We start from the raw sequence: 288,358 nt of genomic DNA on the forward strand, positions 1-288,358 counted from the left end.
AGGGCTAGTTCTTCTCTACCGGGTCACGTTGGGGCGCTACCGGAACTGATCGAATTGGTAGTCTACAGTGTTTCTGGATGTTTCAGACTGAAGCTGGCGTTAGCATGAGAGCACCACCATTTCGTAGCTCCGTCGTGGCCATTCCACGAGCAATAATGCTAGCCGCTCCCCACCAGAAGCCTGCGGGAGTCGGGGGCCCCCAAGACTTTTGTAGAATCTTCAAGGCTGAGGGGACGCTTTCGAGAATGGAGCCCAATCTCTAGCAGACAAGCGTCCGAGTTCCAAGGTGTCGCAGGGCAATTTTAGTGGACCACGCCCAAATCTGAAGAGCCGGCCGCCATTTTGAGAGTACTGTGGCAGCCGGCTATCGCTGCACCGCAAGAGCGGGAGCAACTCAACTACATGGTGAGCGAGACGCTGTAGTCGAAAGAGCGGGCGGTAAACAGCTGAATAGCGGAAGAGGCACAGTGTAGCAAAAGCGGGCGGAATGGCAACTGAAATGGTAAAGGGGCGCCCCACTACAGCGTGTCTTTAGGTGAAACGGATTGTGGGACAAGGTCAAGAATGGAAGAGTTACCAAAAGGCAAAAAGTTCCGCTTGATCCCGGGAGCCGGCCACCTATGTCGGGGGCGATCTCAGGCTACACCAGGAGAACACGACTTGGGGAGGGAGCCGGAGCCAAGCGCCCCCTCCGAGTCCGCGCCATCACACCGTCCCTCGGGGGCCTCCGTCAAGCGGTTCAGGGTGGCACCGCATCACATTGTTCACAAATGCAGTCACGTCCTCAAACAGCCCCCACTTTACTTTGAGAATAGTGAAGCTGAAGCAAGTGCAAATAGGCTTCAGACAGTGTTACAAGCACTCCTCAAAACTTTGAACCATCAGAGTGCATGAGTTTCATGCTCGATCGATTGAGCTAGCCGGATCGGGCAACAAAAAGTATAAAATAGTTATGTAAATAGTTGTTTAATAAAATGTTTTACCCTGTTACTTTGCTGGTGTGTTGTATATATTTGTAATATTTGCATAGAGTTTATCGTTATTTTGGGCGGGGTGGGTGGCGGAGCCGAGCTGTATTGCAGCCATCATGGTGTGGAGTTCAGTTCATCTCACTAGTTTCGTGTTTGTCATGAGGGGTTCTTCCTAATGTTTCTATTTTAGCGAGGTCAAAAAGAGATCCCATTAGTGGCCTACTGATTTTGCTCGATTCCTTTTGTTTTTTTACACGATTTTCCGCTATCTGCAAAGACTAAACAGAGTATTGCGACTCTGTGCTTGTTTGTAAATAGAGAATGAACCAAAGAGAACCAATTCTAAAACAGTAAATGCTTGGATAACAATCAATCAAATGGAGAGAGAAGCAGGCACGACGGATTACAACGGGGGCAAAGGCCTGCGTTAACTACCCTTCACTATCTGCAAAGAGAGAGTACTCCTAATAGAAATGAGGGGGAGGGGGGGGGGCAGCATTCAAAGCAGATCAGTGTGCATAAACACGAAAATGTTTTTACTTACCACGTACTTGACATTCGACAGCTTATGATATTTGCTATTAAAAAACCATTGAAATTCACTGAAAAAACCATAGGTTAGAGACCATATATAGTTAGGAATTAGCATTTAAAAAACCTTGAAAATTCACTGAAAAAAACATAGGTTCTAGACCATATATAGTTAGGGATTAGCATTTAAAAAACCTTATTTTACTCACACAAAACCATTGAAATTCCATATATAGTTAGTTGCACTAACTATATATCGCGCACCCGCAATCCACTGCTGATGATGTCACATATTACATCATTCATGACATGGTCAGTGACATCACTGATGACATCACTGATGACATCTCAAATGACATCACTGATGACATCACTGATGACATCTCAAATGACATCACTGATAACATCTCAAATGACATCACTGATGACATCTCAAATGACATCACTGATGACATCACTGATGACATCTCATTTGACATCAATGACCACATCACTGATGATATCATTCATGTGACAATACAATGCATCTCCTCACACTTTAATATAACCTCTGTTACACCCAGTGTTAAATACAGAGTATAATTTTTGAAACCATTGACACACCAATACTAGTTACTACATACGCACTCAGTGATTCCTATGTTTACACACACATTCACTCATTTACCCATACAATCATTCATACATACAATCACTCATCTTTACAACCCTATCATATGCACTCATACACCTATACAGACTCTCACACTCTGTCACTCATCCATGGAGTTACTCACACACCTAGTCAGTCCTGTAAATAATCAATCACACTTCCATTTTCTAATCTATACAGTTAAACATAGAGCACCTTACATTTTGAAACATATACTAACACATACTTACTCTCTTATACAAACATTGATACAAGTACACATTGATCTGCACAGAGTCACACACCTCCCAGCCAGCCACACACACACTCAGTCTCCCATACAAATACTTGGGCAATCAATCAATAACCCATATAGTTACTCATATAGCTACTGACCAACACATGCAGCAGTTTACAGAACAACAGACATAATGATGCACAAATTAAGACAGTTTAGTCACTAACCCATGCACTCAGTGAGACACATTTAATCACTCACTCATACAGTCAGTCACGCACCTACTAAATCCTTCATCCAGACACTTCTACATCTACTCATTCTTCAATATGTAAAACATATTTAAACTTTACAGAAACACACAGTCACTGGATGATGTCATCAGTGATGTCATTTGAGATGTCATCAGTGATGTCATCAGTGATGTCACTGACCATGTCATGAATGATGTAATATGTGACATCATCAGCAGTGGATTGCGGGTGCGCGATATATAGTTAGTGCAACTAACTATATATGGAATTTCAATGGTTTTGTGTGAGTAAAATAAGGTTTTTTAAATGCTAATCCCTAACTATATATGGTCTATAACCTATGGTTTTTTCAGTGAATATATATATATATATATATATATATATATACATATATACATTAAAGAAACTTTATAGTTAGGTGAAAATGTCAGTTAAAACCACTTATTATGTGCGAGCTTTGGCCTTGTGCAGCAGGTGTTGGCTTCAAGTTTCAACTTTACCTTCCAAATGGCCAACCATAAACTAGACTGTTTTTCCGTTTGTTATTAACCCCTTCCATGCTGCCGTCGGCCATTGGCCAACGGCGGCACTACCTCCCCAGTGCTGCCATCGGCCAATGGCCGACACGGCCCGCCCGTTTTGCGGAAGTGCCGCACTTCCGCAAAATCGCGGCCGCCGTAAACGGGTTGAAAACTGCAATTTTCGGGAGAAATCTGTTGTTGACTACAAAATGATGCCTGTGTAAGCACATTTTCTTTTTGTTTTTACCACCATTTTCCATGCTTCTGAGCGCATTACACCTCTCTTAAGTGCATCACCTTTGCTACGGAATTTATTTTCAGGACTGATATCGGACCAAAATCACTATTTTCAAGATAGGTGAAAAACATTTAGATCCCCTTTGTCAGCCAATCACAATCGTCAAAAAAGTAAAATGTGATCCCCAGAAATCGGGATTATAAACAGCCATGACAGGCAGTCTCTTCTGTCCAATGTCTTCAGTGCATCAATGTCTCATACATAAAAAGCAAAGTCAGACACATATAATTTATAAAGCACAATCTTGGTCTAATGTATTGTGTCCAGGATTGCCTTTCCATGTATATGCTTTTTTCTCTTCACATGCTAACATTTAGTCATAAAATGGTTCTAGATTAGCCTCCAAAAAAAAAAAAATTCCAGACATAGAAAAAAACTTACCACATAACATCTTTAAAAAATCATTATACAGAGGTCGAATGGATCTCTGTTCCAGCAACATTCTTACATCTCTGGTGTCCTCGCCAGATGGCATGTGAACATCAAATACAATTGTTAGAGGCTGGGAATAATCTAGGTGAAGCCTATTGGCATGTTTTGCAAATATCAGTCCTTGGGAAAGATCGTGGGAACAAGGGCATTAAATACTATATAATGACTCAAATACAGACTTAACATAAATTATAAATATTTATGTAGCTGCATGCCATGAAACATCACTGAGCAGGAAACCGGTTGCAGAAAAATACATTAGCACCCCCCACTGTTGCGTTTGACTGTTGTGTGCTGATGTAACACTATGGACCTTCCTCTAGCGTATGGTCATATCCCATTGCTGACTTCTTAACTATAGAGTTAGGTAACAACATCTGTTTTAGGGGGAACGTATGATTTACATATACTTTTATGCTATACACATGGATCAAGCGGAAGTCCATTTGGATTAATCAGATATTCACAGACTCCTTCACCAGCTCAATCAGAAGGCTCCCTGGCGTCGCTACGTGGCTAATCTGGGAAGCAAATTGTGATGGTCCAACATTGCATAACATTATCCCTGAGTGGAGGTCCTCTATGCGTAACTCTGCAAAGTGCACAAAAAAACTCTGCCGCACTACGCGGAGACCCGCAAGCAGCGGACTTTCTTTAGATGAATGCAGTTCGCGGTAATTGTCAGTGCCAGGTGCTTGTCCGCACTGTGCAATCATCGCAAAAGGCATCATGAACAGCACAAGTGGGCACTGCTTCTTTTCTGCCACTCAAGCAGATTTTAACTTGAGCAGCAGCTTTCTCAACGCGAGTGGGCTGTTTCTCGATGCGAGCATACGCGACCACTCGCAATGAGAAATCTGACAGCCTGCATTGGAAAATCTCACAGGAAGGTTGATTTTCCACGCTCGCACTCGACAACTTGATGTTGACGATCGCGAGCGTTGCGGAGCGGACTTTTTCAGAACTTCGCGAGATCCGCATAACGTGGAGTGTGGAAAACTCTGCTAACTCCGCGAGCAGAGTGGAGTTCAACGCCCAGACTTACATAAAATATTGATGGCAAGCTTAATCCCATGTACAAGGGTAATAAATACAATGAAAGTATTCCCTGAGCCTGTATTTGGGTGTTCTCAAGACAACGTCCATTAAAAAGATTGTAAAGCAGGGGTGTCTATTTAGCTTAACTAGGAATTGTAATAATAGCTCAAAATCTTGGGTGGCATTCACTCGTTCATGAAGACATCTTCTATTAACTTGAATAGATTGTAAAGCAGGGGTATCCATAAAAGCTTCCATATGCACTGCAATTATAGCTCTGAATCTTAGATGACATTCATCCCTTGTTAGACAATGGCAGTTCTTGGCTCTCAACCTGCTAGGCCTGTTGACCTTGAGTTCACACTTGGGCATACACAGGACGATGCTGAGCTGGTTGTCATCATTCCTGTCTAATCACAAGTAACTGGCCAGGCTAAGGAGTTTCATTTGTTAGATGTGTGGCTCCCAGGAATGAGTACTTACTCCAAGAAGAAAACAGACTATATGTCTTCACATTGCCTTAAATTCGACCTGATAAAACAGAATGTAACCCGATTTATTCTCAGGACTCGAAACTCAAGTCAGATCGCTGGCAGAACTGTATAATGTTCTGGTTGAACTTGATTTTCACCGTGATCTAGATTCCAGATCTGCCCTATAAAGACAGACATTTGTTATTTGCAGGACCACTGAAATTATGATTGTGCAGCAGTGGTGATTTTCACATAATTATAGATTTGCGGATTTTGCCACATAATCCATCATCTGAGGCATAATCTAAAATGTTAGCAAAAAACATTGTTTCTAGCTCATGCGGTTCAAAAGTTACTAAAAATGTGACAACGTGTTTTGCTATGCAGTGGAAGGACCTTTGCAAAGCTGGACTGATCACCTTTCTGTAGCTTATTGATATATTTGAGTGTTAAATTGGTACTAATGTAATGCTACCAAGGCTCAATAAGTGTTACCAAGTTTAAAAATGAAGAAATCATTAAGTAATACTATGACAAAATGTGCCGCATAATTTGCCTTTTCTGGCCACAAAATGTACTCAACCATGCCGCATAATTTAGCTTTCTCCTGCCGCATAATTCCAGTGACCCTGGTTATATGCCAATGAACTCAATCCATTTCTTCCACCCAGTGAATTCTGCCATGTTGTTCAGGCTTTAGTCGCATCCAGAACTGACTATAGAACTACCATCCTGGTGCGTGCACCAATTTTTTCTTTTTGCCGCTTATTATGCCGAAATATGGGGAGACGCCGTTTTACTAACTTTTACAGAATGACTTTATATTTACAAAGTCCCTTGACGACTAAGTGATGTTTGGACCTTTTCTTCATTTTGATCTCACTATATAGGACACTTGTAAGCCTACTATCTTGAGGCACAAGATTTTATCAACTATACTGTTATTGTGGCCAATAGTGCCCCATGAGACCTAATATCACTACTTACACTTCTTACTGCCAATGACCAGCTGATTCTATAGGAGCCCTGACGAAGTTCCCTCTGGCAAAAATCGGGAATGAAATGCGTTGGCTGTGTGCCAGTTTAAAAAATAATATTTTAATAAAAAGAAGCAATTGTGGAACAGATCGCGATGTGCGTGCATTGACCTCACAACGTGTGCACCTTCCATTTTCTTCTTATGAATTTGGCTACTACTGACACCTCTGGACGGCGGGTGTGGGAAGTGACTGCACCATTCCGAATTTATTGTACATGTGGATTGGATGTGCTTGACCCTGGTTTGCCCTTTGCCCTTTCTTTGTCAACTTTTTCTTTTTCCGCTGAAACTGTACTTCACTGTAAAGAAAACTGTTGTTTCTGACACCAGAAAGCTTATAATATTTCCTTTGTTTTCAGTGAACTGGGCTGGCTCCCTCTTAAAGCCTGGATCAAATTTGAATCAGAGTGCATCATTTTGAAATCAATGCACCTTATGGGCCCTGGTTACCTTTCCACCACTCTCAAGTTATCAGGTACATGAAAAAAATCTCTGAACGTTTGCAAAATCTAACCATTGAAATAAAAGCGTTCGAACCCCAAAAACAAACATTTTTCAGACATCTCCTGCACTTAGTAAATCACTGTTAGCATATTGAAAATACAGTTTCAATAAAATATGTTCAATCAATATCTGAAAGGGACTTGAAGTCTCTTCTCGATGGCTTGCTCTTCTATTATTTTGGTTTGTCTCTCCACCTATCTCCTATGCCACCTCCCATCATTTCCTAACATGCTATTTTTATCCCTGGCTTCCTTTTCATATCCTCCATTCTTCTTCTTTATGCCAGCTTCTGTTGACTCCCAACCGATCTATATTTATTTCAATGTGGTTTCACTGTAGTTGCTCGTCAACGGAGGTTGTTCTAATGTACCGAACACCTATACGCTTCCAGTCGAGTACATTAATAAAAATGCAAAATAAACAAAGAAATGGCAGCCACCTTTGAATCCAAAGGGAGTCAGGGGTATGCCTATTGCAAGAATATATTGTATCGGAGCCTGGTGGCGGTGGAATATCCATATTAATGATAGTTCAATACCTTATAGAGCTGTGAGATCATGATTATTGTAGACTTTCCATCAAAACAGCCCTGTTTTTATATGTTAATGAATTTCTAAAGTGCGCTTATACCTATACTGGTGTCCTGGCACTGAGTATGTAAGCAGACCTAAAAAGAAATATTGAGAATAATACCAGGTATTTCAGAGCCTTTCAAAAACATTGTAAGCTAGACGTTTTCCATAGCATGACTTAAAAGAATTATTGTGAATACAACTCGGTTTTTGGCGATTTGTGAAAACATAAGCCAGATGTTTTCCGCAGCACTCCCGAAAGTGTGTTCCACATTTTGGCAGCAGGTACTGAAAAAGGCCTTCCTCTGAGGTGCACCCGCTTGAATCTGGGGACCGCCACTAAAGAAGCGTCCGAAGATCTTGTATAACAACCAGGGATTTAATAAGAGAATTTCTTTTTAAGAGAGACAGGCCCTGTACCATGAAATATTCTTTGAACAAGACACAAGGATTTAAATCTAATCCTTTTACTTGCTGGAACCAATGTACGGAATCTAGCACTGCTGATGCAGAGGTATGGCGTGGCGGGCCTATGGCTATCTTTGCAGCATAATTGAATCGTTATTGGTAACATCAGGATAACCAGAAGAGCCAACACATGTTTCGTCGTACCAAAGGACTTTTTCAATTAACATTAAACTATAAATTTATAAAACTAATATTATAAATGCCTGTGCTATGTACCAGTAATAAACGTTTGATGTGTTGACAAACATTGTCACCACTGATACTGACAGTTCACTCAATTTATTTCACTTTTTTTCTGGCATTCTGATGTTGTTTACTTTTGCCTTTTGGGTCACATTAGTATAACTTTTCAAATGTCAATAGATATCCATTCTCTTGAGCCTGCACTGTTCACTTCCCCTGGTATTAGTACCTTTTCTGTATTATATATATTGTGACTTTTATAAATATTAGTTATGTTTTAATTTCCTGCAGCCTTGAAAAAGTTATTTGGTTGGACGAAACGTGTTGGCTGTTCTGGTTATCCTAATGTTACCAAACAACAAGACTGTTTTGATAGAATGTTGACAATAAATAATGTTTTCATAACATTGTATGTTATTTAAGACTAATGGGGTGAGTTAATTAACCAACATTAATTGTGTGAAGGAATGTTTTTCATACTCTCAAGTAACACTTTTGGCGGGTAGGTTTTTTAATACTTAGAGTATTGCTATTTCTGAAAACATCAGAAGTAAAAACAAACATTCTTAGTGAGAACCTTTTGACTTTGTAATTTTAGCAAATACTTGACACTTCTTATGGATGAGCAACAACATATGTTCTCGGCAGTAGGACATCAACCAGGAAAACACTGTCTGCTATGGAAATAGTACGGCAGTCTCTACTCGTGTCTAATGACTGCCACTCTACTAGCAATTGTATCTTCTCTCTCTCCTGAAAGGTCCACCAAGAGATCCGAGTAGGACTTACATAGCTTCATTGTAATTTTATATGGAATCTCCTTTAACAACTTTCCTATGAGTCAGAACCCAATCAACAGAATGGGTCTTTAGTCATCATCTTGATAAGTGATACTGTTTCTGTATTCCTAGCCTATTTTTTTAATATAACTTAGGGTGCCAAGTGTTTTCAGTGTCATCTCATTGTTTTTAATAAAAAGCTTATACAGTAAAGTAAAGAATGGTAAAACCCTGAAAATTCAATACTAATATAAATGAGTCATGTTTCCAGTATGCCTTGTTGCCACAATTAATAATTTAGGTGAGGTTTTGTGTTATCATGCCATAAGTGTGTTGGTTGTTTAACCACAAAGAAAAGTCACAAACAATTGGCATGGGATACCCTTTTTATTGGACTAACTTGGAGCATTATTTTCACCAGGAAAGTTAGAACCATAAAAACGCAGTGCTGACATAAACCCAACTTGCATGTCCTTTGAAAAACACAGTGTTTGGGGCTCCCATCAATTCGAATGGAGAAAGATGCACTAAGTGCAAAGAAAGTGCACATGATTCCTTCCGCAAACATGACAACCCGGAAATGCTTTGCACCCCCGGATAGAGAACACTGGCTATTTTACTGTTGTAAAAGGATTTAAAAATACTTTAAAAACGCCTTTTCCATTTGCTATTTTATTTAACTCCATAAATATTTTTTTCGTAAGGCTCGGTGTTTTCTTACAACACTTTTTTTAAAACACTTTTTAATTTTACACACAACTTTGTAACACTTTTTTTGACTGTGTCCAACAACTGAATAGTACAAAAAAAAAAAAAGATTTGGCAAGTGTGGAGCAGCTGGGTAACCAGGGACATTTCTGCATACTTCTAGTAAACCCACTGAGAAATCAAGTATTTAGCTTCAGTCTACAAATCAATACCATCTCTTTTATTTCTTTTTTGACACAAGTCGCTGAGAGATTGCCTTTTCAGATTACCAAATGAGCCCGTCCTGTCCTTCTTCTCAATGAAAATAACCGTTGTGTTAGCATGCAGAACTTACAATAGCTACTAAATATTACATGTCTTTCCCTGAAAATGTAGCTGCAATAAAAAAGAGCATAAATATAACCAAAAATAGTAAATAAAAAAAAGCTTCCAAAGCACAACAGTGTACTATAATTAATTAGCATTGCGATGGGGTGTTGTGTGCACATCCATAACCTAAACAAACCATTTCAAATAGTTTCTTCTATGTATTACTGTATTTACAAATATATGATGCACCCAGCTTGTTGTTTTATTGGGAAGGTTTTGTGTACTTCTTCCATAGTCTTTTGCACCTGGTTTCAGAGCTCTTGAGTTTTCTAGGCCAAAGGAGAAGTGGTTCTAGAAGTTTTTGTGCAGTACAGTCTGTACTCTATGAGCCTTGGAAATTTGGTGAAAATGATACTGATTACTGAATGCGCGTATCTTGCGCTCTCTATGTTATTCTTGTTTCTTCATCATCATTTGGTGTGTCTCTACTGCCTTGAATGCGGAAGTTCAGTATGCTTCACTGATGCTCGCCGAATCCTCTTTTCTGTTGGACAAATCGATCATACCTCAGGAGTTGTCAAAAAGGTGCCTGGACCATACCCCTCTCACTTGTGTAGGTAGTAAACATGGGACACATTGTCACCGGCTCCTCCTTGTACTGTGAGATGGCTTGTTACCCTGTATTCCTAACCCCTTAAGTTGTCTTCGGGACACAGTTGTGGAGTTTAACCCAAGGTTCTCAAACAAATGCCTGCATCTGCTTTCCAACAACTTTGCATTGAAGTGTATAGGTCTTGGAGGTCCTGTACTTAATTTTGGTTCTGTGCATAAAGAAGTTTCAACTTTTGAGTCTATTGCAACAAAAAGAAGGGGTACGTTTGGGTGGACACCCCACGCTCATTCCTCATTGCCTGGATAGCTTCACACTGTTTGGAAGATTGGAAGTTTCCCTCACGCTCAGGAGTAAAGGACAGGAAAGGAGTGGCAGAAACAGTGGTTCTTACGGACCCGATGTGTATGTGAAGGGTCGGGGGACTATGATGGACACACTGTTGTTCAACCCTGCCTCCCTCTTGTGCCATCAGGAAGTTAAGGATAGTATATGAAGTGCAGTCTGTAACTTCGGAACAATGATCACAGATCTATCCCCACCCCAAGCTAAACAAACTCCATTTGTGTTAGATCTTTGCTATCTATTCAGCTTAAACCCGATTGTAAGCAAGTACTTACCATCCAACTTCAAGTAGGCATTGGGCGTCACGATTGTACAAGAAGCTACGCTCAACACATAACTATGTTTTTGTTTGGGGACTGTGCTTCTTGCTCGCCGGATCAAAAGATTCAACAACATATGTGTGACTGGTAAACTTGTCTGTTTGTCAGAAACTATAAATGATGACACATCTGTAAAAAGCAATAATTAAAGCTGCTAATGCTCCTGAAGGACTATTCTGCCTTGTACAAGATGGTGAATCCCCCCAACTACATTTTTTTCTTTATGGGGAAACAAAGCAATGTAGACTGTACAAGCAAGCATTACCCTAATTTTTCTTTTTGAGAATTTACTACAATGCTTTTGACCACCAGTGTCACTGCCCCTAGGCCTATGTAACTATTTCTGTATTTCCAATATGGAAACCCCTTACCGTGCACCCCTTAAATAGTCAATTCCTCCCTCTAATGCAGGAAGTACTCCCTAATCCTTTTAAAAATACCAGTAGCTGTTTTCATGGTAGGAAACTACCTGTAGGGGGCATGCGAATAACCACAAGCATATGAGTTTGTGCGTGATCATCGATCTTGGTCCAACCACCTTACCCAACCTTAAACCTAATAATGTAGCAATCTCACTACACTACCTAGCAAAACTTTGCATTTGGAATTACACTCTCTAAATATAAAAGCCAATTTAGGATGATTTTTTTAAATTAGGCTTGTGATTTTTAATTTTGATTCCACTTTTTTAAATCTAAGGTGGGTAAAATGCTTAGTGAATTGATCCTTCGGTTTTGCATCAAGCCAGAGGTGTGACGCAGTCCTTGTGGCACCCGGTGGTGGGCCAACCCTCCAGGGCCACTCAGCCCAAGGCCAACAAATAGCTGAGATATGAGAGGCACGGGCCCCTTGTCACATTTTAGAGATTTACCCAATCAGGACTGAGTTTACAGAAGAAGGATGAGGTCACAAAGATTCATGTTAGTCTAAGTGGGTTGTGCAGTGTGTAGATACAATTGTCACTGATCCTAATGTTGGTGCAGGGAACCTCTCAAGTCTCAATAAGAGTGGAGAGAGAGTTCGATCCTTTTGTTTGTGTAAGTAGTTTATAGTCCCTGATAAGTTGGTCTGCATTCCGAGCTGATTAAGACTCGCAAAACCCTGCATTAGACCAGAGATGGTGTGTCTTTTGCTTTCTCGCCCTAAGAATGCCAGGTATGTCCAGATGTGGGTCCAGGCTCACAGTGCCACTGGATTCAAGCTAGCCTGGTTGATGAAGAGTGATACCCTGGAACTGGTCCCAGGATGTTTGTTTCTGGATCAGGGAGGACCTGGCTTGGCAGTAGGGGCTGGACTGTTCTTATGAGGTGCAGGGTCAAGACTGATTTGCTTCTAAACCGAGGTGGCATGGTGAGCAAAAGACCAATGGATTTAACCCATATCTCTTGACTGAGGGTGAATGTTTGATTTTACTCTGCATTCCATCCATCAATTGTGTTTCTTCTGCATTAGACCAGCATAGCCTATGTGCTGCAGCTAAATCTGGCAAATGGCACTTTGTCTAGAAGAGTGCCATAATGACACTACATTATGTTCTTATGGGTTTAGTTGACAGTGTCGTTTTTCAAACTGGATCTTGGGTATGTGACGACATACACAGTGGTCCTCGCCACCTTCCTGAAGAGCTGTACCCATCTTTCATTTCCTCGCCTGGCTGCACTGCTAGTGAGGGCCTACCACCACAGTCCACTAGACAAAGGGTCAGTGCATGCCACAAGAGGCTAAGTTGACACAATGACTTTTGATAGCTGCCTATTAAAATAAAAGTTTGGTCATGAAGTATCATCTTAACTTGGCAAAGGCTGAGAGCTGCACTGCAACTTTCCATTGTCAAGTGATTTGTCGGTCCCTTTTCACACACTGTGGCTTCTTCCCCACCACATGCCTGGCCATGTTTATTTAGCACCTGTTCAGGAACTGCATCAAACCTTGGGGAGATGTTTTGTTACTGAAAAGTCACCACCACTTTCAAGGCAATCAATATTTTTAAATGGACATTACTTTTTGCTGATTAGAAGCAAATAACCTAATTATCGAATACAGAATCAAAAGCTGTTTTAGTCTTTTGCAACGTATGCGAAATTTCCCGGTTTGCCTTTTTCTTCCCTTGAACAAAGTTTTTGTTTCACATTTAGAGATTACACTCACTCTAATCAAATCCAGATAAGCTGAAGATGTATGCACATTTTTTTTTTTTTTGCAGGGCAACTGTTAGAGGAGCTTTTAGGTACACAATGACCTTGTGCAATAGCAGAACACTAACAGGTATATTTACCAGCCTTTGCGCATGTGCTCATGTGGTGCAACGCAATGTTGTGCTGTGCTTGTGGGCTTTTTCAATGTATAGTAAATAGACGCTACATTTTGCGAGCAGAAACCTTAAACAAATATACCCCAATTCTTTTCACAAAATATATCCACTACTTTACTCAGTTTTAGGGAAGCAGAGAGATCATATATATATTTGAATATATAACTATTTAGAGTTTATTTAAAAGACAACTAGTGTGCACGTATGTATGTGTATTTTACAAACTGTAAGACTGGAGGTTCAGATTTTTTAAATTTAATTCTACGTTTTTGAAAGTTTCAAATGAATAAAAGCCGCAGCCACAGACCCAGTCTGAAACATGTGCATGTCTTGAAAAGGAATTAAGAGCGGTGGTTAATATAATGCCATAAAAAAAGGAGTTTGTGTGTATTCCTGGCCAGGGGACTACTGCAGGCAGCTTCAAGAGGCTAGTGTTCTTCTAGGTGAAAACAGAACCAGAATTTATTTTTCTGCAGACTAGCTTATATCTACGTGACCTAAAAGTGGCTGGAGTATAAATATTCGATTTAGAGGGCACATGAGTTCCCTAACTTTGGATTATACATAATACCCTGTTGTTGGCAACTATGCAAGTTTGAGCTTCTGTTTTGGCCCTTCCCATTGTCAAAAGTTTGGGGTGGGAGCCAGTAACCTTTTGGCGAAATTATGTTTGTTGCACCATACCACTAAAGGCTAGAAGTGGCCCTTGCCTTGAGTTTGGCATCAATGGTCCTCTGTGCACTGCCCTTTGCAAGGCTAGCGCAATAAAGTGCATGGACGCTTGGAATGTTTGCATGACTATGTAGCTCCTAGACACCCCAGGGTAGTAGTGCGCTTTACAAATGTAATTTTCATTTGATTTATGTTGAGAACAAGAAATAGAGCGATGGCGATGATAGTGTCATCTTCCAGCACAGATGCATGATGGGAGTATCCCAGGACATGGTGGATCAGTCAAATAATACCATATCCTCATTAGAACATGAGGATATTTTTCCCTCCTAGAGTTCCCTCTAGTCTTCCTGTTTTCCCATGGCCTACTCAGTAGTAAACCAAAAACGTGCTGCATGCCATGCAGCCTTCAGAGTCACCACCTAGAGGCACCAATGCAACCTTTTAACAAAGATAAACTTTAAAAATAAGACTTTGCATTTTTAATGATCAACCATCCCACCCAGCGAGCCTTTACACCCTAGAGAGGTCTAACATGCAGAGTGGATATAATATGTGACGTCATATAGCAGTGTTTTAAAAAATGGTCTGGGGACCCCAATTCTGCATGAAAATTGACTTATGTTTAATACTTAGCAGGTGGGGAGAGGGTGTAATCTAGCTTTAAAATCGATGAGCCCATGTCAACAGGAGACCTTGTGAATAGGTCTATGTAAACTGCCTTTTAGGAGCTATCAAGAAAACTTATTCTAAAGAGAATGCAGGTACATTTCTTTGCACATCTAGCTGACGACCTCCAATGAGCCATAGATTGCTTCTTCCCAAACCCTGTGGGATTTAGAAATAACCTTGACAGGCAGGATGCTTTATGCCTGACTAGGTGCAGGTAAGGCTATGTTACCCCCTCACACCAGCATGTTTGATCTCATGGGTGTAAGACTTGGAACAACTCTACATCAAAGAGACAATGGGACGCGGACCACAGCACCCACCTTCCCAAATTTCAGGCTTAATTATAAATTTCCCTGTCGCTTTAAAACAAAATAATCCGATGTTTCAAAAGGCTTGTAGCATTAGATGTATGTCTAGGTATACACATCAGCACCAATCTGGTCCCCGTTAGCCGTAGCATTGGGAGATCCAACTTCTGTGATACTTGGCAAGCTTTAGGGAACATACAGAATTGCTGGATACAGAATTGCTGGATTTTGAGCAGCTTTTGAGAGACATTCAGGAAGATGCTCCAGGTACTTTACTTGTTCTCTCTGGTTTATGCCACCATTAAAGACCTTGGTGCCAGGCTTTTGTGCTCTTCTTCATCGGTACAGCGTGCCCGCTCTTTGTGATGTACAATATGACAATGACCTACACATCAGAAAAGCACTGTCATTGAGGGTGATTTTTAAACATTATGTGAGGGGTTGCCGCCGCTGCCGCCAAATACAAGGTGTTCACTCTTCATCCAGAAAGCAACATAACAGTAGGAAAAAATCAGTAGGATGACATTAAAATGTTGTGCGTAACGACAATAGAACAAATAGATTTTGCCTGGTGACCAGGAAAAAGGAACAAAGCTTCCATGCAGTAAGGCATGGAACTTGGGATGGTCTCCTAATGGTGATAGTGTTGTGACTTAGTTTAAAAAAAGTTTCACCAGGAAGAAAACATTTTCTTGACGACTTCCTCTGTGTTGAATCGGGTCTAAGACGCTTACATTTATCAACCTTACCACATTTTGGTAGTACTGTTGCCTTCATGCCCTGAGCAGGGTTTTGCTTGTTATTTGAGGTGACAGAGTTGATGTACAGGTGGTGTAGCCATTTACCTCTGGGAATGAATTTCACTGTGTTAGGAAAACAGGCTCTCCAATGTTAGTTTCTTCTCTTAGGGCACAATCAGCTGTACCTCCTTGAATTGGAGAACTAAACCTATCATTGCTCCCTATCAGCTAATTCCTCCATGGCCCTAACAACAAGGAACAAGCAGGCAGGACTTTCAAGGGAAACAATAAAGACAGGCCTGGTCTAGATAGATATTGTGCAGGAGAGGGCAGTTTTGTATGGCATGGCAGTCTTTTCAACATCAGTAAATATTACATTTTGCTAGAAAAAAATAAAGAATTGGAATAAAACATTGTTTAAAAATAACTTAGAGTGCTTGTTGCAGAAAGGAGAATTCTCTTTAAGGTCTCCTAAAAATCCATATTGGGAGGTCTGGCGAATCTCAATTTACTCCAGGATGTCGTGTGATGAAGAAAAAGTTGGTCTTCTAGAATATGCCACCAATCGTTCGAACAGAAGTAGAAACAACCTGTCACAGAATAAAGATTTGACACCCCCTGTTTTCCCAAGAACATCTAAAAAACAGTAAAAGCAAGAGAAGTACAGTACTTAGCAGTATCACAGTGCACTACAGAGCACACTCGGACTGACACGATTGAAAACAGAGAAATGCGGATTCGCCTGTCCCAAGGCCTTGAATGTCCAAGAGGTTTTCTTGCTTGTTTGTCCCCATGGAAGGAGTATCAGAAACCTAAGCCCATCTCTCACTCCCATGTATCTTCTCGCTTCCCCTTTTGGAGAAGGCAAAATTCAAACCTCCAAAATAACTCTCAAATGATGTGGCGTGTGTGTAGAAGTTCAGTAGAGCACCAAAAACTCAAAACTCAAGTAAAAGGGAATCCAGGGGAAGAGTCAAAATGAGCTGAATGAAGTTGGTATCCAGGAAACTAAATAAAAAAGACAAACCAAAGAGCACTCTAACAGGGCAGCAGATGTTTTTGAAGTCCTTTAAGCTTCTGAGTTCCCGGGTTGACTTATCACTTTTCCAACAGGAAAAACAAAAAAATAAACAGCGACGACGAAAATAGTTTTTGTTTGTTTGGTTTTTTTTTTTGGTCCTTCCGTATTTTAGTTGCAACAGTGCTTCTCCGAAAAAAAGGTCCATCTATAAATATAATTTTCTTTTTTATTTTTAAATTCTCCTCTCAATATATATATATCTATATATCTATATATTATTTTTTGAATGGCGTTAACCTGCTGAAGTTTTGCCAGAACGGGGACTGGCTTCGTTTGGGTTCGTTGAACTCGAAGACCTGGGCTTGGGTGAATCCATCCGTTACCATGTATTGTCCATGTATTGTCCCTGGTTCCTGGGGTGGTGGGTAGGCAGGAGGTACGGTCTTCGGGTAGGTGACACCTGAGAGGAAAAAAGGATCAATTAGTCTCAGCTGAGTAAAGTGACAAATCAGGCAATTTCACACTGTGTCTTTGGCTTTATCAAGTATCAAGTGTAATGAAATGAAAATAGAAGTTCTAGAGCGTGGCTATCACCCGGGGGTATCTAGGCACTAAGACAACCGAGAATGAAACAGCATACAATAGAGCCAAAAAGATAGTACGCTGGAAAATCAATGTGAATGGCTCCATGAGCAGTGCAAGAGGGCACTGCTTCTTTATGCCACTCTAGTAGATTTTCTGCTAGAGCAGCAACTTCATCTACACGAACGGAAGGTTTCTCAACACAAGCGGTACCGGCCATCCGGGACTGCCCGCATTGAGAAATCTCGCCGGGAGGTGGTCTGGAGTAAGATTTTCCTTGCTCGCCAACTTAATGTTGGCAAACGTGAGCGAGGAAAAAACCGTTTCCGAACTCTGCACGCTATGCGGAACGTAGAGTGGGAAAAACTCCGTGAGCGGAATGGAATTTAATGCCCAGGCCTAAAGAAAAAAAGTGAAATAAATAAATAGAAGAAAAAATAAAACACCTGTGCTATTGGAAAAAGAAATAAGCAAAGACAGTAAACTACAATGCCAAAGTCAAAATAGATGCTACAAGAATCTAGTAATGCAGACATAATTTTCATATTTTCAGTTAAGACTCTGCCTCTCCTGTCATCTATGCTTTACAGTGGATAAATGCTACCCAGCCATAGTTTATCAATAAACACAAGACTACTCCTTTGTCTGCTTTCTCCTCCAATACACCGGCAATATTTTCAATCAATTAATTGTGAATAAGAAAAACTAGGATACAATGCAGTTTTGCCCGTCACAATTATGAATGGAGCATTTAACTACCTCACTGTTACTTATTTATTATTTATTTATTTCTTTCAAGGGTTTTATATAGCGCTGCTGGACCCTGGAGTATCAGAGCGCTTTACAACAGAGTTAGACACAATAGGATAAAATAGCAATATATGCGGAATTAGCAACGGGATACAGTTTGCAAAAAGTATATGATAAGGTGGGGGAGTAAGAGACAGGTACAAATTAAAAATAGGCGAAACAGTTAACAGGGGAGAAGATGTTGAATTCAGACAAGGTGGGGGGAGGGTATAAGAGTAGAGAGAGTGGACATGTTAGGTACCCCAATATATGCTGTGGAGAAGTAGTTTGAGTTCTTTTTTGAAAAGAGAGTAAGAGGGGTTGCAGCGAAGGTTTTGGGGGAGTGAGTTCCAAATGGTACGAGCATTACCAGAGAATGCACGGGATTGAGTTTTTTGACAATTAAGTCTAGGTGGGATCAGGAGGAGGGAGTCGGTGCTTCTCAGGGACCTGGTGCAGCCTGCTTTTTTTAGTTTGGTTGCAAGGTATGCGGGGGTGTTTTGATGAAGAGCTTTGTGGGTGATACAGGCAATCTTGTAAGAGGATCTTCCTTCAATTGGGAGCCAATTAGGATTTTTGAGGACAGGCGATATGTGGTCAAATCTTTTACAGTCAGAGATGAGTCGGGCAGCTGGATTGAGGACAGATTTAATCGGTGCAAGATGGGTTTTAGGAGTGCCGGCAAGGGTGGCGTTAGGATAGTCAATCCTGGAGAGGACTAGCGATTGGACAACGATTTTGAAATCATCAGCTGGAATGAAAGGTTTGAGTTTCTTGAGGTGGAGAAGGGTGAAAAGAGCACTTTTGGCGGCATTATTGATGTGGGGGATGAGGTTGAGATTCTGGTCGATGCTGATGCCAAGTGATTTAACAGAGTTAGAGGTGGAGAGGGAGCAATTGAGAGCTTTGATATCATTGATCCAGATTTGGATGGGAAGGGTATTGTTTTTGGGGGTGAAAAGAATGATTTCTGTTTTTTTGGGGTTCAGTTTGAGATGGTTTAGATGGAACCAGGCTTGTACTTTAGTTAGGGTGTCGTTGAGGTGAAGGATGTCGTTGTGGGATTTGATCTTGTAGTATAATTGGGTATCGTCGGCGTAGAGGTGGTAACTAATTTTAGCTTCTTTGAGAATGAGGGTGAGCGGTTCCATGAAAAGGTTGAAAAGGGTTGGGGAGAGCATGGATCCTTGAGGGACCGCGAGTGAGACAGGTTGAGGATTAGAGAGGAAGTGGCTAAGTTTGATTTGCTGTGATCTGTTTGAAGGAATGAGCAGAACCATTTGTGTACAGTGCCTTCCAAGCCAAATCGATCTTTGAGGGTGTTTAGAAGGGTGGGATGATGGACAGTATCAAATGCCGCCGAGAGGTCAAGGAGGATCAGTAGAGAGGATTCACCATTGTCAAGGGAGCGATGAATGTCATCTGTGATATTGAACTTTGCAGTTTCTGTACTACAGCCTTTCCTGAAACCTGATTGAAAAACATCAAGGAGATTGAAGTCGAGGATATGGTTCTCAAGTTGTGATAGGACACATTTTTCTAGGGCTTTAGAGAGGAAAGGAAGGTTAGAGATAGGGCGTAAGTTGTTAAGGTCATTTGGGTCAGAAGAGGTGTTTTTCAGGATGGGAGAGATTTGACCAAGCTGAAGGGAGGCTGCGACGCAACCAGTGGCAAGGGAGGAGTTGATGATATTGGTCCAAATAGGGGCAATGGTAGATTTGAGGTCTTGGACCAAATGGGCGGGAAGAGGATCTTTGGAATGGGAGGAAGGTTTGAGTTTAGTCATGATGTTAGTGATCGATGACACTGAAACTGGACTAAATTCACTCCAAGAAGCATTATTTTTAGTTATGAGTCTATTAGTAGAGAGGTCTGAATGCGCGAGAGCAGGAAGGGTAAGAGATGGGTCGAGGAGAGTGGGAAGAGTTGACGAAAGAGATAAAGGGGTGTTGGGGAGGGTGTGTAGAGTGTGGGAGGGTTGGAGAGAGGGGAGAGGGAGGAGAAGGATAGTTCTATCTTATTGACTTTGTTGCTAAAAAAGCTGGCGATTTCTTCGCATTTGTCAATAGAGGCAGATATTTTAGGAGGGCCAGTGGAGGTTTGTTTTTTAACAATGCTAAAGAGTTCTTTAGGTCGGTTTTAACTTGGTCAAGTTGTGACCGGAGAAAGGAGGCTTTTTTATTGTAGATGTGTTTTTTGTATTGGACTCTGGCAGTTCTGAGGAGGGTAAGATCCTTCCTGTGTGACAGGGCACAGGCTGTTCATCTCGCTGGTTTCACTGCCTCCTCACGAAAGGTGGAGTGCGGCGTCCCTCAGGGCTCTTCCTTATCCCCTCTTTTGTTTAATTTATACATCTATCCCCTTATTTTTTCATTGCAGCAGCTCGAGGTCACGGTGTTTAATTACGCCGATGACCTCCAGCTTATTTTTAATCTCTCTCACTCCCCCTCCTCTGTTCAGAATTTTCAAACCGTTATGTTATTCATCCAAGATTGGATGAACTGCAACCACCTTAAACTCAACCCTGACAAGACAGAGCTGGTCTTGACAGGAGGTGGTTGCAGCCCCTTGTCCCCCTCGTTTTGGCCCCCTTCACTTGGTGTCCCCCCCCTCCCGGTTCCTAAAGTTAAAACCCTTGGGATCTTTCTCAATTCCCAACTATCTGTAAACCCCCAGGTCAGTTTGGTGGTTTCCTCTTGCTTTTTTTCCCTCCGGATAATTAGGAAGATATCTCGCTTCTTCTCCCTCCCGGCACTGAAAATAATTGTGATGGCAATGGTGCTCTCGCGCCTTGATTATGGGAACATAATCTATAACGGCGCACCGGCCTATGCCATACACCGATTGCAGCTAGTGCAAAATCAGGCTGCCCGCCTGATCCATGGGCTGCCCAAATTCCATCGAGCAACCCCACTGCTGAAATCATTGCACTGGCTACCTGTGAGGGAGCGGGTCTTATTTAAACTAGGTTGCCTCACCTTCCAGGCTAGGATGGGCACTGCCCCCGAGTTTATATGCTCAGCCATCAAACCCTACCTGCCGGGCAGAGAACTCCGCTCTACCCACATGGCACTCCTGGTCACACCTCGCTTTAAGAAAAAGAAAGCAGGTGGGGCGAAATTTGCGGTCCTTGCACCTGTCTTCTGGAACTCCCTCCCCATGTAACTCAGATCCGCAACCTCCGATTTGGAGTTCCGGAAGAATCTGAAAACCTTCCTTTTCTCCAGAGCTTTTGCTGCCTAACCTGCCCCTCTTGCTGCTGTTGCTAGCAGTAGCTCCTATAGCGCCATGAAACCGCTGGGTATAAGCGCGCTAAATAAATGTTTTTAAATTCAAATTCAAATTAAGATTGTCATCGGTGGGATGATTTCTCCAAACACGTTCAGATTGTCTTAGGGATCGTCTTTCATTATTAAGTTCAGGGTTGAACCATGATTTGGGAGGGTTTTTTTTTGTTGTTTGAGTTTAATTGAGGCAATTTCGTCAAGGGCTTGGAGAATAGAGTTATTATAATGGTTGGTTAGGTCATTAGTACTGTCAGAGAGAGGGAGGCGAAGTAAGCAGGTTTTAATTGTGGATTCCAGTTCATCAAGAGGGATAAGGTGAAGGTTGCGTGTAGATTTCTTAGGTAGGGTGCTGATGGGGGCGGGGTGATTTGTGGGTCTCTTCACGTAGAAGAGGATGAGGTAATGGTCAGACCAGTCGATAGGAAGTATACTAGAGAGGGAGGCTAGATCATTGCTAGTTATGATAGCATTTAGGGTGGAACCTTTATTGTGAGTGGGAGAATGGCAGAGTTGGGTCATGTTGGTGATTTCCATGGTATTCTTAAAAGTGATAATAGCAGGGTCATCAATTTTGTTCCAGTGGACGTTGTAGTCACCAAGGAAGATATTCTTAGAGTGTGATAGAGAGGATTGGATAATGAGGTCAGACATCTCTTCAGTAAAAGAGATACAATTTCCAGGGGGATGGTAGATGGTGTGCAGCCGAGTGGTGGGGGAGTCGTGAATAAAGAGATCTGCGCAAAGGTATTCAAAGGATGAAGGGTCTTGAGACTCAACAAGCGTGATGTTATGTTCAGTTTTAAAAATTAGTGCAAGTCCTCCTCCTGTTTGCTTGATTCTATCTTTCTTGATGATTGAGTAACCTGGGGAATGAGCAAGTCGAGGATCGGAGTGGAGTGGGCGGTGAGCCAGGTTTCGGTTAGGAATGCTATGTCGATGTTTTCGCTGAGGATCGTTTCTGCAATCTCAGTGGCGTGGCGGGAGGCGGATCGGCAGTTGATCAACATGCAATGTAGGGGAGAGGGGTCAGGTTGTTGAGTTGAGGGACAGGGGGGAATAGTTCTCAGATGCTGGGGAGGTCTCGGGGATTTCTTAAGAGGGGGGAGTCTGCTTGTACCTAGGAGAACTGGGATAGAAGATTGATGAGTGGAGATAGGTCTCAGATGTTGGGGAGGTCTAGGGGATATAGTAAGAAGGGGGAATCTGCTTGAACCTAAGAGAACAGGGATAGTAGATTGATAGGTGGGGTGCATAGTGGAAGTAGATTGAAGTGGAAGTGGCTTAGTGGCTGGGGGTGAGCAGGGAGCGGAAGGTAAGTTCGTGGGAGTTATAAGTTCTGAGGTTGTAAGGTACATATCCAGTTGAGGATAGTGGGGCGTGATGGTATTATGGATTGGAATGATTGACGAAGGTTGATCGGGTGTGGAATTTGTGGAGGAGCTGTTAGTGAGCGGGTGAGTGTTGTTGATGTTAGTAATCATGTTAGGGGGGAAGACGGTTGAAGGGTTGGGATTGAGATTGTTGTTAATGAGTGGGGATATGGTGTATTGTGAGGGAGTCGGAGAATAGGTATGCGTGGAGGTGATGGCATTAGTTAGGAGAGAGATAGCGTTTCTAAGTGAGGAGAGTTCTGAAACGAGGGATGAAAGGAGAGGATCGCTGTAAGGGGGTGTTGGAGTGTGGATTGGATTAGGTTGAGGAGGGGGATCTTTATTGGAGAGTGGGAGTGTATAGTAGGTGGATGTGGGAGAGGTATTACTATTGGGCGAGTAGTTAAGAGGAGGTGGTTTGGGGACAGTAAGAATTGGCGTAGATGGAAGATTGTGTGTAATTGAGGATAGTAAGGGGGTGAGAGAGAGGGGTAATGTTCGAGGTGGTGTGGGGGCAGTTAAGGGAGTTTGGGGGTTGCATGAGTGTGGTGTGAGGGGGCGAGGAGAGATTGGAGATGGGGTGAAAATGGAGTCATAGGAAGGGAGGTGCGTAGCAGAGAGTGTGATATTGGAAAGGGGGGTTACCGGGGGGTGAGTGGTAGAAGGCGAAGCGAGGGGGGGTAATGAGGTTGGAGGGAGGAGAGGAGGAGGGTAAATCTTGAAGGGGTGAACGGAGTGAGGGGGGAATGAGGGAAGAAGGTGGTAAAATATGGGATGAATCAGAGAGACGAGAAGAGGGAGCAGGGGAGAAGATGGAGTTATAGGAAGGGAGGTGCATAGCAGGGAGTGTGATATTAGAAAGGGGGGTTACCGTGGGTTGAGTGGTAGAGGGCAAAGGGAGGGGGGGTGTAATGAGGTTGGAGGGAGGAGAGGAGGAGGGTAAATCAGGCAGGGGTGAAAGGAGGGTTGGGGGAATGAGGGGAGAAGAAGGTTGTAAAATTTGGGGTGAGTCAGGGAGACGAGAAGAGGGAGCAGGGGAGATGTTGGGGGGTGATGGGCCGTGAGAATGAGGCGGTGAGGGGGTGAGGGGGTGGGGTTCAAGGATTGTGTGAGGGATAGGGAGATAGCGCTAAAGTGTTGTTCAAAGATATCGAGGTTATTTTCTGATGCTTGAATGAGAATGTTTCCGGATTTGAAGATGGAGATATCTATTTCACTCGGAAAGGAGGGAGATGGCGTGGTGACGAGTTTCAGGCCGTATGGGATTTTACGCGAATTTGATATAGGGAGGTGACTCAGAAATAGGCTTTTCCATGTGGGTGGGCGTTTGGTGAAGAAGAAGAAATTGGTGATAATTGAGGAGGTTAGGCTGTAATGGTGGTCGGCAAATAGGGTTTCTGGGTGGAGGCAGAGAAGTTTGTGCTTAAAGTTTTTTTTGCCATATTTGGACAGATGGGAGGGGTAGAGGATGGACCACGAGTAAGGGCCAAATTTAGAGATGGGTGAGTTTGAGGTCCCAGGGGGGGGGAGAGCGAGGGGTGGGGGAGGGTGAGAGGGAGGGGTGGCTTGATTCAGAGAATATGGAGAGAGAGAGTGCAGTAATCTATGAGGTAAGGATAACGGTAAAGTACCTAGTATAGTATAAAGTGGGTAATCAAGAGAAATAGAGCATCAAATGAGGAGCAGTAAGACAAAAATAATAAATAATAGTTAGTGTCATAAAGATTACATAAGGAAGGATATATCTTATCAAACGAGTAGTTAAGGAAAATATAAAACAAATATAGCAGTACAATAAGATGTGATGAGGACTAAATTGAACAGTTTAGGCAAATAGAAAACAAGTATAGCAATACAATAACATAGCCAAACATCAATTATTAAGGTGCAAATAGGAGAATTATGAATTGACAGTGTATACAGACAAATAAAGCAATAAAAGAGTATAGTCAAGCATAGATTAATAAAGTGTCAAAAAAATTGAATAGTTTAGGCAAATTGAAAATAAATATAGCAATACAATAAGAAGTGATGAGGACTAAATTGAATCGTTTAGGTAAATAGAAAACAAATATAGCAACACAATAACATAGCTAGATATAGATTAATATTAATAAGGTGCAATAAAAGAATTGTGAAATGTGGGGGATACAGGCAAAATACAGCAAAAAAAAAACTTATATGTAAACTTTAGCAGTGAAGGGTTGAATATTGTCAGGTGCCTCACTGCTCCCTGAAAGTTATCTTTATCAGCCTGGAGTAGGGCAGGTTCCTCACTGTCCCTTGTATGTCACTTTCAGCAGCAATGAGTATGATGCTGTCAGGCACCTCGTCGCGCCTTGCAAGTCACAAAGCCTCAAACTTAACTCCGACAAAACCGAAGTCCTCATCCTGGGAGCCACCCCCTATGCCTGGGTCAATTCCTGTTAGCCCTCAGCGCTGGGAGCCACCCACACCCACCAACCATGCATGTAACCTTGGCAACATCCTTGACTCCTCGCTCTCAATGACCCACCGAAAATCAATGTAGTCTCATCCTTCTGCTTCCACACGCTCCGCCTACTTTGAATTCTTTTTAAAGTGGATCCCACTGAGTCCAGAACCATTCACCCAGGCACTTGTGAGCTACAAACTGGACTATGGCAATGCACTCTATGCCAGCACCAGCCAAAAGCTCCAAAAGAAATTGCAAAGAATTCAGAATGCCGCTACGAGACTTATCCTGGACATCCCCCGCTGCAGCCACATTGCTGATCACCTGAGAAACCTCCAATGGCTCCAGATCAACAAAAGAATCACCTTCAAGCTCCTCACACACACCTACAAGGCCCTCCACAACATCGGACCAGAATACCTCAACCACCGCCTCTCCTTCTTCATTCCCACCAGACACCTCCGCTCCGCCAACCTGACCCTGGCCACTATCCCATGGATCCAAAAGACCACGGCCGGAGGAAGATCCTTCTCCTACGTCACAGCAAAGACCTGGAAATCTCTTTCTCCACACCTCAGGCAATCACAATTACTGCCTCAATCCAGGAAGGACCGCAAGACCTGGATTTTTGACTAAACTGCAGAAACCACCCCCCAGTGCCTTGAGACCCTACAAGACGATTAGCTGCGCTCTATAACAACCTTGATTGTTTGTGGTGTAGGACATTGGGCAGGTTCCTCATTGTCACTTGCTCGCCACTTTCAGCAGCTATGTGTAGGATGCTGTCAGGCGCCTCACTGCCCCTTGCAAGTCACTTTTATCAGCCAGGAATAGGATATTGGTCAGATTCTTTACTGTCCTTTGCAAGTCAATTTCAGCACCCAAGTTCCTCACTGTCCCTTGAAAGTCAGTTTCAGCAGCCAGGTGTAGGACATTGGGCAGGTTCCTCACTGCCCCTTGCAAGCCACTGCCAGCAGCCAGGTGTAGACATTGAACAGGTACCTCACTGTCCCTTGCATGTCACTTTCAGCAGCTATGTGTGGTATGCTGTCAGGCATGTTACTGCCACTTGCATGTCACTTTTATCAGCCAGGGGAAGGACATCGTGCAGGTTTGTCACTGTCCCTTGCAACTCATATTCAGCAGCCAAGAGTAGAACAAAGGGTAGTGACCTCACTGTCCCTTGCACACCACTTTTAGCAGCCCATAGTCGGATACTGGCCATGTGCCTCACTGCTCCATGCCCATCACTCTCAGGTTGCGAGTAAGATACTGAGCTGGTGCATCACCGTCCCATGTAGATCAGATTCAGCAGCAAGGAGCGGGACAGTGGGCATCTGCCTCCCTTCTCCATGCGCGTCACTATCAGCTGGCAGCGTAGGATACTGTGGAGGTGCCCCACTGCCGCTCACACATTGCATTCAATGGAAGGAGTGGCACATTCAACTGGTACCTCTCTACCCCATGCGTGCCACTTTCAGCAGCTAGGCGATATGGTGGAAATGCCTCACTGTCCCTGGCGTGCGGACTGGGATACGAGGCAAGTTCCTCCCTCCCCCTGGCACGTCAATCTCAGCTTCTAAGAATAGCAGCTCATGGGACATACTAATGGTGAGCTTAGAGGATTTCAGTTTTGACTTTTACACTGAGTCATCTATTTAATGATACAATAAACACACACAAAAAAATCAAAAACATGGGGATGCTGAATGAGGGAATTTGTTATTTTTTCGGGTTTGCAGGCTGAAGACGGCTGAAATGCCAGAAACCGGTCCTCGGAAGTTTGTTTCCGGTCCAGGGAAGGCATGGCTTGGTAGTTCGGGCTGGACTGTTCCCATGAGGCCCAGGGTCAGACTGATTTGCATATAGCCATGTCTGAACTGGGGTGGCAGAGTGGGCTAAAGAACGGTGATGGATTAAACCCAGATCTTTTGACTGGGTGTGAGTGTTTGATTGGTTCAGATGCTCCGTCCATTACCACCCCCTTTTGTACCGCTTTTGGTCGCCATAAGTGTGGCAGGGTATGCTCAGACGTGAGTCCCTTGCTCACTTTGCCACTGGATTCAAGCAAGCCGGGCTGAAGACGGCTGTAATGCCAGAAACCGGTCCTCGGAAGCTTGTTTCCGGTCCAGGGAAGGCATGGCTTGGTAGTTCGGGCTGGACTGTTCCCATGAGGCACAGGGTCAGACTGATTTGCATATAGCCATGTCTGAACTGGGGTGGCAGACTGGGCTAAAGAACGGTGATGGATTAAACCCAGATCTTTTGACTGGGTGTGAATGTTTGATTGGTTCAGATGCTCCTTCCATTACCACCCCCTTTTGTACCGACATCGAAATAGGTGCCCGAAACTTTATTTTATAAATATCCCTCTAGTGCACATACACATATTGAACCCACCTAATGGAAATGCAGAACAGAATCGAACTATATAAAAACAATACCCACACTTTATTTGCATCTAGCCATTTTGTCTCAATACTTTTCAATGAAAGCAATTTTAATGAAAATATTTAATAGAAAAAGTATTTAATTGAAAAACAAAATCAGAAAATACAATTCAGACATACATTTCATGCAAATTAAAACACTAAGGTGAATATTTGGGTCAAATTAGGAGATAAGTTTGGATAATACCATGATAAGCGCCAAGAATAGAATCAGGATAAAGGCAAAAAATGAAGTTGAAGTCAGAGGCAGGGTAAAGATGTCAAGATCAACTTAGTGTGGAGTTAGAGTAATGGTAATCATGAAGGGAAGGGTTATCCCTAGGTCGGATTAACACCTTCCATGCTCATGACGAGCTGAGCTCGTCATGAGGCACGGTGCTCCGGTGCTCATGACAAGCTCAGCTCGTCATGAGCCATGGAACGCTCACACGCGGGGATAATTCCCCTGCTGTGCTGAGCGTTCCACGGGAACGGGTGCAGCTGTGACGAGCCCAGCTCGTCATGAGCACCGGAGCGCCGTGCCTCATGACGAGCTGAGCTCGTCATGAACATGGGGGCGCTGTGCGTGCCCCTCCCTAGCCCCCCAGCACAGCGGGGGAATTACCCCCCGCAGCGAAGGGGTTAAAGGTTAAGTTGAAGATTAAGGTTACAGTCAGAAATAGGTTCAGGGTCATGATTAGAAATGGATCAAGAGTAAGCTTTAATGGCCACAGGGAGTTCCAGGACTGTGCTTAGGTTCAATGTTACACTTAGGGTCATTTCTATGGTAATATGACAGCTATGAACATAGGGGTTCCTTTATAAGAGAAGCAGGACACCTGCCAACCTACCTGGAAGAAGACCGCCTGCCATACTAGGAGCTCTTCACCTTGTCCCTAGGGATTGTTTTTCCAAATGTATTTGAGCAAGTGAGACTGAAGCACTTCTAGCAACACTGAAATGCCAGTGAGAGGTCCTGTACTGTCAACTGATCAGAAATATGTTATGCTATGTATAAAAGCAGGTACTTAATTCTGAATAACATAAAATCAATGGCCCTGGTGTGCAGGAAGATTTCATCTTGTGTATAGCTGGCATTGTTCTGTTTGTTACCAGATCTTCAAACCACCTCCCATAAATAGGGCTGGCCTTCTGACACTCTGAGGCAGCAGCCCCCTTGCAAATAGGATGTCGGTGAGGGTCCACCATGGAAATGCCACCAATTCTCCCACTTCTAAATCAGGTTGGGGAACAACGAGTTTGTTCGACAAACTATAAATGACCCAATCAGTTGAGGTTAGATCAATGTTATGGATAAAGGCAATGGGTGCATAAGCTACATTTAAGTTTAGATTTAGAATTTGGGCTAGGATCAAAAGCCATGTTAATGGTTGAACCTAGCCGTTGGTTTAAGTTTTCTTGTATAGCTAAAAACAATTTAGAAAAATAAACAAAAAATCCACTTAGAAGAGAGGGTGTATTGCTGAAAAATAATGCAATTTATAATTACACATTTCAACCAAATGAGTTTGATTGCAAAGTCAATATTAACGCAAGGTACCAAAAATCTGGATTTCTTCTTGAAATGTTTTTTTACTAAATACTTTCTCTGAAATGCTCCATTTGCATTATTGTACCAGGAAGAAAAACAGAGTTTTTAAAAGTTTTTTCACAAAAGTAATTAATAATGAGACATACCAATTTACAATAAAAGGAGTAACTCCATATCGTCTTAGATTTAAGCGTACAAAGTGCACTGATTTCCTCATTGTTTGACATTCTTTAAATGAGCAGGCATACACAAACAGTAACAGGGTCTCCAGTAAGTCCCTGGCACATACCTGTCCACCCTACCTCTACTCTGTACACTGTTCACAGAATACAAAGTCCATAGTAAAAGTATTACTATGAAGATTTAGTTACACTTTTGAGTTTATTGTATTTTCATATAGAAAACATTTTATATGCAACTCAGTTCATACCCCAGAAAAAAAATGGGATACTTCACATTATACTTACACCTACCTGAATTAGGCATACATTTATAGGTGCAATGCATGCCGGAAATGGTGTTGGCCAATATTTATAAATTTACACTGAGTTATGATTTTGTATGTACATTGGCAATACCACCTCTCACGCATATTCATTGGAACATGCACTACCCCGCCTTTAACTTATAAGCATGGAAAGTCTAGTTAACCGGTGAACTCTCCTCCGTTAAAGATGTCATCTACACCAGTAAACATAAGAAAATTCTGATTGTATGATGTAGGATTCACCATTTGGAGACACAGAACTAATCTGAGACAAAAACGAATACTTTCGGTATTCACAAAAGGGATTTAGTAGTAAAGTTAGGATCCTAACTTTACCACTACTAAATGCCTTTTGTGAATACCGAAAGTCATAAAGTTAGGATTTTTCTCAGTTTAGTGGTAGGAAAGTTATGAATCCTAACTTTACTACTACTAAATGCCTTCTGTGAATACCAAAAGTAGTGAGTTTAGGATTTTGTCTCAGATTACTTTTGTGAATTGGGCCCATAGCTTTTAGGGCAAGTAAGTTTAACTTGTGCTTACAATTGTTTAATAATCAGCTCCAATCCATGTTTAAGATTGAAAGGATCTCCCTTGTAACTGCTATAAGGGCATGCTTATTCGTCAATTCCAGCTTGCGCGACACATTCGACCGGGTGCAAAAAGAGAGATCCAACATTTTCTGTTGCCCACACCAAGACAATCATGTGGTCATCCCCCCTTTCCCCTCCCTACAATGGACCATTTCACAAGAAGAAGCAAACACTTACAATATAGTCATGATGCCCAGTTCCTCTTCTTAGTAGCTGAAATTTTACTGTAAGTTGAATATTTTAATTGTGGGAAGCGCGCCTAGTCATTAAGCGCGGGATCAATTTCATGTAGAAATGTCTGGAATATTTCCAGTGCAAATTCTGAATGAAAAATGTTATGCCACTAATATAATCCACTCTTGCAAAGATTCTGCCACCCACATGACGTGCTCTTTTGGGAATTCTCATGTTGTGGGGGCAGCAAGGGAAATCTGAGTAAGGGATTTTGAGTGGTTAAACCAAAGGTCTCTGCTGACATAACATGTGAATTGGGGTCAAACGAAAGAAGCTTGAAGACAGATTGGTGTTGCGATGGGTGCCTTGCAGTTGAAAACATGTTACCAGTCTTCTGAATAGAGAAGCTTATTAATCTGAAAGAAAGAGAAAAGTAACAAAACTATTTCAAGAAAGTGCTGTGGTCCTGTTCCGCAACTTTAAATAATAAATGTTGAAGTATTTAAATGTATGAGCCACAATATGGCAGCATTAAATATGACATGTGAAACAACTAATTTAAAATGTATAGGGATGATTGAAAAGAATTGATGTATGCCTAGAAATGTAGAATGAAGTATTAATTTCAGTCTTCTGTACCTTGATTATTATTTGTTTTAACGTTTTATATAGCGCGAACATGACCCTAGTGGGTATCAGAGCGAGTTGAGATACAAGACTACTTGTCTCTGCTACTATGCTTAGTCAGACTGCACAGCAACCTAATGTACTGCATAGCATTCTGAAGGGAGAGGTGAGCCGCAGCTGCCAGAGCGGCTTACTTCGGGAGCACGGGGCTCATGGTTCGATCTCCGGTGCCGGCGACAGCTCAGCTCAGCATCATGTGACTCTGGGCAATAGCTCACTCAATCTCCCCATTAGCCCACAGCGCCTTGAAACCTTAAGGGGTGATATGTTCGCGCTTTACAAATATGGATCTATATATGAATGAGGAGAAATAGGTAACTATCAAAATATGACTGGATGTATACACAGCAGGCAACATTCATCACAAGAAACTCATACATGCACCTGACTCCAAGGGCCCTGCCCTTTTCCATTCTTGCTAGGCAATACATTTGAGCCAGAGTGCTGTCTGAATCAGCATGACCCAGACATCCTAATCGACAAGAAGACGAACTTCACCAAAAAGGACACTGGCACTGTGGTCAACTGTGTAGTTGACCATTGTGGTGAACTACATGGCCTGCCTTCCTCGGCAGGATGTCACTGAAAGGGGGATTGGGCTCGGTCTGGAGGTCTGCACAGTGGGCAATATAAGGAATAAGTGGCTGGATAAGATATTGCATGGGTAGGATAATTTTGTCAAGAAACAGGTGACTTTGCTTGGCTGTAAACCCAAACTATGCCGCTACCTCAACCCCGTCGATCAACGCATTCTCTCCAGAACACATTCTCGCCAGCTACATGACCAGCGTGTTCCAGAGAACAACCTTCTAAGGCCAGCTAAAATGGACCTACTACTACTCGAAGAAAGACAGCACTCTGTGAAAATGATATCATGGCCACTAACCGCATATGTGCCAGTCCAAAGCTACCGCGTAAATAATAATAGAGTTGGGTTCATTATTTATCAGATGCAATCCAAACCTAGGTTTTTATGGAATAACATGCAGATTTCGGTGCTTGCCACATTAGACTCTGCATGGTACAGTAAATACGTATACTTTTGCCCTATTACATTTAGCTGGTATAATGAAGGGTGAAATATTTAATGCCCTTAGTAATCACTGGGTGTGTTCAATAACATCCAACTCGTAATTTTGACCCATGCATAAGCAGGAGTTTGCGCAGAGATTCGAAAACACTGGCCAGCTTGTAATCAGGGTATAAGGAGCAAAATGTGAAATTGAACACACATGACCACACAAACTCAACGTTTGCACATGTGAACAATAATTATCTTTACTTCCCATGACTACACCATACCATGGAACTGTAAAAGAGGCAATGTCAGCCCCAGCAATATAAGTGCCACAATACATGTCCGCTTTGACTATGTTTCACAACCATCCTATTCTGCATATCTTATGCTGCTTGGCCATGAGAAGCCCTAGTAATAAACATCCCATATCCATGCTCCTGTAGTCTGTTACTTTGAACATTGAAGGACTTGTGTTAACAGACCCTCGGCCACATGCCACCACATGCGTTTTGAGGTCAGATTATGCTTGCTGATGCTCTTTAATGCCATGTATAAGTTAGCATTCGCTACGCCATTTTCTTTATATGCGCCATTTTATGTACTGATTGAAACTAATCCAGTGTAATTCCGAGAAATGCTCCTTGTTAAGTTTTGTTTCTGTAATGAAGAATTGTCTGTGCCGGGGCATAGCTTTCCCTTGGTAATGGCTCTCTCCCACCTGTCTGGCAGTTTGATCATGGCCAAGGGTGGAACAGCCTTGAAAGTGTTCTGAGCTGTGCAAGATACGAGTGTAGTTTTTTCCTGTCTTTACGCTGTTCGCCGACATATGTTGGGAAAAATCCACTGTGGGCGTGTTATTAGTTGATCATGCAATTCATATAATGTATCTTTATGCTTAGAGTTCTTCAGTTCCCTCAGTAGCACTCTCTTGAGACTGTGCAGACAGGGCCCCGCTCTGAGCATATACAATAAATGATTATTGGTGTATACTATTCACTGTTTCTCCAACTCTTCATTTAGCATGGAAGGCTGAGAGGTAGTCAGTGGTGACCCGGTTGGCCTTAACCGGGTCACTTCCATCACTGATTTCCTACTTGCCATGCGATGAGCCAGAGCCACTTAAACCAGACAGATGACTGAACATCTGCCACTCAATGTCATGCCAGGTCTACTTCTGTACACTCTCACTATATGTACATCTCAGTATGGCATATTAACACATAAGCCAGTGCAATGCAATACATATTACATATATGATGTTGGTTTCCCTCACACACCTCATGTTGGAATTTTCCACACACACACACAACATACGCTCATATAACGATAATAAACACCACTGGCACCAAAGCACTCAACAAATGTGTGTGACACAAGATGTCTACTATATGTAATTTACCATACTGATATCCAGTGTTAGTATGAGTGGAGGACCTATAGAAAGGTTTCTGTCAAAACCCACACATCCCAATATCATACAACCAAATGTGGATACCTAGTAAGTGGACACGATCACCACCTTGCCGCCTGTCATTGCTTCCTGGGGAATATGCTAAAGATGGGGAATCTGCAGACAGAGGTATCCATCAGAAATATGTACATGTCTCTAGGCCGTGTACCTTTACAATGTTCTAATTGGTCTGAGTGATACTGCCAAAAAAGGGCTTTTGCCTGCTATTGTGGAAGTGGCTTGGTGCAATGTTACCTTAGGTGACAAGAAACTACGAGAATTTAAGAACAAGTAAAAGGGTGTCAAAGCAATGACCAACACATGTTCTGTCTTTCATGATCCGGGCGACTGTATGGTTGCCTGGGACCTGCAAGCTGCATACTTTCATGTGCTCCGTTCTGCATTCCCACAGACGTTACCTACAGTTCAAGTTAAGTCAGGATCATTTCCAGTTTGCCGTGCTCTCCTTTGGACTTACCAGCACCCCTTGGGGCTTCACGAAAGTATCACAGTGATTCCAGTCCAACTTCAGAGGTTGGGGTTTCTAGTTTACCTGTACCTCAATGACTTGCTGTTTATGGTGGGCTTTCCACCGTCAGTTGTAGACAGCCTCCAGACAGCGGTGAACCTTCCACCATCTTAGGGATCTCGATCAATGAGTCAAAGTCACACCTGACTCCTTCAAAAAGGCTTCCTTTTATAGGAGCTCTTATGAACACACTTCAGTTTTGCTCCTTTCCTCCTTCATAACGTGTCAAGGAAATTAACGCTATAATTCTGAAGTTTCAGCCTTGATCCTGGATCTCGGCAGAGGGATCTGAAGAATCATGGACCCAGCGACAAGGAAACCGGTCGAATCTCATCCAGGTTTCAGAGGAGACTGCACAAAATCGACAGGCAATCCAAGGCAGACCCCTATCCCTTCCCCACTCCGAGCTGATGGAGGTGACAGATGTGTCCCTACTGCGCTGGGAAGGTCACCTGGGATAGGTGGAGATCAGAGGACTATGTTCACCAGCACCCGATGGACTAATAGGTCTCACTCTCTCGCTCATTCACAGAACCTAGAGTCGGAGGATAATGTACCACGTACAAGCAGAGACTGAGATGAAATTCCAGGAGACAGTTGCCTACCCCTGCATGACAAAGTTGTACTCAGCACTGCAGTGTCTGAGGAGATTGTTCGGCTTACAGCTACCAAATGTCACTGATGGTCACCCTTCTCTCAAGTCATGCAGTCTTCCCGGATGCATGGCCACAGATGCTTATCCCAGCTAAGCAGGAGTATATCTTATGTGTTATTGTGTGCAAAGTGTCTAATTATACCTATTCTGGCTAAATTATCAAAGGACCGTAAAAAAAACTAATGGCATTTGACAGTGTCTAAATCCAAGCAATATTTAAAATATTTACTTCTTAAAATAATTTATTGATGATTATTACATTCATTTGAGTTTTAATTCACAAAAGAAAAATGAGTTCAATGCATAGAAGGGTTGCTGTGCATATTATTTGCATAGTTGCAGAGCGGACTATCCCTGTTTAATGATAATAATAATAATACCGCGACCTATAAAGCGCATGGCTACTTCAAGCGATTTGTCCCAGTGTTTGGCATTGAAAGGATTATTTGTGAATCGATGTGTTTGAATAATTCGTTTTTAGACGCACTTATTGTAAATTCCTTTCATTAAAAAGTTCTCAAAATGATATTGCTTTGTGTACCAGCATGCATTTCCAGGAAATGTTTTTTTTATTTATTCCATTAATTTATAAATGATTTATAAATGCAAATACATATTCCACCTCCCCTCTCTGAATCCTCTGCTTTCATTTACAGCTTTGGCAGTCTTTTATACTTTTATATTTTTGAGAAGAGATCCCCCAAGCCCCGTTTTTTAAATACCCTTAAAAATATATAAAGCGTTTTTACACTGCATGGGTTCCAGAGTAGCATGCTACTTGCCGAAAAAAGCCCTTCAAACCCCCCCCCCCCAATCAGGGGTAGCAAGCACTACACAAATGCAAACCCTTTTCCCTTCTTTATCCCTCCACTATCCTTCTCAATCTAAATAACTGACTAACATATCCCCACTCAAATTACTTTCATATTTCACTATACTAATTCACCACTAATCCTTTATGGGTAATGGAGTAGCGTGCTACTCGCCGAAATAGCCTTTGATGCCTCGCCAGGAGTATTAAGCGCTATATAAATGAAATTACAATACAATACAATTCAATTTATAGACCATAACATGATCTGCTTGAACATTGCTACAACTGCACCATAAAAGTGATGCATCTTGCGTCATTTGGAAAGGACGGTGGGGCGTCACCTGAGAGAGCAGGATTTGTAAGGTCACAACCTATTTTATAACTTTATTTTTTCTCAATCCCTCCATACAACTTTGTCGACGTGTCAGTTTGTTCTGTCGACATGATTGCTCATACAGGCCCACAGATAACCCAGCTAATAAATTTGCTTTGTGTTTTCTTGGTCAACCATAGAGCTATGAAAGTACTCTATACTAGACTGGAGCTCCAAAAATGCAGAGACCAAACACAGAAAGGAGCTTCATGTTCAGATGGGTAGTTTCTAATGCCTGAAGTTAATGATTATCATATATTCAGTGCTATATTAAACCAAGTGGAGGTTCTTAGGCAGTCGAAATTTTTGGGGCCCCACTCGCAAATTATCTCCTAATACGTTTATTAAATTTTACCAACAATTTTAATAAACCAATTTTATTACACACAAAACTAAACATTAACTAGAATTAAACAAAAAATATTTGGAAACAATTTAAGAAAGCTTGATTGTAATTTTCTACCAAGATCAAATCAATATTATTTTAATCTGTTGTCGCGGGACCCTAAAAGGAGTGGGTCCCACAGGCCGGTGCCTTCTTTGCCTATTTGGTAATCCGGAACTGCATACATTATATTGTGGTTACTAAAGTTTACATTCTAAACTCAGACCCTGATTTAATGTCTGTAAGCAGGCTGCGGGCCTCTTCCGGGGTGGGGCATCGCATATTATTTAGGACACTTTTGTGATGGAAAAAACCAAATTCCTGTGATTTCCCAACTGTGTAATTAACATTTGATTTGGTTGCTCTGGCTCTGGGACGTCTTGACATTACCCGCTCTCAAGTCTTGCTGTCTGGGTGGCAGCGTACACATTTCTACCCGAAAAATATTTCACGCTCCTTGATTTTAGAATATCACATGTGAGAGCCGCAACGCGCCACGTCAAGAGAGAAGCAAGAGGTTGTTTTGTTGCAGAAGTTAATCTTGGTTCACCACCCACAAACAGTTTTTCTTTTTACATCTTCTATCTATGCACTCTCCTCTCTCTCATCCTCCTGTAGAATCAAAGGCATAATATTGGTCTCTGCGGTAGCGAACATTAATTAATTACAAAGAATATGGGATGTCTTTCTGGTTCCCCTAAGAATATATTCTTTACCTCCCTCTCAGAGATTGATAAATTCCACTTATCAGTGAAACCAACGTCCCCCTCCTATTGATAGTAGAAATACTGCCTTATCAGGGAAAATACAAAATGTATCATAAAATTTGGGCCAACATCTATGCAGTGCTTTGAGTTGGTTAATATCAACGCTGCTGTACAGAATGGGGATCTTCTGTGAAGCATTTGTACCAAAGGAAGGGCATTAACAGCCGATGAGGATCTGCTGTAAAGCATTTGTACAAAGGACAGACATAAACAGCCGATGAGGATCTGCTGCGAAGCATTTGTACCAAGGATGGGCATAAACAACCGATGAGGATCTCCTGTGAAGCAATTATATCAAGAATGTGTATAAACAGCCGAGGAGGATCTACCATGAAGCATTTATACCAAGGACGGGCATAAACAGCTGATGAGGATCTGCTGTAAAGCATTTATACCAAGAATGGGCATAAACAGCTAATGAGGCTCTGCTGTGAAGCATTTGTACCAAGGATGGGTATAAACAGCCGAGGAGGATCTACCGTGAAGCATTTGTACCAAGGATGGGCATAAACAGCCAATGAGGATCTACCGTGAAGCATTTGTACCAAGGATGGGCATAAACAGCCAATGAGGATCTACCGTGAAGCATTTGTACCAAGGATGGGCATAAACAGCCAATGAGGATCTGCTGTGAAGCATTTGTACCAAGGATGGGTATAAACAGCCGATGAGGATCTGCTGTGAAGAATCTGTACCAAAGATGGGTATAAACAGCAGAGGAGGATCTACTGTGAAGCATTTGTACCAATGGTGGGTATAAACAGCTGATGAGGATCTGCTGTGAAGCATTTATACCAAGAAGGGGTATAAACAGCCAACGAGGATTTTCTGCAAAGCATTTGTACCAAGGATGGGTATACACAGCTGATTAGGATCTGCTGTGAAGCATTTATTCCGAGGATGGGCGTAAACAGCTGATGAGGATCTGCTGTGAAGCATTTATACCAAGAATGGGTATACACAGCCGATGATGATTTGCTGCGAAGCATTTGTACCAAGGATGGGTATAAGCAGTCAAAAACAGCCTGTTCAACTGGTGCAAAAGGGGCAAGCTGCCTAGGCCTGCGAGGTGAACTTCGCTCTGTTCGCTGAGTTTTTAGCACTTCGCACTCGGCGGAGTTCGCAGACTGCAGAAAACTCTGCTTCGCGATGTGCAGCGGAGTTTTAACCCCACTCGCGATCGCAAACTGTTAGTTTGCGAACTGTAAGTTGGCGAGCTGCCGCTTGGGTAGAAATTCTACCCGAATGGCAGGAATACCAGCACAAACTGGAGTTTGCAACCCCTTGCCCAAATTTGCTACCTGGGGGAATATGTGGTGCCAGGGAGTTTATTCTCACACTCCCCCATTAGAATACCCTTTACCCCTCTTGTAATATGGGGGTACTAGCCGTTTCAGCCAATCTGATGGACTGACTTGCTGAAACTTCCCATGGTGGGGTCTGTCTGTTTCGCCCAACGGTTGGCCTGTAAAATTGGCTAAAACATTTCTCGCTACTCTGGACTAAGCGGGCATCGGGATGTTCCATGAGGGATGGAGGGAACAAAATCCAACAGAGAAGCCTGTATTAAGCACTGAAGAGGAATACCTGGCTATCCTTGATAGATCAGAGAACATCTATGCATGTTTTGGTTAGACTAGAATTTTCAAGGAACAGAATTTTAATTTGATAACATTGCTACAGATTATTTAAGGGGATAATAACAACACTTCTGCAATGCACCAAATGTTTAGAAACAACTGCATGTTCCACAGCTACACAGACTTCATTCATTACAACTATATGTTTTGTTACTATATGTTAGGGCAAGCCCTACAAGGTACCTACATGAACTAGAATGACACCAAAACCATGAGCAGTGTCATATTTCAATATGTTTAAGGGGTGATAGGGTACAGACTGTGAAATCATATACTCAGTAAGTGTTTCATAAATACATCCTCATGTTGTAAACACGTATGGACCGAGCAATACGATATACAGGTAGTGATGCTATCACATGTAGGCGGTAATGATGGCATAACTCTTCAAAGATACCTTCTTGCATATGTCTATGTATGCAGCATTTACACTTGTATCATCTTTGTACCAAGTTTAAAACATGTATGCCAATATCTCCGCTTACGAATGATACCTAAACGTATACCGGATTGCTCAGTCCACATGTTTACAAATGATGACGTATATATGAAACAATTACTATTTGAATATCTGATTACTCGGTCTATACACTGTCACCCCTATTGTACAAAAAATGTTGTAAAGAGTCTTACTCATATTTAGGGTATTGAGTGCATCACTAATCATCACTACAAGCAAAAACCTTTTGAATTAAATACTTTCAGCCCCCCATCTCTCTGATCTAAGGAGGTAATTTAGAGTTTGGTGGCACAGAAGAACTGCAATAGATCAGAATTGCCATTGACCCACTCAACTCACAGCTTTCCTGCCAAACTCAGAAGGGGGAACCACAGGTGCAGCCACCAGCACAGTACCAGGCATAGAAAAGTACAGAAAGCTACAAGCGGGTTGCAACTGTTTACTTTCTTGGACAAACATGATCATAAAATTCCCCCACACATGTCTAATTCGAATCAAACTGCATCATGACGTCGCTAGGGAAGAGTCAGGCATATTCTAGGTGCACCTAGGCGCACATCTCTTTGGGCATCAGAACCCTCAGTGCTGAACAGCTTCCATTCCTAGACTGCATTAGGAAGAGGGTTGGCACCAATTAGAAACTAAAAATGATTACAGACTGCGAGCTTGATTATGGCCTCAGAGTGTCTGCGCGTGCCAGGGGTTGCATGTCTGTGAATTGGACCCTGAGATAACAATTAAACCTGGAGAGCCGGATGAAACGGGGGTGATAAGTGTGTGATTACATTTACCACACCGGAAGGTGTGATTAGAAACTTCCCCAAGATATCTCATTTCAGGAGGAATAATTTAGTTGAATAAATGAGACATGAGCAGCTTAGTAAACCAGGTGGGAAATAAACCAATGCTGAGCAGTGAGCAGGTTTCTAAACAAACAGGAAAGTTCATTGTGTTGTGATTCAAATGGGAGTCTAAATGGCTCTCACGCCTGCTCATCTGAAGGCCACAGTGCTGTACGCAGAATATCTTGCTGTTTATTCTTGGAAAAGCCGGCCATCAAACCCGTCAATCAAGATTCTTCCAGAAGCAGTTATTGCAATGAGTAAGAGTCCTATGAGAAATATTATTATTAACCCCTTGGCCGCGGCGGTAATTCCGCTGCGGCGCTGGGGGAGAGGGATCGCGCGGCGCCCCCGTGCTCATGACAGAGTGGTTCCGTCACTGCCCTGCCCGCTCATTAAAACCGCAGCGCAGGCGCGAAATTGATGCCGCGTAGGCGGGGCGGCCGCGCCGTGACGGAACCACTCCGTCATTAGGACAGCACGCCCGTGTCTCGTGACGGAGTGGTTCCGTCACGAGCACGGAAGTGGGTAAACAAGAGAGCTTCTGGGGCCTTCTGTTGCCCAGAATGCCCCAGGGGGGATAATCCTCGGACACTACTTTGCCTCTAGCTATATCTATGATTTTACTTTTGATTTTCTCAGGAACTACAGCACGGATTTACATAATTTAACAAAAAACGTTACCTGCGAACCATACTCTACCTCTCTGCCAAATTTGGTGTCATTCCGTTCAGCAGTTCGGGCTGTAGCTCGTCGTAAAGGTCCCTATGGAAAATTGCATTGGGAAAACACGTTTTGGGACCCCTTTATTTCTCGGCCGTCGCTAGACGGATCACCCCCAAACTTTCAGGGAAGGAGCGGAGCAGAGCAAACCATCTTCTTGGAGGATGTCGCGAAGATTCATTGTCCGGCACCAAAGTTATTCCAAATAGAATTTTGCGGATTTCCTACGGAAACTAGGTCCTAACTATAACTACCTGGCACATTCCAGATGGGTTGTTTCCTCGTTTTCATGGGGCCACACCCATGAAAATCATGCACTCGCCCCTCCCTGTCGCATGCACCATTTTGGTACATCATGGGGGGAAGCGCACCCCCACCTCTTCTCTTAAGGACTACAGATCATAGACTACATTATTGATGATTTCTAAGATGCGGGACAAACTGGGTGCAAGGGATAGCTAAGAGGCGGCGCTCTTGCTAGGGCCCAACATGAGTGGCAGGCTAGCCGACCAATAGCACAGCCACATATGGCAGCAGTACCTCTATCAGCACCCCTGCTCCCAGGTCGGGCAAAGGATGGGCTAGAGGCATGAAGACCCAATGTAACAATGCCATAACATTGATTGTGAGCGGTTTACATGTTCTAGTAACATACAACAGCATGGATTAAGGTTTATGTGTAAAGTTCCTTACCACGACTGGAGGCTCAAGCACATTGCATGAGGGCACCCAGCACACAGACAGTGATGCCGGGGACCACTTTGTGCAAAAAGAGGAATTGATGGACAGAATGCAGAACAATATCATACATTCACCCCAGTACAGAGATCTGAGCATAAATCCATTGTGGTGTTTGCTCCCCATGCCATTCCAGTTTGAACCCAGCCATATGCAAATCAGTCTTGACCCTGATCCCTATGGCAACAGTCAATACCAAACTGCCAGGCCGGTCCTCCCTGGACTGGAAACAAGCATCCTGGAACTGGTTTTGGGGTTTCACACCTTATTAGCCAAGTTAGCTTAACTCCACCTGCATGGACAGCATGGGCTCCCCATCTGGGCATACCCGTCCCACTCGAGGTGAGAAATTCAATAAGAACAATTGATGGACAGAATGCATGACCACCTGTGTGCACATTAAATAACCCTGTGCCTGCCCTCTTTAAGGTACATTATACATATCTCCACTCCTGGCATCACAAAGCATCAGCTGGAGGAGAACCAAGTCTACAGCTGGGCACACATTACATCATAACGCCATATTACATCATAAAGGCAACATTACATCATAAAAAAGGCCACATTACATCACAAGGGCCACATTACATCATAAAAAGGGCCATATTACAGGATAGGAGCCATGCTTTTTGGCCGACTTCCCGCCTAGAACGTAGCATGGTGCAAAGCTTGGGTTGAATGTAATGTTGCTCTTTAGCACTGACGAATTTGACATATTTTTGTGAAAAGTATTAAAATGTTGTGAACAAAGTTTTAATTGAGTTAAAATTGACAGGCTTGCATTTAAAATCTACAAAATGTTAATTTGCTTGTTTTAACTACTGGCACTTGCTATTTAATTGCATTCTGCATACCTTTTTGTAAAAAATGATGTGAATTTTATGAAATTTGCTAAGGTTATTAGTAAGTTAAATTCCTGCCCTTTTGCACTCTTCTTTCTTACATCTGCTCGCTTCTGCTGTGGCTACTTCCAGGTTAAAAGGGACCTTATGCGTGTCTCTGACCATATACGGGGCTCACCCGCGTTTCGAAATACCACATACATACATTAAGCACATTACCAAATCCATTTACACTCAGAAAACAGTAGTGTCCTTGGTACTGCCTGCATGTGACTGCTGACAGGAAGATGGCCCTAGCCATGTTACTTAATGCAAATACAAGCCTTGTGAAACCTGAAATTTTCCCTGGATATTTTATTGATCATGTACTACTCCAGAAGACATTACACACACACACAAACACATGCCTATGCTCCGCATGCATTGCCTTACATAAGACACAACTTTCTGCCCTCCATAAGCACAAGGTTGCTTGATACCCTCCTAGACCTCTTTGTAGCAGATAATCACACCAATGCTTAATTTGAGCCAGTGGTTTCTAGTGCTTGGCACCAGCTCATAATTGTGAAGACCGGCACTTATGACAGTCCGCCACATGGAGGCACTGTCTATCTAATTTAAAGATGAGCACAACAGGTGTTTATTTATTCAATATACATTAAAAATGACGAATATCTGCTGCCCAAGCCAGTCTTATAGCTTTGGGCCCCAGAATAGTCTGAATCGTCACACTAATAAGAGTGTGATGGTTAGTAGTTGTTTTGGTACTGTCATTGGCAGCCCTCTTAGAGGCAATGGGTGGCAAAGGCTGCAGTGGCCTCCTGATGAGAGCCCTGGCTCTTATCGTTTTAGGAGCTAAGCACTGGAACACACCCTTGACATCTGCGACCTATTGCCATTCATGTACAGTTTTCACTCAGATTTACCTCTAGCCTACTTGAAGCCAAGCCTAGAAGGCCAGCACTTGCTCCTGATGAGAACTGGGTGCCTAATATCATGTTTGGTCAAAGTTAGGCGAGGCGGGATCCATGCATCTGTATTGTCTGACCTGACAGGAGAAAGATTGCTTCGACTAGTTGTTGGGGAAAAGAACAATGGAAAGAAGGTGCCAGACAGTGTGCAGGCTTCTTAGAGGATTTGAGAAGGGTGTTGTGTGGGTTTGGGGGTGACAGCTGCTGACAGCTCCAGAAGAGTCAGCTAGAATATAGGCAGCTTCATTGACCCGCAGACTCTCTTGTGAAATCTAGCTACGGGCTCCACAGCGTAGAGTGACATATGTCTGCAAAACCCTTCAATGCCTCCTCAGAGGTAGAAAGTGCTATATAAACCTACACTGCAACACAATACAAATCTGGGCCACTTATTCTTGAGTACCTAGTGAGGTTCCATGGGCTAATGGAGTTGATCAAGTCCTATGTTGTTGGTACCCTGTTAATCCATCAGTGGCCTACTCAGGGGAAGTAATTATTTATGGAAGAGGGATTTGGGTGAGTCTTTCAGTGGAACCGGAGGGAACAGGTGCTTGAACACTTAGGGAATTACACTGCATGAGAAAGATGCACCTAAGATTAAGGTTGCACACATTGCCAGAGTGTCTATCTTATCTTTAGCAGGGGTCGGAAGGCAATACAGGCGAAGGAGGACGCATCATGTTTTGGTCTTGTGTTTTAGATTGAGTGTAAAGGTAGTGCAGCTCACTGAGCTACAGTTGTAGGTATGGAATTGTGGTAATTGTGGCGGTTGCTATCATTTGGAGTATCTCACTCTGTGGCAGTGTTTTTGAGGGCCTTATGGGCGCCTTCCTAGCAGTCAGTGTTGGTCGGTGTTGGTTCTGCAGTTTTAATGCAACGCTATTGCAACGGGATGCGTTAGAGAGGGTGGTGTGAATGAACTCATGGCATTGGAGATGCTGGCTCAGACTATGGATTTCTTGAGGTCGTTCAGGATGAAGGAGTTGAAGAAGACGGGGAATAGTTTGTAAATCTGAGTGGTGCTCATGTAGATGCATGTAGTTGGGGCACATGAAAGTTTTTAACAATGAAAAGTGGTTTGTTTGATAAGGGGGTTACTGTGTTTAGGGTAGGCCTGGGCGGTGGTCACGCAGTTTCGCTGTGCGGAACTCCACGAAATGACCCAAAAACTCTGGCGCGCTGCGCGGAGTTCCGCAAGTGGTGGAGTGTGTTACGTCATGCCGTTCATGCTGATTTTTAGCACCGGTCGTTTGTCCTGTGCTGTAAAAAAGCACCAGAGGGTGCTGCTTCTTTCTACTGCTCGGGTAGATGTTCTACTGGAGCGGCAGCTTCCTCAGCGTGAACGGAAAGTTTCTCGCCACGGGCAACAGCAACCATCCGCGAAAGACTGCATTGAGAAATCATGCTGGTAGGTGGTCTGGATTAAGATTTTCCTCGCTTGCGCTTGCCAATCTAACGTTGGTGAGCGAGGAAAAAACTCCACTTTGCGAGTTTTTTGGAACTTCGCACTCTAGGTGGAGCATGAAAAACTTCACAAACTCTACGAGTAGAGTAAAATTTCACACCCAGGTCTAGTTTAGGGAGGTGATGATGTATCTTGATGCATGTTGTTGAGACATGTTAAGAAAGGCGTGTCAGCAAAGAGCTACTTTAGGGTTTTGACTGCATCCAGTGTTATGTTATGTTATGTTATTGTCATTTATTTTGCGCACAGATGCTCCAGCTAAGGAGCGTCCTGGCGCAGGGAATGGTGGACATAACACAACGCTGAAAGGAACGGAAAAGAGGAAATAATGAAATTTAAAACAGATGGGTTTTCAGAGCCCTACGAAATACTAATAAGTCCTCTAACAGGCGGATTTCTAAAGGGAGAGCATTCCAGAGGATCGCAGCTCTCACACGAAAAGAACGACCGCCCATCCGGCTAAGTCTGAAACGCGGGACAACCACAAGGGATTGCCCGAGAGATCTAAGAGAACGGGTCGGAACATAGGCAGATACGAGATTATTAAGTATCTCTGGTGCCGACCCTTTTAAAATTTTGAAAACAAGGCTAAGAGCCTTGAAATGAATTCGGCTTTTGATCGGAAGCCAGTGTAGGGACCGCAAAGTATTAGAAGTGGGGCAAAACCTTGGCAGACCGACCACTGCTCTCGCAGCCGCGTTCTGTACGCGTTGTAAGCGAACGATCTCCGATTGGTTAGCTCCCAGTAGGAGCGAGCTGGCATAGTCCAGCCGGGAGATAATCGTCGCTTGGACGACCAACTGTCTTGTCGGAGCATCGAAAAATTTGAGCACCGGCCTTAGCCCACGCAGGACACCAAAACAACATGCCGCCACTCTCTTAGTATGGGTCGTGAAGCAGAGGGTGTGATCTAACCACACTCCCAGGTTTCTGAGTTCCAGCACTGGTGAAGGGGCCGGCCCCAACTCAAGAGGCCACCAGCTGTCCCCCCAGCAATCCGCTCCTCTCCCGACGATCATCACCTCAGTTTTCTTCGCGTTCAGCTGGAGACAGTTGTTATTCATCCAGCTGGCCACCTCTCTCAGCCCATTTCGGAACCTGGGGGCATCCTGCTCGACATCCCCGCTGATCGTAACTGCTAGCTGCGTGTCGTCGGCGTATGAGACCATGGTTAGGCCCCACTGCCTGGCGACATCAGCCAGCGGCTGCACGTACAGGTTGAAAAGCGTGGGACTCAGCGAGGAGCCCTGAGGGACCCCCAGGTCCAGCTGATGGTATTTGGACTGAAAAGGGGGGGTGGCAACGCAGAAGGAGCGATCGCTGAGGAAGGAGCGGAACCACTGCAGAGCGGAGCCACAGATGCCAATGCCCTCCAGGCGGTGCAGAAGGATGCGATGGGACACCGTGTCAAAGGCAGCGCTAAGATCTAATAGAATAAGCGCTGCCGTTTGACCTGCATCCAACACAATCCGCAGATGTTCTACCATTGCCAGAAGGGCAGTCTCCGTGCTGTGACCAGCACGGAACCCATTCTGCGTGGGATCGAGGACATTGGCCCGGGTCATATGCTCAGAGAGGGCCAGGTTAACGTGAGCCTCCATGACTTTGGCCGGCCAGGGAAGCAATGAAATGGGGCGGTAGTTTTCCGGTTTTAAAGGATCCAAAGATGTTTTTTTCAGGATCGGGGAAACCACCGCCTGCTTCCACTTGGCAGGAACAGTGCCTGAAGTCAGGGAAAGGTTAATCAGCGAGCACACTACCGTGCGCCCCTGAAAAGAAGGGTCTCTAAAGAGGGCAGATCTGAGGTCCGCGGGAGAGCCAGACTTGACTCGCTGTGCCCACTTGACAAACTCATCCCAGGAGAGAGTAGGGAGAGAGTGTAATGCCGGACAACTACGGGGATCATTCAAAGGATTAGAGGGCAACGTCGTACTGGGGAACAACTGATAGATGTTCTTGACTTTGTCCAAGAAGAAAGCGGCTAGAGTCTCACAGTGGGAGATAGAACCATCCACTTGCGGAACAGCTCTCTTAACCATCAGATCTTTAAGGGTTTTAAAGATGGTCTTGGATGGATTGAGGCTGTTACGGAATTCCGTTGCGTAGAACGCCGCACGGGTTCTACATATGGCTCGGTGGTAGAGCTTGACGGAAGCTAAATACGTGTTTTTTTTTACGGCATCATACGTCTTCCGCCACTCCCTTTCTGCCCGTCTACATAAACCCTTCAAAGCGCGAAGAGCACTGTCATACTAAGGACTCGACTGCCGGGAACTGGATTTACTAGAGATGATAGGCACCAGTGCATCAAGCGCCTTGGTAATCCAGCTGCAGAACTGGTCGTAGCCTGAGGTAGCGTTAAGCAGAGGGCCTAATGGCTCTTCAGCCAAGATGTGGTGTAGGTCCTCTAGCCTAAGCTTGTTCCAGTGGCGCCGAGGAATCCACTTAGGAGGTGGAATAGTAGGGGTAACAGGAAGGGGTAGCCAGACGGACACCAAAAAATGGTCGGTCCAGGCCACAGGAGAAACAGCCAAAACTTGGACATCCGTTAAGTTAGTAAAAAACGGATCCAAAATGTGACCAGCCACATGTGTGGGTTGAGTAACAAGGAGAATTCATGGGAGGCCTGAGCATCTTGTCTGAAAGAACCCACAAAATAGATTTCCCATGAGATAAAGTCAGATATTCCAATACAGAAAACGATTTTCATCTCTCTCACGAACATGAACAATTGTAGGTAGTGTTGTGTGGGGATTGCAAAGCACTTGTTCACCAAAATATGTATCATGGTGACAAGTTTTCGAACAATAGTGAAATCTGAGCTAGTTGATTCAAATTTGTAGATGAGATGATAGAGTTACAGGGGGAAGATCCCTGGATACAGCAAGTGCACCATCTATAGTCGAAAAGGAGGGCCTTGAAAGCCAATCTAACAGTGAGGTGGGGCAGGAAGTCCAGCAGATTTATAAAACACACACATCCCAAACTGCAAATGGCCAGTGGGAAACTACACAGGGATTTAAACCTGATCCTCTGTCTGGCTGGAAGCTGATCAAGAATACCCAGTCTGGTTGATATATGAACAGCTTTGCATACCCAGAATACATATGGCTGCCTCTTTGTGAAGTCCTTGTTTGAAAGAGCTGAATAATGTGCATTTCCAAAGTCCAATCTGGAATATACAAAGATATTCAGCACCATTACCATGTGGAAGAATCGAAGAAAAGACGGAATTTCATATAGAGTTTTGAGTTGGATGTAGGAGGCATTCAATGTTACAGAGATATGAAACTCCAGTAATAGTTTCAAGTAAAGAACCAAAGCAACACTTTTTACAATTGGGACCAAAATTCATGATGTGTCTGTCGAAGCGGGCCAAATCAGTGTGTCCAAATAAGGAAAATCCAGCAGGAACGGTAGAACCCTCTATGTGAAGGGATCCGGATTAAGATGGCCCATGGCCATGCTTAACCTGGACCTAAAACCAGAGTGTAGGGGGTCTAAGATAGAATGCATTTTGGATTAGGTCAGCAACCGATGAGTGACTGCACTTTCCAGGAGTTTGGCTGGTAAAGAATAAGGGAAATTGAACCAAAAGTTGGCGGACTATGTGGATTCAGAGTTAGCTTTAAAACCGCAGATCTTAAATTCATGAGGTAAAATTAAGGTAGTGAGAGAGATTAGGTAGATTCCTTGATTCCAGAGAAAGATTGTACATAGTTCATTGAAAAGGGTGACAGAACAGGGCCCAGAGAATGGGCCACAATTGTTGCTGTCTAACATATGTGTGTCAGGCAAGCTTCTGAAAAGGCATCAAGATGAGCAACGTATGGCAATAACAAGCAAGTATGGGGCTGTTGGTTAACATTCCCAAGCAGCCGGTAGATCCTTCTCCGTGATATAGAGGTGCCACCAACCGCACAGACATGCTGCTGGCATGGCTTTTTCTTCTGCTATTTGTTTAAAGAACCATTTCAAGCCCTTTCTTTGAAGAAGAGTTTTGGACTTCAGCTTGTCAGTCAATTGGAACCCATGAAGGAGATCCTGACTGAGCGTGCCACAGCACAAGTTAGGATCATATAAAGAGATAAAAGACTGACATATTGCAAACGTCTCATAGAAAACTGGGCTAGTTCTTTCCTTCATCACCTCACTCCAAGATCTGATCATAGTATAGAGCATGAGTGATGGGTCTGACAGAAATGTAAAAAAAACTGGCACAATAATCTACCCACAGCATCTTCAAGGAAGAGGTGGAAATCAGCTCCTAAGAGCGAGAGATAGGATAGAGTACATGCCCAATATGTTTGTCAGACGTTACAACCTGTGTGGAATTCAGAGCTACCCTCCATTCCAAAATAATTTCTGAAACTAGATCTCTTCTCTTTAGATTGCCTAAAGTCATAAGACATGTTTTTGGGGGACCTGGTCGAGAACATAATATACTAATAAGGAGGGTGTTGAGAAGACGATTAATTGGAAAGTTTCAGAACAGGTCTTATATGCAAAAATTACAGTTTCTGTGTCTCACAACTGGTTACATAGCAACATCTAAAAATGTCTTGACTTCTCAGTAATGGCCATCACTTCACCTCTCTTACTTTCCTGATCTTGTTTAGAATTGTACTGTATTTCTATTTGTACAGTGCTTGCTTTTCCCCTGGCGCTATCTAAAATGCTTACTTTATAGAGAATCCTTTCAGATTCAATAACTAGGTTAGTCAGAGACAGCAGGGAGTCAGGGGATGGGGGCATGTTACCACTTAAGTTCAAATCTATATTTTTTCATTCACTTAGGTCATTAATGGAAAACAATGTTTTCACAACCGCTCCTGCATTTAATAATACACACATGATGGCTTCCAGGAGGAGTGCGGTTTATCTCAGTACTGCTAAAGGGCGAAAAGATCTATTTGAGCTCTTTGGGTGCTAAATGTCACCCCCTGAAGGTCCATGGCCATATAAAAGGACTTTCTGGAGGCCCTTTGGTGGTGTGGTCCACGGCTAGTCACTGGTGGCTCTGGATGGACACAGCCAATCAAGCCCTCAGCAGATCCGCGCTCCACCTCCGGGCGCGCAACCGATGGGTGTCTGCACCGTGGCTGCCATCTTAGGCCTTAAGCGAAGGGAAGAACTGCCTACAAAATGGCAGCAGAAAGGTCGACCTAACTACCTCCTCAAGAAAACTGCCAAAATAATACATTTACAAAAAAGGATAGAAAGTCAAAGAAGCCAATAAAACCATGCGCTGAAAATTAAATCCACATCAACAAAAACAGAAGACGATTAACATCCTCGAACCTTGGAGCACAAGAAATGGGGTGACAAATCATAGCAAAGGATGTGATGGAGAAATAAAACAATCATCCTTCAAAGAGAAAAACATCCAGTGTGGCACACAGGTATTAGCACAGTTTCATCAGTGCATACTACGACCCCCCATTGCGTACACATGTGTAGACGCACAGGCACACATGCACAAATGCATACACGCAGAGTCACACACATACACACAGAACATTGATAACTCATTCATACTTCGTGGAAGCAAAAAAAAAAGCTGCTATTGCACAATAAAGCCATGCTATTAAGTCCCTCGCACTAACCTACTATTTAAGAGTGGGTGGTAAGGACTTTGTGGAACATTTAAAAAAATGCTGGTCTATTTTATTTGAAGGATTCTGAGCAAATAGACTTCGCAGGAGTACATGAAATAAACTTTCAGTAAATCTACTATTAAGACCCTAAAGCGCGTAATATCAAACAGATGCCGTAAACTTGAGATTGGAAATGAATTTGGTGGTAATTTAGTGGTCATGTGATTTTCAAGGACTCTACAAATGAGACCACACATTTCACATCAACTGGTGTGATTTGGTTTCATGTCTTTGATACTGATTTTCTGTACCTTTTTGCTTGCTGACTTTTCTGACCGTCATCGCCGCCTGTTTCTTCTGATACTCGGAGATTTCGAAGCCTGTGGAAAGGAAAAAGGAAACAAATGGGTTGTTGTTTGATGTCAAATAATGAGTCCCAGGGTCCTGCTGTAAGGAGATGATCCCACCTCTTCTGGCTACTGAGTATACTGAGTATACGAGTCAGAATGTACAAACAGACCTGTGTGCTCACATCTTTAATCAACCTCCCTCGGTGTCATTTCACATGGACACACTGATTATTGGATATAGTGAAGATATATCTTACATGGCAGCAAACCCCTAATTTAAAGTCAAGAGTTAGATTTTTCTTACCAAGTAAAGGCCTCCCACAAATCTTTCAAGGTAAAGATTACCAGCTGCCACCAACCCACTACCCGCTACATTGCACCAGTGCCCGACGCAGACCTGTGCACCTGATTTGCAATACAAATGCACTTCGTGGAGCACATGGAATGCAACTTGGAGTGAAGGTGGGTGCTGGAGGAACAGGAATTTGATCAAGTAGGAAAATGTCTACAAGGGATTTCACTTAATTCAAGAATGAATTGTAATTCAAAAGTAACTTATGAGTCAGTGCAAAATCATCAGTTTCAACGGTGTCCTACAGAACAACCAAATACAATATGTGTAATTAACAGAGCACAAAAAAGAAGCAAAGCACACGGAGAATCCTAGTCAAAAGGAGAAATTTATCTGAGCAAACATAGAAAAGGGTCCAATACAGTGAATGTCAGCAATAACGTTATGAAAAAGATGTACAAATAAATTTGAACACACACAATTCATAACCAGACGTCAGCTCCTAAAGATGACAAAAACCAATATTATCAATTGATCAATAAGTATGGTTTAAATACAATGATTTCTTGGAGTTGAAGACAATGTCCGAGGAACAGGAAAGCGTAAGGGAGACACACAGAAGAGGTTCAGATTGTTGCTCTGATGCAGTCACGAAGGCCCCCACGAGACTGGGGGCAGGCACACACTTCACCGACCCATCCTCAATGGGGTCTTCTGGCTCCACACCCAAGGCCAGGTTGTATAGTATTTTTGTAGACACCATGATGGTGCAGCTCCTGCTGCAATGGTGGTGTTTTTGGACGAACATCCTCCAGACTGCCTTTGTTGAGGGAGGACTATGGGCTCTGCCCAAAATGGGGTGCGGTCTATGCCCCTGCTTGGACCCCCACCCAACCCTGGTGGGGTGCACTCCCATTGTTCCACCTCCTAGGCGGGATACAGTTAGTTAGTATGCCACTCTGGGGTCTTTATACCTGTGCACCTTCACCTATAATACGGGTAGGCGTTTTCCCATTGGGACGCCCCACTTTCATGGTGCGAGGACAAACTGTGTGTCTGTGTAATCTGCATTACAGAAGAAACGTCACAGGCACTTCTGAGCCCTTCTGTGGTCTGGAAGTGCCCGTGCACTGACATGCCACTTCAGAGGCACACTCTCGATCTGTTATTAATACCAATATGCAAGATTCACATGACATTAAACTCAATATATTGGATACATCACCCCTGGATTAAAGGTCAGTGCAAAAGTAGCATAAAACATTAATTACATTGAAATACAATTTCAAATGAATAACCACTAGACACAACAAAATCATAGCTTCGACCGAACCGCTGAACCCACTCAGCGCCTTGAGACCCTCACGGTGATTAGTCGTGCTTTATAAGATCACTGATTGATTGACTGATAGCTTCTTTTTTTTCTATCCTATGCTTTAGACTTGCAAGTCCTCTGCTTCATCACTCTTAGTACCTGACATTACAATCGCTAGAGTGCAAAATATGCAGGGCTATAACCCTGCATGTATGAATAGTCTACATTCTGTTAATACAGTTATTGATTTGATATAAATAATACTTATTGAATCAATGAAAGTACAAAAAACTAAAGAGTTTGAACCAACACTTTGATGGCTTTCTCCATCACTTCAGGTTTGCTTTCCCACTCTTGATATGTACATTAGATCCAGTGCCTGTAAGTCTAGAACTTCAAAAGAGCTCATGATGTCAGATAATGGCTTGGTATTCAAATAATCTTACATTTCTCCTTTGATGAGAGGTATCCTTATTCTCTGATAATTCCATCAAATAAGATATGTACTTTCATAGATTACAGCACTTTCTCAATGAGTCTGTGTACAAAGAATTTTCAAAAGCTGTAGGTGTCCATTCTACACTTCCAAACTCGTCAGATACTAAAAACAGTGCAATGCCCTGGCTTTTGGAGACCCACATACTATTTTTACAGAAAGCAGTTAAGCAATTGTCAAGATACAACCCTGCTGGGTAAATTATGCTTCAAGCGTTTGCACACCGGGCTTGTCACTCAAAAACAAATCGTAAAGCTGTACAATAAATGGTATTTTACCTGGAAGTTCAGGTAATGTATTAGTGTTGTAAACGTAAGGCTGTGTTGTAGCATTGCACCAAAAAAGGCATCAAAAACTGGAGTGATCAGATACATAGTAATAGAGATGGATTTCATATGCAAGAAACACAACTACTATTACCCAACATTCTCGGTACTCATTGCATTAAACTTCGAAGGTCGAAGAAGGGGGGTGGGTGCATTGCTGAGGTAGCGTAGAACCTTTCCTCCTTCATGGTGTATGCGTACATGTGTGTCTGTGGCTGGTGCATTTGCCTGCTGATATACTGTACGAGTGCACATCAAGATGCTTCGAGATGTTTACCACAACTTCGATATGGAATTGTGCGCCTGCGCGTTACGCCAGCGGGTAGGTATGAAAGTGTTGTACATATCAATGTGGTTAGACGTATGCCATTTATTGATTCTATATTATCCATAAGTATTTCTTTTTTCATGTAGATCCTTTCTTCCCTTTCTGTTATCCTTTTGCCTTACGGCACGATGTGTCACTATGGAACCATCGTTGGGTTTTCATGTGATGTCATGGAACGTTCAGTCATTCTACTTGCCTTCCATCACCTCTCCAGACCTGTTAACCAAATCTTGCCTGTGGGCCTTTTAGCTACATTTATTCTTAAAATAAATATCTATTTATTCATCTACTACTCGTCTTTATTCATTCCGCAACAGAAATGTTCCCTCATGTCTCTAGGTTCTACCGCCTAAACATAAAAATATCCTAAGCTGATTTGTTGACATTTCCGAATGATTTTCTAGTCAGTGGATAATCCCATTAGTTAATGAGATTAGGATGCCTATGATGACTCTACAAGTTAATCTCATGTCTACCTGGGCGTCCACAATGGCGTGAGGTTCCATTCAGCTCATGATCCCATAATGTTGCCGAAGCATGAGAAGCCGCTACAGCTCAAGACCTGAGATCAGCTGACCATCTCCACTGCCGCCTGATACTAGGATGAACTCACACTGCACCGATCAGTAAAATATTGACTATTAGATCATCAGGAGAAGGTTGACAGACACGAAAGACTGCCTGATCCCATGACCATACGTGCACTGGACAGAACACTTGATAATGAGACAAAAGGCAACAGTTATGAGCACCACATCTACAGGTCCAGCAGGGGGAATAAGACACACAGGGCAGGAGTAGAATCAATGTGGAAGGCAATGTAGTGACAGACATCCAGGGCGGTGAACATACGTCAGAGGACAAGCAGGCAGGTCATTTCCGGAGGCTGACGGATGATTCTATGCTATCAGAAACACATTCCAGTCCAGTTTTTCATTCTGTTATGCTAAGTACATCTTTTGTAAGATGCTCGTAAACTCTGGTTCATGGCACTTGTAATGCTGAAAACTGGATGCCGAGGAGAACGACGGTCAACACACCATACCGGACATCACAGGAACAGCTTTCTGTAAGTGACTGGACATATCTTTTTGAGAGAAACAGCATTCTGTAGGGAAGGGGCCGAGACTGACAAACATTACCCAGTTGACACTGGTTGTTAGAAATGGGATTTCCAGCTGGCTGAGGCTTGCGCCAAAGCCAGGCAGAAACCACCACTCTAAGTCAGGGCAAGGGAGTTGCACGCCAAGATAACCCCTGCTCACCCCCTTGGTAATGTGACACGAGCAGTAAGGCTAAACTCGGAGGCAATGTGAGTTAAGTGTTTGCGCGCGCACCCAGCAACAACACCCAAGGCCCACCACAAAGGAAACTCCACACAAGGTTATGTATAAAAATAGCCTTTGTATTACACCAAAACACATTAGATAGAAACACACACTTTACAATGTGCCAACAGGCACAGCCAGAATTTACAGGGGATTATGTACAGGACAGGGCCACAGGGACCACTCTCAGGAATATGCACTTGTAGGTTTTAGAATAATAATCACTGTAGGACAAAAATGAAACATAGAGCACACAACCAGTAACTACTGGTAACAGGTAAGTACCACCTACGCAACCCTAACCAACGTAGGAGAATGTCACGCAGGGAACCAGGACCTCACTAGCAACACCTGTAGTAGGAGAAAACAACCACCTAAGTATCACCATACATGTAGGGGTATAAGCATGTACACTTTACACATGATGCTTCACAATATTCAGAGGTGTAGGGAAGGAAAACACATGATGCATAAACATACATTCAGCGGTGTAAGAACAAGGCACATGATGCATCAAAACACATTCAGAGGTGCAGGGAAGGAAAACACATGATGCATAAACATACATTCAGCGGTGTAAGAACAAGGTACATGATGCATCAAAAACGCATTCAGAGGTGCAGCACAGAATAATTTGCAGAAATTACGTAAGCCACCACCTGTGGCTGTCCTTAGGCCAACTGACCTCTCAGGGGGCTAGGACACCCTGTGTCCCAATGTCAGGGGGGCCTAAACGTAGCAGCTGCCCACTAAGTGCTGGGCAGCTGGAAATCTCCTCTGGGCTCCTAAAATGAACAATAGCGCCAAAACGATGTGGGAGCCTTGCAGGCTCTAAAGTAACCAGCTGGGCCCCCAGGAGCCCCTCGTGGGCTTAGACAAATGACTGGGCCCTCAGGAGAGCCTCGCAGGCTTCAAGTAAACAAATGCCCCCTGAGCCTCTCTGGGCTCTAATGGAACAAATATGCCCCCACGAGCCTCTCTGGGCTCGCAAAACAAAGAAAGGCCGCCTGGATGGGGGAGTCCCTCTCTGGGGACTCTAAGCAAAAATATGCCCCGTGGAGCCCTCGTGGGCTCGAAAACAAAGCAATGCCCCCGGAGCCTCTCTGGGCTCTTTAACAAATGCGGCCGGTCATTGGAGTCCCTCGCTGGGGGACTCGAACTCAAGTGAGGCCCCGCGGGCCTCCCAACACTCCGGGCCTCGCACTGGCGGGGAGGGGCGGGCACCGGCAATGTGCCCCGACGCCCCCCTCTCCCTTAAAGCACTCACCGGGACTTTGCGGCGGCTGGGGCTGGATAGCTCCCGCTCCTCGGGACTCTCCAGTGTTGTGGCCTCCTCTCGCTCTCCGGGGCTCTCCCTCGCTCTAGGGAGCCCCGGGGGGGGGGGGGAGAGGGCAGCTTTACTTGGGCCACGCAGGAGCGCGGAGTAGGCTCCCGCCGCTTCCTGCTTCTTCTCGCTCTGCAGCGGGGGCGAGACTTCTGGATCTCCTCGGGCCGGCAGCCAATCATGGCGCGGCCCGGGGAAAGACTTCATGGAGGTATCCCGGGCAGGCAGCCAATCCCTGCGCGGCCCGGGGAGGACGTCAAGAGGGGTCCCGGCCCAGCGGCGGTGATCTCGGTGATATAACGAGGGGCAGGCTCCCTCAAAATCAATAATAAAGCGAGGAGGGCACTTGCTGGGGGTCAAGCTAACAGCAGCAACCCGGCAATATGCGGCGTGGGCAGCCGCGAAAGTGGAACAAAAGCGCTACCAAGCGCTTAGGGGCAAAATCAAGCGCTCCCAGGCGCTAGTGTAAAATAAAGCGCTCTCCAGCGCTAGGGGCCAAAAGAAAGCGCTCCCAGGCGCTAGTGGCCCAAAAGTCAGCAACAAAGTCCTTCAGGAGTCCAGGACATCAGCAGTCCAGGGGCTGGGCAGGGCCCAGCAGCAGCACGCCCCTTTTAGATTCGAGTTGGAAACAAGAACATTTTGTAAGGGGACACAGCCCCTTTTTATACAGTGAATTTCTTTGTCTCAGGGTGCAGGGTGGGGGAAAAACCAGTCTCAGCTGGTTTTGGAGCACTGTGATGTGCTCAACCACCCTTTCCTTTCACTGTCCAGGCTAGGGACATTAGACGCACCACAGCGGGCGGAGCCAGCATTGTGCGGGGAAAGCCCAGCCCTATTCAGGTCCCAGGTGCACCATTCCCTCACATCACACATGCTAATCTCAACACTCACCACCGGGGCAGACCCATCATGACTCATGGAGCCTGGCACACCAGCCAGCTCCAGCCAATCACAAGCCGGCACATTCACTGCACAGACAGGCACACTTCTAGAAGTGGCACTTCCATATTAGACACAAACACGCTGCACACACCATTGCGCAGCATTCAATCACACGAGTCCGCACATACCAGACTCGAGCCTGCACACCCCACGCATCAGGAACTACCAGGGACACATACATTCCCCATGCATTCCTATGGGAGGGCAGGCCTATCTCACTACGCGCACTCAGAGTGCGCACGCACTTTCCACTAGGACACAGTGAAAGTGCGCAGAAACCAAGAATCACCATCCCAGGTCACATATAAAAAGCAAAAAGTTCAGGGGTTAACCTGCCAGAAGGGCCAAGTCCAACACTGGTCATTCAAGAACAACTTAAATTTAAGACATTGGATGTATTCCCCTATAGAGATTTGTCTTTAAATGCTCTTTGTATGTTAAAGATGAGAACCACCAAGGCTGGCCCCCAGTAAAACCCATGCAAGAAGGATGCTGCAAGTGCAAACTTCTGAGCTCCAGTTACTAAAGTGAGCTGCAGAGGTCAGATTATTCAATTGATCAGACAGTAGGACCATCGAGACACTCCTTAATATAGTGCATTTCCATAGTCCATCCTCATTCCAATGGTTGTGGTCACTACAAACCAACTACTTAGGCTGGGGTGAGCCGGGACTACAATTCCCAGAAAGCATTGAGATATTCAATGAAGGTTCCGCCCTCCAACACGCGCTCTCTGCTGAAATCGAGTCGGCTGACAATATTACACCCAACCGATGTAATAAAGATTCTATGAATATCTCTCAGAACCGTATCGGGAGAGATGTCAGAAAATATACAATTGCCGGCTAGGTTGAACTATAGGTCAATTACATGACACATAGAAACACTATTTAAGTTTGGTCTTGGTTGCCATAGAAACAGGCACTGTTGCAGCCATGGTAACATGGGCAGCTCTCGAAATAGGACGACTTGAGTAAGTCATCATTTCCAAATTAATTCCTTTGCTGCAGGGATACCATTATGTATTTGTATCTTCTTGATGAATGCACAGAAGCATCAGCACTTTCATTTTTTTATATAAGCTTGTTAGTCGTGTAAATCGAGTAAAGGATACTGTATGCTGAGGTCACATAGGCTTCTTGTGGGATCATCAATTTGCTTGTAAAAGGGGTGCAATTAGCTTGCAAACCCACAATGGCTCCTTCCCTCTGTCTCTGAAGTTGGAAAGTGTCTGTTCTCGAAGGGTAATAACTTTACTGCCTTTGTACATGTAATAAAGTATTTTGGAATAAATTCAACATAATAATCAAAGAATTATTCCATTGAATTTTTGCGCACTTGTCTACATCAAAGGCAACACTAGCTATATATTTTGGGATAGATTTTGACAACAGTTTGATCTGTAGAATAACGACCGTTATACATTTTTGATGGAACAATTGACGTTTTCTTTGCCTCCTCTTCTTCTGTGAATTATTTCATACCTTATCCTCCATAGCACATAAGGGGGTAGTGCTGACCAATGAAATTACACGTAACCCGGGCATCTATTTTCTGTAGTTTCTTTTTTACTGCAACACATCATTATCTAGTCACAATACATCTTTACAATATTATTCTGTGAAACTGTGCGCAGAGATGAATCTCCATAAACGCCTGGCGTTCCATACGTAAAAGAAATCAATCAAAGCAGACAAACGCTTCAGTTGAGATTTCGCATTTATTAAACAAATCTGTAATTTAATTGACAACACAATTCTGCAGCCCATTACCATATTTCAGTAAGCGCCTTTATCTGATGTAAAATTCAATGTTGGCATCAGATGAATTCTTAATTGTTATGTGACGCTTACAAATAAAATATAAATATTCTGATTTCTTGTATGGTGTACAGCATATTGTTATACATACAAGGTAGTAACCCATTCTATCTTGCATCTTGACAGATAAATAACACTTCTAGGTGTATAACATACCCGTGCAAGAAGCTAAATTTAACATCACTCGTTCCTGAGGGATTACTAGATGCAGAAATAAAGCTGGCTCATAGCTACTCCTGTTATAGGTAGAGCACAGACCTCTTAGACTGTGGGGAGAGGGTTAACTACAAAGACAAGAAAGCTTTTTTATGGTGAGTATACTTTTCACCCTCTTAAATACTCTGTATTGATGTGTTCCAAAATATGGAATATATTAAAGGTTATATGTGAACACTTTATTGTTTCAATGATGTTATATGCGCACACGATAAGAAGTAGGCATTTAGATACAATATCGCTTCTCTGATACGACCAATCTTCAGACTGGAAAATAATACAGCTTTAGTTCAGAATATTCAGCTCGTTTGTGAAACAGTTAAACATAATTGATGATTGTGTGTACATATATATATTTTTTTCCACATATTAACTATATATTGTCAAATTAAGCCAATCTACATATCGAAATAAATTAAAAAACAGTGTACACTACTTGCCATAATTTAATTATGACCACGCCTACTTCTAAATACCAAGCCGAGCCTTCTTCTAAATATATTTTGTGATTTGTATCCGTCCCTCTTAAAAGGAGGTGAGGGCATTTACAAAGTCATTTTTTTATGTTTTAAGCGCTTCCATTCTTGACCAGTTCCTTTTTGTCTGTAGTCCACTTCCTGCAGCTGTATTAACAATATTGTTATGGAAAATATATCAATAATATCTTTACAGTACAAAACAGCATTATATACTGAGCTCTTGGGTACTGCTCATAAATACACATTATCAAATGAAAAACTCCATAGTGCATAGATAATGCAGAGAGATCCCATTCCTTGCCTATATATTTGGTTTTTTTATGCTTCGAAAAGTATAACCTGGCGTGTAAAAAGTGTTATTGTGCAGATATTGCTAGTTTCGTTTTTAGCTAAGGTTATTGCACAATAGGATCAAAATGCACCCATTTTTCCAAAAAGGTATACCTGAAATGTCAAATAACGTGCATAAAGCTAATATCCTCACCTTGACTATGCCACTGACAATAACATTATGTGAAATTATTTCCTTATTGTAGTGTTCTTAATAAGTTAATTTCTAGGTGCAACATTGTTGGTTCTTTTATGTTGGTGTCATATAGATAGATAATCTGAAAATGACTACGTTTTTCTGGTAAGCAACAATTGAGTTACCACAGTAGAATTTTAACAATAAGAACCTTTTTATTTACGTTTATCATTATTCACTCAAATTTTCTTGAATGGGCACAAACATATAGATGTTACTAAAGTTATGCATGTAATCCTTCAACAGTTAGCTGTAAGAAAAAAACTAGCACATGCTCAACCACTCTTATAAATTAAACGTGTTGTTTAGGGTCTATGTGCAATCTGATTTTCAATATTTCTACACCTCACTTCCTAGGAATGACTGGAGACTGCGAAACATATTTGAAATACCACCCACTTTTTTGATTCATTGAAATAGTAGGCTTTGCCATGGTATATCCATGGTTCATTTTACGGTTTTAACTCTGAAAACAGAAATGCTAACAGACAATGGCTCATTCTTAAAGAGGTGGTGCTCAGCATTAATTACTGAATACCAGGTGTGGTTAATTAACGTCCCTATTATGGCCCCAGAACATTGTGAGTGCTGAGCAGCGGGAGATTGTTAGAGCTTGAGCCATCATCTTAAAAAGTACAGAGAATCATCAGTTTGCCAAAGCATATAATGCCCAATAATACTATGAGAATAAACACAGAGCAGACCCACTTCCATATTCATACTCGGATATCTCTGATATACTTTGGAAGAATTCTGGAGTGCCTTAGGCCTGGGTGTAAAATTCCACTCTGCTAGTGGAGCTTGAGGAGTTCCGAAAAACTCCGCTCCACGGAGCAGAGTTTTTTCCTCTCTTGTGCTCGCCAACTTTGAGTTGGCTAGAGCAAGCAAAGAAAATCTTACTCCAGACCACCTCCCGGTGAGATTTCCCAATGTGGGCAGTCAAGCATGGCCACTACCTCGCGCTTTGAGAAACCTTCCCTTCACGTTGAGGAAGCTGCCTCTCGAGTAGAACACCTACTCCAGTATCAGAAAGAAGCAGCGCCCTCTTGTGCTGCACATGGTGCTGTTGGTGCCGATTTTCCAGTGTAGAATAAACACCCAGTGCTAAAGATCAGCACGAACGGCAACGGCGCGACCTAACGCACTCTGCCACTTTAGGAACTCCGCGTAGCGAGGTGGGGTTTTTGGGTCACTTTGCGGAGTTCTGCAGAGTTTAACCCTGCGAACTACGCCGAGGCCTAGAGTGTTTAGGTTTATGAACAGTACCTATGATTGAAATACAATAAAATGGTTCATGGGCGATGAAATCAGGAATTCAAGTTATTGAATAGAGGAGGGATAAGGAAATGTATGACAGTCCAACAGCTATAGGCCGGAGTTATTAATTGCAACAACTGGCAGGCGTACATACATCGTCAGTAGTTCGTCTGGTGTAGTCACACAAAGATGACATTGCTTTTCAGAGTCATCTGACATCCGAATGACATAGTAATGCCTATAAACAGGGCGTGCACAGCTCCAGCGCAGCACTGCAGGTACATATCAGCGCACACTGAATCAGGCATTTCTTGAAGAAAAGGTTAGCTTTATCCAGTGCAAAAATAGGAATAATGAATGACCTACTTTGACTAAAGAGAGAAGGAGTCCTCAAGGGGCTTCCAGCGACATCATAAATCATTCCAGCAAAGCTCATGTGGTTTGGAAATGTCACCAGATACACAGAGGTGCCTCACTATTGTAATTAATAAAGAGTGGTCATACCTAATTTTATATCATGTCCAGGTTGTCCCATGCATGCTTGTATTTTTATTTACATTGAATTCTGCCGTCCATATTTTCCAACCTCCATCCAGCACATCTTCAGCTAGAATGGAGTTCCACTGATAGATTCTACATGCATGGCTCGGATCTTGTATCATCAAATGGCGAGTGCTTGAATCGCGGTCGGTGCCCAACTAAAGGCGTATGACCTGCTGAGTGACCAAAGAGTATGTAGCTTGCTTCCTGTGTCTATGTGCCAAAGCTGCTATGTGTCCAGCTGTGCTGAAAGTGTATGAATCACCTTCAATGTTCAGGTTATAGAGTGCATGAATTGCTCCCTGTGATGCGCTAACAGCTGCCAGTCACCTAGCTGCCTGAGTCCAGCTACCAACTGCTTCCGGGAACATGTCCTATTTGTGGCTAATAGAAAATGCATGCCTTGCTCCTGCTCTCCATTAGTAAACAGCACATGACTTACTCCATGTAAACCACAAACAGATGCCACATAGCTCAGTCTGTGTCCGGCCAATTGACCTGTTCTCTGTATTCAGTCAGAGGGGTGCATTAGTTCCTCCCTGTGCTCCAATAAGCAATAGGGCTTAAAGGCTGTGCTCAACTAACAGATGTTGCACAACTTGTACCCTGCATTAAGCTACACATACATATACAAATCTCCTTCTGCGTCCCACTTGGTTGTTTTATGAGCGTAACCTGCTACCAATTGGTGAATGACTCTCACTGCATCTCGCTGACATGCTTTGCATGACATGGTGCGAATGGCTTGCTATCGGTTCTTGTGCTTCCTTCCATGTCTGCACAGGAATGACTAGATGTGCAACACTGCAGCTGCCACTGAATGCACAAACCAGTTAGGACCTTCCAATGATGTTTCAATTAAGGACTATGAGCAGAAAATAATGGTGGTATTTGACCTCCTAGCCTCGATAAATATATATATATATATATATATATATATATATGTCACAGAAGAGAGCCTGTGTCTCTCGAAACGCGTCTGGCGAACTTTACTTTGAAATGTTTCCCTGATGTCTGCTCACTTGCATGTTGCAATAAAGAAACGTCTTCTTACAAAGCTTCTGAGTGGCCATTCCAAGTTGGGTTCCTGGAGTTTGGTTGGATATATATATATATATGTATATATATATATATATATACATATATATATATATATATATATATATAGTATTTATTAAAGAATAACTTCCAGGCAGCTGTATAGATGTGTCTGTCTGCCTGTAAGTTTCATATAGAGGGTTGCATGAGCTAAATAAACTCACAGATAGAAGTATACCCCAAAAGTAGGGGTATATAGGGCTTCTGTGGGGAAACTAGGGGCACTTACAAAAAGGTTGCCAAGTAATTTCATAGTGTTTGCTGTAACATCTAGCTATTTTATCACTTCCCAGTAGGGCATACTAGTTTTCTATGGGTACTCAAAAATTCTACAAGGCTGTTGAGGTTTTTTTTCTTTAAAACATTTTTTATTGTCATTTTGGAATATAACTCGAGGTCTTTCTATGGCTTGGCGATCAGGACTGTTCCTGAATCCATCATAGTTTTCTTACCTCTCCTGTTGATAAAAAAGAAGGAATTGAAAGTTCAAGGCAAGAGTATCACTAGTTTCTCCTTAAACTTTATAAAAAGAGGCAGTATAGCCAGCCAGAACCTGGTTACCGTATTACTCGGTAAGACGTTACTAGCATCTAATACTTCATGGGGGAGCAATGGGTTCTTCTGATAATTTCATGAGGCCGGAGGGAATATTCTTGACCTTCATGTCTTTCAGATACTCTATTTGTGCCAAATCTGAAACACCTTCTCCACAGGAGATGGTTTATTCTAATTTTGTGTGCAAGAAGCATATCTGCTTTATCCTCTTTTTCATAATAACATTCTTTGGTTAGTAACATATGTCTTAACATGTCACCTAAAAGCATTTGTTCCAGATCCCCTCTTAGTTTCTGCACTTCCTTTTAGAATTAGAGGAGCGTGTATATTCATGTTGAGCTCTTAATCAGCATATGTCCTTTTCTCGTGCTATCCTACAAGCTGCATCCCTTCAAAAACGTTGTGGTTTGTAACTTCAGCTCCACCTCATTACTGCCTTAGCTGCATCCCATTTAACTCAAAGGGACAGGAATAGCACATAAATTATCTAATGCTTCTCAAATACCATCTCTCAGCCTGAAAGGTCTATGAATGCATTCCCGTTCATGTGCCATCATCTTCTATATGAGATTTCATCATCATTAGATCATATTGGATTAACACAGGAGCATGATCAGACAGCAATTTGTTCCTATCTGACTCATGGGGAACATAGAAAACCCATCTCTGTGGGTGGAAAACATATCAATCCTGGAGGATGTCCTATGGCCACTGGAAAGTAATAGTCCCTCTCATAGGGTTGGTGGGTTTTCCAAATAACAATCAGGTCCAAGTCTGTAAGCCCATCTACTATTGTAGTTGGTCCACTAGAAATGCCAAATCTCTTCTTAGAGCGGTAAAGTAGGGTCTACTGTTGCACTAAAATACCCCCTAAAATCAGTGTCCTACACAATTATCTCAGTCACAGTCAAGAATATATCTTTGAAAAACAGCGACTTCGTCTTTGAGGGACCACATATACAAAGCAAGGTTATAAATTTGCCTTCCATCAATCCCTTTAGAATAAGAGGCCAACACTGCTTATCTATATATGCAGATTTATCTTGAAATCTCAAACTTTTCCAAAACAATATCATCAGACCCTTTGTTTTTGGGGGGTGCCAGAGAGTTGATACTGCAAGGTGAAGAAGAAAAGCAAGTAGAGCATGTGGACATCATCTAAGAGTAAATGGGCTTCTTGTAAAAATGCTATTGCAATATCCTTGAATTGTAGACATTTTATTAGCATCTTCCTTTTCAATTGGGAGTTTAGGCCTTGTGTTTTAAGTGTCAAAATATTGATCAATGCCATATGAATGGTATTGGGCCCACATACTGTGGCTGAATACCAGTGGCAGCTTTGGTTCCATTGAAAGGTGTCTTGTCTTCAACCATGTAGGTCATCAAATACCTCAAATACCCAGAAATAGGGGTAACATTGGCTCTAGACTGCCTGCGGAATGTAACACAAATAAAAACTTAGCAATAAAGCTAACAATACTAAATTAGTGACTCTCTTCAATTTAATAAAGTACAACATGGTGTGGGTTATTAATGCTAAAATGGAGGGGTAGCATCCAAGCAGTCACCCGGGTCTGATCAAGCCGATTCTATACTTCCCTTGCTAATCGCAGCCCCCACTTGGGAGCGGGGTTATTCCAAACTCAAAAAAAGTGTCCATCATGCATTCTAACCTATTCCCTCTATTCATACCTTTAGGAAACCCAGCAGGATCCTCAGCGACAGTACCAGGAGACAGAGCTGTGTCCTGTTTCGGCCTCATGAAGGAGTCACTTCATGACACACTTTTCGCTGTCTTGGGTTTATTTAAGGCCATGACCAGTTCCTCCTCCTGCAATTTTTAATAACCTAACTGTGAGGCTGGATCTAATTAAAAGAATCACAAAATTGATTCTCAAACTCTTTGGTGAGCCCGAAAAAGGACCAAAAAAAGCATCAAAAGATAGACTCACCTGTTGTCAGTCAGAACAGAGCCCCAAAATCACTTCAACCCTTGAAGAACTTACACATCTATTCTAGTGAGTCTTCAGTTATCAAGTCTGCCACGCTTGTATACCTTATTGTCTTTTATTATCATCATTGAAATTCTAATTCTTGCACTGTTTCAGGATTCAATTGACAATAAAAAGGCTCTCTCTCGAGCATTTCTTGGGCCCCTGAACCTCTTTAGGCAATATGCCAGTATGTCATCATTTGCTCATCCTGTGACTTCCCAGCTTGTCTCCCCCAGGGTTCAGCACCCCAGCTCTGACTCAGCCAGATCCATTCCATGGGGGCTGAAAGTCCCCACAACTGAACATTGTCATCTCAACAGCCCAGACTCCTCCTCCAACACCCAGCTCTCATTTCACAAGGCAGTGGAGCCTACAGGTCAGTATCAGCTCAACACGCACCACTCCGAACAGCGCCGCCCTTCGAGGCACACAGGCCGGGGCGGCACACTGGCATGGCCACCAATGTCCTTTTGCTTACCCTCTTCAGTCCAAAGGGGCTGCTTCTCCTTTTGGGGGTTCCACTCCCCGAAGGAGGCACTGAGGTACCCCAAAAGCCTCTCAAACCTTCACCCACGGCAATCACTCTTCAGTGGGGAGTAGGCAGCCATTTTGCTCCCCTCACAGAACAGGCTGTGCTCCTCGCCTAACTAGATCAGTGTTGCTCTGGGCCATACTGTCTCAGCCCTTTAATTCAGTGATGGACCATCCTCCACCTTTAATAAAACACTGTACTCAGTCTTGGCGATGCTTAAGGCCTATTAAGAGCCATTTACCGGATCCGAGCGTCGGCGCTCACCCGGGACACAGGCGTCCTGGTCCCTCCCTGGCCAAGCCAACCACATACACTTTTATTCTGATTTACCTAAGCTTTCTTTTAAGACATTCTCTTTGAATCATTTGAGAATAAGTGGGAAAAATCTTACAGTTCAGTTTTGGAAGATACAAGGGCATCTTACCGATCTTCTCGTCTTCCAGTACCATCTTCCTCTCTTCCCGGAAGGCTCGGAGCCACCGGAGCTTCTCCTCCAGCTTCTTCGCAAAGTATAGGTGTATGTCCTCCGTCTCCTTGTTGTGCAGCTTGAAGGCGTTTTTCACGCTCACGTTGAAGTCGTCATCGCGACCGTCATCCACCTCGATGACCTGGTATTTGTCCATGTCGATGCGGCCTTTGTAGTACAGGATATCCCTTCGGATCAGGTCCTGGGAGTGAGAGGGATGGAAGGATTTCAGTGAGTGTGGGTGCGTATTCTGATGACCGCAACAAGGATTACTGTTTAATTGATATTTAGCATGCAAGCCCATTCAAACAACCTTATTAGACTGAGATGTTTATTTTGCAAATGAGTCCCAGTGGGTTGCAGCATAAGTAGTTTGCATTGCAAATTAAGATGTTCAGTTTCATATCGCGTACAAAAGTAAGTTCAAGAAACTTTTTAATTACCTCGCAGCATTCTGCAGATTGGGCTGAGAGAGTGTCAGTGTTAAGGTCATTTTTCTGGATTATGTGACTTCAGTTTCTTTCCTTGGTTACCAATTATCTTGTTCTCTTGCTGCTTACAATAACACTGGAAGTGGATTTAGGCCTTCATTGCTATAACTACAAGGAAACAACTGCCTAAATTCATCCTTTGATAGGTGTGCTACTGCATCTGGAGGCGGTTCTGCCAATCTCATTTAGAACGTGATGTCACATTGGTCAGGAGAACAAGCAACAAGGTGATGCATGCTATGCTTATGTTTAATCTCATCAGTTGACAACTGCTCTGGCCACATTCCAATCCATTGTTTTTAACTCCAGACAGAAGCCAACCTTATATAAATCAGTACTGACATGGCTCAATCCCAAAACTGCCATGCAAGAGCACCCCAGAAGGCAACACAAGCAACCCTGACTGGTTTTGGTCTGTTTGGGCCTCATCAGTAGGATGCAGATTGAGTGTAATCCACATCTAGACATACCTTTCGCACTTAGGGTGACAACTACTGGATGTGGGTACCGGGCACACTGTGCCATAGGACTCAAGTTATGCCTCACTGATAATGACCGAAGTAGGTTAAAAAGGTTGTGTGTTGCTTGTGGTCTCTTCTAGAGAGGGCCTCAACTGGCAGTTCAGGACAATACCTGTTCCCATGAGGATCAGGGTCAGTAATGATTTGCATAAGGTGAGCCTTTGTCTAGAGTGGTTTGACGGGCATAAAACGATGGACTAGAATGCAGCTCGAGCGAATGCCAGTTGCTGAGATTAATTCTAGCATTCCATCCATTGTGTTGGTGTTGTTGCCATTAACGCCGTGTGCGGAATGCCAGTGCGGCTAAAAGCTCCCCCTGCCCCTCCCCGAAGCTTAACTGGGAGTGGCAAAAATATGGGGTAATAATTGCCCAACTATTCTGAATGTAATGAGGAGTTCTCTAAAGGTGGAATATTAATCGTTAATTTAAACTTCACCACAGGAAACACACACATTGTTATGTTATTGTACTGATTGCACACTTTAGATATTTTATTTGGATGTAAGATATGGAACATTACATAGAAATGTTACACACATACATTTCAAATATATAAACCATGCATTTTATAGGTGTTGTCTTGCACATAAAAGAGGAACCTCCCATCATTTTCATAATATTGGTGCAGTGCCGTTTTGAAATCTGATGATTGTGGGCCACCATAACTAAGTTTTGAGAGAGAACACCAACTGCAGATCCATGATAAACAAAACACTGCACAAAACATACACTTATTCAGGGTTGCCTGGTGCTGGCTCACAGCCTTGCAAGATTGTGCTTTGTCTTTTTTCGGACAGGCTATCAATGGCTCTGTTAGCACAATTGAGAAATAAAACGATGAGAATGTGTGGTGAGTACATGTGATGCAATGTGCGCTTGGCAGAGCGGTATTCAGACACTCACATACTCATTGCTGACACTTCGCGCGTCACCGGTTGTACGATCTCCATGCTCTGCAAAGGTGGCCTGGCGCGTGCCGAGAGAACACACTAGAGCTGCAGTGAACAGAGCCAGAGAGATGCATGGAGCCCCACAGTGTCGCTCTAAAATGGAGTCCTATGTCGGTCTTGTTTCTCATTAAACTAGTAAGTTGGTGTGAATATCAGATATGAAATGAACCAATTAAAATATAATCATGCACAGAGCAGAGAATCTTTAACTTGCACCCTAGGCTTCATATTTAACATCATGAAGGCAGATCTCTTAGACTTCCAGGCTGCAGGCTTTGGAATGTCCTTAACGCAACCTTTGGGGAGGAGCCCGGCAAACTACATTTCAGGAAAGTTTTACAAAACTGAGTTATTGAGCCTGGCCTTTGACTAAACTATAGACCAAGTGGCAGTGAGTGAGGAATATCGAAAAAGGAGAATACTTAAAACATACTTCTTGGAAAGCACATACTAATCAAAGGGGTCTCTTGCCCCCTTAATTTTTATTGAAATCCAACTCAATGAAACTCATTTTATCAACACTAGGAAGATGTAATTCAAATGGACCCTCCAGGATTTTAAACTGTAGCCTTGGCGTTAAACACAAACCCCTGTCGTGGATTCATCGTACCTGGCCTAGCATCGCATTTAGTTGCGGTCCTACTCTGCTACACATTTATTTAAATGGAAAGCTGCCAAGTTTAGATTTAATTTGTTACATATTTATTTAGGCTCTTTTAAAACAAGGGAAAAACCGGAACTAGCCCCACCCTGCAGCTGTGACCATTTTTCATTTCAAGATACTATGCATTTTGTTATGTTTTGTGGGTTTTATTTAGAGCCGAGGAAAAAATACCTGGTACCAGTTATGAAGGAGGAGGGTTTCACACAGGTGAGACCGGCGCTGCTCTATCTGCAATCATTGGTTAACCCACGCATTACCTTTTGTATGGCAAATTTTTTGGTTGCTGCAGCTAGGATAAAAAAAGTACACTCACTAGCCCCACCGTTACCCCTTTTTTAATTTTTGTAGGCCTAGTTTTGTGTTAATGTATTAATATATTAATGTATCTGATGGAATGGTTATATTTTAATGTGTTTGTAATGTTCCACAATTCCCTGTATGAAATGTTCTTAATTTCTTTGTATGACTTTTAATTAAGTCGAATAAAGATAATTTGACTTGAAAGCTGCCAAAAAGCTTTGACTGACACATATCACTATATAAACACATCTCTAAATAACTAAAAAACATGTTTAAGTCTCAATTTGGGCAACAATTCCTAGTCTTCACATGAAGTTTCCAAAGCCAGTGAAGATGTACAAAATTGAGAATACTGGTTAAGGACACAGCAATGGGGACGATCAAGGCACCGACATATGGAAACATTTTAATCCAAGGCTGCAGAATCTGAATATACTTTTAACAGGCTGGAAAATAGAATCCCCTGTTGGGAAACATGTGACGAGGAATACATTTTCTTGCCAAGAGCGAGAAAATAACACTAATCTGAGCAGTGGATGATCCGAATGAAAAGACATGAAACGATAACCGGCGCATTAGCATACAGTTACAGAGATGCCGCGATTCAAGATGTGAAAAGCATGAATAAAGGGGATGTGATTGATGCGGGTATTTTTAGACGGGAGAAAGCTGAAAATAACAATCCAAGTGCTCAATTTACATAGATGCCAGTCTCGTGATACCGTCTGCTTGGTGCGAGCAAGAACAAATGTAAAAATAAAAAACCAAGCAAACAGCCGAGAACAGAGGGAAAATAAAAAATCCTACTGAAAAAAACACACTGATTGAAATTGCAAAAAGGAAATGAAAACAGGATAAGGCAATTAAAGTGGTAAAAATACACACACACACATACATATATATATATAGAGCTAAAAATATAAATATATATATTTATTTATTTATATTAGAAAACAGCTTGAATTAAATTATTATTAAATATTTTGACCCTAGAAGGATGGTACTTCACTGCTGACATTGTTTCACTAGGTTCCCATACGAAATAATTTATTAATGGAGCTTTGAAATAAAAAATGTGTGAAGTTTTTGGTTTGGTCAAATTATATTTTTGTTTGTGTAACTCTGCAATTGCAATGCAGATTAAAGGTGAATCCCCCTTTGCAGGTACTCGGAAAAAAGCTCACCATGAAACTGAAGAAACTGAGAGTCATCACAGCTAGAACAGAGGTAGAGATAAAGAAATAGTCCACAACAGGGTCATTTCGTAGAAATCGAACTGGCTGGCGACAGGTGGGAATATGACATTTAAAATGGATTTAGACGTGCATATTACTGGGAGTAGCAAAGCCCTCAAATTACCGATAAAACAACAAACAAAGAAGATGAACTAAAATGATCTCCTGTTTGGGCGCAAAAATCTGGAGCCTGCAGATTATTACCTAAACCATCTATACCTGGCAAGACTAAAAATGCCTGGCAATCCCAGGACCAATAAACAAACAATTTGGGTCACATTCTGACAGGCCTGGCCGTTAAAGTCTGGAGTATGCACAGATGGAAATACTCCTACATTTGTAAACCATTTCTGTCGTTTATGGGACATACAAAGTGACCCAGGAGAACACAGGGAAGCCTCCTCCAGCTGCAACTTTCAAGCCATACTGGAAATTGTAAAATCTATGCTGGAGATGTCCCACCTGGGAGAGAATTCTGGGGTGAGATGACCTCACACAAAGGCACTTTGGGACTTTTACTAAATTAGATTCCATCACTAATGCCATTTGGAAACACAACAAGAGTTCTTTGCGTGCCTATCTCAAGAGCCGGAGGGGGGTTGCTGAGCTACATGCCAGTGGCATGTGCATACGCACAAACATAGGACGTGTTTAGTGTTCACATATTTATGCACATAGATTCACCAAGAAAGTCACGCAATCCTAAATTTGTGAATGTTTAAATTTCTCTAAATTGGTAGACTTTCTACACAAACAAATGCGCCATCTCTGTGATTTAGGCTATGTAATTTAGGAACTAGAAGAGACCATGCATATATCTAATTTCAATGCAGGTGCACAAAACAGCTTGTAAATCAAGTGTTTTAAGGTTGACGAAACAACATTGCTCTGTAACTGCTCTGCAACAAGAAATTGAGTTTGCTGATATATTCTCCACTTAAAAAGCTAGGATGGCAGGGGGTGAGGTTGGCAGATCAGAACATTTTTTAATAGCATTGACTCTCCTTTCGGAGTATTGACTCTCCTCCAAGCCTTGCACTCTTCAGAGACTTACTGACCCTGTACTAACGCATGGCTGTATCATTCATGATTCACTTGGCTACTGTTTTTTAATTTGAAATGTCACCTCCCTGCATTATTTGCTTTATATGTTTAACTCCAGCCAACTTCTCCTTATTGCATGGTGGCCCTTAGTGGCATTCTAAGCCTAGGAGATCTACTACTGACTGATTCACTCATTCATTGGCATTCCAGATCACTGAAGGCCCTATTCACAAATGTTTTTCTGCACCAAAGTATCTCTTAATAATGAATACATTTACATTTGTAAATACCACATCAGGATTTTTCAACACTCAGGTTTTATTTATGGAAACACAAATGCACCAGTTTGAATCTTATGATGGAAGCAACAGGGTTTCCACATGAGAGGGTGGGGTGGTAACCACCGGGGAGATAATTGAAAATATGACGAATGCCCGCAAATGAGTAACTTTTGGGGTAGTCATACATTTATCAATTGGATTATTTAATCTTATATACACACCTAAATCTACTCCAGTAAAGTGTGGAGTAAGTGATTGTAGTCCATAAGAAAGCTGTAAGACTCTGGATATAAATACTAATGTTTAGACAGAGGATCATCGAAGAGGACATTGTTGGCCTAATGGGTCCTACACCACATCAGTTCAATCAAACTATTGTGGCGCTGTAACATAACTCATGGCATTGAACAATGCCGTGACTCCTACTGGCCTACAATGGAAAGTCTATGCCGTATTGAACAGGTAGTTCACTGGGATTTTCATTGTCATGCTCTTTGTTTCTCATTAACAAAATTTACACTCTACAGACCTTTTTGGTCTTGTTGTCTTTTGTCAAATCCTCCGACAAAGCTGTGATTTCGGGCATAAAAATTCAATTGGGAATCTAGAGTTATCGTCAACTTTTAATCTGGACCTATACATGGTGTTAACAACCACTTTTATTTATGACTCACTAATGCCATCCAGTTTTTTAACACTAAATTGGGCCTTGTATTCTGAGCTCTACAGTTGCCGCTGCGTTTTTTAACTCCAAAATTGGCATTGTGTTTCTGAATTATAAACCACGGCTCGTGTTTCTTGATTCAAGATCCAATGTGGGGGTTCTGAAATAAAAATATTTTGTCGTATTTCAGTACTTCAAAACCGTTGTTGTGTTTCCCAACTATTACATCTTGTGTTATGTTTCTGAACTGCAACCCTGGTCTTGTTTTCTGAACTCTATATCTGTTGCATAGCTTAACTCCATATTTAACAGCATGTTTTGGGTCTCTAAACCTTCTGTAGAGTATCTAAACTTTATATCTGGCGGTGTGTTTTTGAACTCTTAACCTGAAGTGCTGTTACTCAACTCTAAACACGATGTTGTATTTTTTTTATATCTAAGCCGATATCATGTTTCTCAACTCTGTCCCTGATGTTCTGTTTCCCAACCCTACACTTGATGTGGTATTCCTGAAATATATGCCTGATGTTGTGTTTCTCAACTCTAATCCTGATGTCGTGTTTCTAAACTGTAAACCTGATGTTGTGTTCCTCAACTCTACAGATGATGTTGTGTTCCTCAACTCTACAAATGATGCTGTATTCCTCAACTCTACAAATGATGTTGTGTTACTCACCTCTACAAATGATGTTGTGTTACTCACCTCTACAAATGATGTTGTGTTCCTCAACTCTACAAATGATGTTGTGTTCCTCAACTCTGCAAATGATGCTGTGTTCCTCAACTCTACAAATGATGCTGTGTTCCTCAACTCTACAAATGATGTTGTGTTACTCACCTCTACAAATGATGTTGTGTTCCTCAACTCTACAAATGAAGTTGAGTTCCTCAACTCTACAAATGATGCTGTGTTCCTCAACTCTACAAATGATGCTGTGTTCCTCAACTCTACAAATGATGTTGTGTTCCTCAACTCTACAAATGATGTTGTGTTACTCACCTCTACGAATGATGTTGTGTTCCTCAACTCTACAAATGATGTTGAGTTCCTCAACTCTACAAATGATGTTGTGTTCCTCAACTCTACAAATGATGTTGTGTTCCTCAACTCTACAAATGATGTTGAGTTCCTTAACTCTACAAATGATGTTGAGTTCCTCAACTTTACAAATGATGCTGTGTTCCTCAACTCTACAAATGATGCTGTGTTCCTCAACTCTACAAATGATGCTGTGTTCCTCAATTCTACAAAAGATGCCGTGTTCATGATGTGGTGTTTCTCAACTCTAAGCCTAATGTCATGTTTCTCATCTCTAAGCCTAACGTAGTTCTCAACTCTACACGTGATGTATTCTTTACTCTAAAACCGATGGGGTGGTGGTGCTTCTGAACTCTAAATTTAATGGTATGTTTCTGAACTAAATAATGCAGGTGTCCATTAATTTCATACATATGCTGCCTTAACATTAAAAGTGATAACATCCATATTGTAGAACAGGCTCTCAGTCAGGGTCACTACATGAATACTCAATACTATTATTATCTTCTATCCTTCTGCTATCCTTCCGAATCCAAATAACTGACTAACCTATCCACCACTTAAAATGTACTTGCACGCTTTACTATACTAATTCAACACTAATCCTCTATAGGTCCCGGAGTAGCATGCTACTCGCCGAAAAAGTGCTTTGACGCCTCGTCTAGGGTAGTAAGTGCTATACCAATGCAATTACAATACAATACAATGTCTCCCTGTACTCATATGTTGAATCACCTCTCTTCGTTCTCTCTCCTATTTTTGTTGTGATCTTCTTTTCTGGCTGTCTCTCCCTCTCTGTCTTCTTTTGTATTGTTGGCTCAACCATGGAGATAGCATTAACTGTTCTTTTACGAGTTTCTGTTGCGCCTCATCCGGGGCAAGGCTTTTTGAAGCGCAGAATACTCCATTATGCATGTGGGCGATACATTTCTAAATGCCTGTCTGCCAACCTTTTTCCTTGCCATTGAAAATCACCCTCCACATGCCACTTCTGATTAAATGTTGGCCGCGTTAGCAGAGCATTACAATTATTTTAAGGAAACCGTACAGGTGGAGTCCCTTTGCCAAAGAGGGATTTTCCATCATTCTTGAATGCTAACATATGGTCGTGATGCGGCAGGAGTCCCCGAATGAGGCAGAGAATGGAGGTAGCTGTGAAACAGCTTAGGCGTAGAAATGTGTCTTGTTAGCCAAAAGAGGGGGTGTCGTGGGCAGAAGGAAAGTAATTGTGTGGTTGCCAAGATCATGTGGGACGAGTGTTTAAGGCTGGCGGACAATTACGGAGCTGCAATGTTCTGGAAATGTTTCAGGAGGATGCTGGGTACCATCTGCAGGAGAGGTTGTCAAGGGGGAGGCTGTCAGGAGGAAGCTGGAAAAGTTGACAAAGGACAAGATGCCTTAACAGCATCCAAGCACATTAGACTGCACCCAAGAAAGGGACAACAAAGTAAGCAAACAAACACCAGCCTTCACGCAGAAGAGGCAACGGCACATGAATAACCATTAACCACACAGAAGAAGTTTGTTCCTAGATGGAAAACAAAGTGGCACTCAACATAAGGGGAAAGAGAAAAAGAAGTATGCTGGCTGTCCAGCACGGTCATAACAATGCAGAGGGGAAAACAAGCGTACAGCATAAAAGAAAACGTACAATGGAGAGACTATTGTGAAGGAGGGAGTCAGGAGAACAACCACAGACCATCTCAGATAAGGAGAGGGGCAGAACAGCAAACACACACCATCTCAAGACATGGAGTGGGTCAGTGCTATATACAAACAAAAGCTCTACAAGAACCTGAGTTTGGTTCACTAGGTAGATAGCGGATTCAGAGGTCTGGCTGAAGCCATGTTGGAAAGAACTGCAGTCCCTACTCTGATGATAAGTCCCCTGCATGCTGGTGCACTGAATGATCACCCCATCCTTTGGTCCTCTGGCAGAGAGAGTGCATGCTCTGGGTGACCTGTGCCCAGTTGCCACCATGTTGGACGTGGTGACGTGATCACTGAGATGCAGTGCAATGTCATCTAATACATAAGAGGAATGGACAGGTACGGCTAATTCTCCTCCTGTCCTAGAAATATAAAAATGAAAACCTCCCTGGTCATCCCTCCTTGTTGCATGAAATATCACAGCTTCTCAAATGGAGGGGCGAATAACAGGATAGTATAGCAGCAGGGCGAAGAGCTTAGAGAATAAACAAATGGAGGGGTCTTTACACCAAGAATTGAAGTACCATATTTGATCTTCTTATCAGAGAAATACCTAGTTAATACACTAACTTGAGTTATGTTCCTCTTTTCAATAGAAGGGATATTTACATCCAATGAACAGAATTACAGACACTTAAATAATGTAGCTCTTTCTCGTGCTGCCTAAAGTTAGACTGTAGGAGGAGGCAGCATCGTCTTGGCCAGAAAGTCATCCAAATTTCTGCACATTTGTAAAATACACAGACACAGAACCGATGTTCTGCACACAAATGCAATCTTTGCCAGGCTGCATCCTGGGTTTCATACAGAACATAAATGCAGAGATGCTTCTGGTGGCACAGGTTTACCAGGCAGAGGGGCACCAGTCTGTGCTGCAATGGCCGAGGCTTCAGACATGTTCAGTAACCTAGACATCCGGTGAGAAAGCAAGTGAGCATGGAGAGAAGGAGCCTTCTGGGCCATTGGCTCGCCTGCCCTACTTATAAGCCGCAGATGGCAAAGACCGTATTCTGCCCTGGCCCGGCTGGCCTTCAATTAGTTCTCCCTGAATCCTGCCTTCTGACTGTAATGCCCCATGGCATTATTTTGAGGGCACAGCAATCATTACTTCCTAGACATAAAAAGTGTATATCGCTATTTGGGGTCTTGGATATGTGTCACTCAGTGTCTCCTCTTGTCTGTGATATGGAAGGGGAAAGCCTGGTAGTACAGTAGGTCAATGCACAGGGTGATACTTGGCTAATACACACACAGTAGCATCACAGTTGTGTGTATGGGAACGTCCTCCACTTTGAAGAGAGAGATGACAATATATCAACCTTACATCACATATATAATACAAAGAAAGATTTCTGACTATACTCAGCTATGAATAGCCAAAGCAGGGGTGACTAACAAAGGTAATGTTAGTTTTCAGGCTGGCCACATAAGATACATGTACTTACCATGAATATAATAGAAATAGTTGACATAGTAAGTGGTTACTGTTACAATCCTGACTGGCATAGAGAGAGCCCTCTGGGATGTATGTTAGACAATCCTTGTCAACAGCCCTCTGTCATAAAGAAGGCAAGGCTGAAAGGGACGTGGCATTCAGAGGACTTCTAAACTTGGGAAGTAGAAGGTCATAAATTAAAGGGATTTCTTCCTTTTAGATATTAAACCATGTAAGGAGTGTCTTCAGAAAATATTACGCTAAAAGTACAGATGATGGACGGAATGCTGAACAAATCAAACATTCACCCTGAGTCACAGATCTGGTTTAATCCATCGTTTGCTCACCACGCCACCCCAGTCTGGACCCAGCCTTCCATCCATCATTTGTTGCCACAGCATTTTTCATCCTAAGTGGGAACAGTATGACCAGACGTGGGTCCCTTGCTCTCTGTGCCACTGGATTCAAGCTAGCCTGACTGAAGATGGGTGATATACCGAAACCGGTCCCAGGATGCTTGTTTCTGGTCCAGGGAAGACCTGGCCTGATAGTTGGGGCCGGACTGTTCCCATGAGGAGTAGTGTCAAGACTTATTTGGTATGGCTGGGTCCAACCTGGGCTGGTGTATTGAACAAAAGAATGATGTATTTAACCTATTTCTCTTGACTGGGGGTGAATGTCTGATGTATTCAGCATCCCGTCCGTCATTTGTTGCTCCAGCATTAAAAATAAAAGCCAGAATTATTCACCAGAGAGGAAACAAGCATCCCTGAAGATGTTCAGAAGCAGTCAAATAATAGGTGAGCACTAGTAATGGTTAACCAGAAATGAACAACAGTAATGCAGTACTTTGGGGCATGCCTCAAGGGGGAGCACTGACCAAGCTTTGCTTCATCCTTCCCTTTCAGAACCCGCAAAAGACCTGGCACTGTTCGGTCACCAGTGGCTAAGCCTTGGTGGTGTTATGTTGCACTTAAGAAAAGCCAGCCCTACCTTACCTTGTGCAGCCCTTCTGTGTCCTAACCTGTCCTACCTTACCACAGTGACCCTAGCGTGCCTTATCTTACCCTACATTACCTTATATGACCCAATCCTGCCCTACCTTACCTTGCCTTACCATATCGAACTCCACTGAGCTCTACCCAATCCTGCCCTGTTTTATTGTAATATTTCACCTGATAGGCGAGGAGATGGGCTACAAGGCTTTCCAGACAAGGTATCCCTGCCTAAGGGTTGTCCAATAGTTGAATGTCCTTAGAAGGAAGCACCCTCGAGTGCTTCTGGTGAGTAGTATTCATCACAACAGAAGTCAAAAGTACGTATTACCAGAAAATGCTATGAAGATTTTCAATGCGACGCTCATAGTCTACGATACCGGGTTTGTGTTACCTATGAAGCAAAGTTGGACATCATTTTGTCATTGAAGATGGACAAGTGGGCACAACAAACTGTATTTCTAATACGTGGTAGAATGTGGAATGATTTTCCCCTGGAGACTATTTTTTTTTATCAATTTTTGTAGCACAAACTCTGCCCCAGAGATGAGGAGTCAGAACATTGTACAGTATTAATAGTCAGCATAGATCTTTCACTTCAATCGAAATATGCATCTTGGTGACAATCATCTCAGAATTATATGTGTGGTTTTAGTTTTGCCAGCAAGTTAATGCGCAAAAAGGCTTTTTCACGGCAGACTCGAGTGGTGCAGAATACATAGATGCATCCACCTTTTACAGGTGACATGTAAGGCGACTCAGAACGAAGGTTCAAGATTCTTGGAGAAGATTACCTTTCAACCTTTATCTGAAGCTGCAGCTTTAGGGATATCATTGGATTTCTTTTGGGAGGGTCTTAGAATCCACAGGGCTTCCTTAGGATGAGTATGGGTGTTTAGTTCTGAAAGTAAGGATATCTAGGTGCCAGGGATCTTTGGTTGGCAGTGCCCCCTAGGAGGGAGAGTAAGAACATGTGCCAATTTGAAGGGCTTTGCAGAGACTTCACGAGGCTCTGAATCAGAGTGGGCTTATGTGGGAAGACATATGAGGCTTCTTAGGATTGGCACTAAATGAGTTTGTTTTCTACAGTTGGAAATTAAGTCTGATGGCCTCTCCCTAGGACCACGTCGAGAGGTGTCAGACCTACAACTGAAAACCATGCAAGCAATAAATAGTAGTAAAATCACACAACATACAAACATGCCTTTTATAAGTGAGGGATGATGGGCATCAGGGAGACATGTCATTGCATTGCACTAGAATGAAATTGCTTGTGAGCTCAGAAACTGTAATATGATGATTCAAACCTGCCCAAAGAAGTAATGAGACAATTACCTATTTCTGCTGTCAGTCTATAAGATAATTCACTCCTTAGTATCACCTTTCCAAAATGCATTAGACTTACTCTATCTTATAATTCTCAGGTATCCCCAACTTCTGTTGCTTAATTTATTTTCTTTGTGCAAACAATCCATGTGTTCATTTTCTTTCTAGGCAGTTATTTTATTTCTAGGACGAGTTTACCAAACAGCGCAAGCTGCCTGGTTACAAAAGACATATTGTCTGCTTACCAAGATCTTACAGCAGACTTAAAGCTCGCCCATTCTTACACCTGGTTGGCTTTATGATTACTCTTATTTGCTTGCTGCTTATTCGCTGGTTTGCCTTGTCCCTTCCCTGGAGCCTAACTTCTGTGTCCTTTCATTGCTCATTTTCAGGGAACTAGGGGGCATATTGTCAAGGACTGGTGTTAAAATTATCACAGTTTTATCGGCAGGAAATTGCCGATAAAACTGTGATAATGGGCTTGATAATACGCCCTTGTTAATTCCCATAGAAGCCCATGTTATGGGCTTCTATGGGATTTCACAAGGGCGTATTATCAAGCCCATTATCGCCGTTTTATCAGCAGTTTCCTGCTGTAATATGTCCCTATTTTTTGTATCTGTTTAAGCCCCTCACGAGAGTGCATGTGTTTTTCTGCTGTCCCCCTCGTGTGCTTCGCCGCTCTCTGGGTTGCTCTTCGGTCTGCTTTATCCCCACCCTTTCTTTCTTTTCTTTTTGCTTCAGCATTCCACAAGTGCATGTGTTTTCTAGCTATCTCCCTGGTGTGTTTCTCTCTCCCACCCCGCGCTCCATGTTGCTGTCTCTCACCCGCCGCTCTCTTTTTCTCTCATCTGTGATGTTCTCTGCCTCGTGTGCTTTTCCCTACCTCCCTCCATGTGCTGCTTTTCCCCTTTCTCTCTCCACCTGCTTCTTTGTTACCTCCCCGCCACTAAACACCTGCAGTAATTCCTTTTTTTAATTGCCACTTTCGTGCTAAATAAAGGCTTTATTTGCCATCTACCTATCCAACTGGCATATGTTATCTTAGATTGATAAATAAAACTTTAAACCAACCGCCATCTTGCCTTATTTTGTTTTTAATTCTGATGATGCTGCAGGTTGCCCACGCAAGAGAGGGAATGGAGCCTTACGGCCAGAGCTGCTGACTTTGAAACTGGAATCCAGCGTCAATTTAACATCCTGTGATTTTTGACAAATAAAATAACCTCTCTGTGCCTTGAAATATAATTCTAAAATAAAATAAAATCTATTCTGACCTTGTGTAATGTAATCTGGTACTCATGTAAAGTGCTTCCCTTGGGGCAACTTTGTGCCATACTAAAAACAAATGTGTAGCACCACCTAGAATAATTGGCAAAACAAACTGATTGAAAAGGCGAGATCTACTGGCTTTGCAATTGCTTTTTTATGTTGTTATATTATGTGTATTTGTAAAGTGCACGATCCCCCAAAGGGGTGTCCTAGGGCTGATCGGGTGTGTGCGCAGAGCCCTGCCTAGGGCAGGTTGGTTAATTGAACGGCCAGGTTATCAGATTCTTGTGAAATTCAAGAAGAGAGGAGGAGGCGGCTCTGATGTGGAGGGGGGTCGTTCCATGCTTTAGGAGTGAGAAGAAAGGGAATGCCCGTTCTCCTGATCTGATTCTGTGCATCTGTGAAATGTGTGCAAGAAGGAATCCTGTGGAGCAGAGAAATCTGCGTGGTTGGTGGAGTCCTGAAGAGCGGAGGTGTCTGCGTGGTAGGTAGAGTCCTGCGGAGCGGAGGTGTCTGCGTGGTTGGTGGAGTCCTGTGGAGCTGAGGTGTCTGCGTGGTTGGTGGAGACCTGGGGAGCGGAGGTGTCTGTGTGGTTGTTGGAGTCCTGCGGAGCTGAGGTGTCTGTGTGGTAGGTAGAGTCCTGCGGAGCGGAGGTGTCTGCGTGGTTGGTGGAGTCCTGCGGAGCTGAGGTGTCTGCGTGGTTGGTGGAGTCCTGTGGGGCAGAAGTGTCTGCGTGGTAGGTAGAGTCCTGCGGAGTGGAGATGTCTGTGTGGTTGGTGGAGTCCTGCGGAGCAGAGGTGTCTGCGTGGTTGGTGGAGTCCTGTGGGGCAGAGGTGTCTGCATGGTTGGTGGAGTCCTGTGGAGCAGCAGTGTCTGCGTGGCTGGTGTAGTCCTGTGGAGCAGAAGTCCTTGCGAGGTTGTTGGGAGTCCTGTGGATGCGTTGTTGGTGGAGTCTTGTGGAGCGGAAGTATTTGCGTCGTTGTTGGAGTCCTGTGGAGCGGAGGTGTCTGCATGGTTGGTGGAGTCCTGCTGATACATGGTTGGTGGAGTCCTGTGGAGCGGAGGTATCTGCATGGTTGGTGGAGTCCTGCGGAGTGGAGGTGTCTGCGTGGTTGGTGGATTCCTGCAGAGCGACGGTGTCTGCATGACTGGTGTAGTCCAGTAGATAAGTGGTTGGTGTAGTCCTGTAGAGCAGAAGTGCTTGGTTGGTTGTTGGGAGTCCTGTGGATGTGCCGTTGGTGAAGTCCTGTGGAGCGGAGGTGTCTGCATGGTTGGTGGAGTCCTGTGGAGCAAAGGTGTCTGCAAGGTTTGTGGAGTCCCGTGGAGCGGAGGTGTCTGCGTGGCTGGTGGAGTCCTGCGGAGCTTAGGTGTCTGCGTGGTTGGTGGAGTCCTGTGGTGCTGAGTTGTCTGCGTGGTTGGTGGAGTCCTGTGGAGCGGATGTGTCTGCAAGGTTGGTGGAGTCCTGTGGAGCGGAGGTGTCTGCAAGGTTGCTGGAGTCCTGTGGAGCGGAGGTGTCAACAAGGTTGGTGGAGTCCTGGTGGCGGAGGTGTCTGCGTGGTTGGTGGAGTCCTGTGGAGCGGAGGTGTCTGCGTGGTTGTTGGAGTCATGTGGAGCAGAGGTGTCTGTGTGGTTGTTGGAGTCATGTGGAGCAGAGGTGTCTGTGTGGTTGTTGGAGTTGTGTGGAGTGGAGGTGTCTGAACGGTTGTTGGAGTTGTGTGGAACGGGGGTGTCAGTGTGGTTGGTGGAGTTGTGTGGAGCGGAGGTGTCTGCGTGGTTGTTGGAGTTGTGTGGAGCGGAGGTGTCTGCGTGGTTGGTGGAGTCCTGTGGAGCTGAGGTGTCTGCGTGGCTGGTGGAGTCCTGCGGAGCTGAGGTGTCTGCGTGGTTGGTGGAGTCCTATGGAGCTGAGGTATCTGCGTGGTTGGTGGAGTCCTGTGGAGCGGATGTGCCTGCAAGGTTGGTGGAGTTCTGTGGAGCGGAGGTTTCTGCAAGGTTGGTGGAGTCCTGTGGAGCGGAGGTGTCTTCGTGGTTGTTGGAGTTGTGTGGAGTGAAGGTGTCTGTGTGGTTGGTGGAGTTGTGTGGAGTGGAGGTGTCTGTGTGGTTGGTGGAGTTGTGTGGAGCGGAGGTGTCTGCGTGGTTTTTGGAGTTGTGTGGAGCGGAGGTGTCTGCAAGGTTGGTGGAGTTCTGTGGAGCGGAGGTGTCTGCAAGGTTGGTGGAGTCCTGTGGAGCGGAGGTGTCTACAAGGTTGGTGGAGTCCTGGTGGCGGAGGTGTCTGTGTGCTTGGTGGAGTCCTGCGGAGCTGAGGTGTCTGCGTGGTTGTTGGAGTCATGTGGAGCAGAGGTGTCTGCGTGGTTGTTGGAGTTGTGTGGAGTGGAGGTGTCTGCGTGGTTGTTGGAGTTGTGTGGAGCGGAGGTGTCTGCGTGGTTGTTGGAGTTGTGTGGAGCGCAGATGTCTGCATGTTCTGGTAAGTGGAGCCTAAGTTATGTAGTGCCTTGAATGCGTGTGTGGGGGTTTTGAAATGAGTGTGCTTCTTTACGTGTACAAATAGTAACAGATAAAGAGTACACACACACACACACCTTGGCACTAATTTACCTTTTAAAGAAAGTTCAGTAATCTCATTGATTGCATTATTTGAGTGAACAAACCACTTCGGGGCGCTCTACCCCGGACAGACAGGCTCCTGCCAGCCTCCCAGATGGTGGGCCCAGACCCTGCCTCATTATGAGCCTCTGATCCCAGACGGTGCGGCCTCGAACAAGTCAAGCTCGCTCAACGTCAACCAAAAAGCAAAAAAAATAAAGACGCTGTGCCTTTAAGGCATCATCTTCAGATCTAAAATCAATTAGGCTAAACTAAAGTAAAGCTCATTCTTGCTAATTAAGATTACTGTATTGGAGTCTGCATTCGTCACTGTTATCGTGCCCTGATTGCAGACATATGGGAGCTTCGGCAGAGGCAAACTCCTGGCCTCCCGCGCAATTTATGCCTCTCTTTTTTTTTCACTCATTTCTCCCGTGGGGATTTTTCACATTATCTGCATCAACACATTATTCTCGCTGAAAAACCCACGCAGCCGCCCCCGCGCCTCCTCCGAAATACCCATCAAATCCGGCGCGGCCTTGTTAGCTGAGCTCCGCGCGCGCAGCCCCGCCCCCACGCCCCCGCGCCGAGTGCCCCCCTCTTCCCAGTGATTTAAATAGATTTTGTTGAGAACATGCCCTGTTTATTGACATGAAGACGGATTTCATCAGCTGGCAGCTAAGCAAGTGATAGAACAAAAGAGCCCGCCCTACCAAACCCCCTTCTCTTCAAAGAGTGATCCGCGTTCTTAAATTCATCCTTTTCAAATTAGGGGATGGGAAAGTTTAAATTCCCGTGTATGTTGTCGTGAGAGTTGAATACAATTATCCCCCACCCCAGCACCCCTACTTGAATGTCCCTCAATACCGACCAGGTCTCGGACTACCCCAAACCAGGATTTGCGCGGAAAAATAAATCCCAAAACAACATTCTGCACCAGCACAGTGTTACAAAATGTTCCCCCACAAACCTACCATTTAAATGGAACACAGTGGTTGGGTTTATCAAAAGGATCTCTGTGACAAAAAGTCTAACCCACTATGCTGGCAACATAAAACACAAATCCCGGGTCAGTGTGTTGCACTTTGTGCTTTGCAGCAGGACATTAACCCTCCATGCTACCTGCTGATGAGCCAAAATTGTCCCTAGACAAATCACAGATCTCCTCATCAAGTGTATTAACCAACTGAGCTGTCTTGCTGTTATTATATGTACTGAAAAATGCAGAGCACACAGAGATCACCTCCCTGAAGCCGGTACTCTTCTAGAGTTCACAAGCTAAAAAAGTCCTCTTATCTGTCGGGTGAACGCAATAAGATACTAGAAAACACCGACGTACATTGTATTGCTGAGCACAAAATGGCCACACCACCAGAATCCTAAGTGGAGTTCTGTGGCACTGAAACAACCCTTAGTAAGTGCTGAGACGCAGAGCTCAATTTGAGCCAGTGGTTTCCGGAGCTCGGTACGGGCACTTAATTGTCAGCACTGGCACTTGAGAGAGTCTGCCACAGGTGGCAGTGTCTGGATAATATAGAGGTGAACACAACAGTTGATTATTAATTAAATATATACTAAAAATTACTATTACCTGCCGACCAAGCCTTTCTTATAGCTTTGGGGGCCTGAAATAGTCCGAAATGCCACCCTTGGAGGAGTGTGAAGGTTAGTAGTTGTGTTGCTACTGTCATTGGCAGCGCTGGCAGGAGCAATGTGTGGGGCAGGATGCAGTGGCCTCCTGACGAGAGCCTGAGTATAAGCAAGTATTGGGCATGGTCTGTCTCTAGACAGCTTAAAAGAGACAGACCATGCCCAATAGTTGCTTATACTCATCAACTATTGTAGATTGATTGCTTATATGTCACCAGGTCGCCTCTTTTCAATGAAACTAAATGTAAACTAGAAACCTCCTGTTTTTTATACACACCATTACTTCTCACTTCAGTAGTATAGCTTCGTTTTTCTATAGGTTCACTTGGGACACACCGTCACTTTGTTATTATTTGTATGCATATAATATTGTAGATGCTTTGTAAAAACTGGTTCCGTGTATTTACATAAACTATGCGAATTGATGCTCATATTCACTAACCCCCACATGCATCATCCCGGCCGTTTGCGAATTCCAAATAGCGAAAAATAGCGATTCGCAATTTGGAATTCGCAAAACGGGATGCATGAATATTTTCTAATAATATTAGCGATTCGGTAAAAATCGAATTTTTTACCGAACCGCAAATATTATGCGAATTTAATTTGCTAATTCGCATTTCCCATTGAATCCTATGGGCCAAAAGGCCCATAGGAATCAATGGAAATTGCGAATTTGCAAATTAGAATTCGTATAATGTTCATGCATTCCATGGGTGCACCCCTGAAATGTATTTTTAAGTGGATGTTTCACACACACATGTCCTAAGGACATGTGTGTCTGTAACATGACAGTTTTAAAAATTCATTTTTTTACGTTTTTGAAGATTTTCGCAAATTAACACGAGGGTCAACCTCGTGTTAATTTGCACTTCCTAATTCAAAATTCGCATTTTTAAAAAAATTGATGCATTGCATTTAAGGAATCGCACAAATGCGATTCCTTAAATGCATTCGCATTTTTTAGAGAATGCAAAAAAATGCGAATTTTGAAATACTTTTGATGCATCCCAAAAACGTATTTAGGAAGTGCAAACGGCCGAATGTACCGATTCACACCGTTTGCACTTCCTAAATAGGTTGATGCATGTGGCCGTAAGTGTATATACAGTTTCTTTCTTCGACATCCCAGATACCACTCACATTGCCATTGTGCTTTACATTTATCAGAAAAAAGATATATTTATCCACAGGAGCCGTTGTTGTTTTTATAAAACTTTATGCCCAGTCTCCAAGTGAGCAGGGTTCCCTTGTTTCCTCTCCCCCTACGAGGAAACCAGCATCTCCTACAACTACTCGATTGTAGGGGGCAGAGACGTTCTGCAGAGAGCTTTGCCGTGATGGCCTTGAATAATTCTTAAAGGAATTGTTTTAAATACCATTTTTCTTTAATTCATTTTTAATGTGGGTGATGCGTGAGAGTCAATTAGAGATAGTTTGTAGAGAAATGTTATGGTTATGGTTCATGCAACATCCATAAAAAAGGTTTCTTTCAGATCAAAACATGACCTTACACATGAGAAAGGGGAGGGTGTCACAGAGGTTATTTCCAGTAGTATTAGTGAGCTGCTTCTGTGTTACAATATTGAAATCACACTTCACTAGCCCTGAATATTAGATGTAAACACATTAAGAATATGGACTCGTGTGCATGTCAGTGACCTGGCCCATGAAAGAGCTGAACTTGGATCATAAATTCAAAGCTTTCCAAACAGGGGCCCCTAGATACGTTTGGCACATGGCCCCCAAATTCTTAAGATGTCCCTGGTAGGGAGGAGACAATATATTAGTTTTTTTTACACTTCTCTTGAATTCTCGAAAAGAGGAAACTAATACAGATGGTGTGACTAACAGCCTGATTCATGAAGCGCAATTGCGCTCGCAAAGGGCCAGATTCTGAGAATCTGGCCCTTTGCGAGTGCGATTTTTGCATTTGGGATTCATCATCCCAAATGCAAAAATCGGTAATTGCTAATTCGCTAAATTGCGAGGAATTACATTTAAGGAATCTCTATTTGAGATTCCTTAAATGCAATTCATGAAGCATTTTAAAATTGCAAAAATGCAATTTTGGGCCGCTATTTACCGAGAGGTCAGACCTCTCGGTAAATAGCAAAAACTTAGAAAAATGCTTTTAAAAGCATTTTTCTAAGTTGCATGTTGCACACACACATGTCCCTTGGACATGTGTGTGCGCAACACCTGTTTCAATTTGCATTTCAGGGGTGCTACAGGGTGTCCTTTGGACACCCCTGGCACGCTTTCAATCGCTATCTTATTTGCGAGTAGCAAATTGCTACTCGCAAATAAGGAATACTCCCCATTCATTCCTATGGGCCTTTTGGCCCATAGGAATGAATGGGGAGTTATTCCTTATTTGCGAGTAGCAATTTGCTACTCGCAAATAAGGAATGTGTAGGAATCGCTATTTATTTAGCAATTCCTACATGAATACCGTTTTGCGAGTCCTTAATAGCGATTCGCTATTAGGGGCTCGCAAAACGGCCCGTTGATGAATAAGGCTGTTAATCTTTCAAAACTGCACTGGGTTCGCACTAATAATAGGCATGGCTGTCTCTCTTTACCTCTCTGCCTGTCTGGTTCTCTCTTTCTACCCCCTTCTTTCTCCCTATCACCCTCCCTCTTTTGTTCCATCTCTCTCTGCCTCAGGATCTTTAATTTTCTGGATATCTTTTTTGCTCTCTCTTTCTCCCTCTCGGTCTCTTTTTTCTCAGATTTTTACTTGCCCCTAGCTTCTATCTTTTTCTGTCTCTACTCATATTTTTCTCTCAGTCATCTCTTTTTTCCTGTACTTTCTCTCCTTCACTCTTTGTTTCAGTTTTGTTTATGTTGCTCTCCATTCTCGCCCCGCTTTCTACTCTCTGCCTTTCTCTTTTGCACCTTCACATAGAATTACTATGAATGGACATTTAAACCTGCAGATCGAACTCAAGGCCATGAAAAATGTGAACACTTTTTCGGCAGTCTTAAGTTTAAGGTTTACATGTGGGAGTATGGGCGCTCGTAAGGGGCAGACAGGGGGTGGCTGCTGGAAAGAAGTGAACACTCACAAATGTAACATTTGAGTAGAAATGTTTTGCAAACCAAAGCAACACACCACAGTAACGTGGACATATAAAAAAAGGAAGAGTCCAGATTATCCATGAAAATCACCAAACACCTCCTTATTTTATTTGAGTTAAGAAAGCAGGGTTTCCATCCCCGTGAGATTTTTTTTTAGGTGCAGACACCAAAATGTAAGTCACATTAACCCTAATGGTGAACCAATGGATTTGCTCATTGGTTTTGGTGCAGGTGAAGGCATGGAAATCCTTAATTTCTAGGTCCAGGCCATGAGAATTTGTTAATACAAAAAATACAGCAGAACTTTTAAAGTCATTGGTTTGTTCTTGATGCCAATAATGGAGGTAACAGTCACGATGTTTGAGAAAATCTTCTCAAAAAAATTGGCTAAACATAATCACCACAGATACCACGACAAGCAAAATCACCCCATGGGCAGACGCCAGACCTCATTCAGCTACAGATATAGGCAAAACTGCTAGCTTTTGCCATTAGCAAGGACTTTTGCACTTTTAATCACTTTTTTGCACTTTAAAAGGAAAAATGAGCTATAAATAATGTTGCATTTTTGCAAACCAGCTCTCAGCGTCAAATACATTTTTGCAACACAAGATGTCTGATTGATGAACTGAGGGGAAGGCCACCGCCTTGCTACAGTACGGTGTCTCGCCCCTCAATCGGCTCCCTTACCTTTTTGCAGAGTACGAGCTGGTGGTCAAAGAGGAAGAAGACGCGCTGCTGGTTCCGTCCATAAGGCTGGTATATCCACTGCATCTCCCCGGTGTAGATCAGCTCCGAGCTCCGGTCCAAGATGTCGTCTCCCTGCGGGTCAGGAGGAGAGAGGATGGATGAAGACCGCTAAAGACACAAGTGTGTGCAGTAACCCTACTCACATCTTTCCTGGATTTTAGAGGAGGGGTTTTACTCAACAAGGGCAAGAGCCATATTGTTTTCCAAATTCCAGCGCGTTGTTTGAAAACGCCAACTCTGGGCATCAGATTGCGCCATGCAAAAGTGGGAAAAATCAGAGGTGGCTCCGCCCCAATGGGGGAGGAGCCTCACCCCACTGGCTCAGAGCCAGCAGCTGAAAAATAAAATGGTGTTTTATTATCGTTTCATTTTTCAGCTGCTGGCTGAGACAGCATGTGTAGGGATGGGCGGAGCTGGGCCATGGGAGGGAGGAGGAATGAAGTGCGGTGTGTGAGTAGTGTGCGACCCCACCCCCATTTGTAACTTTAAAGCTCCCGTGAGCAGTGGGCTGACGAGCCTGGGATCCCGCACCTACGCGCCTGAGTGGTACTATACCTGGCAGATATTGGCAGCCATCGGCAACCCCAGTACACGGCCTGTCCCTGCTGATGAGGGGTAATACCCCGAAACACGTGTCCAGGGATGGCGAAGACAGCGAAGATAGCAGAAGATCGAAAGATAATGCATCACGAACACTTTACTACAATGACCAGAGTCCTTAGGGGCGACACCGCCGGTGTGTGAGTAGTGTGCGACCCCACCCCCATTTGTACTTCTAAGTGCGCATGTCTGTTTGGCCGATCATCTTAGGATGGCCAAACGCACATGCGCACTTAGGTTTCTCTAATCATTATACAGCCGGGTGGAGAAATGAAGATGCCCTGTGCCTGAGTGGAGCGTCAAATCAGCCCGCTCATAGTATGAGAGCAGCGTCTGGATTGGATGGGGATTCTATCCCAGGGACTGTTGGTTAGCAGCAGGAGACCAGAGGAGCACCGGAGTGTGAGGCGGCCACAGGATCAGATACTTTTTATGAATTGTAATATTTTTTACTCAATTCCCTCGCCTCCCCGCCACTGCTGCTGCTGCCCTGCCACTGCAAATAAGCAGCAGCCGCAGTTGGGAAAAAGAGCAGTAGACTTGAGTAGACTTGAGTCAACATGTACAGTAATTGTAAAGTAATTCAAATGAATATGTTAGCATTAACAAAAGTACCAATGCTCAAGGTGCTTTCATAAAAATATATGCAGCTTATTCAAAGAGGCATATTGGAGTACTCTTGTAGTACTCTTTTACATACAATGGCATGCCTTTGCAAATTGGCCCCAAAACATATAAAATGAAATAAAAATAAAATATCAGATTATTTGTATACAATTACCACAAATAGAAAGGGGTCTTTGCACTTCTTACTAATAGGACGGTGGCGCCCAAGGGAGATTTACAAAGGCAAGAGTATTCCTGTAGTACTACTTCCCTCACTCCTAAATGCTTTAAAAAAGAAATTGCCCCAATGTGTGGATAGTATGAAAGCTTGGTGGGTGGTTTGTGTCATACTCTAAGAAAGCCTCCTGGTGTCTGCCACTCCCTATTTGGTCCAACTTTATTCCCTGCCCAACTCCATTCCGCCTCCCCCTGTTGTTACAGTTTGCACTTACAGGTCCCATTCTGCCGTATTCTTCCGCCATCTTGATTTTCATCCACCTGAGGCCCCGACTGCTTGTCCCACCCTCCTCACTACTAAGACACTTTAACATGGATGTAGGGTGATATATTATAGTGCTATCTATGTAGGCAAGGGCATCAGCACCCCACCGAGAGGTAGTAAGTGTTCTATAAATGTTTCAATAGAATGGAGTAATTATAAAATGTTGGTGCTAAACAAAAATTTCAAACTGAATGCATGAACATTATGAAGATGGTGAGATCCACACAGTGGTGGCTGGCATCAAAGGGGGGGGGGGGGTGGCGGGGGGGGGGGGTGAGGGGTTGTCGGGGGCTTATATCAAATAAAAATAAAAAAAATCTACAGGTGCACGTGCAAATAAACGTAAAATACATTACAAGTAAGCATACTTTATGAAAGGACCTCCTGCTCTGGACCTCTCATGACTGCAGCCCGGCCAACAGGAAACTCCCTTGACCAATCCTGGTGCTGCTCTCATTCTGTGTTTGCAGCGTCCTGATTGGAGGGAGCAACCTCGCTCGGTGCTCCACAGCACTATGGAGCCCTGTACTTGTTCAAACCCAGCTGTCTTACCACAGCTGGTTTACGGTTTTCAAGGTGCAGATGTCTGGCTGGCCGTCTCTAGACGGATGGCCAAAGAGACATGCGCACTTTGAAAAGTGCACATATAGCCAATCCTCCTCCCTGCTGCTGCACTCAGTAAGCCCCGCCCCCGGCCTTAAACTCAGTCCAGGATGAGAGGATGAATTACCATTTTCTTTTTTAATCTCGGGGGCATTTAAGTGGGGCGACGCGCCTCCGCTCCATTGGAGGACCACATTCTTGAATGCAAAATAGCTACAAAGCACGGGTTGTGAAGGGACGGGAGGTGTAGGGCGGAATTGGGAGTGTAGGATAGTTCAAAACATTGAAGTGATGAGAGGGCCAGGGAGCTTGACAATCACATCACTGCATATTTGTAGACATTGAAGCAGTTGACTGCCTTCACTGTGAGGCTGCTGAATTGGCAAATGACAGCCCACCCTCTAAAAGGCCTGAGACAGGAGCTGAGGAGGGTGGGCTGTCGGTGTGTGGCCCCACCAGAGATCAAACACAGCGCGTGTTACTACACATGCTCCAGTAATAGGCAGACTACAAGGTCCTTGGATGGCTGACATCCTGCGTGGTTTGTACGAATCCACTGCCTCTCGATTTAGCTAGCATGCTAAAAGGTAGACTAAGTGTTTCCTTGTTGCTATGGCGATTGCACGTAGTCGTCTGGAGGGAGTGTGGTTAGTCTGTGACTGAAAGATGGGAAAAGATGGCAGCCGCCCCAAAGCGATACGAATAGACGCGTGAGAAGAATAACTAAACCTGGCACAGAGAGTAAGAGGAGAGGAAGCTATAATGAGAAGATCGGGGAATTTGTTAGGTGCACAAGTGGTGTAAGCAGAAGTATGTGTGCAGGGCGGGCATCCTGGATAGTACACAGGGCAGGCTGTGAGCAGACTGGATGTTGCTTCTAACGCCACTATGGACTGTCTTGCAACCCTGGTGATTTCCTTATTCTCACTACAGGTCTTTTAAAAGTATAGCTATTGCAGGCTTTTGGTGGCGTTGGCAGCTAAACAATTACACCTTTTTAGCAATAACTGTTTATTAGCAAGCTCAATCCCTGTGTTATCAATAATCAGCCTCAGGGGCAGGTATACTGCGATATCTCTCCCTGTGACGTCCCTTGAAGGTCCATGATCACATCATGTCATCCACCACTTCTATGGAATCTGGAAAGTAGCACAACTGTACGTAGACATCCCCTTGAACCTCATGTAAATTGGTCGCTTCGTTAACATGTCAATGCCTGCTCCTGGGGAACGGATAGTCACAGACTAGTCATCCCCTGGGGGTATTCATGCTGGGGAACCAGGACATGGGGAGGGCTAGGCGGGTAGGTGGGAGGGGCACGGAAGGGTCGGGTCATGCATGGGGGATATAAGGGTCCAGGGAGGCGTGACCTGCCTCTTCCGAATCGTGTGCATCACCGGGAAGGGGGTTTGAGTTGGTTGAGAAAGGGAAAACGTTTTGGCCGCCCACTCACCCTACATATTGAAGAGGTTCAGGGTAAGGGAATTTGTGTTGCAACAACAGCGTTTATTTTGCCAAAGTTAGGACAGGTTGCGGGGCTTGCGGGCAGAAGTCTAGGTGGGTGGGGAGTCACATGCGGGCTCATCCTCACCCTTGGGGGGAGAGGAGCGGAGTGCAGGAGAAAATGCCGGGGCGATAACTTGACGAGGAAGGATTGAATGAGGCATGAAGTTTGGGGAAGAAAGTTTGGGGGAAGAGGTGAATGAACGCGTGAGGTTGGGGGTTTCGGGCCTTAGCTACAAAGTTGATGTTATTTGTTAATATGCAACCATGTCCCAAAAAAATGGCTTTTTACTCTATTTATGAGTTGTGGAGTGTTTTTGTTGTAGCACGAAATAGTGTTGCTTGTTAGGCTGGAGTAACACCAAATGAACAGCCACATTTGAGCAGCAGAGGAGGCCCATTATGTAAAATGGATGCCAAAGAGCATCTCAAGTGAATGTACTGAAGTAGTCTGTTATTTTAATTTACAAAGATTGTTATGGCACTTTTTTGCCATAGAAAGGCATTGTAGCACTAATAGCGTTTGGTCACACCCTGGTCTCAAGGATTACATCATAGACTGGAGGCTGGCCTCTGATTATTTGAACTGGTTTATCAGCAGAATAGTTCTTTCATGCTTATGTGAGCTGTAATGGTTGGTGTGTTTTTGTATTCGTAGCTGGAGGTTTTTACCAGTTTGTGTACATACCATCTAAGGGCTTGGCATATGCTTCGTCCGGTTTACAGCGCGTTTCAGGTAATTGAGAGTATCATACCCTTTCCCTTTTACAACACATTTGGTGACATGCTGGATGAGTGGTGGCGGTGGTTTAGTGTGTTATGGGTAACTATGGATTGGTGTATTGTCTTAGAAAGAGGGGAGTGATGTTATGACCTCGGTGAGATCCAAATACATGGTGCCTCTGAGCTATGTTGAATGGGTATGTGTTGTTCTGACTAATGTGTTCTGTTGGAGTCATGATTGTTTTTTTAGTTTGGTGCTGTTTTGAGCTCAGTGATGCCCAACTACAGGAAATATGCGAGCTGTGTTGGATGTGGGCTCAGTGTTAACTATACAGTGCTCTGTTGAATGTTGCGCGTGTTTTCATGTAGACATACATATACTTCACAGTTCTCCATTCAGTGTTCGGCTTTGTCGCATGTGTACGTTTGGGAGTTTTCTCTATTGTACTTGTGGTTGGAGCCCTTCGATACCTAACTATGTAGAATATATGAGCGGTGCATGCATATTACTCAATATCCAACCATAAACCTATAGTACATGCACCACTGCAAAAGCAGGATTCCTACTGCTGAATTTGAAAACTGTATGAATTCCAGTGGACAGGAAGTAGACAAAATAAAAATGTAACATTAGAAGGGGAAATCATTTTTATGGGTATGCCAAGACTACAGAACCTAGGAATGCACTGCTATGTTTACCTTCATGTTGCGTGATCAGTGTTTTGAAGAAATCCATGGCACGCATCAAAACATCTTGCTTTGGCATCACCACATTACTGTGGCACTTATGGGCCAAAACATCAGGTTGGAAGCTAGGACTTCTACTCTAACATTTATTCAGTGACCTGAGACCATTCACTTCACCAATCTCATAGTGTTACTATTCATTTAGGGCAGGCTTACCTAATTCAGAAATGAGAAATAGAGGATGAAATGGTCCTCACTTCTAATGTTTCTGGGCAGCAGTAACACTTTGGGTTGTTAAACCCCTCTTCCAGTGCATTCATGCCCAACTAAGAACACTCCAATTGGCAAACTGCTATCCTTGATTCTGCAAAGAAATATGTGGCTCTGGAGAAGCGCAGATCACCCATGCGTTGTAATCTGTGTTTTGGCCCTGTTCAAAATGTGTGTGTTGGTTCAGTTACCGCAGGCGTGTATGTCATACTGTTACCAACTGGATGCACATCAGACCTTTCAAAGGGACCGCCTAAATGCAATAGTTCCATTCTCATGGAATTACAACTAAGCGACATTGCATCGTCATTAAGTAGTGGAAATATTCATGAGCTACCCAAGTTAGAGGCAGGCTTTGGGGAAGTTTGCAAATAAGTAAAGTGTGAAGTTCATGAAAAGATGAATTCTTCTGAGAATCTGCTGTTGAATGGATTTTGTTAAAGACTGTATCTAAGAATCAATGTAGGTTAGTGGCATTTCTTGTCACCATTTCCAAACACCTAAGAATTTGACAGTCACCTATTTATTGAAAGACAGAATGAAGCTGGGATTATTGAAATGACAAGATCTCTTTTTTGTAAAAGCAGTATAAGTTAATTTGAAGAGAACAGTCTGCATTCATACAAGGAGCACAATACCATCAACACACAACCATCATTCTTTGTGTCAACTGCATAGTTTGATCTCCGCACTGTGTCCTTCCCCTTTGTAATGGCAGCATGAAGGCTTCTGCACGGTGATCCTCATTTATATGAGCAACGCGGCATCATCAGCACCCAATTATGTCCCCTTGTAAGAGCCTCATATGACAACCAGCATCGACCTCTCACTGCAAGCACTGAAAGATCTCCCTTTGTTAGAGCAGCCTTTGCCCGGCACTCAATGATCTCTCTATTTCAAGCAGCATTTAATCGCAAGCAATCGCCAATCTCCTTTTGTAGGAGCAGCATTTGATCATCTGTAGTGAACAATTTCCCTTTGTAAGAGCATCATTTGACCTCAGGCACTCAACGATCCCTATTGTAGGAGCAACATTTAACTGCAGGCACTCAAAGATCTCTTTTGTCGGAGCAACATTTTACTGCAGGCACTCAAAGATCCCTTTTGTTGGAGCAACATTTAACTGCAGGCACTCAAAGATCCCTTTTGTCAGAGCAACATTTAACTGCAGGCACTGAAAGATCCCTTTTGTCGGAGCAACATTTAACTGCAGGCACTCAAAGATCCCTTTTGTCAGAGCAACATTTAACTGCAGGCACTGAAAGATCCCTTTTGTCGGAGCAACATTTTACTGCAGGCACTCAAAGATCCCTTTTGTAGGAGCAACATTTAACTGCAGGCACTCAAAGATCCCTTTTGTCAGAGCAACATTTAACTGCAGGCACTGAAAGATCCCTTTTGTCGGAGCAACATTTAACTGCAGGCACTCAAAGATCCGTTTGTCGGAGCAACATTTAACGGCAGGCACTCAAAGATCCCTTTTGTCGGGGCAACATTTAACTGCAGGCACTCAAAGATCCCTTTTGTCGGAGCAACATTTAACTGCAGGCACTCAAAGATCCCTTTTGTCGGAGCAACATTTAACTGCAGGCACTCAAAGATCCCTTTTGTAGGAGCAACATTTAACTGCAGGCACTCAAAGATCCCTTTTGTAGGAGCAACATTTAACTGCAGGCACTCAAAGATCCCTTTTGTTGGAGCAACATTTAACTGCAGGCACTCAAAGATCCCTTTCGTCGGAGCAACATTTAACTGCTGGCACTCAAAGATCCCTTTTGTCGGAGCAGAATTAGACTACAAAGAGTAGCACTGGACCACACTCTCTCCAAGACCCCTTTTGTAAGAGCAGCCTTTGTCCACAAGCACTCAAAGATCTTCTTTGTAAGAGCAAAATGTGGCCAATATCATAGAAAGATCCTCTTTAGTAAGAAAAGGATTTGACCACAAGTACTCAAAGATCCTATTTTGGAAGAGCAGCATTTGGCCTCACACACTTAAAGGTCCTTCACAAAACCTTGAGAACATCTTTTTTAAGCCTCATGTAACCTAAAAAGTGCAAATAACCCCAATAAAGCCCCTTAAAGGAACTCATAAACAGCAAAACATACAATGTGTGTATCTTGTGATGATATAAAATGTACACATAGAAATAATGTCCATATTTGAATGAATTAATGCCCATGTTTAGAACTGTAAATTTATTAACAGGCCCGGTCATGAATTCTCCAAGGTGATACACATAGAACAGTTTTCCATGCTACAGAGGGAGGGCATGTATGGTAGATGGCTTCATGGAAGTTTTCTTGGGTGCAATTGTAGTTAAGCCTCAAAACTTAATATGCCCAACATATTTCTGATATAGAAATTCTGACTGAATTTTAAAAATCTCAAAAACATCCAGTAAGACTTTCTCTGATATAGGAAGGACACAGTTATCAATTTCTTCAATCTCACATTTATCTTCACAAATCCCCTTTCATCACATTCATGTTAATGAACTGGTTCTCAGATAATTTCCCAGTGAAATGGCAGATATTTAACTTTATGCTATACTATGGTAATTCACCCAAAGGTCTACAACACCAGATTTCACAGTACCTCCCTCCCCAATATTTGCACTTGATTACACACACTTGGGATTTACATATAGAGCAAAATCCTATCTTGTAGAGCGAATTGGAACTAAAACAATCAGAGAGCAGGGATAGGTGCTTAGAATTTTCGAGCACAAAAGAGTAGTACCCTTATTTAAGGAAATATACCCTGATTAGAAAAGAAACATCCACCCTGGTACCAGATCGCAAACACATAGTCAAACACGGAGCCCGTAGCATTCTATAAATACAGAGTGTCACCACATTACACTCACATCTACTCTGAAATATATACTCACTGCCAAAATGAAGGTCTGGAGGAATTTGAAACCTGCCACCTCCACTATCATTCACTGACTGTTTGCATGCCTTTGACACCGTACATACTGCAATCCACTGCCTTTTGGCAAGGTTTGCAATATACAGATACTCCATACATACATTCAGACATCTGAAGTAACATATTCAGCCAACCTTCAGATCACAGTTTAACCATACAGGCATCAAGACTTACTTTTCACAGTGCGTAATTTACAAAAACAAATAAGTGTATGGGCCCAAATGTTTTTGCTAGGAGTCTGCCTCTGGCACAGCTGAATGTCAGGGTTTGCAGGTATCATGACCGTCTGGTCTTGATTCCACCACAACCTTTGGCAGGCTCCTCTTGCAGGTTCTTATTAATCCCTGCTCCTTCAATTTGCACCTGTTTTGTTATGTTTCTTTACTTTCTTCTTTCTCCATCTTCCCTCTTTCTTTCCCTTGCCCTGGAGCACAGTCTGATTATGGGAAACAAGTCCTAGGCAAAATTTCCACACTGCTCTTCAAGAGAATTGCATTGGTACCAGAGCCATGATATTTTCATCTAAAACGCTGATACTTATTGGTTTTTACAGAAGACAAATTCTAACCTAAAGGTCCTACGAATAACCTAAAACTCCTCTTCGGATTTTGCGGAAGCAGAACGCCGAGGTCTGAAAGGGTACTCAACAAGAAATGTGGAAGTTCTTTAAAAGAAAATGATGCCTCCCTCACTACTCCAAATGTTGGAGGTCTGACATAGAAACTGAGTGGGAACGTTGACATTCTCTCAAGTGAAGCGTGGTTCTACGCGTAGGCGGGAAACGCTTCAGCATCTGTCTGACCGCGATGCTTCCCCCACATATGGGTACGCTGCCGCATGAACTAACAGGAGGGGGCTTGCGCCACGGCGTTCTGCTGCAGACCTCTTACATGATTACAGTTTCACATTGCTAATTAGAGTTAATTATGGCTCTTAGCAACAGTAAAAGAAAAAAAACAGGCTTAGATGCAAACGAGAACTATTGTAATGATAGTGGTATTCCAGATGAAGCGACTAAGGATGCCCAAACATGCCATTACGGTTGCGGTGCACCATATTGCCTGCTGTTTGGAAGAATCACACTCGGGGGTCCTCGTTGATTATTTTTTCATTATAATTTGTATTCAGTTTTTTTTAGACACAGTTGCAATAGAATAAGATAAAAATTAAATCATTCAGTACAAATTTAGTTAATAATTAACTTACAAAGTTGCAACTCCAAAGTCTCTTGCCTTGAGTTAGCCTAGGGGCGGCCATACTTGGAAAGTTCCTATGAATGGTCCATGCTGGGAAACTCTCGAGTCTCTACCTTACCACTGACCCCTCCTCCCCCCACTTACCTCTGGATACTGAAAGCATGATCCCTGTAGTTCCCCCATCTAAGTTTTTTTTTTTATTGAACCTTCCACATGGAAGGATCAAATTAACCAACACGTTCCTAACTAGTCTTATCACATTCCCAGATGTTCGAGCAACTAGTGACTATGGTAGATAATATGAAAAGCGACATGCAACTCTCATGTTCCGACCTGCAATCCTGCGTGTGTCCGATTATAGCAATCTTGACCAAGGTTTTGTGTTGTTTCAATGGTAGCTGGGATGTGACTGTGGTCATGCCAGGTGATAACAAGGATCTGATGTAACATTTGGCATAATTCACTATGATTTCCAGCACAGAATGGAACCAACAATGATTTAATGTGAAAACACTGAACTTTATTTGCTCTTTCTGCCCCAGGCTGCAGTAAAATTAGAGATGTGAACATATTAAAAGTCACTGAAATGTTACTATTGAGGCAGGGCAAAATATGAGGCAGAAATATGTGTAACTGGCTAATTCCTGCAATGTTGTAGGCTCAAAATATTTGGCGTCTCTCTTTTTTTTTGCTCATTCGCAATAATCGCCAAGCGATGCCTTTTTCCATGTCTTATGCACCACCCCCTAATTTTTTTCCTTTTATTTTGGACAATCATTTTGATTGCTCATCTTTGTGTGACCTGCAAAGAAGGAACCTTGCTTTCTAGTACATCGGCAACATTAAAAATGCAATTGAAAGGATTGCCCAACATATCTATCCTTACTCGTTACTACTACCTTGATTGCAATATCTCCCATTTGATCCTGTCAGATATCCCATTTTTATTTAGTTTACCATCCTAGTAACTGCAAGAAGGCTGCTCAGCTTGTCGATGGATTTTTTGGGTGGCGCAGGGCAATGGGCCTCCCAAAAGATGACCACGTCAATTTCCCTTTATTGATAATGGTTTTATTTTAAGAGACAACACACTCTATTTGATTTACTCAGACATATGACCTCCTGTGAAACCAAGATAAAGTTGAACCATCCAAGAAGTTGCACCATCTTTTGAACACAGGTTTCTCCGGTTATGATGTCATTACCAACGTGACCTGATGTAATTTGACATGTAAATTATGACCTGATTTGTAATGTCACATGAGATGCCTTGGATAATCTCACTAACCATCCTTTGTGGGGTAATGACACAGCATCCATATGCTATCTGATGTCATTTGACTGTATTGTGTTCTATAGCATGAAGCCAGATGCTACTTTGCTTCTTTTATAAGTTAATTTTAATTTACATTTGTATATTGCTTTATTCCACATTCCTCGGTTTCTAAGCACTATAACTTCTACACGAAGTCCTTACAAGGTGTCATCTTCACTGTGAAACTTGAACACAAAATCTTAATAACATTTGTTCAAAGAAATAAAAATAATGTCCCTGTACCTGAGGCTTCCAGTCAAAAAGTTGAGTTTCTTTCTATGCCATTTGCCATGTGGTGCACAAGTGAAAATGGGGCCTTCATCTCTTGTAAATATTAAAGATTATATTGTGGTAGTATTCCGGTACTACTGTGATTAGGGATCCCTTTAATACATCAATTACATGTAGCAATCCCATGCACCAAAAACGTGACTTTTGTGTAACAGCAATTAATTTGACATGAATATTTATTACAGTAGCTTAAACTGAGCCTCTAACCAATTTGGGTCACATCATCGGCAGGGTAATCTACTGTTTACCAATTGTATATTAAAAGAGCAAACTATATAAACATTCAAAGATATATTTCAAGGATCTCTCCAATGTGCCACATCCAAGACTAGAGAATCACTCAAATAATAAGTTTTAAAATGGCTCAAACCAAGCGACTCCATTGGACTCAATAGTCTCAGCTGCATAATTATATGAACGGATAGTCCAATGCATCCCATCAGGAATATTAATGGATGGTGTTGTGCATCCAATCAGGAATACTAATGGATGGTCTGGTGCATTCAATCAGGAATATCAATGGCTAGTCAAGTGCATCCCGTCAAGAATATTAATGTATGGTCCAGTGCATCCCATCAGGAATATTAATGGATGGTGTAGTGCATCCCATCAGAATTACTAATGGATGGTCCGGTGCATCCAATCAGGAATACTAAAGGATGGTCCGGTGCATCCAATCAGGAATATTAATGGATGGTCCAGTACATCCATCAGGAATATCAATGGATTGTTTAGTGCATCCTATCAGGAAGGTAATGGATGGTCCGGTGTATCCCATCAGGAATATTAATGGATGGTCCAGTGCATCCCATCAGGAATATCAATGGATGGTTCAGTGCATCCCATCTGGAATATCAATTGATGGTTCAGTGCATCCTATCGGGAATGTTAATGGATGGTCCGGTGCATCCCATCAGGAATAATAATGGATGGTCCTGTGCATCCTATCAGGAATATTAAAGGATGGTCCCGTGCATCCCATCAGGACTATTAATGGATGGTCCAGAGCATCCAATCAGGAATACTAATGAATGGTCCAGTTCATCCAATCAGGATTATTAATGGATGGTCCAGTGCATCTCATCAGGAATATTAATGGCTAGTCAAGTGCATCCCATCAAGAATATTAATGGATGGTCCAGTGCATTCCATCGGGAATATTAAATGATGGTCCTATGCATCCCATCAGGAATATTAATGGATGGTCGAGTGCTTCTCATCAAGAATATTAATGGATGGTCCAGTGCATTCCATCAGGAATATTAATGGATGGTCCAGTGCATTCTATCAGGAATATTAATGGATGGTCTAGTGCATCCTATCAGGAATATTAATGGATGGACTTGTGCATCCCATCAGGCATATTAATGGCTAGGTCAGTGCATCCCATTAGGAACATTAATGGATTGTCCAGTGCATCCCATCAGGAATAATAATGGATGGTCCTGTGTAACCCATCAGGAATATTAATGGCTAGTCCAGTGCATCCCATTAGGAATATTAATGGATGGTCCAGTGCATCTCATTGGGAATATTAATGGATGGTCCAGTGCATCTCATACGGTATGTTAATGGATGGTCTGGTGCATCCCATAGCGAATACAAACGGATCGTCCGCTGGATCCCATAAGGAATATTAATGGATTGTACAGTGCATCCCATCAGGAATATTAATGGATAGTCCAGTAGATCCCATCAGGATCAGAAGAATCAAATACAAATCTCAAAGATGGTTCAGGGCAGCAACTGGATTCAACCGTATCAATCACACAACTGTTTCCATTGAAGAGTCCAACGTATTAAATAATATTTTTGCAGAATAGTCCAGTGTGTCGCTTTGGGCTCACAATATCAATTAATTAAAAATCCGACTGCATTTAGCAGCATCACTCAAACAATCATTTTCAAAGAATAGTCCACTGCACCCCAGACAATGCAATAGAATTAGACATTAATTTCAAAGAATAGTCCAGTGTTTCTCAAAAGATGGAATAGAATCAGACAATCCTTTTAAAGAACAGTCCAGTGTACCCCGGAAGATGCAATAGATTCAGACAATAATTTCAAAGAACAGTCCAGTGCATCCCAGATGATGCATTAGAATTAGACAAGAATTTTAAACAACAGTCCAGGGTATCCAAGAAGATGCAACAGAATCAGACAATAATTTTAAAGAACCGTCTAGTGTATCCCCAAAGATGCAAAGAATCAGACTATAATGCCAATAATAGTCCAGTGTATCCCAAAAGATGGAACAGAATCAGACAATTTCACAGAACAGTCCAGTGTATCCCCAAAGATGCAAAGAATCAGACTATAATGTCAATAATAGTCCAGTGTATCCCAAAAGATGGAACAGAATCAGACAATTTCACAGAACAGTCCAGTGTACCCCGGAAGATGCAATAGAATAAGACAATAATTTTAAAGAACAGTCCAGTGTACCCCAGATGATGCAATAGATTTACACAATATATTCACAGAACAGTCCAGTGTACCCCAGATGATGCAATAGATTTAGACAACATATTCACATAACAGTCCAGGGTACTCCGGAAGATGCAAATGAATTTGACAATAATTTCAAAGAATAGTTCAGTGTGCCCAGGAACATGCAATTGAATCAGACAAAATTTCATAGAACTGTCCAGGGTACCCAAGACGATGCAATAGATTTAAACAATCATTTCAAAGGACAGTCCAGTGTACCCCAAAAGATGCAATAGTATCAGACTATAATTTAAAAGAATGGCCCAGTGTTTTCCAAAAGATGCAAAAGACTCAGACAATAATTTAAAAGAATATTCCAGTTTATCCCACAGGAGTCAGAAATCTGCCATAAACTCATTTAAAAGAAATGTCCAATACTCCAATCAGGGCTCAGTTGTGTAAAGTAAGCATATTATATCAACAAAATAGTCGAAAAGATTCTGTTGAAGTCGATAGTTTCATTCAAACAAGTATTTCAAAGAAGTGTCCAGCACATTTTATTGGTCCTAATAATATCAACTGGAGAATTCCAATGGCCTGATAGGTTTAACACACTAGAAATAGCTAAATCACTGTTCTCAGATAAGCGAGTACTCAAGCAACAGGAGTGAGTCTTAAGCAGACCCACCCCCTCAATCACTTTAAAGACTTCAAGTTGAAACATGCAGGGCAGGAACAGATATGAAAAGAGTCTAAAAAATAGATTGTATAAACATATACTGCCACAATATTTAATACCCCTACACATCTCCCTACAAACATGTCAACACACACCGAAGCAAGCCTGGAAGCACCTTATTAGCTAACTGACTCCTACAATACATGGTGAGTCAGTTTGGCTCGATTTAGGAGCTTAAAACAACTGGAATTTTATATAGGTAGATATTCATATATGATAGATATTGTGGTCAATGCGGTTTGAATATCTGCAGTCTACAGAAACACCACAGTAGTCTCCGCTGCCACAAACTTCACAGTCAACACTACCAGCAGCGGCTTGTGTAGGTAATTGCGGTGGGGCGGTGGAGCCAGGTTGGAGGGGTGGGGGTGGATTCGACAGACGACCATGAGGGGAAAATAAATAAATAATAAATTTTGCCTCGTCGTCTGTCGAAATTCCCCCGACCCGGCCCTACCGCTCTTACCGGCACGGGCCACGGCTGAACACCACCATCAAACCACGGTATAATCAAGTGTGGGGTCATCTCCACCTCACAAGTATGTACCTTTACATCCTTCAGAAATTGTTCACCGAAAAATGCATGTAAGATTCTACATATGGATCGTGGTGACATTCAACACCGACAAACCCATGTCCCACATGGGTATGACCTCCGGACTGGAGATCCTGCATTCACAGCGGCATGTAACGAATCCAGGACTCACAGCGGCGTTCTCGAAGTAGGCTAACTATACACCATGTGTTGTTCTTTACACAATTACTTCCACAAGGGCTTACCAAACATATATGTTTTTCTTTCGTAGACAGCTGAAAACAGAAAAACCATAAAAAAAACAATAAACAGTAGGGTCACTGCCCAAGCGATAACTAGGCCTCGCAACCCATCTGAAGATGTGATTTGGAGTCGGGTAACTGTGGGCTGCTGGGGAATGTCTAAGCACCTTAAAGCGAGTTGCCGCCTCTGTGGTCAGCAGTGACCACTGAACAAGGTAAGGGACTTCCTAGATGCCCCAATCCACAGACACAGGCGTCGGCTCTTATGAGTGCCCCAAACATGTTGCTTACTTAATGCGCCTCTTTCTACATCCTTGGCCACCTAGGATGCTTTGGACTTCCGGAGTCATAGAAAATCAGACTTTTTCTGGGGACAATCCCCTGGTGGGTCACTTCATGACTGGTTCTTAGGGAGCTGTACTGTCAGACTACCATATACAAAAATCTAGTTTGGCATAAATATTGTGTCCTAAATATAATTTCCAAAATACTGCCCCATTTTTGTATTCCGTACTACAATTAAGTTACATATTCCTAGACAATATTTAGGACATAATATATATGTCAGATGAGAGTCTGACAACAAAATTCTGGCCCCACACCGAACTGGAGTAATTTGTAGGGCTTCACACCCAGGTCTGCAGTAGCACAGCTCCTTGCTGCATCTATTTATTCCTCAAAGTGCCCCCCACTGTCTCCTTTCCAATAACACACACGTATTTGGCACACTGACAACCAAACACTCCCAGCATTCCCACCTACACTTCTGTTGCTATGGGAACCATGACAGTTTGCCCGCCCTCTTTAAGATGCGCCGCTTCACTGTCACCTGAGGGGGAGCCAGGTATGTAAATAAGCCTCTTTCTTCCCTGCCTGTGACCTCGTCATAGCATGGATTTCATTCCAATCCTTATAAACGCTCCTTCTCTAAAGGGGGGGCTAACATGTATATAGGAGAAACATTCCACCGTCAAATAAGTTGACTTGCGTAGTAGGGGCAGTGGTAGGGCAAGATCTCCCCCCACCTCCTTCCAGGCAGCAAAATCAAAAGGTGGTGCAAAGTTTATCTAACCAGTATAGCTGTAGTTGTGCAAGACTCCTTCACAAACGGCACAAGCAGCCAGCCCAGAATGACAGCAAGCTACCTCAACACAGATCAGCAGTGGAGAAAGCTGCTTCCATACACATGGTGAGCTTGAGCAGGGTGTGCTGCTTTGACAAGCCCCTGCAACAACACTGCTGCCTCTTTTCACTAAGGGACGCACACAAAACATGACATCAATAAATGCACACTCACAAATGGTGGCACATCTTTATGTGTACACACACACAAACACACACCACCACAGAAGAACAGGAAAGATGGATGTAGTACTAGATGTGGGCAATTTCCAGTACAAATGTATTGACTTATCCCCATACAGTGTGCACCCCCAAACTCTTTAAATAAAATGTGGACATGTCTTCAGGAGTGCTGAGCCTGTACACACTCCAATCCCATGCCCTAGAGCTGCTCCTCTTTATATTCTTGAGAACAACCACTGCCAGGTATTGCTTTTTTATGTGCTATCATACCCTTAACCTCTGAATGTCACCTGTCCACCTTCGACTCCTACACGTGCTCCTCCCCGGGGATCTATCGTCTAATGCATGTCTTATGGAGATGCCTTAGAATGCCTCATGCCCCCTTTTCTTTCGTCTCTAGCAAAGATGTCGGCGGCATCTTAAAGGATCCCGCTCATCCCACTACTGACACCGCCCCATGTTTGTACGCATCCCGCAGAGACCGCCCTCTGATCTAAGACACTTGCCGCTGTCCCAGTTCCACCTTCTTTGTCGGCCACGGAGAAAGGAATTACTTATTCTGTCAGAGTTAGACAACCAAACAATTTCAGATTACTTTGAATGGCATCGCCGCGCTCTAATTAGCGGCCATGAATTTGATTACTGCTTTGGGCAATGCCGGAGATCAGACTGAGGAGACACAGAAAAAAAAGATGTCTTCCTCATCAGCCTCATTTTTGATGCCTTCTGTTGTTTGAAATTTCAGCTGTAGTCTTCGCGGTTCATCATCCCCCCGAAGAGCTTTTCTGATCAAGCTTGCCTGCCTTTGAGGCCGGATGCCTTTGTGGCACGCGTCACGATTATCCAACCAATTTTTGATTCTGTGGAAGCCCTAATAGGCTTACATCTTCCTCTTGATTGACTGGAACACTGGAAAGCTCGACCGCTCCACACTCACATCTGCCCCGGCACGACTCTCAACATATCTCACAAAAGGCGTTGACGCCACCCCCAACCATCTCATTAGTTTGCTGCTGGTTCCTTCTGTTCATCTTCTCACTCCATAACACGTGTTTTTATGTTATTGGCAGTGTGAAACCAGGTGGCAGAGATTTGGGGAAAAACTTGAGGGTCAGTCACGAAGAAAACGTTCCACCCTCAAAGCTGTATGGGCATAATCGAAGCACATATAACATGCACTCCAAAAAATCACCATTAGCTCATCTATGAATCAGAGTTTTGATATGCTAGACATGCACTATTACAAGGAGAACATATATGGAGGAGCTCAAAAATGTTGCTTTCATCTTTGGAGTTTGCGAATTGAGCGTAACCTGCAGGTTGGGAGGCTGAATGACACTACAGGAGGATGCTTCAAGGCGTTTTTGCAGCTTCCCCAGGAAGGTGTGACCTATGGGTTCACACAAAAGGCCAGATGAAGAAAAGGGCAACCCTTGTGGGCACCTCTGTTTGGCTTTCTTGGGGCTTAGGTCTTAGAGCTCACCACTCTGCCATGGCCATACTTGAGATAAAGTTCATTCCATTCCTAAGAAGTCCAGGGCACTTCAGATTCTAACTGGGTGAAGGAAACCCTTTTGGAACTTTGCCCAAGGTAAGAATCTTACAAATGTACCAGTGCACATTCCAGATCATACATGTTTCATTAATGCCCACTCTGCGGCATTACATGCCTGTGATTTATGCGAGGTGACAATAGTCTACAATATTGACTCTGATAATCTAAGAAACAAGGTCCATAGATACCCCAACTTCACCAACATTTATCCATAGACTGCATGCTCACTTCACACAACCAGACAAGTGGTGGATAGCATTATCAGTAGAATTAGCATCCACTTAACCTCTTGCTCCAAATCCCCCAACTCCATAGTAGATGCAAATCTACGTAAGTGCACTTGCAATAAATTACTCACCTGCTGCCACCATCCAGCCGCCTTCCTCCGCTTTACGGAGAAAGCTCCAATATCCCAGTGAAACTCTTCCTGACTTCGAAGATTCTGCCAACTACAGGTATCTTCAATTTATGGCTGGTGACTCCTCCAACCCCCCAGAAAATCCTTCCTGACCTCTGAGAAATAATGCCCTCAATCCTTTTCCCCAAGGTGGGTCCCTTCCTTGACAATAAAATTAAACACAGGATCCAGACCACATTGCCTGCAATACCTCTCTGCGAGCTTTCTGGTACAACAAGGGATATGCATTGCTTTTAACAAACCCCTCACCAGCAAACAAGACAAACACACGTCCGCCTCATCCGCAGTCGGCTCTGAATTAAAGCTCCTTTGGAGCCAACTTCCAAAACAGTCCCCTTGATGGTTTCCCAAACTTCCTTCTCAAAACACTTCCCCTAAACCTTTCTCGGAGTAATTTGTGAATTCTGAGAAATGCCAGCATGGTGAATCACCCCAGCTCGCTCATCCTTAATCCTTTGAAAGAGAGATTTGGTCAAAAGCGTTTTCAAAGAATATTAAAAAGTTAAACAACTTTATCATGTATCTGTTTCGATTCCTGAGTATGGATAATGATTAACACTTTTTTTTAACAGCTTTAAAAGCTTTTGACAATTCCTGAAAAAGCAGAAAGTGGAAATAGGTGCATAACTTGATTTGGTAAAAAAAATGTGAGAGCAGGGAAAATGAAAGTTAGCTGGAGTATTTTTTTTATTTCTGTTATGACCCTATACTACGAGCAGGCAATGATAGGATGCTTTTAGGGCAAACAACAGCACAAGACATAAAGTAAGAGTGTAAGGAAAGTAGGGGCAGTGGTGGGAAACACACGCCTAGGCTTCGGCAATATTAACCCACTCCCAGGGTACACAGACTCACACCACTTTCATGCCTCATTGCTAACAGGGGAGTTGAGGTAGCCAGAAACTATAATATCCTAGTATTGCATAGCACATGTAAACATGGCATAGCGTCACATACCATAACCCTAGCCTAGTGCCTCCTGCATTATCCTGTGAGGCACGAATGCCAACTGCTCACTGCTTGACACCGGAGGGCTGGCCTCCCCCTTCCACCTTAGTGTATACTGTTTAGACTCTTAACAAATGCTGACATTGTTGAGCCTCACAACTTATGTCAAGTTGATGGTGTGAAAAGGACCAGGAATGAGTCTTGGATATGTGAGGGAAGGGATGCTCGAGGGTCATCAATCACAGTCGCGTGGAAGGACGTGGGGGCTGTCAGACACAGGTGGGGGTCACCTTTGCTGTCCCCGGGCTGATGAATATTAAATGCCTCTGCAATGGATGCCCACTTAATCCAGTTTATTTACAGAATAGGCTGCCTTGGAAGGGGCTGCGGGCGCAGTGCGCGTCCAGCCGTCGGGCCACGGGATACTGATAGGTCTCCTGTACTAATGATGCTCATCTAGAGCGCAAAGTGGCTGAGTGTCCCTAACCCCAAAAAAAATTCTAAAAAACGTTGCTGCTCCTTGGTATTGTAGGCTGTTATTGTTGTGTTAATAGAGCATACCTACTAAATTAAATTTAGACCAAAAAGGGCCCTATTAATGAAGTGGGCTCAACTTAATGGTCAGGAGAGATAACTATAGTCGTTTGACAGCTATAAGGTGCTTAGATACTCTTCTAAAAAAGCCCACCCTGTTTTTAATACAGCTTTATTGTTCTGCATTCCACCCTAAGTGCGCCAGGTATGCCCAGACGTGGGTCCTGGGCTCATTGTGCCACTGGAATCAAGCTATCCTGGGTGAATAGGGGTGAAACCCCGAAACCGGTCCTAGGATGCTTGTTTCCGGTCCAGGGAGGACCTGGCTTGGCAGTACGGGTTGGACTGTTCCCATGAAGCACAGGATCAAGACTGATTTGCATATGGCCAGGTCTAAACTGGGGTGGAATGGTGAGCAAAAGAATCATGGATTTAACCCAGGTCTCTTGATTGGGGGTGAATGTTTTGATTTGTTCTGCATTCCATCCATCAATTGTGGGTCTTTTGCTTTATTGCCTGCTGGAACATCCAAGAGCCGTTCTCCATCAATAGAGTTTAGTCAAAGGTTTATTTAAGCCAGTGCTTAAGTTTAATAGGTTCATGCGTCTGCTGCATCATTCCACATACATCCTAAGGATCACACTCTTGAATCTAGAGCACCCTATTCCAACTTAGCCTTACACCCTTGACAAAAAAGCATTGGCAATGTCAATAAGTCTAGGTTATGAATGAAAGTGCTTTGTGCATCATTGATAGGTTTGGGAATTCAATAGGTTGTCATACATGCACTCTGTCACTCATGTTTGCACTCATGCATCCTTTCACCCATCCACTGACTCATTCTAGCATCTACCCTCTGACACAACTGCTATAAAAACACACAAACTTCACAATATATGCAAGACAAATGAAAGGAATAAGAGTAGAAAAAATAAAACATGCTGCCGTTGAAAGACGGAAGGTATATGTTAGTGATATTGAAACTAAACATAGCAGCGGGTCTCCGTCTCGTAGAGGGATTTATATAGTCTATCATTGTGTTAAAGTTCTAGCACAGTCACCACATTTACAATCAATGTGTTGGCCATCTTGGAATGGTCATACAATGATACTAAGGACAACAGCATTCCATAATGGTCTCCTGGTTCAGAGGAAATGGTCACGTTAGATGTGACGCACTGCAGATGAAACGAATGGCAAGCAAGCAACCCATTAGCACTGTTTGGAGAGCTGCAGTATTGTCTTTAGAAACATTCAAATAAAATAAGGAGGAGCAAAGAAAGGTAAAGAGAACTATAAAAGGAGACAAGTGAAAACTAAAGTACTAGCCAATCAGCCCTGAAATTGAAGCATGGTCATTCTCAGGTGGATCTACACAAGTAGAAAATACTGTCATTCACAGGCAAGAGAGCCATTGACAGATATGGTCTGAACCATTATGCCATGCAATGCGCTGTCATGGATGGAAGCAGAGTGTAAATGACACTCATGCAGACCAATGACAGAACTGAGCAGACCCAAAAGTCCCTCTAAGTATATGGATATATAGATATATGCATTATATAATGATTTATTTTAGTTCAAGACCCTGGCAGACAGCTAAGAAGAGATTCTAGCAAGACATATCACATGTGGTTTCCAACACCAGTCCTTCCCTACAAAGGTAATCTGTGATATTTCATGTAAAAAACAATATCTGTTGGCTTTAATACAGAGAAATAACAATACACCTGTAAATGCTTATTGCCTTTAATATATGCTTTTCTCAAACACGATGTCAGGCCTACTGCGTTTATAATAACTTTTCATGATAAACAGATCAGACCTAAGGCATCAAAAATATTTTTTGCTCATGACCCAATCAGTGCTGTAGCTGTTGTCATTGGCTTGTCAACCATAATCAACTCTACAGCATTGAGCATCAGCTTTCCACAAGGCAACCATCCGAAATACTGTCATAATATACAATTTTATACAAAATTACAATTGGCAAAGCAAAATATTAGCTTTCCTAAGGGAGTCTAAAACTGTTATAGTAGTGCATATCTTCAATCATCACATTGTTTACTTGCCTACAGTCTTTAGCACAATTTAACAGCAATCCATCCTTTAAGCTTATTGTCTTTGACACATGCTTTTCGCAAAAAGAAGGTCAGGCCTACTGGCACCTTTATAACGTTTCATAATAAACAGATCAATCCTATGAAATCTGGCATGGCTTTTCCCAATGCACTAATAAGGCCTATAACCTTTATCATTGGTTTTTACACCTTACCCAACGCCGGCCTATTCAAATGCACATAAACTGGCAGCCATTATGCATAAAGGTATAAAATTACAAATATGTATACAAATAACAGGTTGCAAAACAATATACAACCCCTCTCAACAGGGCCTTACAAGAATCAACACAGTGAAAACACATAGGGTTTATAAGAGTGGGTAGAAAAACACCAACGGCATTGCATACTATGTCAATACGTGAGATTACATGTAACAAAATACCTGTCTATGAAATATAACACAATGTAACAACAACCAACTGGTAAATGCTTACTGGCTTTAACAAATGTTTTGCACAATTATTAAGTGTCACCAACTGCCTTTGTCATAACATTTCATAATAACCAGACCAGACTGATGGCATAAGACATTGTGTTTCCCAGTGCAACAATAAGACCTATAGCTGGTCATAGCAAACGCAACAAGATGATGGAGGAGTGCTGAAACTTTGTAACCACTCGCCTCCAGTCTAGAGATCTGAGTTTAATCCATCGTTATTTTGCTCACTATGCCACCCCAGTTTGGACCCAGCCATATACAAATCAGTCTTGACCCTGTACCTCATGGGAACAGTCCAGCCCGAACTGCCAGGCCAGGTCCACTCTGGACCGGAAACAAGCATCCTGGGACCAGTTTCGGGGTTCACCCATCTTGAGCCAGGGTAGCTTGATTCCAGTGGCACAGTGAGCCCAGGACCCACGTCTGGGCATACCTGGCGCACTTAGGGCGAGAAAGCAAAAGACACACAATTGATGGACGGAATGCAGAACAATAAAGCTGTATTGACAACAGAGTGTGCGTTTTTTAGAAGAGTATCTAAGCACCTTGTAGCTGTCAAACTAGCTTCAATCCAGTGGCAGAGCGAGCCAGGAACCCACATCTGGCTTGTCACCATAAACAACTCAGGCCTACAGCTTTGGGTGTAAGCTTCCTACAAGGCAACCATCAGACACACAGTCATAAAATTACAAAGGTACACAAAAATACAGTTGGCTCCGCAAAAATATGATCTCTTCTAAGAGGGCCTAACGAGGATGGATTCTCACAGAGAAAACCTATAACCAATTCTTGTCAAATGGGATAACCAACACCATTGCCTGATATGGTAATATGTGTAGCAACCTATCTGTAGGCTTTATTAGAAAGTAATAACAATCCACACAAATTGCTCTTTACTTTAACTTCTGCTTTTCACAATAAGTACATCAGGCCGTTATCATAACATTTTAAAATAAGCAGATCAGGCCTCTAGCCATGATCATTGTCACCATAACCAGCTCAGTCCTGCTGTATCGAGTATAAGCTTTACCACAATCCAAAAAGTGCGATACATGCAGCCTTTTTAGTGGAAGCCACACATTTGGCCCAATCAAATCCTATACTCAGGAGAACCAACATATGGGTGGAACCTAAGCCCCTCTCTTAGTAGTACTCTGAAAGCAATTTCTTGTTGATCACGTAAGGTATGGTGACAGTTGCACTCTTAAGTCAGATCTGGGCATCCCAAACTGCTATCCAACATAAAACTGCACTCTGAAGTCTAAAGTTAATGACGACAGGTGAGGATTCTGAGTCTCACGGCTGCCCTCCACCTACCTGTGCTGCTGCCAGAGAAAAACAAACACTGTAAATTATCTATTTATCTAAGACACTTTAACATCATTACAATAGCATGTGTGTGCCCCTGAAAGTTCAAGCGCAGGCAGCCATACTGCTGCTGGCTCAGGCAGGTAGATAAATAAACAAAATAATCACAGCTGAATGGAAGGGAAGCACTTTTTCTGTGGAACCTTACAACTTCTGCTCAATCAAAACATGCACTCCTGGCTACCAACACATGGGCACCCCCAAACCCCTCTCTGTATACTCCTGAAACCAGTTTTTTAGGTTGATCACATTACGTCTGGCGACAACTGCATTCTCGAGCCAGACCTATTGAGCCCCAGTGAGCAACCTGGTATTGGTCCAGTGCCATATATAATGCATGCTGTTATAATAAGCACACTTCACAATTAGGAGAATTTTAATTAAAATGTACCGACATCTGATTGAAAATGCTTTTCTGCCAGATAAGAACCCTTAATCAGCATCCCTCTTCAGGTATGCTTCTTGAAAACATGTCGTGTTTCGAAATGTGATTTGCCCACTAGATTAGGAAGAGGATGCTTACGCCTGCCTACTGATTGCTGCTGACCTGTGACCCGCAGTCCTCCAGCCTGAGTGCCTTACAAAACCCGAAGACAGGGAACAGCATCACCAGGGTTTCTGCACAGCCACACTGCAGGTATGATGAGCCTCGAGGAGAGAAGTCAGAAATGAGGAATATCTGTCTCTGTGAATGTTTGATGTGTCACAGGCTTTGTGAGTGCATCAGGGCCCTTATTTGCTAAAAAATATGCAGGTATGACAAAAACAAGCTACGTCACACACTAGGGAACTTGCACTGCCTTTGCTCTGTTATTCTAAACGAAAACAATATGTTTGGTGTTCCATACTTGTAGGAGACAGTTCTGAGGATGTACAGAAAAGGAGACTCTGAAAATATTGAACTGTAGTCAACCAACCTTCAGCCCTGCCAGGTACCACGCATCAGGCGTTAGCCCGATGCATTGTAGTGTGGTTTGGGTGACCAGGCGTCTCAGATTTGCCAAGACGGTCCCCGTTTTTCACCAGTTGTCCTGGCAGATTTCAAGAAATTTAGCTCATGTCCCGGTTTTTAAAGAGGGACGACTGAAAATGAGAGGAGGTGTTTTTCTATGTTTTACAAAGCAAGGATAGTTAGCAGTTGTTCATTAACAGGCAAGCTCCTAAGCTTAAAATTGCATTTTATGTATGTTCTTACTGCTTGTTCTATAATTTTCTGCTGATGAGCGCTGTCATTCTGTGCGCCGTCCTGAAGTAAAATTGTAGACCTTGTTCTTTTTTTGTGAAATGTCACGGTTTTTGGCTTTAAAATTCTGGTCACTCTAAGTGTGGTGATCTGCATTGCTGCACTGACATGCAACGTCAAGCACTTATAGCGCCTCCTCTGTTGTCAAGCCAGAGCACTGCAAAATGAGCACACTGACCGAAAGCGAGAAGCCCACGCGGTCCGCGCTGCTTGCGGCAGGGTTGGGGGCTGGCTCAGCTCACTCTGGGCTGGCTTAAGGAGCCTACAATGTAAGCAGGCCGGGGCATTAGATTCACTGATGTGACGTCACGAGTGACGACTCAATGAGTCAGTCTGAAAATGGCCAGTGGTTACTGCTGAGACAGCCTACAGACACTGCTGAGACTGTCACATACAACACATTGGCGGGCCTGGGAGCCCGCTGCAGACAGTTTCTGTTTCGTCAGCGGCGCAGCACACCACTATAGGTACTGAGTGTTGTTGTGCCCTACCACAATGGAGAGTGACGACCCCATCACCCACGACCAGAGGCGCCGCTGGAGAGGTGGTGCGCTGGTAGCCTGCACTACAGTGCCGTTCAGCACTGCCTAAGCAGTCATGCTCAGAATGCCGCTGCAGCGTGACTCGTTGACTCGAGTCCTGGACCAGCGCAGCCGCTGCCCACAGTGCAGGTGGGAGCAGGGGCGTAACACAGGCCCACGCATCCCCCGCAGTGCGGGGGGGCCCTCAAGCTCAAGGGGGCCCCCTCAGCACTGCACTTCGTCCTGAGAGCTCCAAATAGAGTCTGGAGGGTTCCCCTCCACGTACCTGGCAGGGGGGCCCCCTCAATTATCGTTACGCCACTGGGTGGGAGTCGTCACAGAGGGCTGGCCAGCTGTTACGCCGTACCATGACTTCACTGCTCACTACTAGTAAGTGTCACTACTTTTTCCAATATCCAGTCATTTCATTTACTTTTGTGTCTGTCACTACCTACTTATCCTAATAATTTAATTTACGTCATTTTAAGGGTGCGTGACCATGGTGACGTCTCATGATCATGAACCTTAAAATGACAGCTGCTGAGGTGTCAGAGCTTAGCTATCAGGGAGCTGAGATCATGATCTGCGCTGAGGCCCCTCTTGCATCCTGTAGTCAGCCGGGTCCCACGTGGCAGAGAGCCTCAGCAGACTCTGTTAAATTGATCATGATGCCATCAAATTTAATTGATTGCGGCCAGGGAGGAGCTAAGAGGCCCATTCTGGGTCGGCGCAGGCTGGCGAAGGCAATGAGAATCTCTATTTAACCCCTTATGTGCTCTTGACGGCTCCATGCTTTCATGAGCCACGGGCGGCGTGTCCTCATGCCGATGTGGAGCTGTCATGCCATCACCGCTTCTCCCACACGGCACTAATTCCCCACCTGTGCGGGCGAATTAATGAGCGGGCGTAGTCTTGATGAAACCACACAGTCATGAGCACACGCCGCCCGTGACTCATGATGGCGTGGAGCCGTCATGAGCACCGCAGCGCTGCGTTCGCCCCCTAGCACCCCCGCGCTGCGGCGGAATTCACGGCGCAGGGAAGGGGTTAATTGTAACTCTGCCGCCCCGCAACTGGAGTCTGACGACCTATGCTGTGAAAGGATGGTCAATTTCCTGCCTATCAGTGCCCCATCCAGAGGCCCCAAGAATTGTTGCTGCGGCTGCCTGGCAACAAAACTTCAACACGTGTCTGGTTTCGACACGCTCTGAGTCTGGGAGAGCTGAGTAGGTGGTGCTTTATTATCTTTAATCCGTTGGCTGCGCCGCCCGTTTTGCGAAAGTGCCGCACTTCTGCAAAACGGGTGGAGCCGCGTCGGCCAATGGCCGACGGCAGCATGGATAGGGTTAAAAGTCAGGACAGCCGGGCACGCCTCTCACACTCTCATAACAGCCGCGGTGCTACCAGTTCTTCTGCAATTGAGATTTCCTCTCACAGGACCCTTGTGACCACAGACTGACTGTCTCATAGATCGCTAGTAAAGCAGAGTGTTTGAACCTGGCTGAGCCAGTGAGTGTGACAGACAGTGACTTGCAGAGAAACTTCTTACAGATGACACTAAAAGTTTCCTTCCATTTCTGGTGCTTTGCAGCAGTTTTAAGATCTTCTTAGAGTTTCTCGTTGCTCAAATGGGTGTAATTTCTGATATTTTTATGTTCCTTCACAGCTAGATTTTGCATGTGATAAAGTGTTACTCATAGTCGTTGAATGTCACTCATATTTACACTGAAATTATGAAAATGTCACACTGAAACCTTGGCAGCTATGAACCTTAAAATTGAGTGGGTGATAAAAATGACTTAAAAACAGCTCTTTACATGGACCTTACTTAAAAGTTGTGTAGTTTTCTTTAATCGCTGGGGATTTCCTCCTATAATTATTTTTTTTAACATTTCAATAAAAATAAAAACAAATAAGCATAGAAGCCCAACGTTTTTGATGCTGGTGAACGCCAAGGCAACCAATTTTTTATTCCAGCTCCTGCCTCTTTCACTCCCTCCACCGTCCTATTTCTGGCTTTCACTCAAGAGGATCTTTTTCATCCCATCTCTGCCTTTTGTCTCTGCTTTCCTATCTTACACTTCCTTCTTCTTTCTCCGTTTCTGCCTTTCTCTTGTTATAGGTCAAAGTCTGATGATGAAACGCAAAAGTCCCTGTCCTCAAACGGCAAACCGGCACAAATTAAGAACTGGATCTTTGTGCTAAGACCTGTCCTTCCCCACGTCAGCCTGACATAACAGCCACCAGACATACATGGCAGCGGAAACTTGAGCCTGAAAGCCATTTGTGGTAAATATACAAAGTTTACGGTTTCTTTACATGATGCCATTTTATATAAAATATTTACTGGTGTAAAAGGGGTTTACTTGTGTAGAGGGATGATTTGAATCACTCGGTTTTCAATGCATTCTTACAAATTCATACCATGAAAAAGGATGCCAGCTAGTGCTCAGCTTACCACCAAAAGCAACAGCAACAAAAGGCTGCAAACACATGATAATGGCAAATGGCTATCTAGAACACAAAACAAGGCATAAAGATTTTGCTCCAAGGATGCCACTGACATAATCCATTCTACAGAGGTTGCTAGAGCTGCTAACCTGCAGGTGCCCACACCAGAAATTCTGTCTCTGGGATTGAAGACAAGACCTTACCTCCCAGTCTAGAACCGAGGCCTGCCACTGGGCGATCTTGTCGATGTTCTCCAATCGTCTCTTTCTCTCGTTGATCTGCTGGGTTACGTTCCTCATGACCGCGAGTGCTGCAGCCACGTACCTGTAATCGCTGCAAGATACAAGAAGACCCAATGGAATTACAAGGTGGTTGCAAAGCACACAGTCCCAAGCATGATCTTAGTACTGTTTTAGGGGACTTTGCACATTAAAGATTTTATTTTCACCAGTTCATTTAAAAAAACTACATTTTCAGGTCCCAGATTATTTAAAATAGGGCAATTTGGAAGTAAACCATATCCAGAGGTGTCAATGTTTACCTAAATCCACTGTGTGTAAATAAACTCTACTATCATTATTTTAAAAAACTGAGAAGGGTAACCAATAAATTGTTTTCTCCCACTCAAGCCTTTTCTACCTCAACTGAGCTTCTTTAATTTTGACTCCATCTTACATTTGTCATCATTTTGTGTTGCCTTTACACAGGCTGCTCTATTCATGAAGTGTCTCTGCCCTTTGGACTGCAACGTGTTGAAAACCCCCTCTGTCCTTGTTTTGAAAACCAATCTCAGACACCAGCTGGCCTAACTGCATACAGACATGTCCTGCCATTACTGATTGACCTATAGGTGCTGTAATTAATTGACTTGTGGGTTGGGCAGAAACACGACGTAAGGGGGACGTTCTGGTTATATGATGCCTTGTTTTGAATGTTTTCCTATTGGCTAATATTTTGCAGATCTTGTATGTCCATATTAGGTATTTTGCATGCTTGCAAAAGCTAGGACTGCCCCTTACTTTTGTGCTGAGTTTGTAACCCTAAGCACAAAAAAGGTCTCTGTGTTCTGTACTCTTTAGACTACCTCATGCAGTTGCTAAGGTTCCTGTGTGACGTAGTCTCACTTAATTAGGTATAATAAAGATGTCTTTTCATATTTCAGCTTCTGTGCCAAGTTCTTTGTATTAGTGAGACCCCTGAGATTGAAGTTTACAGGTCTTCACAACCACCCCTTCCTTTTTCCCCATTTATCGGTCATTTGCCACTTTTGTTGTGATAGCAGCAGAATTTACTAGATCAAAATGGTCTTGTGTTTGCACCTTTTCGTAGACTGATCCATACAGACTCCCAAAGGGATTGTTGGGAAGTGGAATGGTTCAGGTTCAATACACTTTCTGTTAAACAGTGCAGCCATCTTTGACTAGTAAATGTGGCCACCATTACCATGGAACCACCTGCCAATCACTACCTGGGAGACTAAGCTCTCCAAGGGAGCTTTAGAAATCCATTGGAACTACTCTTTCTGCCCTCAAAAAATGCACACAAGAAGGACCATAAGTTGCATCAATGGAGAGCAGGGGCAATTTTACAAATACAGCGCACTTTCCTTGTTTGCTCCATGGTGCAACTTTTAAAAGTTGCGTTCTGTGCAAACAAGGAAAGTGTGCCATATTTGAATGAAGGCGCTATCCCATAGGGCAGCCGCAACTCGCACTGCTCTGATGAGGAGTGTATTCAAGTGAAATATGGAGAAACTGTTTAAAAGCTGCTGCAAGTTTAAATGTGCAGGCGGCAACCCACCTGCACTTTTACGGGTGATTAGGGATCCGCTTCACCAGAGGGCTGCCTTTAGGAGGCGCACTTTCAGTGTGCCACTTTTTACCTCGGTAGTTCTGCGCATGTCCGTTGGCCGACGCGGCCCCGCCCACGCAATAGAACGCCCGCAGCACGGCGGATTTTGCACAGAGGCAAAAGTGGTTATTTCATGACCATGAACCCATGCAATGAGAGAACGCCCCCTCATTATAGCGCTAGTACAACATGTGTATCACAGAAGGGGATACAGAAGGGGACGCACAAGCATCTGAGCCCCCTTCTGTAATACCATAGTGCCTACCATAGTGCTGCGGGCGCTCAAAGCAGGTGCACACACCCGTTGCCTCCAGGGCACAGTGTATGATACGGGCCCAGATGTGATTTGAGTTGGCGACCAGCAGCATTCTACTCTTATCAAAGGCAGACTGCAACGAGACCATAAGGAAACAAGTTGGTGCATTAAAAATAAATAAAGATAAAGACACCTGGGTCCATCTTCCTCATCCTAACCTTGAATCCACTCGCTGGCACATCTCTTAAATATTCATGCTCCGCGGCACTGCTTTTTAATCTACAGATATAGTTCATGTTTCATTAAAGTTCCTCTGACATATTAGCATTATGTGCTTAAGAATCCGAGTTGAGTGTTCTGCTTTTTGAAAGGGACGGCAGGCTCTTTTATCCTTCTGTGTCGACAGGTACAATAAAAGGCACCGACACCCCAGGATGACAGGGACGCTGGGTGATCTGTCGTGCACAGAAAGCATGCTGCAGTCGATGCAATAGGTCTGCTTCTGTCCAGGTTATTTTCAGGTTCAGGTCCCTCATAATTCCATAATTTATGATTTACTCAGAGCAGATATTGACGACCAAGAATGAGAAAATGGAGGAGTCCGGGCTATGCAGAGGAAATACAGCTGTTGATCTATTGATCAAGGCTAAGAAAATTTACAGGCAATACAAGACACTCCAATGTGGTGGGTTCGATCCCCGGCAGCAGCTCTGCATGGAGGTATATGTCGGCCAATGCTTACTTTGCTTAACCCCTTCACTGCGAGACTGATTCCCCTGCTGTCCTGGGGGGGGGCGCGCACAGTGCTCGTGTGCTCATGACGAACCGAGCTCGTCACGGCCACACCCGTTTCCTTGGAACGCACAGCACAGCAGGGGAATTAGCCCCACGTGTGAGCCTTCTAACGGTCATGACGAGCTCAGCTTGTCATGAGCACACGGGAACCGTGGCTCATGACGAGCTGAACTTGTCAAGAGCATGGGAGGGGTTAAATAAAACATGAATGCAGGTTTTCACTGCACCCGCTGCAGAGTGTCGGGTGGTGACTACAGAGGCTGCTGGTCTGGTCTCTTTGTCTTGTCATTCCTGCAGGTTTGTTTCTCTCTTTGTCTCTGTTTAACTATGTTCTCTTTTGCCTTCTTTTTCTCCCTTATTGTTTGTTGATGAACAGCAAGTCCAGCACCCCAAAAACAAGTGCCAGATCCACAGGGGCAGCCATTTGCACAAATTAAACGCTGCTCTGTCCCTTTAAACAGATGCAAGTTCCAAAGCCCAGACTGGAAAAAGTTACAAAGGACTTTACCATAGTTAGGAAAAGTGGAGACAGCATGTGCCTCGGTTGCAGAAGGGCTATGATAGGACATATGACAAAAAGAGGGGGCGTCAAATACGCCCTCCTCTGAAGTCTGCTGCCATACTCAGGGATGTCGTCCTCAGAGATGCACAATTACAAAAACCCATTTGGCAGTCCTGATCCATATAGCAATAGAGATGGCTGGGCTGTCCAGTTAGGGATGCCTGTTAAATGAGGAAAGACATCCATTTTTACTGGCAATTTAGGGGATACGGTTCGTCCACAAAGAAGACTATTTCCAGGTGGAGAAATAGACAAACTGTCACATGTACCCCAGGGTCACAATAATACACACAGAATTTCCACCAGATGGATATGTAAGATGCATACATTTAATACAATGAAAATCTACTGCGGGTCCTTAGGTCCTCTTGGTATATCCTTTGGACATCAATCTGAAATGGACCCATGAGACTTGTGCATCCCTATTTTGTGCTGATAGACTAGAACCATAGGCTGCTCCATGTTTCATAAGCAACAAAAAGTAGGGGGGGGGGGTAAAATAAATGTCTAGTTCTGTTATATTCCTCTCTAAATTTCCACACTTTTTAAAATCTAATTTTATTTCCTTATCTTATTCCATTTTGGACTGCAGATGGTACACAAATGTCATTTGTTAAATAGATTCAACCTTTGAAAGTCTCCTCCTCTGAGGTAATGTCAAGAATGTCAGTGGGCCACCCCAGTACTGGAGGTAACTGGCTGATTTCATGGCTGGGATCCGTAGGAATAATGCCACTTGGCAGAAGGGGCAGTCAACAAGAGGTGTCAATGTTTATCAAGTGTACTTTCAGGGCTCCAAGAGACAAGGTGAGGGAATGGCTGAGCAGAAGACTGTTCCATCAAAAAGGTCGGAGCAGCTCAAAGTCAACGGGGAGCGCTCCAGTGGAAAAATGGCTTTTTTATTGAGAGTGCCGAACATCCCTGCGCCATTCTGCTTGGTATCTATGGGTAAAGGCGAGCATGCATGAGGAGTGAGAAAAAAGCCCAAGTGGCGAAATTTAAAAAAACCTCGATGAATGGGGAAGGAGCAGTGAGCTAAGAAACTATTAGATTGCTCATTACATTTGTGTTTATTGGTGATTTTATGTTGCAGAACAAGGCGCAGCAAGGGTATCATGTCACTAATGCAGGCAAGGGTGATGGTTCCCTTCGCACCCGGTGCCACTGCGCCTGCTGCATCGTTAACAGCTACACCAAAGGAGGAGGGGTGCACTAGAAAACTTGGAGATGAGTTTATCCAGAAGATGAAGAACTACAACCACTTGAAGAAGCTAAACTCAGAACAGCAGAAAGATATAGTTACAGAGTTCAGATAACACGCAAGGCCATGTATACAATGCAGGTGAGATATGGATTGGCAAGGAGAAAGCCGTGCGGCATTGAAGACCTCTTTAAGTTCGGATTGGGTGTTTGCTGACAAACTAAAAGGACTGCTATGAGATTTTTGTTCTAAATTTCAATTATACCTTTCAGCTAGTCTGGAGAAGTGGGAGTCCAATGCTCCATGGTCTTTGGTGAGAACCTTTCGTTCTCCCAAGTGAGGGGTCTTAGATCTTACTTAGTGTTTAATTGGGGAAGCGGGTTCCGGATAGTGGAGTCACATGACCACAATAATGGTCCATGTGACAAGCAAAGAAGCTCCCTAACTGATTTTAATCTCTGCAGAGCAATCAAAGGGAAGACCACACAGGATCCAGGGACCTAGGACCAGGTCCAAGCTTGATCATCTCTTTCCTGACTTATTCGTACTTCTGGAGGACAGCAAAGTGCTATTGCAGTAAACCTGTTCTTAAAGCACTACAGCTCCCATGACGTTAGGTGAGTATTCGAGTTGGTACTTTTGTCAAATTAATCCTCTATCATTTGATGCAAAGTAAACTTACTGCAACTTCTTTGGAATATGCAGAAAATTCAGACTCTCTGTGGTATGACTAGAAAATGATGGCCCGATCAGTGTCGAAGATAGGTGCGCATGAAGCATTATTGAAAACTGAAACTCACCAGTCAGTTTCCAGTATTATAACTATTAGTCAAAAACACGAAACAATTCACTTAGTGCCAGGTGTTGGACACCCTCTTGAACTGCTGTTTTTTCAATGTGTTCTTTGATGCACAGGTAATGTTTTTTTAATCAATCGCAAAGGAATCTAATGGGAACTTCGGCTCTCAGTACATGCTTTATTTAGGTCTATTTCTTGCCCTCTCACTTTGGATTAAAGAAGGTCCTTTCTGGGAATGTGAATCTACACATGGGAATGACTCTTCTCCAAGGCAAAGTCATAGTCATTTCCAGGAGTACAGGAGTAATATGTCTGCTTCTGGGCATTTTGTCAAATAAGTCACAGGGCACACTCATTCTAGAGACATCTGCCTGTATATAAACACGAGACAAGGTCGATCCAGTTGGACTTTCTTCTTTTTCCCAGTGTAGCTGGTTAGTGGATTGCCTACAGGAGGCCCCCTACTGCAACCATATACAGTTCCTAAAACACAAATCAGAACTTCTATTTGCTTAATATGATGTTCACACCAATTATGTACCAGACAATCCTACCATTTCTAACAGTTGAATGACCCAGTTCACAAGCCATTCTCACGTTCAACGGCATGCCTTGTGGATGAAAATTCACTTTTGGCCCGTTATCAGGATTTAAAGAGTACCAGTGGACTGGTAACAGAATTTGAAGAGTTCCACAGTTTCAGGGTGTTGCCTTTTGCTTGGGCAGCTACCCCCATGAGTTGCCAGCATTCCACCCTTATCCCTAAATGAGAGAGGATTGCAATTCAGAAATACTGGTGGATAGTCAGTACATTTTGAAAATGTAGATTTTATGGTCTGGAATTACTATCTTTGTACCACAGTGGGTCGAAAACACAATTCTAAATCAGTGCTAAGCCCACACCCCATCTGCAACTGATGACAAATTAATAACAGACTATATAGAAAAAAACATTGAATGAACAACTATGTGTTGCATGCTGAATAATGAGCGTGTTGCCTTCAAGCAGATGTTTACATTGAATGACTTTTCTAAATAAACTAAGATACATTTTTATCAGCCACCATAATTCCTTTTCCTGCAACTGCTGTGCACTCAGAGAACATGGGCAAAGGAGTTTGGGAGAGTGAGGTCACCATGTGCTGAAGCGAGACCTTGTTTTTAAGAAAAGAAAAGATCTTGGCAACTATATCAATTTAGCAAAATGCAACAGGTAGCAGAAGTGAGATTGTGCACCCTTTGGTGCCTGATGACTTCACAAGGTTGACTCACTCACTGCCCTATCGCTAGTCCCTTTGAAGTTTCCTGTGTCCTGCTGAGAATGACGACAAATGCAAGGAGCGATGACTAATGGGCCATGTTTATGTCTCTGGCCCCTGCAGCTGCCTTCTGGAACATTGAGACCAGAAGAAGCAAAGGTAGTGCCAGGTGAGGTCCACACAATAAATGATAACAGTAGGACGTGTAATGAGAGTGCATGGCAGGCCGAGGAGTGCCTTACTCCACATATGGTCAGAGTAACGATTCCCATATGATCGCTTCCTTCGAGACCCCCTTTCATTGGCTGGGCCCTTAGGAAGGAAGATATCTCCCGGAGAGAAGAATTCTTGGAGATCTTAAGAAATCATAGCACAAAGAGATTTAGTATAGGTACAAAAACCAGAAAGTAATTTGCAAAGAGGTCTGGTAGCATTCAGTGGAAGGAAAAGAGGTGGAACCTTGGAAAACCAATAGGCATGTTGGGTGCGGCAAGTTTGCACTGGCGGGCAAGATATATCCATGAGAATCAGATGCCTTACAGAGAAAAAAACATGTTGTCCTAAAGTGCTTGGTCCATTCTTGTACCAAGAGGGGGAAGATGAAGGGCGTCTTTTATTTATTTTGAAGTAGTTTGCAATGAGCATCAAAAACCCATGCAAATGACCCAAGCAAAAACAGTCAAGTTGCTCTTGATATCGCAGACAATTACGAAGAAGAATATATTCATGCTTTTAGTCACTTTCTAAATGCCAGCAGAGACAATTGGGCGCGGAGGTGACAAGGCAGAGAGTTAGAGTGCCTAGCAACAGCTGGAGAAAAGGCTCTGCCACTAAGAGTGCCATCATGGAATTCGGCAGCCAATAACTGACCGGTTTTTGATCGCAGCAACTTTTTGGTTCACAGTGGGAGACTCTTCGAGATACGATTCAAATGTTGGCCACAAGGTACATTATTATTTGTTATTATTATTGGTACTTGTTTAGGGCTACAAATCACCCTGACAGGGTCTCTAGGCACCGCTGCGTATCTTCAGACATGAGTTACGGGTAAGGATATTGGAACAATAAACTAAAGCATGGTTAAAACATCCGTGCTTTAAGAGCTTTCTTGAATAGTCTGTGGTCAGTATTTACACGGAGATGTAATGTGAGCTGGTTCCAGTATTGGGGGCTAGCTATGAAAATGATCTGGCCCCATTTCTGGGAGTGCGAATTCAGTGAGGGTGTAACAGATGTTTCCTGCAGGACCTTAGTCTCCTAGTGGGGCATACCACTTACATTTTTTCTGTAGGTAGTGAGGTCCATTGCCATAAAGGGATTTGGGGACCAATTCATGAACGCTTTTTTACAGGCAACCAGAGTAGGTAACTTAGCATAGGTGCTGAAGGCAGTAGAGGTGGAAGAAGGCATACTAAATGCGCTGCAGTATTTTGTTCCACCTAAAGTTTGAGAACGTCCTTTATTCATAGAGGCCATTAACGCATTCCCATAGTCCGGGCAACTAATTATAAGAGACTGGACTAGGGATTTTCTTGATTGAAGTGGCATCCAAAGAAATGTTTTTCTTAAAGCATGCATAATGCCAAAGCATGTACCTGTGATATAATTATGCCCACTTCAGATAGGTTTGAAGATAATTCTCTTCTTCGCTGGCAGGCAGTGCAATGCGGCTAATGCAGAAGAGACCGAGTCAAAACTACTCATGTTAAAAAAACTGTCTACTTGCTGCTCTTTGGGCCAGATGAAGTTTTCTAATGGGCTTTGAAGGAAGATCAAGATAGACCAAATTACAACAGGATTAAGTTGAAAAACATCAGAATTTATTTGGTCTGACAAAGTAAGTTGAGAGTCATATGTGACTTCTAGATTTTTTACGCATTGCATAGGCATATTTTCTCACCCATGCTGAGAGGACAGAAACAATTTGTGAACTCTAAACTATTTGGAGCCTGACTCATTTGCGCCACTGGCTCTCCTCATTGAGAATACGAGTGGAACCCACATAATTTCCAAACTTTATAAACTATGCATAGCACAGGTCCCTATCATAGACGACAGGCTCCGAGCGGAGTGGGAGGCTGATCTGGGGCATCCAATCTCGGACGACCAGTGGACCGCCTGCTGTAAAGTCACAAAGGACATTTCATTGAGCAGTCGCCATAAATTATTACACTATAAGTTTCTTCATAGACACTTTCAAAATTACAGAAAATTGACCCCGGAAGGCCTCACACATGCAGGAAATGCAGCGCTCAGCACGCTGATTTTGTCCATTTGGCCTGGACATGCCCCAGCATACACCCATACTGGGAACAGGTGCACAAAATATTAGGGAACATTCTTGGGCTCACACTGGTTCCTATTCCGGAAGTGGCACTGTTGGACTACACGGTTAACTTTCCCAAAGCAGTCCAGAAACTAGCATCCCTTGGCCTCCTCTTGGCAAAACGGGAGATAGCGTTACACTGAGGCAGCAAGGTTTCTCCTACCTTAGCGAGGCTGGTTGAATAGTTTGGCGTACTGCAGTACAAATAGCGAGATCTATTCTAGCCTGTTACCCAGCACAGCACGTCCAAAGGATATCTGGGGCCCATATAAGGAATATATTGACACCCTAAACAACCCCTTTGCTTCCCATCCCAATTCAGGAATAGTGCCCACTGGTATAGGATAGGCCATCTGGATTTCACACTTATATGTCGTGTAAGCCTCTGTATTGCACTATTGAATTTAGCACCACCTTATTCTCACCAAGTCAGCACCTTCTGTTATTCTGGAATAGGGGCGACAGCGTAGTGATGGCCATATCCTGCAACTTTGACGAAACTGGAAGGGTCATATAGACACTTGATCGATCTGGGGGGACACTAATTGGATCTTGTTGCGGTTCCTGTTGCTGGCGCACCTAGCTCTCACCTCCATACCTCGCGGAACCCGCGCCGCGGGTCCCGCAGCGCCGTGTCAGCCTTCCTTGAGCCTGGGATTGTACCTGTGGGTGTGTGTGCGTGTGCAGGGCTGCGAGCGTCGGGACCCGGACTCCATATCCCAGGAGTCCTGGTAACCCGAGCCGCCTGTCACCTGGCCGCTCTCCCTGCTCGACCCGCCCCAACAACAGCCTGAAAAGACTCTGCCTGCTAACGGACTTGGGACACTAATTGGATCTTGATGCGGTTCCTGTTGCTGGCGCACCTAGCTCTCACCTCCATACCTCGCGGAACCCGCTCCGCGGGTCCCGCAGCGCCGTGTCAGCCTTCCTTTAGCCTGGGATTGTACCTGTGGGTGTGTGTGTGTGTGCAGGGCTGCGAGCGTCGGGACCCGGACTCCATATCCCAGGAGTCCTGGTAACCCGAGCCGCCTGTCACCTGGCCGCACTCCCTGCTCGCCCCGCCCCAGCAACAGCCTGAAAAGACTCTGCCTGCTAACGGACTTGGGACACTAATTGGATCTTGTTGCGGTTCCTGTTGCTGGTGCACCTAGCTCTCACCTCCATACCTCGCGGAACCCGCTCCGCGGGTCCCGCAGCGCCGTGTCAGCCTTCCTTTAGCCTGGGATTGTACCTGTGGGTGTGTGTGCGTGTGCAGGGCTGCGAGCGTCGGCACCCGGACTCCATATCCCAGGAGTCCTGGTAACCCGAGCCGCCTGTCACCTGGCCGCTCTCCCTGCTCGACCCGCCCCACCAACAGCCTGAAAAGACTCTGCCTGCTAACGGACTTGGGACACTAATTGGATCTTGTTGCGGTTCCTGTTGCTGGCGCACCTAGCTCTCACCTCCATACCTCGCTGAACCCGCTCCGCGGGTCCCGCAGCGCCGTGTCAGCCTTCCTTGAGCCTGGGATTGTACCTGTGGGTGTGTGTGCGTGTGCAGGGCTGCGAGCGTCGGGACCCGGACTCCATATCCCAGGAGTCCTGGTAACCCGAGCCGCCTGTCACCTGGCCGCTCTCCCTGCTCGACCCGCCCCACCAACAGCCTGAAAAGACTCTGCCTGCTAACAGACTTGGGACACTAATTGGATCTTGTTGCGGTTCCTGTTGCTGGCGCACCTAGCTCTCACCTCCATACCTCGCGGAACCCGCTCTGCGGGTTCCGCAGCGCCGTGTCAGCCTTCCTTGAGCCTGGGATTGTACCGGTGGGTGTGTGTGTGTGTGCAGGGCTGCGAGCGTCGGGACCCGGACTCCATATCCCAGGAGTCCTGGTAACCCGAGCCGCCTGTCACCTGGCCGCTCTCCCTGCTCGACCCGCCCTACCAACAGCTTAACTGCCTGTCTATAACTACAAGCATTACTCCCCGCGGCGCGGGAGCGTCCCGGGAGAAGCCCGGGACAAGGGCGGGACCGCCTGTGGCCGTCAGGGGCTGAAGGAGGCTGGGCTGGGCCCGGTCTCTAACATCTACACTTTGCCAACTGTCATATTCAGGTTAGTCGGTCTCCGGGGCACGAAACATACTAAGGTCTTCCATAGTCATGTCTAGTTCACTACCCTCCTGTTTTGGGGTCTCGATCCTTGGGCCTCTTGACAAATATTTTGAGAGGGCAAACAAGGAAATCGACAAAGAACTCCTACTAGCGGAGAAACGTGCTGAGCGACGTCGATCAATAGAACAACTGAAAAAAAAACACCGACTTCCCCGCTAGATTTAATTACCACACAAGACTCGGGAAATATTGGTAGGTTGGATAGAGATACCGATCTATTCAGTACTGACCATATCCCCAGTATTTTTCGCGACCACAACACTTCTGCTATCAATTCTGGTATCAATAGTGAGGATAATTGTAACAGTCCGCCTATTGTTTCTAATAGTCTTATCGACCTTAATACCCCAGTAGCCCCAACCATAGCCCTACAACTCCACTCAACCTTGTCTAATCACTCAATAGATACTGTAGCACCCACCGAGATTATTCCGACACACACCAAAAGTGGTACCGGAATAAAGCCCATGAATCTACGTAGGGTTTTTCGCTCTCCGCCAAGGAAGAAAAGGAGAAAGGGCGGGGTCAAAAGAAAAGGTCCTGACCACCTGGGGTCCCCACCTCTACTAGTAACCCCCAAATCCAAATCAATTATCCCTTCTCGACTCGACTCACGGGGTCACACTCTGCGACTCTGGGCAATAGCTTGCTTAATCTCCACATCGGCCCCTCGCGGCGGGATGCCTGGCTTTCACCTTGTGGATACCCTGCCGGGGTTTCTCACAGGGGAATACCAGGACGGGTTCCCTAAGCAAGCGCGGAGATGCCCCAGGGTAAGTCCTGCGCTATATAAGTTTCATACATTTACACATTTACACATTCTGTGAGAGAGGTTTCACTAGGTATCCATACCCATTCCTCTTCACCCACCCTTGAAGGAATATCATCCATGTCAAAAAAAGAGCTTATAGAACTCTTTGAACAAATGATAAAATCCTATATGCTCCCACTTATGGACAGAGTTAGGATTCTGGGGGAAAAAATGGATTGCCTTCTAGCAACTGCTGATCCGACCAAAATCCCTCATTTAACGAATACTAAGGATCAGTCCCAATCGAAAGGCAAACCTAGTTCCACAACTTTGATTCCAAGTAAACCACCCAAAACCAATGGAAATTTAACCGTTAATAATTCTAATGCTCCCCCAACATCAACCAAACCGACGTTAGTATTTAAGCCAGCAAAAGAGAAGTCCGTGCCGGCCTCTAACAAATCGATCCCTAATATAAATAAGCCAACTATGCTCCCAGGGGTAGATAAAACCAAAATTGTAACCCAAAGTACATCCTCAAATCGTAGGAACACAGTGGACCTACCTCCAGAATCAGCAAACTTTGTGATCCTTTTAACTGGTGTTCCCCCGATCACAAATGGAAATCCTGAACTAAATGCAAACTTGAAAAACAAAGTCATCTTTTGGCTTAGAACAAACAGACCCCTCCCAGCTCACTTAAACGGAGATATTATCTCAGTAAGAAGATGCAATTGGGTGGGCCTTCGTCCGAAAGATATAGATGGAGACATTGTGATCATTAATTTTAAGGACCACAGAATTGTCTCATACATAAGTGACTTGTACCCAGGAAATAAGGAAGGAGTTGTTTCAACTCGTAATTTGAGCTATTTTTACCCAGAGGCCTTGCTTAGACCCCCTGTCCACTCCAGTTCTAATAGAAATACTTTCTCCCTGAACATGCTAAACTATACACCTTTTTTTGCCATCCCGCTAACAACTCCAATATTTCCTACCCCCTTCTTCCCCGCCGGCATCCTTCCAGTCACTTCCCCATATCAAACAACTTTACTAATTTCAACCGTTATAACGAATATTGGAACATCCCGTTGCAAAATCTGTACGAACCGTATTCGGGGTTGGACTTTAACGATTGACTTGTTTCTCCATTCTTAGACCGAAAGGCTAACCTAGATTGTACGGGTATTTCTTTCACCCCAGAAAAGGTTTCCCCTTATGGTGTAACATCAAATGACAAGCCAACGCATTGTGGAAATGGGAAGTATGATCTTTCTGGAGGGGCTCGGGGAGGGAAATTGGAAACAGAGTTGGTGGTGGTTCAGGATGTAGCGACAGCAGAGGCTGATGATAAGGTGATTAGCTATAACGGGGGGTCGCCTAATGGTTGCCGGGTATCTGTGTTGGCAGTTTTTGGTGCGATTGAATCTGATAAAAGGAGTGGCGATGTATCCCTACAGGATAGACGAAACATCAGGGGTACCTCTGATGTTAATGTAGCTCCATTTTCACAGGATGTAATACCCTCTCTTTCTAAGGCCAGTTCCACTGTCTTGGCGGACTCAAGCGGCACCAAGTTTGGTTGTTGGAACATAGCCGGACTTGAGTCTCGAATGTGTAACCCGGACTGGGTGGATTTTATACAACAAGGCGATGTTTGGTCATTCCAGGAAACCTGGGCACTCTCATCAGTGTTCTCTATTGGATACTTAAATTTTAGTAAATCAGCAATTAAAGGTCACAGAGGGCGCGCTATGGGAGGCCTGACTACATGGGTTCGACAGTATGAGGGAGTAAGAGTGGAGGAGGTACCAATTGATAGCCCAGACATATTAATGGTTAGAATAAGATCCTCTAAAGGCCTTAATATTTTATTGATCAATATATATGTTAGGGGCATCCAGGGCGGAAGGGTTGCCCCAACCCTCCGCATTTTGGATGATTTCCTATCAGGTGCCCTAGTAAACGGGTTCACGGTTGTAATGGGGGATTTTAATTCCTTTTTTGAACCCCTGAATGTAGAAGATGGATTTCTCACTGAGGTTGAGGATATGACCTGGGGGATTCCCCAGCTTGAGTTAGCCCCGACTGGGAAATGGACGCAATCTGCTACATTTATTAAAGGGCTGTGCCTGGACCAGGGTTTGCGCGCATTAAATGGTAGAGTGCGATCCGATAGGTCGGGTAGACATACTTTTAGCAACGGCAGACATAGTAGCCGTATAGACTATATATTAGTTGATGTAAAGATGTGGGCTGTAGTTGAGGACATGGTGGTCACGACCCGTCCGGAAAGTGATCATGATCCGCTGGTGATGGAATTAAGGGACCACAGCTTTCTTGGGTCCGGGAGTTGTAGGCTAAATGTCGTTCAGGATGAAGTCGTACTTAGTAACGACATGAGAAGGGTACGTTGGCCAAAAGTCTCTGTTAATGTTGAGGCACGCAAGGAGATTAGATCCTTGGTATCTAACTCACTGGAAGAAATCTCCAGTTGTGGGTCACAGGACGATATTAATGCAATAATTACTAATATCCACACTAGTCTATTTTTGGAACTAAAAAAGCTGTTTGTGAAGACCATCTCAAAGCATGGTAGGAGGGGGAAATTGAAAACTATATCCTGGTTTGACGAGGAGTGTCGTCGAATCCACGGGGATCTGTTTAGATCAATAAAGCAAAAAAACCATAGCCAAATTAGGTCTTGTAGAAAGGCATATAAAGATGCAAAGCACAAAGCCAAGTCCAACTGGGATGAGGAACGGTGGTTATCACTAACCGAAGCATGTAGCTTTCGGAATATGCGGCAGTTCTGGCATTTATTAAAATGGGGCAAATCACAGGAAGATCGCCCAAGCCCTGCCTCGGTTGGTCAACACCAGTCGGTATGCTACTTTGAGGAACAATTTAGGAACTGTAGTAGTGCTCAGGTTGACATTCCAAGTCTTGTTCCGATTGCTCCTCTTAAGTTCACGAGTTGTGAAGTGAAACATATCCTGCAATCTATTCCAAGGGGCAAGGCACCTGGTCCGGATTGCATTCCAGCTGATCTTTTTCAGCAGGATCAGGATCTCTGGGTCCCCTACATAGCCCATCTGGCCAATGCTCTAGCCTCCGGTGCTAAGGTCCCCGAGTCCTGGTTTGGGGCAGAAATCCTGCCAATCTACAAGAAAGGCGATCGGTCGGTTCCCTCCAACTACCGGCCGATCAGCCTTATAGATGCGGTACAAAAAATCACTGCCGGCCTTGTTCTTGGCAGGATTCAGGACTGGATTGGTGAGTTTAATATTCTTACTCCACTCCAGGCTGGCTTTCGGTCGCATGTGAGCACCTTAGACCAGGCCTTTCGGTTCATTCTTCTCTACTGGAAGACTGTCATCCTAGGTAAAGGTATCCTTTACGCAGCCTTTGTGGACTTAAGGTCTGCATTTGACCTTGTCCCAAGGGCAAAGTTGTGGGACTGTTTAGTGAAGCTGGGTATGCCAGCCCCTCTCATACGCCTCTTGGTGAATTTACACGCCCAAACATTCGCCCAAGTACGTTGGGGTAAACCAGGGGAGGTAACAGATAGATTTCCAGTTGCTAAAGGTGTAAGGCAAGGGTGTGTTTTAGCTCCTACCCTGTTTTCTTTATATATAAATGGGGTCACAAATTATTTTGCCAATCCCCCTACTGATGCCCCGTCCCTGGCTGGAATGAAAATCCCTTTGCTCATGTTCGCATACGACACTCTTTTAATATCTAAGACCAGACAGGGTCTTCAACAGGCCCTAACAAGGTTTGAACTGTTTTGCTGCGAGCATGAGCTTGAGGTTAATGTGTCGAAAACAAAATTTATGGTACTAAGAGGACACACCCCGATTACAGCTAGGGTCACTATGGGAGGCACATCCCTGGAACAGACCAAACTGTTTACCTACCTTGGAGTTACGTTTAGCGAGACCCTTAGTTGGTCTCAACAGGTTGACCTATTGGCATTAAAGCATGCGCAGATAGGAGGAGCCTTGCTTAAAGAACATAAAAGCTCCTTTACCAGGCCTATGTCCCCTTTAATGAAGATCTATGGTACGAAAGTCCTACCATCTGTTTTGTATGGGGCGGAGCTCTGGGGATACAGTAACCTTGATCCCTTGAAAGTTGCCCAAAATAGATTTCTTAGGATGGCCATCGGCCTCCCACAGTCATCACCGCAGATCCCACTTCTGTATGATCTTGGGTGTCAGCCTGTGGAGGACCTGGCCAGATTGCGACCACTAGCATTTTGGCGTCGCCTCTGGACAACGCCCGAACTTCAGCTCTATGCAAGAGCATGCATTGAGGTTAGGGATCTTCCTGGCGCCTCCAACATAGGTTGGTTTAAAGACTTAAGAGCCACGTTGTGTGCCATGGGGCAAGGAGAACTATGGTTAAACCCCGACAATGCTACCTGCCCCTCCAAAAAGGATTTGAAGTTACAGTATTGGGACTGGGTGGTAAACAATAGACATTCGGGATTGACTGCTAGTAACCTTACTGGTACATTTATTGTTATGAAAGATGTCCCCTGCCTCGAAAAATATTGGGATGTCATAACTAAGCCCCAGGACTGCAAACTATATCATCAATATAGGAACGGTTCACTGCCTTTAAGGGAGCACACTAAAAAGTGGGGTAAGGGAGGCCCTGGGCACTGTCCTAGGTGTTCAGGACAGGGTGAAAGTGTAAACCATTTTCTTTTTGTCTGCCCTTTGTATACTGCCCCTAGATCAAAGTGGTTAAGCCCAGTAGGATATTAAAGACAGATCTGTCACCCATGATTGTAACTGGTGTAGCGAAATTCTTAGGCTGGGCCTGGATCCTAAGAGCAAGATTCATCAAATCGACTTAGGTTCCAGCCTATATCTATAGGCTCTCCACTGACTATGTGTAAATGTGTTCTCACCTATTGTGCCCGGACTACTAAGGTATTTGACTAAGGATTTATTGTAACTTTTAAACGAACCTTCAATGAAGTTTTGCACAAATGATTTAATAAGGTTTTAGATTGTTTTTAAATTACCTTATTCTATTTTATAAACTATACATGTATTTTAGTTATTGTAAATTGTGATGCATGTCTTTTATGATGCAATAATCGAATAAAGACTTCTTGAACTTGATCTGTTGATAATTGTATGACATGTATCGTGCTGCATGCAGTGTTGTGTTAATAACCTGGCAAGATTTCACTGTTCATTACAATGTGAGCTTGGTATGATAACACTTTATATATGATGTACTTACCACAGAGGACTGTACCTGATGAAACATATGCCTTTGGTGTTCGATAATCAATGAAAATAAAGTAAACAAATAAAAACTTGAAACTATTTAAAAGGTGCCAGGATTTCAGTTTGATTAACCATTGAGTTTGAGTAGTTTCTTCCTCATCCTTGTCTTGACACTGTGCAGGAAGTTACTAAAGTTAGAGGTATAGTGTAGGTGTCATCGACATAAATAAACAATGATGTATTAAAAAACTGAATGAGGAAGGCCATAGGTACCATGTATAGGTTGAAGTCCAGGTGACAAAACTGTACCCTGAAGGACACTGCAAGTTACAGATCTAGAGCCTGATTTTGAGCTCGACGAATGGGTTACTCCGTCACAACCGCGATGGATGTCCCGTCCACCGTGATGCCAGTGCTACTGGATATAATGCACTTGCATTACGCAGGATGGGTAATCCTTCATGTATGGGACACAGTGGCCCATCTGCTGTACTCTAAATCAGGTCCCTACTGTCAGGCAGGTAAGAGCCAAGGTGCACTTGAAAAATCCCTGTTGATTATAAAGCTATGGAACCATGAGAGAGCTGTACTTTAATTCCACCCTCAGTCAATGATGCCTGCAGAATCTGATGGTCTGTAACATCAAATGCAGCGGACAATTCAGTAAAATCAGTGGAGTCCGTACCTCTTGATCAGCACAGAGGTGGAGTTCATCAGGACCGCCATCACTAGTTGAAGGATTCAATAAACTTTGTAAATTGATTGAACACAGCATATTTTCGGATCTCGACCATACAGGGTAGTTGGGAGGTGAGCCTAAAGTTATCCACCTTTTCTAATTTGTTACCAACATAAATAATCTGAGCACTGTTTTAACTTATCTCATACAATTCTAGAAAGTAAGGAGGAATTGATGATATTCTTTGCAAATTCAAGAACCTCCAACAAAATATTTTTAAACATCTTAGGTGGAACAATATCAGCACCAGACCTGGATGACTTGCTGGCCTTCACCAGCATTATCAGTTCCTCATCAATTAAGGAGGATAATTAGGTGAGGTGCTGTGGAGCTAAAGGTGGTGATAATATGTTGCTGCATCCAGGATCAGAATGACCTTCATCTAGGAGCAAGGACTGTCAATATTATTGATTCTGCTTTCGAAGTAATCTGCAAACTGCTTGCATTCGTCTTAAGAGAAGGATATTTGACTGGCAATAGGAGCCTCTTTTATAGATGATGGCTCTAGATAGACTAGCAACAGAAAAAAAGATATTAGCAAAGTAAGATGCATTAACACTTTTAATTGTCTTTTTGCAATTGTTGTTAGACAGGAGCTATTTGCTTTTAGCTGTGGGTAAATAATCACAATGCTAAACACGTTGTCCTACAGTAAGCTTCATCTTGGCTTGGTGTTTTTGGTTCAGTCCCAATTCTTTGCTTCCTAAAGTGCTGCAAGGTTATGGAGCATAGAGGTTATCCATTCTCCATTTTTGGGTGAAGGATGCCTTTATGAAAATGTTTAAGTTGTCCTCCTGACTATGATTTGTATCAGATTGGAAAAAAACAAAATCTGAATTTAGTAAATTTCAGAAACACCTTAGATGGTACCCTATTCAAAATGTTTAATTCAGTGAAATTAGATTAAATGACACTCTTTTAAATTCCTAATCCATATACACTTCATTGACCTTAGATTTTCCAAGGTTTATCCGCTTTGCCTTATTACAAGTAAACCATTTGCTCTATATTCTTATTTCTGCGAAATTTCCCTCTCTACTCCTGCACGAGGGAAGAGTCTAGAAATTGTTATTTGGGAGGTCATAGTACTAAGATGAGGTTTTGCATTAGTAAAAGAAGAGACAGAGGAGGGAAGAGTCTCTAGAAATGGATTAAGGAGATCATAGTAGTAAAATTTGGTTTGGGATGAGTCATAGGAGGGTTACAAGAGGGAAACATTTAGAAAGGGTTGTTTGGGAGATCTTAGTAGTAAAAGGAGGCTTGCGTTGAGCGAAGGAGGGATAGAGGAGGGAAGAGTCTAGAAAGGGTCATTTTGGAGATCATCGTAGTAGAATGAGGTTTGAGATGAGTGAGAGTGTGGAGTTAGAGGACATATTGAGAGAGGTATAGTTGTGAGGCAGAGTATGCAATATTCATGTAATTCATGTGATGCCCATAGCAGAAGTGCATCTCATTTACGCAAGCTGCCCGATGGACACACTTCTTGTTGCTGGGGTTTACTTCTGCTCAAGCTGTAACCAATGAACTTGTGGAGCAACAAGCTCTTCAGATGGACATTTTTCAAGCACCACCAATATTCAGGTGTGAGGTCTTCATGTCACATCATCCATCTCTCATTTCACAAGTTTATTGGCCAATTACGTGTGAGTTTCACAAACTCAATTTAGAAACCTGATGATTGTCATTTTCTTTAAAGGATTCTGCTAGAGTTGACACTGTAGGTATTGTGCTATCCGTGCTACATGCGAAGTGTGTCTTAAGTTACTCCACCCAAGCATCCTCACTTAATGTAAATTATTATTAGAGTCCAAAGTTTGGACCTCCATTTCTCACTTTCTGTATCTCAGAATGCTTTGAATGTCTTATATACTGGTCACTTTTTTCCAAAATGGCTAATATGACCAACCAACATTATAAATTTCCAGAGACTTTGAAATACTCCTAAACAGCTTTATATAAAATACTTAGCTTCACCTGTCTTCTATCCCAATATGATTGGAGATAATTAATTGCACCCTGGGGCTTCATTTTAAGAATTTCAAGAGTATAATGGTATGCTATCGGTGTAAAAACAGTATTCCTGTATTAGGAGACTTATTGGGCACCAGAACATTAATTACCAACCTTGGAGTATTTTTTGTAAATCACTTAAAAATCCAGATGTCACTTTAACAGACACACTCCTTGGGCTTCCATAGAAATACACTAGAGGGTGGACGTCCAACTTAGTTTGTTTAGTTAAGATAGAGGCGGTGACAGTTGCGCTTCAAAAACAGTGACCAGCATGATATGAGGAGCAATTTAAGGAATATTTTATTTATTTAGCAGTTTTATATAAAGCTAGTTCAACCCGAAGGCGTTGAAGCACTTTACATGAGCACCAGTTACATTGCACAAGGACACATTCATTTTCTAGACAGGGAAGATTAAATGATTTGCCAAGAATCACAGGATTTTGAACAGATGCCGAGATTCAAACATGGTTCTCCAGTTCCAAAGTCTACATCAGCACATCCTCTCCCCATGCATGGAAAATGTCTCACCTTCCCCGCTCCAGCCAAGATCTCAACAGGTAGAATGAGGAAATCCCATCAAGGAGGGAACAAAAGTAGTGACACGAGAAGTGGGAAATCGCTAGCAAAGTCACACCCATTTTTTTCCAGTTGAAAGACAGGGAGAGGGACAGCGTCACTCTAGAACCAGCCCCCAGACGCGTGTCCCATCCTTTTAAGGTAGTGCGCTGGTGCAGATCACGCGTCTCCCCCGCGCACTCTTTACAGTGGGCACTATTTGACAGTAAGTGCCTGTTCCAGCTGCTGCTCTGACTTAAGTAATTGGCTTTCTGATATTTCATTTATATGTTAATATGTTAAATCTGCACTTCTCCCAGGACCTCGCGCAGATGGACTTTTTTTTTTTATTTCAAACCACAGACACACCAGGCCATAAATAATGACAATGGGAGGAGGATCCGCCTCCGGAAAACACACAGCATATTGAGTCTGTCCGGAAAGATATAAATTATACTTTATGCCGCAAGAACTAATTCACCCCGCAATGTTTCATTCTGAGATGCACCATAAGTTAGGTTTTAATCACTATTTGTGGAGGATGTGAATTATGCAGAGAGTAAGGCGGCCGCGATGATTACCTTTCCTTGGCCAGTGGCCACTGATGCGACTGTCAAGAGGATTAAAGAATAGACAAAGAAAGGCGGCAAGAGGGGCAGGAGCGGGCTGTAACCTGAAAATCATTTTTTTTAAAGTAAACATGGAAAACAGACTCTATGACCTTGTGTGCAATTGCATATGAACTCATCCTATCAATTTCTGATAGGACAGGAATGATGAGACACTATTCTAAGTGACAGGCTTTCTAATGATATCTATGTGTATAGTGCTATGTCATGCAGGCCCATATGGCTTACATAACATTCTTAACTCCTACAAGAATACAACATGAATACTCTATAAGATTGTAGGATTTTCTCAGTCTCAAACTCAAATTAACCCTCTAAAATCAGGTGAGGATCACTAAGATATAACTGCAGAAGATGATACTCTTGCAAGATTCAGGATGCCTGGTTACACTGTTGTCCCTTACAGTTTGACGGCGGATTACACTACGTTGCTCCCACAGAAAGCGCCCCAACAGCAAACTAGATGCTTACTGCCAAAAACCTAGAAAAGTCGCTGATGCTGAGATGCAGCTCAAGCCCAGACTCTATGATCTATGTCAGGGTTCTCAAAAGTCGGTCCTGGATGGTCGGATCCATGCCAGATTTTTAGCATTTCCCCATTTGGAAAAATGTAGTCAGGAGCGGCTCGTGCAGGTAAGAGCGGTGGGCAGTGGAGCAGGTGGGGGGACCCGGCAGACATAGACGAGGAAAAGAATAATTATTTATTTAACTTTCCCTTGTTGTCATCTGGCAAGTTCCTCCCACCCCACCCACCGCTCTTACCCGCACAGGCCACTCCTGAATATAGTTATTTTAAAAATCTGGCATGGATCCGGCCTTCCAGGACTGACTTTTGAGAACCTTGATCTACGTCATTGACTCCAATTTAGCAGCTGACCAGGGCAATTAACCAATCTAGCGAGCCACAAGAGGCATGGCAGATGGAGGCTGTTTCAACAGCCCGGTGACTAATGACCTGTTGACAGCTTTTGATGCAACTGACCACTCGACTCCATTCATAAAACCACCTCACATTCATTTAAAAAATATACGTCAATGCCAGGCATAAGTTTTCTTTGTTCCTCTCTAATGGAAAGGCAAACTCGATTGATTTGTATTCGAATTTATCACATTCTTCTCTGATGTCCCAAAGTCCCTCTACTGCATATTTAAGATTTAGGACTTTAAATTACCCCAGTAGAATGCACAAATCAATGGCCAGGATTACCACAGATCAAACAACCAACCACCTTACAAGTGGAGATACACAGGATGGCAGAGCCCTTTCTTCAGCTGGTAACAGGGAGGTAGCATTACGACAAAGGCCCCTTCTGAAGCCAACCCATCACATCCAAATAGTCTGGCTTGTGAAGACTACTGAGTGGCCCCTTAACCTTAACCCATCACCCACACATTGAACCGGACAGCCTGTCCTTTGACAGGCTTCTAAACTGACCTTTAACTCTACACCCAGTACCCTGTCCTGTGTCAGGCTACTGGACTGTCCTTTAAGCTTAAATTCGGCAGCCTCTCTTAGAACAACAGTGACTTCACTAGGTAAATCTGGTATTGTGATTCTGATGGCTGACTTGGAATCCACAATATTTACTAAAAAATAAGGTAGATTTTGTTCCTATCAATTCAAATATGAAATTACACTTGTTCAAATGAGCCAAAAGTGGATAATTGGAAAATGTCCATTATACATCTACATAAACCCCTACTTTGTTGCTAAGATTTTTAAAGAAGCTGCAGTTCATCAGTGAGACACCTACATTAAAACCAATAAGCACCTTTTAGAGTGGCGGTCCTGTTTCAGAGCGGCTCACCCTAGACTGCACTGGTGTACCTCCAGCAGGATTTATGAATTCTTGGTGCATCCGGTCAGTGTACCATGGTTAGGGATGGGCGGTAAACTCTGCTCCGCTGGCAGAGCTCACAGACTTTTGCCACTCTGCGCTCTGCTTGGAGAGTGGAGTTCGGCAAAAACTCCGCCAACTACAACAGAGTGGAGTTTACCTGCACCAACCTCTAGAACAGTTCCTTTCACATTCTCTGCAAAGCAACGACGCCAGAGCTGTGCTCATGTAATAATGACAATTTTTTTTTCTGTAGAACACTTTTTATGCCATCGTTGTGTTGGCGAATTAAAGTTGTTCTTGACTGACTAGCCTTGCAATCTCGCGCATTTGGATTGGTTGCGGAAGGATGGTCCAAGTGTGGCAGCCAATGGCTTGTTTGCTTACTGGTGTCCAGATCCAGGATGGCAGCACCAAGCCCGGGCCCATTGGCGGAGGAAGAACCAGTGAAGAGACAGCAACGGGACTCCTGTAGCTGATGGCCCGAGCTATGCAACATGGCAGCTGAGCCGACGACCGCAGTAGGCAGATTTGAAAGTGCAGCACCAAGCTGCTCGGAAGGTGAGAGAGAGTGATGTGAGAGGAGGTGAGAGAGACAGTGTGAGAAATAGGGCCTGCGGGAGGAAGGAAGGGGCTGAGAAGTTTTTTTTTTGGTGGAAAGGGGGACACTGACTGATGAGAAGCTGCCAGTGAGCTGGTGGGTGGTTTTGGGAGAAGGTCCCAGTCTGGACCATTAAAACTGCTATTTCATGGCCTTTTAGGGTGACTTGCTGAAATGTATCTGAAGGTGCAGACTTTCACACACCATAAATGCCGGTCCCAAAAAACTCTACACCTCTTTGTCATCACTATTTTCAAAGACATTGTAAAAACTGGAGCAGTCGTAATGGAGGCCATGGGTCACTTTAGCAGTCACCTTAACCAACTGAGCTGTCTTAAAATGTTTTTAGTGAGCAGTAACGTAAACCAGAGCAGCTTTACTAGGTTACTGTGGTCGTGAATTTTCCTTGCCAATACATTAAGGGCGCGGGTAGGTTGTAAAAGTCAACCATAAGCATGTCATACGGGCACGGTAAGAGGATGGCCAACATACACTACGGCACCCCACCACCCCCAAAGCTGCTCGATGGCAACCCTAGGCAGGTACGATGTTAGACTGGGCAAACATACTAATACTGAAGGCAGACTGTCTATATTTTACGAAATACAGAGATCGATAATATTGTGAACTGGAGTAACCATGATCTGAGTTCTGACGCAGCAGTGTTTCCCAATGGACGCGACGGTCATGCTGTATCACTGGAACCTGTTTGGTCCTGGAAGCTTCCAGTTTATTTTTTCTCCTTGTCAAAGATATTTTATTGTCAGCGTCGGACTCACCACGAGCCTCTTGGTGCAAAAAACTCTCTTGTAAGCTGTGTCGCAAAATTAAATCGGTATGCGATGAGGAACGTATGTTTGGGCCGAGTTTCATCATACAAAGTGTACACATGTCAAAATCATCTTCTCCCAAGACGCATAATGAACTCAGTAGTTATTAAGCTGTCATTTCAAAAGTTTGTCAGCTGTAAGGTGAATCCTCTAGCTCTTATGACTTCACAGCATCACAATGACACAGCTTATAATGTGCAGCTTGGATTTGAAGAGCACACGAATAGGGAATACAATGTGTGTAAGATTTACTCCGCCCGCTCGTGGACCTTCTCTGAATTTGGTGGGTTTTTTTTGGTAACAACGCTGAATTCCGTGGAGTAAAACTTTGCATGTTACGCCCAGGTCTAACCATGGAGTGCTTGGTGGTTGACAGGAAACCTGGATGGGAGTCATGGGCCAGACATAAAATGTGTCAACATTTTTTGCCTGACATGTTCACCGCCTTGAGCTAAGAAGGCCAATCTCTTAGCAGTAGAGCTTCTTAAGGTGCACCTTTTCTCCTTGTTCAACATCTAGATATGTTCATTAGTCATGTTTGTACCACTGAGATGTGATTGAGAGGAAAAATTATTTTCTGTGGGAATAAAACTGATCACACTGACACGTTATGCACATACTTGTTCAACATCTAGATATATTCATTAGTCATGTTTGTACCACTGAGATGTGACTGAGAGGAAAAATTATTTTCTGTGAGAATAAAACTGATCACACTGACACGTTATGCACATACTTCAATGATGAGATCCCCTAAAAAATTAAGTGAACACCTACAGAATCATGAAGTAGTAAAAGTTCACAACTTTTTGCAAGTTCATTCCCACGCTGGATATGGTCAAAGATTTAATCCTGCCGAAGGCAAGAGTAAAGTTGTGTGAACAACATCAAAATCCGTAGGGGTCTGAGTGAAAGGGGTTTTCCATGGGGAAAACATATTTCCTCCCTTACAACTAAACACAATTTTTAAAAGTTCCAATGCACTAATGTGTTGTATTCTTGCAAATTAAAATGCACACATGTATATTTTCAAGTGCAACAAATAAATGCATAAGTGAGTACTTCTGGAAAGATATCAGAGTCACTGTTCGTCAAGGGCACTTCTGCAATTCTTAGAGATTTTAATGAAAGTTGAATATGTATACAACAAGTAGGTAAAAAAGTACAGGGGTACATTTCTGATTTTCTTGTGAAGACTTTAGTGAATTGGGCCCTTAGAGTATAATCACTGTCTAAAGGTTTATGGAACTGGATCTAAGAGCAAGTCGGCTGCGTCCATCACAGGCAATATTTTTTGGATATTCTGTGTTAGCACGCTGCTTCAGTTTCATCATATACAGGGAGGCACCAGGCATAAGACGCTCAATTCAAATCCTGCAGTACGGTCAGCGGTCAATGTCGGGCTACCATCATCTCAGGGCAGCAAGTGGCATTTCCTGCCGAAACATTCACAGAAACTAGAAATAATGTTGGGCTAGCCCACCAAAACACTACGAAAAGAGGAAGGTGGCCATATCACGCGAACAGGATTGGAGTAAGATTGCAATTTACGAAAAGATAGGAGTCCAAATTTGGATTGTGAGTTGAATCTGTCTCTCACCACGAGCTCTTGAAGGTTATAATGTTAGACATATAGGAGGAAATAGGGTTGTAGGTGAATATGGTAATATTAACTCAAAGAATCTTTGTAAGCTAGTGAAATCTTGTGCATGCAAAACCAAGGGATGGAACCAGATTGGCCAACGTAGACCCATCGAGTTGCATTCAGGACAGATTTTCTGGAGATCCACTGAAGACAAAAGCACATACAATGAACCTAGAATGAAGTCTTTTACACACTGCTTGTACAGAATATTGGCCAGGACTTTGCTCTCCCATATCTATGCTGGACAAAGGTAAAGACACGGTTGGTTAGCTCTAGTTTTTCAAAACATGAATGAGTGTCAGGAAAGTGATATTTACTTGCATTCAGCAATTTGTAAAAAAAAAAAAAAGTATTGATTAGTTATGTATGTTGATTACAGGTGCATATGCTGTGTACCGTCAGACAATTACCAGTACTTTGGGATTTAATTGCTTCTCTCTGGTGATAAACAACACATTTTGGCATATGAAACATAGTGCAAGAGTCAAGGCACAATATTCAACTAATAATTTATATGGAACAGCATAAATGCATTTATAATGCTGTTTATGCAAATATTTTGAAATATGAATGGTATTTGCCTGAACTATAATTTTGGGGTTATTCATAAATATTTTTCAATACACTTGCGACAGTTGGCAATATTCAACCAATAATCATATGTGACAGCATAAATGCATTTATAATGCTGTTTATGCAAATATTTAAAAACATGAATGGTATTTGGCAGAACTATAATTTTGTGGTTATTCATAGATGTTTTGCAATACACTTGCTACATTTATTGTCACGAAATGTAGAAACTGGACGGGTTTTAGGAAGGAGAGTTTTTTAAAGCAGAATATCTTGATTTGGAAAAAGAAAGAGTCAACCAAAAGCAAAAAAACTGAAATGTCACAAATTTTTAACCCTAAATGTGTACGTTTAACACAGAGTGTAGGAAATGCAAATGTAGCTTTAGGGATTGGTATTAGATTACAACCATTCTTCGTGAATTTCATGCATGTAAGTCAGTAAGCAATGACTTGAAAATTATGAATTCATAAGTTTGTAATATTTGTGATTAAAGTGAACACTTGCAAATTATGGATATGCATGCCATGATTTACTAGCATGTTGTGATTATTTGCGTTTGAACATCATCAACTGAGCATTCTATGTGTATAAACTCAGGTTTTTGGTTACCACTGCTGCCAATTGACCAAGTATTAGATGTGCATAAACAGATTAAAAATCGACATGTTCCTAGATATGGCTTATGAATTTGCTCCATCCCATGCTGTTGCAATAAAGGTGGTAGGTATAAATAGCCCGGTTGGATCAGTGACCTATAGCATACTGCAAAATTGTTATAGATTCTGTCTCCTGTGCCAATTTTGTCCCATGAACACAAAAAGGCAGAACTCCTTTCTTTCCCAAAATTCTTCACGGAATAAATTATTTTTCCACACAAAAACTACAGAATATCTATAGGTTTTGAGGAAAACCATAGGCTATTATCACAATGTGGAATTTTGTAGTATTGTATGTAGAGTTTTGTAATTCTCAATTGGATATCATTACTAGAATTAATTTGCAGTCCACACATAATTATTTTCAAGTTCTTTTTATGAGTGTGCAAAAATCTTTTCACAAACGAGCAACATACAATGAAATGACTGGTGGCAGGCGTTTTTTAAGACACCCTGAGAATTCTTTTAAATGATTAACAAAACTATATATTAAAATCAGACTAGGGCAACTTTTAGAAAGTAGATTGTATTCTTCTAAATGTGTATCTAATATGTTTTACAAAAATACAATGTGTACGGCAAAAATGACAAAAATGTGGTAAAAGTCATTATTAAAATGCTCATAAATACTTTTTGTATTATAAAAAGTTTACGCAATACTCTTAAGTAAAGAGTAGAATATGTTTTTAGTGGAAAGATTATTTAAAGATTTAAAGGGTAATTTTAAAACTGTGTCGAGCTCCTTTAAAATGGTGATTGGACGTATAAACAATTACTTTAATAAGTTCTCATACACAGGATGAATTTCAAGCATATGCCCACAGGGACTTTATTGCTGTCTTTGATAGAATTTCAGCTTATTAAGGGTTGGAAGCATCCAAAAATGTTGCTATAACATGATGAATAATTAGCAAATATGCTTACACTATGTGATTTTTTTCGTTAGGCTATAATATACATGGTATTTTAATGAGCGAATTCTTTTTTTTCAAAATAATGAAAGTGGTGCCCCTTTCGCTGCATACTCTCATGCAGTTCCTTAAAATTAATATTTATGAAGTGCTGATGCACATATATTCGTAAAGGTATTTAAAGGGGAAAAGTTAATATAATGTTTTTATAATTCTGGTTGTTCTACGCAATATTATATCAAATTTCAAAATTCAGCATAGCATGTTCATTAAAAAATTGCAGAATAAGCATGTTTGTTTCGCTTTATTGCTGACTATATATTGTGCAGACACACTACTTGTTTTTTTAGCAAATAGCAGGGTGAAACTACGATTACAGTAAATCACTGCAAAGTCACATGGTGGGGAAGTTCTTCAATGGATGAAGAAACACATAGTCCCCCATTAGGATGGCAGGCGGACTTTGGCCGCCCACCATCCTCGTGCAAAACGGGACCGGCTGCCATAGGAGCGGCGGTCCCGCATTGGGCATTAGGATGCTCCCGCCACACTGGCGGGCGCATCCTGTATTTTTACCATTGCGGCGGGCGGTGCAGAAAGCGCCGCCCGCCGCAATGGTAAAAATGCACGTTGTGCATTTCAAAGCACAACATGACAGACACGGCGCGGTGCCTGCCATGTTGCACTTTGAAATGCGGGGGGTACCATAGGTACCCCCCAAGTGCACCCCCCGGACTCCCAGGGGGCCTGCAACTGGCCCCCGCAGGGAGTCTCCGCATTCCTTAGCATGTCAGGAAGCCCATCATAATATGGCTGGCGGTGTCTCATAGACACTGCCACCATATTAAACATTTTCCGCCCTGGCCGCAAGGTGACTGGGGCGGAAAAGCGGCGGACGGTGTTTACGTCCGCCGCGGTCCCCCCCGCCATAGTAATATGGCGGGGGGAAATGGGTGGCGGGCGGGCATTTATGTCGGGCGGATCGCCACGGCCACCATGGCGGTGGCGATCCGCCCGACATCGTAATGGGCCCCATAGTGTCACGTGATTTTTGAGACAGGATGCATAGCTCCTGGTCAAAAGATATATTTTGAATTAATGATTTTTTTACTGAACATTTTGAGGGCAGATATTCTTACTGTAAGAAAGCTTCTTCAAAGTTGTAGTAGGTGGGCCTCAAGCAGCATAAGCTGCACCATTTGGTTGTATGACGTTTCAACGCATGCTTTTACCACGCATGCCTTTACAACGCGGGTATTACAACGCAAGTCGATACAACGACTTGCGTTGTGGGGCGCTGGATAGTGGAATAGTTTCATTTTCAATTCCAACTCCAGTCCCCGTGGATAGTAGGGAAGGTGTTGGATAGAAAACTAAACTATTCTCTATCCAACAGCGCCCTCCAGCGAAAGTCGTTGTAACGACTTTCGTTGTAATTCCTGCATTGTAATGGTAGTGCGTGGTAAAATTTTCATTGTAAACGATGTTCCCCGCACCATTTTTGCCCATGCATGCATTTTGCTGATTGGTACAAAGTCATGCCTTTCTTTTTTTCTGTGCGAAACAATATATGGGATCTGTATCCACTGCCATAGGTTGTAAAGATTTTGAAGGATATAGCAAGTCATCGAAAAATGTGGTGTCCTTATAGAGGATTAAGGCTGAAAGCCAAGTTTCCTTACAAGATCACAGAACTCCACCATGCTTCCAATACCCTTTCAAAGTGAGGCACTGGGCATTTCTTCCAGATAATGCATGCAGCTCAAATTTCTATAAAATTCTTGCACCTCTGGTGGAAGAGTTCTTCTGGTGGGAGATTTGTAGAATCAATGCAGGATTTTTATAGCAAAATTAAACCCACAAATATACACCTTGGAATTATTTAAAATATATTTTATACAAATTGTATTGTGTTGTATTTTTGGCGAGTAGCACACTACTCCGGAAACCCATAAAGGATTAGTGTTGAATTAGTATGGTGAAATATGAAAGTAATTTGAGTGGTGGATTTTAGTCAGTTATTTATAGTGAGAAGGATAGCGGAGGGATAGAAGGGGAATAAAGGTTTGCATTCATTTAGCACCTGTTACCCCTGATCGGTGTTGAAGCGCTTTTCTGGCGAGTAGCACGCTACTTTGGAACCCATAAAGAATTAGTTTTGAAAATTAGTATAGTGAAATATGAAGTCATTTGAGTGGTGAATATGTTATTCAGTTATTGGGATAGAGAAGGGTAGGCGGTGGGATAGAAGCGGGAAAGAGGTTTGTATTTATGTAGCGCTTGCTACCCCTGATGGTGTTTTGGTGAGTAGCAAGCTACTCTGGAACCCCTAAGGATTAGTGTTGAATTACTAAGGTGAAACATGAAAGTAATTTGAGTGGTGGATATGTTAGTTATTTGGATTGAGAAGGGTTGGGGAGGGGTAAAATAGGGGAAACAGTTTGCATTCATATAGCGCTAGTAACCCTGATAGGGTGTTGAAATGCTTTATTGGCGAGTAGCATGCTACTCTGGTACCCATAAAGGATTCGTTGTGAATTAGTATAGCGAAATATGGAATTTGAGAAGTGAGCATGTTAGGCTATTATTTTGATTGAAAAGGATAGTAGAGGGATAGAAGAGTGAAGGATATTGGTATCTTTTTTTGGGAGGTCATAGCAGTAGGAGGAGGCTTTTGGATGAGTAAAAAGGGGTTTTGGAGGGGGAGAGTCAGAAGGAAGAGTTTAGAAAGGTTTGTTTTGGGGGACCAGTATAGTAAAAAGAGGTGTCAGATGATGCAAGGAGGGGTAGAGTAGGGGAGAGTCTAGAAAGGGTTATTTTGGGGATCATAGTAGTGGTATGGGGTTTGGGATAAATGAGAGAGTGGATGTAGAGGATATATTGATAGATGTAGAGAGTGAGAAATAGGGTAGTGCATTGGAAAGAGTAGTAGAAGGAATTTGAGATGAAACAGAAGGTTGGGCTAGAGGATATAATGAGAGAAGTATAGGCTGAGAAATAGGGTAGCACAGTGAAAATGCTAAATTAGAAGTGATAAATATATAGATCCATAAGTACATTGAAAGTATATAGATGCATACAGGAGGTAAGTATATGTAGATTAAAGATATTGATAGAGTTACAGAATGAGAAATAGGGTAGTGCACTGGATATACCTTTTCAGGAGAAAAGTAATGACACTATCCAAATCTGTTCTGCTATATAGTATCAAGCATAATTATATGATGACCTCATTTACTGAGCTTCAGTAGTGCAAAATATAAAGAGAACTTGTTTCTTAAATTTTTTAAATGATTTACATAGGTAAGCTCTCATTTCAGTTCCCAGTCGCACGTCGCTCTGCCGTAAATATGTCATATTTATCTGTGTAACCTAACGGCAGGACCCTGACTGCTACATAACACTCTCGAATACTAAATCTCTAACTTAACTTAGCTTATTTTTAACTTTGTAAATATGTAATATTTAGCCTTGTAACCTGAACCACTTTAACTTTTCAAATTATGTAACCTGTAATTAATATGTAACTTGTAAATATGTAACTCTCACCATGAGTAACCGTAGTAGCTATACGTATTGTCTCCTACTACCCTGTTACTCTTAATTTCTCATGTAACGTTCTACGCTCTATTGTAACACGTCTGACACCTTTGGGTAATGTCAGCGCTTAATAAAATCGCATAACTTAATAAAAAATGTAAAAGTAGAACAGAAGGGTATGAATCTGGTGCTTTACATGATGGCTTCTTCTGGAAGTAATACATATACGACACACTTAGAGTAGCACAGATTTGCCGCAAACACACGGATATACATCAAGATTTTTATTAAAAGATGGAAAAGACCCGCAAAATAGTCCCTCCTGCGGGGACTTCCATTCAAGAGCAGTTTGGCCTCTGCTTCTGTTTTAAATCATTCACAAAGCTACACCCCATGTGCACAGCCTCTAATCCCAAGATATATTTACAGTGAATCTAATTATCCAGCTGAGCGCTGTTATTACCACTTATTAATTAAGACACTTTAAGCAAAATGCTACTCTCAAGTGCCCCATCACTTTACAGCTGACATGAGATCACAACTCGGTGCTATTTCAGTGACTTCATTTAAGGGGTGTTTTTCATTCTGCACTTTTAAGTGATTTATTTTAAATGAATTCATCTTTTTGGACAGAAATGAAATGTTTAGTGTACATTTTAGTGAGAAAGGTGTATGGATTATAATGGAGTTATGTGAATAATTCTTATCAAGCAGACCTAGGAAGTACATTGGATGAAATTTCGTAAAGTGAAATATTTGATCCCATATATTTGAGTGAAATCCGTTGGGGTGTAGATTTGTTATTTAATCAGACCATATGAGTTCATGTGTTGTTGTATTTTATACAATGAACAAGTAATCCGCAGTGCACTGGTGGCATTATATTTGCACTGCCAACCATAATATGAGGGTTTTTAAGCTCAGGATCATGACATCCCTTCAAGCTGATTTTCTTCACAAGGAACTTTTTTTATTGGACTATACGTTATTTTATGATTTTAGTAGAAAACAATAACATCTCTATGTTGGTCTTGAGCCCAAATATCCACGGACTCGATAATTCTCGTTTCGGTGCCTACTCGAATCACGGGTTCACACTCTGCAGCTCTGGGCATTAGCTGCTTAATCTCCACTACGGCCCCCCCATGGCGGGATGCCTGGCTTTCACCTTGGGGATGCCCAGTATGGGTATCTCACAGGGAAAAAAGCCAGGATGGGTTCCCAAGGCAAGCGCCGAGATGCCTACGGGTAATCGAGCGCTATATAAGAACGCATAATAATAATAATAATAATAATAATAATGTTTTTTCAGTGCAATTATTTGGGTTTGAAATTATATACTTTGGCACTTGCCTAGAACATCGACGGTCCATGATTACTGTCCATTGCTTGTAACTTTTACCCTTATGTGGAACACTCTGGACACGCCTGTGGACCACAGTTTCCAATGGGAATCTTCAGCCATGTCCTATGTCCAGTGCCCACTGGTCATGGAGAGTGGTCTTGCACTGGTGGCGTTCGGTCCTGTCCTGTATCCAGCCTCCATGCACCAGGGCTTTGGACCTGCCCCAGCAGTTGATGGTCTTAACCAAGTAGGCTTGCCCCTTAGTAATGGTTGCACACTCTGAAGCCGCGCTTTAAAAGTACTAGTCACCGTGCCATGTCTTCATCCATGAGCTAGGGACTGTAACATTGCCCGATGGGCGGTGGCATAGAGGATGACCCGAGGTCACGCCCTGCACCCCCATCCCTTGCATGAAAGCCCTTCCGTGGACTCATATTGGCAGATGGAAGTTGAACAAAATCCCTCCCCATCCAATGAGATGAGATTTGTGAAGCATCACTTTGATTTTATTCAGTCACACAGTCTAAAAAAACTCAACATCCTCAAGCTTGTAAACTTCTTTGAAACCTGACATTACAGACATACTAGACAACCATTCCAAGTCTAGGTTCTTGGGGGCAGATGTATCAACAACTAGATTTGCGAATCTCAAATAGCGATTTTTTTAGAAATCGCTATTTGAGATTTGCAAATTGGTATGTATGTAGAAATTCGCATTTTTTTTGCGATTTCTTAAAATTCCTTAATTCCGATTAGCAAATTGCGAATCGCAATTAAGGAATAATTTCCCATTCATTTCTATGGGCCAGGAGGCCCATAGGAATGAATGTGAAGTTATTCTCAATTTGCGATTCGCAATTTGCAAATCGCAAATTGAGAATAATTTTACGGGTGCAAGGGTGTCTTAAGGACACCCTGCTGCACCCCTGAAATTTCCATTGTGCGCGTATGGCGCACATACATGCCCTAAGGGCATGTATGAGCTCCACATGGCACCTTTACAAATGCCAAAAAGTGCATTTGTAAAAGAAATCGCAAATTACCACCAACTAAAAGTTGGTGGTAATTTGCGATTTCTTAGTGTAAATTCGCAAAACTTGATTGCTTCTTACATAGCATTTAAGGAATCGCAATTTGCGATTCCTTAAAAGCTTACGCAATATTAAGGAATCGCAAAATTTGCGATTCCTTAATATTGCGATGCGTTTTAAATGATACATAGCATTTTCCTATTTTTTTGTCGCAAACGCTGCTTATTAGCGAATTGCAGCGTTTGCGACAAAAACATCGTTTGATACATCTGCCCCTTGGTTCTTTAATCAGAAACACTGAACACATGTTCTACAAAAGGGTCGCTGTGACTCTAGCTAAGCTTGGTGACTCTCAAGCAATACAAAAAGATTCAATTCTAGTAAACAATGTTAAGGTTAGGACCAATAGCTAAAACACTGAAACGTTGTCAATCTTTATTCATTCGTGTACTCAGTAGGTTTACAAAGTTTTGCCTGTGCATCAGTGTAAGGCCTGGGCTGTAATCCAAGGGCCGGTGTGGGCTGTTTAGGACTGTTTAGGAAAGTTACAGCCAACTACGTCACCTTAACTCCTCCCCAATGCACTGCGCAAGTCTTACACAGGATCACACAATGACGTTGTTAATGTCATCAACGGTGACGTCACATCCCCCCAGATATGATTATTGACATCAATTAATTAAAAAACTGTTTTAAATGGGAAGCACTATTGTCCTGCTAAACAACATATAGAACCCCATTGTCAGGAACAGGAGTAGTTTTGATATTGGTTTGTTAATTATACTTTCTACTGATGCAAATGAATTTTGGCGTGTGAAAGTATAACAGATGTAACTTTATGGGCATGAACATTTTTCCTAAAGAGATCAGTTGCACTTTAAAACTCTGACCAAGAACTTCCACAAATATGTTTTTTTTTCTTTAGTAAAACCCCTCATCCTATGCTGCCCCCAAATGTGTGTGTGTTGGGGGGGGGGGGGTGTACTTCCTCCCAGTTCCATCTTGGATACATAATTAATAGAAGGTACTCTCCAACCCCATCCAGGGAGAGAATGTACCTTACTTATATTTGTTATTATCCACTAACCGGTGAGATTGTGGGTGTTCACCTAATCTCCAGGAGACCCTCAACGAGAATCCCCACTCCCCGTCCGCATGAGCGGATTTGCGTGCACGTGATATTGCAGCATATTGGTGTAATATTCTGATTATATCACTTTGCAAGTGTAAATGTATGTGTTGTGAGTACAAAATTTGATTTGACATCTGCTACACAAGTGGTAGCCGCAGGACCGGCTTAAGTACTAGTGGCGCCCACTACGACAAACAGTTTTAGCACCTCCTCCTCTGATTCTCTCACTACCACGGAGCAAAAGTGCCCCTCGTCTCTCCAATCATAATTTAATGCTAAACACAGCGCACCCCATGAGGTCAGCGCCCCCTCCACAGGTCAGCGCCCAGGGCGGCCGCAGCAGTCACACTGCCCTAAAGCCGGCCCTCGGAATCTGTACCTAAGCTCAACTTTCTTTCTGAGATACCTGAGTGGATCAGGCCAGCAGAGAATAAAGACTGCTGCAGTCCCACAAGCACATCCTCTTGCACAGTTATTATAAATGAAAGGCTGCAGTACCACTTCCAACATACAGATGTCCCTACAATGTGCACACACAGCAACAAGGCAGTCCAATGTGTGCAGACAGGTACCAAAGATTAATTTTGTGTGCTACAGTGATCTAACTCATGATTTAATATGTAATGTTACTAGTAATGTCAGCACAAATGCAATTTTTTTATGTCAGCTGTGACATCATGTATGAGCCCAGGAGCAGTGCTCAGGGAGGGGCGATGGCAGCATATCTCACAATAGTTGGTGAATAGTAGTATTTTGTAGGTGTTTGAAAGCGACCATAACCTTTCATTAACTGAAGTTTTGCTAAAGAATTTGTTATATTTGTTGGTAAAATATGTGCATGTTACCCATCTTAATGCAGACCCCTAATGGGCAATACCAAGGTGGACATTCATTAAGCAGCCAGGATCCCCTAGTTTGGTCCACACTCAGCCGTGGCCTGAGCAGGTAAGAGCGGTGGGGAAGGGTGGGGGGGATTTCGACAGACGACAAGGGAAAATTAATTATTTATTTCATTTTCCCTCTTGGTCGTCTGTCGAACTCCACCCAACCCGGCCCCACCGCTCTTACCTGCACGGGCCGCGGCGGCCCACACTGTTTAGCGCCTCCCGTAGCCCAACCCTCGGATTGTCGCAAGGAGGAAGATGGGGAGCCCCAGAATCCAAAGAAACAGGGGGGTCTCTGTACCTGTGGTCCTGTGCTGTGTACTTGAGGAGCTCTGCCAGCTGCAGAGGGTACTTGCAGATCTTCTGCACCGGCGTCAGCAAGAAGCCATCGATTGCGATGTCGATCATCTGCTGCAGGAGGCGGCAGGCCTCGAAGAAGTGCTGGTACCGGCCATCCTTCATCAGCTTGGAGAGCTCCATGCAAGCATCCAGGTGGTTGTTGCAGTACTCCGAGTAGATCCAGAAGCCATCTTGCTGCATTATGAAAACAGAAGGAAAGTAACTTTTAATGGATATTATCTTTATATTGATGTTTACGTACTGCCTCATACCTCTGGGAATATTTACTATAACAATGCTTGTCAATAACTGCCTCATTTAATGTGAAGGGCTCTGATACCTGAGGGTCTTGTTCGAGCTATAGAAAACTCTTAAAATAAAATAAATAAATAAAATAAGAGGGACACATCAACCTGGGAGAAGATTAGGAAACACATCACACGTACAAAGGCGGAGGACTCATGCTAACTCAAGTGCCGCTGACTTAATGTCAACAACCCTGGCGGTTCAGATACACGGAATGGGCGGTAGAATAACCTCAAGTGTAACGGGAGGTTTACCGGGTTGTATGTCAATACAACGCGGCTTTTACAACGCACTGCCATTACAACGCGGGGATTACAACGAAAGTCGTTACAACGACTTTCGCTGGAGGGCGCTGGATAATGGAATAGTTTAATTTTCTAATCCAAATCCAGCCCACGTTGATAGTAGGGAAGGTGTTGGATAGAAAATAAAAATATTCCCTATTCAACAGTGCCCTCCAGCGAAAGTCGATTTAATGACTTTTGTTGTAATCCCCGCGTTGTAATGGCAGTGCGGGGTAATCCCTGCGTTGTTATGGCTGGTCTCCGGTTTACCGACAGGCCGAAGGGTCATCAGAGTTATGTCAGGCATTGCCTGACATGTGACTCAATCTGCTCCAGTCCTTGTGGCCTTCCAGAGGCACCAGCCTTCCAGAAGATCCAGCAAAGTTCTTCAGTGACGTCCATTGAACGCCCTTCTGGAAGTTAGCATGCCTACAATTATTTATTCACAAATTCTAATAGCACCGTCCATTCGGGTGTCCGAGCCCTCTGCAGTGTATATAGTGGAACAATTTTATAATATCACAATACGAAAAAAATATACAAAGCATAAACATGGTGAATAAACTTTTAAGGATAAAACATCAGCACACTGACCAAAATATAACTATATATTTATTCTCCTCATAAGTGCAAATGAAGAAGGACTGAGACACTTCACATCTTTCTTGAATGATTTATAAGAGGTGTGTGTCCAGCTCCCAGAGGAACAGAGGCCCTTGCATGTCAATACAATCCCCATAGACACAGAATGGGCAAAACCCTTTGTTAATTCTGCACCAGAGTTGCACACCTGGTAGACACTCCCTATGAACAATGCAGTGTTAGGATTGTGAAGGTGTTCTTTGTGGGTTGCTATTTCAGTAAGGAGGGAGTCGAGAAGGTGTAGCAAACAAACACATCCACAGACAGACAACTTTTGTTCCAGGTATTTTTGGGCTCCACAGCCAAGCAAATGCCACTTTCACGGTTGTACTTGAAGCCCCTATGGGGACTGCGTAGAAACTCCTATTATATACCGAACCCTACATCTGATCCTTTAAATGTGTATGCCTGCTACACCTTATGTTGTCATTCACTTATCCGGTTTAATGTCTCCGCTAAACTGTTTTATGTTGTAGTTCCTGCTTACGCTCCCTTGCCTTCACAATCTATTACTACTCACTTGCTCTGACTTGCACTTCTCATGTTTTCCTCTGGACAGAGAACGTAAAATGTTTCCCTTTTTCTGACTGTATTCAATTTTGTTTTCCTTATTTGAAACACTTCTCTTGTATTTGCAATCATTGTTTTATTCCTACCAGACTGATAGAAAGTGACGATGGAATGCTACCTAGGGGCGTCATGTCTACCTCAGCACCGCACTCTGAGCTTGGCTTTCACCTGAGGGCACTGTCAAGAAGAACTACCTCCTCTTAGAGAAGAAATCTCTCACTTTATGTTCAAAGATTCGTATGTGTAGTAGTTCCAAATGTTTGTGTGATTCCTACAAAATCTCCTATTTGATTACCCAGAAGTGCGATGGCATATGGCCAATGCATTTCAGTACACTCCACCCCTTTACCAGCTGTGGATGACATCCTCATTTCCTATCTTTATGCACTGTCTCCAGTCCTGATGTTTCACGTGCACATCATTGCATTGTGGTGTGTCTAGTCAAACTCATTAAATGGAAGCAAAGAAAGACTACAACACCCAGAATGCATTTGATTACGACACAAAAAAATAGGACTGGAAGCAGCGCCCATAATGGCCAGGAGAGAGAGTGGACACCTTACTCAGGGGACTGTCACAAGCATACAGTGGAGACAACATTGGACAGCTTGTGCAAGTTCATTTAGTGCGGTGGTGCGCACTCTTGTAATAGCGAGCGCAGTCTGCGAACACGAAAGTACTCAAACTCGTACTGCACTTTGTGAGTCCTGAGTAATTTGAACTGATGTTTTTGTGATACTGTTATAAAGCTAAATCTTGATTTGACCTAACAGAAATCAGATAACCCACCTCCCTGTCGCAGAGCCTGATTTATTATTTGATGGACGGCCTGTTGTTCCGGCAGGGGTATGGAGTAAATTACGTATGCCAAATGTATAAATGACAGATAAACTGCTGGTCATATATAATGCATCGGCAGGAATTGCTATCACAGTGGTTCTTGCCAATGCATTTCTCTGTTTGGTAGAGGGCGGTGTCAGCATGCCGCAACTCTCCACCAAACTGGTTTTTTTTTCTAAAGGAAAATTTTAAAAAATCATGTTCCCCTCGCCAAGGGAGTCATCTCTACGGTCGGCCAGCACATAACCAACATCCAGAACACCTAGAACAGCCAGGTCTTCAACAATTTCTTGAACTTGGCAAAATCAAAGCAGCAACGGAGATGGAGCGAAGTTGATTCCAAGCCTTGGGGGGAGTAAAGGAAAAAGCTCTGCTACCATATTTGGAGGCACGGATACGGACGACAGTCAGCAGTAGCTTGTGGCTAGATCTTTGAGTTTGTGGGGACAGTAGTAATGCAGTTTGTCGTTTAGGTATCAAACTGGGTTTTATAAAGCGCGCTACTCACCCGTGAGGGTCTCAAGGCGCTTGGGGGGGGTGGGAGGGGCTGCAGGTCCCGATCAGTTGAAGAACCAGGTCTTGAGGCTCTTGCTGACAGTGTGCAGAGTAGGAGAGAGTCTGATGTTGACTGGAAGCTCGTTCCAGGTCTTTGCTGCGACGTAGCATATCTGGAAGACAGAGCGCTTTCTGGAGCCTGCCAGGAGATTACAGACTAGCCGGGCGGCTGTGTTTTGCACCACCTGGAGTTTGGGCAGTAGGGTGTCACTGGCTGCCATAAACAAAGCATTGCTGTAGTCAAGGCGGCTTGTGACCAGTACCGGAACCAGATATTTCCTTGCAGATTATGTTAGCCAAGGAAAGATGTTCCACAGTAGCCGCATAGTCACAAAGCAAGCGCTGTGGATTGCAGCTATAGGACTCTTCATGGACAGCGACGGGTCTAATGTAACACCCAGACTTTGTGTGGCTTGCCTTGGGGAGGGGGCAACTCCAAGCTCCGATGCCACAAGTCGGGGGACCAGAGGAGCTGAGCTTTGTCGAACAGCAACATTTCAGTTAAGGTTTGGGGGCCCTCTCTCTGCACCACAGGGGCTTGGGTAACGCCCTGTCTTCAAGGAGAAGTACTTTGCTTCCTTATTCTTCACATACCCCAAGCTAGGCTGTTGTCCCTAACAGGTTTAATTTTCAGGCTACAACCTTAGAATCTTCAGAATATTGTCAAAGATCTCAATGGACAGGGGAGACATGCTATAGAAAAGAAAAACATAAACAATTCCAATCAATGAAGAGTGATCTATACAGCACTTCATTCTCAAGTGTCCCCAGTCATCTAGGCTCTAATAAAAAGTCATGTGCATGGCATGCGTGAACTCCAGTGAGTGATAAAAGTCGTTTGTGCTACTGCAGGCATGAATGTGCACGTTCGAGCCTATTAATAGCCATCCATTCCCTTTCCCTATTTCACACATTTCGAAATTGAGCAGAAAGGTTTTTTTTTTCAGGCAATACCACAAATCGCCAGCAGGTGGCAGTAAGACCATCTCTTCAATTCTCATTGGTATTACTCCTAATAGGAGAGAGGCATTCATTCCCCATTCTGCACAGCACTGTAACCGTACAAATTGCTGCACAGAATACTCACGATTCTACTGGGAAGTGTGCTGCCACAGAGCTCTGCAACAATAAATGCTAATGAATGGCCCACGTCGCATATTTTGCAGTTTCTACCTGATGTAAATAACAGCTGCATTTATTACTCACTGTAATGGTTGTAAATCTGCCAGAGGTATGCTGTGAATGAATGATCCACTTTCATTATCCAATGTAGTCTGGAATTCATAGTCTAGTTCAGTGGTTCCCAACCTTTGTAGAACTATGACCCAGTTTTTAGAAATAATGTAATGTCACGCACATTTACAGACAGGAGTGGAGGAGTGTGCACGGCAGACCCTGATGCAGAGGTCTGGCCCGGGACCAGGGTTCAATACGCGACGCGGCAGGGTCCTGAGCCCAAAAATGTCCACGGACTCGATAATTCTCGCCTCAGTGTCTATTCTAATCATGGGGTCACACGCTGCAACTCTAGGCAATAGTTGCTTAATCTCCATTACGGCGGCCCACCTGCTGCGGGATGCCTGGCTTTCACCCTGGGGACACCCAGTAGGGGTTATCTCACAGGGAAAAGCCTGGACGGGTTCCCAAGGCAAGCGCCTTGATGCCTTCGGGTGATACGTGCGCTATATAAGTTGCAATACATTTACATTTACAGGTCATTTTCCATGGAAGTGGTCACTAAACCCACACAGACACCGTTTTACTGATAAGACCATATTATTGCTAACAAATGTTGGTGTGTGGAAATGCGGTTTTGGTGAATATTTATAATTTGTGCATCACCAACTAAAGTGTCCTGATTTGTTTTAATCCTATTAAAATCTGTTTCAAATCTCATTTTAGAATTCCAATAAATGTGCTTCTTTGTGTTCTCCAAAGGGCTGAATGTGTACAGTTAATAACTTGACATTGGACCTCTGCCCCCGAGGCGCAGTCAATGTGACAAGATAAATACAGAATACAAAGGCATCTTTATTTATTACTTGGATTTCACGACCCTCCAGCGGGTCGTGGCCACAGTTTGGGAAACACGGCTCTAGTTGTTTTTTTTATATTGGGCAAAACAAACGCAGCAGGCAAAGTGGGCTGATAACCCCAGGTTGGAGTTAAGCATACCCGCCAATATTTTACAAGTGGGAAATTTTGGAGGAAAAAAAACGGGGGACGGCTGCAGGGGTGGCACACCCAACCTGTCACCAGAGACAGCAGCAGGGGTGGCGCACCTTACCCGTCAACAGGGACAGCGGCAGGGGTGGCCTACCTAACCCGTCACCAGAGACAACAGCAGAGGTGTGGATTGGCAAGGGAGTCCCCACTCCTCTGTCAGGACACTCAAGAGCTATGCAACTCTCCTTCTGTCAGGACACTCTTGTGCTATGCCCTTTCTCAGTCTGTGCGGAGACTCCTGAGCTATGCCCCTCTCCTCTGTCAGGGCACTCTTGAGCTATGCCCCTCCCCTTCTGTAAGGTTATTCTTGAGCTACGCCCCTCTCAGTCGGTCAGGACACTCTTCAGCTAAGCGCCTCTCCTTTGTCAAGAAACTTTTGAGCTATGCCCCTCCCCTTCTGTCCGGTTACTCTTGAGCTATGTTCCTTTCCACCTCTCAGGACACTCTTGAGCTATGCCCCTCTCCTCTGTAAAGACACTAATAAGCTATGCCCCTCTCCTCTGTCAGAGCAATCTTAAGCTATGACCCTCTCAGTCTGCCAGGACACTCTTGAGCTCTTGAGCTATGCCCCTCCCATTCTGTCAGGTTGCTCTTTAGCTATGCCCCTTTCCTCCTCTCAGGACAGTCTTGAGCTATGCCCCCCTTGGTCTGCCAGGACACTCTTGAGCTATGCCCCTCTCCACCTGTGAGGACACTCTTGAGCTATGCCCTCTCCTTCTGTCAGGACACTTTTGAGCTATGCCCCTCTCCTCTGTCAGGAAACTTGTGAGCTATGCCCCTCCCCTTCAGTCGGGTTACTCTTGAGCTATGCCCCTCTTCTCTGTCAGTATACTCTTGAGCTATGCTCCTCTCATTCTGTCAGGACACTCTTGAGCTATTGCGACTCTCCACTGTAAGGACACTAATGAGCTATGACCCTCTCCTCTGTCAGAGCACTCTTGAGCTATGCCCCTCTCAGTCTGCCAGGCCACTCTTCAGCTATGCCCCTCTCCTCTGTCAGGAAACTTGTGAGCTATGCCCCTCTCAGTCGGTCAGGCCACTCTTGAGCTATGCCCCTCTCAGTCGGTCAGGACGCTCTGGAGCTATGCCCCTCTCCACTGTCAGGAAACTCGTGAGCTATGCCCCTCCCCTTCTGTCAGGACACTCTTGAGCTATGCCCCTCTAATTCGGTCAGGACACTCTTGAGCTATGCCCCTCTCCTTTGCCAGGACACTTTTGAGCTATGCCACTCTCAGTCGGTCAGGACTATCTTGAGCTATGCCCCTCTCCTCTGTCAGGAAACTCGTGAGCTATGCCCCTCTCCTTCTGTCAGGTTTCTCTTGAGCTATGCCCCTTTCCTCCTCTCAGGACACTCTTGAGCTATGACCCTCTCCTCTGTCAGGAAACTCGTGAGCTATGCCCCTCCCCTTTTGTCAGGTTTCTCTTGAGCTATGCCCCTTTCCTCCTCTCAGGACACTCTTGAGCTTTGCTCCTCTCAGTCCGTCATGACACTTTTGAGCTATGCCCTTCTCAGTCTTTCAGGGCACTCTTGAGCTATGCCCTTCTCCTCTGTCAGGGCACTCTTGAGCTATACCCCTCTCCTCTGTCAGAACATTCTTGAGCTATGCCCTTCCTAGTCTGCTAAGACACTCTTGAGCTATGCCCCTCTCAGTCAGTCAGGAAACTCTTGAGCTATGCCCCTCTCCTCTGTCAGGGCACTCCTGAGCTATGCCCCTCTCATCTGTCAGGACACTATAGAGCTATGCCACTCTCCTCTGTAGGGACCCTAATGAGCTATGCCCCTCTCATCTGTCAGGACACTATAGAGCTATGCCACTCTCCTCTGTAGGGACCCTAATGAGCTATGCCCCTCTCATCTGTCAGGACACTATAGAGCTATGCCACTCTCCTCTGTAGGGACCCTAATGAGCTATGCCCCTCTCATCTGTCAGGACACTATAGAGCTATGCCACTCTCCTCTGTAGGGACACTAATGAGCTATGCCACTCTCTTCTATCAGGACACTCTTCGGCATGGCCCCTCTTCTGATAGACATTTCTAGCTGCAGATTCTCATGCAATACAGACCTAGGCACAGTTGTGCAGGGATGAGCAATTGGCCACTCTGCAGGGGTCACCAACTAGGATCCCCCTAGTCAAGGGAGATATTAAAGGCTTGGTCCATGGAGTGAGCTCGACTGCCCTCCGGGGGGCTTTTTGAGGTCTTTTTCTTCAATGCGTTTCCTTTTCTACTGCCCACATATGAAGACCAGCTCTATGAAGAGCTGGTCATCCTCATGGAAATCCTTTGTGCGGTTAATATAAAAGCTCACCGCTCGCTAGACCCAGCATGTGCAGCCTCGTCCTCCTTCTTCTTTGTGGGGTGAAGTAGAGAAAGAAGATTGATCAATTGACCCAGATGGAATGGGGTCACCACCTTCGAGAGGAAAGGAGCTCTGGTTCTGAGGACCAACTTGTCAGGACAAGAAAGATAAAAAATATACCTGGATGAAGTAATGGCACCTAGAAAAACATTCTTGGAGGTTAAAATTCTTAGGGAACAACTATGAAAGGGCTCAAATGGAGCTTCAATCAAAAAAGTAAAAGCCAAATTTAAATCCCATGCAGCATCACAAAAGAAGTGGGAAGAAACATATTAGTTAGACCTTTCAGAAACATAAAACAATGGAGACTTGAAAAAGGACGCTTGATACGGGAAAGGTAACAAGGCCGCGAGATACCCCTGCAATGTGTACACGGCACAGCCTTCCTGGGCCAAAGAATGTGCAAATACATTTGTTAATGTCAGTCAGCCATGCATTCAAGGATCAATCTGGTAGTCATTCAGTGATAAGCCTCCTTGAGTAAGCAGATTTGGTGGAGGAACCATGAGCAGATAAGATCACATCCACCACGTCAGCAGGCAGCTGGGAGGCAGTCTAGTGTTCTTGCCCAATCTGCACATATGCAGTAGACACAGGAAATGCGGATTGAGGACATGCCTGTTGGACTGGGAGAGGAGATCCACCCTGAGAGAAAGACTGTGCTCGGCACTGCTTACCACATTGTTCTCGGCTAAGCCGGCCCCTAAGATTACTTGGGTTCAGTCTTGGCAAATCTTCCTCAGATGGATCAAATAAAGCTGAGAGGGGCCCTACTCACCCTAGGGGACAGAACCGATTTTCCTCAGAACCTGAGGAATTAAGGGTATGGGAGTAACCGCAAAGTGAAGAGGCAAGTTCCATTACAACCAAACGATGCACTGAATTCTGGAGCGGACACAACCTCGGGCAATGAGAATTGGGATGAAGGACATAGAGATCAACGTGGGGCATTCCTCATTATCGAATATATTCTTCACAATTTATGGGTGGAGACGACACTCATGGCAACAAAATGATGCCAACTCAAGTTGCCGACTCTTGTGTTCAGTCAGCCCACCAGATGATTCACCACCAACCAAATTCCGTGTACCAGAGCATCTTGACTAGGAGACGGAGGCTCTGCTTACCCTGCTTGTTGACATACCACATTGTGGTAGTAATATCTTTCAAGATCTGGTGCGAATGGCGATGAAGGCAAAAGACGAATGGTTGGGGTGTTTAAAATTTCAAGTAACTTGCTTTCGCGCAATTATACAAAATTAGGGGCAAAAATCACGAATAAGTAATTATATGAAATGCAAATCCGTAATTTTGTGCTACATTTCTGCATAATTGCATCCTCGAGGGTGCATTTAAACTTGACCACCACAAACAACAGCTACTCCTATTCGGTTGTTCCTGTGTGGCGGTAAATGTTCGCCACGAATTACCACAAATTGCACCATTCGCTGTAAAATTTTACTGTGATTGACACAATTGAGCAAAGTGGCGTCATTTCAGGAATTTCGCGTGTCAAGTGTATCACGAAATTACGCGATTTTCGCTGTCGTAATTTAGCTTTCGTCCAGACCTACAGATGACCCAGATTTATGTGCAGCATGATAATCTGATTACATATATATTTTAAGCTGCGATGTGGGTTATAATTGGTACGCAACAGCATAAAAGTATAACTGAAAAATCTGCAAAATGTTACAGTTATTTAGCACTTTTATAGCACGCAAACAGTGCGCCCGTAATTCACGTTTAAAGTTGAGTTTTTTCACTGCTGCTTTAAGATACGAGAAGCCGCAGACTCGCGCTTCGGGGCAGAAGCAGCAAAGGCGAGCACACTGCTGTCAGGCGGCGAGAAAAATGATTTAAAACTCTGAACTGGTCATTCCTTCCCTGGCCTCTCCTCTTTAAACATGTGCAGCTTGTCTCATTTAAATGAAAAATGAGCGGGCGCGCGCCCATTAAAGGTTGCGGCTCTCGTGCCGTCCCCGGGGGTGAAGGAAGGCAGCTTCCCTCGCATCCCCGCATCCCTGAGAGGCAGGGCCGGTCCTGCCTGGGCTTTGTGTAGTCAGCAGCCTCGGCGCCCACAGCAGACCTTTCGGGTACACCTCTGGCGACCCAAACTCCTCTGTGAGCCCGAGTGGGCGTCACACGGCGCGAGAGTGGGTAGAGACTGGTGTTGCAGATTTAACACGGTGGAATATACGGCCCTCTGCATACAATAATTAACTCTCTAGATGATTCCATACCTGTTAACCCCTTCGCCGCTGGCGGGATTCCCCCACTGTGCTGGGGGTGGGGCAGGGGGGGCAGGGGGTGGGCGTGTACAGCGGCCCCATGCTCATGACGAGGTCAGCTCGTCATGAGCCACGGCGCTCCGGTGCGCATGACGAGCTGAGCTCGTCATGACCGCACCCGTTCCAATGGAATGTTCAGCACAGCAGGGGAATCAGCCCAGCGTGCGAGCGTTCCATGTAACGGGCGCGGTCATGACGAGCTCAGGTCGTCATGAGCACCGGAGCGCCGTGGCTCATGACGGGCTGACCTCTTCATGAGCGCCCAAGAGGTTAAGATGAATAGGGCTATGTCACGTATGCACAAGTGTAAGTAGCACCACTCCCTAGAGGGCAGTGTGGCGCCTGCCCTCTTCCCAGAAAAGGGCTCTCCGGTATTGCATTTCTAGTGGCGGCTCCACTAAGGCGGAGGACCGTCGCCTCACTACTCTGTCGGCAGAACAAAAAGGAAAATGTAATTAATGCAATGTTATCATTTTATTTTTCTGTCCTGGCTCAGCTGGTTTACATTTTAGGTGCAGGGCGGGGCTTGGCTGTCACAGGCTCTGGGAGAGTAGTGGCAAACACCCTCTTAACAGAGTATGGCGGTTTAGCCAGCCGTCTTGGGCCGCCCAAACACTCATGCACACTTAGCATGTTCTCCATCTGCCTGTATTGCACACCCTGGGTGGAGAACAGGCACAGGCTCCCAGTCCCTGTCTGAGCGCCGAACAAGGCCGCTCATACCAATCACGACGCTGCTCTCATGCTGGTGACAAAAGGGTTGTGATTTGCTAGGGGAGTCTGGGAGCCTATATGCTTCCTGCTCCTTGAGTCTACTGAAGAGGAGCGAGTGAGTGCGGCCGGCCTGCAGGTACGTGATTTTTTAAAACATTTTTTCATGTCCGCCACCCCCGTTAAATAGAAGCCGCCACTATATAATTGGTGGAGAGGGCTGCCCTGAGCACAGCAGCAGGTCTGAGGAGGCCGGATATGCACTTGGAACCACAACCGGCCGTGACAAAGTGCTCGCCCCCTCCCCACTATGGGGTTTGGAGGTGCCGCCGAGCTCTTTGCCGGAGCCGGTGTTTGCCGGATTTTGTTACAGCTCCGATTTTGCAGCTATGCTGCAAAAACAGCCCTATAACAAAAACGGCCCGAGGGGCCCAAAACCATCCCCCACCCGTGCGGCGCACCGGGGGATTGCCCGGTGCCCGCTATGGACAGTCCGGCCCAGCGGATATGCACTTTGTTCACACTGCCCAAAGGAAGGCCAGTGAAATGTTTCTCTGTATATGGATGATGTACACTTTTCTACCGCTGGCCTCCTAATAAAATTATGGCGTGCGAGGCAGGTGGAGGAAAATGGTCAGAGAACTTAGCATGGGGCAGGCCCTTCTTCACTGTTCACCCTCCAGCCCGGCAGTGGAAAGAGGTGCCCTCCAATGGGTGGAAATGTCCGCCAGCACTTGGCAAAGTTCAGTCCTCATGAGCATGTGTAGTGGGCAGACGGTACTATCCTGCAGTAGCCGTGGCAACAACCACACATGCATAATGTAATGAAGGCCATTCAGGGCTTTAAGTGGGTCGAAAAAACTGGGGGGCTCTCATAAAGGAACGTGGCCTAAGAAGCGTATCTAGGAATCAGTTGTCCGTATGATAAAGCAGTGGCTAAAAAAGTGAACTAACTTCCTGTGCTTCCTATATCATACAACCGGGCCTGTATTTCCCTGCATCCCTGTGAGCTGAGAGTATCCACATATATCACGGAGTAACGTCCATGCAACCCACAATGTACCAAAGCTATTTGGCTTTGCCAGTGTTGTTAGCAGTATCAGATAAATGGGTGACAACAATGGTGTTACTATGAACCATTAGAATACAAAATGTTTAAATTCTGAAATTATGAAACTGTCAATTAAACATTGCTACGGTCTATGGACGGGGTAGTGCTCTCTGGAATGTCTTGATCACTCCTGGGGTAACAACCTTTACAACACAACCATTACATCGCACTACACTTACAACACAGTCATTACATCGCAACATCCTTTACAACGCATGTCACTACAAAGCAGGCATTGCAACACATACCATTAAAACACATGACACTACATCGCATGTCACTACAATGCCTACCATTACAACGCATACCATTACAATGCATAGTACCCCCACACTATCCAACACTTACCCTACTGTTGCACCCCCTGGAGTTAGAATAGTAATTTTTAACCCCTACACTATCCAACACTTACCCTACTGTTGCACCCCCTGGAGTTAGAATAGTAATTTTTACCCCTACTCTATCCAACACTTACCCTACTGTTGCACCCCCTGGAGTTAGAATAGTAATGTTTACCCCTATACTATCCAATACTTACCTGAAATGCAATATAATGGTATGCGTTGAAAAGGTATAATGCAATGTAATGGAATGCGTTGCAAAGGTAGTTTCTAAAAATGCGATGTAGTGTCATGCGATGTAATGGAATGCATTGCAAGTGATGTTAAGATGTAAAAACTGTGTTGAAAAGGCATGCGTTGTAAATGTATGCGTTGTAACGTCATACATTCCACTCCTGTTCTCATGTCTCACCACTTTCCTCTGCAGTCTCTGTGCTAGACTCTTATGCCCTTTTCTCCCCACATCTCCCCCATCTGCATGCCTCGCACCTCATATCTTTCATCTTTCACACCCTCTTTTCACTCACTCCTGAATGTATTAGCGTCACCTTCGCTTCACCATCCCCCCTACCCACAGAACGTACCCACTCAGCTGTAAGCACTGCATTTTCTTTTACTTTTGCTCTGTCAATATTTCGACTGCTGTGTTCTTCCTTCATATACTTTCCTATAGAATCATAATTTCAATTGACGCACATGACCATCGCTCTGTTGAGAGGCCAACGATTGGATGAGCATGCATTATGACACCTTATGACGCTCTAACAGGTGCTGTAAGAACCTTGTACCATCTCCGGCCTCAATTCCAGAGCTCCGAATTTTGGGTTGTTACAACCTCAGCTCACACAGGTACAAAGAGGCAGCGCAGTTTACACTAAGCACTACACAAGAATAATATTCTGACAAAAACACTCACATAAACACATCATGGAAAAAAGCAAACACTCTTAGGGAATGCAAGATTAAGTAAAACCTGTGAAATGTAAACAGGAGATACATCGCTGACGTTGATTATCTCAACAGTTTTACTTTTTACTGTCATTTTTGGGTAGTCGATCAGTGGTTTTCCCAGTAAAGTTAAGGACATGAACATAATGCGATCTCGGGACCCCTTCCAAAATCTGGTTTTATTTCCTACTGGGTCTGAGACCACGAGGGACCCCCCCACTTAAAGCCCTGGGGGCCATTACAGCAGGCCCCCAATGTATGCACTTATTCCAGTTCACTCACCTCTTTGGGGTCTTCAAGTGTCGGCTCCACTGGAAGGACACTCTGAAAACTTGAAACAGTGGAGAACAGATCTTGCTCCTCAGGGTCACAGCTAGGGCTGACTTTGCCCCTGTGCATCCCCACTGATACTGGATGTTGGCATAAGAGGGAGAGAAGGCCAGTCCTGCTGCCAACATATCATCCAAGTGGCCGTGACTCAGCATTGCGGAATGTGAATCCATCAATGCGGGGTGGACAATACAGTCGGCCATGCTTCACTCTGAATCAACGTCAAACCTGGTGACCTCATCTCTGAGGGGCCCTTCTTCAGATGCTCCAATCAGTGAAGCCAGATAGGTCATGCACCATCTCTTAAAGGGACCTTAGGCTCACAGACTAGAACTCCAGGTGGATGTTGCGCAACCCGGTGCAATTTGTAGGAGACTCACAATTCCTGGCCATCACGTTTCTATGCTTCTTTCTCAACAATTGTCCTTGCACAGAATCGCGTTGGAAAGATTTGTGTTACCAAAATTGTCTGAACTGTTTGATCTAAGTGGAAAAGGTCCCAACTAGACGAAAACTCTGAGACCTTGACTTCTACACAGTAACTTTAACCTACCATAACTTAGACCGCCTGTAATTTACATCACAGAAGGTACTTTACGCAAACTACCTTCTGCCATGCATTACAAGGTTATTGCAGGCCACAATGAGTTCCATGACGACCAGCTAGATTCCTTCTTTCTACCAATAAACTCCAGCTGTGCAATAAGTAAACACAACACTATCAGTGTCGCCTTCTGAGCTAATGACTGAATCTCCAGGGAATACTACATAAGAACAAAGAGTAGTAAATCTAGTTAGCCGAGTCACCCTTTAATAGCCATTGTAACTTAACTCGGTTTGCCTGCCTTCCACACTGCTTGCTCTGGAATCAAGCACATTACTGACACAACCGAAATGTAATCAATTATTACAGCAGAGTAATGATGTAATTTACCTTTTGAAGGTTAGTAGTGATGTCACTACTCAACCGTAATAAAAAAATTATACTATAGTTATTGCAGACTTTTATGCATTATAAGGACTGATGCTTCAAATCCTTTGCCGCTGACCTGTACCATTTCTTCAGCTATCATCACTTGTCCTAATCCTGAAATTTACATTATACGTAACACTTATATTGTCCATATTGTCCATATTTCTAATGGGCGTTCAACAATAACACTAACACTATACCTAATCCTAAAACTAGTGCTAAACAGTACTCATTATTTTGTAATGATTTCACACTACCATTTATTTGACTTCTTTCTATTTAATTTAAACTAAGTTTAAAAAATGTTTGCCAAGCATACCCTACATCCATTTTTTATGTATTTCTTTTTTACTGTTATTTATTTAAATGCAATTATTTTATTTGAAATGCATTACAGTATTTTAACTGCTACATGTGGTGTAATTAACGTGTTAATAACATGTAGTTTTCTATTTCAGTTATATTCGAAATGCTTTGGATTGCACTCGTTAATGCTAAATTGATTTAAATATTCTTTTTTTTGCTACATACTTTAAGACACAAATTTGTAATTAATGAAATAATATTGGCTTCATTAGCATTTGAATTAATTACTTTATTGAGGTTCTTCTCATACACAGCTCCTTTAAAGGTGTTGGTCTATTTTTAATAACAATTTTAGGTAATAGGCAAGAAGCATATGTTAGTGAAAATAGTGGATCCTAAGTATCGATGAAGCACCATCATGACACCAAAATAAAGAATAAACAGATTGGGTGCTTTTCTCAGGCAAGGAATTCAGGTATCTGAGTGTTCTGACACTTTGATGATTCACTTTTCCAATACCATGCAAAAATATTGACAACTTCTGTGGCCAATAGACCTTCTTTCATGAATTAAAAGCTATTCAAAGGCCATTTGGGGTTCATCGGTAGCCCCCTGCATTTGAATGCCCATTCACATACACCCCTCCTATTTCAACACCCTAAACCTCGCCTAACACTGCCAGTCAACACAAGGCGCTGGTGGCCCCCGGTGCGACAATCGCTTTTGGCGCCCTTATGTCCCATGACCGCCTCCTCGGATTCTCCCCGTACCACCTGTAAAAGTGCCCCTCATCTCTCCTATCATAAGATATTGCTAAACACAGCGCCCCCCTTACATCACAGTGCCCCCCTCAACAGGTCATAATCCAGTGCGGCTGCACCAATCGCACTGCCCTATAGCCGGCCCTGAGTCAACATTTCAGGAAAAACACCAAAACTGCCTAATCTTTCTAGTATTTTAAAATCTTATTAACATACTCCATGATTACAGTCTTTTTGAGCTGTTTCTATAATTCCATATTTTCTAATAATGTTTTTAAGCTGTCTCTCTGGCTGGAGCAAGGGCAAATACCTTTGTTTCTTCATCCTAATTTTAGAATAACATATTTATTACACAGTATTTTAATTCTGTATGCTTCTTTTGTTTCATTTTCATATATTTCCACCGTTCTGACTATTGTTTCTCCGAAATGTTTTAAATTGTCATTAAAGCGCAGATTGATTCGGCTCGATTACTTTTGGGAACAAATATCTCTTTTGTAAATTTACAGTTAGTAGCTTTCTAGGTCTGATTGTTTTTAATGGGTTTGTTGTCTTGGAAAATCATGACAAAATATACAGGGAATGAAGGATGCTGTCACTCACACTGTTGTCCTCATCTAGAACACAAATCATGAAACCAAGGACAGTGGTTCCCACTGCAGGTATGTTACATACATGTTCCAGGAAGCATGGTCCTATCTCGCTGAGATGGGGCTCCTCGGTGTTGTACTGCTTCTCCAAGTCCCGTACGAAGCCCATCTGGAACCGGTAAATGTCTTCAATGTTGCCAAATATGACCTTCAGCTGCTCGTCACTGAACATGTCCCGCCGCTTCCGACACTGCTTCAGGTAACCCTGGAAGAAGATCAAAGATGGAAGAAGGTAAGAGAAGGTCTCAAGAGGACATCTAACCACAAACAATGCCCCTGCCCCCATCCATTGTAGAAAATACTGCAAGAAAGTGCAGGATGCAACCTCTGGTCATTGAGACAAGCATCCCTGTCTGGAAGGAGGAGCTTTGAGGATGTGGTACCTCCAGGCATCGATGGTGGGAATTTGTTGTCTGCCTAGACTGACCACCTCTGATTTTAGAGCCTCACTCTTGAAGGTCTGTGGGATTCAGCTGAGACAATCTGAGATACCAAGGCAAGAAATCTCAAACAAAGCCAAACATGGAACACCAAAAAGGTGGAACTATAGTGCACCACTCCTCTCGATGGAAGGAACTCTCCTCGATTGGATGGATGGTGCCAACGAAATTGGGATAACATCTTTGTATCACTATAGCTCAGGGTCCCATGCAAGCATTACGAGGAATATACTACAATAACTTTTTTACTGCCATTCTTCTCCCTTTGCACTGCGTCTTCACTCGACAGTTAGATGTTGAGTCCTCTGCTTTTGCTGTCACTCCCTTTCTTCCCAACCTAACTTCTACTACCACCCAGCTCTTTTAAAAAAATCCCATGCTTACATATATTCCTTCCCTCTCGAGCTCTCCCAATTCATACCTTCAAGCCCTTCCTGAAGTTTTCCCAGGCATGCTTCCATCTCTCACATCCGGCTGTCATCATGCATGCTTCCATTCCGCCCCCTCTAGGTCTTCCCATGTATGCCTCCATTTCACCCCCTCCAGGTCTCCCTGTGAATGCCTCCGTGCCACCCCCTCCAGGTCTCCCAGTGAATGCCTCCATTCCACCCCCGCCAGGTCTCCCCATGCATGCCTCCATTCTGCCCCCTCCAGGTCTCCCCGTGCATGTCTACATCCCCCCCTCCAGCTCCCCACTTTTTCTTACTGTCATTCTAGACACTCCAGCCCTCCAAACCATACTTCAATTCATGCTTCACTAGCTCTTCCCATCAATGCCCTCATCCATAGTATCCCCCATCCCAGCTCTTCCCATGCCTGCTTCCTTCATCTCAATGTCCCCAACTGTGTATCACTCTTTCACCATTACTCCCCTCCCAGTTACCACATCTTAACAAGGATTGGCGGAAGAAGGGTGAAAAGGAAGTAAACTCCCCCAACCCCCAGAACCACCCTTGCCCCACCCTTTCCACTCTAACCCTAGTGCCTAATTAGAGCCAGTATTTTCTGGTGCTCGGCACCAGCACTTGATTGCCAACACCAGCACTTATGACAGTCTGCCACATGGTGGCACTGTCTGTCTAATTTTGAAATGAGCACAACAGTTGTCAATTACTTTTAATGAGACTAATACTTGTCGCACAAGCCTTTCTTACAGCTTTGAGGGCATGGAAAGTCTGAATTGTCACAGTGCAGCTGTGTTGGTATTGTCATTGGCAACACTGAAAGGGGCATTGGGTGGTGCAAGCTGCAGTGGTCTCCCGACCAGTGCCGTCTTAACGCATGACACGGTGGGCAGTTGCCCGGTGGCCCCACGAGCATAGCGGACCCATGCAGACCAGAACTTAACACAAATTTTCTGTTAAACATTTTTAATCCTGTGAGTGCTTGTCTAGGCAGGGCCCAGTTTACTGATTTGCCCGGGGCCTATAATGCTGTTAAGACGGCCCTGCTCCCGACGAGGGCCCTAGCACTTATTATTTTACAAATTAAGCACTGTCGTACCTCATTACTACTGAAGTGGTTGAAAAGCTGCCTGATGACGAATCACAAAGCATAAAAGAGATCCAGAAAACAAATACCACAACCACTTTAACCCCTTCGACGCTCATGACGAGCTGGGCTCGTCATGAGGTAGCCTCCTCGCACGCTCATGACGAGCCCAGCTCGTCATGAATAATGGGTTTTTAAAAATCTCAGCACTCGAGCAGAATTCCGCTAGCGCGCATGCGGTTAACCATAATAGCATTCAAACACTAATCCATTCACAAGGCCTATTTATTTAATCATATGCTCTTACTGCCTGAGGGGCAAACGGTGAAAATAACTTTCCATCCTGTAACCCAAGCCCTACCTCCTCTTTTGTATAAATCTGCATCTTTTGTGAAAGTGAACTGCAAATGAAATTAGGGAGCAAGCTCATACATTTCCTTAATCAAGATACCAGGGCAAGGTGACATGAAATTTATTTTTCAATGTGGCCCTAAGAAATGGGAAAAGACCAGTCCCGCCTATCAGGTTAGTGATAAAACATGAAAATACCTTTGGCTGTTCTGTTACAGTGCCACAAAAAACTGAAAATAATGTTGACCACTGTATCAAGGCAACTACAAAGGAAAATGCCTGCACATTCCTTTTTAAGAATATATTTTCAAAATGTGCTCATAAATTTGAGTGCTGGAAAAAATCCTGTATTTTCTACTGTATTCAAGAGGAGCAGAAATGAGGGTTGTGGGAATGTAAATGTGCCTGCCCGGCTCTCTACCCAGGGGCAATGAGGCTTAGCGGATAGCGCGTTGAGGCTGCCTGCAGGCATCCATGCACCGTATGTGTGATTGCTGTCACCAGGCAGAGCAGAAGTGCCTGAGGTCAGAGCTGCAAGAGATTCTGCTTCAGCCACAGAAAGGGATATGGAAGCCTGCAGTGACATGATGCCAACAGGGACTAAACATTGAAAAGCACAACCAGCAGCCAGCATGAACACCAATGTGGTGGAAAGTAGATCTCTGTGCCTTACCATCTGGAGCCCCAACCGGGGTGGGCGGACAGCATGGGGTGGGCGGACAGCATGGTCTGTCCATGGAATTCATCTCTGCCTCCCAGACCCCTCAACTTCAGCACCACAACACGGTGCACTTTGAATGTTTATGATCAACCAAACTTCACCTCCCCTTGGGCATTTGTGGAATTATAGGGTCCATTATAGGAACTAGCTAAAACGAGAGACCACGTCATGTCCTATAGTACCTTGAGTCGTGTTTTCCGCACAATTTCAATATCCCGTAAGAGGTGGTAAATAGCAGGGGCGTTCCACCCACCATTACTTCAAAGTAAATGAGTTTGGATGCCTGTAAATTGGAATAAGAAATTGATTCCTTTAGGTACTGGTAACTCAGGATTGTCTCTGATTAGGTCTGTGATTTGCTAGCACGCACCAGTTAGACTCTGAACTAAGAAATCAAACTTATTACTAGATGTTAAATGGAAACAGTAGACTAAGAAATATTTTGGGCTACCTAGAATTGACAGTTTTATCTCATGCATGTCTGACAATACTTCAGTCATGCGTTTACATAAGTTTAACACGTCAACAGGATGGGTGAATGTTTGGAGGAAGTCCAACTTGCTCACGGCATGGCCAGAAAGTGCGCCCAGTAGTCGGACAAGTGCATTAAACCGCCTGGCAATGTTAAACATTGGTCTGCTACATTAGCTTATCCTCCAAGATCACAATGTGGCTCCTGGGAGAAGGGACGATACTGCAAGTAGCTTACTCAGTTGAGCGCCTTGGCCACGATCCAGCCTTCGGATAGCTCTGGGCGGTAGTGTGAGACAGAGAGTCTCTCTCTCTGCCTTCATTACATGTTCTTGGCTTCATTTTATAGCAGACACTAGCATATGCTGCTGCGGCCATCACCGTGGTCCCGGCGTCACCAGGGTGCCGTTTGTTACCCGGTGATGGGCGCCCAACAGATGGACCTTATTGTAATTAGAAAGCAAGTACTCCAACGGATCGCAGTGTTGGAGGATGCTGAGGAGTGCGAGACAAATAATGGAGTGTTATCCTCCGCAGCAAGTTATCAATGGATGCTTTCATCAGATGCGCTCACTAGCCTATGAGAGAAAAAATCAGTATGTCACTTCCTGGCGCCTTACCACGGAAATCCTGGTTCAAGCTAAGTCAATAGTATCCAGAACAAGGGTCCAAGTCAATATCCAAATTATAAAGATATACAAAAATAAATAATAAAATATTAAAAACTGGGAACCTTAATAAAAAACAACATGAGGATTGTGTTTTTATTAACAGATAACATGTAAAAGTACATTTAACTACAGCACAATATTTATTCCCAATACAGGATCATAAAACATTGAAAACTCCCCCAAAAAAATGAAATTTACTATAATTATGTTTTACTATGTTTTTTTTTATTCATACAGGCAACGCACTGCTTCACATTGCTGTTTAGAGCAAACGTTTACTCATAGATGGGCTGAGTTATAAAGAAAGATATGACAGTTAGAAATATGCATTTTGTCTTTTTCCTCCTACGATTTGTGTAAATTTCGACCTTTTAGGGGATGCAGAAGGATGGCCAGGCATATGAATTGAAATTTTTGCAAAACACAAATTTCCATGTGTGCTCCAAGTAGGATTTCTGACCATAAATTCAACTTTCTTTGTATTGAATTGACATGTGCCAGAGTGAAAAAGTAATGAGGTAAGCTGGAAAAACGGCTTACAATAGAAGTTACCATATCAGCTTTTCTTGTCAAGAATATTTGATGGATTTATAATTACATTATTAATTCCAAGGGGCTTTAAGTACTGCCGCAATTTAAAAAAAAAAATTCAACATGCTATTTTAATCATTATTATTTTAGGTTTTATCATCTTATTTATTGTAGAAGCTTTAACTTCCATAATCATTTCATTATCTTCAAACCACTTTTATTATTACTTCATTTTTAAATCATATTTTTTGACAGGAATATTTTAACATATATCCAATGATCTCTTTAGCAAAAGGTGTTTCAGCAATAACAAGGGCAAGTCCCTACCAGGAGATTTCTTCCTGGATCCAATTGCAGAAAAGGTTGTTGATATTGGACTTCAAATGACGAAAAAAAACAGGAAAATTCTAATGATTCAGTACATATGCTAATAGAAACTATTAGACACCATTAGTTACAATATGCAGTTCCAGTATTTAACTGGGATCAACCAGAAAGATCTTCATAACTGATAAAAAAACGAACCAGTTTTATCCAGTACAACCGCTATAGAAAGGTCGAATGGAATGTCAATAGTTAACGGAGGGAAACAGGACATCTTTAATAGGACCGCATCAAAATAGACAGACCTTTGGTGGAGCCACAGAACCTTAGGAGTTGAACGGAGGACAGGAAACTCTTCAAACGATTCATCAGTGAAGACTGTGGACCAATGAATCAATGACTAGGCACTGGCACCTTCTTAGACCCTGGGCCTGGAAGTTAAAGTCCGAGGGTTAGGCGGTTTTGAATCTGGTATGGTTTGTTGGTTTCCGAGTACACCGCAATGGTATGATCATCAGTGGCAATAAAGGCGAATATAGGTCTGAGCGATTGACTGAGACTCCACCTTGTACCCAATCTCTATGGTTCTTTTATTGGATATGGTCCTTGAGATGGTGTTTTTTAATGAGCTTAAGTGCTGCTGGGACGGAGCTTGGTTATACGTCATCATTAAAACTCGTTTTAGGGTGGGTGAGGAACTATATCATTCAGTTGCAACCTGTCATCAATTTACATCGAATTCTATTTATTGAGTAACTGAACTGTTGTGGGAGAAACATTGATGGAAGTAAGATTTTGATGGTGTTACTTGGATTGTGATATGACTTAAATTAACAACCTTTGACAGGTTTAACCACTGGTACAGAAAGTAAATATTTTTTAACTTAGTTTAATTAAAAATCAGCTCCACCGCTAATTCTGACAAATGAAAAGGGATGGAGAGTGAAGCTTTTCGGTTGCGAAGAAGGAATGATGCTTTTCTCTGTGCATCAGGCTACGAAGTTGTGTCTGTCCCGGCATATTAGGGAGAAGTTGTTTATGATTCGTCCTCGTGTTGGGAAATCAGCAGCTTCTGAGAGGACTGACCGCAAGGTGCCACTATGAGGCAGACGGCTATCACTGGGAATAGTAGAGTGGCTGTACAGTCTAGAGTCAATCTTTTACTCTTCGTTGGTTCACCGATGAACATTCAGTCGTCACATGTGGACCCACTCCTTTCGGCATTCTTTTGGGTATGTGATCTCCTTCCTACTGCGTGTATGTCAGGCTGCTATCGGATAACACTCAAACTCATTGTCTATAGTGTGAATAATAAACAGATCTAATTTTAATTCTAGGGGAACCAAAGGACATCACTCAACCGTATGGTCTGGGGTGCTGCTGACAAACCGATCGATATCTCATTCGAGGGCAGCCATTCATGTGCCACTGAATTACAGATCTCTGCTCCATTATAGGGCCACCATGAGATGTCATTTGAATGCAAGGTCTGGCACACTGATCCCATACTAGCCTCGGTTTCATTCTAGGTTCAGCGTGGTATGTCACTTTAACGCAAGGTCTGGTGAGCTGATAACATTCTAATTTAATTCTCATTCCAGGGGGACCCAGAGACCGCTTGATGAGGAAAAGGGCCACGAGGATAGAAGACAACTGAAATAGGGCAGCTATGAAGAGAATTTTAATCAGCTTGCAGTAAGTCAGCCTGACTCCAATGGCATGTGTAGCAACACCTGCAGTACGTTGCTGCGCTTGCAGTTCCAGGAGGGTCCAGGATTGCTGTGCTTGCAGTGTCGGATCCTGTACAAGCAGGATTTCATCATGATCACATCACTAGGTCAATTCTAGTGGCTGCTTTCCACAACTTCCAAATGACTAACAATGGTGACGGTGTACTGGTCTTTATTCTTTGGAGCTTCCTGAAGCCTTTGTCATGGCGTGACCTGACCTGGATCATCTCTCAACCTATAGGAGGAAAGGACCAAGCACTTCTACTGCTGCTCTCCTTCCATCAAGACAGCTATAGTGTCCATTCCCCCCACTGGTCCTCTTAAAAGACAAGCACAGAGGGCCTCAGAGATCAAGTCATATGCTATGTTTATTTAACCGCCGTTGCATACCTCATTCATTCTTTCCTTTTTCCATCCTACACATCTGTGGATGATACCCGGCTTGTCATTTGCCTAGCTGTTTAATGCTCAGAGTATGTCTTGGGCATAATTCCAAAATTGCCTTAAGTCACTGCCCAACGGGACGAGCTTGAATTCCGTCAAGCATAATGCCTGTAAGACCAAGATACTCACTGCCTACAACCCTGCAGTGCTTGGTCCGATTTTTGGTGGTCCGATGGGTAGGTTGCCAACCCAGTGCCACTTGCATCCGCACACAAGATTGGCTTCATCATAGACAATATTGTTCATGTGGAGCCCTGAATTTCTAAAACTTCTTCATGATATCTTTGAATCACCGCAAAACTGACATTAAAGCGTCAGTCGCCTCTTGTTTGGACTATGGAAATTCAGTGGCTTTGGGCCTCATCGAAAACACATTGGCCAAACTTGAAATCTTCAAAGATGTGGTGGCCTGCATCAGTTGGTGCAATGTGGATGATCAGACTTACAATACAACGACTAGTTTTGTGTTTCAATACTCATCTGTAAAGCGTTCAGGTATGAAAAAATAGAGTACAAAGTGTTCACTTGACTTGCTTTTTTGGGATTCAGAATTACTATGCAGTCTCAAAACGAACACCTTTATGGCCCTGACGACTGTGGGGTAGCCTATTTTAGGTCTTGTGTAAGTCAAGACCTTTTGTTTTTAATAAAATATATATATATACTATGCTGTAGTGTTATTCACATTTTTCTTCTGCCTATCACAACCTACAGTATTGGGTACAGGGTCAGCCCGCTTCTGCCATTGGCTTACCTGACTTAGAGTGACGACATTCTGCCCTAGCACAATATGCACATTTGTATAATTAGTCCCCTTGAGTGCCAGAGATTACTGCTGCAATGTGTGCTTTCACGTAAATAGTATACAAGTTTTGGCTTTTAGGCAACGCTTGTTCTCATACAATGCATTTCTTCATATAAAAACATTCACAAACAAATTAATCATTGGTAAAGCCAGACGTCAGTAGCTAACACCAGGCCTAAGTTGTACTGCAAAACTCATATAAGGAGTAATGCTACCGTTCAAGTTGTATTGGTCATGTCTACCCATTGCAGGCACTACCCAATTCACAAAAAACTACCACATTTAAGGCATAGATGCATGATTATGGGTCACATAAAGTTACATCTTGTTTGGGATTAACAATTATCACAAACGTTACATATTGAATTCTAAAAAACAGTGAAGGTGCAAACAAGCCTTCATTTTTATTCACCTAGAAAATACTTTCCATGTGGACAAATCTCTTTTCTACACCACCTTATATGTAAAAATGTTTTGGATTTTTTTTCACACCTAATTTGCTCATGTAGTCAAGCATTTTTACTAGGGGTGGGCGTAACTGGCGTAATTCTAGTTATCGTGATTACTCGCAATTACCGCAACATGACTTGTACTTAGGCGTAATTACGTGAGAAGTGTGATCCAGCATTTAGCGCTATTTTCTTAGTGCAAAAGGCACCCGTGCATCCAAAATGGGCACGAGGAGGCATATTGTGCAATAAAAATAGCATTAAATGCTGTAGGACACGGACAGCAGTAGTCAGCAACCCTCGCTCTCTTAGCTTATTGTTCCTGTGCTTCTGCAGTGGGGTTTTTACCCACAAATTATTCTTAATTACTCAAATTGGCATACTCACGTAATTTTTGTAATTTCACATCACAAGTGAAGTTATTCCAATTACTCCGACATAATTAAAAAAATCCCACACCTAATTTTTACTAGCAATAATAAATGTGCAAATTTGATGAGGAAAAAATATTTAAAATATTGAGAAATGCCCTCCAATTTTAGTGGTTTTTATCACTTTTCCAATGGCCTCCACTCTACCCTCTTATTGCTGTGTTAAATCTGACAACTTGCCATTTTACAGTGGTTGCTACTTGCATCTGCGTGGGTTTGTTGGTTAGCTGTTTATTTCTTTTTATATCATTTGAGATCCTTGTACTGGATCAGAATACATCATTTGCACTACCAGATAAGATTTTTTGTGCAAATAAATGAAGGCAACATGGGGGCAGCAAGGTTGTTTGAGTCGGGCCTTAAAAACAGCACTGCTCATTTTAACTTCTAATTTTCTATTTTTAAAGAGAAACATTCATATGTTCATAACTTGGACTTAAAAGTAGGTACTTTTTATGCACCTACAAATATATAAAGGGAGTTTGATGTTATCTTACCTCTGGCATAGTTCAATATCGCCTAGTTTTGTGTTTCTGCTTACCAAGGAGTAAATAACTACATTTGGTCCTTATTTATTGGTGTTTTTCTCAGTGTTCTTGTGTGGGTGTTTGTCTGTGTGTGAGACTATATTAAAATGGTGTTCCTGCGCTTCACATTTCCTTCCTTTCAGTGGATGGAGCGAATTCATTCAGCAACACATTAGGCTCGATCCACTAGGCCGCAAGCCGGAAATGGAAGGTCGCGGAATCGTTGTTTTCCAGTAAATTTAATTTTGCCGCAGACACCATGTCAGCTTTGCTATGTTCATTCCGCGGAGTTCTTCCAGAGTCTGGAAGCAGGGACTGGCAGATAATGTAATAGCGCCCCGATTGGATGGCTGAAAAATCCCACTAACCCGCTCGTGAGTTCTATATGTGTAATCCCTACTGTATGGAGCGGAACGGAAGATCCGGATACCGCTCTGTGCTCGTAGATCATTCCCACTGATGAGTCCTATTTGTGTAATCCCTACTGTATGGAGCGGAACCGGAATATCCGGATACCGCTAGGTGCTTGTAGATCATTCCCACCGATGAGCCCTATTTGTGTAATCGCTACTGTATGGAGTGGAACCGGAAGATCCGGATTCCACTCTGTACTTATAGATCATTCTCACTGATGAGTCCTATTTGTCTAATCCCTACTGTATAGAGCGGAACCGTAAGATCCGGATACCGTTCTGTGCTCGTAGATCATTACCACCGATGAGTCCTATTTGTGTAATCCCTACTGTATGGAGCGGAACCGGAAGATCTGGATACCGCTCTGTGCTCATAGATCATTCCCACAGATAAATCCTATTTGTGTATCCCCCACTGTATGGAGCGGAACCGGAAGATCCGGATACCGTTCTGTGCTCGTAGATCATTCCCACCGATGAGTCCTATTTTTGTAATCCCTACTGTATGGAGCAGAACCGGAAGATCCGGATACCGCTCTGTGCTCATAGATCATTCCCACAGATAAATCCTATTTGTGTAATCCCCACTGTATGGAGCGGAACCGGAAGATCCGGATACCGTTCTGTGCTCGTAGATCATTCTCACCGATGAGTCCTATTTGTGTAATCCCTACTGTATGGAGCGGAACCGGAAGATCCGGATACCGTTCTGTGCTCGTAGATCATTCTCACCGATGAGTCCTATTTGTGTAATCCCTACTGTATGGAGCGGAACCGGAAGATCCGGATACCGTTCTGTGCTCGTAGATCATTCCCACTGATGAGTCCTATTTGTGTAATCCCTACTGTACGGAGCGGAACCGGAATATCCGGATACCGCTAGGTGCTCGTAGATCATTCCCACCGATGAGTCCTATTTGTGTAATCGCTACTGTATGGAGCGGAACCGGAAGATCCGGATTCCACTCTGTGCTTATAGATCATTCTCACTGATGAGTCCTATTTGTCTAATCCCTACTGTATAGAGCGGAACCGTAAGATCCGGATACCGTTCTGTGCTCGTAGATCATTACCACCGATGAGTCCTATTTGTGTAATCCCTACTGTATGGAGAGGAACCGGAAGATCCGGATACCGCTCTGTGCTCATAGATCATTCCCACAGATAAATCCTATTTGTGTAATCCCCACTGTATGGAGCGGAACCGGAAGATCCGGATACCGTTCTGTGCTCGTAGATCATTCTCACCGATGAGTCCTATTTGTGTAATCCCTACTGTATGGAGCGGAACCGGAAGATCCGGATACCGTTCTGTGCTCGTAGATCATTCTCACCGATGAGTCCTATTTGTGTAATCCCTACTGTATGGAGCGGAACCGGAAGATCCGGATACCGTTCTGTGCTCGTAGATCATTCCCACTGATGAGTCCTATTTGTGTAATCCCTACTGTACGGAGCGGAACCGGAATATCCGGATACCGCTAGGTGCTCGTAGATCATTCCCACCGATGAGTCCTATTTGTGTAATCGCTACTGTATGGAGCGGAACCGGAAGATCCGGATTCCACTCTGTGCTTATAGATCATTCTCACTGATGAGTCCTATTTGTCTAATCCCTACTGTATAGAGCGGAACCGTAAGATCCGGATACCGTTCTGTGCTCGTAGATCATTACCACCGATGAGTCCTATTTGTGTAATCCCTACTGTATGGAGAGGAACCGGAAGATCTGGATACCGTTCTGTGCTCGTAGATCATTCCCACCGATGAGTCCTATTTGTGTAATCCCTACTGTATGGAGCGGAACCGGAAGATCCGGGTACCGTTCTGTGCTCGTAGATCATTCTCACCGATGAGTCCTATTTGTGTAATCCCTACTGTATGGAGCGGAATGGAAGATCCGGATACCGCTCTGTGCTCGTAGATAATTCCCATTGATGAGTCCTATTTGTGTAATCCCTAATGTATGGAACGGAACCGGAATATCCGGATACCGCTAGGTGCTCGTAGATAATTCTCACCGATGAGTCCTATTTGTGTAATCGCTACAGTATGGAGCGGAACTGGAAGATCCGGATTCCAATTTGTACTTATAGATCATTCTCACTGATGAGTCCTATTTGTCTAATCCCTACTGTACAGAGCGGATCCGTAAGATCCGCATACCGTTCTGTGCTCGTAGATCATTACCACCGATGAGTCCTATTTGTGTAATCCCTACTGTATGGAGCGGAACCGGAAGATCTGAATACCGTTTTGTGCCCATAGATCATTCCCACAGATAAATCCTATTTGTGTAATCCCTACTGTATGGAGCGAAACCAGAAGATTTGGGCACTGTATGGAGCGAAACCAGAAGATTCGTTTACCGCTCTATGCTCGTAGATCATTCCCACCGATGTGGAGGACCTTTGCATTCCAACTAGCTCCGGCGTTCGATGGCTCATCAATTTAACATCATGCCTCAACAGCTATCAGTTTTTACAAATAATTATGTATATTTAGATGTATTTTTATACATACATTTATATATATGCATATATTTTTATATCTTTATATTTAAAAAACATATTTCATAGATAGATAGATAGATAGATAGATAGATAGATAGATAGATAGATAGATAGATAGATAGATTGATAAAAAATATATACATTAAAATATTTATCTATTTTAACAGCCCCTTAACCTTACCCCAACCCCATTCGTAAAATTATCTTACCTCCTAAAACCCACCATAACCCTAAAAATTCTGTTACTACCCAAAAACCCATACACACCCTGAACCCTAAAAAAACATTTGTGACTAAAAAAAAAACATATCCACCCTAACGCCTCAAAATTATCTTGCCATCCAAAATCCCAAACCCACTCTAAACCCAAAAATCCCCTTACCATCCAAAACACCAAACCCACCCTAAACTCTAAAAAAAACCTTGCCGCCCAAAATCCCAAACCCACCCTAAATAATAAATATACCTCTGCCAACCACAATCCCATATCCACCCTAAACCCTAATAATCACTATGCCACCCTAAACCCCGTACCCACACTAAAGCCTAGAAATGCCCTTGCCACCCAAAATCCCATACCCATCCTAACCCTAATAATGCCCTTGCCACCCAAAATCCCACACCCACCCTAAACCCTAAAAATAACCTTGCCACCCATGAAACCATATCCACCCAAAACCCTAAATAAAATCTTGCCACCCAAAAACCCATACCCACCCCAAACCCTAAAACGGCCCTTGCCACCCAAACATGCACACCCACCCAAATCCCTAAAAATCCCCTTGCCACCCAAAACCCACACCCATCTTAAACCCTAAAAACGATTTCAGTGCTCCTGGTAAAATAGTATTTTGTCATTGAAGAGTTTCTTTTACCACCAAAAATGCCACGTTGGGGACGTTTTGTAGCATCTGGCTGTTGCTTTAGCCCATGGAAGTACTGATCTTGTATTTATACCTGAAAAAAACAGAAATGAACTCTCACATGAAGCGCACAATATTCTGAAAAGAAAGTAGGCCTGCAGAGGCATGTTACATGTGCACACTGTACATAGCCCGTGCACACATTAGGAACACATGTGAGTAACAATAAACAACTGTTAGTCTGCGCCAAGATGAGCGAAGGAGGACGTGTGGTTCACAAATACACGTTGTTATCCTTTATTATTGGGTGGGGAAAAGTGTGTGTCCCCAGGGGAGTATCAGAACAAGCACTGCCAAAGGCAAAGCTGTGCACCGGTAAAGTGATGATAATGGTTTACTTTAGACCGCATCTATCTGCACTTAACGGGGCACCTCCGTCATACTCAAAAGGAACTGGCTTAAACAGTGCAGAAAGTGCCCAAAGTGCACCAGAGCACGGAGCTTTTAAAAAGATCTTCATGATAATGAAATGAATTAAAATTATTTGGTAAAAAGAAAGAAACGGACGTTGAGAATAGTTTTGCAAAGGGCGTATTATAGAGAGCGCTAAACGCAGACCCATCTTTAAAAGTCCCTTCTAGAGCCGGCCTGCCATCAGCTTCAACAGAGTGCCTACCTTTGATTTAGGAGTCCGGGACACATATGCATCTGAAATGTATCACCCAGGGGGGTCAAATACCACTCATTTTAGAATGTACAAAAAACACGATATGACCCCGAAAGTCCTAAAGACGGTCCTACCTCACAGTTGACTGAGCTGTGACGTTTTTGTCTGTGATTCAATGAAAAGAGTATTAATCAGTCACAAAAGATGTGAGTTGCGTGCTGAGGATCACGTTAGAGTCAACATCCCTAGAGGGCACAGCTGGCAAGTAAACCTATAGGACTGCTGAGTGTGCTTCTATAGGGGGAAGTGCACCCCTGTTTCACTTAGTCAGGATATTTCAACTCACCGAGAGGTTCCAGTCATATGCCCATGATACCCAGCTCCTGAATGGGAAAACCATACGGTATAATCAGGGCCACTGGAATTATGCGGCAGGGGACGGCGGAATTATGCGGCAGGAAGAGTAAGTTATGTGTCAAGAAAAGCCTAATTATGTGGCGTAATGCGCCACATTTTGTGATAGCATAATTTTATTATCTTGTCTTTTTTTTCGCTGTCTTGGTATTGGTTGCACCTCGTGAGTACAGGTTTAACACCCAAATGCAGCAATAAGCAACAGAAAGGTGACTATTCACCCTTTACATTGGGCCTTCCACTCTGCTGCAAGACATTTAGCTGGATTTTAGTAACTTTTGAACCGTTTGAACTACAATGAAAACATTATTTGTTAAAATCTGCAGTTTATACAGCAGACAATAGAGTATGTGGCGAATCTAAAACTAAGCGTAAAACGCCGCATTATTCCAATGGCATATAAAATGGTAGGCTGTTAAGATCAGGTTGACCTCTACTTGGCTTGGGTTAAAGGGAACATCGATCGCGATCCTAATAATCGTGATCCTAATAAGGCACACCATAGCTTGAAACCCTTATTTATCAGTTGAGTTGAGGTTTGTTCTTCTGGAGTGTGTGCAGAAGTACATCTCTGCCTCAGGGTACTGAAGACAGTGCAGAGCAGGCTGTCACCTTACAACTAAGAGGAATCCCTCTGTGCCCTGCCACGTGGTACTAAGAACTTCCTTCATCTTTGGGATCGAAAGTTTATCAAAAGAAACATTCTGAGTCTCTTCAAAATTAATCCAGAATACATGATTTATTTTATTTGGCTAATGAGTACTTATATATTGTATACATCTGTATTTGGTACGGTGGTGTTCTGAATATTCCATACGTTTGTTATGCACGTGCATCATCCAGTGTATAATTGGCCCAATGCCTTTCGGATACGCGAGAGTCCCTCATCGGGGCACCCTTCTGGTACTGATGTGAGGATGGAAGATGGGCCAGGGTTTGAAGGCTGTAAATAAAAGCTAATGCATGTGTCCAAGGTGACTTACTGAGCTGCAGCGTTCAGGATCCGTGCCATATTAACATTGGCACACAAAGACATGGCACTAAGGCGCCAAGAGGCGTTTTTGTAGTAAGCGCTATTGACCCGTTTTCGGTTGGGATTTTTTTTATCGACTAGTTACCTTTCCCACACCAAATGACTGGTCCCAAAATCTCCCCCTGTGATAATTTGTCCCCACAGTCCACGATCCATGTTACCCTTTTTTGTAAATGTTATACTGCTTCAAGGGCCCTGTACTTGTTGCCTAATTTCAAACAGCTTGGGTTGCGCCAATGCCGACCAGCCTTTTTGGCTCTACTATTTTTAGATAATGAGCATACCGTGTTTAGGATATTGATTTTCTGAAAAAAGTCCTATCCTGTAGGAAGCAATTGTCCATGATTTGATACACTCTTTCAAGAGCTTGCTTTAGTTTAATACTGTTTTAACTTTTTTGAAATACAGTATAAATTAATTAAGATGTGGTTTCTTTTTTTTTCTGTATGTCTAATTGTACTGTATTTTCTATGCACTTTTATGATTGTCTGTGCAAACAATCGAATAAAGCTTTCTTGACTTGACTTGACTAGTAAGCGTTATACAAATATATTAAATTTAGCAATCATACGCTATAAAGAGGCATGGGACCACAGGAGGAGTGCAAGGGAACTTAAGGAAACCTACTTGGCTTCTGTAGGCTGTAGTGTGGACAGAGCCCAACAGGCCTTTTTCTCAACTCCTAGCTTGTCTGCGTTTGTTAATGTACTTGTGATCTTTCCGTTATGCGACTGAGAGAATGCAATACACAAAAGATAAACCCATTGAGTTTAACAATGCTTGTTTCGCATTGCCACAGTTTTAAGCTGTCGTGCCCCGAGTTAGTAAAATATGACATAGGCTCGTTGTTGCGTGCGCATGCGCTTTGTAGCTTTAACGCACCTTGGCTCGAGCTTGTGCTGCGTCAGAATGACCTGCATAGATACGTCAATCAATTAATCCATCGACGCAGCCTCACCGTGACAGCCTTCCGCTGCTGCACAGACACTGCCTAAGAAGAGGAAATGTCCCCGAGGAGGCGTGGCGGGTTCCACCAGAACAGGCAGCCTTGGGCAGAGCAGCAATCTCAGGGATGCAGGGGGTCGAGGAGTGACTGACTGTGCTTGGTACCCACAAACAGGCAAAACGAACTGAATGCCACCTACACTACATGATGTTCCATCTTTCAGAGGGACGAAAACCTGAGAGCAGACACCTTCCACAGCAGAGGGGAGCTTTAACAAACATGTCTGACCCACCATATCCCACCTTCCTTTGCAGCACATCACATCACATGTGGGAGTCAAGGACCGGGCATGCAATGCTCGTCAACTATTGGTTCAGACTTGTACACTTAGGTAGAACTGAGCCTAGACCGATCCAGATTTCCACCAAACCGTGGAACGTTACATGGATCTTTTTTAATGACTTTTATATGTGATCGTGATTTTTGTGTTTTTACTGCGCGCACCATGGTTTGACTATGCATTATTTTATCCCGTTTTATTTTATTGTATTTTGTTTTTTTAACTTTTATGGCATTCTTGCTGAATAAAGTTTAACGACGACGTATCAAGATCTTGGAGATGTATCTTCAGTTCCCGAACATGCCAAATTTCCCCATGCTCTTTAATGGGGGGTCGTACGTCGTTTAATGGGGGTCCAAAAAGTAGTTATTCTCTGCTGGCTTCAGTAAGACTATCCATCCATCACATATACATTTGATTAAGTATACATAAAAAAATAGTCAATGCACCCAAGATCCTTCAGGGAGATGAACACGAGCTCGAACAGACAAGCGTAACAACAGTACTTAGCATGCTTTTCGTCTAAAACCCGGAGGGTCCCCCATGGCGAGTGAGTTGTCAGGGTTAGCAAAACCTGATCGTGATCCAAAACCCTCTTTTTGGGTCCACTATGTTAACAATAAGGAGTAGCCACCGGAGCGTTCGGTTGGGGCCAGCGTTCCACTCGAGAAATATTGACTCTTTCTTTGGATACAGTACATTGGAGACTAAGCAATGACTATGCGTTTTGGGCAACAAGGTTTTCTGCCTTATAATTAGGGCTCCCGGTTTTATGGTATTTATTTTTTTGCCATTTCCGTCTGTATTTATCCATATTTATTTTTTCCTAATTTTAGCTGTATTTATCCATATTTATTTTGGGTTTTGTGGAAAAAGTGACCTGAAGTTAGTCTTTTTCCACATTTATTTAACCTATAAATATGCACTCATGCTTGAATGCCTGCCAGGTTTCAGTGCTGTGAACACACGTAGAAGATAAATCAGTGCACTTATATGAAAATATGCACATTTCAGTTTCAATCTTGTGCATATCTACTGCTGTTAAAGCCTCTTTACTATAATTACTTTCTTTTTTAACCCCCTTATCTATCAATTCACACATTTATTGGCCTGGCATTCATGGTAGACAGTATATAGAATTACTCAAAAAGCAACCCAATTTGCGTTTTTATCCATATTTAAAAATAAATACAGACAAGAAAATGAATGTTTTCTGTCTGTATTTCTCTGTAAAAATCAGTAAAAACGGAAAACAGGGAGCCTTACTTATAATCCACATCCTTCCTAAAAATGTGGCTACTGCGCAAGCAAAGAATGCTCTAGAGTCTGTTCTTAGTATTCTTAGAGCTACTGCGTGTCATGATGGGCCCATCTGGGCACATACTGGTTTAATCCAGGTGAGCCTTGGTTGTAAATAGGCTGCATAGACAAACAGGAAGTGAGCAGTGGTCTCATTGTGAGTGCAACAAACAGGGCATAAGAAGGGTCACATAGATGAATTTCGCCAATTAGACGTGGAAACGTTGAGGCGCAAGGAACCTAATCTGAACTGGATGTATAATTTTCTGTCAACTGGATCTGTAATGAGGTCCAGATAAGATTCGAAACTGGAGATGGTCCTAAAATCAGCAAATTCTCTTGACAACATGCCCGTATTACTGTTCTAGGCATCGTTCCGAGCTTTCCGTAGCCAATACAGTTCTTTAATTCTTTCTTTGGTTGAGAACACTCAGTAGGCAAGGAATCCCACAGCGCCAGCAGGCCCAAACAGCCTATTTAGTGGAATCTGTCCTGCTCGACTATTTCTTGCAGTGCTTAGTCATAGGAAGCTAGTTCCGGTGAGCCTCTCAACCTCCCCCCAGAACAGAGTAGATCCTATTCTTGCTATGTTTGAAATCAGTTTCCTCCCCTTGTCAAGTTTTAATGGATGTAACAGTGTACTAGAGGAGAGGGAAGCTAAAGATCTTCAAAATGTGTTTTCATATCTAGTTATCTTATCTGAATTATAGAAGCCCCTAAGCTCTGCAGCATAAAGGGCGGCACCCATGGCCTTCGACTTATACAGTTGTAGAGCTAGGGAGATTGGCTTGCTGTACGGTGTGCAATGTTTCTTCAGCATGGCTCCTGCAACTTGTTTGAGTTTTAAGGTGAGTCTGTAAATGTGCATTTTCCACGACATTTTAGATAATAGATTAGTTTCTAAGGTGTCTACTTTTCTTGCTCTCCCCCTCTCAATATCATTATCAGACTTATTTTTGCCTTTATCTACAATCCCACACATACAGCAACATTTTTCAACGCGGACTTTGGGACACTAATAAGGTGTCATCAGCAAAAAGTGAAGTAGGAATGTGTGCTCCAGCCAGGGAAGGGCATCAATAGCAATCGATGATAAATAAAATGTACAACGTTGTTAAGATAAAGGCAGAACAGGGTCAGGGCCAAAACGCAGCCCCGGCAAACACCCTTATTAAGGGAAATGGGATTTCTTAGTTGTCCCTGATCGCCCCTCTTACCCCAGGAAAATTTGCCTCATGAAGTTGAATTAGAAGAGATAGGATATGTGAAGGTATCACCATGTTGTGTAACTCCTACCACCACTTCTGGCAGGGAACCAAGTAAAAGGCCGACTTCAAATCGACAAAAGACACATACAAGTGTCCTCTGCCGATTAACACAGTCTTCCAGTACAGGATCTGAAACCAAAAACCTGGTCTATAGTGCTAGTTTTCTTCCAAAACCAGCTTGATGCGAGGAGAGAATCTTGTTGCCTTCAATTCACTCATGAACTTTTCCCAGCACTGCATGGCAAAAAAAACCTTTTTATAGTGTCAATTAATTGTTTATAGGTATGTTTCTTTCACCCTTTTTATATTTTACTTGCGCTGTGCTAGTGAAATCTATTGTTTTTAATATATCTTAAAAGGGACTTACATCCCTTCACTTTTTATTGGTCCGTATGCTTGCCAGTTTGCTTTCTCCGTTTCTATTGGCTGTAGCCTGATCTCCCTTCTGTGTTTCTCTTATCAGTTTCCCGTGCCCTAACTACTACTTCACATCTGCTTTGGTTGTTGGAACTATTTTTCTTTTGGTTAATGCTGCATCTCTTTCATTCTCCTCTCACACCAACTCCCTCCCGCTTCAGGAGTATTTAAATAGATAAAGAAGTTCCACCTCTGATGCCTGTTTTCTACTGTACCAAAATACGTTTGCTATGTGTGACTGCTCTGTGATCCAGCAGCACACGTTGTGCACTCTTATTTCAAAGGCTATTTTTTTATTGCAAGCATATGCCACAAATATAACATGCACTGGAAAAGTCAATAAGTCTTGTACAAGCTACTGGCTTTGCCAGTGCTTTTTTTTAACTTGATTCAAAAGGGCAGCTCACATGGCAGTTTGGCAGTAGGAATTTAAATCACAGAAATGCATTGATCTGTCACACCAGCTAATGCAAAATAATGATTAGAACTGTGCTAATTTCCTTCTTTTCAGACATTTCGAAATCAGAAAAATAGTTCGGCTGTGGTGAAACAGAGTGCACCGACCGATAGCTGCAAATAGTTTCTAATTAACCATTTATTTTTGTGCTTTATAGAGCGCGAACTCGACCCGTGAGGGTATCAGAGAGCTATACATGGTATACAGTGGTGAACAAACAAAGTTTAAAGTGCAGAAATATACAAAATCAACAAAAAGGATGGTGAGGGGCAGGGGTGCTGAGAACATAGGGGAAAAGGGGATACAGGTGTATGGTTACAATCACAGTACGAGTCGGTAAAGACAAAGGCCCCACATATTCTCGGCGGGGAGAATTGGTGATCTGGGGAAGAAGCGATAGTCTTAGATTCATCTGGCACAATGTGGTTGTTGAGGATATTGGTTTCAACCGCGATTACCTTGCTACATGTTGTCCCATTAAGGCCCAGTTTTCATTTCACATTTAACATTGTTACAAGTATGTGGCCACGTAAATAACGCACAGATTAGAACATATCATACTGTTGTATGCCGTTTTAGGACCTGAGTGTAATTTTCCCGATTCATGCACTTATACAGATACAATTCACATTGCCCTAATATAGGCATAGAAATCATACCCATATTTAGACATAGCCCATGCAGTCCAAATACAGGCATGGCTACTTCCACCCGTACCAAAAAGTCACAACGATTTCTTGGAAAAATCAGCTTAAGCAGTCAGGGAAATCCCCTTGCTTGAATATTGATTTGTCCAAGAACTCATGGAGTTTTCAAAGAACTACCATTCCCTTGGGGTTCTTTGCTGACGGTATTATGCCCGACTTTACGTCAAACCAGGCACCTTCAAGGTATAAATATGCCTTCACTTGCCCTAGCAAACACACAGTGGGTTGGAGCAGTTCGACTATCTACTTGCCCGACGCAGCTTGCTACAGCAAGTGCCGAAGAAAGCGGACCCTCCAGCTGACGCACTGATCGAGAAGCTGTCCTTTCTCTTGCCGAGAATCCAGCTCCAGTGTTTCCAAGCTCCCCTTGTGGGGTGTTGTGAAATCGAGTCCAAGACGGAGATACCAGACCTCGTTCATTCTAACTAAGGTATGGAGCTGATTAGACCCTAAGAGAAATCTTGGATAGATTCTTGGCAAAGAAACTAAACCTATGCTACACCACACTTACTTCTTTCCTCGTACTAGACTTAGGTTAGGCACATTGGGGTAGGCGTATTTTAGAAGCACCAGTTGAGTACTTTTAGCCATTGTTATTTATGTATGTTTTCTTATGGCTTAGAAACCATACAATGCTTTTACAGTATTACTTTATAATACTATTCTCGCTGTACGCATTATACTTTACAGCCTGTATTACGATTGTAGCAGTTCATTTCCTCCGCATGAGAAAGAAGACTGTTCAATAAATCATTTTATTGAAAACGCCCGTCTCTCTATTTTTCTCTGCACCTCTGATGAAACGAAGCATGCACGATTGACTGAGTAAAATATCTATCTATTGTTTCCACGACTCTGAATATACGTTTATTCTTGGGGAAACAAAGTTGTCATGTTTATGCGATTGTCAGAAACTAATCCCTTCTTGTGTATTCGAGAAAGTTTCTAGTGACCTCTGAGCTAGCTGGCACTCACTATTAAGTTTAATATATTCGGTAGAGACCTAGTCGACCTCAGTCCTACGTCTAAACTATAGGATATATTATTCCAATGCGCAGAGCCTATTGGGAATATAGGAACTACACTCCAGTACAGAATATATTGGCTCACACTTACTACCTCTTACTACTACCTACTATATTACCTCTTACTGCTCTTGCTACCACTCACTCTTACTACCATGTACAATTAATTTCGTAGTTACCAAAGGTACACCGATTAAATTCATAGCCCCAGACAGGACCAAGTATATCAGTCAATTTCCCTAAAGTCCAGTTTGAATTAAACTAACCTATACACCAGTCTCCAGCCAGGAGAAACGGGAACTGGAAGATCTGGTGAAGTGCTTGTTTAGTGCATTGTAACTCCGTCCTTGTAACACACAGTTGCTGTCTCCTCTGTGCCCCTCCCCCGCCCCGTTCCTACTGCCTGTGCCTATCAGCAGCTGGAGCAGTGGGAGCTAAGAGCTCAGAGCCTCAATATACTGAACGAGTGTGGGCTAGTGTGCTCGGACCATCCGTTAATTAGAAGTCACATCTGTTGTCAGTGACGGTCCTTCTTATGGACGCCTTTTGTCCCTAATTTTGGGGGTTACAGTGACCTGCACTGCTCACCTTTAAAATTCCTCGGTTTTCTGAGAACTCCCTGCTGGGGCTGCCTTGCACTCCTCTGTGCTCAAGAGCAGCCCTTCCCCAGACTCTCAAAGAATGAGATGGACCTTTGTCCTTCTGTCTGCCGGCTGATTGTGCCATACAGAATGAAAATGGTCGAGTCTGGGCAATTAAGGCATGCTACTTTTAAAAAACAAGCATATGCAATCAGCCACGCATGTGTACCAGTTAGAGCTTTTGTTTACCTAATACCTAATATAAACTTATTTTGACTTGCACTTGTTGGTTGTCTATTTACTTATTTTTTATTGCACAATCTCCTCTGATGTGTCTTTAAAACTTACATTTTGTCCCAAAGTTTTGTCCTGATTTTTGACCTCCTGTCCTGAATTTTTGTCCTGAATTTTTGTCTTGAATTTTGACCTTTTGTCCTGAATTTTACACTCACCGTCCTGAATTTGCACCCAGGCCAGTTGGTCACCCTAGCCTTGGCACGGTTTACCAGACTGATTCCTAAGTTTAAAACAACAGTTCCTCCCTGTAATGAGATGTCAGAGCACATCCAGGTATCTGAACGCACATAATCAACTCACTTCATGAGCACAGTTTTTCCAAAATGCCATCTTAGGGTATCATTGTGCAAACTAGTACATACCATACTGAATCCTCTGCAGCTGACCACGCCCACCAGCAGTGGAAGCTTGCACCAAATAGGACCCGATTTTCAGCTGCACACTTTTACTGAACTAAGTCTCCATTGTGGCAGTGCTGATGTCACCACCAGCAAAGACAGTGTTTCTGATAAAAGTAGATGGAGTGATCTTCACTTTTTATCAGCCGGCACTGAAATCAGCCTAGTGTTCCCAGATCTTTTAATTATGAATGATGTAAATTACCCACTGACCCTGGCCACGCCCCAGACTTTGGGCATCTAAGCTGCAGGTCCCTCACCTGGCGGTCAGTGACTTGAGAAACCAATCAGAAGACAATGCAAAGAGTCCCCAGAGCAAATGACAACCGTTCTGGTGTCGCCATTCTGCTTCACTAACCCCTTTGCTGCTTCTGACGGCCAACGGCCGTCGCACGCACTACCATCCTAGTGCTGCGCACATCCTTTGGCCGTCGCAGCCCCGCCCACTGCACTAAACCGCCGCACCGCAGCGGAATTACCACCGCGGTTAAGTGGCTAAACTAGTTAGCGTGCGCGTCATTTGCGCCATTTTTAGGTTTCGCCTGCACATCGCTTGCACTGTGCTTGTTAGGTTTCGCCTGGACTGACTCCTATTGCCTTAGATGGCTACAGTGTTAAATACCTTTGTGTAGGCACGTCGAGAAGCGTAGGTAGGTTCAATCAAATAAAACTGGTACTGATGTTATCGGCTTCAGAAGGATGACAGCCTAAATACACTCCAATTAGCATCGAACTCCACTTTTGGGCGAATGGATTAGGGTTCTGTGTCATACAGCTGAGCTACGTTCATGCCACATTTGTCATATGCACACCAGAAAGAGCATCACATGAAGGTGGTGATCACCTGATAGCATGTTCTCGTCATGCCATCATTTATATGCTGTGTGCACCATTGACGTTTTGATGGCAGCTCCTTGCCAAAGCAAATGTTTACTGCTGGGCACTCTAGTACTCTTCAGAAAAGGCCTCGTGGGCCTTTCCCTCGGCTGTGGCGTATTAGCACTGTGGGGAGAGCCCTACAACCTAAAATGGCGGCCTTGGCTGTATCATTGAAGATTAGCAGCACTTGAACAACAAATGGTTTTGTTGTTTTTTAACTGTCTTTAGTCATCTTCAAAGAAGTGCGACTCAAACAGGTGTCATTTAACACAAATTGAGGGATAGAATGAAGCCCCTTTACAGCTACACGATAAGGCATGATGCTATATGTCTCGTTTGTAAAATCTCACAGAATTTTTAAATTGCTTGTAAAGCATGCATGTAAAATTAGTCACGCGTCGCTGGCTCATTTTTGTAAGCCACTGAAACATTAGCATGTCCGAATAGCACATTCTACATGACAATTTGCGTGTTTTATTTATGAGATTCTCATGCACTGTATTTCACTGTCAGCAGTCTGCATGTGTCTTGGCCATAGACGTGATCATTGATTTGGCAGGAGAGAAGCAAATTGAAGAAGCAAAATAAAGTCAACATCGCATTAACTATTGGCTGCATTATTTTTACTAGAAGCCTGGTGAACGCTGTGCTAGAAGCTCTGATCTTGCATCACAAACTCCATCTGATCTCTCTGGGATCTCCGCATTAATGCAGTTCTTCGGCTGAGTTTGCATCCACTAGAATATTGTTCTGCTCTTTCGCGTCTCTTTTTTCTCTCTCGCTCATCCCCTCTCCCTGCCCATCTTTATCACACTGGCACACCCTGCTTTTTATACTGTTATTCTGCCATGCTGGTTGTCGCCCACCCTTCTGGCACCACTTCTTTACTCTCTCCTCTCTCCTTATTAACCAGGGCTTCAAGCTTGTATCAACTGGTGCATCGTGTATGTATAAACTGGTGCATCGAGCTTGTATCAACCGATGCATCCTGTTTGTATCAACTGGTGCAACGAGCTTGTATCAACTGGTGCATCGTGTTTGTATCAACTGGTGCAACGAGCTTGTATCAACTGGTGCATCGTGTTTGTATCAACTGGTGCAACGAGCTTGTATCAACTGGTGCATCGTGTTTGTATCAACTGGTGCAACGAGCTTGTATCAACTGGTGCATCATGTTTGTATCAACTGGTGCAACGAGCTTGTATCAACTGGTGCATCATGTTTGTATCAACTGGTGCATTCAGCTTGTATCTGCAGGTGCATTGTGTTTGTATCAACTGGTGCATTCAGCTTGTATCTGCAGGTGCATTGTGTTTGTATCAACTGGTACATTGCTTTTGTATCAATTGGTGCATCAAGCTTGTATCAACCGGTGCATTGTGTTTGTATCAACTGGTGCATCAAGCTTGTATCAACCGGTGCATCGTGTTTGTATCAACTGGTGCATCAAGCTTGTATTAACCTGTGCAATGTGTCTGTATCAACTGGTGCATCAAGCTTGTATCAACCGGTGCATCAATCAGTATATTGACTTTGTGTCAACCGGTGCATCGTGTTTGTATCAACCAGTATATTGACTTTGTGTCAACCGGTGTATCGTGTTTGTGTCAACCGGTGTATCGTGTTTGTGTCAACCGGTGTATCGTTTTTGTATCAACCGGTGCATCGAGTTCGCGTCTTCCGGTGCATCGAGTTTGTGTCCTCAGGAGCATAGCGTTAGTATCAACATGTGCATCGAGTTTGTATCAACCGGTGCATTGAGTTTAACTCTTCTAGTGCATCGAGTTTGTATCAATGTATGCAAGAGCAGTCTGGTCCGTAGTAGACATAACCACTCTGGTGACTTCTTGAAGGAAGTTCAGGCCAACAGGGAACACTTTGTCAGCACTAACACTGAGCAAGGCCATATTGCTCCCTTCCATTAAGGGGCAGCGTGCGAAGAGCAGTTCTGGCTCAGATGTATTTCTAAAGTGCTAATTAACAGGTAATACTTCATTTTTGGAAGAAGAAAAAATATCAATGGTCACGCTTGTTTGTTTCCATTACACAGTATGGCTACTAAGTGCTCAGTTAAAATTGTAAAACGATTAATCCTGAAGAGGGAAACAGTGTTGCACTGTGCGCATAAAAAAGGTCACATTTCAAGAAATGTTTCATTCATTCACTTCTTCAAACCAGAAGTTTTCCTTCATCGCTCTCTTTTCTCCTCCCTTCTTAATCCCATCCCTCCTATAATGTCCTCATTCCTGTCTGCCTTTAGTCCAGAGCTTCTTCTTTCTCTTCCACCCCTTTGCACCATCACTCTGTTCTGCCCCCCTACACTTCTTCTCTCTCCCTCCCTATCTTCCCTATTAATTAAAACCTCTTCCCGGCGCTTCTTCCTCTACGCCTCCCATTTTTAACACCCATCTTTCGCTCTCTTCCTTCCCTAACTTGTCTCCCCACTCTCTTCATTCGCCCTCATTTTGTTTCCTTCCTTAACTCATGTTTCTGGACTCCTGTCTTCTATCTCTCCGTCGCCTATTATCTTCTTACCCTCCCTTCTTTCGCACCCTTCCTCTCCTGGCACTCATTATCACCCACGTGTGTCTCCCACGGGGTGATGCGTGGTCTTGGGTGCCATCAGCGTCATAGCGCTTTTTTTAAACTTTAAGAGATGTTGCACAGCAGCCAGCGCTACTGTGCAACATGTCTAGTTTGTCTAAGTGCTAAATAATGGAAGGAAAGTAAAACATCTGTAAAAAAATGTCTAACTCTCAGGGTTTCTATATAAAACCCCTGATACCTTGTGAGGTTAGTAGAAATATCACTTGAATAGGTCTTGACGTAGCCAGTGATTTAAATGGGCCGGTGCTCACAGCTTTATAGTACCACCGGTAACTGCACAATATATTGCCTATCTCAATAAACAAGTCATAACACTTTAACGGTGTTTCAGTAACTTATATTGCACAACTGCTCACCAATCTATAACATATAACAAAAAACAGCTTATTATGAATCATATAGGCAAAGCCTATTGGATTTACCAATGCTTGTTAAAAACTGGTACAACCTCAAATCCTTTCCAGGAGATGGGACGGTGCACATACCTTGCAATTGCATTTGATAGCACTAAGATGTATTGCAGACATCTTTATCGTGGATGAAGATGTCACCCAGTATGCCATCGGGTCGAGGCGCTTTCCCATGTGCAATGGCGTCAAGGGCAATTTTTATGTTACTTAAATTGAATACTACAACATCCTCTTTCACATCTGCGCACAGCAATTGTTGAGGGCTTGGGTATACTCCAAAAGACCGAGAGTTGAGGGCTGATTTAGGGAAGGCTGTTATTATAATAATAAATAACACACTAGCTCACACTCGACTGTGTAATAATCACAAACACTCCTTAGCTGGTTTGCAAAGTTGTAAAATAATCTAAAAATACTTTTCTTGTCAATATTTAGAGAAAAGTGAATCTATTTCTGTTAGAGAACACAACTAAACTAAGGAATGAAAAATGACAAAACTTGAATTTGAGGCTTCCATTCTCATGGTGTAGAAATGTATTATTCTGTTACAAGTTAGCATAGCGCAAGGTGTTAGGAGTATGGCCTGGTCCTAGGTCGCAGCATAATACTGGTGATGAGGCCAGTGTTTGAACCCCAGCTGCACACTTACCTCCTTGTTGGAGTGTCTGGGGGCCGGTGTTGAGATGCCACAGGGGCGGGTGGTGGCCCTACCTGACTTTCCGGAGCAAGCGCCCACGTGGGTGCTCCCGAAGGTGAGTATTCTCTCTCGGTGGCTGCAATCAGTGGAACAAGGCCACCTGCCGGGTGGAGTCCATCACTGCAGACAGCACTGTGGTCTGATTCTGGTGGAGTGTGCGACATGTCGCGAGTCGGAGCTTTTCTCCACTGGCCGCCCCTGTGCAGGCTCTGAGGTCCATCCGACCGTGCATGTCCCAGTGTCAGAGACTTTCACAGCCACACCTCTCAAAGAGTGAAAACAATGAACAATACGAATAAGAAAGAGAAGAGCTAAAAAAAGATGGGAGGAAAAGCTGGTCTTAGATGGTAATAGAGGGAGCTGATTGAGGGGGGAAGAACAAAACAAGGCTGCTGCACGTTCTGGGCCAGGTGAGGCAGCAGGAAGAGAAGAGGTGAGGAGCCAGCCGGCTACTTCCAATAGAAGGACCAAATCCTGTGAGGGTATGCAGCAGGCAAAGACAGCATCAGTGACAGCATAACTGGTGATCTACAGCCCACAACACAGCAACAACCACTTCCACTGGTGGGGATAGCACTCCCATGTGCATGATGGCACTGCCCTTCATTTATCAAGGTTGTTGACCCTGCAACAGGAGCGCCTGGATGGAAGATATGGCTGAGAAGGCTCAACAACTACTTCCAGGGATTCTGCGGGACCAAAGGGATGGTCAAGCGATCCCTCCTGCTTCAGTGTCGGGTTGAAGAAATGTGTAAGCTGTCGAGGACAGTTGCGGATAACTACGATGTGGTTGCATCGCTAGATACCCATTTAGACTTTGAATTAAACCCTGACTTGGAGTGGTTTAAACTCTTCCAAGCTCTCCACAAGGAGGACAAGACAGTTGTAGGCTTTAATGCAAGATTAGAGGCCCTGGCAAGTATCTGGATCAACGACTATGTGATGTGAGAAATTTATATAGCGCACGAAAGCCCAAGGGCGTCTAGGCGCTCATAGCGGCAGAAAGAGGCCTGAGTTCCAGGTGTGGATCATTTAGGTTGAATTAGTTTGAGAAAAGCCATGTCTTTAAAAGCTTTCTGAAACCGAGTAGCGTTGGACAGCTCTTGATGTTTATTGGAAGTGAGTTCTATAGTTTTGCTAGACTATCAGGATAAGGAGGTACGAGCCAACTGATCCAAGGGTGCGGCTCTTCAGTCCTGCGCAGACTGATCCTTCGCCAGCCAGGCATCAAGCTGGAAGACATCCTAATACTAGCACGGTCCGATAAATTCTCCAGTAACAGAGCAGAGGAAATGGACATGCCCCTTGCCAGACACACTAAATGCATTCCTTCTCAAGACCACTCATGTTCCTGGTGCAGAAAACGGAATCACTTAGCCTGCTTCTGCCACAGCAAGGAGGCTGGCCGTAGAGCACACCTCTGGTTAAGGGAAGATCTGATTCTGATCTGCTTGGGTGACACACATCAGAGGATCTAGGGTTGGTCTTCTTAGCAAAACACATTCACAATAGCAAGTCGATGGCCTTCTAAAGGGATTTACACAATTATTTGAGGACTGGAGACGGCTGAAGAACAAAACAATCAAGCTACACATCGACACAGCTGTGCAGCCCACTGCACTCAGGCACTGGCGTGTGCTGTTTTGTTTCTGTCCACTGGTGGTGGAGGAATTTCACAAGTTGGAGCAGCACAGGGTCATTACGGTTTCAGGTAGAGTAGAGTGGGACACTGGGACACTCCATCTGGGTCACATTATGGGTCTCCCTATCTAGAGACTTCCTTACTCAACGGCTCAAGTATTTGGCCATGTGGTCCATTGGCCACCATTCCGCACTATGTGGGTGTTTAATCGTTGTAGGGCTGAGCATCTCTCCCCCCATAGGGGTCCTTCACCTCTTTGGAGCCAGAGGCCTAGTTCAGGTCCTCATCCAGGCTACATAACAATAATTCTGTATACACAGTGTTTTTCTATCAAATGTTAGTCCAGTGATTAAGAAATGCAAGAAATTAATAAATACAACGAAAATAGAGATAAAGCCTGACACTCAGCTGCCCCCGCTATGCGATAGGAAGGAATCTATGGTTGCATACTTTTTATCCTCATTATGGGAACAAATAATGCTTTTGATGCACCTTCCAGGGATATATTTAGTACATATAAGAAAGTTTAGGCGCAAATGGAGAGGCACAGATGATGAGTACAGATTTACAAGTTGCATCTAATGCTCAGTTTGTTCTGTCTTGAAATGCACAGGGACTGATTCACTAAGATTTGTGCTGGCCGCAAGTAATGCACGTGGATGAATGAATTGTGCCTCATTCAAAAACGAATGCAAGTACAAGTACACAAACTCACTCACACGCATAGGAGCATGTGTAATGTACATCATGAATGAGTGATTTACTGACGGTAAATTACATATGGGCATGAAAAACTAGGGCTGTCCACGAGTTTGCTAAGGCCCGCCATGTGGAAACGAGAAAGCCGCTGTTACCACCCAAATGGAGGGGGACACAGGTGGTCAGGAGAGAAGTTACGCTTGCCAATACCCACCCAGTCCACAATATGTCATTCAGTGTTGCAGAGAGAAATACATTATTCCCTGTTGAGCAATGCATAATGGGTGACCTGGCAAGGCTGAATTCACGGTCACAAACTGGAGCCGCATGGTGGCTCATGGATTTAGACTCATAAGCAGCAGAATAAAAAAGAATGAAGAGTTTCAAATTAACATGCATAGAGAATCTTCATTTCATTAAAGACAATGGAGGCTGACATTATGCAATAATCCTTTACTGCTCCCCCAACATGCAACCCTTTAAAGAACATCACTACATCACAATGGAAACAGAATATTCGGAATACATATATATCCAGAGCGCTCAGACATCCTACTCTTTTGGCTGCGACAAAAAAGGAAAAACAACGTCTTCCTCTCACGCACTTACAAAACATTGTCTGAATGAAATCATAGAACTCTAAATTAAAATATGGCCATAAGAAGAATCTAAACAGAAACCTTAAATATGAAACATAATCTAAACCAAAATATAAAATGTCTTCAACCTCCCCAAATCTATTACGTGCACCATTATTTACCCCTTTCTCCTAGGGTGAGGATGGTGGGATAATGCTAGCCTCTGTAGTCTTTCATGAAATCAAGATTCTCTATGTATGTTAATTTGCGAATCGCCATTTCATTACAATACTGGAGGCTACCATTATGCAAGGTCCACCGGCCTTAGGTAGAACTTTGCAAAGGTATTTGCATTTGACCAATATGCTGACTTTAAGATCTCAGGTAAAGAGCCACCAGCCCAGAAGACCTTAGTGGCCATTGCACTCCTCGAAGAAGACCACGAATCCAGGGAGAGGTCCACAACTGCTTCCATCAAAACCCTTAGAACCCATCTCGCTAAGGTAGCAGCAGATACTCCCTTGTATGGTTTGACATATGACAACGGTAGCCGATCTATGCCACGCACCCTAAACTCCTTGCTCAAGTAAGGTCTCATACAGCTCACCACACACAACTTTTCACAATCATTAAAAAAGGGCTAAAAACAGATTCAGACATAGTCTTTGTTCTCTTCCAAATATTGAAGTGCACTCTCTCAGGGGAATAGAACCTGTTGGTTTTCTCCATAGCTATAACATTTGAAACCCTTCTGAAAGAGATTAAACAAAGCAATGTTGCTAACTTTATGGAAACTTGTTTCAGGGAAAGGAAACTATTACCTAGTCATGAACCGAGGCCTGCGAGGCCTCCTTAATCTCACATCCTTCATCATTCTTCTAATAAGAGGATCACTCCCAGTCGTGAAATTATTAACCAAGTCATGTTCTGCGGAAACAGCAGATCTATAAAAAACGTAATTGTTCCATAAGTGAGGCCTGAGTTATACAAATCCACTAAGTAATTGGCAACTTTAGCTACAGGAGCTTCAGCTGGATCGAGATCCCTCTCCATGCACTAACTTCACCATTTCTTCCACACTCCCACACATATTCTTCTTGTTCCTGGGGTCCACGACTCATCCAGTAGACCGTTAGCCTGTTCTGAAAGGTCTGAATATCTGGCTGAACGCCTGCAATCTTCCAGATAAGAATGTTCATTTTTTTTCTGCAACTGAAGAATGTTCCTCTAGTGCAAACCTACAAGTAGACCCTAGGATCCCGCGACCAACCAAGGTCTGGTGACTGCAAACTCCAACATCCCTGGGAACCAGACCTCTGACCTCCAAAAAGGAGTCACCAGAATGATGTTGCAGGCTTCCAACTTAATCTTTCTCAGAACCCTCTAAATCATGGAAAAGGGGGGGGGGGGTAGCATAACCTACCGTCTTCTTCCAATCCTGCAGGAAAGCATCTATTGCAGTCGCCACTGGATCTGGCCTCCTACTGAAGAACCTGGGATCATAGCAGGGCAACCTGGTCGCAAACAGATCTACCTGAACAGGGCCCCATAAATCCTGAATCTGGCCAAATACCACAGGATTCAACTTCCAATCGCTTGAATCATTGAGATATCTGGAATTCCAATTTGCTTTTACATTCTGTAGGCCTGGATTAAACTACACTCTCAAAACAATCTTGTGATCCCAATAAATGTACCAAATTTACCTTGCTAGATCCGCCAGTGCTTTTGACCTCGCACCACCCAACCGGTTTACGTAAGAGACTGGATCACAAAGAGATAGTTTGCCAATAACCTGCTAACATCTCAAAGCAGTTTATATGGAGTTTCTGTTCCTCCCTGGTCCATCTTCCACCTATTTATAAGTAGTTCAAATGTGCCCCCAAGCCTAAGTTGTTGCCATCCAATTCCAAAGTTAGTTCAGGCACATTCCTGAAAATAGCCTTGCCGTTCCAAGGCTCTATTGTCCTTGACCACAAGACTAGGTCCTCTCATGCATCCACTGAAATGGGAAGCGAGTCCCCATAGCATAAGTCTTTCATTAATCCCCAAGCCTTCAACCCCGGAAGCACACTATAGTGTAAGGGGCCATGGGAAATGGCCTGAGTGGAGGATCAGAGTAGTTCTAAAACTCCCGCAAGATCTTTCAAACATACCTTTTCCTTCAGTAACACTGCTGACACCTCCTTCTTTATTTGCGTCACCTTTTTCTGAGGTAGAATCAACTGAGCTAAAACGGCATCTACCTGAAAGCCTAAAAATTCAAATTTCTGAGAAGGTACAATAACAGACTTTTCTTATTCACAAAAAATCCTAGGCTCTCCAGCAATTTGCTCGTCCATGCCAAAAGTTCTCCCAGGTCTAGCTTGTCCAGGGACATTATCAGAATATCATCTAAATAGATAATTAGCAGCTGTCTCTGAGAAAAGCCACTATAGGACGCAGCACCTTGGTAAAACACCATGGAGACGAGGACAGCCTGAAGGGGAGGCAAAGGAACTGGGCGAGGACACATCTCCACCTGAAATGCAGGCAACTCTGACTATCCCTGTGTATCGTAAAGTATGCATCCTTGAGGTCAAACTTCAATAACTAATCCTCTGATTGTAAGATGTCCCTCAGCAGATGGATCACTCCATTTTGAAATGCCTGTAGATCAGGAATGTATTCAATTTCCGTAAATTTATCATAGGACGTCAACCTTTGTCTTTCTTCTTTACGAGGAAAACGGAACTCACAAAATCTCTTGATCCTCCCTAATCTGGAAGCTGAATCAAAGCCCCTTCTCTAACATCTAGGACACCTCTGAATCTATCAGAATCATCTTTTCAGCATCCAAATATAACTCCTTGAGTTGCTCAACCTGTACTGTGGAATCCCAAAATTCTATCTGGAAACCTCAAACAGTTTCCAGCACCCAAGGGTCTCTCGTGATCTCAAATGTGGATGACGAATCTCAACCTTCCACAACCTTTAGTTGGAAAATACCAACACCTCTCACCTTGTAATCCAGAGCTTGGTGATCTAGCTCTTCTTTCACAAGTTCTTGTGTTTTTCCTTCCATCTTGGGGTAGAAGTTTGAGCATTGGCGATACCCTCTGCCATAGTATCTAGGCTCCTGTGTGAATTATTGGGACCTGATGGCACTGGGGCTGACATCCAGTCCCCTCCCGTCAGTCCATCCAAAAACCACCATGGGGCCAAAATTCTCTGTATACTTCAGAGCCTTACTGAAAGCTGTGAATGTTTTCCCAAATACTTTACAAATCTTTCTTCAAAGAGAAGCCCCTTGGAATCCCATGTCCTCCCTAGTGGCTAGATCAGCCAGCTTAGGGTACAGTCATCATCAGAATGTCTTTCCGTCTCTCAGTCCTTAGGCCCGCATTGGCATTGCCTAACATGCAGATGACATGTTGTACCCAACCTCTCCACATATCCAGATTAAATCTGCCACTCTTACCATTGACCTCCTCAGACATGTCTAGGATGCGAGTTAGTGGACCCAAGACATCAAGGACATTGTCCTGACATTATTTAAGACATTTTTCAATTAATTTCCTTGGGTCTTTCCCAAATTCGAACAAAAAGGTAATCCAAGTTAGGGGTCAAACAAATGTTACCCTCCGTAGAGTGTCTGGGACACTCCATCTGGGTCACATTATGGGTCTCCCTATCTAGAGACTTCCTTACCCAACGGCTCAAGTATTTGGCCATGTGGTCCATTGGCCACCATTCCGCACTATGTGGGTGTTTAATCGTTGTAGGGCTGAGCATCTCTCCCCCCATAGGGGTCCTTCACCTCTTTGGAGCCAGAGGCCTAGTTCAGGTCCTCATCCAGGCTACATAACAACAAGTGTCTTGGGGGATCAAAAATATACTCATCCCATTCTATGCAGCCATCGTCATTGATATCCTCAGTAGAATTCAACCTGGCCTGTAACTCTCTTGTGCCTTGAAGGTCACTCTTATCAAACATGTTGCTATGGGCAACTTTCATTTGTGCCCCGTCAAGGTGGCCCTTTTCACTTGTGGTGCTAGGAGCACCCAACTCTATTGTAGCGAAAATGCTACCTGTACCATAGGCGTGGCTTAAAGCCGTCTCAGTATGTTTCCTCTTATGAGAAACCTTTCCCCCAACATGGGGGTCAGAGGTAGAAGGGGAGTCCCCATCTGAGAATGAAAAATAATTCTCCTCAGCAGGGGCATCACTCTTCCTTTTACTTAGTGCTGCGTCTACTGCCTCTCTTACAGAGGATCTTATTTCCTTTCCTAGAAATTTCTTGATTGATTCCCCATAATATCTGGCCCTGGTATTAGAATCCTCCATAGCTTTGTACAACTAAAGGCCCAAACACAGTGCATAGTTTAAAGATAAGAAAGAGACTTAACTGTTCAAGAGATTCATCTGGAGGGAATTCAGGCAATTGTCAGAAAGAACTTCGCCCGGAAATACTGTTCTGGAAATCCGGGGGAGCCTTGGTACGGTCTTGTTGTGTTTTCTGGTACAACAGACAATTTCCTTAAGATAAAAAACGCTAGCGCTCGTCGCTACCGTCCGGGCATTTGAACAACAGTACGGTTACCAGTCAACACGCAAGCGTGCGTGTCACATGGGTTAGTAAAAACAAAGAAAGGCCCGCAGCCGGCAGCAACCAGTCACCCACATTGCTAGCAGATCAGGAATGTTGCCCAGCAATGCGCTAAATGCGGCATTGCTAGGTCCTCCTTGCTGAGTTGAAGTTTGGCAAGTTGTCTAGCAACATATCTAATGCCTTTCCGAAGCCAAGTTTGGCCATCAGGAAACCCCTTTAAGGACATTTTCCCCTTAAGAGAGGCGGGTGGCTGGAGGAAACCCCTCTGAGACTAAACTACGCCTACAAATGCCACCCAGGAGGCAGCACCAAGGGGAGGGGCCCCTCCTAAGAGTGAAGAAGGCCTCCGGAGCTGTTACGACCGCATTGCTGTTGCTGTATCCAACTCAAGGGCCGCAGCAGTAAGCCGTTCAGCCATCTTTAAATGTTTATAAACGACAACAGTTCTTGTTCATAAAATAGCAAGGACACTAAACGTAATCTTACCTGGCCTGACCGTACATTGGAGGGGCATAAAAGAAAACAAACAACTTAAGCAACCAACAAATGTTAGAATAAGGTACTTAATTACGAAAGCACATAATAAGACACTCATTTAAGAAAGCACATAAAGAGGTACTTATCCTGTCTGGAGCAGCTAATAAAAGAGGAGGATGTCTATGTACTCTGGATATACATGTATTCTGAACATTCTGTTTGCTTTGTGATGTAGTGATGTTATTTAAAGGGCTGCATATTGGGGCAGCAATTAAGGATTATTTGATAATGGTAGCCTCTGGTCTTGTAATGAAATTCTTCTGATCCCCATGCCATTTTTGCAGATGGGCGGTCTTTATTGAAGGAAAGGATAGAGCAGAGTTTACATTGTGTGTATTATTGCTAGGATAAGAAACGTTTGGGAAAAAAAGAGTTACAAGTTCATTGTTATACTGGGAGTCATGTGATATGGGTAATGAGTGAATGGTGGGAGTGTAGAATGAGGAGAATGTAGAATGCATGGACTGTGGGGAATCAGAACCATTGGCCAGACAGCTGAATTTGGAGACTGTTGATTGGTTAATATGGAATATGGAGAAGAGGAACAATTGCATGAGGAAGCTGGAGTTGAAGACTGGAGAAGAAACTGTTGATTGGCTGGCATGGAATGTTGGGAGGCAGAACCAATGGGTAGGACTGGTAGAGACCAAGTTTAGAGTGCAGGGGTCTGATCCATGAACAGGCCTATAACAAAAAAAGGGCCCATCAAAATGCAACTCTTCTCAACAGATAGCCAATGAAGGTGCATTAAGCCACTCAAAATATGGAGAAGAGAGAAGAGGTAAGTGGGAGCATTCTGAACCCGCTGTAATCGTTGAATAGGAAATTTGGTAGACCCATGTACAAACAGGTGGCATAATCCAGATAAGACAACACCTTGAACGACTGTCTTGTGCCAATGAACTGGACAGAAAAGGATGACCTTACATTAGAAAGACAGTAAGAACAAACTTTGTTGATTTGGGAGCCTGGTATCTGAGAGCCTAAATAGACTCCCAGAAACTCATCAAAGATCACAATTTCAGTCTGATTCGGGTTGAACATTTGGTGTTTGGTGTTCATCCAGAGCCCCCTTGAGGAGACAGGTACAAATGTTGGATTGGGTGTAGCTTGAGACCTGATCTACACACAATCTGAGTTTCATCTATATAAGTCATTACACAAAAGTCAAACGAAGCAATAAGTCTGGATACGGGAGCTACATAATATTGAAAAGATTGGGGCTCAGAGATGAGCCCCATGGCACCCACCCGGCACGACTGTAGAAGGAGGTTCTGGATTGGCTGTGCTAAGTAGCAGTCATTAACAAATATGGGGAACATCCTTTACAACGAATCTTTTACAACGCGGTACTGTTACCACGCAACTATTACAATGGAAGTCGTTACAACGACTTGCGCTGGGGGGCGCTCCAGGATAGTAAATAGTTTAATTTACTATCCAACTCCTTCCCTACTATCCACGGGGACTGGAGTTGGAATAGTAAATTAAAAAATTTACTTTCCAGCGCCCCCCAACGCAAGTCGTTGTAACGACTTGCGTTGTAAAAGTTGCGTGGTAACGGTACGCGTTGTAAAAGTACGCGTTGTACCGTCATACATCCACAAATATTAATGAAATTCCTCACTCTTCCCTCCTCCTAGATGGCTCTGCAGTGTTGAAGGTGGTCACAAAACAGAAGCACAAGACCTTGAGACCAACTTTGAAATAAAATAAGAAACCTGTACCAGAGATTTACCACTTCACTGCGAAGCAACGTTCTGATTTTAAGGAAAAGACAAAGATTTCCATGGGTACTCCTGGAAACCTGTAACAGTTGCAAGTTCTCAAAAGTACCCCTGAAATCTGATTTTATTTCTGAATAAGCAATAGTTAATACAAAAATGAGAAGTGTGCACAAATAAATTTAATATTTTCTATTGAGGTTCATATTTTTCTCTGAGGAGAGACCTCCTTCTCCAAGACACTACCAATTTTGTGAAGGAAAAAGATTTGTTACTCCCCTTGACAGGGTCAAATCTGTGACTGTTCCAGGATTATGAATGGTTAGGAAAAACTGTTATCAATAACTACACATGTGTACATTTGTTGATATACACAAACTTTCAGGAATATTGATCTGACTGCCCACTAGACACACTCGGAACAGGTTTATGCACAAGAAAATCTAGTTTATTACATATGTTTAGAAGTGTAAACCTACCTTTTGTGCAATGCAAAAGTGGACGGTCATTTGCATTTGTAAGCTTTATATATGTAAATAAGTTTGTGAATCTGGTCCTAGCTGCTCCTGTGCCCCTGGTAGTAAAGTACTCCTCATTCAACCTGGTGGAAATAAGAGACTTTTCTGGGTTGATTAGAAGGTGGGTAATTTTACCCTGAAAGGAGAAGGCTTTCTCCCATCGAAAATATGCTGTTTTGTTATCTAGGTGAGAAGTATGACTTTACTCACGTTTTGGCCACGTGGCTCTGGTTTCTGTAAACCACTTGCATTTCTATGTACATCTCACACCATGTGAGACGTAAGTATGATACATAAAGATATGCATATGCATTAGCAGAACTGCACACCTCCTACATAGGAATGGCATATCCTTGTGCTCCCCAAACGTTTTAGAACCCCCCCCATTTTAGTACCGCAAACGTTCACGACACACCTAGCTTTAATGGACTCGAGGGGGGGAGTGGGGAGTTATTTTATGTAACTAAAGCATCGTTTGGCAGCGCATTGCCATTTTCAGACTGCGCACTTCCTATTGAAATGGTCCCTGAATTTGCATAGGTATACAGTTTTAATGATAATTTGTGGGAATTGGGTGTTTCAGTGAATATTTGTTATTTGTGCATCACCAACAAAAATGTCTAACTTTGTTTTGATCCTATTCAATCTTAATTTCCATCCCACTTTTAAATTACAAAACAATTTACTTCATTTTTGCTTTCCTAACTGCAGAATGTGTACAGTTCGTTTATTGGTATTTACTTTTTATTGTGTGTTACGAAAAACTGACATCATACAGCCTTTTTATGTCACACTTCATGTACCCAAGCAATATTGTCACATAAAGCACTTTATTTTACTTTATCTGAATGCAAAGTGAGAGGAGCTTGGAAAAACAAGTCCCCATGTTAAAGAAATAGGTTTGGGGGGGGGGAGGGAGGGGCAATGGGGGGTGGCCAGGACGGAAACAGAGTGAGACATGCTGTGACTTGGCTCCGTACTCCAGTGGCCTTACACGCCACCTAATTGCCCCTGGACCAGTCCTATATATGCCTCCTGCAAACTGCCATTGCTTGTCCCATCGGAGGGTTACCCATAGGGGCCGGGATCCACAACAGCAAACTCTACAGCCCCGACGAGTATCCAGGGGCTCAGCGCAACATCCCTGGCCCACTATTTTGAGAGAGGTGACTGATGTCCATCTGCACCAGCTAAAGGGGCCCCCTTGATGTTTGATCAGGGGCTCCTCATCGAAAGTGATCCCATTGCTGCCGTCGTGTGGAGAATATCACAGCATCTCATCCACTGAGTGGCTCGACACCGATGCACCACTTCGGCTGCACCTTTCATCTTTCTGAACGACGCAGCCTGGATTAAGGTACTTTTGTTCAGCGGGCCTAAGTGGGTCTGTGTATCCGGCCCACGCTCCATCTCAGTTGGCCTGAACTTTTGTCTTTGTCCTGATTGCGATATCCTAAATAAGCACATATTGCTTCTAAGTGCTATTCTACAGTTTATTCTTTAAAATACATATCTTGACTCCTTCTTTTTGGATTTTTGTTATTTTGGTATTATTTTATTCAAACAATTATTCTCTATTTTTAGGTTGAGCATTCAAGACTTCTTGTATATACTGTAGTATATACTTTAGTATATATACTTTAGTATATACTTATATGTGTATGTACTTTGTAGGCTCTGGAGATCAGCCCTAGGACTTGTCTGCTTCCGCATTGGGGACTTTTTTTCTGGTCAACTGTCTTTATTTAACTGTTTTGATAGAAAACGACCAGCCGAGGTCAGTAAAATACCAGAATCACTTTAGCATTCTCTAGATTCCAGTCCATAGAAATTGTCTTCCACGAGCACCCGTAGACAATAATATTTTTTTCAAACCTTGGATTTTAAGTGATATGACCACCGAAGGCCCTGCTTTTATATTAAAAACAGAGCTTTGGACTATACCATTTCCAGATGAAAGGCAATATTTCTTCCCATGTGTTCCCATACCTGGCGTGACACGCAGTTTGGTGCTTACTTTACGTCCATGTTAAAGAACAGTAGATGTTTCAGCACCCAGGATAATGTGCTGCATAGCTAAATACATGTAAGGTCCCAAAGGCGAGACCGATTGCATTGCAAATGCTTGTTCTAACCTGGTGTGGAGTCTTTTTGTGGTGTTTTCATTATGCTACTGTTTGATGTGTTGCACAAATACTTTACACATTGCCTCTTAAATTAAGCCTGACTGCTCTGTGCCAAGCTGCCAGAGGGTGAGCACAGGATAATTTAGGGTATGTTGTGACTTAACCTGACTAGAATTGTGGATCCTTCTTGGATAGGGTGTCCGCCTCTGCCAACCAGAAACCCAATTTCTAACAGGGGTACTGAAGGTATTGCGCCAACTTTCTACCAGCAGTTAGGAGCATCTTGAGGACTCGCTCAGCAAGATCACCACGACTTACATGAGGGTTTTTGGAAAAGACATAACAGCACTATGGCAGATAGTCAGTCTAAAGAGAGAACTGGTCTGATGCCATTGCGGGTGGTGTCACTTCAACCTGAATGAGCTTCTCAATGACAAAGTAGGAAACAGCTCAGCCAAGCAATACTGTTTTCCCCAGCACTTTAATTGAGGTGAAGGATGTCTCAACAGGGCACATGGGGCAGCTATTGTTTTTGGCAGATGCCTAGTTCCTGCCCAACTTGAAGAGCATTATAAAATGTAAAGGAACAAATGTTTGAATTAATGTCAGTCGCTGGTGATCACACGGGTTCCGTTTCAGTGTATTAACTTTCGCCCATCATGCCACTCTAGCGAGATAGACCAGCAATAGCCTTGGTTCTGCTCCAACAAGGATAGTCCAGCTCAAACTTCCAGGCCTCTTCCCTCCAGACAGCAACCAGGAAACTAGCATCCCCGGACTGGTTTCAGTCTGTAGAGGCGCCATCGGTAAGAGATAGCTTGACTCCTGCGGCACAGTAAGCACGTTAAGTGGAGTGGAACCCTACATAAATCTCACTGTGCTCCTTTCCTCTGATGGCAACAAGAAGTACATGTATTAAAATCAAAGTATCAAGTGGAGTGGGATTTATTATTTCTGCTACAGTTTTGATTCTTGATTTCATTAGTGTCTGCAACAGTGGAGAAGATTTATTCAATACCACAATTCCTTTGCATGGTGCAGTATTTGTCATGGCAGAGCCCTCTACTGGAAATCCATCCATCTCCCAGTTATGGGATGGTATGTCTTAGTAAAGTCCACAATTATGCATACTTCAAAGGTATAATACACTCATGTTTGCCTAAAATTGTCTTTCTCATTGAAAAATAGCTATTCTTACCCTTGGTTAATCGTATGTATTAATCTTCTTCAAAATTAGGTTTTATGCTCCTTATTATGACTCCGGATTGCTGCTGCAATATCAGCACAATCGTAAGAGTAGTGGAAGTGCCACAGATCACGTGCCCATGACTCTTTGATGATACCAGAGCAAATGACATCACAGGGCCTTTGTCTCCAATGGCATTAAAGGAAGTGGCACCACACACACTTTAAAACTGATGAATTTGCAGGGACTACATAACAGATACTACAGTAAGTGTAAAGAATACAGGATTTCAAGGCATCACAGAAACATATAAAGTTCAGGCAAAAGAATTGCAAAAGCTTATACAAAGGTGCAAGTTGCAACTTCCAATGGCCCCTAGAAGAGGTCTATGCCATTGCATACTGTACCACATACGATCAAGCCATGCGGTCCTTTTAGTTCCAACGAGGGATGGTGAATTACATAATAGTATGTATGTTGCGCGGGTCCTTTATGGGGGGACTGAGAAAACAACTCATCTGACACCTTAGAGTCTGAGAAACAGCGGAGTAATAGAGGTCCACTACACTTACTACCCAACCACAGGGCATGGGAACGCATTTTCCTTGCACGCATTTCGGCTAAAGCACCCTTGCTATTCTGTTCAACAGAAGATTGACTATCTGGCACCTATGCCACATCGGCCATCTCACTGCACAGTCCATAAAAGAACTTGTTGTTTGAGAGTAATTGAGCGTAAATGCTCAACACTGCCACCAAGAGTTGAGGAAGAGGTACTGCATCTTCGCCACTCACTTCCTGCTATCATGGATCTGTCAGTCATGTGTTCCTCCCATAAATTCTCTTAATTTGGTTTCATAGATTCATGCGCCATAAGATCTCCTGAATTGCACATCTGAGGCGCCCAGCCAGCAAAGTGGGTGATTAATTTGCATTTTTCGCATAAAACAAAGGAGTGGTGGGCCCAGCCCGTGCCTTAAATAATGACTGCGGTGATCCAATTCCCACTGAATGCAGATATCCGTTAGTTCAACAAGTGGCGCCCGATAAGCAAAGCACTTCCAAATTAAAAGCCGGGTCTCATGAGCACTCGCAAAGCAAACAGCATCAAACGCCTCTCGTTAATTTGATGGAATTCGCCTTTTCAGCAGAAACCAGGGCTTGCTTTAAGCAGAAGAGAGAAGCCTTTGGAGTTAAAATCAGCTGGGATTTGCTGTGCATTTTCTATGAAGGGCTCAGCTCATTATATTTTTAAGCCATGCCTGGCATGATCTCAAAGAAAAAAAAAATAGAAGGGGATGGTGCACGTGCAGAAACCCATTCTTCGGGAGGATAATGTCTCCATTTCAGAAGCATTTTGCAAAACACGCACCTAAAACAAGGTCAAGTTTAGTCAGGCAATCGTCATTAGGTCTGGCGTTAGCCAAGAGCTTTTAATTTTAGTAAAATTACATATATTACTTTCTTATAGGGGCTTTCAGATAGCCCTCTTCATCCATTGGCCTATTGTTGTGCCATTCACATTTGTCTTCCACCAACTAAAGCACACAGAATGGGGAAAAGGGTCAACCCACTTTAACCATTGGCTAACTTCATTGTGAGTGACGTCATTCTGCCCTTTCACAAGGAGAACATCCACACACTAAGTAGTTCCCTTCAGCAACCAGGACTAGTGTTTATGCTTTTGGAGACCAACATTTTTTTTTAACTTTGAACAATTTCTTTTTATTTTGATGACGGCCCAGCAACCTCAACTACAATAAAGTTTAACCAAAAACATGACAAAAATAAACTAGCATTTACCAAGCCAAAAAGCTGGTAGCCATTGCACAATCTATTGATCTGCCTGGAACGAAAACAGAATGCAGATAGAAGTAAAAATCTCGTTAGTGATAATTACAATACAGATGTTCTTAACCCGTTGCCCGCGCTGAACATTCTGCGCTAGTGCAGAACGTTCTATTGCGCGGGCGGGGCCGCGATGTTCAACGGATGTGCGCAGCACTACCGAGGTAGTGCACGCGTAGTTCGCTGAACGTCGGCAGCAGCGATGGGGTTAATGGCAGAATGTAGCAAAGCGGTACAAACAGTATTTCTGTAAAAAAAACAAGAACATATCCACGGAGAAGTTCCTTGACATACCTATCATAACAGCATGCTATTGTTTTACACCATTAATCCAAATTACAATTTGTTTATGGCGACATGTTAATGATAATTTTTTTAAGAAAACTAAACTGAAGACTATTTCGAGCATTTGGAAAGTTTGGATCAATATCCGCAAACTTTTAGGGTTGGGACGTTTTTCCTGTTATACTCCACTTAACTACAATTCCGATCTCCCAGAGATTTTTCAAGATGGGTGCATGTCTAGGTGGGTAGGGGCAGGGATTACCCAACTGGGCTGCTTTTTTACCGCAAATCGGGTGAAAAGCTTCTCAGAGCTGCGTAACGAATACAATATCAGCAATAGGGATTTCTTTAAATACCTGTAGATTAGGGATTTCTTGTCAAGGAAAATGGGGGGTCGAGGCAAATTCCAAAATATTGCAGCCATAGATAATTTGTCGGGGAAATTTACATGGAGTTTAATAGCACTCTACCAGACGATCTAGACAAGCACTTCGCTAGGTGGCAGACTAACCTAGCGGTTCAGCTAGTAACACCTGCTCGTGCGTTAGAGTTCGCACAAACCTGGCTAATGTCAATAAAATTGCAAGCGCAATTCTATAAAACACTTTTTGCCCCATACTATACCCCTTGTAAAATGGCCAAATGGGCCAGCGGTCTGGGAATGGCCTGTCCACGCTGCTCATTGGCTGCCGCCGACGACATTCATATGTTCGCCACGTGCTCAGCACTTACAAATCTTAGGACAGAGCTATCTAACTTTATATCAGACATATTTCATGTAGAAATTACTATCCTCACTGAAGAAATGATACTTGGAGTGGCTGGAATCCAGCAGCTGTCAAACGAACAGGGGCTGATTTTTGTAGCTATGACGGCTCTTCGACTATGTATAGCCTCCTCATGGCTGGACCCTCAGCCGCCGTCATTCACACAATGGAGGGCTAGACTACTTTCAATTTGTAGTGTGGAGGTGGCGATATATAAAAACAAAGGGATAAAAAAAAGCAACAAAAAGGTATGCTGATATGGGATCCATTGTTACAGTGGATACAAGCTCACGCTTAAGGGCTATATGGTAAAGGGGGTATCCTACAAGAGCTAGAGGGACTCCGAATTTCAGTCTGAGCTTTTATCTCTTCCCTACAGGAATACGATGCTGTACGGTCCTTTAACCCTTTTTGTGGGCATCTGCCTATATAGCTTTTGTGTGATGTAATTTGCTCTGGTAATTTGTTTCTTTGATGTTTATATTTCAGATGGTTTAATCTAAGTTGTTTCAAGAACTAGGTCTTCGGAGGGGGGGGGGGCGAATGTATTAATTGTCAAAATGTGAATAAAAACTTTTATAAATAAGAGAAAAAAAAACATTTAAATACCCATGAACCTTCAGAAAATGAAGACCGCACCTGCTGTCTGGCGCTGGGGCAAAATTACTGATGGAATCCTAAACTTTGCAGCATAGAAGGCAATCATCACTGTTAGGCCCCAAACAAAGGTGCCACTCTAACAATAATTATGGAAAAAAGACTGGCAAGGTGTTAATTATGAGGTTCACCCTTAAAGGTAGAGGAAATACTATGATGCCAACCATCGAAGTACTACGATACACACACACTAATTAGTGTTGTTGAAAGAAATCATAAGGTACATAAAGGTACATTTTATTCCCATTTCAAAATCAGGTGACATGTTGTATTGGTGACCAATAGAAACGTCAACAAAATCACTCCAACCTATGTGAGTAATCAGCATAAAAAGGACTGTGAAACATTACTTTATGTGCGATAACACTGAGTGAAAGTAGACATTTATATTACATCTTTACAAGCCTAATTGTCTCTAGCCCCTTATTTGCTTCCTGAAAGTAGCACACGCAATTTCACCATTCCTTTTTTTTACATATTTTTTTAACATTTGTTGTTTCCCAGGATGCTGAGCAATGTGTGGAGGCCATCTCAGTACAGCACCAGCACCACGCTAAGTGTTTACTAGGGTTGTGCTCTGTCCACACTCTTGTATGGATCAGAATGCTGGTAGATGATGACAAGCAACATCACCAAACTGGAAACATTCCACGCCAGTAACCAGATAGAGCCAGATACCAGCGAGAAAAATATGGAGATGGACACAGCACACCATCAGAAAAGTATAAGACTCCATCCCAAGAACCCCAGAAGGCAAACAGAGGAGAGGCAGGCCAAAGAACACCTGAAGGTGAACTGTGGAAACAGAAATGTAGACCCAGAACCACAGCTGGGTACCAACCAGAAACTTGTTCAAGGCAGACAGAAGTTGGGGTTCTTTGTTGCTGCCCTACATGCCAGTCAGCATAACAGGGAGTACGTAAGTGATCCAGCACCTTCGGCCAAACACCGGTCATCCTGTCCTGATATTCAAGAACATACCATGGTTCTCCAATGTTTATGCACCATGAACCTTGGAATGACCTTGGAGTGTCCTTGCTTTGGACCACAAAGCCCATCAGTATTAAAAGTGGCAGACTGACTGGCCTAGTAATACCGCTAGCTGGCCTCTGTCCACCCACTTCAATATGGCATCCATTTTAAGCTGCTAAGATTTTAGAATGCCCTGTGAGAGCATTCTCTGCTCGATGACTGTCCTAGAAGTAGATGGCAGGAGGTGCAGGATAATTCAGCTGATCAGCCCGTACTAACTTCTTCATAACAAAAATCATCCCTCTCCTATTGCACTGTCTCTGTAACAATTCACGTACCCAGACTTTAAACTTAAAAACATTGACAAAGGATGCAAGTACTATTTCATTGCTTGGGGACAACACTCCACAAAAGTGACCACTAATAGTAAAAAGAATTATGCATCAGTATTACTTCATGTAAGACACTGGGCCTCAATGCTCAACATATCTAAGTGCATGGTTCTACAGAGCAACCCTATCCATTTGTCATTGTGTGGTTCCCAAATGCCCTTAGTGATGGCAGGGGGAGGAAGGCAACATGCTCTGTCCTATGGAATGATCAGTTATTTCTGAATGGTTTCAAGAGAGATTTCTCCAAAGCACTCTCAACTTGATTTCACCTTCCTGCATTTCGACTACTATAAGACTGTAAATTGCACTTTGTGACCTACTTTAGTAAGTGTGTGCTGGTATTCAGGATGGCATGGGATGATTTAACATGTCACATACAGAAATGGAGCCTGTTGGTCACCAGCACTGCCACAAAACAAGTTCTGTAGTGGTGAGGAAACATCTTGATCATCAACATAAAGATGGTGCACTTGAATATAGCCATGTGATACAGCTCCAAACCTACTAGCGGGACCAAAAATCTAAAACGAAGACCAAGCTAGGGTGCACAGTGGGCTTATGAACGATCAACGTAATAGTGAGTTGTGGTGAATCTGCCTAATTTGACACCCTGTTGGAAAAAGTATGTAAATAGATATTTCTGGTTTAGGAACCAGCCACTAAATTGTAGAATAATGCACAGCATGTGAATCTATAAGAGATGTATGTTGGAAAACCACCCAATATAGACGCTTCTTCCAGAGGGGGTGCCACACTTTCAACCTTCTGGTCTCTGTTGCATACACATTGTTAATGCATTTCATTCTTAGCTCATGACAGTAAGGAGTCTTCAAAGGGGAATAATGCTTTATCTTCCCTGCATTATGTTCCTCGGAGCCGGTGGTGTCACATCTTATCATCAGCTCATTGGATGACTATGAGATCTCTCCTAGAATGTACGGTTGCTGTTATGTGAAATAGCTGTTTGTTGGGCGCTGGAATCTGGGCCTTTTCCATTGGGACTCATCATGTCTTCTATACTTAATAAACAGAAGTTGAAAGACCTGTGGATATCCTATGGGGTGATTAGCCATGCTTTATAAATCCTAATTGATTGAAAGACCTGGAGTCTGGAAATTCCATATGGAAATTTGTCCAGAAATAATTTTCCTTTAAAGTCTTCATTTGAAAGGATCTTACGGCCCACTGACATTCTAGAGTTATGGTGGTCCGTACAAACATAAGAGACTCATTAATACACTCAGCACTGATCATGACTGTACACATGACATTCCTTATAAAATCACAAACAACATCAACAATATTCCAAAGTGCAATGGGATCACCTGCCACCAAAGACGCCAAGAGGATCATGAGCCGGGAAAGCCAGATCTAGATCCACAAATTGCCCAATGGCAGAAGACCATCTTTCCCAATTGGATTCAAGTTTAAATGAAAATTTTAGCATGTGACAAATTAAAAAACCCCAGCTATAAGAAATCCTTATTTAAGGCAAACCGACCTATAGGTTTAAGTGCCTAAGTTAGACTAAAATGTATATTAATTCCACTTTTCATATAATTAAGTCTAATTATATTTGCCAGATCATTTCTCCAGCCGACCAATCTGAGCTAAGCTTTAAGAGCTCTAAATCGGTGAGCGCACACAGTTTTTGTAAAGATTTAGCAGATTCGTAAGAAGTGTTCAAAGTTATGAACATAAAAAAAAACATACTTTTTCTTTGGACGACCCATCTGAACCACATTTATTTTCTTAAACTGTCTCTTCTGCTATGTTTCACTCGTATATGAGTTTGCATTTCTCTGTGCCTTCTCCTGTGCTTGCTGTATCAATTTACACTTTCTGCTAACCATCGAACCAATTTGTATTCTTTGTGTTTTTACTAAATTATCAGATTCAGCTTTCCTCTCAATTTTTGGCACTTGCCTGTCTGGCATTCGGATGGATTCGAAATAGAATTATTTAAACTGTCAGAGTACTTTGCCTGTTCTAGAATTGTTAGAACTGCAGAAGCACACAACCTCAGTACCATACTTTCCATGGAAACTGACACTAAATGTTTGTCTCCCCAGACAGCTAAATCTGCATAAAGGGAGGGGCAAGGTATGACCTTTCACATGAAGGGAGGTCTGTCGCAAAGCAGGGTCGGACGCCTTACATGCAACGTAAGGTGCACGCCTCTATCTCGATATGTGTCACTTGTCCGTGATGCCTTCACTCAAATAGCGAGTGTGTATCTGTATGACCCTCTTCGCTGGAACCATACAGACCGGTTCTCATTACCCAGAATCCAATCTCAACGCTTATGAATGATTTAATTGGCCCAATAGACAGTCCCCAATTTATTGCTTTTAAAGAAGCCGGTGATATTCTATTCTGGTCTTCAGAGTACATTGCGTCCAGGTTTGCAAGGATCAAATAGTCAACCTTGTGCACTTTTGTACAAAGCAAAGATCTTAACCCATTTCCTGCTGCAGGTTGGCTGTAAACATGATATATAATCAATGCAAACAACCAGCACTGCCATGAGGATTGTAATACCAAACACAGCCTGCCAACTGTCACTCATAACTCAATTAATGGACAATGAATTGGCAGATGGGTCCCACTGGCCATGAAAGGTCCAAGAATGTCTCATCGCAATAGCCTCAGTTGTTTGTGTGATGCACGGCAGGGAGCCGAACACTAGCCATTTTGGCTGGTAGATGATACGCTGTTCTTGCTCAATGCAAGACATTGCTTTATTTATCTATTTTCACATAACTTGCACAACCAACTGGTTGGAGAGGCAGTCGTCTCATTACCTCTATTTTCACATATCTTGCTCAATGCATGCCACAGTAACTCAAGCCTCCCTTATTATGTTGAATTAATTTTCCAATGTGTTTTTTTCTATGTAGCCATGACCAGTTTGAGAGCTTTGCTTAAAAAACTTCGGACTACCTTCATAACATCTGAATTTATAAATTGCTGCATTTTCTCCGGATTGCATTACTTGCTAGTTGCAACAGTAAACTATTCTATCATGTTTCTATTCCCAACTTTACTAAAGCAACAGCTGAATGCGTTGAATATTTGTGTTATTTTGTTCTTTTGGCTTTTTAGAAACCCTCCCGGTGCAAGCTTGCACTCGTTAACATGATATTAGGGTAATATTTCATGGTTGAATGATTGTTGATTGATTGTGGGTTTGTAAAGCGCTAGAATCGACTCCCGAAGGAGTATCTCTGCGCTGTAGACCGCTGGGGAACCCGTCCTGGCTTTCCCTGTGAGATGGTCCCTACTGGGTATCTCCAAGGTGAAACCAGGCATCCCCGGCGTATGTGGGGGGCCGTTGTGGAGATGAGGCAAGCTAATGCCCAGAGTTGCCGAGTGTGATCCCTAGTTAGAGTAGGCACCGAGGCGAGAATTATCGAGTCCGTTGACCCTGGTCCAAGACCCTGCCGCATCGGGAATTGAACCCTGGTCCCGGGCCGTCCTCTGCTCCCGGGTCTGCCGCCTCTAACCAGTGAGCCACACCACTCCACTATAATAATAATTGATATAATATTAATTAACTTTGTGTTTCAGAGCAACAATTCTACGAATCCACTTGTAAAAACACAGGCTTGTTGCCTTTCCCATCACCACTTCTCCATGCAACTCCTATATTTTGATTTTTGAAGAGAAGCTGCTAGTTTGTGAGAGTGTGCAATGAACTTTCACAACATACTCTTCAGCAGCCCACTCTCACAAGAGCCTCCAGCTTTCAGATAATAAGCTAGCTCTACCTAAGGAAGGCACAGGCAAAGCCAAAGCGACAGGGGCAACAACAGAACTGTCAGGCAAACTGCTGCATTAAAAAAACAAGAAAAGTACCGTTTGGGGAGCAGGGTGTAAATGGGGCACAGAGGGAGGCTGCATCGACAAGCATCAATAGCGCACTGTAGTGTCTGTAGAGCACGTGGAAGGAAAAGGCGATGGTTGATCTCTCGGTGTTGGAGAGGTGTGTTGCAGTGGCCAGAGCTGCTGACTCCGGGGCTCACGGTTCGATCCCCGGTGCCGGCAGCAGCCCTGCTCAGCATCATGTGACTCTGGGCAATAGCTCATTTAATTGCGCCAACTGCCCCAGCGCCTTGAAACCCTAAGGGGTGATATGTTCACGCTTTACAAATATGGATTTGTATTTATTTATTTCTGGGTGTGAAACGCTCGCTTTATCGAGTGTTCACGAAGGTCGGGGACTCAATCGTCCCACTAAAACAAAAGAGTTGAGGAACCCAAACCGCAGAAACCATAAGAAGTGTGGCTCACTGGTTAGAGGAGGCAGACCTTGAAGCAGAGGTCAGGTCCGGGACCAGGGTTCAATTCCCGACGCGGCAGGGTCTTGGGCTCAATGTCCCCGGACTCGATAATTCTTGCCTCGGTGCCTACTCTAATCATGGGTTCCACTCTGCAACTCTGGGCAATAGCTTGCTTAATCTCCACAATGGCCCCAACAGCGCTGGCATGCCTGGCTTCACCTTGAGGGTGCCCTGGAGGGGGCATCTCACAGGGAAAGCCAGGATGGGTTCCACAGCGGTATACAGTGCCAGGATGCCCAGAGATGGGGCGGCAGTGCGCTTTACAAGTATACACACATTCACATTCATCTGACTGATGCAAACATAAATACAAATCTGCAATGTCATTCTGGTGATCCTCACACCATCTTTCCTTTACAGGGAATACAACATCATTTTATGTATGTATGCATGTATGTAAGTATGCATGTATGTATGCAGCAGAACTTGTAAAGTACAAGCATAGCTGGGAAGCAACAAAGTGCAACGCATTTCTGGGAGACATCTGAAATAATGGAAGAAGAAAAAAAATGGCTACTCAACTACATTACAGAAATGACTTCATGCAATCTCAGCAGAATCCACTGCTTTGTGATTGGTTGAGAACTAGGAAGTATAGCTTGCATAAAGACGTTCCAGTGAAAATGTCTCTTAAACAAATGTTGTATGTCTGAAAGCTCTACGTCTATATCACAAAAGGACCATTTTGGAAATTTTAGGTCCCACCAAAGAACACTGCTTTACATTTTAGAATGCATTCTGACTATGTAAAAGGCACTGAGTGTCATCACTATGACCAGGTAATAGATGTCAAACGGTCACATGGTCATTTTCACTGAACACTTGGTGCAAGTTGCACAGCTACAGACTAACAGCTCTTCTTCTACAATATATGCCCATGCTAATAATTGTGCAACACTCAGGGCCTGATTTAGATTTTGGCGAACGGGTTACTCCGTCACATCGGTGACGGATATCCGGTACGAAAAATTATAAATCCTGTTATATCCTATGTGATTTATATTTCGGCAGATGGGATCTCAGTCACTGCTGTGACTAAGTAACCCACCCGCCAATATCTAAATCAGTTCCTCAGAGTCTTACAGCTGATATCAGTGGAAATAAAGCCAAAATAATTTAACAAAGTAGTTTAAGCAATCATACATTTGTGGGCATTTAATTGCAGTCATTGCCCTCTACAGAGGTACTGACAATGGGAAAATATTTGAGGTTTCGACACCAGGGATACTGGATGGCCGGTTTATCGTCTGGCTTGACAGTGCAGCTGTGGCAAGTCAATTATGTGACTATCAGTTAAGAGGGATTTTGGCTCCACCCACACATTGGGAGCCAGGGGTACATGTTTTGATTGGGCAGAAGTTGTGTGCTTCCACAGAAAAAGTGCTTACCCTCCAAACAGATGTAATCATTTTGTTTATTTAACCAGTTGCCTCAGCTTGAACTTTCAGGGGCACACACATGACAAACCTAAACAAATCTTATTCCAAAGTTCTTTGCTTCCACACAAATACATATCTATTCCCAAGCTATTTACTTGTAGTGCTTCACATTACAATACAACATTCCTTGAAAGCCAAACCTTTTGGCATTGCCAATGCTTATTTCAGGATTACCAGTGGACCATAGGCTAGTGGCTAGGTGGACAGAACTGGACTCACCTCACAGATGTCTTTGAGGTGCTTGATGTAGTGCCGTTCAGTGCTCATAATTTCATTGATTACATTGGCTCTCATCTGATCGCGGTTCTGAAGGGTTCTGCCGATGCAGAGGCAGTCCGAGTTTGGGTCCAAGTGCCCATTCTGGACTTCGCTGGTTCCCTCCTCGACTCCATCTTCCTGATTCACCCATAGCTGCAAGAAAACACGGCAAGTCAGTGAGCGAGGTGGATCTGCTCAAAACTATGACACATCCAAAGGACAAGACTTACTGTTAATTGCTTGACTAAACACCTTCGCTGCAGCGCTAAGGGGGCGGGGAGGCTGCGCGGCGCACCCATGCTGGTGACGGAATCGCTCCGTCACCAGCCTCGGTTGAGCTGTGCTCATGACGGAGCGGTTCCGTCATGGCCCCGCCCGCTCAATAGAACGCGCCGCGCAGGCGTGAAATCAGCTCATTGAAAATGTGTGTATGGCTCTTTGTAAAGACATGGAAAAACAGCATCAGTGACAGACCGCTAAACAATCACAGATTCTGCACAAACAACATCAGGCGTTTCCATGTCAGAAAATGGAGTACCCAAGTATTTTCGGAGTAGTGGTCTTTGGACAAGACGGGTCTCCAGTTTACAGAGCAGGGCATGACAATCTTCGTGGTAGGTCAGGGTTTATACAACTTTTATTGGCTTGGTCTAATTTTTTTCCATATTAGCTGTGCTTTAAAAAATTCCTTGACCCAATTCCATCCACTCCCAAAACAGCTGCGGTGGTTCTGATTGAGGAGGTGAGTGCAACTTACAAAGGTTTCCTTCTGCAAACATCATAAGCTATTTCTCGAAAGAAAATTGCAAAAAGATGCAAAGTTTTTCGTTTCCAATTCAAGTGTTTTTTTTTACTAAAAAACAAATCTGCAAACTCATAAAAGTGGCACCTTTTTTTTCTAAAAAGCAGCAAAACCATGGTAACAGATTCAGCAGGAAAAAAACGGTGCCAAATTTCAATTAAGTGGTAGGATCAGCTCGCAGAGGAAGGTCATGCAGAAAAGTTCTTATGCAAAAGCTATTTACAAAGCTTTTCATCCTTCGCAATCTATTAGGTTTATGAACTTTGCAAAACTTTATTGGCAAAACTAAAACTTCTCCTACCACTGGTTATAATGGGCAATGAATCAGTTTGGCTTAAAATGAAGACCCCAGTGACCGCACCAGAGGCTTTGCCAACACATCATGGATTTGGGACACCATGTGGGATTTAGAACACACAATCCCTTCTCCATGGACTAGGAAGGATGTCTGTGATGTGCTGCAGCTTTAGCTTCTAGGTGTGAAAAGGCCACGAGTGATGTGCCTACAGCTCACAAAGGAGCGGACCTATTGCAGAAACCTTGTGCATCAGTATCATGCCTACAAGGCCCTCCACACACGGGACCAGAATACCTGAACAACCGCCAGACCTTCCACCAGCACGCCAGACACCTGCGGTCTGCCTCCGCGGCCCTTGCCACCGTCCCCTGCATCCATTGCACCTGAGCCGAAGGACGCACTTTCTCCCACCTCGCTTGCAAGACCTCCCCGTCCACGTCCGAACCTCCACCTCCCTCCCTGAATTCAGGAGCGGTCTCAAGACCTGGCTGTACGATTGGCCCCATCTTAGGTAGCTCCTCGATACCTCTCGAGGTGACCAGCGTGCCATCCAAATGCTGATTGATTGATATTGCACTAATATTAGCTGCTAGTGTGAGAGTGGAAGGAGTAAAAGTGCTTTAACTGCTTCGATGCGTCACAGTAGACGTGTGCTCATGACGTCAGAACGTTGCTGCTCCGCCCACGTGCGGGTAATTCCCCGCCTGTGCGGGAGAATTAATCAGTGGGCGGAGTTCTGAAGGCTCCCGGCCGTCATGAGCACACGCCCACCATGATTTATGACAGCCGCGAGCCATCATCAGTACCGGAGCGCCACGCCCAACCCCGCCCCCCCTTGCACTGCGGCAAAATTAACACCACAGCAAAAGGGTTAATATCCAGGCCATAATATTGAAAGACTTCTGCAACAGGGTACACGTGGAGGAAAGAGATGGTGGGGTGACTACCAAACATACATAAACCTACACATGAATAAAGGGCCCAAGTGGTCGCATAGTCCCATGTTTTTGTTAAAAAAGGAGTATTGGCGGGTTTAGGACTTTCGAAGGTAGCATCCTGCTTCGCTCCCATCCAGACCTGGGCTCCTCTGCTGAATTCTGATTAGCGATCGGTCAGCTGTGTACTTTGGGGTTGGTTGCTGTTGCTGATTTGAGGCTTCCTGGTTGGTTCTGTGAATTACAGGTATGTGAGGTTCTTGAGGTGACATGCTGCAACAATCCCAAGGATGCCATCTCTGAAGCCCTGGCTACCCAGCATCCCACCTTCCTCGCCCAGAGATGCTCCTACCAGCCCTAAGCACGCATCTAGCTTAGGTCTAACTTCTTTTCATTGTGCACTGACGGGGACGTTTTCCTCGCTTTCAGGAGCAAACAGCCGTGATTTGCACCCACTGTAATCCCGCTTTGGGTGCAAACAAATGTTTGAAGGAAAGCTGAGGCTGCAGGTAAGTAATGGCAAGTAAGCCTCGAGACTCAGTGCCACTGAGTGGCATAAATGTGGCCTGCGATTGAATGAAACACCAAAAAAGTGAATGAGACTTCTACATACTGTGTGTGCAAAGTTGAAATGTTTTTTTCTTGCAATGTTCTGGAAGTTCTATAGAAAAATGTAAACGTCACGAAGTTGATAAGTTTTACACTTTCCAATATTTGCACGAAAATCTTTAATTCTTCATCAGAATAAGTTGCAAAAGGCATGCTTACTGAAAAAAATGGCATACAGCTGCCATTGTGCACAGAAAAATAGAAAAGGTGAACATGGAGAGAAAAAGTCTGTATCCATTTCCCGTTGTGGATGGATTTGATTGGAGTTAAAATGATCTCGCAGTGTGGTAGAAAGTATTTGCACAGAGAGGGGAAGGTTAACATCGAGAAACTGTGCAAACTTTCTAAAATGTAAAAAGTCGCAAACTTTGCAAAACTTCAGTGGCGCTACTTACCTCGAAGCAAACTCCAACTGCAGTAAAGAACGCAGGTGAAAATGAATTATGTGCCAGGTCACTTGAATTGTGTGACTGCAGCGATTTTCGCATAATTGTAGATTTGACGCATTTGCCACATAATCCATTAACTGCGGCATAATATGTAGATTTTAAGCCAAAAAATATTTCAACTTTGTTCAAAAGTGAGTAAAAATGCCCCGACTTGTGTTGCTGTGCAGTTGAAGGCCCTTTGCAAAGGTTGACGGGTCACCTTTCTGAAGCTTATTGCTATATTTGAGTGTTAAACTGGTACTAATGAGGTACAACTAATGGCCAGACAAACTTAAAAATGACTGAATAGAGAAGTTATACTATAACAAAATATGCCACATAATACAGCATAATTTGCCTTTTCTTGCTGCATAATTTACTCAACTTTGCTGCAAAATTTCACCCTCCTCTACCGCATAATTCCAGTGGCCCTGATTATGTTATTGCATCTGAGGGAGTGGGCGTCTTAAAACATACAGCACTAGAAACAGAGAGAGGGGCCAGGTAGTAGGCAAAAAAATTAACACTGTCAGGAAGAAAACATTTGTGAAAGATTTTCAAAAGGACATGTAGTACTAAAGATATACTACATTATAAACTGAGAAAGCTCGACCGTCCTAACTAACTGTGATATCCTGCTGCTCAGCCAGAATGACTGCCTGATGGAATGTTAGTGTTTGGAAGTGGCATGCAGGCAGTAGAAGGGAAAATCAAGCAGAGACTGGCACATCAGGTGTAGAGGGCGACCGGTGTAGAGGGCGACCGGTGGGAGGTCACTGGTAGGGCTCGGTGCCAGTAATCTTTGAAATGTTCAGCTTAAATATGTAGAGAATTCTTTACCTTGAGCATGAATCCTTTACCTTACCTTACCTGTCTATGTATCTACTTTACCACCTCAATAAATCTACGTGGTAAACTACCTGGCTTGAAGCGTCCTTTCTTCAATACTACACTAACTCTCCCAAATTGTGGAACCTGGAGAATGACACCTCTATGTGATTCAAAAGGCATTTATGCCCCTGCACACAAGTTTTTAATGTGGCACGCGCCAAGAGACAAAGGGTTTCATCGTTTGCTTGGGATAATCTCTCTGCAAATGAGGGACCGCTTCCTTGACATTGTGATGCACACATTTAGCGTCAGGGCAATCCACAATACAAAAGGACAGAGGGGACCACAAAAGTGCCTGTGGCTTCTTCTATAATACCAAAGTGCCCTGGAGAGCTGAAAGTGGGTGCACCCTCCCATTGGCCCCTGGGTCCCTTGGAATACTAATGGCATTGATGCACTTCCAAGGGCTTTGGAACGGGGAACATCCTTTTCAACGCTGATGTTACCCCGCAGTGTTTTTACGACGCGTCCTTTACGACGCAAGTCGTATCCACGACTTGCGCTGGGCGGCGCTAAAGGATAAAGAATAGTATATTTACTATTCCAACACCTTCCCTACCATCCACGGGGACTGGTGTTAGAATAGTAAATTATACTATTCACTATCTGCGCCCCCAACGCAAGTCGTTGTAACGACTTGCGTTGTTAAAGACGCGTTGTAAAGGCACGCGTTGAAACGGTACGCGTTGTACCGTCATACATTCCTTTGGAACTGTTGCACTGCTCAGCAGAAACCAGTGAACCAACCAGTGTGATTAATCTTATTTTTAGTTTAAGGGGCTGATTATGGTCTTGGAGGATGGAATACTCACTCCCAAACACGACGGATATCCTGTCTGACCTATTACAAGTTAGATAGGATATTATGGAATTATAATTTAGTAGGCAGGGTTTTCGTCACATTTGTGACGTAGTAACCCTGTCTGCCAAGATTGTAATCAGGCCGTAAGTTTAGTAAGAATGCCTGTAACACCACTGAGCCTCTTTCTAGCTGCTTTATCTGCTATTGAGTAACGTGAAGACAGTTACAATGACCACAGCACAAACGAGAAAGATGATTTCTGAGATGCATTGAAGCAAAGTTAGCATGGAAATGAAGCCTCTCCGTTGAGATCTGGGAACGGAATGATTCTAGCGATTACGTGCACTCATGTAATGTAATGAATCAGATGCCACTATCCAATGCATTATAACAGATGAGTGAAAACAATGGACAGAATCATTCTAAAAAATAATACCCAAAGGATCAAATGATGGCCATCAGTCAAGGAGAACCATCAGCAAGACTTCCAGAGTTGCCATGAGATCTGGCATGGTTGGGTGCACTACAGGAGGACATGTGTTATCCTTAAAAATACCCCCTTCCAAAGGGGCAGAAGTCCTTCCAAATAAAATGGTCTTGTGTGGTTTACACTGGCGATCTCTTCGGCTGAAGGCTACTTCCTTTCGTGAACCAAGCTTCTTCCGTGGTCCTCCTACAGTAAAAACACCAGCGCACAATGAACTGGAAGCGACAGCCGGATTCACAATCTCTCACTTCTGGTTCATCAACCAAAGCATTAGACCGTCTCCCAGGTCTGCTGGGTTGCGGAGCCTCAGAAGCTTTTGTTTGCTTATATAAGAGATCAAGGGAAGGTGCTGCCGCTTTTATCTTCCAGTGGCTGTTTTTAGAACACGCCGTTCCCAGAAGCCCTTGCACCCCCCTGGGTTTGCGCACAATTGCATTGTGAAATGCTTTTAAAAATAGCAATGCCAGCATTCAGGGAAGACTCTGCAACATTGCGCGACTCAAGCGTACTCACTGCGGAGTTCTTTTCTTTCTCCTTTGTTCTCGAAATCTGAATGAAGATATAGAAGGACTTTCATTGATGGAATTACAATCAGGGCCCTCAGTGGTAGCTGTGGCTCAGGAGTCACTCTATCCCCTTTGGAAATACACCATCTGCCGGCTCTCATCACAAAATTCAGATTTGCCGTAAACTGGTCTATTACTGGTGGACCAAGCCCGTGTGATTTGGGGTATCAGGCAATGTATTAGAACTTTTCAAGAAAGTTATATCCATAACTTGCCATCTTAGTATCTGGGGTAGTCAGGGGACTTTGACTCGGGCAGACCATGATAGACAATATATTCCAACAGCGAAGCATTCATTAAAAAACACAACTAAGCATGAACTTGTCCAGTCCTGTATCTCTAACAATCACCAACAAAAGGCATTCTAGAATTTTTGTTTCTTTATAACATCAGCTGGGGTTTTGAGATCAATTGTGACATTGGTCAATTGATGGCCCTTTAACCCCTCCCATGCTCATGACGAGTTCAGCTCGTCATGAACCACGGTTCCCATTTGCTCATGACGAGCTCTGCTCGTCATAGAGGTCAGAACGCTGACACGAGGGGCTAATTCCCCCACTGTGCTGAGAGTTCTGAGGAAACGGGTGTGGTTGTGATGAGCTCAGCTCGTCATGAGCACACGAGCACCATGGCTCATGACGAGCTGAGCTCGTCACGAGTGCCTGGGCGCTGTGCACACCCCCCTACGCTCCCCAGCACAGCAAGGGAATAACCCCCGCAGCCAACGGGTTAAATGCAGGGACACAGAATCATCATGTGCTGATTGGAGAAGATGCAAACATGTTTACTAATATCAACAACGGGTGACTAGAGAACAGATTGTGACCCTCCATCGAGGACTCCTTAGATGAGTCTTGACAAAAACGAATCTTTCATTCTCCAATACCTACGGAGACACTTATAATGCAGCGGCAAAGAAGGGGCCACTGTTTGCCACTTTCCTGGCGTATTTATCAACACTTACATTTACAAACCCGATGTGCTTATGACTGATTTTAGGAAAAATACAATATCAATCGCCGCCTGGTAAATCTGATCTAAGAACGTTATGTGTGTTCATCAGTCCAAATTAAGGGGCCGATTAGGATGGCGGACGGACTTGCGTCCGTCCGCCACCCCAGAGGTGGAGGGACCGTCCGCAGGGGCAGCGGCGGTCCCTCCGTGCAAATCAGGATGTGACCGCCACCCTGGCGGTCACATCCTGTATGTTTTAACATTGCGGCGGGTGCTGCTTGAAGCAGCACCCGCCGCAATGTTAAAACTACATGTTTTACATTTAAATGCACAAAGCGGCAGGCACCGCGCGGTGCCTGCCGCTTTGTGCATGTAAATGTTGGGGGGTACCATAGGTACCCCCCATGTGCACCCCCCACCCCCCGACACCCTGGGGGCCCGCAACGGGCCCCCAAAAGCCAAAGTCCACATGCTTTTCCACGGCGAAAAATCCGCCGCGGAAAAGCATGTGTTTGTGCAAATCCTGATTTGGTTGACGGTGTCTTGCAGACACCGTCACCAAATATCCCTCCTTACACCGCGGATCAGCGGCGGACGGACCTGCCGTCCGCCGCTGGTCCACATGCACTCCCACCGCCATCCTGATCTGGCGGTGGGTCTTCCAAGTCACTGCGGCGGATAATCCGCATACTCAGGGCCGGCGGTGGCTTCCGCCAGCCCGGAGTATGCGGATTATCCGCTATCATAATGAGCCCCTAGATTTGGATGCAGTACCTACAAAATGGAAAAAATTACCATTACATGCAGAGAAAAGCGAAGACACCTACTTCTCAACATCTATATCATGAATCTGCCAGACCTTCTGTTAGAAACATACTAAGACGTACGAAAGACAGGACAAACAAAGAAGAACGTACTGTTTTACTCATGTGATTTGGTTTTACATGCACCTAAATGCAAGACCACCAACATTATATCTCCACAACCGAGAAATAGTACAAGGGATATTAAATGTAAATTAACAAGTAAAAATAAATCAAGTCAAAGGATTATAGACTTATAGAGGAAAGCGTTTTTAGTAAATTAATCCTAAAAAGATGAAAGATTGGTCCGACGACAAGGGAGCAGGCTGGCTTCAGAGCAGGACATTTGACTAAAGATCACTGCTTCAGTTTATATGCTATTGAGAGGAAGGCAAGTGATCTTAAAATAAATCTCTGCTGCTGCTTCGTAGACTTTCAGGCGACCTGTGATTTGGTTAACCGTGAGATTCTATGGGTAAATTAGGTAAGTTAGGGATGCCAGGGAGGCTGCTAAGTATGCTCAAGGAACACCACCAGAAGAATTGGGCGCAAGTAGAATAACATAAGGATGGAACTTTATCTGACAGTATTGAGATACGGAATGGTTTACATCACGGTTGTGTGTTCGCTTTATACCCAAGAGATCTTTCCGAAACCCTGAAAGGGTCAGCCTCCTTTTCCCCAAGATGGGTTGGCGCCATTTTTCCTGACTGCTTTATGCAGATGGCTTAGTCATTATGGATATGACAAAAATTGGCTCTTGCGGAAATAAGATGGCTTTTAAAAGTACAGCAGGAATAAAAAAACTCATGGTTAATATGGAAAAACAAAAATATTGGTATTAGGACATATGAAGAAAGAGTTCTAATGGTACATATGGAAGAGAAGGATAGAAGAGGGGGAGACGTAACAATATGTATGCATGTATACAGTGCAAGTTGTTACAACGACATGTGTTAGGTAAAGTGGCGTGGGACTTTAACGTCCAACGCTTTCCCTACTGTTACGGGGACTGGAGTTGGAATAGTAAAATGTACTATTCCAAAGTCCAGCGTCCCCCTAAAGCAAATCTTTGTAATGAATTGCATTGCAAATGGAAAGTGTACTTCAGACGCATTCGTTGTTCCGCCCGCGTTGTTCAGGAAAGCGTGGGAAAAGAAAGCGTGGTTGCGTCGTACAACTGATGAAAGGTGCTTATTTGTAGTTGACGGCAGGGTGAGCCATTAGTATCTTATCGTTGTCATCTCTATCTGTAGGAGAAGTGGGCGACTCATCACCCGGCATGAAAAGGAGCTTTGAAAGGTCTTCTTTCTGATTTTATGTGGAGACTCTTAGTGATGGATAAAAGAAATTTATATGGAAGAGTTAATTGGCTTCCCTGATGTGGTGAGGCAGAAAGAGATGCTTTTTAACTAAGGTTCATATGAGGCAAGTTATTGGTACTTTAGGATTGGAGAAAAAAAATCAAAGTTGAGCGTAGACTTGGGAGACAAAAATTGTATTTAGCTGGGTTGGAGAGGATGGTTTACAGAAAAAAGGCAGTTTAAAGACCCTTGAGAAGCCCAGGCTGATGTTCCTAGACTGTTGTTGGACTGTCTGAAACATTGTTGGTTATATGCTGACAATAAACAACTAGTACTGAGGATGTACAGCACATTACCAACACTATTTGTTTTTATTTTTTAGCACTAAGTTTCTTAGATAGGTACTTTAACTATATCATTGCAATGTGGACTTTCTTTTCATGATAACTTTTTTCAATGTTTTCTCTTTATATACTAGATTGCTGTCTTGTTGAGTCCAATGTACAATTCTATAAAGCACAAGAAATATATTTTATAAAAAGAAAGGACACCAGACTCCTCATTCGACAAAGAACTTAGACTGTCCGATTTTTTGTATTTCCGGATTTTTTGTAGCCATCCTGATCGTTTGTAGGATCACTTCGTTCGTTTGTAATGGTAATTCAAACCATGTGAGCTATCGTTCACACTTCCGGTTTTTTGTAGCCGTCCCGGTCGTTTGTAAGATCACTTCGATCGTTTGAAGGAATACTCAGGTGTTAGACATTGTTCCACCGTATATATCCATACCGCACGCCCGACGAGCCCTTTCAGTTCCTGCAAACTCTAGCTGTGAGAGCCCCGAGCCGTGGACTGCCCCTGGTCGGCTGTAATCTACACCTATTCGGTAAATATACACGCTGTCAGATGTCTAAACCGACCTGCATATCGTATGCTACAAACACGGTTTTCTGATATGGCGTTTATGTTTACTGCTTATTTTTCAGATGTTCGTATCGTAAACATTAACCGATTACCTCATATTCGGAGGTCTGAAATTATTGCCGAATTCATCAGATATATACTTCATCTAAATCAGCGACCAGGAGGCTTAACCTTCGCTTTCTTTATTCTTTATAAAGGTAAATCATCAGTTAGTACATATCTTGCTTGTTTAGGATAATCTTTACTTTTTATATCTGTAGTTAAAATGTATTTTTTATTTTTTCTGGACTCTTTAGATCTCGTCACTTTACCTTGTTACTTCGCATCATAGCTACTTCGGCGTTATAGAAAACAATGTGCTTATACATCTTCGAGGTGAATATGTTACCTTACTTATTGGTAATTTAGACCTGCTATCTATTCATAAAGTTATGATTTTATAGAGAATAGGAGAATAAACACGTTGTTTATTTTTGCTTAAAAAGCAGTTTTTAATATTACTATCGATGAATCGCGATCCATCATAAAGACAAATGAATATATCCATCTATTATAAACAATGAAATATAAAGTTCACTACGATGTTTCCTTATTGCTCATCTTCACCATTTCCAATGGTGTATTCAGTATATGAAATGCTGTCTTCCCCGAATGAAATGCTGTTTTCTCCTATCTATAAAGAACCATGATTGCTTTCGTTCATTGGACATCTGAACTTGAAATACCATTCTTATCCATAGATTCGACTTTGAAGACAACATTTTATCTAAAACATGCATTACAGGACTTAATCGCTATGAGCCTACACCAATGTAACTTTGCCCTGTATGAAACCAGTGTATTTTTCTAACCACTTTATATTGTAAGTCGATCTGTCTTTTCATTAAATCCAGTTATCCTTGATGTAACTTTTATGTTACATATACAAAATAAAATAAGTAAATTAAAAATCTGCCATCTTTCCTGTAGTTTACAACACGTGACTTACAGGATACAGCTACAACCCTCGATAAACTGCTTTGGTAGTAAGTATCTAAGATTTGTAACTAAAAAAGCTATCTAGCTAATAAATTAGAAAACCCTCGAAATAAAATAAACTACATAAAGAATAGACTGACTGACAGCAGTCTGTCCACTTTATGTGACGGGTCATTGTTAGTTATTATACTAACAATTGTATCACCCTGTCCTTAAATATATTAGAGCGTTGAAATGAACTTGTCAAATGTTATTAGAATTTTGTTGACAATATTTGCACATTATTAACTCGGTGTGTGAACTTGAGAGAGGTCATTAGAACTGTTGTTAGATATAGAATAATGTCATAATCAGTGATTTTATCTTGTCAAACATGATAATAGAACAATTGATAATTTGTTGAACTGTAAATAGACTGATTAATAATATACTACCTATGTTATGCTATTGATTTTTTATAGATATTTCGTGGCTACTCCAGAAGAAGGCGCAGGTCGCCGAAACGCGCGTCGAGAAATATCTTTTGCCACTCTTGAATATTAACTTATGTTATTGCATTTTGTTTGTCTTATTTGTCTGCCCTTTTTTTAAACTTATTTTTTATTGTGTGTTTTGACAATTTTTATGCTAATCTAATTATGACCTGTGATAGTTGATTGACGATAACTAGCTATCAACTATTTATTATTGTGTTTTTCACTCTTTATTGTGTTAATAAATTGTTGCATTGCTGACTATATGTTCTTTTGATATCCTCTCTCTTATTGACACTATATGCTTGAGTATTTAGAAATGATTGCCTAGGTTGTTGAATTTCATACATAAAAAGAAAGGACACCAGACTGCTCATTCGACAAAGAACTTAGACTGTCCGAGCTTTGCCAGTTGCTTGGCGCGAAGACTCTCGCGTGCATGCCACATAGAGGAAAAACAACTAAAAGCAAGAAAATCACAGATACTGCTGGTTTCTGCATAGAGAATGGTGAATTCTTGCCCCAAAATCACAGCCTATTGCTTTAGCAGAGAACATCCTCCTGCCCTTACAAGAAATTATGTGCGAACGAGCTTTGAATATTATTAAATGCAATTATTGTCCTACAGGTATCAAACGTGATATTGAGACAGATGCCCTATAAATGTGTAAACTATCAACATCACCTTCACTGCAGGTTTGTACAAAAAAAACAGTTTTTGTAACATTACTGGGCAGCCTATTGGCAGCATTTTATTCCTGAAAGATGGCGAGGCAAATTTCATGCGTGACTACTGAAGTGCCACAAGCTGTGATTAGTCGTCCGGGTTTCCAAAGAACTCCGTTTTTTCCTGTCTTGCATTCCAGCATCTATGTATAATTAAAGAGCTCTCCTTCCCACCAGCTGTCTCTCCAGCTCCTCTGTCATATTTTATAGAGTAGGGGACCGCTGCCAAAAATGTGTGGTTTGAAGGTGGAGGGGCGGGAAATCCCCCAAATGGACTGAATAATAGAAATAATTTCAAAGAAAGTATCACTTTTTATTTTCACGGTGAAGCCTTATGAAAAAAAAATTATATTAAAAAAAAAGTACAAGGCCAATAATCTTGTTAGGTTATATAGTGAGTTGCCTAAAGGATCATTCTTTTAAATTTTGTTTGCAAAGCAAGGACACATTATATAAATCCCCCACCACGAGATACCGCAGAACCAAGTGCCTCCAACGTTATAATCAATATTGTTAACACATATATTTTCTTGTGATTAAATATTCTAAAGTGGTTCAGAAGATTGATGAAGCCTTGGCCAATAGTTGAAAGATTCAGGTGCCGCGCATACAAAACATGGCGTCCTTGGGGCCTTGCAAGGCGCTCACATAAATTGTTAACAGATGGAGAGAGCCTTATAGCAGCAGAGACCATAAAAACACAGATGAGAATCAGAAAACTTATCAAGATGCATTGAAAAACAGGTTTTGCTAAGGCCGAAACATGTCAGGCCACTGGAGTGGTCCCAGAAGGAAGGTGACGAGGAATGGAGAGCCTTGGCCGCCAGCCACTTCTTAGCTGTTGTCGCGCTTTAAGAGCGGATGAGATACTGATGGGCCAATTCACAAAGATTTTGAAATGTTTCCTCTTGTAGTACTCATGACTTACTCCTCAATTTCTGGAGTGACAGGTATGCCCAGGTATGGGTCTCTTGCTCACTGTGCATCGCACTCAAGCTGCGCCCTACTGACGAGGCCCAAAAAGACCAGAACCAATCTGAGGTTGCTTGTGCTCCCATTCAGAAGGCAGGTTGGACTGGACTGTTCTCATTGGAGCTGAACCAAGGCTAATTTACATAGGACTGGTTCAAGTCTGAGGTGGCACCATAGACAACACAAATGATGGACTGGATTGTGGCCCAGAGTAATCCCCAGCACTCAGAACACATTTAACATCAATGCCACTGGTGCTTTTCATGTAGCAATATACCATGGCCTTATGAGAAAGGTAAATAAGCCACTTGAGTCTAAACTATTTTACATTGTTTTATGGGGGGGGACCACGGCGATGTGAAACTGAATAGCAGTGTTGCAGCATACAGAGACGGACAAAATGGCAGCCCACTACAAAAATATGTTATTCTTTACAGCCCTTATAACCAATGCCACTGTCTGGCAGAGTCCCATAACACCCATGTCGCTATTCCAGTGTGGAATGTCTTTATAATCTATGCCACTGTTTCTGGGTGGCAAGGGAATTTATTACATATGTTACTATTCTAGAAAGGCATAGAGTCGATACAATCTATTACACTGTATGAAGTTACAGAGGACAGGGTTTTTAAAAATAATAATTGTAGGAGAGAGCCCATTTTGGCATGTTTACCGGCCTCCCCCCACCCCACTATTTGCCTGGTATCTGATGCAACTTTGACTGAAAGTGCACTGGGTTCTTGCTAACCAGGTCCCCAGTCCCAGTCTTCTCTCCCTAAAACTGTACCATTGTTAAAAACACTGGCACTACTTTAGACTCCAAGTTAGTCCCTAGTGAATGGTATCCTTAGTACCTAGGGCATTGGGAATAAAGAGGGTCTCTAAGGGCTGCAGTACAAATTGTGCCATTCGAAGGGACCCCTCACCGAGCTCATGCAAGCTGAAATTGCAGCCTGCATGTCTTGGTGCAGAGAAAAAAGCTGAGATGGCACCCATTCCTGTGTGCCATGCCTGCAAAGCACGAAGCGGGGTATAGGAAAATCACCCCTACAGCAGGCCTCACAGCCCTAAGGCAGGGTGCATTATACCCCATGTGTGGGCATATCTGCGTCAGCGGATGTGTTCCTGTGACATCTAAGTCCATTCTTGGATATCAAGTGCACAGGGAAGCCATAACAAGTATGTGGGCTGGACACTCGCGATTACGAGTTCCTCAGCTACATGATGGCTTCACTGTACCCCAGATGCTTGGTACCAAACATCTTGCCTTAATAAACCCATGCTGAAGCCAGTGTTGGATTTATTAAGAAATGCACCAAAAGGGCACCTTAGAGGTGCCCCCTGAAAACCTACGACCAGTAGTGTGTTGACTGACTGGTCTCGACTAGTCAGCCACCCTAGACAAGTTTCTGAACTCCTGAGGAGAGAGCCATCACTCTGAAAGGTTGGGAACAAAGCCTGCTCTGGGCAGAGGTGTTTTCACCTCCTCCATGCAGGAACTGCATTCCAGGCTCCAGGGCAGGAAGCTTCAAAGGCCCTGCCATCTTTGTTATGCAACCCAGGCCTCTCCATATAGTGGAGATGCCACCCCCCTGTCCTGACCCCACTTTTCAGTGGCAAGACAGGTGGGAAAATTAGTAAGATTAGGATGTGTGCCCACACCGAGCCCACACCACCCCTAAGGTGGACTAGCTGATGTTGACACTACCATTTCAGATCCCTCCATCTTGCTTTGGACGGAATTAGCCTTCTAGGTCTAGGGTTATTCCTCTTCCCACAGAAAGTGGTCATATAGAGTGTGTAGACACCCTATAAAATTGGTAGCCCATTACCTACTACCTGTCACTCCCGTAATGCCCCTAAATTGAGTATTTAAGATGACACCCCTGAACCCAAGAACTCATATTGGAAGGATCAAGTGAAGAAGGACGAATAAGAGTCACTGCCTGTGCAGAACTGCAGAAGAGATGAGAACTTTTTAGCGCGAAACCTTGCCTGCTTGCAACTCTCTCAACAGTTGCGACAGAGTGACGCGTACCGCAAGCTGGAGACCGACCATACCCTTTGGTAGCCTGCCAGCACTTCAAAAATCACCTACAATCTCCCTTCGAGTAGAGGAGCTACTACTCCCCTGCAGTTCGCAAGAAGGGACTAGCAGAGTCCGGTCCACTGCCTTGCAGCTCCCCGAAATGACCAACGTCGCAGACTACCAGGATAAGGTACTTGTGGTATGAAAGATCAGATCTGCCTCTCCCGAGTGTGAAGGCACAAGGACCAACCGGAGCCGTGAAGCACCAACCCCCTGGGTACCAGGATGCCCTGCAACAACCACTGACAGCGAGAGTCCAATTCGGATTCTCACAGCACCGTGACCAAGCAGCCATCGAGGGATATCAGCATCATGGAGACCCACTTCGTGAACAGCCCAGCTGTCCTGATTTAGCACCTGCCAGCTGTTTGTCCCTAACGGCAAGGTGTATTTTTTCCAAGACCCCTTGCGACCCAATCCCCCATTTGGGAGCTCTCTGACATGTCCTCAACTCCCCCTGTGCAGCCTGCTCTCAGTTGACCCCTTTCTCTGTAATGCACAGCTACCAACCTTACCAGCACCCTGCTCCCGACTAAACCCGGGCTGTGCCCAAAGAACTACTGGTAGTACTTTAGACCTTGGCCCAATTCGAACCTAGAACCCAGAACGTGAACCTCCTAAAACCGACTATACTTACTGATATGCATATATGACTTTTCTTTCCATAGGATTGCATTGTGCGTATAGGCACACTCCTTTGAAACGTTTTACTTAGTTGTAAAAATTGCTAACAAAAACAATACTTACTTTTGAGCAAAATTCTTGGTTTTGCAAAATATAATTTGGTCTCAGATTCATTCTTCGAGTGCGCGTCTCAATTATTGCCTCTGTGAGTACAACAAATGTTTAGCACAACCCTCTGATAAACCTAACTGCTCCCTCACACTACCACAAAAGAGAGCATTAGTATTATCTACTTTAGCCTCTGTGAACCAATTGGGGATCCACTGGACTCTCTAAACAGTGTCCTTCTTTAGTGCATTATATAGAGCCAGCTTCCTACAATAATTATCAATATTGATCAGCTACACCTAAAGCTTTGAAAACTCTTTCACACGTTTACATAATTTAGTGGGAAATTGGTTGGGGCGTGCAAAACCGTAGGTGTTTAGAGTGTGTGCCAAGCAACCACCTCCCTCCTCATGATGTGTGTGTCCACCCTGGTGACAAAGAGACCTGATTCTGAACTGAAATACCACCAGCTACTCAGGTAGACCTGCAATCGCTGGAAGTCTCAGGTGAAGAGCTCTGTGCTGGACTTTCCTAAATTGACCTACAACTGTGGATGTTGGACATGTAAACCATGGCCGAGACAACAGTTCTGACCACACATCGCTGTAACCAGCAAGCATTTGCATAAAAAATCTCTATCTTGTCTTTTAACTTCTTGATCCACTTGGGTTCCGGATCTGAAGAGATGGCGCAGAAGGAACATGCATGCTTACTTAAACTTGCAGGATCCTGGCCCCGAAGAACACGTGTTTAAACAAAAATAGGGAGCATCCCCATCTAGCACATAAAGCATATATTCACTTGGGTAGATCCCAGCTGATATAATTGTCAACATTTGCCTTGTAGAAGCCCTGGTCGTATTCGAGCCGTGCATTCCCTCTAAGGGCCTTTATACTTTTGGTCACATTGGGGTCACCATCTGCACTTTAACATCTGCCACTTTTCCCAAACAGTAGTATGGAAAATCAAGAAGACAATTAATAAACTGTTCTACCTTATGTACCCTGTTTTGTCTCAGTGTCTTCAGTTAATGATGAATTTAGCCAAACCATCTCTCAACCTCCTCTGGAGAACTTCTCATTCTCCATCCAAGGCCCTCAACTTCTCGGAGGTTGATCATCAATCAATCAATCTGGATTTGTAGAGCGCGGCCAATCAGCCGTGAGGAGTCCTAACTTTACTACTGCTAAATGCCTTCTATGAATACAAAAAGTAGTAAGTGTAGGATTTTATCGCAGTTTAGTAGTAGTAAGGTTAGGAGTCCTAACTTTACTACTACTAAATGCCTTCTGTGACTAACAAAAGTAGGAAGTTTAGGATTTTATCTCATATCAGTTCTGTGAATCGGCCCCTGTTTGTCTACCGGAAGGCAGGAGAGAAGGGTGGGGGTGGAGCTAATGTGCTGTCATATGAGGTTCTTTTAATTTAATATTGACAAGTTGATAAGGGTCTGAAGGGAGGTGCTACAGTCCTCATTGCCCTCAGCTTTGGGGAAATAATGACCGTAAGGGCCCAAATGGCTCTTTGTGAGCCTTCGCCTGCTGCTCGGGCACACAAATGCAGAAGTAACAAAGGTCCTGAAAAGTCTGATGCCACCAAAAATTAAATAGGGCCTAAGACTAGCACTGAACATGTCCTGGGTTGAGGTGATGCCATCAGCTGCTTGGTACCCTCACGGCTGATTGGCCGCGCTATACAAATCCATATTGATTGAGTGGGTGAATTTGGAAATAGGAACAGGTGCCAGGCTGGGTGAGTGTGAACGGGGGCATGAGTTACAATTTGTCCTACAATATTTAATGATGTAGAAATATCACACAGATCCAGATGCACGTTCAGAGAGAGAGAGAACTTGACAGGAAAATGAAAGAATCATAAAGAGGGAAAACACAGACATTTATGCAAAAATCAGAGCGCGAGCTTCAGCATGAGGGTAGGAGTGAGGGAGAAAATAGCGACGTAGGCATGGGTTAATAGATGGGTGAGTCTGAGTGGACGGATGGATGGGTAAGTGGGTGAGTGTGGATAAACAAGTGGGTGGGCTTGGGTGAAGAGATAAGCTAGTGAGTGTGGATGAACGGATGGATGGGTAAATGAGTGTGTGGGTGGGTGAACAAACAGGCTTGTGAGTGTGGATGGACGGATGGATGGGTAAATGAGTGTGTGGGTGGGTGAACAGACAGGCTGGTGAGTGTGGATGGACGGATGGATGGGTAAATGAGTGTGTGGGTGGGTGAACAAACAGGCTGGTGAGTATGGATGGATGGGTAAATGAGTGTGTGGGTGGGTGAACAGACAGGCTGGTGAGTGTGGATGGATGGATGGGCAAATGAGTGTGTGGGTGGGTGAACAAACAGACTGGTGACTATGGATGGATGGGTAAATGAGTGTGTGGGTGGGTCAACAAACAGACTGGTGAGTATGGAAGGATGGGTAAATGAGTGTGTGGGTGGGTGAAAAGACAGGCTGGTGAGTATGGGTGGACAGATGGATGGGTAAATGTGTGTGTGTGTGGGTGAACAGACAGGCTGGTGAGTGTGGATGGACGGATGGATGGGTGAGTGGGTGAGATTGGATGGACGAGTGGGTGACCTTGGGTGAAGAGATGAGCTAGTGAGTGTGGATGGGCAGATGGATGGGTAAGTGGGTGAGTTTGGGTGAACAGATAGGCTAGTGAGTGTGGATGGGCAGATGGATGGGTAAGGGGTGAGTGGGTGGATAGGCTGGTGAGCGTAGAAGGATGGATGGATAGGTAAGTGGGTGAGTTTGAGTGAACAGATTGAACAGATAGGCTGGTGAGTGTGGATCGATAGATAGATTGGTAAGGTGAGTGGGTGAATAGATAGGCTGGTGAGTTTGGATGGATGGGTAAAGGGTGAGTAGGTGTACAGTGAGGCAGGAGAGTATGGGTGGACAGATGTATGGGTAAATGTGTGTGTGGGTGGATGAACAGACAGGCTGGTGAGTGTGGATGGACGGATGGATGGGTAAATGAGTGTGTGGGTGGGTGAACAAACAGGCTGGTAAGCGTGGATGGATGGATGGATGGATGGGCGAGTTTGGGTGTACAGATAGGCTGGCGAGTTTGGATGGACAGATGGGTGGATGGATGGATAAGTGGGTGAGCGTGGGTGAACAGAATAGGCTGATGAGGACTGATGGATGGGTAACGGAGTGAGTGGGTGAACAGAGAGGCTGATGAGTTTGGATGAATGGGTAAGGGGTGAGTGGGAGCACATAGAGGCTAGTGAGTGTGGATGGACGGATGGATGGGTGTGTTTGGGTGTACAGATAGGTTGGTGAGTTTGGGTGGACAGATGAATGGATGGATGTACAGATGGATGGGTAAGTGTGTGAACAGACAGCTGATGAGTTTGGATGGATGGATGGATGAGTTTGGGTTGAAGTTTGGATGGGTGAATATGGACACATAAACATATGAGATGGATGGGCCTGCACGATGACTGAATGGATGGATGGGTATGATATTTAATAAAAGAGAGACAGTTACTGAGTTACAATCAAATTATTAAGTATGCCACAAGCAACTTACCCTCACAAAACTGGCGGGGAACCATCCCTCCTCGTCGTCAATCTGACCCCACCACCAGTCCTTGTTGGAAGCATCCAGGACCTTGATGACGTCACCTGCTTTAAATGCCAACTCCCGGTTGGCCATGGTGACGTGATCCCATACTGCCTCAGCACTCACAATAGAACCAGCACTGATCAGCTGCAAGGAAGGAATAACACAGGCAGGTTAGGGACAGGCCACCAAAACCGGAAACACACACATGAACATGCAACAAGTAACAACAGAACCAGCAATGAACAGCTGCAAGGAAAGAAGAATAGAGGCAGGTTAGGGAAATGCCACCCAAACCGGAAACACAACAATAAACATGAAACATGTAACAACAGAACCCGCAATAATTATCTATAAAAAGGGGAGAACAAAGGCATGTTAGGGACATGCCACCCAAACCGGAAACACACACATGAACATGTAACATGTTAGAACAGAACCCACAAGGATCAGCTGCAAAGAGGGGAGAACATAGGCAAGTTAGGGACATGCCACCCAAACCGGAAACACACACATGAAACATGTAACAGCAGAACCAGCAATGATCAGCTGCAAGGAAGGAAGAACAGAGGCAGGTCAGACATATGGCATCAAACCGGAAACACAACAATAAACATGAAACAAAGGCAAGTTACGGACATTCCACCCAAACTGGAACCACACACATGTACATGTAACATGTAACAACAAAACCCACAATGATCAGCTGCAAAGAGGGGGGAATGAAGGCAAGTTAAGGACATGTCACCCAAACAAGAGGTCTGACCATTAAAATGTAAGACTTAACAACCGAACCAGCATTGAGCAGCTGAAAGGATGACATGTAACATGCCAGCCAGAGCGGAGGTCTAAACATTAACGTGCAACATGTTCCTACAGAACCATCACTGATCAGTTAAAAGAAAAGAGGGGCCAAAGGCAGGTTAAGAACATGCCATGAGACAAGAGCTTGACACAATGACATGTAACATGTTACAACAGACCCAGCATTGCTCAGCTGCAAAGAAGGGATAACAAAGGAATCCTAGGAACATGCCACCAAACCGAAGCTCTAAACATTAACATGTAAAATGTTACACCAGGATCAGAACTGAGCTGCTGAAAATAAGGAGCGGACAACGGTGGGCTAGGAACATGCTACCAAACCCTTAGCTCTACACATAAAGTGTAAGAACAGAAGCAACACAGATCAGCTGAAAGGAAAGAAGGACACGTGTAGGCATAACCCACTTTAGAGCCCTAACACAACATGTAACAAAAATAACTAGAACGCCTCCGCTGATAGGCAGAAGAGATCACACAACACGGACTAGAGCTCTAAATCCTCAACAAGTAATCAAACACGCACAGCGTTTAACGCCCTCCACACCATCCAACCGCAGCAAATTATGGTGGGCCAACTATTCAACTCAACAGGACCCACTGCATATCTCAGAAGTTAGGTTTTAGCAGTCCTTGTCCAGTTAAAATAAAGAATGCCACATTGACACTGGTGTAGGGACACAGACAGCACCACACAGGCCTCCTCGTATCCCGCACCCTGCCCTGGAGGGACAGAGAGAACACAATTCCATGGAAGCCCGTTAGCGTGGGGCCCTTAAGGCTAGTTCACAAGTACAATGAGCTCAGGGGACACAATGAAGTCTGTGCTGGGCCTTGAGTTTGGTACCAGAGCAGAACCAGAATAGAGTCTGACATAAATATAGTGTCCTAAATATCGGTTACAATAATTTGACTTCACTTGAGTTAGTCATTGAAAACCTACACCCAACGGGAAGTATTTTTGGAACCTATATTTAGATCACAATAGTTAGGCCAGACAATATATGTTTAGATGACATTCTAATATACAACTAGGCCACAGAACCAATCACTGGAAGCTTGCAAGAAGTTACAGCTGAAATAGCCCCATCTCGGATGTTGATGGACAGGGTTATCCATTGCCGCAGGCCGCTTGTTACTGCAGAGCAGAGGTCCACAGCACACCACACCTGATACAGGCAGAAATGTACTTTGTTGCACCTGAGATCACGTGGTGCTCAGGCATCTGACCATCTTTACCTTTAGCATATCTTGCTAGATCTTTCACGCATAACCCTACCTTTCATTCACCCATCCATCAATCCATCCATCGTTTCATAATAGATAAATGTTAATTCCCCAAAAGGGCTGTGGGAACAGAAGAGACACCAGGGACCCTTTGACCTTTGATGGTAACACTGGAAGAGCCCTGGTTACATGAGGTTCATTCTGCTGTCACACGGTGCATTAGATCGGGGGAGATGGTGAGGGCAATGGAAGGTAGGCGGATCACTGAAATAATATCGACTACCAAAATATCGACTACCAAAAATATCGACGAGAAAATATCTACAACCAAAATATCGAGTTTGTATGTACAAACAGGTAAGTACAAAAATATCGAGTACAAAATATCGTTAACAAAAATATAGTTGTAAAAAATATCGACTTTAATAAAAACAATGTTTAATTACATTAATATAAAAAATTAATTACTAAAATATAATTAACAATACTTAAAATAACTTTTAATAATTAAATAATTAATGAAAGTAAAAAAATAATATTTTTTTAATCATATTTCTTAAAACATATATATATATAGTAACAAAATTTAATTAAATAATAGCCAATATTATTAACGTACAAATACAAAAGAGTAAAAATTACTATTCCCACTGCAAAGAGTGCAACAGTGGATATATGACGTTGCAACGCAACTTTTACAACGCACTACCATTACAACGTAAGTATTGGTAAGTATATAATAATTTTTTTTAATTTCAATTATTTAAAATTATTTAAATATAATTTAATTTCATTTCATTTCATTAAATTAAATTAATGTAAATGTAATTTTACTTTATTTTTACACTGTACCCCTGTACCCCTGTACCCCAAAACTGACCCTGAACCCTAAAAAAAACCCTTTACCCAAAAACCCAAAACTGACCCTGAACCCTAAAAATACCCCTTTACCCAAAAACTAAAAACTGACCCTGAACCCTAAAAATACCCCTTTACCCAAAAACTAAAAACTGAACCTGAACCCTAAAAATACCCCTTTACACAAAAACTAAAAACTGACCCTGAACCCTTAAAATACCCCTTTACCCAAAAACTAAAAACTGACCCTGAACCCTTAAAATACCCCTTTACCCAAAAACTAAAAACTGACCCTGAACCCTAAAAATACCACTTTACCCAAAAACTAAAAACTGACCCTGAACCCTAAAAATACCCCTTTACCCAAAAACTAAAAACTGACCCTGAACCCTATAAATACCCCTTTACCCAAAAACTAAAAACTGACCCTGAACCCTAAAAATACCGCTTTAATTTAACATAATTAGCTATTAATCAATTAAATTAAATTAATTACCAATTACATTTTAATTAAATAACAAATGTTATTTAATTACCAATTAATTAAATATTACTACCAATTAATACATTTACATATTTAATAAATAATAATTAAATTACTTCCCACCCTATTCCCCTATAAACCCACAACCCGCTACAGGAAATACATTATTTTAATTTACATAATTAGCAATTAATAAATTAAATTAAATTAATTACCAATTAAATTTTAAATATTTAACATATAATATTTAATTACCAATTAATTAATTATTACTACCAATTAATAAATTTACATATTTAATTAATTATAATTAAATTACTTCCCACCCTATTCCCCTATAAACCCACAACCCGCTACAGAATAAAATTACACAATATTTAAAAAAAATCATTAATTAAAAATAATTATAACATAAAATGACACTTTTCACACATATTATAACATAAAAACACTATAAATAATTACATATTATATAAAAAACGATATTTTTTACTTTCGATATTATTTAGTCGATATTACTTCACTTACCTTAAAAACGATATTTTTGCTGTCGATATTCTGTCCTGTCGATATTTTCTCCAAACGATATTTAAAACTCGATATTCTGTCCAAACGATATTTTGGAGTCGATATTATGTCTGTGCACCAAGGTAGGCACAGCAGCTGCTACCTGGGCACGCCTGATGCCTGGGCATGTCATTGATTGATCCATGCCCATCAACCCACCCATGAATCCACAGACACATGCATGTGCTGTTTAGGCCTGAGCGGTGAACTTCGCTCGTTCGCCGAGTTTGCGGAGTTTTCTGCACTCCACACTCCATGAAGCTCGCGGAGAGCAGAAAACTCCGCTTCGCGATGTGCAGCAGAGTTTTTTCTGTGCTCACGATCACAAATGGTAAGTTCGCGATTGCGAACAGTAAATTTGCGAGCGCGAGCTGCCGCTTGGGTAGAATTATTACCCGAGCGGTAGGAATACCAGCATAAACTGCAGTTTGCACTGCATTCCGCCACTCGCGGAACTTCACCGAGTTTTTTTGTAACTAGACAAAACTCCGCGAACTACGGCTAGGCCTACTGCTGTTCCGTTGTTCCATCCACAATCTGTTCTTCCATTGATGGCTTTGCTCTTGACAGATCTGTCTACCTATAGACCTCTCTCATTCTACCAATCAATCTGTCTGCCTATATGCATAAGCAGAGCAGTCACTAGTGCAGACAGTACAGCGACACTGAAGCCTGGAGGTGTCAGGAGCCCACTGCACTCCAACTATGGCTGTCTTTTACTACTTAGCTGATGGAGAGTTGTGTTCTTTCCAGCTCGCATTAGGGTCAGAGGCACCTTTGCTACACCAAAGTCTATACATACGAGTTTAGGCATGGATATCATTGACCAAAATGGCAAGTCTAGCGGAAGTGACATCACTGCCCATGTGAACCCCAATGATATCACAAAGTTGACCCCTTGTCTAAGGACCAAATATTTATTCTTGGTTCTATCGAACACTAGGGGTTGGAAAGTATCGTAAGTAAATAAACACTGTTAAATTAACATTTACTTCATGATGCTGCTGCATGTTCATGATCCCAGATACAGGGGGTAGGAAGTGCAGGGCAAGGGGTACCCAATGGCTACTAAGCAATGTCACATTCTAACTAGGCCTGGGCGGTGAACTACTCTCCGTTCGCGGAGTTTGTGGAGTTATTCGCAATACGCGCAACTCGTTGAGTTCCAAAAAACTCCGCTTTGCGTAGCGTAGTTATTTACAACAAGGGGTGGTGATGGACAGAGTCTCTGAATTAAGCAGAGTACTCTCACCCAGTCAAGAGATCAGGGCTAGATCCAACACCGTTTTTTAGCTCATTGCACCATCCCAGTTTCAGAACCTGGCTGTATGCAAAATAGTCTGTCCCTGGCCCAGTGCATCATGGGAACAGGGCAGACCAGACTACAAAAGCCAATTCTTACACTGGGAAGGAAACAAGCTTCCGGGGACCGGTTTCTGCCATTTCAGGCGTCTTCGGCCCAGCTTGCTTGAATCCTGATGGTGCAATGAGCAAGGGACTCACATCTGAGTATACCCTTCCACGCTTAGGGTGGACAAAATTATTTACAACAAGGGGTGGTGATGGACAGAGTCTCTGAATTAAGCAGAGTACTCTCACCCAGTCAAGAGATCAGGGCTAGATCCAACACCGTTTTTTAGCTCATTGCACCATCCCAGTTTCAGAACCTGGCTGTATGCAAATTAGTCTGTCCCTGGCCCAGTGCATCATGGGAACAGGGCAGACCAGACTACAAAAGCCAATTCTTACACTGGGAAGGAAACAAGCTTCCGGGGACCGGTTTCTGCCATTTCAGGCGTCTTCGGCCCGGCTTGCTTGAATCCTGATGGTGCAATGAGCAAGGGACTCACATCTGAGTATACCCTTCCACGCTTAGGGTGGACACAATTATTTACAACAAGGGGTGGTGATGGACAGAGTCTCTGAATTAAGCAGAGTACTCTCACCCAGTCAAGAGATCAGGGCTAGATCCAACACCGTTTTTTAGCTCATTGCACCATCCCAGTTTCAGAACCTGGCTGTATGCAAAATAGTCTGTCCCTGGCCCAGTGCATCATGGGAACAGGGCAGACCAGACTACAAAAGCCAATTCTTACACTGGGAAGGAAACAAGCTTCCGGGGACCGGTTTCTGCCATTTCAGGCGTCTTCGGCCCGGCTTGCTTGAATCCTGATGGTGCAATGAGCAAGGGACTCACATCTGAGTATACCCTTCCACGCTTAGGGTGGACAAAATTATTTACAACAAAGGGTGGTGATGGACAGAGTCTCTGAATTAAGCAGAGTACTCTCACCCAGTCAAGAGATCAGGGCTAGATCCAACACCGTTTTTTAGCTCATTGCACCATCCCAGTTTCAGAACCTGGCTGTATGCAAATTAGTCTGTCCCTGGCCCAGTGCATCATGGGAACAGGGCAGACCAGACTACAAAAGCAAATTCTTACACTGGGAAGGAAACAAGCTTCCGGGGACCGGTTTCTGCCATTTCAGGCGTCTTCGGCCCGGCTTGCTTGAATCCTGATGGTGCAATGAGCAAGGGACTCACATCTGAGTATACCCTTCCACGCTTAGGGTGGACAAAATTATTTACAACAAGGGGTGGTGATGGACAGAGTCTCTGAATTAAGCAGAGTACTCTCACCCAGTCAAGAGATCAGGGCTAGATCCAACACCGTTTTTTAGCTCATTGCACCATCCCAGTTTCAGAACCTGGCTGTATGCAAAATAGTCTGTCCCTGGCCCAGTGCATCATGGGAACAGGGCAGACCAGACTACAAAAGCCAATTCTTACACTGGGAAGGAAACAAGCTTCCGGGGACCGGTTTCTGCCATTTCAGGCGTCTTCGGCCCGGCTTGCTTGAATCCTGATGGTGCAATGAGCAAGGGACTCACATCTGAGTATACCCTTCCACGCTTAGGGTGGACAAAATTATTTACAACAAGGGGTGGTGATGGACAGAGTCTCTGAATTAAGCAGAGTACTCTCACCCAGTCAAGAGATCAGGGCTAGATCCAACAACGTTTTTTAGCTCATTGCACCATCCCAGTTTCAGAACCTGGCTGTATGCAAATTAGTCTGTCCCTGGCCCAGGTGTGGCAGGGTATACTCAGACATGAGTCCCTTTCTCACTGCTCCATCAGGATTCAAGCAAGCCGGGCCGAAGAGGCTGAAATGCCAGAAACCGGTCCCCGGTAGCTTGTCTCCTTTCTGGTGAAGAATTGGCTTGGTAGTTTGGTCTGCCCTGTTCCCATGATGCACTGGGCCAGGGACAGACTAATTTGCATATAGCCAGGTTCTGAGCTGGGATGGGGCAGTGAGATAAATAACGGTGATGGATCAATCCCTGATCTTTGGACTGGGTAAGAGTGGTCTGCTTAATTCAGACACTCTGTTCATCACCACCCCCTTTTCTGTATCGTTTTTGGCCACTATAGGTGTGGCAGGGTATACTCAGACATGAGTCCCTTTCTCACTGCTCCATCAGGATTCAAGCAAGCCGGGCCGAAGAGGCTGAAATGCCAGAAACCGGTCCCCGGTAGCTTGTCTCCTTTCTGGTGAAGAATTGGCTTGGTAGTTTGGTCTGCCCTGTTCCCATGATGCACTGGGCCAGGGACAGACTAATTTGCATATAGCCAGGTTCTGAGCTGGGATGGGGCAGTGAGATAAATAACGGTGATGGATCAATCCCTGATCTTTGGACTGGGTAAGAGTGGTCTGCTTAATTCAGACACTCTGTTCATCACCACCCCCTTTTCTGTATCGTTTTTGGCCACTATAGGTGTGGCAGGGTATACTCAGACATGAGTCCCTTTCTCACTGCTCCATCAGGATTCAAGCAAGCCGGGCCGAAGAGGCTGAAATGCCAGAAACCGGTCCCCGGTAGCTTGTCTCCTTTCTGGTGAAGAATTGGCTTGGTAGTTTGGTCTGCCCTGTTCCCATGATGCACTGGGCCAGGGACAGACTAATTTGCATATAGCCAGGTTCTGAGCTGGGATGGGGCAGTGAGATAAATAACGGTGATGGATCAATCCCTGATCTGTGGACTGCGTAAGAGTGGTCTGCTTAATTCAGACACTCTGTTCATCACCACCCCCTTTTCTGTATCGTTTTTGGCCACTATAGGTGTGGCAGGGTATACTCAGACATGAGTCCCTTTCTCACTGCTCCATCAGGATTCAAGCAAGCCGGGCCGAAGAGGCTGAAATGCCAGAAACCGGTCCCCGGTAGCTTGTCTCCTTTCTGGTGAAGAATTGGCTTGGTAGTTTGGTCTGTCCTGTTCCCATGATGCACTGGGCCAGGGACAGACTAATTTGCATATAGCCAGGTTCTGAGCTGGGATGGGGCAGTGAGATAAATAACGGTGATGGATCAATCCCTGATCTTTGGACTGGGTAAGAGTGGTCTGCTTAATTCAGACACTCTGTTCATCACCACCCCCTTTTCTGTTGCGTAGCGTAGTATCACACGTTAAACCAAGCTGATACAATTTTTCGTTTAGAAAAAATATAAAGTTAAGAGAAGGCAAGGGACGAGTGAAGGAATGACACTATTTTTATGTTGACATCACGTACAACTCCTGGCTTAACAAGCACACAGAGTTTATGAACTGCTGAAGGCCCTTAACAACTCAGTAAGAAAATGACACATATTTCTAAAACAAAGGGGTCGGACAGCACACAGGGTTACAGCAGGTCTTTACAGGGGTAAAATGTAATTGCACAGCCCGCTGCATACTGACTTTTGCATACAGCTCACACATGACTATGGGCTCTTTTGCGTTTTTTACCCTCTGGAGGGAGGGGGCAGTGGTTCAACTGGGTTGAGGTTGAAAACTCTGTGGAGAGCTGTGAAAGTGCTCAGAGAGAGATGTAATGCTAGTGATCTTTCAAATCAACCATCATACAACACAAATTCTCAACAATGTCTAACACAGTCACCCTCGCTGAGCACTTCCACGGCACTTCACAGCACCTCCACTCTCGGCCCCTTCGAACATCTGCCCTCCTTTCCCCGGAGGGGTATTCAATAAATGTGCGGCCAGTACTTTCTCTGCTGTGTTTTTGGCTCAGGTGTCCAGAGCCTTTTGTGGCTTGCCCACCTGTACTCTGGCCCCCATAACTCTGAATCTCCTACATAATTACACCTATTCCACCCCAAAATGTCTGGGTTCCTGGGGTACATGTTTTCTATTTTTAGCACTATCCTCTTCCCATGAACCAAATGGTGTTAACCGCGAAGGGTACGTACTGTGCGCGTCAGCACGCAGCCTCGTTCTCAATGCCGCAGCATGGGCCCTCTCATAGCGCCTTGTGCATGTCTTCTGGGCAGTGTGTTCTCTGCTCCTAGACTCTTAGGTGTAAACAGGGTTTTAAGTGGGCCGGGTCTCACCGGTGATGAGCACCGGTAGTTTTTTAAAGGGGGTCTCGAAACGGGTCCCTATCGAGCTCTGTTTTGTGCCCAGGCACAGGCGGTCCGTTTTTTTCTAGATTGCAGTGACAGCAGGCAAATCGATGTGCGCGTACTCACACTGCTCACTTCTCACTAGTGGAGAAGTGACGTCATGACGTCATGCCAGGTGAGCGTTGTAGGGGAAGGGAAATCCTTTAAAGAGAGTCACTTTTTCTCAGGATTTCCCTTTTCTTTTTGAAACTCAGGAGCAGCAACATTGTCGTGGTGTCACCAGGATTTTAAGTGGAAGCTTTTTCAATATTCTATACAAACCATAGTTGCTGCTCATTTATTTTATGTAACTAACTACCATTGACGAAGCCAGCAGTCCTGACTTGTTGTAGGTATGATGCTACTTCTTGTATCATATATCTGGATGCAATGACAGAAACAGCAAAATACTAGTCGGGCGGCACACTGTGCGAAGTACAGATTTTTAGCTTACGTATTTTAAGCCACGCCCTTAAATGCATTGACCCCGCCCTTTGAGAGACCCCCAGTTTTTTCATCCTACTTAAAGCCCTGGGTGTAAAGGTTCCAAACCCTACGATCTGAGCTGCACGTGTGAATAAAACAACTCAGTGGCTTAGGGGCTGATAGGCTTACAGAGTACAGCAGGGCTGTGTGCCAGACAGCTATAGCTTTCAGTTGAGCCTTCTTATCGGCCGCCATCCCAAAGCTCTTTTAATCTGGAATCTGAGCAGGACCACAAGCTGGCCTCGCGGATCCTGTTGTAAACACTGATTTCTGGAGGAAATCATAGGACCCACTCTGGCTAGACGGGTCACATCTGCAACATCCCACCGCGAGTCGCTGGACACAGCACCCTCTGTCGCGTTGTGTGCTCTGAGCACACACAAGTGAAGTCGGCTGGTTTTGGTGGACCTCACCTGCTGTGAGTTACCCACTGATCCAACCTACAGCATATACTACAATTCTTATCATGGGTCTTAGTTCAAGGCTGGTCCTGACCACTCATCCTACCTCTGCCCTGAAGTTTACTCACACCAGGATATACGCAAAGCTGCCCATATGCTTTATGTAGTCGCAGCCGGAAGAGACCTGTGATACAGAGGTCTTTTCTCACCAGCCTCCCATCTTCAAATGCTTCATCTAAAGGACAATCAGCAATTCCTTCAGACAGAGTCATTTTCTGCTAGGAGCAGGCTAGGTAGCTACAACAAGAAAAATGAAGGATTTACTTTGCAGCTTCTACACAGTGCCCGTCGCGAGAAGGTAGTCCTCCGCTCAACCCACGGTGGACCTATCTAGAGACTCCGTCTTGAATCAGACCTTTACAGCAGGAAAGGCTTGTCTGGAAGGACATGAGAGGCCTTCGTGAATCTGACCTTTTTCTACATCACTTACTGTGGTTGCATTACAATCCTCTTTGCTGCGATCAGCATCCCCTTGGCCAGCTTAAAAGGCCTTTCTCTTACCAATGCTTCTTAACGATTTAATAGGAATTCATTGGGCAGCTGCTGTTACCAAACTGACATACTACGTTCCTTACAATTTATTCCAGCTCCAGAACACGTTTTAACAACATAATTAAGAAAAGATTAAGGTTTGTAGTTTTAATGTTGACATGGGATATGTTAATACTAGGAAATCATAGGCTAGACATGGCATGCCTCGATAATACCTATATATCACAATTCCCCTTGTTGAAAGTGCATATGTGTTTCATGTGGACAATTACTAATTTTGATTAGTTCGAAGGGTTTGCCTAAGATCGTGCACAGGTAGCAATTATATGACGACAAGCTAAAACAAGTATTGGAATGGTAAATAGGTAATTAGGCCAAACGTGGCAAAATGGCTATGGGTTTTTATTTTATTTTTATTGTCGTGCAAACATAATAAACATTCCAAATAGATTTGGCCAATAAATAAAAATGCAAAAATAAAGGAGTGGCCCAAACGTCAATGCTTTTCAGCTCTAACACTCCTTTTCAGGTCGTTCAGGACTTGTAACCAGAAGAAAAGCTCTCCCTCACAGTGCAAAGACCCAATGGATGAAGTGGGCAGACCTACTGCCCAATGCAGTGATACATGAACAGAACAACGGACGAAGAGCACTGACCCAAGGACCCACCGTGTGGGTATATATGCATGTCTTTTTTTTGTGGAAAAGGCAGGTGAAAAAGTTAAATCTATCTCTAGGCCAGACCTAAAAAATCATCAGTCATTTCTAATTTGCCTGCCCAGATCAGGATTTTCTAAGAGCAGACAAGATTGATCCATTATTTAAAAAAAAAAAACAAATTAATTTGATAGATTAGAGACTCGAGTACCTGATGAATTTGGAAGACAGAAGTCTGTTAAACACGTTGATATCCTTTTGTTAAGCAGGGTTTAACATACTAAAGAACTATAAGAAATGTGTATTATGAGTGCTGATGCACTTTGGTGAGAAGTGATGAAATTGTGTGATGCTTCTCTTAAATGTGATGATTTTAGATTTTCGTCTTGTTCATGGTTGTAATAGTTAAACCAAATAAACATGATCTTAAAGTAAAGTCAAAATATTCCATGTGTATGGTTGGACCATATGTTTATTGTCACGACTCTTCTTTTGTGACTTCGCCCTTCCAGACTCCTCCCCTTTCTGATGCTATAACCTGGACTGCATTTGCGGGTTCCCGCGGTACATTTGATCCATTTCCATCACTGCTTTTATTAGCCATGTTATTATCTGGTGAAATGGAGGTGGGCAAGGTAGACAGACTAGATGGGGCAAGGAAGACAGACTAGAGGGGCAAGGTAGACAGACTAAAGGGGGCAAGGAAGACAGACTAGAGGGGTAAGGAAGACAGACTAGAGGGGCAAGGAAGACATACTAGAGTGGGCAGGGAAGACAGACTCAAGGGGCAAGGAAGACAGACTCTAGAGTTGGAGGATCGCAGAGACGAGGACATTGGCTGGAGGTGAGGAGAGGATGGGATTTGGAGTCCAGACCAGGGAGGAATGGAGAAGCAGGAAAGGCAAAAAGACAGGGAATAGTGGAAGATGGCCTGCAGAGAAGAAGATGGAATAAAGAACCAGAAAGAACTTCTACAGGGGACCCTGCAGCACTCTGGACTAGCCTGCCTGATGCATTTATTTGAAGGGTTTTATATAGCGCCGGCTAGACCCGGAGGTATCAGAGCGCTTTACATGCATGTTCTGGAAGAGAATCTTACACGATTGAGAAGGGTTTGGTTTGAGAAGGAACTGGGATAGTGGGGGAGAATAAGGAGGAGGCTGTTGTAGGAGTCAATCTAGCTCAGACCTCCTGGGTAAATCAAGTATTGGCAGAGTGGAAAGCGAAGTGGGCACAGTGTGAGGCTATTGAGCAATTTGTGGTGTTTGAGGAGACCAAGGTAGAAAGACAAATTTTCAAAATGGATGACACAGAAGGAGAAAGGGGCTTGGTTGAGAACGAGATGGAACAGTTTTGGGTGCAGCTGATGATGTGCTGTGCAGGGGGTGGTCTGTGAGAGGTTGAGAATTAACCGGCGTGCAGTCACGCGGTCTCGGATGACAGAGAGGCAGCTGATGACGTGCCTGAAGTAAATCAAATGTGAGGTTCTGCAGAAGAAGAGTTGAGGGCAATAGGTAAAGAAGTCGTAGGCACTGATGCTAAGATACCTCTGAGGAGAGGGGGCAGAAGAATTGAGGGTCACAGGTAAAGAAGTCGTAGGCACTGATGCTAAGATACCTCTGAGGAGAGGGGGCAGAAGAATTGAGGGTCACAGGTAAAGAAGTTGTAGGCACTGATGCGAAGATATCCCTAAAGGGCTACAGAAGAAGAGTTGAAGGTCATAGGTAAAAAAGTAGTGCAAGAAGTAGTAAGAACAACTAACTGATGCAAAGTTGATCCTAAATGGCATGACAAGAAGAGTTGAAGGTTCTAGGTAAAAAAGGATTAGACACAACCAAGTTGTGGCAAGATATCCCTGAAGGCAAGGGAAGAAGACTTGAAGGTTTAGTAGAAAGAAGTAGTAAAAGAAGTACAAAGAAGTAGTAGGCACAACCAACTTGTGTGAAGCGTTATCTACCTAAGTTGAAAGTCACAGGTAAAAAAATTAGAAAATAGTAGACACAACCAAATAAAGACTCATCTCCAACAGATGCTGTATTTTGGAAGAAGAGGCGAGTATGTTGGCCACCTGTAGTCAAGCAGACGTAGAACGGGAGGAGCGCTGGGACGCTGAGTAGGAACGGTCACAATGATAGAAGAGTCGATGTTACCCCTCTGCCAATGATACATCAGTAAATAGAAGGCAGGTTTATTTAAGACAAATTCAGTGAGTGCAGCATTCTGATGGGACCCATGCTACAGGCTGCATAAGCACTAAAGCCAGACCTTCACGTGGAGGTGGATAGCGAGTGTGCGTCACCCAGGAGGGATCAGAAGTCGGTGTGGGCGTAGTTCATTTTATGTATTTTCGTATTTGACTGCACTTGAACAAGACAAGCGTCCAATCCTGTCTCCCGCTCTCAGCTGTGTATTTATAGCATAGTGTGTTGAACCAGAGATTACATGAGCATGTAGAGCGTGGGCGGTCAAGGTTTTACACCATCAGGATCCGCACACAGTTGCTCAAGCAGGCAAGGTGAGTTGGGACGTGGTTTTGGGGGTGGGGGCAATATATTAGAGTGCAGACTGCAGGCAAACATTGGGCCCAATTAACAGAACTACCTTAAGACAAAATTCTAAACTTACTCCCATTTTGGTATTCACAGAAGGCACTTACTCATTTTGGTATTCACAGAAGGCACTTACTCATTTTGGTATTCACAGAATTTAGGAGTCCTAACTTTACGACTCCTAAATGCCTTCTGTGAATATCGAAAGTCTTAAAGTTAGGATTTGTCTCAGTTTAGGAGTAGTAAAGTAAGGACTCCTAACTTTAGGACTCCTAAATGACTTCAATGAATACCGAAAGTCTTAAAGTTAGGATTTTTCTCAGTTTAGGAGTCCTAAAGTTAGGAGTCCTAACTTTACTACTCCTAAACTAAGGAAAATCCTAACTTTAAGACTTTCGGTATTCACTAAAGCCATTTAGGAGTCCTAAAGTGAGGACTCCTAACTTCTGTGAATACCGAAATGAGTAAGTGCCTTCTGTGAATACCAAATAGAGTAAGTGCCTTCTGTGAATACCAAAATAGTAGTAAGTTTAGAATTTTGTCTTAAGTTAGTTCTGTGAATCGGGCCCATTGACACCAACTTACATGAGACAATGAATTGAACCAAAACACTTCATTGGTGCAGCCTGGCACATGTGGCCTCCTTCCTGCTGTTGGTTCCTGGCAAGATTCGGAATCAAACTCTATTTGGCAAAGAAAGTCATAAAAATCACAAGTAAAAATATACAGAGCAATTACTTTTCATAGAATATATGATCGTTAGAACATCATTCTTCCATAAAAAAAGAGCTAATAAATACTGGTATCCAAAGAGCTAATTATTATTAAAAAAGTCAACGCGTCATGGACCATTTTAACATCATAAAACAATCAACCGGATAGAAAGCTAAAAACCTATAAAATACAAATACAGGAGTGGGAGGCTGCTCTCAGTACTGGAGTAGGATCCACCCAGTTCTGATTCTAACTGCTAACACTGTCCTAAAGTCAGTCTGCAGACAAGCTATGGTTCTACTGGAGACCTTTGTCTGCATTCCACATCACACAGGTTCCACCTCAAACTGCTCTCCACCACAAGCGGTATTCCACCTCAGCTGTATCCCTTCTCAAGTTACACTCTACTTCCAAGATGCATGTAGGTGCCACTGAGTAATGATTCAACATGACGTCTACCAAGCATGTCTAACACCTCAAGATGCATTCTACTTCAGACAGCACAACACCTCAAGGTGCATACTAGGTCAGGCAGCACGACAACCAAAGATGCACCTACCTCAGGGAGTACGACACCTCAAGATGCATTGAACAACAGGCACCATGACACCTCAGCTAGCAAAAGACCTCAAGATCCCTTCAACATCAGGCAGCACGAGAACTCATGGTGCATCTATGTCAGACAGCACGCCACATCAGGATGCATTCTACATCAGGCAGCAAAACACCTCAAGATGCCTTCTATGTCAGGCAGCACGACACCTCAAGATGCATTCTATGTCAGGCAGCACAACACTTCAAGATGCATTCTATGACAGGCAGCACGACACCTCAAGATGCATTCTATGTCAGGCAGCACGACACCTCAAGATGCATTCTATGTCAGGCAGCAAAACACCTCAAGATGCATTCTATGTCAGGCAGCACAACACTTCAAGATGCATTCTATGTCAGGCAGCAAAACACCTCAAGATGCATTCTATGTCAGGCAGCACAACACTTCAAGATGCATTCTATGTCAGGCAGCACAACACTTCAAGATGCATTCTACATCGGGCAGCACGACACCTCAAGTTGCATTCTATGTCAGGCAGCAAAACACCTCAAGATGCATTCTACATCGGGCAGCACAACACTTCAAGATGCATTCTATGTCAGGCAGCAAAACACCTCAAGATGCATTCTATGTCAGGCAGCACAACACTTCAAGATGCATTCTATGTCAGGCAGCACAACACTTCAAGATGCATTCTATGTCAGGCAGCAAAACACCTCAAGATGCATTCTACATCGGGCAGCACGACACCTCAAGTTGCATTCTATGTCAGGCAGCAAAACACCTCAAGATGCATTCTATGTCAGGCAGCACAACACTTCAAGATGCATTCTATGTCAGGCAGCAAAACACCTCAAGATGCATTCTACATCGGGCAGCACGACACCTCAAGTTGCATTCTATGTCAGGCAGCAAAACACCTCAAGATGCATTCTATGTCAGGCAGCACAACACTTCAAGATGCATTCTATGTCAGGCAGCACAACACTTCAAGATGCATTCTACATCGGGCAGCACAACACCTCAAGATGCATTCTATGTCAGGCAGCAAAACACCTCAAGATGCATTCTACATCGGGCAGCACGACACCTCAAGTTGCATTCTATGTCAGGCAGCAAAACACCTCAAGATGCATTCTATGTCAGGCAGCACAACACTTCAAGATGCATTCTATGTCAGGCAGCACAACACTTCAAGATGCATTCTACATCGGGCAGCACGACACCTCAAGTTGCATTCTATGTCAGGCAGCAAAACACCTCAAGATGCATTCTACATCGGGCAGCACGACACCTCAAGTTGCATTCTATGTCAGGCAGCACAACACTTCAAGATGCATTCTATGTCAGGCAGCAAAACACCTCAAGATGCATTCTATGTCAGGCAGCACAACACTTCAAGATGCATTCTATGTCAGGCAGCACAACACTTCAAGATGCATTCTACATCGGGCAGCACAACACCTCAAGATGCATTCTATGTCAGGCAGCACAACACTTCAAGATGCATTCTATGACAGGCAGCACGACACCTCAAGGTGCATTCTATGTCAGGCAGCACAACACTTCAAGGTGCATTCTATGTCAGGCAGCACAACACCTCAAGGTGCATTCTATGTCAGGCAGCACAACACCTCAAGGTGCATTCTATGTCAGGCAGCACAACACCTCAAGGTGCATTCTATGTCAGGCAGCACAACACTTCAAGATGCATTCTATGTCAGGCAGCACAACACTTCAAGATGCATTCTACATCGGGCAGCACGACACCTCAAGTTGCATTCTATGTCAGGCAGCAAAACACCTCAAGATGCATTCTATGTCAGGCAGCACAACACTTCAAGATGCATTCTATGTCAGGCAGCACAACACTTCAAGATGCATTCTACATCGGGCAGCACGACACCTCAAGTTGCATTCTATGTCAGGCAGCAAAACACCTCAAGATGCATTCTACATCGGGCAGCACGACACCTCAAGTTGCATTCTATGTCAGGCAGCACAACACTTCAAGATGCATTCTATGTCAGGCAGCAAAACACCTCAAGATGCATTCTATGTCAGGCAGCACAACACTTCAAGATGCATTCTATGTCAGGCAGCACAACACTTCAAGATGCATTCTACATCGGGCAGCACAACACCTCAAGATGCATTCTATGTCAGGCAGCACAACACTTCAAGATGCATTCTATGACAGGCAGCACGACACCTCAAGGTGCATTCTATGTCAGGCAGCACAACACTTCAAGGTGCATTCTATGTCAGGCAGCACAACACCTCAAGGTGCATTCTATGTCAGGCAGCACAACACCTCAAGGTGCATTCTATGTCAGGCAGCACAACACTTCAAGATGCATTCTATGTCAGGCAGCACAACACCTCAAGGTGCATTCTATGACAGGCAGCACAACACTTCAAGATGCATTCTATGTCAGGCAGCACAACACTTCAAGATGCATTCTATGACAGGCAGCACAACACTTCAAGATGCATTCTATGTCAGGCAGCAAAACACCTCAAGATGCATTCTATGTCAGGCAGCAAAACACTTCAAGATGCATTCTATGTCAGGCAGCACAACACTTCAAGATGCATTCTATGTCAGGCAGCACAACACTTCAAGATGCATTCTATGACAGGCAGCACAACACTTCAAGGTGCATTCTGCGACAGGCAGCACAACACCTCAAGGCGCATTCTACGTCAGGCAGCACAACACCTCAAGGCGCATTCTAAGTCAGGCAACACGACACCTCAAGGCGTATTCTACGTCAGGCAGCACAACACCTCAAGGCGCTTTCTATATCAGACAACACAACACCTCAAGGCGCATTCTAAGTCAGGCAACACGACACCTCAAGGCGTATTCTACGTCAGGCAGCACAAAACCTCAAGGCGCTTTCCACGTCAGGCAGCACAACACCATATGGCGCATTCTACGTCAGGTACCACAACACCTCAAGGCGCATTCTACGTCAGGCAGTACGACACCTCAAGACGCATTCTACGTCCGGCAGCAAAAAACCTCAAGGCGCTTTACACGTCAGGCAGCACAACACCATATGGCGCATTCTACGTCAGGTACCACAACACCTCAAGGCGCATTCTACGTCAGGCAGCACGACACCTCAAGGCGCATTCTACGTCAGGCAGCACGACACCTCAAGGCGCATTCTACGTCAGGCAGTACGACACCTCAAGACGCATTCTACGTCCGGCAGCAAAAAACCTCAAGGCGCTTTACACGTCAGGCAGCACAACACCTCAAGGCGCATTCTATGTCAGGCAGCACAACACCTCAAGGCGCATTCTACGTCAGGCAGCACAACACCTCAAGGCGCATTCTACGTCAGGCAGCAAAACACCTCAAGGCGCATTCTACGTCAGGCAGCATAACACCTCAAGACGCATTCTACGTCCGGCAGCAAAAAACCTCAAGGCGCTTTACACGTCAGGCAGCAAAACACCTCAAGGTGCATTCTACGTCAGGCAGTACGACACCTCAAGACGCATTCTACGTCCGGCAGCAAAAAACCTCAAGGCGCTTTACACGTCAGGCAGCACAACACCTCAAGGCGCATTCTACGTCAGGCAGCACGACACCTCAAGGCGCATTCTACGTCAGGCAGCACGACACCTCAAGGCGCATTCTACGTCAGGCAGCACGACACCTCAAGGCGCATTCTACGTCAGGCAGCACGACACCTCAAGGCGCATTCTACGTCAGGCAGCACGACACCTCAAGGCGCATTCTACGTCAGGCAGCACGACACCTCAAGGCGCATTCTACGTCAGGCAGCACGACACCTCAAGGCGCATTCTACGTCAGGCAGCACGACACCTCAAGGCGCTTTCTACGTCAGGCAGCACGACACCTCAAGGCGCATTCTACGTCAGGCAGCACGACACCTCAAGGCGCATTCTACGTCAGGCAGCACGACACCTCAAGGCGCATTCTACGTCAGGCAGCACGACACCTCAAGGCGCATTCTACGTCAGGCAGCACGACACCTCAAAGCGCATTCTACGTCAAGCTACACGACACCTCACGGCGCATTCTACGTCAGGCAGCACAACACCTCAAGGCGCATTCTACGTCAGGCAGCACGACCCTTCAAGCTACAACTCCAGCTGCATTGCATTGACAGGGACAGAATGTGATTATGTCACATACCGAAGAGAGCGGCTCGTGACCATCTCTCTCCATAGAGACTGATTCTAAAACACAAAGCCTTGCGAAGGCTCAGCCGTCAGGAGTATGATGTTGCCAAGGAAACCCACCACACGCTGCTTTCCACCAAAGCATACTGAAGCTCCACTATATAGAAATGCAACGTTACATCTCACAATGCGCCTTGAAGGTCATAGTACGAGATTTACCGCGCCTGAGGAACGAATCGCAATTTTTATTTGATATATATTTTTTTTTTAAGTTTGCTGTTTCCGTATAACTCAAAACCCTTCCAGATGCTTGAAAGCACTTCAGAGGGCAGTGAGGGAGTGTTATCATAAGTACTGCGGATTCAGTTATATGGTATTGTCAGTAGGCCTGGGCGTTAAATTCTGTTCTGCTCGCGGAATTTGCAGTATTTGGGTAATTTTGTGTTCCGCGGAGAACGCGGAATTGCCAAAAAGTTTGCGATCTGTAGCTTCGCAGAATTTTTTGCTTGTTCGCACTTTCAAAATGCGTGTTCGCGAGATATATCCCCCCGAGCACACAAACAGCGTTCGCGAACAGGAAAAAAGCTTTGCAAACGGGTGGAACAAGCTATTCCACGTGTTGGCAGAACTCGGAATGCTCGCTGAGATTTTTTAGCAGAGCTTTGCGTAGCGCGACTACTCAAATTCCGCCCACTCCTAAGGCAGGACCTGGACAGAACTGCCCACTCACCAAATGTTTCTTAAATACGATTTCGAGTCCAGTGGAGTAGAGGGAGGGTTCCAGAGGATGGAGCCTAGAACTGGGGTGTTCTGTCCCCAAAACAGTAAATTAGCAACAAGAGACGGAAGGAAAGTTTACCCCAAAGCACATCATAGGCTCCCTCCGCTGACCTTCAAAAGCAGTGCACAGTGGTCAGGGCAGCTGAAAGAAGCGACTAGCTGTGTAGCTATGGCCTTTTCTGTCTACATTTTAATTTTCTATATTTGCCGCATAGTCCATTGTTTGCTGCCCTATTTGCAAATTGGATCCCAAAAATATTAATCTCTCTCAAAAGGATCAAAAGTTAGTAGAATTACTAGGCACGGTTGTAAAACGTTTGCTGTCACCCTCTAATGTTGCTTGCTGATATCAATCATTTACAGAAGTGAGAACCTTGCCTAGATGACGTAAGCATCCCATTTGATGGAATGGGGAAGGCTTTTGTTTGCAGGTGGAAACAAAAACGCTACATAAACAAATGCACTTCAAGGGAGGAAAGAATGGTCCCTTCTGTCAGATGTTTTTGGTTTGGCTACTAAACCACATTCAGTTCACTTCAAATATATTTGTCACTGTTGCAATTATTGCAACAGGGCAGTCAGACTTTATAACAGGCACAAATGTTGCATCCCTTTTCCTACACATACGTAAATATGAAATGTAATCTACTGCTCTGCAGAGCTATTTTTAACGGGTACCGGTGCTGTAAAATTGCTGTATAATAATCCTTTCCCTTGCCGCATGATTTTGGCACCACAACCACATAATTCCACTGACCCTAACAAACCTACGAGGCAACAATAGCAGCTGGCTGTGAAAGGTTGTCATTCCGATTAAAGACAAGGTTTAGTCCGTATCTGTGATGGGCTGAATTAAAGAACCTAAGACTCATACCATTGGGCAATAATGTACAGTATTTACTTCTACTTTGGGAGGCAGAAATTGAAGATTTATTAAAAGATTCTGTGCTTCAATGAAAGACAAAATCATACCTGTTGACTAAGACCACTTAAATGAAATGTTACTTCTCTTGCCACATAATTTAGACAACTCGGCCATATAAATCGGTTCTCCATTGGTTTATAATTCCCGAATCCTTTAAATGGAATTTACATTCACACATCTCCGGAATGCCATTCGCTACTCATCCTGACTCTTATATATTATTCTTTCAATTGGTGTAGCTCTCATTTCCAGCTCATTATCCAGCCTTATTAATGTTAAACACCATAAAATGAACATTTACCAAGCAGCACACATCTCACAGACCGCAAGATCAGGAGAGCGCTGAGAGACAAATGGGGGCACGCGAGAAATGATGCAAATGCATTTAAAAACACAGATGTAGATCCACAACTGTTCCTTTTTTAAGTAAGACTAGTCCCTTCTAAGTGTGCTTCGGCAAACTCCAATCATATAAGAGCAACCAAAGAAGATCTGCTCCAGAATGCAAAGCTCAGGCCACCCCCGCCATCAGCATCCAATGCAGAGCATGTGTGACGCCCTGGCCATATCCACTGCCAGCTTCAGAATTCATAGCTAGTGTATTGTCAAATTTACCTTCACCATGAGCATCTGAATTACTAGGTTTGTGCGTTGCCCGCTCCACTGACAACTTCAAAGGCATGACTTGTGTGACTTGCAGGCCACTCCCAACCTCAGCCCGAAAAGGCATTGCTTGTGTGACTTGTAGGCCACTCCAAGCATCAGCCGAGAAGGCATGGCGTGCATGACTTGCAGGCCACTCCCAGCCTCAGCCCGAGAAGGCATGACTTGTGTGACTTGCAGGCCACTCCCAGCCTCAGCCCCAGAAGGCATGGCGTGCATGACTTGCAGGCCACTACCAACCTCAGCCCGAGAAGGCATGGCGTGCATGACTTGCAGGCCACTCCCAGCCTCAGCCCGAGAAGGCATGGCGTGCATGACTTGTAGGCCACTCCAAGCATTCGCCCGAGAAGGCATGGCTTGCATGACTTGCAGGCCACTACCAACCTCAGCCCGAGAAGGCATGGCGTGCATGACTTGCAGGCCACTCCCAGCCTCAGCCCGAGAAGGCATGACTTGTGTGACTTGCAGGCCCCTACCAACCTCAGCCCGAGAAGGCATGGCGTGCATGACTTGCAGGCCACTCCCAGCCTCAGCCCGAGAAGGCATGGCGTGCATGACTTGTAGGCCACTCCAAGCATTCGCCCGAGAAGGCATGGCTTGCATGACTTGCAGGCCACTACCAACCTCAGCCCGAGAAGGCATGGCGTGCATGACTTGCAGGCCACTCCCAGCCTCAGCCCGAGAAGGCATGGCGTGCATGACTTGTAGGCCACTCCAAGCATTCGCCCGAGAAGGCATGGCTTGCATGACTTGCAGGCCACTACCAACCTCAGCCCGAGAAGGCATGGCGTGCATGACTTGCAGGCCACTCCCAGCCTCAGCCCGAGAAGGCATGGCGTGCATGACTTGTAGGCCACTCCAAGCATTCGCCCGAGAAGGCATGGCTTGCATGACTTGCAGGCCACTCCCAACCTCAGCCCGAGAAGGCATGACTTGTGTGACTTGCAGGCCACTCCCAGCCTCAGCCCGAGAAGGCATGGCATGCATGACTTGCAGGCCACTCCAAGCATCCGCCCGCGAAGGCATGGCTTGCATGACTTGCAGGCCACTCCCACTCTCAGCCCGAGAAGGCATGGCATGTATGACTTGTAGGCCACTCCAAGCATCCACCCGCGAAGGCATGGCTTGCATGACTTGCAGGCCACTCCCAACCTCAGCCCGAGAAGGCATGACTTGTGTAACTTGCAGGCCACTCCCAGCCTCAGCCCGAGAAGGCATGGCGTGGATGACTTGCAGGCCACTACCAACCTCAGCCCGAGAGGGCATGGCGTGCATGACTTGCAGGCCACTCCCAGCCTCAGCCCGAGAAGGCATGACTTGTGTGACTTGCAGGCCACTCCCAGCCTCAGCCCGAGAAGGCATGGCGTGCATGACTTGCAGGCCACTCCCAACCTCAGCCGAAAAGGCATGGCTTGCATGGCTTGCGTAACTTGCAGGCTACTCCCAGCCTCAGCCCGAGAAGGCATGGCGTCCATGACTTGCAGGCCACTCCCAACCTCAGCCCGAGAAGGCATGGCTTGCGTGACTTGCAGGCCACTCCCAGCCTCAGCCAGAGAAGGCATGGCGTGCATGACTTGCAGGCCACTCCAAGCATCGGCCTGATGAGGCATGGCTTGCGTGACTTCCAGGCAACTCCAAGCATCAGGCCGAGAAGGCATGACTTGCGTGACTTGTATGCCACTCCCAGTCTCAGCCCGAGAAGGCATGGCTGCGTGACTTGCAGCCCCCTCCCAATCTCAGCCCGAGAAGGCATGGCTGGCGTGACTTGTATGCCACTCCCAGGCTCAGCCCGAGAAGGCATGGCTTGCGTGACTTGCAGGCCACTCCCAGTCTCAGCCCGAGAAGGCATGGCTGGCGTGACTTGTATGCCACTCCCACACTCAGCCCAAGAAGGCATGGCTTGCGTGACTTGCAGGCCACTCCCAGTCTCAGCCCGAGAAGGCATGGCTTGCGTGACTTGCAGGCCACTCCCAGTCTCAGCCCGAGAAGGCATGGCTGCGTGACTTGCAGCCCCCTCCCAATCTCAGCCCGAGAAGGCATGGCTGGCGTGACTTGTATGCCACTCCCAGGCTCAGCCCGAGAAGGCATGGCTTGCGTGACTTGCAGGCCACTTCCACTCATAGAGGATGTATGACGTTACAACGCATGCTTTTACCACGCATGCTGTTACAACGCGGTTTTTACATCGCATACCATTACAACGTATAGTGCTTCTGGGTGCTGGATAGTGAATAGTTTAATTTACTATTCCAACTCCAGTCCCCGTGGACACTAGGGAAGGTTATTGGATATTAAATTAACCTATTCCCTATCCTATACCGCCCCCCAGAGCAATGCGTTGTAATAGTTTGCGTTGTAATGGTTGCGTTGTAATGGTAGTGCGTTGTAAAAGTTTCGTTGTAAGTGATGTTTCCCCTCTCAGCCCAAGAAGGCATGGCTTGCGTGACTTGTATGGCACTCCAAGTATCAGCCCAAAAAGGCATGGCTTGCATGGCTTGCGTAACTTGCAGGCCACTCCCAGTCTCAGCCCGAGAAGGCATTTATTTATTTATTTTATTTGCGGGTTTATAACGCGCTTGAATAAACTCCCGGAGGAGTATCTCCGCGCTCCAGAAACAACAGTGGCAAGAAAAAGGGGCAGTTAATCCTGAACAGAGATTCATATATGATCAAATCTCGGCCTAGCTGGTTAGGCCTGAAACATGAAGGTTTTCAATTTTTTTCTAAAGGCAAAGTGGTCCGAGCACTGTCTCAGCAGAAGCGGAAGTTTGTTCCATAATGTTGGGCCCACCACTGACAGTGCTTTACCTCCCTGTCTGGCCCTTTTAATCATGTTTACAACAAGGGGTGGTGAGGGACAGAGTCTCTGAATTAAGCAGAATACTCTCACCCAGTCAAGAGATCAGAGCTAGATCCAACACCGTTTTTTAGCTCATTGCACCATCCCAGTTTCAGAACCTGGCTGTATGCAAATTAGTCTGTCCCTGGCCCAGTGCATCATGGGAACAGGGCAGACCAGACTACAAAAGCCAATTCTTACACTGGGAAGGAAACAAGCTTCCGGGGACCGGTTTCTGGCATTACAGCCGTCTTCGGCCCGGCTTGCTTGAATCCTGATGGTGCAATGAGCAAGGGACTCATGTCTGAGTATACCCTTCCAAGCTTAGGGTGGACAAAAATATTTACAACAAGGGGTGCTGAGGGACAGAGTCTCTGAATTAAGCAGAATACTCTCACCCAGTCAAGAGATCAGGGCTAGATCCAACACCGTTTTTTAGCTCATTGCACCATCCCAGTTTCAGAACCTGGCTGTATGCAAATTAGTCTGTCCCTGGCCCAGTGCATCATGGGAACAGGGCAGACCAGACTACAAAAGCCAATTCCTACACTGGGAAGAAAACAAGCTTCCGGGGACCGGTTTCTGGCATTACAGCCGTCTTCGGCCCGGCTTGCTTGAATCCTGATGGTGCAATGAGCAAGGGACTCATGTCTGAGTATACCCTTCCACGCTTAGGGTGGACAAAAATATTTACAACAAGGGGTGGTGAGGGACAGAGTCTCTGAATTAAGCAGAATACTCTCACCCAGTCAAGAGATCAGGGCTAGATCCAACACCGTTTTTTAGCTCATTGCACCATCCCAGTTTCAGAACCTGGCTGTATGCAAATTAGTCTGTCCCTGGCCCAGTGCATCATGGGAACAGGGCAGACCAGACTACAAAAGCCAATTCTTACACTGGGAAGGAAACAAGCTTCCGGGGACCGGTTTCTGGCAATACAGCCGTCTTCGGCCCGGCTTGCTTGAATCCTGATGGTGCAATGAGCAAGGGACTCATGTCTGAGTATACCCTTCCACGCTTAGGGTGGACAAAAATATTTACAACAAGGGGTGGTGAGGGACAGAGTCTCTGAATTAAGCAGAATACTCTCACCCAGTCAAGAGATCAGGGCTAGATCCAACACCGTTTTTTAGCTCATTGCACCATCCCAGTTTCAGAACCTGGCTGTATGCAAATTAGTCTGTCCCTGGCCCAGTGCATCATGGGAACAGGGCAGACCAGACTACAAAAGCCAATTCTTACACTGGGAAGGAAACAAGCTTCCGGGGACCGGTTTCTGGCATTACAGCCGTCTTCGGCCCGCTTGCTTGAATCCTGATGGTGCAATGAGCAAGGGACTCATGTCTGAGTATACCCTTCCACGCTTAGGGTGGACAAAAATATTTACAACAAGGGGTGGTGAGGGACAGAGTCTCTGAATTAAGCAGAATACCCTCACCCAGTCAAGAGATCAGGGCTAGATCCAACACCGTTTTTTAGCTCATTGCACCATCCCAGTTTCAGAACCTGGCTGTATGCAAATTAGTCTGTCCCTGGCCCAGTGCATCATGGGAACAGGGCAGACCAGACTACAAAAGCCAATTCTTACACTGGGAAGGAAACAAGCTTCCGGGGACCGGTTTCTGGCCCGAAGACGGCTGTAATGCCAGAAACCGGTCCCCGGAAGCTTGTTTCCTTTCCAGTAAAGAATTGGCTTGGTAGTTTGGTCTGCCCTGTTCCCATGATGCTCTGGGTCAGGGACAGACTAATTTGCATGTAGCCAGGTTCTGAACTGGGATGGTGCAGTGAGCTAAAAAACGGTGATGGATCAAACCCTGATCTGTTGACTGGGTAGGAGTGTTCTGATTAACTCAGATACTCTGTCCATCACCACCCCCTTTTTGAATCCTTTTAATCATGGGCACCCTCAAAAGGAGCTGATTACTTGACCTTAGGGCGCGTTTTGGGACATATGGAACAAATTTCTCTGCCAGATAAGAGGGTCCTAAGTCATGTAGTCCCTTGTGTACTATACAACATGACTTGTGTAACTTGTATGCCACTCCAAGCATCAGCCCGAGAAGGCATGACTTGTGTGACTTGTATGCCACTCCCAGTCTCAGCCCGAGAAGGCATGGCTTGTGTGACTTGTATGCCAATCCAAGCATCATTCCGAGAAGGCGTGACTTGCAACATGCCCCTGATCACATCCACTGTCAGCTTCAAATCCAAAACTTGCTTGGGACCAAGGTTTACCTTCATCACAGGTCTAGCTAACGGCGGACGCCTGTTGCCAGCTATGTTTCATCATTGCTGCCTTTGTAAGGTTATGGTGGGTGAGCCTGAGGCACGTGGAAGAACTTTCAGGAAATGGTATGAAAATGAGATTAGGGAAAGTGCTAAAAACATAATTGAGCATTCGACTTAATGGCATGTCTCCCGTTGCCGTGCGTTGTGACAGGAGGTGACACGTCTGCTCCATCACCCAAGCCTTCAGGGAGAACCATCCTTGTCTGAGACTAGAGAAGAAGCTGAGGAAAGTGAGAAAACATGGCTAATGGAACTTCATACAGCTCCAAAATCCAACCTAGGTGTCCTCCTGGATGGTACATTTCTGGCCAGGGTAAAGGCTTCCTGCCATCCTATAGAAACTGACATTTTACCACCCGCTCCACAGGCAGTGTGGCCGCATTTACTGCCTGGAGGACCAATTGGGTGACAAAAGTTGATGGTAGAACTCTAGTTCACCACTGTGTACTTCTTTGACCTGAATAATCGAATTGAAAGCCATGCAGGAAGCAAGTACAATATTTGGTAGGCCAGACTGAGACCAGGGCACGTTTTTTCAGAGGAAGGGTAATTTTGCATAAAAATCTCACCATAATTGTAGTTTTTCTTAGGCTCATCCTTTCTGCATAATTTTCACTCAGAGAAGACTGGATCAAGCAAAAAATGTCTTGACAGATCTGTGCATCTAGATGTGTGCTGCAGCCACATGGGCTGCACCTGTGACATTACCTTGGGACTTTAGGAACTGGATGAAAAAGAGACTGAGCAGGTATCTTTTGTGACTTTTGTGCCTAGGCATAGCTCTTTTACAATATTCTTGTAGATGACCGCCCACGGATAATGCGTGCCACTTTCATAAAATCTAAGCTGGGAGGTAATAATACAATTTCACACAGCCCTGGCCAGGATGCAAGTAGTTTGCAATATGTGTGATTCCTGGAGGGACAGGTTTACGACTGGGTCTGCAAAATGTGTTGCTATTCAAGTAATCAATGTTTCTCTTGCCACTCACCTGGAGATACAAAATGTCTGCTTAGTGCAGCAAAAGTGCAAGCAAGTGAATTGTCCACTTTCTTGCTGTATATTTTCTCAGTTCATACAGGGCCTTGCATCATGTACCTTTAACACAGACCAGATGATGGATTGGACGCTGGGATGTCTAGGGAGAGGTGTAACCTAACATGATGGAAAGGCAATGTCCCACCTGACCACATTATTAGGATTGTGAGCAGCTCTGGAAGGAGTCCATAACCCTACGCTTCATCACCAACCCACACCTTCCATGGCCTTCCTTCACCTTATACGCTTGGCCCGGCTTTGCCTTATTTCTCTCTGTGCCATTCTGTGGCACACCTCTCTGTCCTGGTGATTCAGCTGCTGTGTATGGGTGTACCCGCTCCTTGCGCCAGCGTCCTTTCAAATATTTCTGTGCCTTCTCATTTAATACCCCACCAGAGTCCATAGACTAGTAGCCTTAGTGATCAACTAATTTAGAGATGTGCCTTTTGCCCAGTGCCAGGAGGTAGCAGCTCCTATGAACTTTACTCTAATGTGTAACCCCTTGAATGCCAATTCACCAACATGCCAGAAGTGAAATCATGCTCTCCTTGATCCCGGATACGATCACAGAACTCATTGCTTTTCGGTCTCTGAGACTTTCAACTGCTTGTAATCTATGGTGCAAATGTAAAGGAAGGACAAAGAGAAAGAACAAAGAGCGGACAAAGAGAAAGAACAAAGAGCGGACACAGCTGAAAGCCAACAAAACTCCGGAAGCCATGTTTTCTTTCCGCTACCCAACCGTCTTCAGGACCCAGAAGGTGCGGGGCGCCGCTAGGGGGTACCCAAGGCAATGTGATGTCTAACAGCTGCTACATCTGGCTTTTCTTAATTGATATTCATATGAAGCCCTACAATAATAAGGAGAAAAACAAAAACTAAAGGTATCAGAATACAAAAAGAGCACTGTATGAACAACCTCCCCCACCCCCCACCCCCCGCCAAACGCGACAGCGGGTGAGCTATTTTAAGCTCAAGGATTCAAGAATAATTGTTTTGTGGTCTATTGTGCAATCGGGTCATGGAATTTCTTGGCAGACGTATACTGCCTCACTAGGTATGGCTTAAGATTAATTTTAATAATTACTATTGCTGCCTTTATGCTGTAACGTCAGTGGATTGCTGCTGTGGAGCTATAATGGTACCAACAATTTGATTGTGTTGTTAAGTACAACAATCTAACAGATCCCAGGTGATGTTCTGTCCCAGAACAGCGACACATGTCCAGGCCGTCAACGTCCCCATACTGACGACGTGCCTCTTAATTTGTTCCATCCGTTTGGCGTCTAATCATCGTCACGTCTGGGGACAAAGGAGTGTGCGTACAAGCACGCCACGCGTAGCAGCCTCTCAATCAATGTGACTGATGGATTCAGCGGAACCCGCAGGACCTGGCCGTTGCGCGCTGCATCCACCGCTGCCCCGCCATACTCATTTGACTAAAGTTATTTTGCAGAAAGGCCATTGGGTTAATAAAATGTAGCAGCTTTTTGGTTGATTGGTGTTCCTCGTGCGCAGGCAGAATAGTAATACAGTGTTGCATTGGTATAATTGCTTTCTGGAGAATACGAGGCTTCCTGCCCCCTTCCCATTACTGACACGCTCGACGGCTGTGCTATTAGAAACAGCCCAATGGTGAAGATTCCAAGCCCAAACTGAGGAATAAATGCCCCTATTAGAGCAGCCCTAACTATTTATAATTTACATCCATGTGTTTGGATAACGATTTTTGCCCAAACTGACCAAATTCTGAAAAATCTGTGGAGAAGTATCACTAAATCAAATTTAAACTATGAGGTGGCAACCCATATCCTTACCGGATGACGTAACTAATTTTCATTTATCTATATAACCTGTTCAGGAATTTAGAAACGTACAGAACACCATTAGCCAAGATTTTTCATTTACCAAGCAAAACAATTATATGCGGCAGATCTAGAGAGATTGTACGCTCTCTGGGATCTCCAAACGTTTCGAAAAGTCAGATCTCCACTGGTGTAGTAGTTTTTTTTCCATGGGTGTTAAACCCTTCATCCTTCTAGTTCAATTAAAAATCTTGCCGCACACCAGGCAGTAGTCAACCTTAGACTTTTCTATAGGACAACACCTGCATTTTATTACATTTATTTTTGACCGGTGTTACGTACCTTACCATTGGCCTGCTTACTTAAACACTTACTTTTACGTGAACATGTACGCCTCCAGTCACCCACTCCGGGAGCCACAAAGGGCTTGGTAACAGCTACCTACTCATGAACGAGAAACAATATTTTACTCTTTCATCTGAAAACCGAGATAGGTCTGCCCACAAACTCTGGTAATATGTCATCAAAAAGATGCCCCTCCCACAAATTAGACCTGCCAATCTGGGAAGCGATATCTGTGACACAGAAAGTTAATCTCCCCTACAGAGGCGGTCTCGAAAATTTAAAGCTGCATCATTTAAAGAGAAGCACTCCTTCCAGGAAACAATACCAAACTCCTCTAGTAACCAGTATTAAGCCTTTAAGGTAGTATAGTGTGTTAATGTGCCTGCTGCAGAAGATAATTTGTAAAGCCTAGATTAAAGCTTCAAATCCTGTGCATTCCACCTTAACTTTAGTTATCATGGGTTATAGTAATGATGTGGCACATTGTTTGCGCCTTAACCTGACTATTCGAGGGAAAATGAGCTACACTTCCGGAAAGCGATTAAAACTTGGCTCTTTATTTAATCCGGTCTTTAAGGTCCTTTTACTGTGTTGACATGCTGCTGCCTCTTACGTAGCGCTGGGATGCCTTTGGGTCGCCACACACTCTACAAGTGAGTAAAATAGAAATAGAATTGACTGTAACCAAAATCACATTAATATCTGTTTTTTTTCCCATTATTAAGGGGTTCCCTAGACCGTACCCAGTATGTATGTACAAGGCCAGATGGACATGAATTCAGTCTTATATTAAGCGTACCCCTTGAAGCCACTCCCATATGACGAAAGATGTCTTCTCCAGTCCAGAAGGCGCGGCTACAGAGTGATGCTTGTAGCTTTCAGAGGCAGTCATCGGCATGAAGAAAGGCCAGTATGCAGCAGCACAAAAGCGCTGTCACTCTAGGCACAACTCTGCGGTGTCTTCATCACAGGGATGTGAGAATACCTTTTGCGCAATCGATGGGAACAAGCTTGTACAGAGCATCCGCAGCCCTGTTGCACAAGAGAGGAGGAAGATACCGCTGCTGATCACCGCCTCCTTGCTCCCTACAAGGATACCTTATAGACTGCATCGCGCAGCCAAAAGCGGCCATCTTGGCAATAACAGGTATTGGAATTAGGACTCCAAGTGAAACAACTTGGTCTTGCTGGCCACAGCCTTCCTGAATAGGATAGGGGTTACTTCCTGTTGTAGCAAAGGTTGATGAGCTCCACAATGGTAATCATGAAAGATCTTCATCCCTGGGTCATGTCTATGATGCCTTATCCATGACCGTCTGAGGCGGATATCAGACCAAGAGATACTTCTTGCACGCTTGTCCATTCCGGTGTCTTTCATGGCAGACGACGAGACTGGGAACATTTCCCACTAGTAGGGGACTGTGAGTGACAGGTGGCACTGGGAAAAGGCCAGGAAATGCCAAGAAGAGTCTGCCAGGAGATCTCACAACTTACCTTTATTACAGTGAAACCTCGTAATTCTGTAATGCATCTCTACTGCGCTTTTCATACATCAGTCTTGAAGAATGTTGAAAACGTATTTTTTCATTTGTTAAAATGTTTGCATTAATACGACGTTAACATATAGACACGTTAATACTATTTGTAGAGAGAAAAATTTACATTTAGACTGACGATTGATAATATAAGCCTACATTTCTTTAAAGTCTGCTGTTGTTTGCCATCTTGCTTTCTGATGTGAGCATTTTATTTCTAGGTGACCTGGTGTCCGAATTATCAAATTAAATGTTCCTTATTTTCCATGTAAAGATGTTTTTTATTTTCTTTGTGACTATCAGAACACTCTCTGAGAGTAAGGGAACCCAGGGTGACTTTCCTTCGTCATTCCCTTTGAAGAGGCCCTATGCTGGTTAGTTCTCCAATTTATAAGAGTTTGATTTGATTTAAACTCCATTTTGCTTGATGCATTCATATTTTGATTATTACTCAATACTCATCTGATTTTTGCCTTCTGTAAACCATTAACTTGTAATAAACCTTCATGGTTTGAAACTTAAATATATTCTCTCTTTCTCGTGGAGCCTAACATGCTTTACATTTATTGAATGTATTTACTTGATGACTAGGCTCAGCTGTGTAATTCTATCCAGCTGATAGCAGTTGATGGTCCCCGAATTTGCACAAAGCAAAAGCGCTAACAATGTTTTGGTTTTCTCTATAATTCTCTCTTTACCTGCATAGGTGTCCGTGGCCCAGAACAGGTTCCACAGATACAAATTCAACGTCTAGCCATTGACACAAAAAACAATATTATTGAAATCTGCTGTCTTAACCCCTTCCCTGTGCCGCGATTTCCGCCCCGGTGTGCGGGGCTAGGGAGTGAGCGCAGTGATCATGTCGGAACCACCCCGTCATGAGTCACGGGCGGCATGTGCTCATGACGGCGTGGTTCTGTCATGACCCCGCCCGCTCATTAATTTGCCCGCACAGGTGGAGAATTAGCGCCGCGTGGCTGGAGCGGCAGCAACATGATGGAACCACGCTGTCATGAGCATACGCCGCCCACGGCTCATGACGGCATGGTTCCGTCATGCGCACGCAAGGGGTTAAATCTATCCGACATAACTACCGATCAGTCCGGGCACAGTCAGGATCACATATTACATTTCCTCTTCCTCAAAGAAACATGGTTTAACGCCGCTTTCAAGTATCTATCATGGTAATCCAACTAACCAGGGGCGGCACCTCCCCAATGGCGGAGGAGCATCGCCCCACTGGCTCATAGCCAGCAAATGAAAAAGAAAACGATATTCTAGCATCCTTTTATTTTTTGCCCTGCGGGCTGAGCCAGCATCCCCAAGGAGGGGTGGGCCATGGGATGGGGCAGGAGGACCATTTTGTGCACTTCTGAGAGTGCGTGTGATTGGCCGGCCGGCCGGCTTAGGCTGGCCAAACACACATGCCCACTTACGTTTCTCAAACCGGGATGTATTGAACAGACAAGTTGGAGAAAGAGCACCAACTCCCTGTCCCGAGCGGAGCTTCAAACGAGCCCGCTCAGGCCAATCCCATAGGTGCTCTCACAGCATGAGGGCAGCACGGGGATTGCACAGGGAGTCTGTGATGCTGTCCCATTGTCTGCTGGGACCAAGGAGAACACTGAGGCGCGACGCGAGAGGTGGCAATCAGTATCAGGTAAGTTCCTTTTTTTAAAATTATTATTAACTCCCCGTGCTCCCCCTGTTCTGCTCCCCCAGCACCCACTACACACGCCTCACCACTTTTTGCTTGTGGCGGCCGCCACTGCAACTAACACATGCATCAGAACAACAAGACCTGCAAATAATTATCCCCAAAACCACTCCAACCTTTGACTAAAAGCTCTCTTCATCCAAACTCGTCAGACTCCGTATCATCTCATATCTGAAATTTGCAGCGTTCGATTAATCCCCTTCTGCTACAGTTTGCAAACATTTCACCAAGATGGCAGGAGACAACCTTATTTTCTGATACTATGAAAAATCCTTTTCATAAATCCCAAACTGTGTCAGGAAGCTTATCTGGATTTTTAGATGAAGTTGCAGCTTTTTTTAAATTAAAAAAAGTATTTGTTTTGCAGGGATTTTGAACAATATCAGAGGCATCTCCATGGAAACTGACTGCTTACCAGCAATCTTTTGTTCTAGTGCATCCTAGAAATGATCATGGCAGTGAGATCAGAGCATCGAGTGGAGTCTGAATTACAACATCACTTATGGCAAACAGTGGCATCTGCCTGAATATTGTAGCTCGAACCCCAAAGGGCCAATTGAGTCTTTCATCCTTCACCAGTCAATATAAAAAAGCACTCTTACTTGGGAATAAACAAGTCGGACTCTAGAAAGTGAATGACATTCGTCCTGCATTGTGCTCCATACAAATGCTAATTAAATCAAATCAAAGGAAATGTATTTAAGATGGCCCCCTATTAACCCAAGACCATGACAGCTCCCCTGGTGTTAAACAACACTGCTGTAAGGATGGTATGCAGTTTATTATGTTACATTAGTCATAATCGTCAATGTCACATCAAATCATCACACATCATCCCGATACACCCAACTCAGGTGAGGGATTCCTGATTCTTGAAGCCAAAAATGGCTTTATTTTGGGTGTCTACCATCTGAAATTTCCTCTGTTTCAATAGAAGTCAATGGGGGAATTACATTCTCTCGATTATTTTTTTAAATCTCCCACTTTCATGTATGTATATGCTCCCTTCAGACCTTTGTCATACTCCAAATTGGCTGCATGAACTTGGTTAAAAAGTTATCAAATGGCTCCAAACCACTGTATGACAAATGACGTGAACACATCCGTTCTGTCAAGAGATGTCCTCCTCTGATCAAAACCCAGGTCTTAGACCGCAAGGTGTGAGCTAACTTCTGGCTAACCTCAAACCTCTTGTAGGCAACCAAAACCATGACGCATTAGTAGATTTACCACGTGTAAGCGGCACCGGAAATTATATCACTCAGATATTGACCCTGAATCAAACCACAGTGTTGATGCCTTATCCTACTATTTGCCCCGGAACATTTGTCTATTTGCTGCTGAGAATGTAAGGGAAGGGGAGAGACGTAGCAGCTGGTAACCATGGATACCGCTCTTTGACGTCTATGAACATCACTATTATTTGGAGGCCTAGATTCAACTCCTTGACGGCCCTTCGGGCTTCGGAACCACCAGATGCAAAACTCTAGTACCAGAGAGCCACATCCAGGGAAGGTTTTCAGGGCCTCCAACATGAACATGCATAAGGTAAATTCACACTGTTAAACAGAAACCATTTGTGTAATCAGTCGAACCATAAAAATCTACGTTGAGGTTCTAAGACTGCCGCCTTGTCATCGAAGAACAAAGGCGAGATTTGCACAAATCTAAGAAGCTAAACATACCACCTAAGGTGAATTCATCCATGCAACAACTATACCCTGTGAACTCGCCACCCAGTGGTGTAAAAGATCATTAAATACTCAACTCTGGAAATTATGGGTGGGAATCAAAAACACTGCCTTACAGAGCATCCTTTTGTAGCCCATGTAAACCCATACCCACCCAATGAGAAAAGGGTGAGTTGAATCTTCAGATCGAAGGGAATCCTGTGCCGTGATTCAGAGATCCTTCCGTATCAACTTGTAGTTCACAATTCACATGCAACGCCCTGGTAAAGCTCATTTGTTTATGCTGACGTTACCAGCTCCACCACTGTGAAAAAAATACATCTGAGAGATGAGCTAATGTCACTAAATGGTGGAAATGTGTCTACTGATGAATGAAAGGAAACTATGGTGGGCTTCGCAATGCCAGGAAAGAAGTGTCCATTTTTTAGTTGGAAACAGGTGCATGAGAAGGTACGCAGTGCCTATGGCTGCGATGGGTTCTTTGTTATAACGGTGTTAACAGTATTCGGGCCAATGGTAGGCCATAGAGCGACCTCAGAAGTACAGTCAGGCCTGCAGGTTTTCAAATCTGCAGGCATACCAACCCACTGAGCTGTCTTACAGCCAGACCAAGAAGTTGCCAATTAGCAAAAAACAAACAGGTAGTAGTGTTCCCTTGCAGGGAAATGTCCGCACATTCGCTAGGCAATCAGAAATGACAATAAAAGAAAGCGTGAAGAATACAAATTTCCTACTGTATGTATACACAGGTGCTAAATTTGCCCTAAACACCTACTACATAAAGGTGTTGTGAGCACACCTAGATGTGCATCCAATATAGCGAAAGAAACTAGGGCTTTTACAGCACACCACTTATCATTATTCAGTCTTATTTACGTATATCTCACAGATGACATATATGTAAATAAGACTGAATAATGTCCTATTACTTACGGTAATCTTCATTACTCCGGGTCCCGTAGTCCTCGACACCTTCCTAACTAATGAGATGATACTATCTCTGTCAGAAAAAAGAAAAGGAAGGAATGCTGGACCTACCCTCCCCCTCCCGCCGGGAGTACATAAGGGTACATGTCCCAGCATTCCCCCTGAAATACCAAGCCAAAGGATGAAGGCCGGCAAACAGGGCGGGAGGGAGGGAAGCCAGGAAGGTGTCGAGGACTACGGGACCCGGAGTAATGAAGATTACCGTAAGTAATAGGACATTACCCCCAGGTCCCTACGTCCTCGACACCTTCCTAACTAATGAGACATACCAAAGCAAAACCCGGCATTCATCCCAAAAAACACAAAAAAACAACCAGTACAGCAAAGAACCAGGCATTTAATGTGCACAGAACAGAAATCATGGGCGAACACAACCCAACACCCCCAAAGCAAAACCGCCCTCATCACCCAGCAAATTGAGAAGACGGTAATGCCTGATGAAAGTATTGGAAGAAGCCCAAGTGGCCGCCCTACAAATCTCAGAAAGAGGGACACCCCGGACCTCAGCCCAGGAGGCCGCCACCCCCCTCGTAGAACGACCCTGAACACCCACAGGAGGAGGGGCCCCAGAAAGAGAATAGGCCAAGGAAATGACCTGCTTCAGCCAGCGACCAATGGACACAGACGAAGCCTTACGCCCACGGGAAGCAGCCCCAAAGGAGACAAACAGGGAGTCAGTCAACCGAATAGCCGCCGTGCGCTCAAGATAAACACGCAAAGCCCGGCACACATCCAACAAGGACCAACAGGTACCCCCCGGGGAATCCAGAACAGAACCCAACGCAGGCAAGACCAACTCCTGGGACCGGTGAAACTGAGAAGCGACCTTAGGCACGAAGGAGGAATCAAGGCGGAGCACCACCCCGCCCTCCGAAAAGGACAGGAAAGGTTCCCGAGACATCAAGGCCCCCAACTCGCCAAGGCGCCGGGCAGACGTGATGGCCACCAAGAACACAACCTTCAAGGTCACAAACTTCAAATCCACCTCCGACAATGGCTCAAAAGGAGGAGCAACCAAGGCCCGCAGGACCAAGGGCAAATCCCACAGGGGAAAAGAAGGCCGGGAAACTGGACGAGAAAGAGAAAAACCACGGAGCAGCCTGGAGACCAAGTCCTCATCATCAGACAGATTCCCCCACGGGGAACGAAAAGCCCGGACAGCCGCCCACTGGGCACGCAAGGTGGACACAGCCCAACCCTTCTCAAAACCCTCCCACAAAAACTGAAGCACAGCCTGCAAAGAACAGTGCAAAGGGGAAAGGTCCAAGGTCGAACACCAACGACTGAAATTACCCCAGTGTCGATCATAGGACAGGAGAGTAGAAGGTCTACGGGAACCCTGAATGGCAACAGCTAAATGTTCCGGGAACCCACGCCGCCGCCACCCCTGCCTCTCAACCTCCACACCGACAGCCGCAAGCGGAGAAGAGACAGGGGATGGGAGGACCTCAAGGGAGACGGGGAAAGAGGGAGAAACCAAGGGCCCCGCACAGCCAGAAGACGAACCGTCGGAAACCAAGACCTCCGAGGCCAAAAGGGCAGAACCACAACCACCTCCCGATCCTCCAGACACAGACGGGACAGAAACCTGGGAATCAGAGCCAGAGGGGGAAAGGCATAGAGCAGGCGGGAAGGCCAGGGAACCGACAGGGCATCCACCCCCCAACAACCCTCCTGCCGAAACCTGGAGCAGAAGCGGGGAAGCTGCGCATTCAGCCGGGAGGCAAAGAGGTCCAGAAAGGGAAGCCCAAACCTCCCGCACACAAGCCGAAACGCAACCCGGGTGAGAGACAACTCCAGAGGTGCCGGAAAGCAGCGACTCAGGACATCCGCCGCACAATTGTCCACCCCCTTGATATGAATCGCAGCCAGAGACAGCAGATGACCCTCCGCCCAACAAAACAAGGGAACCACCACTGCGTTCAAGGAAGCCGAACGGACCCCCCCCTGATGGTTGAGATAGGCCACCGACACCATATTGTCCGACCTCACCAGGACGTTCCTGCCCAGCAAACACGCCCGAAAACCCATCACGGCACGGGACACAGCCGTCAACTCCCGCCAGTTGGAAGACCTGCGACTCTCCAGTCGGGACCAACGACCCTGAAGGGACCGAGATCCCAAGGTCGCCCCCCACCCCAAAGCGCTGGCATCCGTCGTCAAGACCAGCGACGGAGCTGGCTGCAAGGGGAGCCCCTGAGACAGATGGACCGGATCCGACCACCAAAGCAGAGCAGGCAGGACCACAGGAGACACGGGCACAAGACATTCCCAATCGCGGGACAACGGATCCCAGAGAGACAGAAGGTAACTCCACAAGGGGCGGAGGTGAAAACGAGCCCAAGCCACCGTAAAGACAGTCGCTGCCATCAGACCCATAAGACGCAACCAGAGGCGCACCCGAAAGGAACCCCCCGCTCGGAACCTTCGAGCAAGGGACAACAGGGACACAACCCGAGGATCCGGCAGGAACACACGGTTGAGGTCTGTGCGAAACCGAGCCCCAATGAACACCAGATCCTGGGAAGGAGTCAGCTGGCACTTCGGCAGATTGATCAGAAAACCGTGCCGCCGTAACTCCGCGCACACCAACTCTCTCGCCTCCAACAACAGGACCCGAGAAGGAGCATGGATCAACCAATCGTCTAAATAGGGATACACCATCACCCCCCGGAGATGAAGCCAGGCAACCAAGGGGGCGACAACTTTCGTAAAGACCCTCGGGGCAGAGCGAAGGCCGAAGGGCAAAACCCTGAACTGAAAGTGGCACCCCTGAACACAAAATCTCAGGAAGCGACGGGACCTGGGATGCACCGGAACATGGTAATAGGCGTCCTGCAGATCCAGGGTACACATGAAGTGACCCGGTAGCACCAAAGGAATAATCCGCTGCAAGGTCTCCATGCGGAAGGGAATCCGCAACACCCCCTGGTTCATGACCCTCAAATCCATGACCAGGCGGAAACCCCCGGTATTCTTGGGCACCAGAAAAATCAGGGAATAGAATCCCGACCCCTCCTCCGAAGGAGGAACTGCCTGAACAGCCCCCATCCGAAGAAGATCCTTCACCCCTTGGACTAGGTGGGCCCTCTTGGACCGGCAAGCAGGCCAGGGAGTCGGGCGGAGGCCGGAATCTGGAGGGGGAACAGAAAACTCCACCTCGTAACCCTCCCGCAGAACATCCAACACCCAAACGTCTGAACATGACTGAACCCAGGCATCCAGGAAGAAGTGCAGCCGCCCTCCTACCAACAACCCAGGAACCACAGCCAATGAGTCAGGAGCGAGGCTTCGGGGGAGGAGGAGACCTAGCCTTACGGTCCCGACCACCGCCAGAAGAAAACTTCCCTCGGCCCTTCCCAAACTTCCCACGAAAGGAAGGCCGAAAGAAAGATTTAGACTTATAGGGGGCAGAAGAAGCAGCAGCAGAAGCAGAACCCTTAAAAGAAGAGGAATGCTTCTTCTCTTTAAACAGCTTGTGCAGTTTGGACTCCAACTCCCCCCCAAACAGCATAGAACCCTGAAAGGGCAAACGCAAGGCACAAGCCTTCTGCGCAGAGTCAGTCTTCCAGTCCTTAAGAACAAGACTGCGACGAGCCGCCACACAGGCCCCACCAGAAAGAGCAGCAGCGCGCACCACATCAAAGGACACATCGGACATAAGTTCAACCTGTCGCTCAATGTGTTCAAGAAGACTCGAACAGTCCGTGGCATCGTCCATCGACTGGTAAAGAGACTTAATGTCCGCCAGCAGAGACTGCGACAAATAAGTACCATAAACCCCGGCTCTCAAGGCCAGATGAGAGCCAGAATAAACCTTCCTCAGAGCCCCGTCAGCCTTCTTATCCACAGGGTCCTTCAGCACAGCGTCCTCAGACAAGGAAGTGCGACCCACCAAACTTGCAACAAAGGAGTCAATGGGGATCGAATCAGGAAGATCCGTAGCCATATCCCGGAGGGGGTAAAGACGGGCCATAAAGCGTGGAACCAGAATGCGATCTGGATCAGCCCACTCCCTCTTCAGGACATCCTTAATAAAGGGATGAACAGGAACATCCACCGTGGCAGAACTCTGGAACTGGCGGAGCAAAGAACCGCCCGAAGTACTGGGAACAGCGTCATCAGCAAAGCCCATATTCTGCTTCACGTGCTTCAGGATACCAGGAAGAGCGTCCTTGTCTATATACTTCCCCTTCAGCATAGAGTCCCCAGTCAAAGCCGACTCGTCAGCAGAAGAAGCAGAAGAACCGGAATCCGCAGCATGAGCCTTGCGACCTGCACCACCAGAACCCATCTCTGAAAGGGTCTCCCTGATCAAGCGCTTCAAGCGCGCATCCCCACCTCTACCACGGCGTCTGGACCGGGCAGGAGAAGGAGAACGTGAGTCACTGGAAGAAGAAGAAGAAGAGGACCTCTCCCTGTGATGCCTCTTCCTCGAACTTTTCCCCATCCTGTACAGCAGAGGAACAACACAGGCTGCAGTATCAAATGCAAACAGCACAACGAAGGAAAAACCGCTACGCGGTACTCACCAGCTGCCCTCGTTTATACCAGCAGAAAAAACGACCGGACAGAAGCGCCTGACTACGTCCATACCGGAAGTCAGGCAGCGCCATGACAGGAAGGCACACCCAACCCAGCCAACCAAAGACGCGAAGGCGGCCGCGCCCCCTAACAAGCCCGGCAGGCAGGAGGGGCGGCCATCGGGCAGACGCGGGGCCCACGCGGTCCAACATCCACGCGCGGCCCAGAGGAGCGTCAGACGCAGCCCGCGCCACTCCCCCCAAGCCCAGCAGGGAGGGAGAGGACATCCAAGCCGCCGAGGACAACGAAGCCCCAGCGGAGGTAAGTTCGGCGCAGGAGCCTATCCCAAGCTCCTCGCGCCCCAGCAATCCCTGTCAGAATGACAGAAAAAAGAAACAGGGGGAATGCTGGGACATGTACCCTTATGTACTCCCGGCGGGAGGGGGAGGGTAGGTCCAGCATTCCTTCCTTTTCTTTTTTCTGACAGAGATAGTATCATCTCATTAGTTAGGAAGGTGTCGAGGACGTAGGGACCTGGGGGTAATGACAAGTGGTGTGCTGTAAAAGCCCTAGTTTATTTCGCAAGAAGTTGCCAATGTTTAAATACTAATTTCTCACAAACAAGCGTGTGCCTCCTATCTGTTAACCTAATGGCATCCTCACTGTGGTAACAAATAGCTCTCAGGTAGCCTCATGTCAGAAGTGACATCTTCAACCGGTCATGGCTTTGTCCTCAAAAGCCTGCTGCATTCTGTGACGTGTAGCTGCACTTTTATCATTGTAAGCATTGGCACAAAGATCCCAGCATGCAAAGCGATGTTAGTTAAACGTCAACCATGTGGCCAGCCTAGAATAGTCAGGGGTTGTAATCAGTGCTTTAAATGGGCCGGTACTGTCCGGTACGGAGTACCAGCACTTTTTTATTTTGGGAGGGAGAGTACTGGCACTTCTCAAGAGAAATGCTATACTTTTAATTGGAGAGTACCAGCACTTCTCAAAAACAAGCAGGTACTCTGGTACAGAGTACCTGCACTTATATTTTTCCATTTCAAGCACTGGTTGTAATGACCAATGATAATTCACAACTTTGCAGGTTCCCCTCCCCCTCTCGCATCTCCCCACCCCCAAAGTTCTGGATTATTAGAAGCAAGTCGGATGCAGGCTCCTCTGACAAACGCTGAGCACGTCACCGAGGGACGCGTCAATAGTAAACGTGCTGATGGTGCAAAAACGCCGCACTACAAATTAGATCACAACTGCCGAGTGCTGGATTCAAATCAAGCAGCGCCGCAAACACAGCGAAGTAATTACATTTTAACTGTGCGAAGGCATGAAGAGGGCATTACACTCAGATCGGTTCAAGCACACACACACACATCAATTGTTTTCTTTGCAGAATGGCCATTCAACGGTTCAAGCGCGGATTTATGATTCATTAACTGTGCGTGTTATTGTTTAATTGCTTCATTACTTTTTGGAAATTAAATTTCTGCTCCCATTCCGATTTTGCAAACGGTAAACACAGAACACCAACCCTACACGAGGAAACACCAACAAAAAAACTGCACGCTCAAACCCCACGATCGTCAAAGACTTCACCACAACAGCTTCCACCACAAAGAGCATCACCCCCTCACAAGACCTATGGAATTTTCGAACAACAAAACCAAAACCATTTACAACTTCGACCCCCAACCGGACCCCCACAGCCTTACCTCCAGTCTACCCACTAAAAACCTAAGAAGCACGCCAGCCAAGAATCACCATGGAAGAAACAGCCATCATCATGGGAACTGCCGACTCCGGGGCACCGAAGGACCCCGCATCCCCCTCCACATCTACAACATGGGTGACTCATCACTTAGCGAGGTACTCGCGCGCATCCTGAGCACCTTCATCACCACCGCAACGTTCCCAGAGGCGTGGAAACATGCAGCGGTCAACACAATTCTAACGAAACCTTGATCAGAGTCCACCCAGCTAGCAAACTACCACCCGATCTGCCTTTGACCCCTCCCAGACAAGGTCATGGAGAAAGTCATCAACAAGCAACTCGCCTACTACCTTAATATATACCAACTCCTAGACACCACACAATCAGGCATCAGATGGAACCACAGAACCGAGGCTGCCCTCGCAGCTACAATGGCTTCAGGATGATCCTAGACTTGGGGGGAAATAATAGCCCCCATCCTACTGATCAGAAAAAGCCATGAAATGGGCATCCAAGGACCTGCCCTCAATTGCAAATACTCCTTCCTCACAGGAAGAACACAAAAGGTCAGCATGCCACCCTAAACATCGCAAGCTAAGAACTTCATCTGTGGAGTCCTCGAAGGATCATCTCTCAGTTCAACCTTATTCAACATCTACATAACCCCACTGGCCGACCTCACCAGATCGCACAGCATCAACATATTTACCTAATCAGACAACACCCAATGGATACTCTCCCTGACGGACAAGACTTCTAACACAAAAAACAAATGTGTCACCTGCATGACCACTGTAGCCACCTGGATGGGATCAAACTGCCTCAAGCTCAACTGAGACTAAACTGAAGTGGTGATTTTCAGAAGAAAAACCTTCGCTTGGGATTTCACCTGGTTGCCGGCAGACCTTGGCTCCACACCACCCGCATCGCTCAAGCCAGAAACTTAGGAATCATCCTAGAAGACAAGCTTGATATGCCAGTCCAGCTAAACGCAATAACCTCCAACTGCTTCCAAATTCTGAAGCTGCTGCGAAAAAACTTCAAGTGGCCACCAGTGAATACTGAGATACACTACAGCAACGCACACTATGCAGGAATCACCACACAGCTTCTAAACAGGCTCAAAACCATCCAAAATGCTACAGCAAGACTCATCCTCAACCTATTTGACTGCACCTGCACCACCCCACACCTCAAGGAACTTCACTGGCTCCCTGTACACAAACACACTCAATTCAAACTCCTCACACAAGGATACAAAGCACTACACAACATAGGCCCCACCTACCTCAACATCCGCATTCACTACCACCAACCTCGCAGGCAGCTTCGATCACCTTGACTCTCACTAGCCTATGTACCCCGAACTTTTATTATCAAAGTCGGTGGTCGCACCTTCTCATACCTCTCTCCAAAGCATGGAACAACCTCCCACATCACATCATATCCTCCTCATCACTTCCTGAGTTTCATAAGAAGCTGAAGATCTGTTTTTGTAGTAATCTCACTTGAGGGACAGACACCTACCCGCCTGCGCAGCACCTGGAGACCTTCATGGGTGATTAGCTCGATATACAAATAGAAATAATATAACATAATGTTCCCTGCCAATGCATGGAAAAGGGGGTTGCTTTCAGTTTCGAAGGCATAAAGGAGATACAAAATTGAACGCTACACACACCGTGAGGACAAAGCGTACTTTCTCCATGCAAAAGAGTCCCTCATGCATTTCTATGGAATCATTTCCTAGGAGCCAAAAATATACACCAAATATTATTTTATTGGGAAAGACTTAAGAGCTGCATTGATAGTGTCCAAAATAGCTCTTCTAATCCCCACGAGTAATTGAATTGCATTTATATAGCGCTTTACTACCCCTGATAAGGCTTCAAAGAGCTTTTTCAGTGAGTAGCAAGCTACTCCAGAACCCAAAAAGGATTGGTGGTGAATTAGTATAGGTAAATATGAAATTAATTTGCGTGGTGGACATGTTAGTCTGTTATTTGGATCTTGATGAGATTTTGAAGCGCTTTTTGGCTTGTAGGACACATGCATTGTGATATATGTCAGAGGCTTTGTAAATATGTGTAAAAATCATTTGCATACACGTGCCTGGAATAGTGTATAGGAAACTGTGTGCACACGTGTTCCGCAAACCACATTAGCTCTGTGCGCCAAACCCATCATTCACTTTTATTTTACTATGGAAATTCTGAGATTGTACCAGTCAATTCTAAGTTTTAGAATGATGCCATTATCTGCAGTTGTCTGCATTCTTAACCATCCTAAGCGTAATTAAAGTGTACATCAGGGATATGAAGTGGATGGGGACTTGTCAGCACATGTGGTGTGAGGTGGAAGGGACAAGTGCTTCAAGTATGTGCTGTAGGGCACTAATGTCTATTACTTGCCCTCCCACCTCAATAGAAACTGTTACTGCCCTCAGAAGAGGGAATGACACCTCAAGATGCTAGCATATAATGGTGCACACTGCAAAGTCATTGCAGCTCTGGTGGCTTCGAGGAAGCGGGGGGGTGCGATGCAGTATCTTACCACCTCCCCACACAGCGAGAGGGCTACGCTTTTTCAAGGTCAGGCCTGGCGCTGGGAGGAATTAATCTCAGATTGGAATAGAAATTCAGGTAATTATTCCTGGAGTCTCACAATCCTGCCAATACTGATATGGGAGGATGTTTACCTAACTGACAGGCCATAATCCCACTGCTGAGGGCTCCACCAATGGATTCAGCCTTATTGGTTTTCAAGGCGCGAAGGCAGGAGATGGACGGGGTTAACCGCCCGACACCGCAGTGGCGAGTTGTGGCCGACTAAGCGGAATGTTAATGCTGGTGGACTGTCGTGCTCGAACCCGATAAATAAAAACGACCTACATTAGGAGTGACTTGAGAATAAAAAGCTACATTTGTTTTAATATAGCAGGCTCAACGTGGAAAATTAATATGGCGTAGCGTGGCGCGACAGAAGGCGTTTGTACCAGCAGATGTAGTATTCCCTCAAAGGGACTGCGACCTGGTGGCGGGAGCGTTGCTTATCAGGGGCACTGGTCCAAACTGCAATTAATTTATTATAAATCCTAAGGTCTAACCTCACTGTGTGCACAGACCAGAGTTTTATGAAATTGATCAATAGATAGATGGATAGATGGATAGATAGATAGATAGATAGATAGATAGATAGATAGATAGATAGATAGATAGATAGATAGATAGATAGATAGATAGATAGATAGATAGATAGATAGATAGATAGATAGATAGATAGAGATAGATAGAGAGAGATAGATAGATAGATAGATAGATAGATAGATAGATAGATAGATAGATAGATAGATAGATAGATAGATCGATCGATAGATAGACCAAGTTCTAACTAGGAAAAGAGTTTCAATCGACATCAGATCAAAGTCCATTGAGACAATCAAAGCCAAAAGAAAGTTTAAATAAAGTGAGAGTCCATGGTGTCATCGGAGTGACCCAGTTGACACCTGCACATGTCCGGCTTGCTGTTGCTGTCCTCTCTATCGCCTCTTGCCTGAGCTTTTATGTCCCTCTTCTGGCTCAGCTGAGACCTGCCCGTTCTTCCTTCCTTTACCACCTTTTCTCTTCCTACTTGTCCCACCACGTGTACCCATATGTACCGCTGTATGTTCTACACCCCCTGCCTTTCTGCAATGTATTGGTCTCATCTGTACAACGCACTGTTGCTTTGTAATTATATTCCTGCTATACAATTTTCATATGTCCATACTTCTATGTCAACAGAAAAAAACATACAAGTCAACCATTTCTGCTCTTAAGATGCAAAATAATGAGCTGTTCTAGTTCTAAGCCCTTCCACCGTCTCTTGAAAAAACATTGAAATGAAGCACAGCAGTCAGATGGAATAGGACATGTTTGGAACAACACCTAAATCTTCAAGCCCACATCATTTCACTTTACATTTCCTTAAAAATGCATAGCACCATTTTGATTGGTTCTGGTCATATCCTTCAGGGCACTTTAACACAGTGAAATAAGTTGCCCACTTCTGAGTCTGCACAGAATTAAAGACCAGTATGCTTCCCTATGGGTAGGAACAGTAGTGGCATGTTAATGACCCTTCCAGTGGCTCTCAACTCAGAGAACAACTATCTACTGACCCTCAAAAGTGGGCCCTCTAGTTGACATTGTGATTTGTCCCAGATCTTGACGGGCGAGTCTTTCCTGTCGGTTGACCTGACCTCATACAATGACAGAGAAATGTGTTCAGTCCAGACCAGGGAGGCAGTCTTAACTGTGTTCCAACACCACCTGCTCATCTGGCACGGTGCAGGCTTGTGTGGAGAACATCTGGTCCTTAATTTCCCATCGGCCTTCAAACTGGTCAACCATTCCATCTTGTTTCACCATCTGTAAGCCGACAGAAATAGTCGTTTACCTCCTTTTGCACAAGATCCAAGCCGTTTTGCTACCTCATTTTCGCTCTATGAGTGGCTCTCTTTCATGTGGAGGTGACTCAGGGTTCTGCCCTGTTAAAAACTATTTTTAATATTTACATCAAGATCCCTTTCTTTGTGGCCTGATACATTCCTTTGGCTTCGTTACGCTGGCCAATTCAGAAGACGCCCAACTTTTGCAAAATCGACTAAATTTCATCCAACTCCAGCGGCTGAGTATGTGACGGCTTGGTCGGGATGGAAGGGTGGATGTCCCACAACTCACTCAAATTGAATAGTGTCAAGACTAAGATGCTAAAAATTATTTTTGGAGTCTTTTCTACCCCTTTGGTGTTGTTAGATAAAAACGTGTTACCTCTGAAAGCTTTGGTCCGAGTTTTGTGGATGTCCAACAGAAAAGGCCAATGAGAAGGAAGGAGCCGAAGCAGCACACGGTTATTGAATTTACAGGACAGAAAGTGAGGGGCGTAGCTATAGATTAGCCGATCAGTGTCAATCATAGCCTTAAA

General features: G+C 44.1%; 1 protein-coding gene across 1 annotated transcript; it reads right to left on the reverse strand.

Annotated features, from left to right (window-relative positions):
• Window positions 1–9,300: 9,300 nt before the first annotated feature.
• Window positions 9,301–241,209, reverse strand: ARHGEF9 (Cdc42 guanine nucleotide exchange factor 9). Its single transcript, XM_078640104.1, has 9 exons — window positions 241,034–241,209; window positions 221,669–221,860; window positions 169,553–169,732; window positions 153,283–153,515; window positions 117,062–117,191; window positions 88,718–88,849; window positions 66,744–66,987; window positions 50,913–50,981; window positions 9,301–17,408 (listed from the first exon to the last, which is right to left on the reverse strand). The coding sequence occupies exons 1-9, from the start codon at window positions 241,157–241,159 to the stop codon at window positions 17,224–17,226; spliced, it is 1,491 nt and encodes a 496-aa protein (XP_078496230.1). The 5' UTR covers window positions 241,160–241,209; the 3' UTR covers window positions 9,301–17,223.
• Between the last annotated feature and the right edge of the window lie 47,149 nt (window positions 241,210–288,358).

Source organism: Lissotriton helveticus, chromosome 4_2, assembly GCF_964261635.1.
Source record: "Lissotriton helveticus chromosome 4_2, aLisHel1.1, whole genome shotgun sequence".
Lineage (NCBI taxonomy): Eukaryota > Metazoa > Chordata > Amphibia > Caudata > Salamandridae > Lissotriton > Lissotriton helveticus.

Excerpts from the sequence above, each read along its gene's own strand:
- ARHGEF9 (XM_078640104.1), bottom strand. The coding sequence starts at position 241,159 with ATGGCCAACCGGGAGTTGGCATTTAAAGCAGGTGACGTCATCAAGGTC. Across the intron at positions 50,982-66,743 it reads ACTGGAAGACGAGAAGATCG|GCTTCGAAATCTCCGAGTAT; the intron begins GTAAGATGCCCT and ends TCCTTTCCACAG. Across the intron at positions 17,409-50,912 it reads AAAAGTCAGCAAGCAAAAAG|GTGTCACCTACCCGAAGACC; the intron begins GTACAGAAAATC and ends TTTTCCTCTCAG.